General features: G+C 45.7%; 1 protein-coding gene across 3 annotated transcripts; it reads left to right on the top strand.

The window, feature by feature from the left end:
* The first annotated feature begins 121,325 nt into the window (after positions 1-121,325).
* Positions 121,326-264,465, top strand: MICAL3 (microtubule associated monooxygenase, calponin and LIM domain containing 3). 3 transcript variants are annotated; one of them, XM_056847688.1, is made up of 41 exons: positions 121,326-121,688; positions 125,694-125,901; positions 128,106-128,222; positions 128,512-128,613; positions 130,433-130,588; positions 131,567-131,667; positions 132,710-132,967; positions 135,184-135,299; positions 136,511-136,637; positions 137,506-137,599; positions 138,430-138,577; positions 138,796-138,992; positions 140,719-140,831; positions 145,372-145,434; positions 145,834-146,007; positions 149,082-149,174; positions 154,166-154,264; positions 157,008-157,064; positions 159,222-159,335; positions 160,515-160,622; positions 166,042-166,149; positions 166,895-167,081; positions 168,207-168,295; positions 169,607-169,694; positions 193,613-193,808; positions 197,990-198,240; positions 201,983-202,072; positions 204,708-204,845; positions 209,814-209,876; positions 213,192-213,284; positions 217,537-217,659; positions 219,745-219,836; positions 222,407-224,273; positions 228,616-228,710; positions 233,707-233,757; positions 237,435-237,542; positions 237,935-238,028; positions 257,763-257,828; positions 261,329-261,428; positions 262,917-262,990; positions 264,248-264,465. In XM_056847688.1, the coding sequence occupies exons 1-41, from the start codon at positions 121,425-121,427 to the stop codon at positions 264,430-264,432; spliced, it is 6,867 nt and encodes a 2,288-aa protein (XP_056703666.1). In that variant the 5' UTR covers positions 121,326-121,424; the 3' UTR covers positions 264,433-264,465. The 3 variants fall into 3 exon arrangements, with proteins under 3 accessions (XP_056703666.1, XP_056703667.1, XP_056703665.1); XM_056847689.1 differs by lacking the exons at positions 149,082-149,174; positions 159,222-159,335; positions 193,613-193,808; ... (14 more) ...; positions 262,917-262,990; positions 264,248-264,465 and having other exon boundaries at positions 169,607-169,992; XM_056847687.1 differs by lacking the exons at positions 149,082-149,174; positions 154,166-154,264; positions 157,008-157,064; ... (18 more) ...; positions 262,917-262,990; positions 264,248-264,465 and having other exon boundaries at positions 169,607-169,992.
* Positions 264,466-288,358: the final 23,893 nt, after the last annotated feature.

Here is a 288,358-nt window from a genome sequence, read left to right as displayed (position 1 = left end):
CACCTACCTCACAAGGTATCTGTTGTGGGGAGGGGAAGGGAAGGTTATTGTAAGCCACTTTGAGACTCCTTAACGGTAGAAAATTGGGGTACAAAAAACCATCTTCTTCAAAGCACGAGGGGGCCATGGCTTAGTGGTAGAGCATCTGCTTGACAAGCAGAAACCCCCAAGCTCAATCCCTGGCATCTCCAGTTTAAAGGATGAGGCAGAAGGCGAAAGACCAGAGACCCTAGAGAGCCGCTACCAGTCTGAGTAGACAGTACTGACCCTGATGGGCCATTGGTCTGATTCAGTATGAGGCAGCGTCGTATATGTTCAGAGTTGGTCTGCTGTGTGTTCACCGAGAGCTCCAGGTATACTTCTGCAGCTGCCAGGTGTGAAATGGCTGCCTGCCTGAAACATGGTGCTTTAGTGTTCATCTGCATGAGCTTTACAGACAAGGTGCATCCATCCTTGGCTCAGAGACTGAACTTTTAGACATTCCAGGGAGGGAGCTGAACTCTGAAGGAAGGCAGCACAGGCAGCTCAGGATAAAAACAACCCCTAGAGCAGGGGCGGGGGAACCTTTTTTTCTGCCAAGGGCCATTTGGATGTTTATAACATCATTCACAGGCCGTACAAAATTATCAACTTAAAAATTAGCTGACCAAGCTCCAAGCAGGCAGCAGCCCCAGAGCACAGGCAAGCAGGCAGGCATCCAACCGGTGGCACACTCGCCCACCTGGTGGCACAGGATGGTCTGTTGCACTAGCCGGGCGTAGCCGTCCAGCCCCACGCTGGAGTTGCTCCTGCTCTGCATAGCCGGGGCTGGATTCTACAGCCGGCTCCTGCTACCTCCGCCTGCAGAGATTAAATGAGGATGCACTGGCTAAGAACTCCCCCCCCCCCCCATGCATTCTGGCCCTGCCTCTTTTAACCCCTCCATTGTCATCACTTCCGCCCCCAGCCCTCTTGTAGTACAGAGGAAATATGTTTCTCCACGTCCCGGGTGGGAAAGGGTTAACACAGTTTCTTGGGCAGTCCTATCAGCTCCATAGCTAACGACTCTTCTGCAAGGGGGGGGCAGTTCCTTTTCTCAGCAAAACAAACTCACATCCGCCTTGAATAGAGGCTATTCCTGTCCGCTGGAGGGGGCGGATCACCAGTCTTAGATCCTTCCGAGCTGGAGATCTGCCAGGACCCACGAAGGGCCAGACCAAATGATTTCGCGGGCCTTAAACGGCTCCCAGGCCTGACGTTCCCCACCCCTGCCCTAGAGGCAAGGAATAGGGACCATGGTTTACTGGGGACTGTCACCAATAGACAAGGAGAGCTGAAACTTACAAAACTGCTGGGGATCAGTATCTTTAGGTTCCTTTTTTGTTTGTTGTCTTTAGGATGTGAAGTAAGACAGGAGAGGGCAGGTCCTATTGTTCGCTGTTTGCACAGCACATTGCGTGTTGTAGTGCTTGATTCCTAACAAACAAAAATAATGTCATTCACATGGATTGTGATTATTAAAACTGAGCAATCTTGCCTTGTGTTTGCCAATGCTTATGGTCACATGGTGTTTTGGTCACACACTCCTATGCATGCTTATGTGGGAATAAGTCCTACATAACTCAGTTGTATTTACTTCTGAGTAGACCTGCTCAGGCTCGCTCCCTCCGTTTATCAGGGCAGCCCCAATTTTGGGGTAGGTGCTCCTGAGGAATCACTAAATGGGAGATTTTTCCTGTCAAATGTTGTCAGTGTACATTCATGAGTCTCTAGAAGTAAAACTTCTGCATGGAGGAGACCGGTTTCTTCTTTTATGAATAGCCATATAAATGCATGCACACAATTTTTAAAAAATCAGTATAAATATGAATGAGAGGGAGGCAGTGTGGTATAGCCTAATCTCGTCAGATCTCGGAAGCTAAGCAGGGCTGGTACTTGGAAGGGAGGACCTCTAAGAAAGACTCTGCAAAGGAAGGCACTGGCAAACCACCTCTGCTTCTCACTTACCTTGAAAGCCCCTTCCTGGGGTCACCATAAGTAGGCTGCCACTTGACAGCACTTTACACACACATAAATATGAACGCAAGAGAGAAAAAATTCAAAAGCTTTTTGCATTTACAGAGGGCTTACATGGACAAAAACACTAGACATTTAATAGAATCTCAACAGAATCTATCAATTTGAAGTTACCATTTTTAAAAAGTTGAATCTATTCTAACGCACCCTTCTTGATCATAATCAAAGGATTATAAAAACTCCAATATGTCATAAACGAAGACACACAATTCTTTTAAAAGGTGAAAATGCCGAATGTGATTCAGTTTCTCAAAGCAATAGATAGATAATCTTCGTCAGACCAATTCCCATCCCCCATCCCCAGTTCTAAGAAACTGAGGTTTCTAGAATTTACAATAGTGCCAAATTGGCCTTTTGGTCTGCCTTCCAGGAAAATAACTTTAAAGCAAGCCCGGCACAAGCTGATAGTGACACAGTGTCCATTTTCCTGGATGACACGGGAACAAAGAGTCAAGTGTTCTGCCCGTCTGCTGCTTTTTTCTCCTCCGAGTGGGTGATAGGTCTCTCCCTCCCTCAGCTGAGATGGCCCTGCAATAAGAGCAAGGGGCACTTTCGAGGCAGCTCCCCCCCCTCCCGCCCCCCCCCCCAAGCAGCTCCTTCCTCCCCCCACGAGGTCTGCTGGGGATGGAGGATCCTGGCAGCTGGATCTACAGCAGGCCCTGGTCTTTTGTTCCAGGGCATTTCCCTGTTGGCACAGTTCGGGGGCTCTCTGTGTTGAGTGCTCCAACAATCACATGATGAAATGTTTGTACAGCTAGCTGTATGATGCCAGAGACACACAGGGCAGAGAGGCCTTGTCTCTTATTGTTTTACTGCTCCCAATCAGCCTGAACCAGAAGCGGAGTTTGCCGGCAAGTTGCCGCTCAGTACAATTCCAAGAATCTCCGGCACCCTGTTTACTGTGCCCTTGCCCCGCTTACCTGGCATACTGCCTCACATCTTGATATTGTTATGGCCAAGCTAGTTCCGGGGGGTGGAGGGAGTGAGGAGACACCGTCTGCTCCTTGCAGGGGAGGGGCCGTGGCTCAGTGGCAGAGCATCTGCTCGGCATGCAGAAAGTCCCAGGTTCAATCCCCGGCATCTCCAGTTTAAAGGGGCCAGGCAAGTAGGTGATGTGAAAGACCCCTGCCGGAGACCCTGGAGAGCTGCTACCGGTCTGAGGAGACAATACTGACTTTGATGGACCAAGGGTCCGATTCAGTATAAGGCAGCTTCATGTGCTCATGTGTTCAATATCAGGGAAATAAATAAATAAAAATTAAGCTCTAGTGTGTGAGCAGGCCTCAATAGCAGAGCAGGTCAACAAAGCATCAGATCAGGCTAAATGCTGGACACAAACTGGTGGCTTAGGGGAAGAGCATCTGCTTGGCATGCGGAAGGTCCCAGGCTCAATCCCCGGCATCTCCAGTTAAAGGGACTAGGCATGTAGGTGATGCGAAAGACCTCTGCCTGAGACCCTGGGGTGCCACTGCTGGTCTGAGCAGACAATACTGACTTTGATGGACCAAGGGTTTGATTCAGTATAAGGCAGCTTCATGTGTAGCCCTCCTAAGACATCATAGGTAGGAGCCAGAAGCAAAAAAATTAAGTTGCCCCATTCAGGGATCCCTGCTTTTCTAGCCTGTGGCTGAAGAGGCAAAAATGCATATGTCTCTAGAGCAGTGCACATTCTCTGCAACTGGCCTGGCAAATGCCACTGGCAATTGCCCATTATTCTGCGGTCACAGCCTTGCGCTTAGAAAATTGGACTGATGAGGCAGCTGATGAAAATGCTCCTGCCATTAGACGCTGTCACCATTATGCCTTCCTTCATGAGTGATGGAGCAGATGAGGCCTCCTGATCTCATTAACCACCTCCCCATGTTCATCAGGCCCAGCACAGAGCAGCAGCTGCCAAGCAGAACGCCCAGAGAGCTCTGCAGGCAGACTGAAGCCCAAAGTGCAAACCACCTGCTGAAGAACTGGACGCATTTCTGACAATCAAGAGTCATTTCTTGGAACCACGGCACACCAACAACCCCTGCTTTTGCCACTGAGTTTATGCTTCACTGGAAGACACACAGAATGGCTCTATCATATGCGCTTAGATGATTAAAACACAGCTTTTTCTATGTGGGACATTTCCCTTCGTAAAAAAAAAACAACTCTCCTGAACATTTCTGTTTTGCAGACTCTGCAGAATGACAGAAGTTATTAAACGGATTGTCCAGCGCTTGGTGTCCCTATAGACGGAACTATTTAAATATTTTTTTAAGCATTATTGTTTGTTAATGGGAATGGATAAAGCTACTGTTAAAGGCATAGGAGCTGGGCTTAAAGATGACAAATCGTAACATCGCAGAACAATGATCATCACTGGCCTGGCCTGCTCATGTGCTTGTAACAGCAGCCTGATGCTAAGAAATTAGCAGAAGAACCCTTTCACAGAATGGAGGCAACCTAGGGTTGCCAACCTTCACATGGTGGCTGGAGAGCTCCCGCTATTACAACTTATCTCCAGGCGACAGAGGTCAGTTCCCCCGGAGAAAATGGCTGTTTTGGCAACTGGACTCTATGGCGTTGAAGTCCCTCCCCTCTCCAAACCCCGCCCTCCTCAGGCTCCATCCCCCAGATTTCCAGGTATTTCCCAACCCGAAGCTGGCACCCTATAGCACCCATGTCTGTACATCAAGCCATTGTTAGAGGCACAACTACAAGCAGCCATTAAACAGTTGGCGATACCAGCCCGTTCCCAGCTCAACTTCTTCATTCCCAAACACCAGCATAAGCAAGAAAGTTTTTCATGTATTTTGCACAGGGTTACTATCTGGTTTGGAGGAAAACGTCCTATGGACATGGGCCACTTAAGCTTTTCAGGACATGGAGATCAATGAACAGCTGCCTATTTCCATACATTAAGCCCTCTGTTAAAGGGATGGGGCATTTTTTCTCCAGTCCTATTAGCAACCCTAAATCCTGTGCATGTTACCTACAATTCCATGGCGGACAGGTCAGTTGGTGGCTGTTACCTGTGATGGCTACATGGGGTTTACTCATGAGCAAGTGCACATATAATTGCAGTGTGACAGGTTGGTACAATGTATGTTTACTGAGAAGTGAGTCTTAGCTGAGCTCAAGGGTTTATTCCCAACTATGCTCATTGGATTTCTGCCTTATGCTTTTTCATGAGTTAAAGGTTTGTCTTCCTGCTTTGAGGAGCATCTCTCCCCCCTCCCTGGGACTATTCAGATTTTCAGTTCTCAGATGCCTGCAATATTCTCACAAAGGAAATGTTAATCTAGTCAAGGCTTTTTATAGCATACAAAAGGGGAATCACAGGGGATATTCTAGAGCCGTTAAAATCAAACAAATAGAATTTTTAAAGAAAGTCATTTTCTACAATGGGATTAACAAAAAAAAATCCGTGGTGATTGAAAAATCTCCATTGGCCTCCCCAGAAGGCTCAGAACCTAATTTCTTCGCTACCTTTGCCTCTACGTTACTCTACCTCGGGGGACCACATCTTGGTTGCTATAACAACCGTGAGCTGGTCTGCTGCATCATCACGCCACATCCACAAGGCCCTGATGAAATGATAGGAGAAGCACCGGCAGCAGGAGATGCGCATATGAAATACCCTTTCTTGCTTCCACCTTGGTTTTCAAGCATCCTCTGCATCTCCCAGTCTGGGAGAGGGAAGAAAATGGGACCAGAGGGGAAACCGGTGCAGGGAAGGAACCTGAGAACAAAGGCGGATGATGAGGCAATGGTTTTGGAGCTTGGCCACGGCAATTAAAATTGGGAGCGCTGGGCTTCTCGGGCGAAGATTTTAGCCCATGAGAAACGGGGGGGAATTAATCACTGTTCTGTGAGTATCGGTCCTTGTCCATGTGTGTATGTGTGTGTGCTGCAACTGGAACAGGTTTCATTGTCTTGTTCTTAACTGAAGGTTAGGTAGAAGGTAAAGGTAGTCCCCTGTGCAAGCAATGGGTTAGGAGGGGGGGATTAATTTGTTAGTTTTCTCTGTAAATACGTTGCATTTGCAAAGGTGGGCTGGGGTATATCAGTGTGGTAAGCTAAGAAAAGCCAGCGGGGTCTGCTCTGGAGAATTGTTTGAGAATCCTCATCGAAACTGTTTATTTGTACATCGAACACTATCTTTGTCCAGAGTGATTCACAGAGTTTCTTAAACAAATTAGACACGGGATTATTCCAAGGAAAGCCTGCAAGGACGTCCACCAGAACACTGATATATATATCGATATCGATATACAGATATGCATGCACACATACATTTATATATTGCCATTACTGTAAATGGAGGTTTACATAGTAATTTAAGTAAAAAGACAGGCCTTGAACCCGAGATTTTCACAGTCTACATTTCAACAATGAAGGGGGTGAAAGGGATGGGGACAAATGCATAAGGACCACAGGATAAGATTATTCACAACTGCATTTGTTTTTGTTTATTTCACTTTCCTTGCATTGTTCTCCGCTTTTTTATCCTCACAACAACCCTGTGAAGTTGGTTAGGCTGAGTGTGTGTGACTTGCCAAGGGTCACCCAACCAGCTTCCATGGCAGAGTGAAGCTTCGAACCTAGGCCTCCCAGATCCTAGATGAACACTCTAACCACTACCTCACAGTACACTACTACTCTAACTACCACATGGAGAAGACTGAGTACCTGGAATCTTCACCCTTGAGAGCCAGTGTGGTGTAGTGGTTAATAGCAGTGGTTTGGAGCGGTGGACTAAGATCTGGAGAACCAGGTTTGATTCCCCCCTCCTCCACATGAGCGGTGGGGGCTAATTTGGTGAACTGGATTTGTTTCCCCACTCCTACATACAAAGCCAGCTGGATGACCTTGGACAAGTTACAGCTCTGTTAGAGCTCTCTCAGCCCCACCTACCTCAAAGGGTGTCTGTTGTGGGGAGGGGAAGGTGATTATAAGCCAGTTTGAGTCTCCCATAAGTGGAAGAGAAAGTTGGCATATAAAAACCAACTCTTCTTCTTCCTAGCCAAAGATCTGCATGAAAGGAGAGTCTATCAAGCAGGTTTACCCCTACCTCCCTTGTATAGTGCTCTGGGTGGCATAATTGTTTCTGCCTTCCCCCATTTTATCTTCACAACAACCCTGTGAGGTAGCTCAGGCTGTGAGACTATGACTAGCCCAAGGCGATCCTCATGGCAGGGTGAAGATTTGAACCTGGGCCTCCCAGATCCTAGACCGACACTCTAACCACCATACCACTGTGGCTGTCCTTGTACTCAGCTGTAGGAACCAAACACTAATGGTAGGATTTGTGCTGCCTTACCAAAATTCACTCTTGTGCAGCAAACCTACGGCTGACGTCTGCTTACAACAACCAAGGTGCCAACCTTCTCAGCAAGCGTGCCACAAAGTGCAAAGTATGAGTGGTAGTGTTAAGGTTGCCAGTTCAGGGTTGGAAAATACCTGGAGATTTTGGGGGAGAAGCCTGAGGAGGGCAGGATTTGGAGAGGAGAAGGACTTCAATGACACAGAGTCCAATTGCCAAAGTGGCCATTTCCTCCAGGTGAACTTATCTCTTATCGACTAGAGTTCAGTCGTAATAGCAGGAGATTTCCAGCCACCACCTGGAGGTTGGCAACCCTAGGTTGCGTTGATCTAATATATGCTATAATATATACCAGCCCTTTCTGCTTTGCTGCGGTTTGGTCTATGAAGAAAGACTGCCTACAGGAGTGCAGCTAGAGTTATCAACCTGCCGGTGGGGCCTGGAGTTCTCCCAAAATTAGAACTGATTGCTAGTCATAAGGTTACCAACTCTGGCTCGGAAATCCCTGGGCATTTGGGGATGGTAATGGAAACAACTACTCCTCCCAGACCTAGAAGAATGGAAAGATAAACTAATAGAATACGCCATCATGCCCAAAATGACCAACATGATACATGCAAGCAATGATATGACTTACAAGCAGTTTTATGAGAAATTGAAACTATTCTATAAATATGTAGAGGCTCAAGGTTAAAGAAAACAAAACAAAAAATTAGATATTAATTAATGGTAATGAAATTTTAACTTTAGTTTTAGATAATTACTTTGTTTGTTGATACACTAAATATTTGATAGACACAAAGGGTGACTATCTCTTAAGTATATTATATATACAATTGGCCCGAATATTTTTTCCTTCATTATATAACCGGGCGATTATCCGATTGTAAAACGTTGTTGAAAAGCAAGGTAATGTAGCCTGTTCGATTTGCTTTCGAATTTTCAATTGTATGTTGGATACCATTTATTCTTTCCCCTTTCCATCTTTTCCCTTTTGTATCCCTTTTATTATCAGATAAACAAAAAAAAAATTACAAACGAAATTTGGGGATGGTGCCGGGGAGGTGGAGTTTGAGGAAGGGAAGGAGCTCAATGGAGATGTGATACCGTCGACCCCACCCTCCAAAGCTGCCATTTTCTCCAGAGAGAACTGATCTCTCTCTTCTGGAGACCAGTTGTAATTTTGGCAGAACTCCAGGCCCCACCTGGTAAATATCCAGGGATTTTCTGAGCCAGAGTTGAAAAGGGATGAGACAGGGATATCTGAAAGGAAATTCAGTTACAGGAACTCTAGACTTCATTTCTGGATCAGTGCTATGAGGCTCACTGTGTGACCTTGGGCCAGCCACTCACTCTGAGCCAAACCTACCTCACAAAGTTGTTGTAAAGAAAATGATGGGGAGGAGGAGGAGGAAGAGGACTAGGCACACCACTTAGGGTTGCCAACCTCCAGGTGAGGCCCAGAGAGCTCCTGGAATTAGAACTGGTCTCTAGATGACAGGGATCAGTTCCCCTAGAGAAAATGACTGCTTTGGAGGGTAGCATTATATGGCAGTATACCTCATTGAGGTCCCTCCCCAGGCTCCACTCCAAAATCTCCAAGAGTTTCTCAACCTGCAGCTGGTAACCCTAGCACCACTCTGTAGGGTTGCCAACCCCCAGGTACTAGCTGGAGATCTCCTGCTATTACAACTGATCTCCAGCTGATAGAGATCAGCTCCCCTGGAGAAAATGGCCACTTTGGCCATTGGACTCTATGGCATTGAAGTCCCTCCCCAAACCCTACCCTCCTCAGGCTCCGCCCCAAAAACCTCCCACCTGTGGCGAAGAGGGACCTGGCAACCCTACCACACTGAGATCCTTCGAAGGAAGGGTGGAATTAAAATGTAATAAATAAATCTATAGGGGTGCATGTTCTGTGGTGTTGTGATGTAAAAGATACCTATAATATTCGGTGGATTCTGATGCCTCAATTGACTTGGCCTTTCGCTTAAAGTCCCCACTTATTTGGCCTGCTTGGAAAAGTTAAAACAAAATTATTTCTCTTTTCTTTTATGAACTTGTTAAAAATTCCATACTCGAACAACAGCCCTGGAGGCCGGGGAGCACCTGAAGCGGTCATCCGGTGAAGACCACGAAGCGGTGGTTTTGCTCTGCAGCCGACAGGGCGTTCAGCTCAAATAAGAGAGAGGTTTTCAGGCTGTGGGTGTACTGAAATGGTCTGAGGCCAGAGCAGCCTTTGGAATAGAGCGAAGTTCAGATCATTGCGGAAGAGACGGGTCAGCGGCTGGGACAAAAGGGAGATGTGTGCGCACAGCTCCTGTCAATGCTAATGAGAGTCACGGGATGAAATTCCCCAAGCGCTGAGGACCAAAGCCGCCCCCTCAATGTGCAAGCAGCATAAAGACGTGTCTGTGTGAGTTTTGGCATGGGACGCTGGCATAGTGTGGAAGAATAATAGACATCAGAAATGAACATGAAATTATTTGTTCACCCTGCCCATCCCCACAGAAACCAGGGCAGAATTACTTCTCTTCTGGCATGTTTTGCCCACTCAGCATTTCAGCAACCGTACACACACACCCTGTTCTTTTGGAGTTTACTGTACAGTTCCTGGCTTTGGAGTCTCTTTTTTAAGCTAGCAATCTAGTCCTTCCCTACTGTCTCCAGGTGTGTTTATCTTAATTTAAGAAAATAAGAAAAGTCCTGCTGGATCCCACCAGTGGTCCGACTAGTCCAGCATCCTGTTTGGCGCAGAGGCCTTCTCCTGATTCTGCTTGTATGTCCCATCCTGTTGATTGTAGTAACTCACTCTGTGTAATCCGCCTTGAGTCCCTGTGAGAAAGGCGGACTATTAAGAAAGTAAAAAAACAAACAAATAGCGCCGGTGGTCAGAGGTTTACTGCCTCTGAATATGGAGGCTCCCTTTAATCACTATGGCTAGTAGCCAGTAATAGTCCTCTACACCATATAGCTGTCTAATTCCTTTGAGTTAGGGTTGACAACTGGCCTGGAGAAAAAAGTGCTGACCCTTTAATAAAAGCTTAATGGGATGTTATTTACTACCATGCCATGGAAATGTTTCAGCTGCCCATTTCTACGCATTAGGCCTCTATTAAAGGGACAGGACATTTTTCTCCAGGTGAGTTGGCAACCCTACCTGTGAGGAAGATTAAACTTAGCTAGGGTCACTGTGAACCAGAGACCCTCTAGTCAAAATCTGGAATACACAGGTTTGGCCTAGGATCCCAGTTAGGGTTTCCCAACAACCTGGAGAGAAAAAAATGCCCTGCCTCTTTAATAGAGGCATAATGTGTAGAAATAATAACGTGTACTGGGGAGATCACAACCCAGAATCCCTACCTTTCTCTATAAGCAGCTAAAAGCAATGAATGTATACACAGCTACTGGGATGCCTTTCTGTTTCTCCTTTCCCAATCCTCCTTCCCTTCCTTCTATCTTTTTTGGCAGCAAGAACCATGGAGGTTTCATTTGGGACCCCAGGGGCGGGATATGGGGAATGGGGGAGGGATATGGCACAGGGTACAGTAGCTGCATCCCTGCCCGTTTCTTTTGGGATGAGTTGTGATCTGGGGGTGTCTTTTCCCATAGGAAATCCCCACCCTGAGCTTCGAAATCTATCCATAAGATCTTGCAAAGGGTGCCATCATTTATGCATGTACCTTTTATGAGTCCCAATCTGCAGCTTCTAGAGCACTTTTTATGTTATAACTGTATTTTTCTACATTATGTAAACTGTTTATTTGATTCTATCTCAGAAGAAGAAGGGTGTCTACAGAACTAGGGTTACCAACTCTGAGTTGGATAATTCTTGGAGATTTGTGGGTGCCGCTTGGGGAAGGGAGGGACCTCAGTGGGCTACAATGCCACAAAGTCCACCCTCCAAAGCAGCTATTTTCTCCAGGGGAAGTGATCCCAGTTGTCTGGAGATCAGCTGTAATTTGGAGAGATCACCAGGCCTCACCTAGAGGCTGGCAACACTACCCAACGATAAAATGAGAGCTGCTGCCAATGTGGACCAATTAAAAAGTCAAAGAAAGTAGCCTCCTCCTCACCCTTAGGAAGTTTGAATATATCACTACTGGGGACTAAAGTTGCAGAGTTTGCTCTTATTTATCTGTCTTCTTTTTAAGTTTATTTCGAATCCCTCCCTCCTCCCAGCTAGAATTGCCAGCTCCGGTTGGGAAATACCTGGAGATTTTGGGGGGTGGCGCCTGAGGAGAGTGGGGTTTGGGAAGGGGAAAGACTTCAATGCCCTAGAGTCCACCTTCCAAAGTGACCATTTTCTCCAGGGGAACTGATCTCTGTTACCTGGAGATCAGTTGTAATAGTGGGAGATCTCCAGCCACCACCTGGAGGCTGGCAACCCTACCTCCAACACATAGGTAATCTTTCTAAAAAGAAAACAATATTTTGAAGAAGGGCATATTTAAAAATTGTGATGGTAGGGTCTTCTGACAGCTTTTCCCATCCAGAAGAATTTGTTTTTGAAGTGCATTTTGTTCTTCAATTTAAAAGATAAACAGTGTTACTTCCAAAATACCAGCTGGTATTTCATTCTGTGATTATTGCTAGTCGGGCTTATTCAGTGTGAAAGATGTTTCGGAACGGTATTGTGCAGCATAGCAGCCTTTGTCCTTGAGAAAGGTGCTGCGTCTTTAACAGCTGCGTGATATGTAGAGAGCTATTCCATGGGAGCAGCTTTTCCAATCCGTGCTAAGAAAACTGGGATCTGTTGCCTACAAGCAAACAGAAGCGAGGCAGGATCCTCGAGAGATAATTCATTGGTGATATTTTGCAAAATATTGGGTGGCATGTATTTTTGTATACTGTGAGCTTCTTAGGTGCCAGAAGAATATCGGTGGATACGTTCTTACCCCTGTACTGTTGGCTTCAAATGAGAATAATTTGAACTAGTTAGACCTCGGAATAAAGGTTGGTTTTCCAATCCTCTGGAAAGTGCTGTGCTAATCTGGAAAGGCAGTTTGCTCACGTGTTGTGCGAGTTTTGTCTGTATATCTTCTGTCCCCTGGGCTTTGCCTTGAGTTCCTTTAACTTGGAAGGTGTATCTAGGTCAGAGGTTCTAGCTCCCTCTACCTTGAACTAAATATTTTGCTGCAGCAGTTAAATGGATGGCAAGCGGGAGAGAGGTGGTGTTGGGCTGTGACCATAGAACTTCTTTCTAGTTTGCTTCTTAAGCAGTGCAAAAAATAAAAACCACACACACTCATAGGGGAGGCTGCAGGTGAAAGAAAAGGCGCGTCTTTAGAATTGACAACAGGAGCCAGGGTAGTGTAGTAGTTAAAAATGGTGGTTTGGAGCGGTGGTTGGTAGCGGTGGACCCTGATCTGGAGAACTGGGTTTGATTCCCCACTCCTCCACATGAGGTGTGGGCCTCTCCTCCATTTTATCCCATGAGGTAGGCTGAAAGAGAATAACTGGCTGAGCAGTAATTCGTAGTTGCGAAGGGATTTGTCCTTGTTTGATACTATCTGCTCCACCACACGGGCCCTACATGCTCATGATCCATTCTGAGCATAAGTGATTATACGATCACATTTTGTTTTAGTTCAGCCCTTGTAAGCAGTAACCTGATTTCTTTTTTATTGTTCTGTTTTCTCTGCTGTTCTGATTCAGCACAGACTCCAAATAGTTCAGGCCCTATTCTGATTAGGGAGAGGAGAAAAAATAAACAGCATAGGATTAGTTCGACTCTCGGCTTTGAATTCATCACTGCCTATAGGGCAAACTATGTATTATTCATTTGAGCTCTTTAGCTTGTTTCCCATGCATTAGTTTGTTCCTATCCTTATGTGCAGCTTTGTATGTTTTCTCTGGTGGAGACATCGTGCTTCTCGGGCATGACTCATCTAATGCCGTATTTTGATTGCTTGCAAGTGATTCTCTTGAGCTCTTTCAAAATAAGCAACAGTTATGCGTATTTCCAGACTTATCAAAAAGGCAAATGCGTCTATCAGCCAGTCAAATTAGAAATAATCTTTCCTGGTTGGAACACACAAAGGGTACTATGTTATAGGAGATCAACAATAGCTGGACTGAATAAATAGACATAAGCCAAAAAAACAGCAAGAGAGAGGGAGAGAGAGAATGTCTTGTATAGAACTTTCACAGTCATATCAAGGGTCTTTCTCTCTCCATTATGGTAGATTTTGGCTGCACTCATAATGGTGCTTTCCTGGGAGTAAGTTCCATAGAATAACATGGAACTTACATCTGAGTAGACCTGACTAGGGTTGATCCTTTTGAGAATGATATGTTTTAGTGCAGTGTTTCCCAGCCTGTGAGTCAGGATCCAAAAGTGGGTTGCGAAAGCCTATGAAAAGTGGATCGCGAGCTTATGTGGTTTTATTGATTTCTGCATGTTGTGTGTTTTTTAAAGAGGGATATCAAATTAAATAAATCTGGACTTGTGGCTGGGAGCTAGTGGTTTAGTGCATGAGAGCCAATGTGGTGTCGTGGTTAAGAGTAGTGGACTTTAGTCTGGAGAACCAGGTTTGATTCCCCACTCCTCCACATAAAGCCAGCTGGGTGACCTTGGGCTAGGTGTGGGGAGAGGAAGGGAAGGAGATTGTAAGCTGGTTTGATTTTCCTTAAAAGGTAGAGAAAAATGGCATATAAAAACCAACTCTTCATCTTCTTGATGGGAGGTTGCATTGTGTGAAAGAGAAGGTGCTTCTAGTAATGGGCAAAAGTTTACCTATACTCTGTTGAAAACTGGTACAGAACTTAGCTTGCTGGTGTTTAAATGTCTCCAAAAACTGAAAATGCAGAGCAAGTTTAAACAAAACAACTGGAATATTGGAATAATTCTTACATTTCAGAAAACATTGGCAAATGGGATAATGTTGTTCTAAGGGTAGAATTTTAGGATTCTTTAGGAGCAGGTACGAGATTGTACAGAAGCAAAAGTAAATAAAAGCCAACTCTGTCCATATATTAGAAGTTTCATAGAGCTCACAAGTTTAATTCAACATTGGGTTGCTGCTTAACCTTAATCTGCTTCCATGTAAGGTATTAGTCCTTAAACTATGGGACACAGAAGGGTCACCATGCTCTCAGGATGATTTGCAAGGTCAGGAGGAGGAACAGGCTCAGTGGTAGAGCCTCTGCTTGGCATGCAGAAGATCCCAGGTTCATTCCCTGGCATCTCCAGTTAAAGGGACTAGGCAGGAGATGATGCGAAAGATCCCTGCCTGAGTCTCTGGAGATCTGCTGCCGGTCTGAGTAGACAACACTGACTTTTATGGACCAAAGGTCTGATTCAGTATAAGACAGCTTCATGTGTTCAGTATGGTAGGCTGAGAAGGGAGGGTTATTGATAAATCTGGGTTTACCTCTCAATATTGTATGAACTGAATGGGCCAGGCTAACTCAATCCCATCAGATATTGGGTTGGTCGTGGTTAGTACTTGGATGGGAGAACACCAAGGAAGTCCAGGGTTGCTACACAGAGGTAGGCAATGGAACACAACTCCTAAATGTTTCTTGCCTTGAAAACCCTATGGGGTTGCCATAAATCGACTGCAACTTGATGGCATTTTATACACACATCCATACGCTGTATGAAAGGCCCATGAAATACAGCCTGTTGCTCCATAATGTTGTATATTTATAAAAACTAAACATGAAAAATAACCTTATTCAGTGTTAACTGTATTTTACATTAGGAGGGGGGAGCAAAATATTGTAGAGTTAGTTTACAAGCGGGCTCTGAATGTTCTGCAAGTTTAGAAGTCGGCCCTACTTCAAAGAGTTTGAGGTTCACTGACCTAGGGTAATCTGATACAATGGAGGACAAGACTCTACAGCCTCAATAGCGATTTAGCAGAAGTAAATGTCAGCAGGTGTGCCTTTTCTCCACCCCCAAAGTACTGAGCCATGCCAAGCTGCATCTGCTGGAAATTATACGGCAGAGGAAGTATTAAAGGAACAGTAGCTTCCTTATCCTTTATCCTCTCCAATGTGGGGCGATGGAGGTTAGTGCTGGACTAAAATCTGGGAGACACGGGCTCAAATCCCCACTCTGCCATGAGGCTTTCTGGGTGATCCTGGGCTAGTCTCACTTGCAGCCTAACTAGGGTTGCCAACCTCCAGGTGGTGGCTGGAGATCTCCTGCTATTCCAACTGATCTCCAGCCGACAGAGATCGGTTCCCCTGGAGAAAATGGCTGCTTTGGCCATTGGACTCTATGGCATTAAAGTCCCTCCCCTCCCCAATCCCCGCCCCTCCTCAGGCTCCGCCCCAAAAATCTCTGGCCGGTGGCGAAGAGGGACCTGGCAACCCTCCCCCCTTCCCAAAGTTTCCTGACACCACTTTCACATTGTGTGAAAAGGTGGAGGATCTTTTCTAAAGGGAATCTAGTTTCCAACACCTCTGTCTTGAAACACCCTGTTTTAATCCTGGGGCTTTTATCCTGATGGAGGTGACATCTCTGCCCAAAAAAACCTCTCGCTGGTGGCAAAAAGAGACTTGGCAACTCTAAGCCTAACCTACTTTACAAGGCTGCTCTGAGCGTAAAAATCCAGAGAACGATGTATGCCCGAGCTCCTTGAAGAATGGGCAGCTTAAAAAAACTGTACTAAATAAATATTATATCTGGTAGCTGTCCTTTGCATCAGAACTGTCCTCTTTTTTCTTTTCTTTTTTCTTTCTTTTTAGTACCTGGAAAAGTCAATGAGACCAGTGGGATTTTCTTAATGTAATCTGTCCTATGCATCCTACAATTTAATAATTCAGAAACTTCCTGTTATTGAACGTGAGTTTGCGTGGGATGAGTCACTGTAGCAAATTTATCAGAGAAAGCTATTTTAAAGCTTTGCATGCTTATAAAAAGGTGCAATTGCCAGCCGATTGTAGCAGTCGTACTACAAAGAAGTAAAAAAAAAAAAAAAAAGGCTTAATTTGCCCCCAAAATTACCTATCATTTTCAAATCTAAAGGTAAAAGATAAAGGTCCCCTGTGCAAGCACCGGGTCATTCCTGACCCATGGGGTGACATCACATCCCGACATTTTCTAGGCAGACTTTGTTTATGGGGTGGCTTGCCAGTGCCTTCCCCAGTCATCTTCCCTTTACCCCCAGCAAGCTGGGTACTCCTTTTACCAACCCCGGAAGGATGGAAGGCTGAGTCAACCTTGAGTCGGCTACCTGAAACTGACTTCCGTCGGGATCAAACTCAGGTCGTGAGCAGAGCTTGGACTGCAGTACTGCAGCTTACCACTCTGCGCCACGGGGCTCTTTTCAAATCTGTGTGTGTGTTAAGTGCCGTCAAGTCGCTTCCGACTCATAGCGATCCTATGAATGAAAGTCCTCCAAAATGTCCTATCTTTGACAGCCCTGCTCAGATCCTGCAAATTGAAGGCCGTGGCTTCCTTTATTGAGTCAATCAATCTCTTGTTGGGTCTTCCTCTTTTCCTGCTGCCCTCAACTTTTCCTAGCATGACTGTCTTTTCCAGTGACTAATCCAGAAGACGGTCTTTGATGGTGTCTGGGGTGTGAGCGTGCATCAATGTTCCTAGCACTGGTCAGGAAAAGTAATTCAGATGAGCATTAAAATCAGACTGCTTTCTAGATACAGACTTTGCTGGTATACAGTACACACATACACCCCCAAAAATCCCACGTCGTTTCAAATATTGTGTAAAAAGTACATGCATTATATGATGCAGAAGAGATTCATAGCAATCAGTGAAAACAATCTATTTCCACAAAGCCTGGTATCTTTATTACCTTTATTATTACCCTGGTACCTTTATTAACGAGGGTTCCCCCCCACCACATGAACTTCTCAGAATATCTTTCTGCTACAACTCCGCAAAGCTCATGTTTTTACTCTCGGGTGCCATTAATTTGTCATTCCCAACACATAACATTTGAAGAGTGCTTAAGTGGTTGGAGCAGGGTTGCCAACCTCCAGGCACTAGCTGGAGATCTCCTGCTATTACAACTGATCTCCAGCCGATAGAGATCAGTTCCCCTGGAGAAAATCTCCGCTTTGGCAATTGGGCTTTGTGGCATTGAAGTCCCTTCCCTACCCAAACCCCACCCTCCTCAGGCCTCACCCCCAAAAACCTCCCGCTGGTGGCGAAGCGGGACCTGGCAACCCTAGGTTGGAGTGTTGGACAAGGATTGCCGAACCCCAGTTTCAGATCCCTGTTTTGCCAGTGTAGCTCACTGGGTAATGCTGGAACAACTGTGTACGCATGTGTTCTCCTCCCTGAGCCTGCAGCACAACGAGGTTGCCAGCATCCAGGTGGGGCCTGGAGATCTCCTGGAGTAATAACTAGTCTCCAGATTACAGAGATCCCTTCCCCTGGAGAAAATGGCTGCTTTGGAGGGTGGATTCTATGGCATTTTGCTCCACCCTTCCCAGCCTTCATCCTCAAATCACCAGGAATTTCCCAACCTGGAGTTGGCAACCCTAGGGAGAGCTATATATTCTGTGTTCCTTAGACCAACGGTGGGATAAAAATGTGTTAGAGAATGCTTCCTTGGTATTCTCATGTATTGAATTGTTCTGCAAAGTTGCACTGATGGTTTTTAATATTGTACATAGTCTTTGGTGCAGATAGGTGACCACTGAATAAACCTTGCAAGATACGGACTCTGTGTAAACTAGATTGTACAGTGTGAGCCAGTTTGGTGGGCCTCCAATGTGAGGTATGCATCCTGTTTGCACACGAGAGCCACGGTGGTGTAGTGGTTAAGAGCAGTGGAGAACCGGGTTCGATTCCCCACTCCTCCACATGAGCGGCAGATCTAGTGAACCAGCTGGTTCCCCACTCCTCCACAGGAAGCCAGCTGGGTGACCTTGGGCTAGTCACAGTTCTTTCAGAACTCTCAGCCCAGGCGGAGGCAGCCAATGGCAAACCACCTCTGTATGACTCTTGCCTTGAAAACCCCACGGGGTCGCTGTAAGTTGTCTGGGACTTGATGGCACTTTACACACACGCACATCCTGTTTGTAACCACTTGGTAAGCACCAATAAATAAAAAGGACTTGCCTGTCAGACTGATATCCAGGAAAGGCGATGAGATTGTAGTGGGAGAAAATAGGTTGAGAATCAGCAATTAACATAGGAGATAACAACTCTAGAAAGCCCTGTTTTACATTGTTGGTCAACAAAACAGTGGGATTTCGAAAGAAGTGGAAATTTTACTACCATTATGTAATTGAATAATATAACATGCTTTAATAGCCTTTAAAAATAATAGTTACTATTGTTAAGCAGTACTTTTAAAACGTGCTACTGAATAAGTTACGTCAGTCAGCATGTATGAAATAACATGATTTCTCTTCTTACTTTAGCCAAGCAGAATAGACAAAATTGATTTAAAGGTATATATTATTTGCTACATATCGGCTACATATTGAAAGAAATACTAAAGCATACTTTGTTTGCGCTATATATTATCAATTATGCATTGAAATCACTTATTATATAAGACAGTAGTATAATAGTCGTGAAAGGTAGGAGCAAAAAGAATAGGGGGTCAATGTGAAGGAATAGGGGGTTTCCTGTGAAGGAGTCTTTTTTTATATAATTATAAATGATAATTCAGAGTAAGATAGAAGGCATAAAAAGATACTGATTCACCCAGAGAAATGTAGATGGCAGATTGTGAATGTGTTGTTGTGCGTTTAGTGTGAAGTGTAGAGTGCATTGTAGTGTCTATTTATTGTTATGTATTATGTGTTGGATGTTTTTTGTGTTGGCTTGAAAATAAAAATTTACTGCTTAAAAAAACAATTAAACGGTGGGAAATAGAAACAAGCCTAGAACTATAGTGTTTGTTCTTAATATGCCCCTCTGTGCACTCCTACAAGGCCCAAGGTACAGAGGTGCTTTAGAGGGGAGGGGCTGTGGCTCAATGGTAGAGCATCTGCTTGGCATGCAGAACATCCCAGGTTCAATCCCCGGCATCTCCAATTAAAGGGACTAGGCAAGTAGGTGATGTGAAAGACCCCTGCCTGAGACCCTGGAGAGCCGCTGCTGGTCTGAGTAGACAGTACTGACTTCGATGGTCCAAGGGTCTGATTCAGTATAAGGCAGCTTAATGTGTTCATGTGTGAGCAAGGACTCAAAGAACCGTTTCTGCATACGGGCACACACACCAAGAGAGACAGCATGGTGTAGTGGTTAAGAGCGGTGGACTCCGATGAACCGGGTTGGTTTCCCCACTCCTCCACACGAAGCCTGCAGGGCGGCCTTGGGCTAGTCACAGCTCTCTTTGAACTCTCTCAGCCTCACCTACCTCACAGGGTGTCCACTGTGGGGAGAGGAAGGGAAGGAGATTGTAAGCCGCTTTGATTCTCCTTAAAAAAAAGGTAGAGAAAGTTGGCATATAAAAACCAACTCTTCTTCTTCTTCTTCCTAGCACCTTCAAGCCTACTCTTTGTCAGAATCGCTGCTTCCTCAGGAGGAACGATCTACACAGATGATAGCATCGACCTTCCTTATCAATCTTCCCCCTCCCAAAGGTACCCTTGGCGTTTACATTTTAATGTCAAAAGAGGAAACTTGAATGTGAAGTTTTTAGTTGGATGAAGGGGAGACTTTATTCTGAATAAACTTTCTGCTCTCTTAAGAGATGCGGCTTGCCCACTGTTATCAGAGGTGCCGCAGACTGTTTACATAGTACTTTGGCTGCTTCTCATTAGCTTGACTGTTCTTTTGGTCAAAGCGATGCAGAATTTGATATCAGTAGTGTACTTGGGATCTCAGAAATGGAAGTTTTTACTAACTTATTATTTTAACAGAGGTTAGGCGTTTGCATTACAGAATTCCTAGGGGGCTGCCCCAGCAAATGTGAACTTAAAAGATGTCCCTGTGGATGGGGCCCTGGCTTCAAAAGAAAGTTGTGTACAGTAGATGAAAAATATTCACCATCAAAGGATCCCTGTAACTGCTGATACAACGATGCATTATTCCAGATGTTTATAATTTGACAGTGTTAAGTCCGCGTGGGGAGGACACACGAGGTCGAGACGGAGTTCCAACAACAACGCTTTATTGTAGTACAGAACAGAGCATACAGTGGAAATGGCCCCGCTTATATGCTACACTGGCCGCCCGCGGACACTCCCCCCTAATCCGTGGTAGGGAGTAACAACCCCGGGGTACCAATGGCGCATGTCGGCTTAGGACCAATGGTGCTTGCCGGCAGGGGGCCAATCGAGTGTGCAGGGTTTAGGATCCTTCGTCCAAGACTCAAGCTTCTCCGTTCCCCTGCCTGTCTGCCAACTATGTACATACACAACACTCCTCCCCCCTAAGTCTTGACATTCAGGAGAACACATAGTCCTTAAGGTGGCTGGGTCGCAATCTAGCGCGCTGGGAGTGGCGAGGTGCAGGAACAGGGGTTTCTGACTGCTCGACGGCTGCGGGGCTGCCCTGTTGCTCGGGGGCAGGGAGGTCATCCTCCACTCCGTCTCCGGACGGCATGGCCTCGTTCAGCGGTATCAGCCAGTCGGGTGCTGTGGACTCCAGTGCTTCTGTGAGCGCAGGGTCTGCGGTGCCGGTTTCTGAAGCAGGTTCCGGGACTGCGGCGTGGTCGGGCAAGTCAGCTGGGCAGCGGGGCAGCTGGTCGATGTGTTGCTGCAGGACTTGCCTGTCTGGCATGGTGACCCGGTAGGAGAGCGGTCCGGTTGCTTCCTGGACCATGGCTGGGATCCAGGCTGGGCCCGTGCCGTAGTTCCTGGCGTAGACCGGGTCTTCTTGCTCTACTGTCCTCAGAACTGCGGGGCTGAGTCGACAGGGCTTCTTCGACGTGAAGTCAGGGTGTAGGCGGTCGAGAAGTATTTTCGGCCGGCGACCCATCAGGAGTTCCGCGGGGCTTCGGCCCGTCGCGGAGTGGGGGGTGATGTGCTGGTTTAGCAAGAAGTTGGCTAGCTGCACATCTCAGTCCCCGTGAATGACGCAACGCGCCCTTTGTTGTGCGGACCATGAGCCGTTGGTGGAGGGGTGGAAGGGTGCCGAAGTTACATGGCGGATCAGGTTCCTCACCATGAATTCCTGGAACTCGGCGGATGTGAACTGCGCCCCGCTGTCGGAGACGATGGTGTCCGGCAGGCCGTGGGTGGCGAAGAGCCAGCGCAGCTCCCGGATGATGGTCCGCGAGGTCAGGGATGTCACGGCTACGACTTCCAGCCATTTTGAGTAAGCGTCCACAACGACCAGGAAAGTCTTGCCTTGGAATGGTCCTGCAAAATCGATGTGTAGATGGGACCAGGCACAGTGTCCCTCCCCTGTTTGTATCTCTTCTGAACTTGGCTGTTATCTTCCTAGTTCTATGTATCTCTTGATGCCTGCTGTTGACTGTAGACAGACACCCAGCTGATCCCTGCACTGGCTGTATTGTTGAGCTTGGCAGCTATTGTGTGATTAACAGTGTTAGTTTGGGGAGCATAGCTTGATGAGAGAGACGTTGTGGTGCTCACAGGAAGTTGGATAGTGTTCTGTGCTGTCTTTACTAGAATATCAGTCTGGCTGGTTGCATGTAGAAAAACATAAATGCCATCTCAGTATATGTTATTCACTAATCCTTCCCTTCAGATGGATTCTGGACAAGTAACCAAGTTAGTGTAGCAGCTCATGCCACCCAACCAGGTGTGTAGTACACCCTCTGACATATTCCAGATGAAAATAGGGATGCGCTTTTACCTTCTTTTATACCAGGAATCCCTGCCTGATTCCCTCCCCCACTAGCTGAACTCTCTGTTTTGTCTGTTTCCTCTGCAATAGCCTAGCCACCATTGATTTAAAAGCCAAGAGTGGGTCTGATGAAGTAGGGTTGCCAACCTCCAGGTAGTAGCTGGAGATCTCCTGCTATTACAACTGATCTCCAGCTGATCGAGATCAGTTCGCCTGGACAAAATGGCCACTTTGGCAAATGGACTCTTTGGCATTGAAGTCCCTCCCCTCCCCAAACCCCGCCCTCCTCAGGCTCTGGCCCCAAAACCTCCCACCGGTTGCAAAGAGGGACCAGGCACCCCTATGATGAAGGTATAGGGGGTGACAAACTGGGTGAAAGGTATCTGGTTTTGTACAAGGGGAGGGGAGAGAGATTAAAAAAACCCACACTTGACTTCAGTTTAATTATACTTGGAGGGAGGAGGCTGCCCTGCCTTTCTTAACAATGCATTGTGTGGTTATCTGTGGACACTGTGGCCATTTATGCTTGGTAATTAGCAGCGCATTCCAGGCTGTAGTGCCCCGCATATTTTTTCAAGCTGAACTGCCATTCAGGAAGTGACTGCGAAGCCGGGGCATACCTGCTTTGCATTTCTTAAGAGCCCCTTTAAGGCAGCCTTTTGTGATTGCTCCACCCCTGCCTTGAAGAATCCCCTCAAGGAAGCATGCAAAATCACAGCTTTGCATTAGCTATGCAGAGCAGTTGTTAATGGAAGGAACAAAGGTCGCATTTTAAAAAAAGAGCTTTGAGCGAGCATCAAAATTGACCCTGCATAAATGGCCTGATAGAAAATGGTGAAGCAAATCACTCGGTGAAACCCAGCCTGCCCGGCAGTCTTCAAAGACCCTGGCTGAACTGTGAGGGTGGCTGGATTTTGTTGTTCATTTTCAGGCTGCAAATGCCAGAGTTCTTTATTCCCCCCAGTGGGAATTGCTGTGGTCTTTATTAACATTTTATACTGTTGACTGTTAGGCAGAGGAGAGGAGAAGGAGGAACCCGTTCCCTTGCTGTATAGTTTTATGTTGCCCATATGCCTCAAATGGTAAAGATAATGCGTGCATCGACTCCTGAAAGCATTATTAATTTTTTATCTGGTCTTATGCCTGCATGTGGTCTCTCTCTCTCTCTCTCTCATCCGCTAGTGCCCTTCTTCGAAACAATCTGGCGTTTCACAGCAGGGGGCCAGAACTTGAAGGCTAACCCCCATAATCCTGGGATTAATTACACAATTATGCAGCAATCTGGTCACGAGCGATTAAAAGTGGAGCAGGAGGAGTTAAGCTAATTTAAGGCTGCTTGGCGACACAATGGAAGAACTGGGCCCTGAGCTGCAATTGCATTTAAGATGGCCTGGGAACGGCCCTTGGGTGGGATTGCTTTGTAAGGAGCAGACTAGCTCGCCATGTCCGTCCAGAGCATATCTGTGTTACTGCAGTGGCCAAAGGCGCCGAGAAATACCCAATGTTGGTATCGAAAGACTTTACTGCACCCACTGCAACAGGTTTCTTTGCACAAATGTTGCAGCATGAGCACGCTTGTGGCATGTGGCTGTTCTCCAGTGGGGTGTCTGGCACATTTCTAGGCTTGCCAACCTCCAGGTGGGGCCTGGCGATCTCCTGCAATTTACAGCTGACCTCCAGACAGCGGGAGGTCAGTTCTCCTGGAGAAAACGGCCGCTCTGGAGGGTGGAGTCCATGGCATTATTCCCTGCTAAGGTCCCTCCCCAAGTACCACCCTCCCAGGCTCCATCCCCAATCTCCAGAAATGTCCCAATCTGGAATTGGCAACCCTAACTGTGGTAAAGTCAGAAGAAGTGTCTGACTGTCTATCTAATGCGGGGTAATGTGTATTGTAAACACTTTAATTGATATACTGAAGTGGGGCTTTTTGCAAGGGACCCCAGGAACTGTAGTTTGGTGGAGGAAAGGTGTCCTGCCCTTTTATTCACCCCCCCCCCGTCAAGTCACAGCTGATTTATGGTGACCCCAGTAGGGGTTTCAAGGCAAGAGAAGCTCAGAGGTGGTTAGCTATCGCCTGCCTCGGCATCACAACGCTGGTATTCCTTGTAGGTCTCCCATCCAAATACTTTCCAGGGTCGATTCTGCTGAGCTTCTGAGATCTGATGAGATCCGGCTAGCCTGGGCATCTTACCTGTAACGCCACAGAATTGCCAGGGTCCCTTGGATGAAGCAGACAAGGTTAAACCCTGTTTGTGTGTTCGGCTGCAGCCCCATGGGAACAAGCAGCTGGGCGTCCCAATAATAACCTGTCGTTGCAATCCTATGTCCAGTAACCAAGGAGTAAAGCCATTGAAGTCAGAGGCTTACTCCCAAGAAAGTATGGATAGGATCCATCTGTACGAAGAATTGCTCTGAGTATCTTTTGTGTGTGTGTGTAGTTGCAATTATTGTGCTCAGGGGTGTTGCCAAGTTTTGTAGAACAGTATTTAATTGTTGGAAATCTAAATGAAAATGGAAAGTTGTTGATGGGATTGATTGTTTACATTTATATTGACTAGCTTTTAACCATTTTAAAGAGAAGCGGTATTTTTGTATAGCGTTTTAACCAAAGTGTATTTTTTTTTTAATACTGCTGGATGGGTAAGGCGACATAACTGCAAAAAAAAAATTGTTTGGTCTAAGGACCATAATAAACATGCGGAGTACTCGGGGCGCATCTTGAAAAATAACCCTCCAGTTTCTAACTTTGTTTTGTGAAGAAATATCCTTTTTTTTTTTTGTTGTTAAGACATATCCTTTTAATAAACTCTACTCAGTGGGGAGGCGCCATAAAACCGATCTCCCCCACTTGGGACCCAGTGGCAGCTAAGCCGGCGCTCTCTTCTAGGCGCCTGTTGTTTCCCTTCGGCTTATTTGGGCGGCCCTGCCTTCATATGGCCGCTCCCGGCGGGCTGGAGGTCAAGGTCGCCCTCCCTTCCCATGCAACCGGCGGCGACGCTTGCAGGGCGTGCAGCGGCCGCTCGCCGGCTCCCTCTCCCGCTCGCCCCCGGGACTCCTGAGCCGTGACTCGCCGCCCCTTTAAGACCGCCGCGCCAGGGCCCCGCCGCAGTCCTTTGAGCCGCCCCTGGCGCGCCTCCCATTGGCCGCCCGGGTTCGCATCCCTCCGCCCCGCCACCAATCGCCGCCTCCGCTTTTTGTAATCATAATTCGGGACGTACCACCGCTCCTTCCGAGAAGGGGGGTTGGGACGGGAGGGAGCCGCGCTTGGCGCGCTGCACGCCGTTGGCTCATTCCCCGCTCCCTGAACGCTCCGAGCCGGGCGGAGGAGGGGTGCGTATCTCTTTAAGCAGGCTCCGGCTCCCTCCCTCGTGTCCAGCCGCGCTCCCCGCTCTCCCGGCGGGGCTGCCGCTGCTGCATCCTCCGCCTTGCACCGGCGCGCCGCGATGCGGAGCTTGCAACGCCGAGGACCTTGAGCAAAGCGAAGCAGCCCTTGCAAAGCGCCCGCCCAGCCCGTCTCCTGCGGGACGGAGCGCCGGAGTCATGAGCAAGTAGGCGAAGCTGCAGTGCGCCACTTTGGGGGGCCGGGGGTGGGGTGGGGTGGGGGAGGAGAGCGTGGCCAGCGCTGGGCACGGGGAGGCGGGGATTGGGAGCTCCCGCTGGGCCGGGGAGGGTGATCTCCGCGGGAGAAACCGGGAAAGGCTCTCGTGTTGTCCTCAAGCGGGGGCGAAAAGAGATTGGGAGGGTTTAGTGTGTGTGTGTGTGTGTTTTTTTAAATGCATTTTCTCCTCCTCGGAAAAATGAATGCATTAATTAATGAATGCAATTTTTTCCCTCCTAGTTTAGTGTTTTGTTTTAATGCATTTTTTCCCTCCTCGGAAAAATGAATGCATTAATTAATGAATGCAATTTTTCCCCTCCTAGTTTAGTGTTTTGTTTTAATGCATTTTTTCCTCCTCGGAAAAATGAATGCATTAATTAATGCATTTCCCCCTCCTAGTTTAGTGTTTTGTTTTAATGCATTTTTCCCTCCTCGGAAAAAATGAATGCATTAATTAATTAATGCAATTTTCCCCTCCTAGTTCAGTGTTTTGTTTTAATGCATTTTTCCCCTCCTCGGAAAAATGAATGCATTAATTAATTAATGCATTTTTCCCTCCTAGGAGAAAAATGCAGTAAAAAAAAACAAAACACACCGCACACGCAAAACCCTCCGAAATCTGCTTTTCCCTCCTAGGAGTAAGAAATCTCCTTGTCTTTCCTTACCCGACCCTAGCAGGCGCAGCGCCCTCCGCGGGTAACGCGCGGAACAGCGCGCCTGTCCCAGCGGGTCGTGTTGTGTGCGTTGAGGTGGTGCAAACGTCCGACCCGGTCCCCGGGCGCCGTCTGCTCCACTAGAGCTGCTTTTGCGTTTCGGATTAATTCCTCCGGGGTGCAAAAACAGCACGCGCGCCGCCCTGCGGAGTTCCTTATCCCTATCGTTGCTAGACGTGGATTAGAACCCACCCCCTCTCCCGTTCCATCTTTAAAAGCGCATATTGTAGGGAAAAGGGCGGGAGGAAGTCCAGCTTTTTAAATAGTCGTGTTTCTGAATATGGCCGGGGTAATTGCGGCTGTTAGCGCACTTGTATTCCCAGCGATGCATTAAGAGTTTGCAAATGTTATAAAAGATACTGGTCGCACTTTCTATGTTATTCCCACCGATGTATTAAGAGTTTGCAAACGTTATAAAAAATACTGTTCGCACTTTGGCCCCTTTAGCTGTGAAGACGTCTTCCAACCGTGGTATCCAAAAACCCTTTTAAAGCGGTGTTTTTTAGAACGTTTTCAAACTCTTAATACATCGCTGGGAATACAAAGTGCGGTAACCCCCTGACTGTTTTGGAGTAACTAATCCGCATTATGTGATCCTTCCCCCCCCCCCCCGTCCCCAGTATGCGGGTATGTCTGGTGAACTGGATTTGTTTCCCCACTCCTCCACATGAAGCCAGCTGGGTGACCCTGAGCTAGTCTCACTCTCTCAGTCCCACCTACCTCACAAGGTGTCTGTTGTGGGGAAGGGAAGGTGATTGTAAGCCGGTTTGAGTCTCCCTTAAGTGGAAGAGAAAGTCAGCATATAAAAACCAACTCTTCTTCTCCTCCTTCTCTAGTTTTTATTCCTGGGTAGCGGTGGCAGAATCATAGCCCTGGCACTGTGTTAGGCAGCGTCCCGAGTCTGAGGATTTTGTGGGATAAATGAGAATGCAGAGGTGTTCTGCCTTTTGTGGCTCTCTGCCTTGCAGATGACATTTGCTGCTTCCCCCCTTCCCATACACTGGCATACAGCCCCCCCTGCACCCCACCCAAGGTCGTTGATATGCGTTTAGTTAGGCACGGCTTAATTTTCAAAAAAAGCAGGCCCGGACTTGCCAGGATGAGGCACTTCTATGGAAGCCCATAGAACTATATGGGCCCATAGCCCATATTCATGGCTGCTGGTAAAAATGGATACTAGTCATGCTGCATACCTATTCTCGGAGCATGCCTATTATATTAGGTGCTGTGGAACATGGGTAGGATGGTGCTGCTGCAGTCGTCTTGTTTGTGGGCTTCCTAGAGGCACCTGGTTGGCCACTGTGAACAGACTGCTGGACTTGATGGACGTTGGTCTGATCCAGCAGGGCCTTTCTTATGTTCTTAAGCCCTGTGTGTGTGTGTGGAGTTTGGGGTTAAGAAAGGCACTCCATGCTCACAAACAGTTTCATCTCAGGTACTGCAACGTGTCTCAGAGATGAGCCATAGGGTAGAGCGCAGCAGGTCCCTGGGCAAAGCGCCCTCGTGGAACAGAGCCCCAGAATAAACTGTGGGATGTAATAATTGTTGGTCCGGTAGAGCGGAGACTGGCTCCTTAAGGGTGGTGAAGAGCAGATTGTGGTCTGCAGAAACTCTGTCCAAGGGTGCTCTTTGCATCTCTGTCAGGTTTGTACAAGAAGAGGAGTGGATTAGGTCCTGTTGTTACAGAAGAAGAGCTGGATCAGCAACCAGATCCAGAGTTCCCCTTATCAGAGCAACCGTGCGGTGTCCTTGGGCCTGTGCAAACATCCTTGAAGCCCTGTGGGATATAGAATCCTTTGAGGGTGTTTTATGGGCCAGGGCAAAGTGACCAGCAGAGAAGTGCTCACAGTTAACGGGAGCAGTGGAGAGAATATAACTTCAGTTGAAACAAAAGATCTCTGTGAACCTTGTCCTGGCAACAGAGTTAGGTCTGAAAACGTAAGGAAGTGTATTTTGGAATGGAAAGAAAAGCAGAGGGCAGCTGGCTTGTAATTTCCAACCAATTGTTGCGAGGGCCTTTTATTTGAGCAGCTGGTCGCTTATGGGGTGGTTCCTTTTTAAGCCACACTGAGGATTTGGACGCCGTGACGTTTTTGGAACTGTTGGACTGTAAAGCTTATCCAAATCCTGCCTCGTGCTGGACACAATTCTGTATTTCCTCCTGTCTAGAGTTTTGGATTGATTGTGTGGCGTTCTGCTGTTTGTCGTAGACAACCCTTGTGCAACACAGAATTTTGGTAGGGTTGACACGTGTGTGCATGATAGAAACCTCTTTTTGCCATGCATGCATCTAACAAACATCTTTTCATCCTGCACAGAAGGTGATGCAGCAACCAGTGATTGTTTTGTATTTTTTCACTGAGCCGTATGTGATGAGTATATATTGCCCCCAGGAGGTAGGAAGTGTTTGGCAATGCCCTTTTTATGGGAAGCAGTGTAGAAACACTTGCTTTGGCATCCAGGGTGCCAAACACTGACTTGAACCCTGCAGTGTGCCAAAGGGGATTTCAAGCATAGTCTTGTTTGAGAGTTGTTCAGGGGAATTGCAGTCAAAATTCTCCTTGGGAGGGTTTTTCCCCCTCCCTCCCTTCCCAAAAGTTGGGACTTGGAGATCACCACCACATGGGGGTTTCAAGTGAGTGTATTTTGGCTCTTACTGTGGGACTGGACTATAATATGGCTGCATGGGAACACTAAATCCGGCCATCTTTGGAAAATGGCTTGTACACAAATAATGCTTCAGTTATGTGTGATCCTGGATGTGGGGTTGGTTGGTTTTTGCCATCTTCTGGGTGTGGAGTAGGGGTCACTGTGTGTGTGTGTGGAGGTAGTTGTGAATTTCCTGCATTGTGCAGGGGGTTGGACTAGATGACCCTGGTGGTCCCTCCCAACTCTATGATTCTCTGTGTGCAGAAAGGCATCTGTGCAAAGATCATGTATGGCTAGGTCTACCACATGCTTATGCTCTCAAACTCTGAAAATAGTTTCCTGTTCTGTTTTTATCCTGGCCTCCCTTCCAAGGGAATGTACACTGTTTTCCTCGCCTCCTTTTTATCTTAATGACAACCCTGTGAGGGAGGTTAAGCTGAGAGAGTGTGGCTGGCCCAAGGCCATCCAGTGATCTTCCATGGCAAAGGGAGGATTTGAACCTAGTCTCCCAGATCCTTGTCCCAAGACCCTAACCACTAGACCACGCTGGCTGTCGTGGGTAGCTTTCTGTCTGAAGGGCTAGGGAAGCTTTTGGAAGGGAGGTCCATGCACGTTGCCCTGAGCAACTTGGAGGAAGGTTGTGATAAAAAGGCGATGGGTGTCCGGAAGTGTGTTCTGTTCTGGACAGGAAGGAAGGAGTTATCTACTCTATGATGAGGGAAAAGCATCTTGGGAAAAGGATCTTCTCCCTTCAGCGAGAAGATGAAGAACATTGGCTAGCTAAAGTTTGTGCACCCCTTCAGAGCAATAGTGTTCCTTCCTCTGTCCATTCCAGTTTTTGAATAGTGTGACCAGGTAGGGTTGGATCCCACCAACTTTTCATGCAATCTCACTGAATTCCCCCCTTTACCGCTGCCCCCTTCCCACATGACCTTTGTCATTGGAGGTCCCATGATACCCCTTTTGGTGGTCAAAGGGGGGTCTCCTCCTCTCTTATTCACCAGTGGAAAAGCTGGTTGGATCCAGTCCCAAAAGCGTAGCAGGAGCAAAGCTAATTCTTGCCTCTCTAAATGCCAGGTGTTGTGGTTCTGCTTCCTAGTGAGTCTAAAACAAATGTGTGACATGAGATTCATCAGTCTGTTCTTGTGAACGAAGGACTCAGCTGTACTTTCCGTGATCCTTTGCAGGACGGCAACATTCCTGATGCCATGGGGGCAAGGTTATGTCTATCTTTTCTTTGTTGTATTTTTATCCTGCCCTTCTGCCAAGGAGCTCATGGTGCCTTAGGTATTTCTCCTTTCCATTTTACCCATGCAACAGCCCTGTGAGGTAGGTTAGGTGGAGAGAAAGTGAGTTGGCCAAGATCATCCCAGTGTGCTTTGTTGTTGAGTTGGGCCTTGATTTTGGATCTGCCTGATCTTAGTGTGGCATCTAGTCACTACACTGGTCCTATGAAGGGTATACATCTGTGTAGAAAGCCTTTGGTGCGTTGATGCTTTTAACTTTGCTGGTGTGTCTAGCATTGAGTAGCAGCTTGGACTGAGCTCTCCTTACAATTTGCTGGTTTATTCTCCCCATGATTTGTCTTGCTGCTTTGCTGTGGTGCAGAGAAACGACTAAGGAGTAGGGCTGTGCCCCCCCCATTGGTAAATTCCAGGTTTATTGGAGCTCTTAAAAAATTCCCACGTATTCTCTGATGTTAATACGGACACTATAGACTATAGTGTCTGTATTAATATCAGAGAATATGTGGGAACTTTTTAGGAGCTCTGGGGGGCATTTTTAGAGTTCATGCCAACCAAGGCAACCACCCCCTGGTTCTGATCTGGGCTGGGGAGCACGCTGCAGGCTCACCCCTCCCCTCGATCTGGGCTGGCAAGGCATGACCCGGCTCGACCAAGTGACATTTATGTCATATCTGGCCTTCATAACAAATGAGTTCGACATCCCTGGCCTAGGGTATTGTTAGTGGAGGAGAGGGAATTATTTCCCTGCCCTGTACCCATGAGGATGTTGGTTTTTGGTTGTGCTCTTAGCCCGAAACATGCAAATAGGCATTTGCATTATGGTAAGTGAACTCCCCTCTGTGTGTATGGAAAGTGCTGTCAAGTTGCATCTGACTTACGGTGACCCTGTAGAGTTTTCAAGGCAAGAGACATTCAGAGGTGGGTTGCCATTGGCTGCGTCTGCATAGCAACCCTGGACTTCCTTGGTGGCCTCCCATCTAAGTACTAACCAGGGCTGACCCTTCTTAGCTTCCGAGATCTGACGAGATCAGGCTAGCCTGAGTTATTCTGGTCAGGAGTTCCCCCTTATCTACTAGGAAAATCCATGTTCTCTTGGTTTCCCTTCCTGGCATTCTCTGTATCTCAACACGCAGATAACCAATACACTTTATTATAATGGTTGTACAGTGTACCAAGCAGGCTTTAACAGTGGGTACCCAGTAAGAAGGAAATCGTCGGGCATCAGACTGGAGGGCGAAGATGCCTTCACTGTAGACATCCAGTTTTGCGTAGACATGCACACGGCTAGAGTTTCAAGTACATTGATTTTTCTTAGTCTCTTCCCTTGGAATTTTTAAACCGAGCAGCTCTTGGTTCTTAAGGTGTTCGGCCAAGGCGTTATAACCATGAACTTGTGCACAAGTGTTTCAGCATAGCTCATGGACATGCAGCTTTACTATGCCGCCTCTCCACCACTGCGGCGTTTCTCATTCTGTTGGAGGAAGGGTGCAACAGTTAGCTTATTCAGTTAATTGGTGGTGCATTACCACGAACAACAAGCAACTCTCTTAATGCTCTTTGCAGTTTCTCTGCCTTGAAGGGTCACACTCTTTGGGTCAGACTCACGCAATCTTCCCAGGGGACTACTTATTGATAAAATATATACTAAAGCGTTGTAGGGCTTGGGTGGTTATTGCAAATCAATGTGAAATTCCTTCTGGGTTTCTGCGGCTGTCCTCTGTGGCCACATTATGTTTACCTTGGTCTTCCATCCCCTCCCAGACTTTATCCTCTGGCCTTTTTCTCATTTTTCCTACCTGTTCCTGGAATTTTATAAGCTATTAATGTCTTTTTTCTTGTGATCTCTCATCTAAGCCTGACTTTTGTGATCCTAGGCTAATGCTGCTTCTCGGGTCCTAGATCGACATTAGCAAGAATTTTCTAACAGAGCGGTTCCTCAGTGGAAGAGGCTTCCTCAGGAGGTGGTCAGCTCTCCTTCCCTGGAGGTTTTTAAGAAGAGGTTTAGAGGGCCATCTGTCAGCAATGTTGATTCTATGACCTTACGCAGATGATGAGAGGGAGGGCATCTTAGCCATCTTCTGGGCATGGAGTAGGGGTGACTGGGGGTGGGGGAGGTAGTTTGGAATTTCCTGCATTGTGCAGGGGTTTGGACTAGATGACCCTGGTGGTCCCTTCCAACTCTATGATTCTTCGCACCGCTTGCTCTACCCTTCTCTACCATCTGAAGCACCACAGCCAGTAGCAGTCGAAGATCCTTTTTTGGCCTTCCCCACCTTTCTGTGACGTTGGGATGACTCAGGCATGGCTTCAGGGCTACAAATCCTTTTCTGCGTTAAAACGTGGCCGTTTGTGACAACCATCGTGTTTATATCTCTTGAGAATCGTTGTGGTTTTCTACCCACCCTTTTTTTTCTTACAGGCATGATGAAAGTTGTTGAAATCTTAGAGCCCCGTGGTGGCGGATGGTGATTACAATTGCTCGTTGGCAAAAAGCCACTGACATTTCTAACATGAGGATGTTTCATTTTAGGGTTGAGAAATGTGTATGGTGTGTCTAACCACCATCTAGAGAGAAATTGATGAACAAACCCTGAGAGTATTAAGGCTACTTTTAGAAAGGCAAATGAGAAACTGTACTGACAAAGGCTTATGGCTCATCGCCACCACTCATGGTAATGAATTTCAGGAAGATTTCATAGGAAGCTTTCATATAAAGAGCCAGGCTATGTGTCAGCCTCACTTTTTGAGCATCAAGAGACTTCCAAGTAGTGGACCTGGGAGAGCCAGCGTGTGTCTCTTGTGTGTGTGTGTGTGTAAAGTGCCGTCAAGTCGCAGCCGACTTCTGGCGACCCCTTATGGGGTTTTCATGGCAAGAGACGAACAGAGGTGGTTTGCCAGTGCCTTCCTCTGTATAGCAACCCTGGACTTCCTTGGTGGTCTCCCATCCAAATACTAACCAGGGCCGACCCTGCTTAGCTTCTGAGATCTGACGAGATCAGGCTAGCCTGGACCATCCAGGTCAGGGCGTGTGTCCCTTACCCCACTCTTTGTTTAGAGACCGGGCTGGGTCTAGTAGAACTAGGGCCTGGCGACTTATTTTTAAGTTCTGGTTGAGGCTTCATTTCAGAACCACCCCTTTGAGTTTGATGTGGCATATGCTATCGGATCACTTTGTTTCACCCTGGAGCAAGAATATCAGTGAGCAAATCAAATCCATAGGGGTATCTTTCAAGGCGCTACTTCCCCTAAATGAGGCACGAGCCTTTAGAACTCTAGAACTAAGGATTACTGATAATTGAAAAACAAACACTCCTTGCTAGAGCTACTAATTCTTGCTCACCCTTAGCTCTTGCTATCTATCCGGCCCCGGGCTCGCTACCCAGCTACTTTTGCATTCTGACCTCCCCTTTCTTGAGACGTCTCTTTATTCAAGCTCGTCTAAATTTTCTCCCCACGGCCTGGACCACGGGCAGGTATGCCAGAGTCCCTTATGAGAAAAGGCTGTGTTCTTGTGCCTCTGGGCCGGCTGAAACCGTGGCCCGTGTACTACTACATTGCAAGCATGGCTCACTTTTACGGGAACAGGTCATCGAACCCCTACTGACAGATTGCCCTGGTGGCACTGATAAGAAGCTAGTTCGATTTCTTTTAATTAATATTTATCCCCAGGTTACTGCAGGGGTAGCTAGCTTCCTGTGATTTATATTAAAGTTTTAACTTTTAATGTTGTAAGGAAGATCATCAAAAGTTTATAAATCTCCTTTTAACCTCATTATGTACTTTTTAAAATGCCAAATAAAGTTGTGATTTGATTTGAGAGCCAGCATGGTGTAGTGGTTAAGAGCAGTGGACTCTAATCTGGAGAACCGGGTTTGATTCCCCACTCGTACACCTGAGGCCAGCTGGGTAACCTTGGGCTAGTCACAGCTCTCTTAGAGCTCTCTCAGCCCCACCTACCTCAAGGGTATCTGTTGTGGGGAGGGGAAGGGAAGGTGATTGTAAGCTGGTTTGAGTCTCCCTTAAGTGGTAGAGAAAGTCGGCTTATAAAAACCAACTCTCCTCCTCCTTCCTTCTGCCTGCAAAGCATATACTTGAATACCAAGCCATAGCTCTCCCCTGAATCTTATATCTGCTTCCAAATGAAACCCAGAATTGAAATGGGAGACATCTGGAGGATCAGCCTGTGTTGGCTTGTTTGGTTAACTTTAAACATTAAACTTAGCTTGATGATTGTTTTGTTTTGCCTCTTCACCTCTTGCCACAACGCTGTTAAAGTTCTGAACAGTGGATACAAGTCCCTATCGAATGCTTCCATTAGATTTCAAAATGTAATGTCCGCTGTTGCAATATGGCTGGCCTTGTAAAATTGAGACACTGGTGTTCAGAGGTTAAACTTGGAGCATGATAGGAGCTGGCAGAGTCTTCTTAAAGCAGTCAAAAATCAACTGTGGAAATACAGGAGTTCCTTTGAATCCGCCTAAGTTGAAAGAGGATCCTTTGTAGTTTATTGGAATTTAAATGTACTGGCCTTAATGTGTACAGATTCAGGCCCTGTGATTATATTTCTGTTCTTGGTTCTAACAATACCCAGGCGTGGAAAACAAATTACTGTAAGATCTTCGACTAGAAGTCCCTTACTTAAAAATACTCGGGGGTCAAACATACTCTCACCCACCCTTGTCTTGCTTGGGCCTTTTCCTTCCCATATTCTGAAGGCTTCAGCTCTTAAAAACAATTGCTCCAGAAGAACATTAACAAGATTACACAAGACTGTTGCTTTTCAGCATGTTCAAACTATTTTTTTGAGGAGTATGCAGCCTAGAAGGATGAATTTGAATATTTTTTCTGTTCAAACGGCACAGTACTCATTCTTATGTGTGCTATTGATGGATACCATTGCAGAGAACGTGCGGATTAGAATCCATGGCTTAAACAAGTTAGTAGGATTGCTTCTACGGCTCCTAAATACAGAAATTTGGTCTTCATAAGGCAGGGGTCCCCAACGTGGTGCCTGTGGGCACTGTAGCACCAGCTGACATCTTTTCTGGCTCCTGCCAAGTGCTTTTAGGAACTGGGTGGGGCCAGGTAAGGCTTTTGCCCTGCAAAGTTTCTGGATGACTTTTGGAAATGTGATTGGCTGTGCAGATTTTTTAAAAAGTTGCTTTGGCAGCAGCTTGCCACCACAGCAGAAGGATCTGCACTGTGTTATTGAAAAGCTGTGGCAGTAATTAACCACACCTAAAAAAGGATATTACAGAGCTTGAGAAGGTGCAGAAAAGAGCAACCAAAACGATTAGGGGACTAGAGCAACTGTCCTATGGGGAGCAGTTAAGACGCTTAGGGCTGATTAGCTTGGAAAGAAGACGGCTAAGGGGAGAAATGGTAGAGGTCTATAAAATTATGCATGGTTTGGAGAGAGTGGACAGGGAGAAGTTTTTCTCCCTCTCCCATAATACTAGAACGCGGGGTCATCTGCTGAAGCTGGAGGGTGAGAGATTCAAAACAGATAAAAGGAAGTATTTTTTCACACAACGCATAGTTAAATTGTGGAACTCCCTGCCCCAGGATGTGCTGATGGCTGCCAACTTGGAAAGCTTTAAGAGAGGAGTGGACATATTCATGGAGGAGAGGGGTATTCATGGTTATTAGTAAAATGGATACTAGTCATGCTTAGGGCTGTCGATTCGGTTCGTCCCGAACCGAAAAACAGCTGAATTTCCCCTGATTCGGCGGTTTTTAGTTCGGATGGAACCTAACTCAAAAAAGGCGGGAAAACGGAGAGCCGAATTCAGCTAATTCGGGGTGTTCGGCGAATAAATTTGGCAAATTCGGGGTTCGGCGCAGCAGCATAACTGTCAGTAAGCAGCATTCTCCTGCAGCCAATCAGTGGCCAAGCTGGGTCTTCTTCTGGCCAATCAGTTTGAGCAATTGAGTGCATGAGCCCAGCTGCTGCGCGGCCTGGGAAAAGAAAGAGAGAGTATCTGTTTGTGTGTGAGAGAGAAATCCCCATGGGGGGGTGCTTGTGCACATTCGCTCCTTTCCATGGCTGCAGGGGGTGCATTTTTTGGGGTAGAGACCCCAAACTTTCAGCGGAGCTTCAAAGGACCCTTCTTGCAAGACCCCCCAAGTTTTGTAAACATTGGGTCAGGGGGTCCCGAGATATGGGGTCCCCCTTTTCCCTATTGGGATGAATGGGATCAGCCAATCCTGTATGCATTTCGAGAGTGGCAAATCCAAGGCAAACCTCCCGTGCTTAAATGGAATCGTATTGGATTATCCAGTCCTCCCAGTCCCTCCGGATGGAACAGAAGACATCCACAGTAAGACCCCTTTTGGGGCTTTAATCTATAATTTTTCTCCTGTGTGTGTGTGTGTATGGGGGAAGCAGAGTCTGTGTGTGTATGGGGAGCAGTTTCTGTGGGTGGGGGGGAAGCCAAAGGGGGCTTTCGCCCGTTCTGTCTGGGGTGTGTGTGCCCCCTCGAGTCTCTCTCCCCCTGGTTTGAGGGGGGCTTCAGTTGTGTGTCCTCAGGTTTTCCCTCGTTCATAAGATCGGTTAGGTCTATTTTGATGCTTGCTCAAAAATTGTTTTCAAATTGTGACTTAAAGAATGCATTTGCCTGGTCCCTAGTCCGATGAAAAAGTGGAAATTCCACCTCCTTCTGCTCCTGATGCTTAGCTAGCATGCCTCTGTCCCTTTCCATGGTTTGCAAACTACCAGGCGTCAGGTGTTGCTTTGCATGGTTTGCAAACTTCTTCTGTCCCTTTCCATGGTTTGCAAACTCCCAGGCGTCAGGTGTTGCTTTGCATGGTTGCAAACGTGATGGTTTGCATGGTTGTGTTGCTTTTCATGGTTTGCAAACTTCTTCGCACCTGCCCCGCCCTTGCTCCCCACAGCTCAGCTGTTTGTCGGGGCTGGGAGCTTTGAGTGGGCGGCAAGCTCTGCTAATTGCAAATGCACATTAAGGAGGGGGGACCCCTTTCGGGGCCCATATCTCAGCCCCCGCTGATCCAATCTTTATAAAACTTGGGGGTTGTTGCAAGAAGGGTCCTTTGAAGCTACGCTGGAAGTTTGGGACCTCTACCCCCAAAAATGCCCCCCCCCCGAGCCACAGAAAGGTGCGGTTGTGCTTTTAATGGCTTTATTCGGCCGAATTTGTCCCCGAACTCCGGACCTCATACCGAATTGCACGGACCCGAAGTGGGGGAGTTCGGACTTCGGCATTTCCCGAATAAAAACGGGCCGAATTTTTCCGAATCCGAATTTTACCAAAAAAAAAATTTCAACAGCCCTAGTCATTCTGCATACCTATTCTCTCTAGTATCAGAGGAGCATGCCTATTATATTAGGAGCTGTGGAGCACAGGCAGGATAAATGCTGCTGCAGTTGTCTTGTTTGTGGGCTTCCTAGAGGCCCCTGGTTGGCCACTGTGTGAACAGATTGCTGGACTTGATGGGCCTCGGTCTGATCCAGCAGGGTCTTTCTTATATTTTTATGTGGCTGGCTCCACCTCCTGCAGTGGCCATTTTGTGGCAGCCACTTTGTTGTTGCTCCTACCATGTAGGGTCAGAATTCAAAATGTGCAAAAAGGTTGGGGACTCGCGTCATAAGAAGTCAATTTGCCCTCTTTATGGGAATGTGGGGACCTCCACGTTCAGAGGCAGTAAGCCTCTGAATACCAGTGCCAGGAGGCAGCATCAAGGGAAGGCCTCATGCTCTGTGCCCGGCCCTCCAGAGTGGCTGACTGGCCACTCTGTGTGACGTGATGCTGGACTACATGGACCACTGGTCTGATCCAGCAGGGCTCTTCTTTTAATTGGGTGAACCTGTAGCACGGGTGTGCATTTTCCTGACCGTCAGATCTGCCCCTGCATAGAGCTTGTGTTAAATTAAGAGGCAGACCGTGAGGGCTTCATCTAAGGGTATGAAGGGAGAGAGCGAGCAGACCGTAGTGCATACTGGAGGTGTCTCTGAGTTCGAAGAGATCGGAGCTGGTGTGGTATAATGGCTAGGAGTAATTTCCTGGTTCCATGTCTCTCTGCAGTTACTAGGTGGTCTTGGGGAAGCTGCAGTTTCCGCCCCACCCTTCCATGTGCTATATGTGGTGCTGAGCCTGCCTTTGTAAGTAGTTGTCATGAGGATGTAAAAGCTAATTTATGTAAAGTGCTTTGAAAACTTGCAATAAAAGCTGACTGGTGGCATCAGGCCACACAGAATGTTGGGTTTGTCTTCAGTTTTGCTTGTAAATTACACATTTGCTGCTCTGCCTTAAAGCAGGGTGCTGTAAACAGAGGGGATGTAAACCTTGCTGCAATGCAATGAATTCAGGAGAAGCAGTGGCTCCCAATTACCTGGAGCCGGGGTTTGCAGGGCCGCGCCGAGAGACGGAGGCCTGGCTGATTTCGGCCCGGCTGTGGGGGTGGGTGAGAGAGTTGGGACGGGGCCGCCAGCAGTGCACCTTTCCGCTCCCGACACCTGCGACGGCAGCTGTTCTGCAGGCCAGCCCGCGGGCAGCTGGCTCTGCTCCTCTCTCCTGCGGGGTGAGGGGGGAAATGGCGGAGGCCTGTTGCATGGCCGGCCCACGGGCGTTGATTCTGCCCACCCTTGTTTGAATGGGCCAATTAGGGCCTGGGCTCCCTCATCCTTCCCTGCTGGCTGTAGACAGACCTGAGGTTTTCACTTAGGTCCGCCGGCCGGGTATTTATTGCCAGCCTCACTCCCGGCTCAGCCAGTCCTCTGCTGGGGTGGAGCCGGACATCGGGATCCCCTGATCGGCCTGGGCCCGCAATTCTGTCTCTTGATCATGTCACTTTCTTGCATTGTACCTGATGCTCCTGTCTGGAAATCTTTTTTTCTTCCCCCCCCCCCCCCCCAGTCACTTGCGTGTGCCTTGTTAGTTCCTGGGAGTGGAAGCTGTGTTTTGTACATAGCTGGCGGAAAACCTGCCTACTGCAGCGCCCCGTTCTTTTGCCTGGTGTTGCATTGCTTGGTATGAGGAAGCAAAGCTGCTTGTTGGTGCCAAGCAGAGCTTTGCTCTGTGGGTGCCCTGAACATCTGTACAATTTTAAAGCTTTTTTTTTTAAAGGGGGGGGAATGTTCTTTTTTGGCTGACTCTTGCAATTTAAAAACAGGTAGTGCCCCGGGCTGTGGTGTGGCAGTCAGAGATGGGCCCTGCTGGAGAGGAGACACAACAAACCTTCAATTAAGTTTGGGTTGGTCCTTCTTGACCTTGTGGGCTTTTGAGAGCTCTCAAAATGCTAGAGGGATAGCAGTGCTAGGCTGTAGGGGGGGGAAAATGGGAGTCTTGTGGTCTCTGAAATACAAAAATAAAATATTGAGAGCCAGCGTGGTGTAGTGGTTTAGAGAGAATCACCTATGGAAATGCATCTGAGTTGAGGACATAACACTGGCTTGCTGGCATCGTTGAACCCTTGGTATTCTGGAAGGGAAGCAAAGATGGAAGCCATCCCATGGCTACATTGTCAGAGAGTATTTTGATTAACTATTGGTTGCTCATTTTCCACTGTGTGGTTTCCATTTTTGCTTCTTCACAGCATACTGAGGGTGCAATCTAATAACCAGCTATAGCCATGGATGGCTTCCATTTTTTGCTTCTCCTTCCTGACATACCAAGGGCTCAACTTGATACCAGCTAGTCACTGAAGTCAGCAAAGCAGGCTACATAGGATGCTGACAAAGAGGCCTTAAGATCATGCTCTAAAGTTCTTTTTCTCCCTCCCTCCTTCATTTTTTTTTTGAGCTTTCAGCCTGTTCGGAAGCTTGTTCACTGTGGTGTCCATTGGTTGCTCTTACTAAAAGGTACGAGGCGGCATTTGTTTTTGGCTTTTATAGAATTTTATAGAATTTTTATAGAATGTTTTTGGCTTTTATAGAATTCGAGTGGCTAATAAGGTGGTTTCTCTACAGAGGAGAGAACGTGGGGTGCTCTGTCCAAGTCCAAGTTCATCGGTGGCCGCTTGCAGTTTTTGGACAGCTACAGTTTGTGTCTTCTATAAAGTTTGTATCTCTGGTACCTGGCATTAATTTTTATGGTACACGCGGCCCGGCCCGACGAAGTGACATTTATGTCATATCCGGCCCTCGTAATAAATGAGTTTGACGCTCCTGGGCTAGACAATCTGAAAGGGAACTGTTTGTGAGAACGAGAAAGCACTTCGCTCATGACTCTAAGTGGGCTCTCATTCTTGCGTAGAACTGGTGTACCCAGTCCTCTTAATCCACACAACGGTTGATCTCCGACTCGCCATAAATGCAAGTGGGCAGCCCGTTGAAATGGGAATGGGTGGATTTCGGCATTCAAATAGAACAGAATGTGGTTTGCTTTTTCAGTAAGTGTTTCTTGAGCTTCTGGTTTTGTGCTAAAAACTCAGGAAGCTTCCTCAATAGCATAGACTGTTCGTGCCTCGTAGAGCAGGTTGTGCATGTTCTACAGTTGCAGAAGAGAATTCAGCATCCTATGAACTTGTTATTTTTTTTAATAGACTTCCAGCTCGTTTCAAAGGTAGAACACAGACAGTTCTAGATGATATCTCTGACATGAGTCAGTACCCAGGAGGTCACAGTATATTTTCCCCAGCCCTGTCTAGGACCCTGCTTTGACCTTGCTTAGCATAATGATTAATCTAATACAGAATAAGCGTTTTGATCGGCCCCTGGGAAACATCAGTGTGAATGAGCAGCAAGATCGCTTTCTGCCTCTGAATAAATGTATTTTCCCCCTTTCCAGAGGGAGATGGTACCAGCAGGCTTTCTAATTGAATTCACTAGTGCATTTCCTGAAGTGGGTTTAACCTGGATTATTATTAGCTAGTCTCTCTCCCCCGCATACCTTTATGACAGTAGACACTTGCTGTCTGCTTTGAAATGCTGTTAGCTTTGCTGTTATCTGCATGGACGGTGTCATTTGTGGGCTTTGTTTTGGGTGGGAGGACTGTTCTGGCGACACCTGTCATCTCATGGATGACGTTCAGCCTAGAAAAAGTGCGTGACTTTGTGTGTGTGTGAGTGTGTGTGAACTGTGCATTGGTTCATCGTAGGGAACCCCCAGGAGAAAATTGAGTCCTAGTTATGCCTTGCGGGGTGTGTGGGTAGGAAGGCAGAGCTGCCTTCCTAAAAGGCTTTGTGACTTGGGCTGTGTCAGCTGTGTATGCAGTTCCAGCCATTACAGCGGCAGTCTTTGTTCACTTATTTTTGGCTGCTGAGTTACGTTGCCCACACATTTTTCAATTTGTGATGGATATTTATAGAGGAAGTAAACGGTAACATGGTGTGAATTGCTGAACTACGAGCAGTTGGGGCTGGAGGGGGCTTGGTAACAGAAATAGGAGGCTGGTAGCACCTCAGAAAGGGTGAGCTTGAACCCCCCCCCTTTTCTCTTAATCCTGAAAGGGACATTTATTTATTTATGCCCTTCCTTTCTCCCCAATGGGGACCCAAGGCGACTTACGTCATTCCCTTCTCCTCCATTTTATCCTCACAACAACCCTGCGTGGTAGGTTAGGCCAAGAGAGTGTGACTGGCCCAAGGTCACCCAGCAAGCTTCCACGGCACGAGTGGGGATTCGAACCCAGGTCTCCCAGATACATGTCTGACACTCTTAACCAGTGCACCACACTGGATATGTGCAAGAAGAGTTAGCAATGCATTTCTCTGGAAGAGGGGGAGGCTTTAACTCCTCTTGCCTCCCTTTTGCGGGGTGGGGGTGGGCCACAGGGAGATGCAGATTTTCTGCTGAATCTGAGCCAGTGTACAAATGACTTTCACCCTTCTGATAAATGTAGACTGTCTCCATTGCACTCTTCAGTATCTGGGTCTGGGAAGGTAGGGAGTTGAATTTCTATACTTTAAAAGCTTTGCAGTTCTGCTGTCCAGATAAACTATGCACATTTCTTTGTGTGTGTATCCCAACTGCAAAATCAGGGTTTTTTAAATCATTTTGTGGGGAAGTCTTGGAATAATGTGAGCATTGATAAAAGCTTGCTTTTTTAGGACCAGGTAGAAGTTGGGGGTTATAGAGGGTGTTAAGGGCAGGTATGTAGAATTACAATCTTATTAACTACTGGAGGCTTAATGCAAATTTGTCCTGATTTATACATCTGATTAATGCTTTGATATGTTGCAAACTTTTCTCTGCCACTGGACCCTGAGGACTGGAAACTTGAGTAGTTTTTGAAGTCGAAGCTGGTATTTCCACAGCAGAATGGGATTTTGATGGGGAGGGAAGCAGTGAAACAGGGTGAGCAAGTTGTGTCAAGTGATTTTAATTTGAAAAGAAAAAAATGCCCAAAGCAACCATCTGTAAAACGTGTTTTCTGGAAGATTGAATCTTAGCTGTTGGAAATGCGTTTGTAATTGTGACTTAATTGCACTTAATTTCCAATTGAAGTAAATTAGAACATGCTGACTTGCACCTCGATGGTTCCCAATTTTTTTTCTGCTGAATTGTGTAGGTGGTATAAGCTGCTAATCATGTTGAACCACTACTTTGGTATATGTCGAGACTTCAGGTGTACTGTAAATGCCGGCTAGCTAAGTATAGTTTTGTGGCAAGCTAATTCAGTGTATTGCCGTATCGGTGCTTGAAAAAGCCCATTAAAGGTAAAGGTAGTCCCCTGTGCAATCACCGGGTCATTACTGACCCATGTGGTGACATCACATCCCAATGTTTACTAGGCAGACTAGGTTTATGGGGTGGTTTGCCATTGCCTTCCCCAGTCCTCTGCACTTTACCCCCAGCAAGCTGGGTACTCATTTAACCGACCTTGGAAGGATGGAAGGTTGAGTCAACACATTACTAGTACACAATTTGAATGGGTTATCAGTGTCTAGTCCAGGGGTGTCAAACTCATTTGTTATGAGGGCCAGAAATGACATAAATGTCACTTGGCCGGGCCATTCCTCGCCAGCCCAGATCAGGACTGGAGGGGGTGGCTGCCTCAGCTAGCTCGCAGGACAAGAGCTCCCAAGGGGCCGGATCTGGCCCATGGTCCTTATATTTGACACCCTTGGTGTAGACACTATCAGTGAATAATCTGTTTTACGTAGTACTTTTTTTTTTTTTTTTTTGCATGCTGGCACTTGTGTCCTTTGATTTCTTTTTGCCTATTTTAGCCATTAGAGCAGATAGCGATTTGTTTGCACCTTGGTGAGGGATTAGAGATAACATCTTGTTTATAATAGATGTGGGTGGAGCATGCATGGGTTCATCCATGTGCCGCCAGGAAATCAGTTAATTTTGCTGATTTTCATGTCTTGAGGCAAACTCGTTCTGTTGCGGCAGTGTTGGGAAGAGGTGGAGACAAAGGAACTCCTAACTCATTCTGATGAACACACATTCGAAACCCTTTGGGGGTGAAGGGGAGCTGTTTAGGGGATTTTTGGAAGAGGGAAAGGGTTAAGCATCTCCCCCACTGCTTTTCAGCTCCTCGCTGCCCCCACCTGTTCTTAAAGGGTTTTTGGGCTATTATTGCCGAGCCAGCGTGGTGTAGTGGTTGAGAGGGGTGGTCTCTAATCTGGAGAAGCCTGCTGGGTGACCTTGGGCTAGTCACAGTTCTCTCCAAACTCTCTCAGCCCCACCTACCTCACAAGGTGTTTGTTGTGGGGAGAGGAAGGGAAGGAGATAGTAAGCTGGTTTGATTCTTCCTTAAAAGGTAGAGAAAGTCAGCATATAAAAACCAACTTCTTCTTTTGAGGGACACACAGTTTATGCCATGGAGAGACCTGTTTTGACCTGCCTGCTATTTCCCTTTGTGCAAAATTTGACCCTGAACACGCATGCCCTATATATGATTTCTGCATGATGGATTGTCTGGATCATGCTTACCAATAAGATGCACACTAGATAGCCAGGATAGTTTCTCATATATACTTTGGTGGCTAAAGAATTTAAAAAACCCAGGTTTGTTGCTCTGTGATATGTGGAAGTGGCCTTAAATGTTTTCTTCCATGAAAGACAACAACCAGCACTGCACCAATTTAAAGCGGGGATAAAACCCAGTATCTTCCATTAGATCTTTGGTACAGGATTCCCATTTAGCCTCCCTTGATTTACCTTGCTGTTGGTTTCTCTTGCACTTTTCCATTAATGATGCAGGAGCCCGTGGTTTTTATCTGCTCACTTCACCCGCCTAGTACATCCAGAAGGCTCTCTTGATCACTCTGAGCAGTGCAGAATTCCCTTTGTGCGGTGATGGGACTGGCTTTATAGTATGCCTGTGTGTTAGTAGGAAGATGTAACTGTTACCTGGTTACAGAGCATGATGAGTTATTCAACATACCGTCTAGGGCTAGGGTAATATTGCTTTTGCTCTTATGCTGGGGATGAGAATTTATCTGTGTTGTGTAATGTTTGCAGATTTATATTATCGCAATGTGAATACTTGAGAAGCATGCAGTGATTCTGCAACTGCAGGTGAGCATACGCAAAGCAATACTCGAGCAGACGACGCAGAGGAGAAAAATAACACCACAGTGTCCATATAAGAAACATTTTCTTATGGTTTACAAAGTGACGGAAGTTGAGAATACTTTGCAGATCCTGGAAATATTGTACGCATTATATCTTAATACTCTCGAGAAGATATTACCAGAGGACTTTGTCTCGTGTTTCAATGGCGTTCTGGTATTCTCCACTTTGATTACTGGCTTCTTCAGGCTCGAATACATGGAGCCAATAAAAACAAGGTGCAATCCAGTTTTAGATAGGACAGTTTAAATTTTTAAGATAGATCACGATGGGTGTCAGTCTGTCTGTAGCAGTAGAAAAGAGCAAGAGTCCAGTAGCACCTTCAGCTGTATCTGAAGAAGTGAGCTGTGACTCACGAAAGCTCGTACCCTGCCAGAAATTTTGTTAGTCTTTAAGGTGCTACTGGACTCTTACACCTAATTAATAATAGAAAAGAGCATTAATGATGAAAATTAATTAGGAAATTACCTAAGCAGAGTTGTGTCTGCTGAAGTCAGTAGGATTAGAAGGGTGTAACTCTGCTTAGGATTGTATTGCTGAGGCTCTCAGGTTCGCGTGCTCCTTGTTTCTGGTGACTAAGCCCTTAAAAATATTATTTAAGATCTCCTAAATTGGTGGTTGGGAGGATAAAACGGAAGGGAGGTGAACTCTGTAGGCCCCCGTTGGGGGAAAATATGGGCTATAAGTGAAGTAATACATTTATATATGGTTTCTTTTTTAAGTATGAAGTCACATTTTACCGACTTCACACTGATTGTGGCAAGCTTTCAGAAGAGTTTTGCTGAAAAGCAAACGGAAATCCAGCCAGTCCACCGTAACATCGCCGGTATCCTCATCCTGACAAAAATGGTACTCCAGTGCGCTGCCCACATGTCTTTTATTGAGAGAGGGTGATTCTGCGCTGAATATACGCAAGCACAGGACAATGTGAAATATATGCATTATCGAGTGATACTTAAGGGAGTCCTAGAACAGGAGAGAGGCTACAAAAACCGTAAGTCTTTAGGCACAGTGGTGGGGGGTGGGGGGAGGCAAAAGCTTGGAGTTTTGTGACCCTGGCTGAATTTTATTTTGGAGGTGATAAAATTGGCCATGTCTTACCGGTTAGTGCTGCAGTTGCGTTTTCCATTCTGGATACAGCATGTCCTTAAGGGCTACCTTAAGGAGCCAGTGTGGTGTAGTGCAGTGGTCCCCAAAGTGGGCAGTACCACCCCCTGGGGGGCAGTGGGATTACCTAGGGGGGCACTAAGAGGCAAGAGGGCAGCATGGAGGCACTAGAGGTGGGCCCCTTCAACTGTGGTGTTCACTAATTTACAATACATCAAGCTATGCTGGCAAATTTGGTGGAAACTATCAGCATTTTCCCCAGACTTTGAAGAGCTGGTACCACTATTCCAAGTTCATCAGTTTTGTTGAATAAATTTCAACTAAAAAGTTTTAATTTGATTTTGAATGGATGTGCAATTAATAGTTACTGTTTTGAAATTTTATTGTTATTATCTTCTTTAGTGAGTCATGCAGACCCCTATTTTGAATAATGCTTTTTATAGGATGGGGGGCGCTGGGGTTGAGTTTGTGGAACCAAAGGGGGGGGTGGCCTGAAAAGTTTGGGAACCACTGGTGTAGTGGTTAGGAGCAGTGAACTCTAATCTGTTGAAATGGTTTGGTTTCCCCACTCCTGCACACGAAGCCAGCTGGGTGACCCTGGGCTAGTCACAGTTCTCTGAACTCTCTCAGCCTCACCTACCTCACAAGGTGTCTGTTGTGGGGAGGAGAAAAAAAGGCGATTATAAGCCAGTTTGATTCTCCTTAAAAGATAAAGTCAGCATACTCCTTCTTCTTCTTCTCATAACTTAATAAACGTACTCTTCTTCTTCTTCTTATAACTTAATAAAAAAAACGTACAACACACCTGAATGCAACGCATGCTTGTTTGCAAATGTGTTTGCAGTGTTTGTGTGTGCGTGTGGATTGGCTGTGGCTTCCTGGGGAATCTAGATCCTCTGTTTGCCTCTGTGTGATGTGTGAAATGGGTTTAAATGGCAAGCTCTGTGCAGTCTTGTGAGACTGACTCTCTTTGCATCTTATGGTTGCATTAGTTTTTGAAAGTGTGTTGGCAAGGTAATTGTGTGGTCCCCCCCATGAAATAAAGGTGGATTTCTAAGTATCTTAAGCAGTGGCCAGGTGGAGTGAAACAAGCCAAGCCTTTTCATTTTGCAGGCTTGTTTTCCTGGAGCTGCCGCTTTTCTGCAGCTTGCCTGCCTACTTCATCTGGCTTTTAAATGAGTTTTCCATTGTTTGCACACACACACAAAAAACGCTCCTAGAAACAAGGAGACAGAATTCCTCTTTCTTGCATGGCCGTGTTGTTCACAAACCGACCGTCTTTCAGTCATACCCTCTCCAGGACCAGTGCACTTCTGGGGAGAGTGTGGTCATATATGGGTCTGTGGTTAGTATCAGCCTGTTACAGATCCTTATATAACAAGTGTCACCAGAGGCCGGCACTGATTTCCCCCCTCCCTCAAGATCTTTCTTTTTAAAAAATGTGCTCCAATTATGAAATAGCCTGTTTGAAAATAAGCCTCTTTTACTCAGTTTTTCTTAAATAGATGCTTTAACTCTGGGTTTTTCTAAGTAGCATTACCTTTTATGCCAATAAAGGTATTGATTGATTGAAGTAGCATTACCCATCTCTATTTTTCATTTTCTCTCTGGTTTCTGGATGTGTGTGAACTGCCGGTGTCAAAGCTGCTGTTAAGAATTCTATGCTGTGTTAGCGCTACAGAATTATTAATAATGTTGACCATTTACCACTTGGCTGTTGCAGGGCCCTCTGCAAACCTCTCCTGCGTTTTCATAAGAGCCCTCTCAGGTGACCTTTTGTTTCCGTTTTGGGTACTTGAGAGAGTGGCTTATCCAAGGCCACCCACTGAGTTAATCACCAGGTTGGGATTTGAACCCAAGCCCAATCCTCCATCCAGTGGACATCACTGGCTAGATTTATACCAGGCACATTAGCGTGAGCTAATTTTGAATAATATGAGATTAGTCATGGCCATCTGTGCGGAAGTGGTTGCGAGTATTTGCCCAGTATACACTCTGTGGTTTGCTCATTTGTATACTCTGCCAAGAACACCAAATTCTGCAACCATTTCTCACTGTATTGTGCATTTTAAAATACCGCTAGGAAAGTAAAATATCTAGACAAAATATGGGTTGTGCGTAATCTTACTGTTAAATTTAGGAGAGGCCTGCCTCCTTGTGATCAATTCTTCTATTTCACAATAATATTTAATAAAAATAGTCAACATTTCATAGAATCATAGAGTTGGACCACCAGGGTCATCTAGTGCAACCCCCTGCACAAGGCAGGAAATTCACAACTACCTCCCTCACACACCCCCAGTGACCCCCTAGTGCATTAGAGTGTTCAGAACACTCAACTGGTAATCCTTATAGCAGCCTGTAAAGGTAGATCCCTACTATATCCCGGTTGCAAGTGAGGGGCTGATTCTCTGATGATAACGATTTATCTGAGTCTACCTAGTGAATTGTAGCAAGGCTTGAGTTTGGGGAGGACCTGATCCCTATCTCAATATTTTGGTTTGCATGGTGTATCTGCTTAGAATGGCTGAAACTTCAGCAAAGCAACTTACACGAATCATAGAGTTGGAAGGGGCCATACAGGCCATCTAGTCCACCCCCCTGCTTAATGCAAGATGAGCCTAGAGCAGGGGTGGGGAACCTTTTTCCTGCCAAGGGCCATTTGCACATTTATAACATCATTCGGGGGCCATACCAGGTGTAGATCTCCCAGTGGGGGGGGGAGAGGCTAGGGTTGCCAGGTCTCCAGCCACCACCTGGAGGTTGGCAACCCCAGGGCAGGCCACGTAGAGAAGGCCTGGAGGGTGCCTCCGCTCCCCCAGTCCTCCCCCCCTCCCAAGGCGGGAGGGCCGCCAGCAGTGGGCCCAAGCAAACGAGGCACCTGGGGGGCACAGCCCACGTTCGAGGGAGGAAGGAAAACAGAAAAAGAGGAAAAGGGAGAGAGGGAGAAATAAATGGAGAGAGGGGGAGAAAGAAAAGGACGGAGGGAGACAGACAAAGAAGGAGACAGAAAGAGAGGGAGAGAGAAAAGCCTTCCCCCCCACCCTCACACCCACTGGCCCCATGCAACCTGACCCCAGGCTCCATGCCCTCCCCGCCCCAGAGTGCACAAAAGGCCCCCTGAAGCCCGATCGGCTCCTGCGCGCATGCTGTGCTGCCAGGAGCCGCGGGCCTCTTCCCCCCTCCCTCTTGCTTCTCAACAGCCGACAGGCAGCGAGAGGGGCTCACAGTGTGCCCCGGCGTTCCTGCACGCTGTGGCTATAGGGGGCATCCTTGGGGGAAGCATCCCTCCCCCTCCTCTCGCCAACCAACAGCAGTCAGTCGGCGAGAGGAGGCCCAAAGGGCGCCGCAGCGCCCCTGCAAGCCTTGGCCCCAGGAACACCCTCAGGGAGGGCTGCCCTGCACCACGCCTCTGCAGCAGGGCCCCGGAGCTCCTGAGGGCCACAAAAAATGTCCTCGGGGGCCGCATACGGCCCCCGGGCCTGAGGTTCCCCATCCCTGGCCTAGAGCATCCCTGCCAAGTGCTTAAAGATCAGCATAGAGCATCCCTGACAGCTGTTGCTTAAAGCTCACCACTTCGCTAGGTAGCTAATTCCACTGTTGAACAGCTCTTACTGTAAAAACTTTCCCCCCTAATATCCAGCCCCGTTACCTTTCCGCCTGCAATTTAAACCCATTATTGCGGGTCCTGTCCTCTGCTGCCAACAGGAACAGCTCCCTGCCCTCCTCTAAGTGACAGCCCTTCAAATACTTAACAAGTGCAATCATGGAGGTGGTGGGCTCTCCTTCCCTGGAGGTTTTTAAGAACAGGTTAGGTGGCCATCTGTCAGCAATGCTGATTCTATGGCCTTAGGCAGTTCATGAGAGGGAGGGCATCTTGGCCCTCTTCTGGGCATGGAGTAGGGGTCACTGGGGGTGTGGAGGGGGGAGGTAGTTGTGAATTTCCTGCATTGTGCAGGGGGTTGGACTAGATGACCCTGGTGGTCCCTTCGAATTCTATGATTCTATGTCCCCCTTCAGCCTCCTCATCTCCAGACTAAACATTCCCAATTTCCTCAGCAACTTACACAGGGCTTGGTCTCCAGGCTCTTCAATTTTCAAGTTACATTCTCTTTCTGGTTGTTCTGTGGGCATTGGGAGGTTGCTATCAATCTAGAAGCTAGTATTTAAAAGTAAGAGGGGTGTGTGGATTTAGCACAAAAAGAAGCAGCACAGATCTTGGGATTCAAGTTCCAGTCTAGCCAGGAGCTCTTGATGGCCTGGTATAACTTGCCCTCTGTCAACCTTGGTTTCCCATATGTAAAAAGGGACCAGTAATGACCTGCCCCATAGAGATTTTGTGGAGAAGGTGCTAGCTGGTTAATAAATAACAGTGTTTTATTTACATGTACTCTAGGGGCTCTTGCTGCTTATACTGTGGTGTCAATGTCGATCGCAACAAAAAATGGTTGAAAGGTAGCTCTGTGTTTTAAATGCCCAAAACGTTTGAAAGGTCACTGCTTTAAATGCCAGCTCCAGTATGACATGTCCGATTAGTCTTAAAAGTTGTTCATTGCCTTCCCAAAGAATGAATGTTAAACATTTAGGCATTTAAATGACGACCAGCAGCTGGATTCTGTTAGGGACTGCAGGGAGGGCGATTGGCTTCTAAAAATGAATGTTTAAACATGTTCTTTTCCCCCTCAATTTTTAGTCAATAATTAGTGGTGACATTCTATATAAAGAACGGAAGTGAAGCTGAAAGCCTGCCATCTTACATTTGTAAAGAGGACTCGCCAGTATGCCTTTGCTGTTTTTTTTATATTGGAATTCTGCCGTTTACACAGTTTATGCAAAATAAATATGTACACAATAGCTTATTCTTGAATAACCTATTGTACTGGTGCAAAAGGGCCTGAAGCCCTGGCTCCTGGCCACTGGAAATTGTACCTGGTCTCCCAGTTACCCGTTCTGAAATTTCACTTTCAAGTTTATCTTCAGCACCCTGAGGGCTAGAAGCTTGGAAATTCCTGGGCAAATTTTAATCTTGTTGTGTTGCAAGTTAAAGGCAAAGTGTGTGAATTTTATTAACTAAAGCTGAAATAGCACTCTTGGCAGGGTTTAGCATTTTGGGAATTGAGTTTCCATTTTACTGACTAAGGCAGTTTCCTCGTATTTATGTGTACAAAAGTAGGCGTGTGGGCTGAGCAAAATTTCTTGAGTTTGGGGTAGGCTTTCAACATCTTGTGGGTTCCCCACCCCCCATCTACCTTAGTAAAGATATGAAAACATTGAAAGCTTCTATAATCTCTATATAATGAAAGCTACAAAAATTGTTCTTGGTATAGAATTGAAATTTGATTTAATGATCTCAGAAGCTAAGCAGGGTTGGCCCTGGCTAGTCTTTGGATGGGAGACTTCCAAGGAATACCAGGGTCATGGCGCAGAGGTAGGCAATGGGTAGCCACCTCTGAACCGCTCTTGTCTTGAAAACCCTACATGGTCTCTGTAAGTCAGTTGTAACTTGATGGCAAAATTAAACACCAAAAATCCCCCAAATTGTTCTTGGTATAGACTTGAAATTTGCTTTAATGAACAATATAATAGTGCCAGGTACCTCTTTCATGGTGTGGCTTGAAGTTCATGTCATAAAGTGGCTTTGCTGAAACTGATCACATCTCTCTTGGTCTGGTCAGTATCTAGATGGGAGACTTCCTGAGAGTCAGGTGTAAGCGACCTTGAGTTCAGTGATGGAGAAAAGGTGGGATACAAATTCAAGAAGTAAATAAGCAATCTTTTTCTAAAGATGCGATGCTCTCTATTGGGTTACGTTTTTAGCTGTGTAAATCGGTCACCCCTTTCCATCCCAGACACTTTTGGGTATAAACTTCACATCTCCTCCTTTCCCCTCAACCCTTCTCTGGCGTGATTATGTCAATACCCACTATATTATCAATGCATGCTACTGTTCTCCTCTGAGGCTCGGGCATCTTGTAGCTGTGGGTTATTGTCCACGCCCCATCTGGAGAGGCAGGACTAAAATGATTTCCTGCTGCCCCCTACAGGGACACTAACCCTCTGTTCCTCAGTCTTTTGTCCTGCCTAGTGGAGAGAGCAGTGATCTTCACAGCTCTGGGATTAGGCTTAGGTTTTAGAGGTTTTTAGTGTGTTTTTTCCCTCAATCCTTTCCTCTATCTCTTCCATTTACCTCCCCACCCTACCCTACCTACCCGGTGTCTTTTTCCCGACCTTCCTGGTGTCGTCCTCAGTCTGGTGTCGGGAAGAAGAGGGGGGGGGAGAAAATGGCGGACGCCATTTTGAATAGAGAAGACGATCTTCTCTCGGAGAAAGATTACTCTCTGGGGCTGGTCCAATTCGCCCCTGGCAACAGCGCGCAGTCTAAGGACGGCGGGAGCGGACCCGCGCTGGCAACAGAGGAGAGCGGAGAGCTGCTGGAGACCCGGGAAGTCACCACACAGCCCAGAAATAAAAAGGCGCGAAAAACAGCCCCGACCCTTGCCGGCCTTAAACGCAGGAGACGCGGCAACGGGAAGTTTTCCGGCGCAGCGAGAGCCAGCGGGAAGGACCCGACTGCCTACTCGCGGAATCAGCCCTCCTCAGCAGCGACCTCGCCCGCGATTCTGGATCCCGTGGCAATGCAAGGTCTCCTGTCGGGAGGTGGTAACGTACCCCCCCCCCCCCCCGTGCGGAACAAGCAGAAAGGCAGCCTGCAGTACCTCTTCCCGCCTTTTCCTTAGGGCCTATAGGGGGCCACTTTATGCCTATGCAGCAGGCATCTGCCCATCAACCATTTTTTAATCCCTTTCCCACCTCAGAGGCGGCAACAGGGAGATTTCTAACCGCAGATCAGGCCAACGACATGGTTAATATAGCATTACAAAGGCAGTGGCAAGCCTTTCAGGCTTTTCAAATGCGCCTGCCCCAGTTTTCTGGCGGGGTTTCAGGATCCCCTTCCACTGCAGCTTCCCATTCCCGTTCTGTGGGGGAGGAGGGCAGTACATCTACCTCGGGGGGGACATCCAGAGGAGAGACATCCGCTTTATGGCCCACTAAAGCCGCCAGAAAGTCACAGTCACAGCAGATTTCTCAATCTGGCTCTGACTCCCCTAGCCATCAGGATATTCCTTCCTCTGACCAGGAGTCAGCAGGAGAAGAACGTGAGGAAGGGGAGTTCGACTCCGAGGACGAGACCCCTCGCCCTGATGACCAACAACCCAGGCTGTTCTCGGGGGAGGACTTCCAAGGGTTACTGGCAAAGGCTATGATTGCCCTGGATCTTAATGAGGAACAACAGTCCTCAGAGGAACCCAAGTCTAAATTCAAAGAGGGAGTAAAGGAGTGCTTTCCCAGAAGGAGAACTCAGTCCAATCTGGTTCCTTTCCCAGAGTTTTTCATTAGGGCCCTTACAGATGAGTGGGATAACCCCTCATCCAACAAGCAGGTTCCGGCCTACGTCAAAAAACACTATAGCCTGGCTCCCCATGCCATGCAGATGTTAAAAGTTCATGTAGTAGATGCTCCCGTGGCTGACCTTCAGACCCCTGGGTTGATCCCTGAGGATGGGGTAGGTTCCATCCGTGACCAGTTGGACAGGAAGACTGACCAGCTAGCAAGGAAGGCTCACGAGGCTTCGGCCCTAGCCATCCAGGCTAGCGCCACTACCTCCATTTTTGCGAGGGCTTCTTATTTGTGGGTCAAAAAGCTCCTACAACTGGTTCCAGCCGAGAACCGTAGGGTAGTCGGAGGCCTGGAAAGAGTGCTTAGAGCCATTACTCTCATGGCAGATGCATCCCTGGACACAATGTCTTTTACGGCCAGGGCCATGGCTTCCACCACGTCTATTAGAAGGGCTCTATGGCTCAGGGCTTGGCCGGCCGATTTCAGATCCAAAACCATCCTCATGTCATACCCCATCAAAGGGGGACGACTTTTCGGGGGAAAAATGGATGGGATTTTGATTGAAACTAGGGATAAGAAGCACGTGCTCCCAAGACAACTTCGGAAGGAGAATAGATCCTCTTCCTACCCGTCCTTTCGTTCTTCCAAGGTTCCTCCCAGATACCGGGCAGATTATAGAAAGGGCTCCTGGAACCAGAACAGCTCCTGGAATCAGAGCAGGTCCTTTCGGAAAGGGGGGAAGTTCCAGAGACAAGGCCACACTAGGTCTGACAAAGGGGACAAGTTTCCCAAAAACAACAATTCACAATGACGCCTCACTACTGGGAGTGGGGGGGAGACTTCAGGCTTTCAGTCACATTTGGGCCAAATCCAAACCGGATTCATGGGTATCCCAGATAATTTCTCAGGGATATCTCCTGGAGTTTTCTTCCCTGCCTCGGGATCGTTTCCTTTCTTCCCCTTTTCCTCTAAAGAAAGAAAAGAGGGCCAGAACCGCCAGAGCAATTCACCATCTGTTGCTCATAGGAGCCGTGGAGAAGGTCCCCAACCCGGAGAAAAGGATGGGGGTCTACTCCATATTCTTCACGGTTCCGAAGAAAAATGGGGACTAGAGGGCTATCCTCAATTTAAAATACGTGAACAGAAAGATGAGGCGCAAACGTTTCCGGATGGAAACCTTAAAATCCATCATAGAGTCCCTCCAGCCTCAAACCTTTATGACAGCGGTGGATTTGAAGGAGGCCTACCTCCATGTCCTCATTCACCCAGCCCACAGAAGGTTCCTTCGCTTCACCCACGACAAGGATCATTATCAGTTCAGGGCACTCCCCTTTGGGTTAGCCTCTGCCCCCCGGGTATTCACGAAAACCCTGGTGACTGTTATGGCTACCCTCAGACAGGAGTCTATCCAGGTACATCCGTACCTGGACAACATCCTGATCTGTGCACAATCCAGGGAGCAATCCCGGGTTCATACCATCAGAGTGGTTCAGATCCTTCAAGACCACGGGTATTTAGTGAACTTCGAGAAAAGTTCCCTCAACCCCTCACAATCTCTGGTCCACCTGGGAGTCCGTATAGACTCTCGGAAAAACACTGTATCCCTGTCAAGAGAGAGAGTGGAAAAGATTGTCAGTCGGGCTTCCTTGGCCGTCCGCTCCAAATCAGCCAGGTTAATGTCCCTAGCGAAGCTTTTAGGGCACATGATTTCATGCATATCAGTGGTACCCTGGGCCAGGTTCCACTCCAGACAATTACAGTGGCATCTCCGTCCATATCAAGGGGACATTGGGATGAAGCGGGACAGATTAATTCCCTTACCAGTCAGGGTCCGCAACAGCTTGCGTTGGTGGGCGTCCAGAGAGAATCTAACCAAGCCCACACAGTACCTACACGAGGATCCTCTTCAACTGTTTACGGACGCCAGTTTGGAGGGGTGGGGAGCCACCCTCAACGGGAAAATTGCCCAGGGTCGATGGTCCGCTCAGGAGTCGACCCAACACATCAATGTACTAGAGTTACGAGCTGTGAGACTGGCTCTTCTATCCTTCTCAGCGGACATTTGCAATCATCACGTCCTGGTCAGGACGGACAATACTACTACCAAGGCCCACCTGAACAAACAGGGGGGCACAAGGTCAACGACGTTGCATCAGGAAGCAGTCAGACTGTTCCAGTGGGCCCAGTTCAAGCTCCTATCAATCCGGGCAGAACACATAAAGGGCACCCTCAACGTGGAAGCCGATTGGTTAAGCAGGCAACAAGTAAACGAAGGAGAGTGGTCCTTAGACCAGGACTCCTTTCGTCTCATCACTCAAAGATTTGGTCTTCCAGAGGTAGATTTGTTCGCCTCGTCAGACAATTCCAAACTTCCAAGATTCTACTCGAGATACTTCCACCCAGACGCAGAGAGAATCGACGCTCTTCTCAATCCTTGGCCAAAGACTCTTCTGTACGCCTTCCCACCTCTGCCAATCATTCCGAAGGTCCTTCGCAAGATTCAGACGGAAAAAGCCAACGTACTTCTCGTGGCACCGTTTTGGCCTCGCCGTCCGTGGTTTGTCACTCTGCGAAAACTGGCAGTTCAAGATCCATGGAGAATTCCAATGCAGTGGGGAGCTCTACGCCAGGGGCCTTTAATCCATCCAGACCCCCACTGGTTCTGTTTGACCGTCTGGCACTTGAAAGGATGAACCTTCTCAATCTGGGTTACTCTACAGAGGTCGTGAACACCATACTTGAAGCACGCAGACCTGCGACCCGGCGCATATATTCCGCATCATGGAAGGCGTTTGTCAGATGGGCACGTAGAAGAAAATTCGACCCTCTTCAACCAGGAATTAACAGCATCTTGGGGTTCTTACAGGAGGGAGTGAGATTAAACCTGGCAGTGTCTACTCTACGCAGACAGGTTGCAGCCATAGCTACAGTTATACCCATGGTGGATGGAGTTTCGTTATCCAAACATCGGCATATTGTCTCTTTTCTAAAGGGAGTATCCCAGACTCGACCTCCTACGATTCACCGGTTCCCTACCTGGAACCTTAACATCGTTCTCAAGGCTCTAACGAAGGAACCCTTCGAACCTCTTCGGACAGTTCCTCTAAGGTTCCTGAGGATGAAAGTTCTATTCCTTGTGGCCATCACGTCGGCTTGACGAGTGTCGGAACTACGAGCCCTATCCATTCGTCAGGGACTATGCATTTTTCATAGGGATAAGGTGGTATTGAGACCAGACCCTACCTTCATCCCTAAGGTTAACTCTCCTTTTCATCGCGGTCAGGACATTTCTTTACCATCGTTCTGTCCAAAACCATCTTGTCCAAAGGAACGATCTTGGCATTCTCTCGACCTGCGTAGAGCCTTGCGCATCTTCATTGACAGAACAGCAGAACTGAGAAAGACGGACTACTTGTTTATTAACATCTCCAATCCTAACAGGGGTCTCAGAATGTCCGCGGCATCCATTAGTTATGCCTTAAAGTCCACAATAGCGGAGGCATATAAAGCTGCGGGTGCTCCTCTTCCACAGGGAATTACGGCTCATTCGCTTCGCAGCGCCTCTACAACGGCGGCGTTTGACAGACAGTCTCCTGTTGACGAAATTTGCCGTGCAGCTACGTGGTCAAACGTGTCTACGTTTGTCAAGCATTACAAGATCAACACATGGTCATCTGCACAAGCGGCCTTCGGCCGCAGGGTTTTACAGCATGTCGTGGAGGAGTATGCGTGACCCACCCTGATGGGAGCTCTTATAGATCCCACAGCTACAAGATGCCCGAGCCTCAGAGGAGAACGGAGCCTTGACTACTTACCGTGAGGGCTCCTTCTCTTCTGAGGCGGAGGGCATCTTGCCCACCCGGGCGATAAGTCAAAACGACGTGCTTTCAACCATGCCTTCAGAAGACAGTCAGTTCAGACCTCTCCGGTCACAAGTCCTGTCTATTTTTCATGTTATAGGAATGTTCCTTCCTGTTTTTCTGGTTAAGGTTACGTTTTTGTTCTGTTATACCTTGTTTGTTCCTGTCTAGAGCTAGGCAAGCCTGTGACTGAGGAACAGAGGGTTAGTGTCCCTGTAGGGGGCAGCAGGAAATCATTTTAGTCCTGCCTCTCCAGATGGGGCGTGGACAATAACCCACAGCTACAAGATGCCCTCCGCCTCAGAAGAGAAGGAGCCCTCACGGTAAGTAGTCAAGGCTCCGTTTTCAGACTAGTGATGGGGAAAAATCAGAGGGGGGAAATGCACTCGGCCTCTAGGATTTTTCTTAAAGTTTTTCCATTGGAAATATTGGGCAACTTTCAAGAGTACTGGAAAAAACCCTTATGAAATGAGTGAAATGTTCTAAGAAATGTTGGGGTGCAACAATTTGTAGGTCTCTGTCCCTTTAGTATTGGGTATATTTGTAATTTTGCTTGTAAAAAACTAAGGCATTTATACTTCTAAATTCCATAATTAACATAATTAACCAATTAACATAATGCATATGCTAACTAAGAAATACATGATGATGAAGAAGAAGAGTTGGTTTTTATATGCCGATTTTCTGTACCTTTTAAGGAGAATTAAACCAGCTTACAATCTCCTTCCCTTCCTCTTCCCACAACAGACACCTTGTGAGGTAGGTGAGGCTGAGAGAGCTCTGAGGGAACTGTGACTAGCCCAAGGCCACCCAGCTGGCTTCATGTAGGAGTGGGGAAACCAACCTGGTTCACCAGACTAGAGTCCACCGCTCGCATGGAGGAGTGGGGAATTAAACCAGGTTCTCCAGACTAGAGTCTGCCGCTCATGTGGAAGAATGGGGAATCAAAACAGGTTCTCCACGCTGATGCATTTATGATGTTAATGCAGAAGCATAATGTTGTGTTTAATAGGAGGGTAAGTATTGCACATAATTCACTTTCTGGCCTCTACCCCCACCCCACCCCCATGGCGTGGAAATTTCTAGACCTTTTACAGCTCTGATTCTAGGATAGCTTCTGCTTTCTTGAAGCATGCAGCCAAATGCATAGCTTGTTCTGTATTAAACATCCGTCTGAGAAAGTGCAACTTGAGTCACACTGTAATCCAAGACTAACACGGCTACCATGTCTACGAGAGAAGGATGCATCCCTCCTGCACCATGAGGCCATCAGCCCCAGCTGCTAGCATTTAGTGAAGAATCTGTTGAGCGTTCAATCAGACAAATGTTGGAAACCGGAGAACGGGTTCATATGAACTACCTTGGAACACTTCACATACTTAATCTCCAGGATTAACAAACGCTCACAGATGAGGATCGAGGCAGACTGTATGGATGTGTTTGTCTTCAATTTGTGTGTTCCTTGGTGCTCATGCAAAAAAAATAATAATAAAAAAATTGCCTCTGCCAGAATGTACATCTTCTCCCCCAATCTATAAATCTATTTTCATATTCAGAGCCAGCTGTAAATAATCTCCTAGAGCACTTGTGATGGTCATAAAGAAATGAATGGTACAAGATTGGAGTGCACATAAACATGTAGATTTGCAGAAAAATAATTTTCACTTCAAATCAGATAAGCTCAGCAAGGTGGGAGGGGACTGAAATAAACACAAGTGGCAGCTTTTGAAACCTCTCGGTGTTGATGGGAGAACTGTAGTTTGAGTATACTAAAATGAGACATAAATCATTGGCTCATCTGCTGAAGTGTTATGGAATGTTTATGAACATTCCATCTGTTCAGAAGTTTAAAGGGGAAAAATTTGTCAGCAACGTGGGCCTCAAGAAAAAGGTCAAGTACTGGTCTGTATGAGAAAGTGAATGATGCATGTGTGAGTAATGAGGATATGCTCATTGTGTGTGTTTGGGGTCAGCTGAGGAGGGCAAGAGTGAAGGGTAATGGGCATAAAAGGTATGGCATGCAATAGACACACCTGCAAGTTTCCATTTGCTATTCTCTTAACTACTTGCTTCCCTTAAGGTAGTAGCTCCCAGCTCCATGACTAATCAAATGAATCATGCTTCCATGTGAGATTGACGTTTCCCTTTTCTGGATTACACAACCGGGGTTATTTGGGTCCCTTTCTATGTTCTAAGGCCACACATCTGCATTGGATGTTGACGGCAAGAACTGTGCCAATTTCTGGTGTGCACATAAGCTGTGCTGCTGACATGAATGCAGACCTACAATTGGTGACTGCCGCAGCATATTTGAATACACGCAGATGTGCAAACATTTGACTGTCAGGAAAGGGACAAAGTTCCTTTCTCCCAGCTGCAGTCCAGCTTGCCATATGGATATTCCTCTTCTCTCTGACTCCAGTCACTTGGTAGAACAAATGTGGGTTATTGTTGTAGATATTAAGAAAAGGCAAAATTGTGGGGTTGGGAAAGCAAGCCTTTGCTATGCGTAGCACCTTAAAGATTAACAAAATATAGGGGATTAAGAAGAGGAAGAAGAGTTGGTTTTTATATGCCGACTTTCTCTACCACTTAAGGGAGAATCAAACTGGCTTACAATCAGCTTCCTTTCACCTCCGCACAACATATACCCTGTGAGGTAGGTGGGGCTGAGTGACTAGCCCAAGGTCACCCAGCAGGCTTCATGGCCTCTTGTGTTTTATTTATTTTTGCTTTTACTTTTATTTATTATTATGCTGAGATGCTGCACCCGTAGGCCATCAAATCCCAGGCTATGGATCTGTGTTTGACCCCAGCTCCCTTCTGAACCCAGAACCTTGGTACATAAAAGCCGTGCTGGATCAGACCAAGGCCCATCAAGTCCAGCAGTCTGTTCACACAGTGGTCAACTGGTTGCCTCTAGGAAGCCCCCAAACAAGACAGCATTGTCCTGCCTGTGTTCCACAGCACCTAATATAATAGGCATGCTCCTCTGATCCTGGAGAGAATAGGTATGCATCATGACTAGCATCCATTTTGACTAGTAGCCATGGATAGCCCTCTCCTCCATGAACATGTCCACTCCCCTCTTAAAGCCTTCCAAGGTAGCCGCCATCACCACATTCTGGGGCAGGGAGTTCCCCAATTTAACTATGCTGCTTGTACTTTGCTGCTTTCCAGCACTTGGACTTGAACCTAAAGGTGATTAAAATCTGGACTTCCCTAAGTCAGCCTGTGGAACAGTTCTTGAATGGACTTCTGTGTGTGTGTATGTGAGGAAAAGCTGGGTCCTTATGTCCCTTCTCAGGACTATAAGGTAAACAAATACTGTTGTGTATTTTTTTATGTTTCTGCTTTGTGGGGGTCAGAAACGTGTGTGCGTCCATGTCCAGCAAACCTACAGTTCTCCTTTTCTCACCAAGAGCTGGCTTTTGCCCCTTTTTTTTCCTGGGTGTATTCTGTTGTTGAGTTGTAGGATGAGGGTGACACTGAAAGAGAGATGGGGCTTACTGATCAGCACAGCACGCTTGTGCCTGTGCAGAGGTCAGTGGCTTTGTGGGTTGTGTACTGCTATTGTGCGTGTCAGGACAGAGAGAAGTTGTTGGTTGCGAGAGATTGGGCCTGGCTTAAGGGAGCCGAACAGCCTGTTGTGCGTCGATAGCCCTAGCGAGAGCCGTCTCGTGCTGTGACTTTCCGCCCTTGGTTGGGGAGTGGGGACTGGTTTGCAGTAGACAATGTCGTTGATACGAGAAGATGATCGCGTTCTGCCTCCGGCCACAAAGCCGAAGAACCGCCATGTAGAAAAATACTGGGCCGGGCTGCCCAATCCGCTTCTGGAAGGGTCCCCCTCCCCGGCCCGGCCCGTGTTCTGGCTATTCTGAAGCTGTTTTTATAACCACTCACCAGTCCGCCTTGTTCTCGCTCGCTCTTTATGGGAAGCAAATTGAAGCACACAGATCCTGCAGGCATCCAGAACATAAACAAGACTTTTCCAAAGAGCCCTTTCATTTGTGTGCTAAGTTTAACCTTAAAGCTAGCCAATCCAGTCATATCTGGGATGCCAAAAGAGCCCTAGCAGATCTGCTGGTGGCAAAGTCTTTTCAGAAGTTCCACAACGCCCAACCACACTTTGAACTGCTGGCCTCTGGTATCTGAAGGCAACACCACTGTCTATGCCTCGCTCATCGTCTGAGTAAACAAAGGCAAGTTGAAGGCTTGCCACAAGTTGCCCAGTAGTTGTTGTCTGGGTGAGGCTTAGGTCGTTTAGGCATGGGTACTTTCACTCACGTTTGCCCCCGGTCTGTCTCGGTTGTTCCTTGGAGTTATGCATGAGTGTGCCATCCATTAGAGACCACCTCGCTGCCAGCCCTCACAAATCCCGAGACTTGCCATTCTTTTATTAACCATCTCCCCTGAGCTCAGCTCAGGTGAAAACCCAATGCATAAGGCAAAGTGCAGGACACAAAAGCTTGGGGGGGTGACGTTTCTCTCACAGACAGCACTACAGCCACTTGCAAAGCAGCATGTCAAGGGGCGGGCATTAAAATGCTTTCTGCTTCACCAGAGGTCTTTCTGAGCAGTAAAAAGGATTTTAGAAACGAGGCCTGATTCCCCCCTCCCCCAATTCCTTTTAGAGAGCTCTGTTTTTTAAAATGCTTTTTTATGCGGCACTTGGGTTTGTGGGGACTTTTCTCTCATGGTAAGCACTACAGCCAGTTACAAAGCAGCATTTCAAGGGGTGGGGACTCAAATGCTTCTTGATTTTTGCTTGGAGACTGCAGGTCCATAGATTTCCAACAGGAAAGTGTGGGTCCAGCGAGCAACACACCTCAGGTAAAACTCCCATGCATAAATGACCTTAGACATTTGGTTGCCCTGCATAGGTGTGGAAGAGCCGTAGAAAGGTAGCAGCCGAGAAGCAAATGACATATGGCTCTCGGGAGTGAAACATGAGAGGCCGTGTTCTTTCTGCAACTGGTATGTATTCAAAGCAGAAACATGAGTCCTGTACTTTACCAAAAAAACCCAAACCTAATCTCCCTAAGACCTTCATTAAACAGTCTTGTTCTTAGTTGCTAATGGAGTCTGTGGCTACGATCCTCTCTTAGGTACCTTGCTTTTAATATAGAACAGAGCCAGGAAAACGTGATGGGTTTTCTAAGGAAATGTGAATAGCCAGTATTTGGAGGTTTAAGCATTAAACTCTGTTATGGGGGTGTGTGTCTTTTGCAGGTGTGTATGGCTATTTAAGGAGAAGTTATGGGTACACCCCAAACCCATGTGTTCGAGACCTCAGGGCAAGCACACCGAGGGACTGTTGGTGGTCCCAATGAAATGAGCCTGAGTGTAGAATAAGTGCTCATAACAAAATGCTCTTAAGAACATAAGAAAGGCCCTGCTGGATCAGACCAAGGCCCATCAAGTCCAGCAGTCTGTTCACACAGTGGCCAACCAGGGGCCTTTAGGAAGCCGCTAACAAGATGAGTGCAGCAGCACCATCCTACCTGTGTTCCATCGCACCCAAAATAATAGGCATGCTCCTCTGATACTAGAGAGAATAGGTATGCAGCACGACTAGTATCCATTCTAACTAACAGCCATGAATACCCCTTAAAACATATAGCCTTCTTGCAGTTGTAATCTGGAGTATATTTTAAAGCAGGCTTTTAGGCCTTGCTGAGAAATCCTGCAGCTGTTGAAATCTTGTCCCGTGTTACCAAAGTTCGAAATGGATCCTGTGGTCTTTTGATTGGACTTGGGTGTCTTTTTATGTGCGTGTGTTAAGTGCCGCCCAGTCGCTTCCGATTCATGGCGACCCTATGAATGAAAGTCCTCCAAAATGTCCTATCTTTGACAGCCTTGCTCAGATCTTGCAAATTGAGGGCTGTGGCTTCCTTTATTGAGTCAGTCCATCTCTTGTTGGGTCTCCCTCTTTTCCTGCTGCCCTCAACTTTCCCTAGCATGACTGTCTTTTCCAGTGACTCTTGTCTTCTGATAATGTGACCAAAATATGATAGCCTTAGTTTGGTCACTTTAGCTTCTAGGGTCAGTTCAGGCTTGATTTGATCTAGAACCCACTGATTTGTTTTTTTGGCAGTCCACGGTATCCGTAACACTCTCCTCCAACACCACATTTCAAAGGAGTCTATTTTCTTCCTATCAGCTTTCTTCATTGTCCAGCTTTCCCATTCATACATAGCAATAGGGAATACGATGGCATGAATTAACTTAATCTTGGTTGCCAGTGACACATCCTTACACTTCAGAATCTTTTCTAGCTCCTTCATGGCTGCCCTTCCCCGTCTCAGGGGGTTACCGCACTTTGTATTCCCAGCGATGTATTAAGAGTTTGAAAATCTTGTAAAAAGCATCACTTTAAAAGGGTTTTTGGATACCACGGCTTATAAATGGTTGGAAGATGTCTTTGCAGCTAAAGGGGCCAAACAAAGTGCGAACAGTATTTTTTATAACATTTTCAAACTCTTAATACATCGCTGGGAATACATAAAAAGTGCGAACAGTATTTTTTATAACATTTTCAAACTCTTAATACATCGGTGGGAATACAAGTGCAGTAACCCCCCTTTTAAAGCAATGTTTTTTATAACATTTTCAAACTCTTAATACATCGCTGGGAATACAAAGTGTGGTAACCCCTAGATCTCCTTCTGATTTCCTGGCTGCAGTCTCCCTTTTGGTTGATGATGGAGCCAAGGAATAGAAAGTCTTTAGTGTAGGGAAAAAGAGATGGGGGGGGGGGTCACCCAGCAAAGGCGTAGGAAACCAAAGAGGGTGGGAAACATTTCCCTTACCCTCCCCTCCCTCCAGCATTATGATTCTAGGTCACCCACTGAAATTGATTGGCAGCAGACTCGAGGCAGGCAGACAAAAGAAAGTCCATCTTCACACAGTGCGTAATTAACTTACAGAATTTGCTGCGCTAAGGATGCAGGGATGGCCGCTGGCTTAGATGGCTTTGTAAAGGGATTAGACAGATTGCTTGGAGGATGGGCCTATCCTCGGTTATTAGCCACGATAACTATAGAGTACTATTATGTTCAGAGGCATTTGGGTTCTGAATTCTGGGTACCGGTGGCAAACCAGAGGGCTGTGTGCATTCCGGCCCTGCTTTGTGGGCTTCCTGCAAGCATCTGCCTGGCCTCTGTCGGAAACAGGATACTGGATCAGACAGTCTGATCCGGCAGGGCTGTTCGCGGTTGCTTAGAGTTCATGTAATGTTAATAATGGTCCGTTAGTATATAAATCCCATATCTTACAGGCTTTTTGCTTCCTTATTTCTTTCTGTCATCCAGTTTTAAACATGCATGCAAACATCCTTTTCCCCTTCAGTCTTTTGTGTGTGTTGTGTGTGTTAAGTTCCGTCCAGTCGGTTCCGACTCATGGCGACCCTATGAATCAAAGTTCTCCAAAATGTCCTATCTTTGACAGCCTTGCGCAGATCTTGCAAATTGAGGGCTGTGGCTTCCTTTATTGAGTCAATCCGTCTCTTGTTGGATCTTCCTCTTTTCCTGCTGCCCTCAACTTTTCCTATCATAATTGTCTTCTCCAGTGACTCTTGTCTTTTAACCCCTTGCAATAGTCTGTTCTTGATTAAGATGCCTTTTCCCCGCTTATGTATGATACCTCTAAATAACATAACAAATTCCCTACCCCAAGAAGTCGGAACAGTTCAAGGAAGCTCAAGCTAGATAAACTACCTGTTTGCCTGGTATTCATACTAGAATGTGTGGCATAAGATTGCTTCCTTGTGCTTATTTTCACAAGGTCTAAGAAATGCAATCAAATCATCGAAGCTATATAATAGAAATGTATTATCCAGATCTACACGCATCTGCGTTCCTGGTTTTAATCAGATTTTACACTTTGAAGATGAAAATCTTGCCCTCCTGCTAATTCTAAGAAGGCTTTGCTACTTGTTTTTAACGTTACTGGCAGAAACGGCCATAAACATTTTCAGAGTGAGTGTTTGTGTGTGTCCTCCCAAGATATGGAGAACAAGCTGACTGTAAAATTAACCAAATGAAGAACAATCTCTTCTCTCTTCCTCGTTCCTCAACAGCCTTGATGAGGGCTTAAATATTCCCCAAGATTCCAGGAATGTTGAGATCAAAGGGGAGGGGGGAGGGGGAGAAATCAGCTTCCTGGAGCCCCTGAGAGTTTATAGAATCCTAGAGGGGGAAATTGCTCCCTTTCCCCACAAATCCTGAAGGGCCCCTAGCTTGCATGGTTTATTTTTTAACCTTCTCTCTTTTTTTTGTTTGTTCAAACCACTTTGCTGCAATGTGGAAAGGCACCCTTCTTCCTTTTCCCCCTTAACTCTCCCTGCAGGAAACCACCCGAGCATTCTGTTCTTGGGTTACTGATCTGTGCCAGTGCCTTTAAACTATGTGACACCAGCAGGAAGTAAGAACATAAGAAAGGCCCTGCTGGATCAGACCAAGGCCCATCAAGTCCAGCAGTCGGCTCACACAGTGGCCAACCAGGTGCCTCTAGGAAGCCCAAAAACAAGACAGTGGCAGCAGCAACATCCTGCCTGTGTTTCACAGCCCCTAATAAATTCGGTATGCTCCTCTGATCCTGGAGTAAGTAGGTCGAAGGGCCCTGCGGGTCTAGACTGGGCAGGTTTGGGAACACTGGATCGGTATTTCCAAACTTTGCAGCTGAAGGGGTTTGGGGGAAGTGTTCTGAGAGCTCACAGCCAAACAAACCCATTAAAAACAATAGCCCAGAGCTGCTTTGTTTACCAGGTGCTGGAGCTTTTAAACGATTTTCAGTGTAATTACGCGTAACAAAATATTGTAAGAATTGGATGACATTTAAATGCTTTCAGGGCTCAGTCCAAAGTGTATAATCCAGCCTCTCCCCTGTGTCTGGCTCATTCATATGTGTGGTTTTAGCAAGAGAAGCCTTGCGCAGAAGGAATAGCTTAATTTAGTGCACTGGCCTTGGAGAAAGGTGGTCCATTTAAAGAGAGAACTTCTGCTAAAGCATTGCGTGCATTTGACTTCATATTCAGCAATGATAGTAATATTATAACTAATATGATAAATATTCAGCAATGATATTAATATTATAACAAGCATAATTCAATAACGAGATCAAGCAACAATATTTTCCTTGGAAAAGATTCCTGTGGAAATGCAGTGATTGCAAACTCAGCCCACGCAAGTGTAGTTTAACTGTACCTCATAGAATCATAGAATTATAAAGTTGGAAGGGACCACCAGGGTCATCTAGTCCAACCCCCTGCACAATGCAGGACATTCACAACTACCTCCCCCCCCCACACCCCCAGTGACTAGAAGATGGCCAAGATGCCTTCCATTTCATCATCTGCCTAAGGTCACAGAATCAGCATTGCTGACAGATGGCCATCTAACCTCTTCTTAAACACCTCCAGGGAAGGAGAGCTTACCCCCTCCCGAGGAAGCCTGTTCTACTGAGGAACCGCTCTGTTAGAAAATTCTTCCTAATGTCAAGACGGAAACTCTTTTGATTTAATTTCAACCCGTTGGTTCTGGTCTGACCTCCTGGGGCAACAGAAAACAACTTGGCACCATCCTCAATATGACCGCCTTTCAAGTACTTGAAGATGGCTATCATATTCCCCTCTCAGTCTTCTCCTCTTCAGGCTAAACATACCCAGCTCCTTCAACCTTTCCTCATAGGACTTGGTTCTCCAGACCCCTCAGCATCTTTGTTGCCCTCCTCTGGACACGTTCCAGCTTGTCTACATCTTTCTTAAATTGTGGTGCCCAAAACTGAACACAGTACTCTAGTTGAGGTCTAACCAGAGCGGAGTAAAGCAATACCATCACTTCGCGTGATCTGGACACTATACTTCTGTTGATGCAACCCAAGACCGCATTTGCCTTTTTAGCTACTGCATCACACTGCTGACTCATGTTCAGCGTTTGGTCTACTAAGACCCCAAGATCCTTTTCACATGCACTACTGCTCAGACAAGTCTCCCCCATACCTCCTTTATGATTGTGGCTTCAATCCTAAGGTGCCATTCTGTTCCATTGCTTAGGTCATCCAGTGTTTCTCCTGTCTTCAGAAGCTATCTGGGACAGACCCTTGTCGGTGGCAGCCCCATAAGTAAAGTATTCCTTTCACAGCAAGGCCAGCCTGCTACTGCCCCTTTTCGCGTCTTAGAGATCAGTTAAGACAGTTTTGTTTAGGTAGTTTTTGGTCCATCTTGAAGTTACTGACTTATGAAGCACTGCTGAGCTGAGTTCTTGCTTTATAATACGTCTGGCTTTCTTGGCTTCACCAATTTATGGCCTTGTTTTAGTTATTCACTTGGCTGGCTTTAAACGTTTCATTGACTTGGCACGTGTTACGCTTAATTTGATTTTAATTGATTTTTTAAAATCATTACACGCTGCTTTGAGAGTGCCCTGGCCAAAAAGCAGATCTGAAATATTTAAAATAAATAAATCCAAGTATAATTCAGCCTTTGGGTTTAGTTTGGTATATAGGCAAGCTCAACTTAAGCGTGTGTCTCTGTGTTAAGTGCCTTCAAGTCGTTTCCGACTCATGGCGACCCTATGAATCAGTGTCCTCCAAAATGTCCTATCCTTAACAGCCTTGTTCAGAGCTTGCAAACTGAGGGCCGTGGCTTCCTTTATAGAACCAATCCATCTCTTGTTGGGCCTTCCTCTTTTCCTGCTGCCTTCAACTATTCCTAGCATGATTCAACTTAAGTAAGACAACAAAAATCCAAGTATAATTCAGTCTTTTGGTTTAGTTTGGTACATAGGCAGCTTCATCTTAAGGAAGAAAAAAAATCAAACACTAAACCAACTCTGACTTCCCTTTCTGATTTGAGTGCTAATCCCATCAGCTGGGATATTCTGCTTTTGTGCATTTGCTTGAAGAAGAAACCGCTCTTAACTAGGTGAACAGAGTAAACAAAAGTTCATGGTGTCTTAATCATTGGTCGCAGCTTTGCATCTTTCCAGCCGCCGCTGCCGCCGCCCTCTGGGTTTATGTTGCTTGAAGGACGCTCTTGGTCAGAACGTGGTTATCTAGAGATTGCTGATGCTAGAAAAAGAGAAACGGGCATGGCACACGCCCAAAACATCTGCTACTTTGCATCTCACTGCCTTTTATTGTGTGTGTGTTGGGCAGGCGCCATGTTTGGAGGCGGCACAAAGCTAGCCTCTGTCTCTGGAAGATAACTTCAGAGCTGGGTATGTTTTTTGTTTTGTTTTGAAGAGCGTTCGGCTTTTATCGCTGGCCGCTGCCAACCTGGTGAGGCTGCTCCTTGTGGAGCTGGTAAAGAACACGAAGTGCTCATTCTTTGCAACAGGAACGCGTTGCTGCCTGACTCGCACCGACGGCTTTGTAGAGAGGCTGGCTTGTCTTCGCGGGCAACCTGTTGTCACGTTGCAAGGCGTCTTCCATCATGGGGTGCAGTGGGGCATCCTTAGGGCTGCCAGCTCCAGGTTGGGAAATACATGGAGATTTTTGGGGCGGAGCCTGAGGAGGGCGGGGTGGGACTTCAGTGCCATAGAGGCCAATTGCCGAAGCGGCCATTTTCTCCAGGTGAACTGATCTCTACCAACTGGAGATCAGTTGTAATAGCAGGAGATCTCCAGCTAGTACCTGGAGGTTGGCAACCCTAGGCACCCTTGTTCCTGAACACTCAACCATTTCTCAGAGTAGTTATTCAAGTCGGTCCAAACGCAAGTGAACTTTTGTCGTTGATGGTTGTTTTTGAGGAACTTCCCCCCCTCCTAGGGTTGCCAACCTCTAGGTAGTAGCTGGAGATCTCCTGCTATTACAGCTGATCTCCAGCCAATAGAGATCTTTTCACTTGGAGAAAATGGCCGCTTTGGCTATTGGACTCTATGGCATTGAAGTCCCTCCCCTCTCTAAACCCCGCCGTCCTCAGGCTCCGCCCCAAAAACTTCCTACTGGTGGCGAAGTGGGATCTGGCAACCCTACCCCCTCCCCAAAGTTCCCTGACACCAGTTTCACACTGTGTGTAAAGGTGGAGGATCTTTTCTAAAGGGAGTCTAGTTCCTTCCCAACACCTCTGTCTCAAAACACCCTGTTTCGATCCTGGGGCTTTTATCCTGATGGAGGTGAATCAGGGTGTTAATTCGTTCAGGGTCCCGCTCAAGGGCAGCAGGCCTTCCATCTAGCCTCAGGTGGCAGAGGCACTTGAAGCAGGGCCTCCAAAGATGACTGGAGTGGTCAGGTAGGCTCATATGGGGCAGGTAGTCTTTTTTGGCTCCTTCCCTATATCGAAATGGTATGTTTTTAAAAAATTCTGGGTATCCCTCCCAGAGCTGGGTTGAGAAGTTATAACTCTCCATTAATTTGAATTTGACCCAATCACTCTTCTCAGCTTTCAGTAGCTTAGAGTTCTTTAAGTTGACTATCCCAGGTCACTTTGGAATGCAAAAACTTTATATATTCAGTTGCTACATAAATGAGACACATCTCCGTTGTCACAACATTAGCAATGTGCCTTCTGGATCATGTTTGCCGTAAAAGCCTTGAGACCTTTTAACTTCTCACTCATCTTCCCCCCCCCCCTTTCCGTTCCAATTTAATTACAGGTTTTATTGGTTTGTTAGGGGGCTGTGCGTATGTGACATTGAAATCCGAAATCCAGACCTCAAAGTTGATTCGCATCTGGAGACCGTTACGGGAAAAAGTGGGATAAAAATGTCACGAATCAATAAAAACCAGTCTGCAAACTCAATAAATAGAGTAAAAGCTCACAGATTTGTGCATGCTGTGTAACTCCCCCCCCCCCAATAGCCATAGGCAACTAGGCCAGCAAATCTCTTAACAGTGAACCTTGGGAAATAAGTAGGAGTCAAGTAGCACCTTAAAGACTAACAAAATTTCTGGCGGGGGTGAGCTTTTGTGAGCTGTGGCTCATGAAAGCTCATCCCCTGCCAGAAATTTTGTTAGTCTTTAAGGTGCTACTGGACTCCTACTCTTTTCTACTGCTAGTGACAGACTAACACGGCTACCCATCGTGATCTATCTCCATGGGAAATAAGTGGAATAAATAAATGAATTGTCTTGTGAAAATCGCAAGCACCCTTCGGTTGTTGCTATGTTTCTGCATGTCTCTTCGATCTGGCCTTGCTTCCTTCTATCAACAGACGTATTAGTCCTCCACCATCTTCAGTTTTCCCAGAAATTGCGCTTATATTTTCAAGTGTCTTCAATCACAGGAGCTAGAGACTTGAAAGGGAGGAAGGGACACATGAACACATGAAGTTGCCTTCTACTGAGTCAGACCCTTGGTCCATCGAAGTCAGTATTGTCTACTCTGACTTGCAACAGCTCTCCAGGGTCTCAAGTAGAGGTCTTTCACATCACCTCCTTGCCTAGTCCCTTTAACTGGAGATGTCAGGGATTGAACCTGGGACCTTCTACTCACCAAGCAGATGCTGTGCCACTGAGCCATGGTAAAAGTGTAAGTAAATGTAAGATTCAATCCCCCTGGGAAAAACCTGTCCCCATGTCCCTGTATGTGTCTCTGTTTAGGGTGTGTATCTTGACCTGAAGGAAGCAAGTCCAGAACAGTGACTCATGCAGAGAGCTGGTAGGAAGCTTTATCTGAGAGTTAGTATTTACTGTTCCTCTGTATTGGACTTGAATGCCTCATCATTACCTGATGCAAAGGTTGGGCTGACTGTTCCCTACGGAGGCTAATTGCAAGAAAGTCTGGCCAAAGTCCTAACAATTGTAGTAGCTAGAAAAGAAGGATGTAAACAAGCTGGAACAAGTCCAGAGGAGGGCAACAAAAATGGAGAGGGGTCTGGAGACCATCCTATGAGGAAAGGTTGAAGGAGCTGGGTATATTTAGCCTGAAGAGGAGAAGACTGAGAGGTGATATGATAACCATCTTCAAGTACTTGAAGGACTGTCATATAGAGGATGGTACCAAGTTGTTTTCTGTTGCCCCAGAAGGTCGGACCAGAACCAACGGGTTTAAATTAAATCAAAAGAGTCTGTCTAGACATTAGGAAGGAATTTCTAACAGTCAGAGCGGTTCCTCAGTAGAACAGGCTTCCTCGGGAGGTGGTAAGCTCTCTTTCCCTGGAGGTTTTTAAGTAGAGGCTAGATGGCCACCTGTCAGCAATGCTGATTCTGTGACCTTAGGCAGATCATGAGAGCGAGGGCGTCTCGGCCATCTTCTGGGCATGGAGTGGGGGGGAGGTAGTTGTGAATTCCCTTCATTGTGCAGGGGGTTGGACTAGATGACCCTGGTGGTCCCTTCCAACTCTATGAATCCATGATTCTATGAAACTCTCCTCTGTGCTAGAAAATTAAAAATGAGATTTCCAGGATGCTGGCTTATGTTACAAAATTCCATAATTGCCTGTTAGTAATTTGTGGCACATTGCCAGCTTGACTGGGAGTGGAGGAGGAGAAAACCATTCTCTTCCATTTCCCCATCCCTGCTTTCTGCTAAGCATCCTTTGAATTACCGATGAATAATGCTAGGTTTTTTTGTAACTATGCTTGTTCCCAAAACCAGTGGTGATGTGGTTCATGAAAATGGTGGTTTTCTAAAGGCTCCTTCTTGGAGTCTCCTGTCCCTGGCTCAAATTAGTAACAGAGCAGACGCTAAATAAATGTGGAACGAGGACAACAGCATCCAGCTGTTCATACAATGAAGTGTTCTCCTCTGGCCATCTTTGCAACAAGTTCATTAGTTGATAAAAAAAGAAAATTACAGATGAGCCACTAACTTTCCTTCCAGACCTATGTGTCATAAAGAACAATTACCGGTACCTCATTTCTGATAGCTACAGTAAGTCCCATGTAACCTGTTGTAAACAAGTTATGTGTAATTATTGTGTGATATTTGTATTAGTTATGCTTCTGTTTGTTGTTTAATTTCAAGGTTACAGTCTGAAGAAGGATATCGAAATGGGATACTGGCCGGCAGACCGGTCACTGTTGTGGTTTCTATGTTATATTACCAACACTTTTGTTTTTGCTTTGGCTCATACTGTTGTGGTTCCGTGTTATATTATCAACACTTCTGCTTTTTGCGTTTTGCCCATTATTTGTATACTGTAATACATGTTTTGCAATTCATTTGAACCTTTGTTGTTACTACTATTTTGAAATTTTTTAGAATAGCCACAAGTTATCAGAGAAACGCCTTGTAACTGCTGGTAATTTCAGTTTGCAAGATCTGAGCAAGGCTGTCAAACATAGGACATTTTGGAGGACACTGATTCATAGGGTTGCCATGAGTCGGAAGCGACTTGACGGCACTTAATACACAACTGCTGGTGCTTTGCACATCTTTTTCTGTCTGTAGATCTTTATGGTAACATAAAACAATTGCAAAGGTAAATTTTTAAACGGATTCTCATGATTAGTTTTCTTTCCATCTGCGCTCTTAATTGTCCTTCCTACCAGAGAGGGTGGGGAGTTAGGAGCCCCCCCCCTCTGCAGCCGCCCTGTCTGTTCATCTCTGTCTGTGGCATTTCCTCTCTCCTGTCTGTGGGACCGGTATCCTGTAAATTGCTGCCAATATGCTTGACAATCACATCCTCTTCCCTGAGTAAGGAGACAAAGGGGCAGCTTTCCAGTGAAGGGAAGCGGTCATAGAGAAGTGGGGTGCTTGGAAAGGAATCTGATGGAGATGAAGCCATTGGTCAAGGGTACCTTTTGTTGATAACGTGCAATTGCTATACTACTGTTCATTCTCCCCCCCAGAGCCAGTGTGGTGTAGTGGTTAAGAGTGGTGGTTTGGAGGGATGGACTCTGATCTGGAGAACCGGGTTTGATTCCCCACTCTTCCACATGAGCAGCAGAGGCTAATCTGGTGAACTGGATTTGTTTCCCCACTCCTGCACACGAAGCCAGCTGGGTGACCTTGGGCTTGTCACAGGTCTCTTAGAGCTCTCTCAGCCTCACCTACCTCACAGGGTGTCTTTTGTGGGGAGGGGAAGAGAAGGTGATTGTAAGCCAGTTTGAGTCTCCCTTAAGTGGTAGAGAAAGTCGGCATATAAAAACCAACTCTTCTTCTTCTAGATCACCACAATTGTTTTGGAAATATGCTCCTAAAGTTCAGCAGTCTTGCCAATAAGGTCATTTATGCATGGGAGTTTTACCTGAGGTTCGTTGCTTGCTGGACCCACACTTTTCTTTTGGGAGTCTGTGCATCAGCAGTATCCAAGCTCAAATCAAGTCCCTGCCCCTTTAAATGCTGCTTTGTACTTGGCTGGAAGCTTAGCCGGCTCAAGGTTGACTCAGCCTTCCATCCTTCCAAGGTTGGTAAAATGAGTACCCAGCTTTCTGGGGGTAAAGGGAAGATGACTGGGGAAGGCACTGGCAAACCACCCCGTAAACAAAGTCTGCTTAGAAAATGTCGGGATGTGACATCACTCCATGGGTCAAGAATGACCCGGTGCTTGCACAGGGGACTTTTACCTTTAGGAGCTCCGTGGTGCAGAGTGTTAAGCTGCAGTGCTGCAGTCAAAAGCTCTGCTCACAACCTGAATTCGATCCCGACTGAAGTCGGTTTCAGGTAGCCGGCTCAAGGTTGACTCAGCCTTCCATCCTTCTGAGGTCGGTGAAATGAGTACCCAGCTTGCTGGGGGTAAAGGGGAGATGACTGGGGAAGGCACTGGCAAACCACCCCGTAAACAAAGTCTGCCTTGGAAACGTTGGGATGTGCGTCACCCCATGGGTCAGGAATAACCCGGTGCTTGCACAAGGAAACCCTTTACCTTTACCTGTTAGAAGCTTATAGGGGTGGGCCCAGGCTGATTTGTGTAATGGTGCGTTGATGTCTTTAATACATTATTTTTATGTAGGATTTTACCCTGCCCTGGTCGTGACAGTATTGGGAGAAAAGTGGGGTATATAAATACCCTAAATAAATGAACATAATGCTATAGAGAGGCAGGATATAAATGTTTTAACAGCTCAGCCATTGGCTCTGAGAGTCCATCTAGACTAGTGCATTGGTTTCATGTCTCCTCATCCTTATGCAGCAAAGAGAACCGTCAGCCTTTTTGGTAGGACCAGCCCTTCCTGTCTGAGGAAGCATCTTGATAGGGGTTATCCTGTCAGTGGGTGGCTACGAAAGCGGTGTACATTTGCAGTACTGCAACTGGTAACGGCATGCTAAGTTTTGTATTTTTTATTTTCATGTTTGTCACTTTTGTTTATTTTGTCACGTTTTCTGTATTTTTCATGTCAGTAGGTACACATGATGGCAGATCCAGGTTGGGGAGGGGATGTGGCTCAGTGGTGGAGCATCTGCTTGGCATGCAGAAGGTCCCAGGTTCAATCCCCGGCATCTCCAGTTAAAGGGACTAGGCAAGTAGGTGATGTGGAAGACTTCTTCCTGAGTCCCTGGAGAGCCACTGCCGGTCTGAGTAGACAATACGGACTTTGATGGGCCAAGGATCTGATTCAGTATAAGGCAGCTTCATGTGTTCATGTGCTGTATTTTCTCAGATCTGTTACAGTATGCACGTGGGTTGCGGTCCTCAAGTTTGTACTCTGCATCTCCAACGTTGCAGCCCTTGGTGTGCACATGGCTGTATATAAATGCTTCTAGTAACAGTATTTCACTGCAGCTCTAGATTGTCCTACTATCCGCATGGATATTTAAATCTCAGATTCTTGGCTTCTGCCACATCCTGTAGCAATGTGATCCATTGTCTACTTGCTTGCAGGGTGAGAGAGGTATTTCCTTTCTATCAGTTTTAGAGCCTCCATATGCAGAGCATACAACTTTCAAAAGTTTGGGATGAGTTGGTGAGGCTGTTAATTTATTTTTTTCATTTTAAAAACTTGTTATGCCACCTTTTCACCCACTTTTGGACCCCCAGGGTAGTAAACAATCAAACAAGCTTTTAAAATACAAAGTATAAAAACAATTAAAATTAAACAGACCACACACATAATTAAAGCACACGCTGAGATAAAACATTACGCTGCCTTTGCTAGTATTGCCTTTGCCTTTATTTATTATGTGGCCTTTGCATAGATGGAACAGATAACATGTTTTTGATTGGCGATACATGAAGCATCAAAGATAAAATCTGAGTGTTGCCTTCTTATTTCCAAAGTATTTTCATAGTGAGAGAGCCTGATTATTCTGATCTTGCCTTTTCCTTGGGACAAGGGGTCAGTGTGGTGTAGTAATTCAGAGTGGCAGACTCTGATCTGATGAAGGGGGTTTGATTCCCCACTCCTACATATGAAGCCAGCTGGGTGACCTTGGGCTAGTCACAGTTCTTTCTGAACTCTCTCAGCCTCACCTACCTCACAAGGTGTCTGTTGTGGGGAGGGGAAGGAGATTGTAATCCAGTTTGTAAGCCACTTTCTCCTTAAAAGGCAGAGAAAGTCGGCATATAAAAACCAACTCTTCTTCCTCCTCCACATCAAGCCAGCTGGGTGACCTTGGGCCAGTCACAGTTCACTCCGAACTCTCTCAGTCCCTCCTACCTCACAAGGTGTCTGTTGTGGGGAGGGGAAGAGAAGGTAAATGTAAGCTGCTTTGAGACTTCTTAAAGGTAGAGAAAAGTGGGGCATAAAACCAACTCCTCTTCTTCTAATATTTTGTTCTGGTCAAGTAGTATGGTGTGTGTGTGTGTGTTAAATGCCATCAAGTCACTTCTAACTCATGGTGACCCTATGAATCAAGGTCCTCCAAAACATCCTATCTTTTAACAGCCTTCCTCAGGTCTTGCAAATTGAGGGCTGTGCCTTCCTTTATAGAGTCAATCCTTCTCTTGTTGGGTCTTCCTCTTTTCCTGCTGTCTTCAACTTTTCCTAGCATGATTGTCTTTTCCAGTGGCACTTGTCTTCTCATAATGTGACCAAAGCGTGATAGCCTCAGTTTAGTCATTTTAGTCAGTTCAGGCTTGATTTGATCTATGACCCACTGATTTGTCTTTTTGGCAGTCCACGGTATCCGTAACACTCTCCTCCAACACCACATTTCAAAGGAATCTACTTTCTTCCTGTCAGCTTTCTTCATTGTCCAAGTAGTATGGTAAGCCTGGTTAGACCTCAACTAGAGTACTGTGTTCAGTTTTGGGCACCACAATTTAAAAAAGATGTAGACAAGCTGGAACATGTCCAGAGAAGGGAAACAAAGATGCTGAGGGGTCTGGAGAACCAAGTCCTATGAGGAATGGTTGAAGGAGCTGGGTATGTTTAGCGTGAAGAGGAGAAGACTGAGGGGATATGATAACCATCTTCAAGTACTTGAAAGGCGGTCATATTGAGGGTGGTGCCGAGTTGTTTTCTGTTGCCCAAGAAGGTCGGACCAAAACCAACGGGTTTAAATTAAATCAAAAGATTTTCCGTCTAGACATTAGGAAGAATTTTCTAACAGTTAGAGCGGTTCTTCAGTGGAACAGGCTTCCTCAGGAGGTGGTAAGCTCTCCTTCCCTGGAGGTTTTTAAGCAGAGGTTAGATGGCCATCTGTCAGCAATTCTGATTCTGTGACCTTAGGCAGATGATGAGAGGGAGGGCATCTTGGCCATCTTCTGGTCACTAGATGTGTGGGGGTGGGAAGGTAGTTGTGAATTTCCTAGATGACCCTAATGTTCCCTTCGAACTCTATGATTCTATGATATACATACCAAGCCTGCTTCAGCTGCATTACCGGTACCTGCTGAAACAGTACTGCAGGCTAGGAACATAATGTGCTAACCAAGTGCTAACTTCAACAGTGACTCAGCGGTGTATTAAGAATGATTGTCTAGTTGCAGATAATTAGCATGAACATGCCTTCTGCTGCTGGGAGGTGTGGTTTTAGACAAAACAAAACCTCTGCTTATAAGCGCCCTGTGAGGTAGGGTAGGGTACAAGAGACAGTAACTGCGTCAAGGCCACACAGTGAGATTCATGGATAAACAGGAACCTCCAATTTGGGTTTCGCCTATCCCAAGCCAACACCTTCACCATTACATCACCTTGTCAGAGCTCGGGGGAATGTTCTTACTTTGGGGAATAGTCTTAATGATGAGACAAATTCTAGACTGCTCCCCCTCCCTAATTTTATGCCCATGGGACTCTTGACCACTTACACTTTAGCCAATAGTTACCTGGGAATCCAGATTGAAAAACAGTACACATTCCAATTGATGATTTGGTTATAGCTGACCATGCACCTATCCTCCATATTCTCTGGTGCTCAGTCGCACCACTTGTTGATCTATTGAAGACTGTAGTTGGTGCCCTAAGAGCTTGCAATCAGTTGTGTGTCTTCTGTGACAATTAACCACACTCATGCCAAATAAATTTATTTCATTTATACCCCAGTGTGGTGTAGTGGTTAAGAGTGGTGGTTTGAAGCGGTGGATTCTAATTTGGAGACCGGGGTTTGACTCCCCACTCCTCCACATGAGCAGCGGACACTAATCTGGTGAAATAATCTAGTGAACCAGGTTGGTTTCCCCACTCCTACGCACGAAGGCTGCTGGGTGACCTTGGGCTAGTCACAGCTCTCTTAAAGCTCTCAGCTCCAATTACTTCACGGGGTGTCTGTTGTGGCGAGGGGAAGGGAAGGTGATTGTAATCCAGTTTGATTCTTCCTTAAGTGGTAGAGAAAAGTCGGCATATAAAAACCTACTCTCCTCCTCCTCCAATAGGGACCCAAAGTGGCTTACATAATTCTCTCCTACCTGTGAGGTAGGTTGGGCTGAGGGTATGTGACTGGCCCATGGTCACCCAGCAAGCTTCCATGGCAGACTGGGAACCCGGGTCTCCCAAATTCTAGTCCGGTTCTTCTAACTACTACACTCCACTGGTTGATACCAGATGCAGATAGGAAAAGACCTGGCTGAAAAACGTACTCTTGGCTTCGGATTGTTAAATGTCTGTCTTCCTGCACTGTAGAAAAAACAAACAAAATATTTCCACCTGGCTTTAGTTGTATCGTAGCTCAGAAAAAAAATGGAATGTGATGAAAAGAGAGATCAGGATTTGGCAGGTCCTTTTTGTACTGAAAATGTCACCATTTCAATGTCCAACTTCCCAAGCTGCCAGAGTGAGTAATGCAAAAATAAGATGGGTGGATTTTAACATAAACATCTGGCCCTGGGAGTAGCTTGGGATTGGTACTCAAAGCAATTAAAGATAATGCAGCCTGGAAGGAAAGTGCAAAGTTTCCCCCGGAGAGTGCATTTTGTGGCTATTATTCAGCCCTGCTTAAGTAAGCATTGTCAAATTACCCTGATGCAGTTGTTGTATCATGTTTTGCCTAAAATGGCTGAGGTTAGGCTTAAAAAAGAATCTGCCCTGAAAGAGGAGAGTGTTGGTATTGGTAGCCCTCATTAATAGAAATGTAAAATTTGTGGTCATTTTGAAACCTGTGGCAAAAAAAGAAAGAAATATATCCAGATACCCTCAACTTATTTTACTGCTTAAAGAAAATAAATGCACCATTTATAAGTTAGCATATAAAATTCTATTGGGAGGATACTCATGGAATTTAGAAGTAAAAATACTTTAGTTTTCTACAAGCAACGTTGTAAATATAGTACCCAATGCTACAAAAAGAGATAACTGCAAACTGTCTCCTTCGCTACTGTAACGTATGTGTCTTAGCTAGTGCCATCTGAGAGGTAGGAAAGAATAAAAGTTGAAAATAGGAAATGGTAACGAAAACATGTATTAAATGTTTTTTTGTTTATTCTTTTGGTGCTTCCCTCATATTTCCAGTTTTTCTGTTGGGAAAGGTCCTGGTGGAACCCCCCACCCCCCAGTCTCTGGCCCTTAAAGCCCTAAACCTTTAACTTTTTCCTTTAAAGTAGACATTTCATTCTGTTAAGGAGCCACAAGATGTCTGTTCTTTATTACTCCTGAATTTTACGTAATGTCACACCCTGAGCTACTTGCATTCGGTGCCCTTTTGAACTTGCTGTTTACAACATTTTTTTTGTCTATAAACCTGCTGAGGATCCACATTGTGCATCTTATGATACTGGCTCTAGTCCATAAAAACCTCATGGTGGAATAAAAATGGTTAAGTCTTTGAGGGCAGTGCAAGACTTCTGTCTGTTGCAGTAAAAACAGATGTCATGCTCCAGAGGGAGCAGCCTCCATCTCTTGAAGTTAATCTGGAGCAGTAACTTCCAGACTGTGGGCTGGTGTTCACTAGTGCACCGGAAGAGCAGTGCTGAGAGCAGTGCTGAGTAAAATAATTAACTAAAAAGTTAAAGCTTCCGAGGAGTTCAAACGCTTCCCTTCAAAGGAGGTTGCCTGCTGTTTCTCTGCGTGCTTGATGCTCCAGCCATGTTGATGCTTTCAAGCCTTCTCTGTTGGGAGTGGGTAATTCTGCCATGTCCGCGAGTTGGATGTGATTAGGTCATTGTGGGAGTCACTGTTCTGGATCTGCCTCCTCTGAGGGCAAACATGGTATTACCTCCAGCACACTTAATCAGTTTTGTCCTGTCAGCTGCTTTGCCTTGGCTAGTCAATTTCACATTGAGTCCGTCAACTTATTGGTGTAGTGTTTGGAGTGTTGTACTAAAACTGGAGAGTCCCAGGTTTGGAGCATTGGAGTCTGATCTGGAGAACCGGGTTTGATTCCCCACTCCTCCACATGAGCAGCGGGGGCTAATCTGGTGAACTGGATTGGTTTCCCCCCTCCTACACACGAAGCCAGCTGGGTGACCTTAGGCAAGTCATTCTCTCTCAGCCCCACCTACCTCACTAGGTGTCTGTTGTGGCGAAGGGAAGGTGATTGTAAGCCGGTTTGATTCTCCCTTAAGTGGCAGAGAAAGTTGGCATATAAAAACCAACTCCCCTTCTTCTCCTCCTTCTCCTCCTCCTTCTTCTCGTCTTCCTCCTCCTCCTCCTTCTCCTCCTCCTCGCTCTGCCAATGAAGCTCAGTGAGGGACCTTGTGTCTGCCTCACCTCATAGGGTTGTTTTAGGATGTGCATGAGGAGTAAATTCATGCCATTGTATTCCCTATTACTATGTATGGGTGTGAAAGCTGGACAATGAAGAAAGCTGACAGGAAGAAAGTAGATTCCTTTGAAATGTGGTGTTGGAGGAGAGTGTTACGGATAACCGTGGACTGCCCAAAAAACAAATCAGTGGGTTATAGATCAAGTCAAGCCTGAACTGACCCTAAAAGCTAAAATGACTAAACTGAGGCTATCTTATTTTGGTCACATTATGAGAAGGCAAGAGTCACTAGAGAAGATGGTCATACTAGGAAAAGTTGAGGTTAGCAGGAAAAGAGGAAGACTCAACAAGAGGTGGATTGACTCAATAAAGGAAGCCACAGCCCTCAATTCACAAGATCTGCGCAAGGCTGTCAAAGATAGGACATTTTGGAGGGCTTTGATTCATAGGGTCGCCATGAGTTCGGAAGCGACTTGTCGACACTTAACACCACACACACAGAGGAGGGAAAAGCAATTCATACCACACTGCTCTCTGGAGGAAGGGTGGGATCCAATATGATAGATAACAATAGTTGATGTCAGATCTCTGAGGTGAATATGCTTTTCTAAATAACTATTTGGTGACTTTCAGTCTTGGCACATTTGGAAGATTCCTTTTATGCTTCTGTCACATTCCTGTGTGGAAATTGAAGAAGAGACGTGTGTGTGTGTGAGAGAGTTACTGCGAAGAGACTTTATAAGGGTTTTATAGAACAGTTGCTGAGGGAGATCTAGATTGAAACATATCTGGCATTTTAAAGAAGTTCAAGTTCGGGAATGTATTCGCGACAAGCTGATTTATTATACTGGACAGATTTAGAACTGGGAGATTGTGTGATGGATATGACAACCACACTCTGTTGGTTTCAGGGCATTGTGAGTAATGCATAGTAATTGTCTCTGCTGTAATAAGAGTGTCTTTCTCTTCTGTTTACATCTTGTAGTCTCTCTAGCCGAGTCCTGAGAGAGAAGGAAAAAATGTCCTAGATGAAAATCTGGTTGGCAGCTTTCTACAAGTGTGTTTATGTGAAGCAGATTTCATGCTTGTTAGTCTGGATGATGCTAATAAAAAGCCCGTGATCTAGAGAGTTGCACAGCTAGCTCTTTTGTGTGGGTTCTGACAGAAGACCTCAATGCCTCTTCACCCACTGCCGTTGGGCCGAGGGAGTTTTAAAAGTAGTTTGCGCAGTGTGTGGAGATGCTGTGCTTCTTGTGCCCAGATGAAAGGGCTCCATAGAGCATGTACACTGCTGTGGCCTGAGTTGCCAACCTCTAGGCGGTGGCTGGAGATCTCCCGCTTTTGCAACTGATCTCCAGGTGACAGAGATCAGTTCACCTGGAGAAAATGGCCGCTTTGGAAGGTGGACTCTATGGCGTTATACCCTCCTCCCCAAACCCCGCCCTCCTCAGGCTCCACCCGCAAAATCTCCAGGTATTTCCCAACTCAGAGCTGGCAACTCTAGTCCTAGCTGATACCAACCTTGTGCTCTTGCCACAAATGCCGTGCTTCCTTGTTGTATAAGCAACATTGGTCTGGGAGGGCAATCCCTTTGTGCCATAGAATCATAGAGTTGGAAGGGTCATCTAGTCCAAACCCCTGCACAATGCAGGAAATTCACAACTGCCTCCCCCACACACCCCCAGTGACCCCTACTCCATGCCCAGAAGATGGCCACGATGCCCTCTCTCTCATGATCTGCCTAAGGTAATAGAATCAGCATTGCTGACAGATGGCCATCTAACCTTTAAAACCTCCAGGGAAGGAGAGCTTACCACCTCCTGAGGAAGCCTGTTCGACTGCGGAATCTCTCTGACTGTTAGAAAAATCTTCCTAGTGTCTAGACAGAAACTTTTTTGATTTAATTTCAACCCGTTGGTTCTGGGGCAACAAAAAACAACTTGGCACCCTCCTCTATATGACAGCCCTTCAAGTACTTGAACTTGGTTATCATATCACCTCTCAGTCTTCTCCTCTTCAGGCTAAACATACCCAGCTTCTTCACCCTTTCCTCATAGGACTTGGTCTCCAGAGCCCACTTAGATACTAGCCAGCCTTCCAGTCTCGTCTCTCTCCTTTCCTACTTCCTTCCTTGTATATTACGACAATAGTCTGTCTGAATATTTTGTTTGGGCGAATGGCTGAAGGGAAATTAGCCAAGCACACAAAATGGGACCAGTGATTAGGCTGCACAGTCCACAAAATCCAGTATTTTTCTTCCATGACCATTCTAGGGAGGATTTATTGCCATCTTAGAACTCAGCCCTCCATGGATCAGGATAGTTATCTCATCCCATGTCACTTGTACCCACTCTAGGATAGCGCAAAGCACCCACAAGTGTCTGGCCCATGAATCTGATGTTCACCTCATGACTGTATTCAGTAGTACCAAGAATCTCTGATCCAGATGTGTCCCTGGATTTAAAAAAGAGAGGTAAAAGTAGTCCCCTGTGTAAGCACCGGGTCATTACTGACCCATGGGGTGACGTCACTTCATGAAGTTGACTAGGCAGACTTTGTTTACAGGGTGGTTAGCCTTTGCCTTCCCCAGTCTTCTACACTTTACCTCCAAGCAAGTTGGGTACTCATTTTACCAACTTTGGAAGGCCGAGTCAACCTTAATCCGGCTACCTAAAACCAACTTCCGTCGGGATTGAACTCAGGTAGTGAGCAGAGCTTTTGACTGCAGTACTGCAGCTTACCACTCTGCCTCACGGGACCCACCATTCATTTCTTTCTCTCTCATCAACAGGAATCTCAGGACGATGACAGAAATTGATTGTTTGCTTGCTTATTTTAGCATATTGATTACATTTTAGACTGAGATGGGAGGGGGGAAATGAATTCCACAGTGAAAACTTGGAAGTGTGCCAGTCTACTTCTTTTGTTCTCCCAAAATTTGCTACTCAGCTGCTCTGCAGAAAGCAAATGAGTGTCATGCTTGTTCTTGAAGGGGACCTTTCATCAGATCAGTCAACGACAAGCCAAAAGGGCTATTAAGAGTGCTTTTAAAAAATAGCATGATTAATTTTGCTACTGAGGCCTCTTTCTTCCCTTTCCCCACTCAGGTACACATACCAGAGTACATTGCATACCATAGAGTACAGGTGCTAGCATCGTACAGAACTGGTATGGAGGCACTGGTTTTTCCTGCTGAAAATAGTAATTCCAGTATAGGAAAATGACTTAATATGCTAATTACAATGCAACAGAAGTGCACAAATCAGACATCAACAAATAAAACCATTGATTGGCTTAAACAGAGAATATTTCTGTACAGGAAAATATTAGTATGCAAATATACCCGGGAGATTGGGTCAAGACAAACTTCGACACCCCCCCCCCAAAAAAAAAACCCTACTCGTTCCTCTTTGTGGACAATTTCAGTATCCTATTAAGATTCTCCCTCTTGGGAATATTCTGGCAAATCATTCACACAGTTAGAAGTGCAGTGCATGGGGGACAGAGTCACAGTCCTGCTGGCAAGACAGGAGAATAAAGATCAGATAAGGATGTACTAGTTGCACAAGAAGTTGATACTGAAACCAATTAGATTCAGGTTTGGTTGTAAACACACACACACACACACACACACACCAGTTCTTCAGGGAAAATCAGAAGAAATATTATGTATTTACAGTATTTCTATTCTTTTACAGGCGTCTTTTGTCTTAAGTAGAGTAAATGCTCCAAACAAGAAATACTGGTAGAAATGTGCATGCACAAATACAACTGAAGAAAAAGGGGAACAAAGAAACTCAACCTAAAAGTCAGGGGAAACTAAAGGGGTTGAGGTAAACACTATCTAATATAACAACCAATAAATCTATTTTTATTATATATTGTGTGCAATTGTATTTAAAAACACAGGGCCCAAAATACAGGCTTCCTAAAATAATTTATTGGATGTTGCATTAGATAGTGTTTAGCTCAACCCCTTTGGTTTCCCATGCGCAGATACAGCCTAGAGCAGGGGTCTCCAACCTTTTTGAGCCAGCAGGCCCATTTGGAATTCTGACATGGCATTGGGGGGGGGGGGGCGCAGCAACAAAAAGGGACCAGGCAAGTAGGTGATGTGAAAGACCCCTGCCTGCGACCCTGGAGAGCTGCTGCTGGTCTGAGTAGACAATACTGACTTTGATGGACCAAGGGGCTGATTCAGTATAAGGCAGCTTCGTGTGTTCAAGAGTAGGTGCATTTAGAAAGGCAACTAAAGAGCATGTGTTGAGAGGCCAAGATTCCCACCGGATTGAGATTTCTCCCCAGACCAGTAACAAGTTCTACTGACTGAGGCCCATGGGTTTATTGAGATCAGCACTGTCTACTTGGACTGGTAGTTGCTGTCCAGGGCCCCTGGCGGAGGTCTTTCACAGCAGCTACTACCTGATCCTTTCCACTTGAGACGGTGGGGATTGAGTCTGGGGCATCCTGTGTGGAGATGAGATACTCTGCCGCCGAGCCTCTGCTCACCCTGATTAAAGATGGACATCGTGTGCAGGGTGTGAGAGCTGACTGCAACAGCATGGTTCTGAAAGCAAAAAAAAAAAAAAAACTGCTTTTCTTTTCCCCATAGCCAATATTTTCAAAATACGATTTGGCCGCCAGGAATAGTTAATTGCCAAGACAGAGGCTCTGAGGTCTCTGCTGCTTTGGCTACTGTGCTTATAGGCTTGGCCAGAAAGGCTGACCTTGTGCCAGTGAGCAAAAGCATGGAGGATGAGGGGGTGCCATTCTTTCTCCTGTCCCCATTCCTGCCCTATTGTCTGGGATTCATTGAAGCGTAATATTAAACTAGATTGCATTGGTTTAACACAGTGTTTGTTAACAGTACTTGTTCTGTAAATATCTTTGTTGGGCTGCCTCTTCCCCACTCTTTGCTCCCCTCTCTTCCTGCATGTGTCATGAACTTAGAATGAATGGAGCCGCCTTTACTAAGTCTGTCGTTCTGTGGAATGAATTTTAATGATTTCTTGAGTATTGAGCATTTATGGTGGAAGCCATGGAAATAGATTGAGATGAGAACTAGCATCTGATACCTGGCATCTTTATCCCTTGTTTAAATTGAACAAAGCTCCTTCCAACTACCTTAAGGAGCTAGTAGAACTTTACAATGGACCGGTTACAAATGTTTGCCTCAGAAGAAGAGTTGATTTTTATAGGCCGACTTTCTCTCTCACTTAAGGAAGAATCAAACTGGCTTACAATCACCTTCCCTTCCCCTCCCCACAACAGACACCCTGTGATGTAGGTGGGGCTGAGAGAGTGTGACTAGCCCAAGGTCACCCAGCTGGCTTCGTGTGTAGGAGTGAGGGAACCAACCCAGTCCACCAGATTAGCCTCCGCCGCTCATGTGGAGGAGGGGGAAATCAAACCCGGTTCTCCAGATCAGAGTCCACTGATCCAAACCACCGCTCTTAACCACCACACCATGCTGGCTCTCCTTCAAGTCATTCAAGGTAGATATGGTAGTATTCCATATGGTCAACGGTTTTGCCTCTGCTCTGCTGATCAGATTAGAAGACTTGCCACGTGTTCTTTTTCATTGTGCCCGGTCCATCACGATATGACCTAGATTGACCCAGTGCATACCACAGGTACTGGTTTCAGAAGAAGCGCGAGTAAGATTCTTGTTGGCGGATGTAAGTTCTTCTATCGCATAAAGAGTGGCCTCTTTTTGCATCATAGAATTTAAACTAAGGAAAAGGTTTTTAATAGGTCTGAAATAGCTAAATTATTGCTTGACATGGTACACAATATGCTGGTAAATGATTTTAATGGGGGGGTGTCCCCTGTTTTATTCGATGTGTAGCAGTAGATGTTATTGTGATTTGGGGATCAATATATGCTGTGGATTTGATTTTTAGGGTGTAGTTGGATTGTTAAGGTCTGTGACCACAGTATGAATAAATTGATACCGACACTGATGCCTGGCATCTTTTAACTCTTGCATGTTTTTGGACTGATGAGCACGAGAGAGCTGCTTTTCTGGCACCAGCATGCTCCAGCCCAACCAAGAGGCATTTATGTCATATCTGGCCCTTGTAACAAATGAGTAAGATACCCCTGATCTAGATTCTTCCTGGCAGGTGGACAAATGGTTATTGGCTGTTCTGCCAATTTGTCTTCATAAGCAGCCAACCATCTCCTCTGTCTCCTCTGTGCTGACAGATTGTCTTGTTTCCTGTGTTGTGTATTGCCCCTTGAGTCTCCCTGAGAAAGGCTGGCTATAAATGAAGTATATCCAGTGTCTGAAGCATAATGTCTGAAGCAGCCAGTGTGGTGTAGTGGTTAAGAGCAGTGGTTTAGAGCGGTGGACTCTGATCTGGAGAACCGGGTTTGATTCCCCACTCCTCCACATGAGTGGCGGAGGCTAATCTCATGAACTGGATTTGTTTCCCCACTCCTCCACATGAAGCCAGCTGGGTGACTTTGGGCTAGTCACACACTCTCGGCCCCACCTACCTCACGGGGTGTCTGCTGTGGGGAAGGGAAGGTGATTGTAAGTTGATTTGATTGTCCCTTAAGTGGCAGAGAAAGTCGGCGTATAAAAACCAACTCCTCTTCTTCTAATATCCCATACTAGCCCCCTTTCATCAGAGTTTGGAAGCTACACAGGGTCGGCCGCAGCTAGTCCTTGGATGGGAGACCACCAAGGAAGACTGGGGTTGCTGCATGGAGGAAGTGAATGGTAAACCACCTCTGCTCATCTCTTGCCTTGGACACACCATGGTCCTGGGGTCTCCATGAGCCTTTTGCTACTTGATAGCATGCAGTTCCCTGACCTGGATGGCCCAGGCTAGCGTGATCTCGTCAGATCTCAGAAGTTAAGCAGGGTCAGCCCTGGTTAGTATTTGGATGGGAGACCACCAACGAATACCGGGGTTGCTGTGCAGAGGAAGGCACTGGCAAACCACCTCTGTTAGTCTCTTGCCATGAAAACCCCCAAAAGGGGTCGCCATAAGTCAGCTGCGACTTGAAGGCACTTTACACACACACACACACACACACACACAGCATGCAATTGTTGTTAACAATATCTGGACTGAGCCAGTGACTGCAGCCTGTTAATCTATTGTGTGTGTGTGTGCGTGCGCGCCTAATAGCAGTAGTATGAAGAATTCTCCAGTGCTTGAACTCATGAAGCTGCCTTATACTGAATCAGACCCTTGGTCCATTAGAGTCAGCATTGTCTACTCAGACCAGCAGCGGCTCTCCAGGGTCTCAGGCAGGGGTCTTTCACATCACCTACTTGCCTAGTCCCTTGAACTGGAGATGCCGGGGATTGAACCTGGGACCTTCTGCATGCCAAGCAGATGCTATACCACTGAGCCACGGCCCCTCCCCTTCAGAGCTTCATTCAGAGTTGCATTCTGTTGTTTTACCACCTCGTTGTCTGCAAAAATCTCCTTTTCTGATAATTGTGTGCAGCACAGAAAAGGGGGTGATGGGGATCGGCAAACCATGTATGGAGGAGGAAGTGGAAGAGCGAAAGGCACCTGGATGGTTTTATGTTTTGGAGAGTGGAATGCTTTGCTGTAAGAAATCGCAGGCGTCGCAGTGGCTGGGTCCTTGGCTGCTGTTAGCCCGCCTGGGCAGTGTTTCGTCCTTTGCTTTCCAGCAAACGTACAATCACCAGGCTATCTTTAGGCGACCTGTGGCTTAACTTCACCCCCATGGAGACACAGCGCACTGCAGATGGTTTGAGTTTTCCTATGCGAGACAGTCTTGCGAGTTCGCATCGTGCCTCCTCTTTCCCCTCTGTGGCCAGATTTTTCTTTCAAGCATTGTTCAGCTGACTTCCTCTGCCTTAACTTCCTTCTGAGTGGATAGATCAGATGGATGCTGGGCATTTCTTCCCTTGGCGAACTTTCCTTCCTTTGCCACATCACATCCCTCCTTTTAAGCTTCTGTATGGTTTTTGGATGTCGTCATAATATGTTGTAGGAAAGTGCAGTTCAAGCATCTGCCCTCCTTATACTGAAAGATCACTGCAGCCAGAATAGGACCATGAATTGGAAATGATGAAGGCCCTAATATAGAAGAATGAAAAAACCAATTGGCAGAATACGCTGTGATGGCGAAACAAAATTAGTAAATAAAAAGACTCAGAGAAGAATTTTAAACTGGAGGAAGGGTATGAGCTTTCTTTAAGGCACTACTAGACTCTTGCTCTTTTCTATTGGTAGTGACACACTAACACGGCTACCCATTGCGATTTAAATTGGAGGCTTTATTATGCATATGTGAAAACTGTATAAGTCACAAGGAGTTGAATATGATTAATATCAAAATTTACTGCTTAATGCATTCTTGTTTAGTTCAATAGAGATGGAGAAATAGAGAATAAATGTATTAGTGGTCGAGCATCTGCTTGGCATGCAGAAGGTCCCAGGTTCAATCCCTGGCATCTCCAGTTAAAGGGACCCGGCAAGTAGGTGATGTGAAAGACCTCAGCCTGAGACCCTGGAGAGCCGCTGCCGGTCTGAGTGGAAAATACTGACTTTGATGGACCAGGGGTCTGATTCAGTAGAAGGCAGCTTCATGTGTTCATGTGTGTTGTCACCCTGTGTGTGTGTGTATATACACTTTTTAATGATAGATAGCTAGATTCTTTTTAATTCTTCTAAATAATTGAACAGTAGATATAATATTTATGAAGCACTATTTTAACACCCTGGACAGTGAAGAAAGCTGAGAGGAAGAAAATATTCATTTGAAATGTGGTGTTAGAGGAGAGTGTTACAGATTCCGTGGACTGCCAAAAAAACAAATCAGTGGGTTCTAGATCAAATCAAGCCTGAACTGACCCTAGAAGCTAAAATGACTAAACTGCGGCTATCGTATTTTGGTCACGTCATGAGACAAGAGTCACTGGAAAAGACAGTCATGCTAGGATAAGTTGAGGGCAGCAGGAAAAGAAGACCACCCAACAAGAGATGGATTGACTCAATAAAGGAAGCCACAGCCTTCAATTTGCAAGATCTGAGCAAGGCTGTCAAAGATAGGACATTTGGAGGACTTTTATTCATAGGGTCGCCCTGAGTCGGAAGTGACTTGACGGCACTTAACACACACACACACATATTTTAACACCCTATTCCCCCCCATGTTTACCCCTTTATTCCTTTGAAAATAATAACAATTAATTGGAAAAAAATCCGGTCCCTCTCTCTAGATTTTTTTTTACTTTGCTCTTTCAGCCTTTGTTATGATTTTTAGCTAAAGCAGTCCCCCTGTTGTCTTTTTTTTTAAACAAAATTTTTATTATTTTTCCAATATTATTAATCACAGGGTTTAACAAAGATATAAACAGTAAGAAGCAATAACAGATAGGTAGCTTTGTTAAAAATATATATATATTTTGATAAAAACTTGTAGCCTCTGAATTAATGCAAATCAATTCTGTGCTTCCATTGTTTGATGTTTTTGATCGCCATAGAAACACTCGCAGGCCGTTCGCAACTGAAGCGTGGGGCTTGTGCACGGCCTGGGTTTTGAACACCCATTTCCTGTGAGCGGCAAACTGGGCAGTTGGGTAGGTGGGGCAGCAAAACAGGGCTGCTCGCAGGCAGCATAGTGGCTTCTGCATCCTTGAGTGCAGAACGAATGGCTCTGAAGAAACAAGGAAACCAAGAGAAAGACTCCCGTCTCCCCAAATGCCTTGGTGAAGGCTGAGCGTGTTCTAGAAGACAAGGAAGGCTGAGAGCAGTTAAGAAGAAGAAGAGTTGGTTTTTATATGCCAGCTTTCTCCACCACTTAAGGGAGACTCAAACCGGCTTACAATCGCCTTCCCTCCCCCTCCCCACAACAGACACCCCGTGAGGTAGGTGGGGCTGAGAGAGTGTGACTGGCCCAAGGTCACCCAGCTGGCTTCATGTGTAGGAGCGGGGAAACCAACCCAGTTCACCAGATTAGCCTCCGCCGCTCATGTGGAGGAGTGGGGAATCAAACCCGGCTCTCCAGATCAATATCCAGCTCTCCAAACCACTGCTCTTAACCACTATGCCACACTGGCATTTTTAAAAGGAAAATTGGATGAAGAGGAAACAGCTTCTGCATTATATCACTTAAGTTTGGGAATTGACAGCAGGAACTGCAGGACCTGCTCACTTAGCTCTGAATCACAGCGGTCCAGGCAACTGTGCGAGACAGCTTAGCGGAGCATCGAATCCTGGAGCTCAGCAGGGAATTCCGGTTGCTTACGGCATCACCCCCCTCCCACTTTCCTGCAGCCCCTCTCAACTTGTATAGTTTAAAAGCTGGAGGCCTGCCAGTGCAGTCTGACTTTTCGGCTTCCTCCTGAAGCTGTGCAGACGATCAGTGTCACTAAAACTGCTTGCAAGTGTATATAATTAGGGTGTGCGCACATCTGCGTTTATATGAAATATGTAGGGAGTCGTCAGGCTTGGTTCTTGTTCGGTGTGACAAAATCATCAAATCATAGAGTTGGAAGGGACCACCAGGGCCATCAAGTCCAACCCCCTGCACAATGCAGGAAATTCACAACAATCTCCCCCCCCCCACACCCCTAGTGACCAGAAGATGGCCAAGATTCCCTCCCTCTCATCATCTGCCTAAGGTCACAGAATCAGCATTGCTGACAGATGGCCATCTAACCTCTTCTTAAAAACCCCCAGGGAAGAAGAGCTTACCACCTCCCGAGGAAGCCTGTTCCACTGAGGAACCGCTCTAACTGTTAGAAAATTCTTCCTAATGTCTAGACGGAAACTCTTTTATTTCAACCCGTTGGTTCTGGTCCGACCTTCTTGAGCAACAAAAATCAAGAGACTGCCACTTACTGCAGTACATTCACAGTATGTAGCCCCTCTCTTCCAGCACACCTGCCCTTGCGCTGGTAGCAGTAGCTGCCCTTAACATTTATATAGGGTTTTTTGGAATGCTGGGGTAGGGTTTTGGCTCAGTGGTAGAGCATCTGCTTGGCATGCAGAAGGTCCCAGGTTCAATCCCCGGCATCTCCAGTTAAAGGGACCAGGCAGTAGGTGATGGAACGTGTCCAGAGGAGGGCAACAAAGATGGTGAGGGGTCTGGAGACCAAGTCCCACGAGGAAAGGTTGAAGGAGCTGGGTATGTTTAGCCTGAAGAGGAGAAGACTGAGAGGGGATATGATAACCATCTTCGAGTACTTGGAGGGCTGTCATATAGAGGATGGTGCTGAGTTGCTTTCTGTTGCTCCAGAAGGTCGGACCAGAATCAACGGCTTGAAATTAAACCGAAAGAGTTTTCATCTAGACATTAGGAAGAATTTTCTAACAGAGCGGTTCCTCAGTGGAACAGGCTTCCTCGGGAGGTGGTGAGCTCTCCTTCCCTGGAGGTTTTTAAGCAGAGGCTAGGTGGCCATCTGTCAGCAATGCGGATTCTATGACCTTAGGCAGCTCATGAGAGGGAGGGCATCTTGGCCATCTTCTGGGCATGGAGTAGGGGGTCACTGGGGGTGTGTGGGGGAGGTAGTTTGGAATTTCCTGCTTTGTGCAGGGGGTTGGTCTAGATGGCCCTGGTGGTCCCTTCCAAATTTTTGATTCTGTGATGTGAAAGACCTCTGCCTGAGACCCTGGAGAGCCACTGCCAGTCTGAGTAGACAATCCTGACTTTGATAGTCCAAGGGTCTGATTCAGTATAAGGCAGCTTCATGTGTGCCCTTAACATTGATACAGGGGTTTTAGAAAGCTCATTGTTTCAGTATTCCTTAAATACAGGACCCTGTAGGAATAGGTGAGTCTTATCCTAATGTTTCAGGGCGGTGGGGGGCCCTGAGAGATTTGCAGCTTCAACAGGGTTTGAACTGTGAACTTCGTGTTTGCAGCTCTGTCGGTCTCTTGGCTGCCCTTCTGCATTAGTGCACCCAAAGAGATTTCAGGTACGCTAATGCAGAATAGCCAAACTTAAAATTGCAGAACAAGAATCTTGGGGGGGGGGGGCAATTTTGCATGTTACTGTAAAGACAAAGATTTAAAAGCATGAGTGATTCACTTGCGAAGCTGTGTATTAAAATGCCTGAGTTGTCCTTGAGACTGTGTCTGAAAATATAGTGCAAGCTGTCATTCAAAGATGTATTCATCTGTAAGATGAATGGTATTGAATTATAGACCCTGGGGGAAAGAACACAATGTATTTAATATCGTAAGGTTCGAATCCTGTGAGCGCTATGATTTTAAACGTGTTTAGAATTGGAAAGATTTGTATCTTAGCCAAAAGTCTAGAGCTGTTAACCCGAAAGTCTTGTTGAGAGTTCAGTTTTGAAATATAAACATGTATCACAGTTTTTGCATTTGTTTCTCTGTGTGTTTGTGTTTGTATGTTTGATATAATTGTTTTAAGTATTTTGTATGTATTTATCTTTATTTCAACCCAGTTTTGATTGTTCGCTGCCTTGAGGGGACCCTAAGTTGGGTGGAAAGGCAGCATACAAAGGTTTTAAATAAGTAAAAGTTTCCGTTCCGTTTTATCGAAGGATGTATGGGATCTGGCATATGTATTGGTTTGTACAATATATTCTGTTCTGGAGTGTAGCTGAGGACTTGAGGCTTCTGCACATATTACCATTTTATGAGTTCATAAAGAAAATTTACGCACATTAAAGTAGCTCTAGAATGGAGGCAGTTGTGCCACGATTCTGCAATTAGATGTTAACTGTTGATACACATTATTTCTAAAACTTACACTGTACCCACCTAACTGGTCTTCTGGCATCCTACAGTCAATTAAAATGCAACTTTGAATTTTCAATTGCATACATCAATAAAGTGCTACAATAGCCATCAAGGGTGAGGGAGGTGGGAAGTGGTGGAGCATCTGCTTGGCGTGCAGAAGGTCCCAGGTTCAATCCCTGGCATCTCCAGTTAAAAGGGACCAGGCAAGTAGGTGATGCAAAAGACCTCAGCCTGAGACCCTGGAGAGCTGCTGCCGGTCTGAGTAGACAATACTGAATTTGATGGACCAAGGGTCTGATTCAGTAGAAGGCAGCTTCATGTGTTCAAGCACTGGAGAATTCTCCATACTACCACTATTATATCAGATCTCATGCCAGAAGCCCACTTTCATGCGTCTCCCAGCTCAGCAAAAGCTTTCCTAAATAGGAACATCTCGGGCCTTTTCCTGAAGGCCCAGGCTTTATTCTCTCTCTCTCTCTCTGTCAGACTCAGGGGTTTGTCCTTAGCATCCCTCAAGCAAAACTCATTCAGGCAAAGGCTCAGAAGCAGTTTAGACTTTATTAGGAGCAAAATTAGGCAAAGTAAGAAGCTGTCTGCCTTCTGGGCATACAAGGCTACTAATGAGGAATCAAGGCAAGGATACATGGTTAAAATGCATAGCAGACTTCAAAGACGGACAGGCAAAAGGCAAACAGGCAAATACAATCCATGATAAGCTTTCTCAGGGTAGGAAGACTTACAGCTGTGGTAGATGTGGTAAACAGGATACCATACTGGGCATAGTACGCACAATACAGTTACTGTACAAAGGCATGAGAACCAGGAGCACGTGACCAGGGCCCTGACACCGAGCCAAACTCTGACACACACACACACACACACACACAAACACACACACACACACACACACCTTCTTCTGCTTTTCTCCTTAATCCTAGGGCAAGGGGTTCCAAAAAGAGCACCACAACACATAGAGCCCAGGCCCTCTATACAGTAGCTACACACTGAATTTCTTGTGTGAGGCCTTCTGATGCAGAGCCTCTTCTAAAGATGGGCAAGGGATGCAGCGTGGGAGGAAACAACCCCTCCAGAAGCAGTAGCGCCCAGGATGCGCAACTTTCCTTTTGGGATCTGGTTAGGGGTTGTCAAGATCTCCTGGAATTACAGCTGATCTCCTGACTACAGAGATCGGTTCCCCTGAGAAAATGGCTGCTTTGGAGGGTGGACTTTGTGACATTATACCCTGCTCTCCCCGGACTCAACCCCCAAAATCTCCAGGAATTTCCTAACCCGGAGTTGGCATCCCTACTGGGTTTCAGTGGCTAAACATGGCTCTGTTGATGTCCACACGGAGACATTCCAGGCAAAGTACATTAGGAAGAATTTTCTAACAGTTAGAGTGGTTCCTGAGTAGAACAGGCTTCCTCGGGAGGTGGTGAGCTCCCCTTCCCTGGAGGTTTTTAAGCAGAGGCTAGATGGCCATCTGTCAGCAATGCTGATTCTATGACCTTAGATGATGAGAGGGTATCTTGGCCATCTTCTGGACATGGACAAGGGGTCACTGGGTGTGTGTGGGAGAGGTAGTTGTGAATTTCCTGCATTGTGCAGGGGGTTGGACTAGATGACCCTGGTGGTCTCTTCCAACTCTGTGATTCTATGAATATGCAGCCAAAGCAGACTTTCAACAGCTGTTTCAATAGCTGAGCCGACCCCTCCCCTTTTCCATGCCATCACAGTCCGTGGTGAGGCAGCCCTTTTGCAATAAAAACTACGTGGTCCAAAATCTGGCATCTGTATACGTAGAAGAGTTCAGTCTGTTCAATTCCTTAAAGCTGTCTCTCCCCCCACCCCCCGCTGCCCACTGTTCAGATAAACGCTTTAGGAGGCCAAACTGGAAAATGGCAGGACCCTTGTCAGAATAAGCCAGCGCATCAGACCTCTTGCCTCTTTTTTTGTTTGCGATGACCAGTGAGTGTCAGAAGCAACTTCTCGGTACTTCTATATTTATCTTGGATAGGAAGGGGTGGAACTTGGGGGCAAATTCTTGGCAGAGGACAAGGCCCCTGCCTTCCCCTCCCCAGTTGCAGTTTGCTTGCTGCCTTCTCCTCTCTGTGGAAGCCGTGACGTCGCTGACGCTCTAATCGGCCCTCCTTGGCCGTGGTCCAAGGGTCAGTCAGGAGACAAGCTGCGCATCGTCTGCCAGGCTTCTCTGGCTACCTTTTAGGGATAAGATTGGTAGCTTTGCCTCTTCTGGGCAGGGAGCTGTTCCCGTTGGTAGCAGAGGACAGGGCTCGCAAGGATGGGTTTAAACTGAGGGCAGAAAGGTACCTGCTGGATATTAGGAGAAACATTTTTACCGTAAGAGTTGTTTGACAGTGGAATCACCTACCTAGGGAGGTGGCGAGCTCCCCCTCACTGGCAGTCTTTAAGCAGAGGCTGGACAAACACTTGCCAGGGATGATGTAGGCTGATCATTCATTGAGCAGGGATTTGGACTAGATGGCCTGTAAGACCCCTTCCAACTCTGATTCTATGAGCTTAGCCAGGGATGTTCCTAACTCATCTAAGCTCAATTTGCCAGAGTTTAAAGTGCTCCCACCCCACTCAATATGAGGATATTACAGTGTCTATATGGTCAGTCGTTGGCCGCCCTGCCTGAGAACAATTTAGGATATTCTTGGATTAATCTTTGTAATGCAATTCAGCTCATGCTTGAAGAAGAGGAGGAGTTGGTTTTTATATGCCGACTTTCTATACCACTTAAGGGAGACTCAAACCGGCTTACAATCACCTTCCCTTCCCCTTCCTCTCCCCACAACAGACACCCTGTGAGGTAGGCCCAAGGTCACCCAGCTGGCTTCATGTGGAGGAGTGGGGAAACAAATCCAGTTTACCAGGTTATCCTCCGCCACTCATGTGGAGGAGTGGGGAATCAAACCTGGTTCTCCATATCAGAGTCCATTGCTCCAAACCAACCATGCTGGATCGTAAATGACTTTCGAGTGGCTTTATGAATGATGTTAGATACCTTGTAGGAATCCTGGGGGGAAAGGGCACTTGTTGTGAAATACTATTGAGGTAACGATGGAGGCTCTGGAGGGCCCCAAAAGCGGTGAGAGAAATTATTCCAGCTAAAACGTAATTTTGACTGAGTGACAGAAACAGACCTCATGCTCTGTGGAAGAGAGGAGTGTTCCTGAGATCTAATTAAGGAGGGCCATGCTGTGCAAACCTTTAAGCAGGCGGTAAAGTTCTTGGATCCCTGACCTGGATAGCCCCAGGCTGGCCTCGTCTCGTCAGATCTCAGAAGCTAAGCAGGGTCTGCCCTGGTTAGTGTTTGGATGGGTGGCATTCAAGGAATACCAGGGTCGTGACACAGAGGCAGGCAATGGCAAACCACCTTCGAATGTCTCTTGCAGGGTGGTGTTGTGGTTAAGAGCAGTGGACTCTAATCCGGAGAACTGGGTTCTGTTGTGGGGAGTAGACCTGAGACCCTGGAGAGCTGTTGCCAGTCAGAGTAGACAATACTGACCTTGGTTTAATTCAGTATAAGACAGCTTCTTACGATCTCCATAAGCCAGTATAAGTTGGAGGGGGCCATGGCTTAGTGGTAGAGCATCTGCTTGGCATGTAGAAGTTCCCAGGTTCTGAGTAGACTTAGGGGCTTAACGCACGGCCAATTTGTCTCGCTTTTGTGCCTTAATAGTAGCGAATCTCCGTGGTCCACACGCACGACCGTCCAAGGGCTGCGCATTGGACCCACCTTAGTCGCGAATTAAGGCAAAAAAACCCGGGTTAATCAATCCCTGTTTTCTAGCGATCTTTTCAGTGCTAAACCGCTACTTTTTTTTTTATTCCGCTACATTACCGGAACGCCGACGTGCATGTAATTACTCGGCTAGCTCGCTACTAATGCCCCTTACCGGTCTCCTCCGTCCCGCCCCCTTCCCTGCGCGAGCAAGTGCCGCTTCCCGTCCCCCGTCCCGCCCCCTTTCCTGTGTGAGCAATTGCTGCTTCCGGTCTCCTGTCCCGCCTTTTTTTAATTGACAGGTTGAGACGATGGTATACCGGAACGCTGGTGTTCCAAGAAAAAAAAAAACGGGGAGAATCGCCCTTTGATTGGATAACTCCTCAGCCAATCCTTGGGCGATGTCACTCCCCTGCTATCCCGCATTGTGAACTATCCCACATTATATGGTTGGTTCAAACGCACGGGGAGCCTCCAGCAGCTACTTGTTTCAGACTTAATGTGGGATAGGCTGGCGTCATGCGTTTGATTATCCAGACTTAAATATTGTGGGATTAAATATTGTGGGATTATTGTGAGATAACAGAGGAGCGAACCAGGAACATTCTGCCCATGCGTTAATGCCCAATACTGACTTGGATGGACCAAGGGTCTGATTCAGTAGAAGGCAGCTTCATGTGTTAATGTGTCTCAGTTCTCAGAATAGAAGTTGGTGGGAGAAGGAACAAGGTGGAGTTAACAGGGCCCGGGCCCAAGATTCCTGCTTCAGTTGAAGCCCTGCCCAGGTCTGCTTTGGAATATTCCATTTTATTTTACAGCACCTGGCAAGTGGGGCAGTCTTGGGCTTTCTCTTTTTAGTAAACTCTTAAATAACTTGCTCGTAACTTACCCAGTGTACTATGCATAGGCCTGATAGGTAAGTTCTCCTTCCCTGGAGGTTTTTAAGAAGAGGTTAGATGGCCATCTGTCAGCAATGCTGATTCTGTGACCTTAGGCAGATGATAAGAGGGAGGGCATCTTGGCCATCTTCTGGTCACTAGGGGTGTGTGTGGGGGAAGTAGTTGTGAATTTCCTGCATTGTGCAGGGGGTTGGACTTGATGGCCCTTGTGGTCCCTTCCAACTCTATGATTCTATGATGGTGGTGGAAACTTCCATCAAGTTGCAGCCGACTTATGGCAATGCTGGAAACACTTGGCCATGCGGATACTCCTTATCACATAGAGAGTTCCCAGCTGCTGCCATTATGCATACTTGGTAGTGATTTTGATCCTGTCATACAGTCCATTACATTGTTCAAGTTATTCTCATGATTCCCATTATATGTCTTAGGTCTTGGCAACGTTAAAAAAAATGAGGCATTAGTTCAGATCTACCCAGTTGGATAGTTATTGTAAAATGGCGACCATGTTGTTGGTGAAGCTGGTTTATGGGTCCTTTAACTTCTTGGAGCCTATGGCAAAGTGCATGCTCTCTGAGCGCATGATGTTGTTTAGCCATCTTTTATTTTTCTTGGTGCAAAGAGAACTACTCTTTAACAGATGTTCTGTTTCTAAGTGTTCCAGTTAATACTGCCTACAGTGTAATGTTCCTTGAGGATTTCAAATCAGCCTTTGGCGTCAGATATGCAGCTTAATACTACTTAAATCTTCCTGAACAGACAACTGAAATCTACTCCCCCCCCCCAAGCTGGGTACAGTTGATCTTTAAGCATTTTTAGAACTGTGCATGCAATCCAGAAAAGAACCGGCCATCCCTGCCTTCTCTACCTCCCTCTTAATTTTTCTTCTAGAAGCTGCAAGTTTAGGGAACAGGTATATATTTTCTGAAGGGGAAATTCCACTGGAGGTTGTGTGCCAGTTTTCCAAACATTTCTTGGCCTTTATCCATAATTCCAAACCCCCCCCCCCAACTGTTTTTCATACTAAGCAGTTTGGTGGGGTGGGATTGTAGGGGAATCCTACAACCTTGTAAGAAGGTTGAGTGAATGACTGGTTAGCCCCTTTGAATCTTGCCCGTTACCCTTTGAAATGTAAATACTTTTTTGCCCTTTATTTGTCTTATGAGACTTAAAACACTGAAGATGTTGCATCTTTAAGGGCCAAATGGTAGGGTATAAAGTAATCGTTCTCCATTCCGAAACTTCAATATTTTGCTATTTTGTTTTAAAGCCCACCTTATTATAGAGATTCTGCATTGAGAAGAGGTATCATTCATCCTCACAAAAAGCCTGAAAGAAGACAGTGTGTGTGTGTGTTAAGTTCCATCAAGTCGCTTCCGACTCATGGTGACCCTATGAATGAAAGTCCTCCAAAATGTCCTATCTTTGACAGCCTTGCTCAGATCTTGCAAATTGAAGGCTGTGGCTTCCTTTATTGAGTCCGTCCATCTCTTGTTGGGTCTTCCTCTTTTCCTGCTGCCCTCCACTTTTCCTAGCATGACTGTCTTTTCCAGTGACTCTTGTCATCTCATGACGTGACCAAAATACGACAGCCTCAGTTTAGTCATTTTAGCTTCTAGGTCAGTTCAGGCTTGATTTTATCTATAACCCACTGATTTGTTTTTTTGGCAGTCCACGCAATTCGTAACACTCTCCTCCAACACCACATTTCAAAGGAATCTATTTTCTTCCTATCAGCTTTCTTCACTGTCCAGCTTTCACACCCATACATAGAAATAGGGAATACGATGGCATGAATTAATCTAGTCTTGGTGGCCAGTGACACATCCTTACACTTCAAAATCTTTTCTAGCTCCTTCATGGCTGCCCTTCCCAGTCTCAATTTCCTTCTGATTTCTTGGCTGCAGTCTCCCTTTTGGTTGATGGTGGAGCCAAGGCATAGAAAGTCTTGAACAATTTCAATTTCCTCATTGTCAACTTTAAAGTTGTGTAATTCTCCTGTAGTCGTTACTTTTGTTTTCTTGATGTTCAACTGTAGTCCTGCTTTGGCACTTTCTCTTTTAACTTTCAGCAGTAGTCGTTTCAAATCTTCACTATTTTCTGCCAATAATGTAGTGTCATCAGCATATCTCAAATTATTAATGTTCCTCCCTCCAATTTTCCCTCCACCTTCATCTAAATCTAATCCAGCTTTCCTAATTATATGTTCTGCATATAGATTGAAGAGATAGGGAGATAAAATACATCCTTGTCTGACACCTTTGCCAATTGGAAACCATTCCGTTACTCCATATTCTGTTTTAACTGTGGCCTCTTGTCCAGAGTACAGGTTGCGCATTAAAACGATCAGATATAGTGGCACACCCATTTCCTTTAAAACCAGCCATAGCTTTTCATGATCCACACAGTCAAAATCTTTGCTGTAATCTATGAAACACAACTGATTTTCTTCTGAAATTCTCTCGTATGCTCCAGTAACCAGCGTATATTTGCAATATGATCTCTAGTGCCTCTTCCTTTTCTGAAACCAGCTTGAACATCAGGCTTTTCTCGTTCCATATATGGTAACAGCCTTTGCTGTAAGATTTTGAGCATCTCTTTACTTGCATGAGAAATTAATGCTGTGATCCGATAGTTGCTGCAATCTTTGATGTCTCCTTTCTTGGGAATTGGAATGTAAATGGATCGTTTCCAGTCTGTGGGCCATTGTTTTGTTTTCTATATCTGTTGATAAACTTATATTGAAGTTTGGAGATTAAGTAGTGATAAATAAAAGTCCCTGATCCATAAGCCATGTACATACAGAGAGGAAAGATCTGCAGTCATAGAATCATAGAGTTGGAAGGGACCACTAGGGTCATGTAGTCCAACCCCCTGCACAATGCAGGAAATTCACAACTACCTCCTCCTTCACATCCCCAGTGACCCCTACTCCATGCCCAGAAGATGGCCAAGATGCCCTCCCTCTCATGATCTGCCTGTCCCACAGTTTTTTTTCTTTTCTATAGACAACATTACAATAACTTGGATTAAATTGGTGCCTATAAGCATCTTCCTGCCAGTGGGGGTTATTTTCAGCAGCACTGGCTGCTCAGTGGGTGAGCACCAGAGATAGGGCCTTCTTGGTGGCAACACCTTTGTGCTTTGGAACTCCTTCCCCGTAAAGACTCATTGGGTGCCAAAAGCTTTCTAGATCACCCGCAGTAGATTTTAGCTAATCTGTCTTGTTAGTATGTTTAGACTGAGGTTTTAGAGGCACGTTTAATACTACTTGTAGATTGTTTAAGAACATAGCCTGTATAATCTTACAAGTTTTAGCACTCTACTTTGGAAGTTATGTTGGTTTACTGTGTTGTTCTATTGTTTAAATTGCATGTCGCCACAAATTTAGTTTTATAGTGAGGCGGGAGATGATATTGTAAATAATTATTTTTAGGCCCAGTGTGGAAGGTATTCGGAGGCTGGCTGAGCTACTTCAATAGCCTAACATTGTTGTGGGTGGTTGAGGCACATGAAACTTGATCTGATCACCTGTCCCCACTTGCCTTTGGGATCCGTTTTTACTTACGTAGCCTGTTTTTGTGGGACGTGATAGGTTTTTAATGGCAAGATCTGTTCACTATCCCAGGAAACAAGTACAATAAATTAGTAAGTATTCTAGTTCTGTTGTACGGGGAGGAGGAAAAGATGGAGGAGGGGGGGCCGTTCACAGCTGATTCAAACCAATTTTGATCCCATCAGCCAAATGTTCCCTAGTTTCTACCACCCAAACAACTCTGTTCAAATCCAGGATTTCCTGAAAAGACCCCGTGCCCTGGCTAAGGAGGACCCTACTGAGATGGAGGGGTGGGGGCTAGGAAGGCAAGCCTTAAATAGCCCAGCGCTGTCAGTTCCAGTTGGTAGCAGCTGGCCAAGGTCTCGGGCAGAGGTCTTTTGCCATCCCTTCCGCGTGAGGTTCTTGAGGAGCTGCAGAGGATTGAATCGGGGTCTTCTGCATGCAAAGGGTTTGCTTTACCAGTGAATTTCAGCAGGGTTGTTTGTGCAGTGGGTGGCACCTGCTGTGACCCTCTCCCAATCCAGGATGGACCTCTAGCTTGCGAAGACAAAGAAAGGGGGGGGGGGAAACCTCTGACATTGTGGGCCCACCGTCTTAGCGGCACTGATTTCGTTCTGCAGGCACGCTCGGCTGTAGCTTCAAGAAGAAAAATGATTGATGGTGTCCTGATTAAAATTTTACATTAGCTTTTACCGGTGCCTCTTTTCCCGCTGTGTTCCCAGGAGATGTAGAATGCGAATGCATTTTCAATGCGTGGGTTGCTTCCTTGTGACTTTCTGCAGTGTTGGTCGCTGTAAACTTCATGGCAAGCAATTTTATGACTAGCAGATGCATGTGCTGTATATCCACAGATGCTTAGGTAGGCGGCTCATTTGCAGGAATGATTTTTTTTAAAAGTAATACGAACTGGCCTTTTAGACGTTTCCATCGTAGGCACAAAGGATCAAACCACGGTTGAGTCAAATGGAGGACGCCGATTAGACAACAGGATAATTCCTTGAAAAGAAATTGCAGCTCGAGCAAATGAAATGGATACATCGTCTTCTTAAAACAAAATTTTAATTTTAAACCTATTTAATTTTAAGCCTGCAAATGTACAGCCTGAAGGATGCCCTCTGTGCCTTCTCTGTTCACTTGGCTTGTTGGCTAAATGGGACAGATATCCTTCTGTGGCATCGAGCGCTTCTGTCGGAGCGATACCCGGGTGCTGGACTTGGCTTACCTCTGATGTAATAGCACCATTTTAGGGCGTGTTTGACTTCCCAATATCTAATCCAAATGAGTCAAGGCCGACCTTCAGATTTTCCTGTTTGCACTAACTATACCAAAACATAGTGGTGTGGCTTGCTGCCAGTTCAGACTGGTGTTCCTGATTGGGGTTACCGAGCTCTGGCCATTTTGAGAAGCATGCTAGCGGCACATGTTCTCCACGTAAAGCAGTTTTGCCTTCCGAGGAGCAGCTAAAGTCCAGAAAATTTCACTAAGAAGGAAGAGGTCTCTTTGTTCTAGACCCTCCCTTCTATCCGATGCAAGGTGTTTTGAGAAGTTTTTACCTTATGTCGGTTTACGGGTAAAGACCCATGAGTACTTTTGGCACCGTGCGGTTGCTGAAGCAAATCCAACTTAAATTTGACATGTATTTTCCTAGAAGGAGTATTCTCTGCATCAGAGCGGGGTCTGATTATTTGGCTTTCAAATAATGTTTGCAGTTCCTAGTCCGCATGCTTACAAAGATGTGCAAGCAGTATAAAAGGGAAGGGTAGGGATTATTTATGTTCCATTCCTTTTATCTTTGCGTAAGGTTTTCCAGTCCTTCATACCCATGGCTGCCTCGATTGAGAACAAGGACTGTGGTGTGTGCAACTGAGATGACTGAATAAAATGAATTTTTTCAGGTAACACCAGAAATACCCCTAGTTGAGAGCCAGCATGGTATAGTGGTTGAGTGCGGTGGACTGTAATCTGGTGAACCGGGTTTGTTCCCCACATGAAGCCAGCTGGGTAACCTTGGGCCAGTCACAGTTCTCTCAGCCTCACCTATCTTACAAGGTGTCTGTTGTGGGGAGGGGAAGGGCAGGCGATTGTAAGCTGCTTTGAGACTCCTTAAAGGTAGAGAAAAGAAGAAGAGTTGGTTTTTATATGCTGACTTTCTCTACCTCTTAAGGGAGACTCATACCGGCTTAGAATCACTTTCCCTTCCCCTCCCCCACAACAGACACCCTGTGAGGTAGGTGGGGCTGAGAGAACTGTAACTGGCCCAAGGTCGCCCAGCTGGCTTCATGTGAAGGAGTGGGGAAACAAATCCAGTTCACCAGATTAGCGTCCGCCGCTCACTTGGAGGAGTGGGGAATCAAACCCGGTTGTCCAGATCAGACTCCCTCGCTCCAAACCACCGCTCTTAACCACACTGGGGTAAGAAAAAAGAAAGATGGTTGTATATTTTTAGGGAATGTGAATCTTGCAGGGCCGTTTGGAGCTCCTTTAAGGAATGCGTCCCTGCTCCCGAAATCACAGGGAGGACAAGGCTTGTGTAGTCATCTGGGAACGGAACTGGACAGGAAACTGGGACCAGTTTTGAAAAGCAGAACTGCATCTTTCTGTTGCTCCTAGGAAAAAGATGTTGCTTCACTGACTCCTAAGCATCGCTTGGGGCCATGTGAACCAAAGCCTTTTCTTATGTTCTTATTCTTATGTTCTTATTTTCTTCACGCAACGCATAGTTAAATTGTGGAACTCCCTGCCCCAGGATGTGGTGACGGCTGCCAACTTGGAAGGCTTGAAGAGGGGAGTGGACATGTTCATGGAGGAGAAGGGTATTCATGGCTACTAGTAAAAATGGATACTAGTCAGGATGCATACCTAGTCTCTCCAGGATCAGAGGAGCATGCCTATTATATTAGGTGTGGTGGAACACAGGCAGGATAAATGCTGCTGCAGTTCTCTCGTTTGGGGGCTTCCTAGAGGCAACCGGTTGGCCACTGTGTGAACAGACTGCTGGACTTGGTCTGATCCAGCAGGGCTTTTCTTATGTTCTTATGTTCACAGCTGCCTCAGGGCGGCACAGTTCGAGCAGGCGACTGCTGGTGCCTCTGGAAGTGATGGTTGACGCGTCCCTTGGGAAAGCTGCATGGTTTCGGGGGCAGGAGAGCAAACTGCAGCTTCCACCTCCTTTCTGACAGAACCTGACTTGCACTTTCTGAACTCCAGGCATTTCTGAACCGCGGCATCCTCTTTGGCGTCTCGGCCATGCCTCTTGTCTGGAGGCGAATCCTCTGCCCCCCCTTGCGGCAAACTCGTTCCAACATCGAGTGGGAGTCAGGTGTCCAAGCTGAGAGGGGAACGTGCTGCCCACTTGCTATTTTTAAACGCCGCAACAGTGTGTACGAGCACTGTTAAGTTGGAAGGTGGAAATTCTCCCTCGGAGGCAAAAAACGTGGGTCCCAATCAGCTGTTGGCACTGCAGAATCCAGGTCACTGCTCCTCCAGGGAGCCTGCGTGAGGGAGAGACCTTTTGCATAGCAAACTAGAAGCTGCTTTGCCTTCCCCCTCAAGAGCTTCATAGCAAAGCAATTGTTTTGCGTGTTAAACAGCCTTTAATAATCTTCCTGAATAGTGTGGCAAGGGAGGGGGGCGGTGTTGGTGCAGCATTCCTCTAATAGGAACAAAGCTGTCTTTTGAAGCTTTTGGGTTCTCTCGTTAATAAGGAGATCTGGTAAGGCGTGGTCATCTTGGGTATGAAGCTTCTGATGGGGGTTGTGTGGGAAGACTCGATAATCTTTTTGTAATGACTGCACTGGATCTTCTGCCTGTACATTGTGTGCTAAACATGCTGCATAATAGGTTTTGGGGAATGTCCAACATTGGAATAGATTGAACTACCAGAATACAGTTTGATGTGGGCGGGTTTAGGGATTTAAATTTGGAACAAAATAATGCTTTAAAGAGCGTAGAAACTGAACCCGGGGGGGGGGGATCCCAACTGGTCCCAGTACACATAATCAGGATGACAAAACAGCAAGCTATATACCAGCATTACATATTCTGATTCATATAACTGATTTAGGATCATAGAATCGTTGAATCATAGTGTTGGAAGGGACCACCAGGGTCATCTAGTCCAACCCCCTGAATAATGCAGGAAATTCACAAGTACCTCCCCCCCACACCCCCAGTGACCCCCACTCCACAGCCAGAAGATGGCCAAGATGCCCTCCCTCTCATGATCTGCCTAAGGTCATAGAATCAGCATTGCTGACAGATGGCCATCTAGCCTCTGCTTAAAAACCTCCAGGGAAGGAGAACTTACCACCTCCTGAGGAAGCCTGTTCCAGTCAAGCGGATTTGTGAACCGGGAAACAGGTAGTAATAGTTGCTTTGATCAACACTGAAGTGTGAGCGTGTATTGTAAGTGCAACAGGAGAGCCACGTTTTGGCAGGAATGACCTGTGGAACTTGTTTTCCAGAGGTCCTGTCTCCATCACAAATTATTAAGGTAGCCATTTTCCCCCTTGCAGTATGGGGCTACTTGTGACCATGACGACATGGTTGCTGTAAAGGCTACGTGAACCTGTCCAAAAAGGGCTGTGAACACCCTAAAAACTGGTGTGCAAGTTATGTTCAGTGACTGTGGCTTACCTCCTGACATTATAGAGTTCTTAAGTGCTTGATGACGCAGGATCCGGGCCTGAAGCATGCGACAGATGAGATGCGCAAAGATGCCTCTTGATTCCTGTGAATAGGTCCACAGCTGGCCAATCCAAAATGTGCCAGAAGCCGCTTGATTGTTTTCTGGTTGCACACTTCCGTAGATGCTGCGGTTCATGTTTTGTGCACTCAACAACTTGCTAGTTTTTGTGTGCGCTGCTGCCCTCTCTTGGATGAAATTAGGATATTATGCGTGGTCTTGCTGTGCTGACCTGGAAAATTAATAAAGGTTCGGGGAGGGGGGGGGATGATGCATTATGGAGGAAGAAATAAATGGATACTGGAATAACTTTCCATAGAATCATAGAGTTGGAAGGGGCCATACAGGCCATCTAGTCTAACCTCCTGCTCAATGCAGGATCAGCCTAGAGCATTCCTGACAAGTGCTTGTCCAGCCTCTGCTTAAAGACTGCCAGTGAGGGGGAGCTCACCACCTCCCTAGGAAGCCGATTCCGTTGTCGAACAACTCTTTCTGTACAATTTCCCCACCCCTAATATCCAGCCGGTCCTTTTCCGCCCACGGTTTAAATAGAATTGCAAAGGCTGCCATGTTATGTAGAATGATGTCAGAATAGGCAGAATAGTCCAAAATGGTACATATGAAGATATGAAGCTGCCTTCTACTGAATCAGACCCTCAGTCCATCAAAGTCAAATCTCGTCTATTCAGACCGGCAGGGGCTCTCCAGGGTCTCAGGCAGCGGCCTTTCACATCACCTACTTGCCTAGTCCCTTTAACTGGAGATGTTGGGGATTGAAACTGGGAGCTTCTTCCTGCCAAGCTGATGCTCTACCACTGAGCCACGGCCCCTCCCAGAAAGAATATTCCCAGTTGGTAGGGCACTGGCAAAACATTGAGCAAGATAGACAGATGCTTTTTCCTTCCTTTTCCTCCCTAGTAGCCTTATTCGTTTGTAGCTTGGCTATTGTGATACTGTCTTTAAAAGATAACAGTAGTGCATTTTTTCCTTACAGTGAGTGGTAAGCTGTATGATGCCATTTTCATGAACAACGTCTCAAGCATGACTTCAGAAAGTTGGTTATGTCAGAATGGAGAACAATCGCAGTCAGTGGACACATTGCAGAGGGTCCCAGGCCCGCCTCCTGGCATCTCCATCTAAAGGGTCTCGGAGAACGGTTTTCAGGAAAACCTTTTGTGCCTTGAAGAGCTGCTGTTAGTTGGGGAACAAGACGGACCCATGGTCTTGACTTGGCATAAGGAAGCTTAATATGTTCATTTTCTATGTTGCCCATCCAAGACGAATCCCAAGTCCATCTGATTAAAGTGCGGGGGAGGCAGAGCTGCATGAATGGACGCCTGCCTCTTTGGGGGTCAGGTGCCCTGTAAGCCTGATTATTATTATTATTTTGCCGTCTAGTCACAGCTGACTTCCTCTGCCCCCATGGGGATTTCAAGGCAATAGACTAACAGAGGTGGTTTGCCATGGCCTGCCTCTGTGTAGCAACCCTGGACTTCCTTGGTGGTCTCCCATCCAAGTACAAACCAGGGCCGATCCTTCTTAGCTTCTGAGGTCTGATGAGATTGGGCTAGCCTGGGCTATCCAGGTCAGGGTAAACCTGAAATGTGGCCTGTGATTTCTGCAACTGCCGTTGACCTGGCATGCTTTAGGCCCGCAAAATCACGTTGCTTGAAACGTAGTCTTGTAAATAGCCACTTGTCTAGACGCCTAGTGGTGGAAAATGCCGTCAAGTTTGTAGCTGACTTAAGGTGACTCTGTAAGGTTTTTAAGGCAAGAGAAGTGGTCTGCCATTGTCTGCCTGTGCATAGCAACCCTGGACTTCCTCAGTGGTCTCCCATCCAGATACTAACCAGGCCGACCCTGCTTAGCTTCTGTGATCTGACAAGACAGAAAGCCTGATCAGTCTAGTAGTAGAAAAGAACAAGAGTTCAGTAGCATACTTAAGAACATAAGAAAGGCCATGCTGGATCAGACCAAGGTCCATCAAGTCCAGCAGTCTGTTCACACAGGTGCCCCTAGGAAGCCCACAAATAAGACGACTGCAGCAGCATTGTCCTGCCTGTGTTCCACAGCACCTAATCTAATAGGCATGCTCCTCTGATCCCGGAGAGAATAGGTATGCATCATGACTAGTATGCACTAGTCAAAACACTAACAAAATTTTTGGTAGGGTGTGTGCTTTCTTGAGTCACAGCTCACTTCTTCAGATACCTGGGCTATCAGTCTAGATGTGTAGTAAGTAAGGATTTAAACCCCCAGGACAAAAACAGAATCTTTATAAAACCTGGTTTATTTAAGGTTGCAGGTATGAGTGCATAGGCTAGTGTAAATCGTTAAAGCCTTATTTTGTAAGGCTTTTATGCATTCTCTTTTCAAGGATGCAGCCAAGGATGAATAAGAAGTAGAGCCGTTTTACCCTCCAGGATGATGGTTTCGTCTGGATGGTTTAAGCAACAGACACATGACTGTGATTACATCTATTGCTACCCCACCCTTTACTGAAAACACTGTGGAAAAGCATGCATAAAAGTTCAAAATACCTGAGCCAGAACACCTGAACGCAGCACCTATCGTGTTGAGACCGCTCCCTTGGTGATCCAGGTAAAGATGACCTCAGCCTAGTCTGGACCACATCATAATCTGCTGTTAGCGATCTCTACTCAGTGGGGGGGAGGGTGTGCCAGGTCGATGTGGTGGTGCTGGAGGAACGAAAAGGCTAGGACGTACTTAAACAATACCTGCTGCTTCTCTACCATTTCCTAGGCTAGGGCTAAAGTTTTTTTAAAAATCTTTTATGATGGACCTGGGAATTATGCTATCCTGCCTGCCACGTGGCCGTGTTCTTGCCCATCTCAAGATTGCACTGTAACAAAAGCTTCTCAAGCTCTGTGCTGTAGCCCTCTCAAGGAGAATTTAGTGTTGCCTCTCTGGGAAATACTGTGGTTCAGGGATAGAAGCATGCTTTGCACACAGAAGGTCCCAGCCATGTTCATTGGCATTTCCAGGTAAAGATGTTTGGGTAGCAACTGCTGGGAAAGAGTTTAGGGGAGGGCCTGTGGCTCAGCGGTAGAGCCTCTTCTTGGCATGCAGAAGGGCCCAGGTTCAATCCCCGGCATCTCCAGTTAAAGGGACTAGGCAAGTAGGTGATGGGAAGGACCTCTGCCTGAGACCCTTGAGAGCCGGTGCTGCTCTGAGTAGACAATACTGACTTTGATGGACCAAGGGGCTGATTCAGTAGAAGGCAGCTTCATGTGTTCCCTGCCTGAGATCCTGAAGAGCCTCTGCTAGGGAAGAGCAGAAAGTACTAAGCTAGATGGGCCAATAGCCTGAATCAATCTATGGTGGTGTCATGCATTTGGTTCTTTCTCTGTGTGTTGTATAGATTTCCCCAGCTGTTCCTTTATGCTGGGAAGCTGCAAATTACCTACAGACACACCCTGGTAAGGTGGTAATAAACTGCTCCCGTGTAGCTACCTTGTCCTCTTGCGACTCTGGTAGATTTTTTTCCTTCCATTTCTCCTCTAGTGAAAGGCATGTGTTTCTTCACGTAGCAGTGTGGCGAATGCATCCATGGAATCTGGTTTGCCAGATGGTGACAAGATTCTGGTTCTCTCTGAGGGTAGTGCCCTCTGTCCATGGTGTACCAGTTCAGGGTGCTGGTCAGGCTCACCTAACTGCATGTTCCTCTTCACAAAATAATTCCCTGCACACAGAAAGCTAGCATGTCATGAAAAGTCTAGTGTAGAATCCTTTTGCCTGACATACTAATTTGCTGTGTGGAGGGCTTTAAAAAAAATATGGAATTTTCAGTCACATGAGCATTGGGCTCATGTTTGCTTGTTTTACAGGGACAGCATATAGCTATCCAGCTGATATCCTTAGCTTAGAATCATATAGTTCTTTACAATCTTCAGAGCATTGCACACTGGTTTGTCTCGGCATTCCTCACAACAACCCTGTAAGGTAGGCCATTCTTATCAGGCCCATGTTGCGGAGGATTGGGCTGAAAGATGGTGGTGTTTCCTAAGCCACCTAATGTCACTGCAGAGATGCGATTTAAACTGGGATTTCTAGATTGCAACTCAGTCTTTTAGCCACTCCTCTGTTGGAGGTGGGACACCTGGATTTTAAACCCAAGTTGAAGCATTACGCTTGATACATACAGACGCATGCTGGCCTTTCTGCATTTATTTTTGGTCGTCTAGTTGATTCCCATGTGTTCTTATAAGGCAAAGTCCAGTGGAGAGAGATGTCCTAACCCTCGGGCAGCTTTTTCCATTCTTTTTTGGATGCATCAGTGTGCTCTTTGTGCACGCTGCGGTTATGAGTCAGTGACTCGCTCAAGCTGGCTGAAGCGAGCCCTCGAGCACAAAACGCACAGCCGGGCTGGCGAAGTTCACCTGTTCTCCTTTGCTGTATCGAACTAAAGGGAAACCTGATCCGTGGCCCCAGCGTTTGATGCACCTCCAATTTAAATGGAAAGAGGGAAGGCCGGCTGGCCCGGCATTGTCAACCGGTCCTTCACTGGGATTGTTCATTAAAGGACCTTCCTGGATTTTTGCCATCTAGGATCTTAGGAAAGCTGCGAAGTGTAGTATATCGGGTGTCGCTGAAGAGGTAATGAGAGTTGCAGGGGATCGAGGGAACCCTCAAGAATTCGTTTGAGGAAGCACATGGTTTATTTCAAGGGTGCTGGCTGAATGGTGAACGATGTTAACGTGCAGGATCTTGGGATGAAAGCACATTAACCTTCTCTTGTGGGACACTGGTTCCTCTTGTCCTGTTCCCCAATGCCCTGCTGAAAGTGTGAGGGGAGATCCCTCTAAGAAATTACAGAACCATAGGGAATATGTACAGCCAACTGCGTGGTAATTTATGGAACTCGTCACAGGATGCAGAGACGACCACTGGTTTACATGAGAAGCCCTGTTGTTCATCACTGATGCTTGGGACCACTGTGTTGCCAGTTTGCATTCTGCACATGCTCAGAGGGCTTTCTTACTTTCTTATCTCCCAGGCCCTAGGTCTAGGCTCCAGGTTCAGGAGAGACTCTGGGTCTTTGCCGTGATGAGCCTTGGATTAAGTTAAGCCCGAATACTTACCCTGACAAAAGACGCAGGCCGCCAGAGAATATCTCGGTTGCCAGCCGGCATTTTCAGGGTGTGGACTGGAGGCTTGTGTGAGGGAAGGCGAACTGACTGGAGAAGTTGGAGGAGGATGTTTGGTGCAGTTTGTCTACCCACGAGGGATTTAGGGCTGTGTCAACGTCAGGGAAAGCCACACCCGGATTACGCTGTGATCGCACCTACAAGAAATGGTGGTGGCTTGTTCATCACTTCACTCATTGCAATCCAAGATGACTGCAGCTTTCCCTGCTTTGTTAGTTAAGAGCGAAGGGAAATAAACATGTAAAACACACTGATAATGAGTCAAAACAAAGGTCTGTATGCTTTTTTAAAATACAAACACCAGCTTTTAAAGAATAAAACATTTCCAAACAGACTGTCCTACAGGTGCACCTTGGCACCCACCCGAGAGGATGGAAACTCAACACCCATGCACAACAAGGCCCTAATCCTCTGTGAGTCTCCCCGCAGAGTGTTTCCAAAAATCAGCCCTGTATATGTGGAGAAAACCTTTATGCTCAGAGGCACACTTTCATCTCATTCAGAGTCGTGTTCAGCGCGCATAACTGCAGTTTAAAAAACAACAGTGTGTCCATTTTAATGCTCTGCTAATTGTGGATGGTATGAAATAATATACTTAGTATTTATAATTCTGAAAACTACCTGGAGAGGTGTAGTCAAACTTAGCCGGACTTTTCTCGGGTCGCCTTGAGGACTTGCCCGGTACAAGTGGATGTTTAACTGGAAATCTTAGATGGGGAGGGTTCCTACTAGTGCGGCACCACTGGATTAAAAAGATGCTATGCTATATATACTCAAAAGAAATTAATTGCGTGGGATTCTGAGCTGCAGGGGATTTCATGGGGTGGATGGCTTTTGCCTTGCTTTGGAGTGAGAAGACGGTGGCCTCTGTTTTATCCCCGCCAGCTTGCTGGGAAAATTCAGATGGTTTTCTGCCACTTTCGCCTAGAATAGACATTGTCCAGTGGGCTGTCAAGGCCTATGCTTCGACCCAATTGCCTTTTAAGCAGTATTTTGTTGTGATGAATCAAGGACGGAACACTTGGCGGGTGTCCTCAACCAGTCTCCTCTCCTGCATTTTGTCCTCACACCAACCCTTTCATGTAGGTTGGGCTGAGTGTGTGTGACAGGCCAGTTCACTCAGAGAGCCTCTGTGGCAGAGCGGGGTTTTGAACCTGGGTATCTCAGTTCCCAAAAAGAGCCCTGTGGCGCAGAGTGGTAAGCTGCAGTACTGCAGTCCAAGCTCTGCTCACGACCTGAGTTCGATCCCAATGGAAGTCGGTTTCAGGTAGCCGGCTCAAGGTTGACTCAGACTCCCATCCTTCCGAGGTCGGTGAAATGAGTACCCAGCTTGCTGTGGGTAAAGGGAAGATGACTGGGGAAGGCACTGGCAAACCACCCCGCAAAGTCTGCCTAGTAAACGTTTGGATATGACATCACCCCATGGGTCAGGAATGATCCAGTGCTTGCACAGGGGACCTTTACCTTTACCTTTATCTCAGTTCCGAATCTGAAACACTAACCACTACACCATATAGGCTTTAGTGGGGTGGTGGCTGTTGAGTTGTCGCAAGCAGCTTAGCCTGGGTAAGTCATGCTAGTCACATGGTAGCAACTCGCCTGATGGTTGTTGGCAAACCTAGTCCCAATAAGTTCTTCCTCAAAGCCTAAAACAGCACTGGAAAAAATCCTGCCCTCTCTCCCCTGCATATGTAATAATGCCAGTTTCCAAATATGTGATTGCTGCATTCACCACTTACGTTTTTAGGGGGTACAAACAAATATGGAACGTACGTCTGAAAGCCTAAAGTGTGCATTTAAGTTTTCGAGTCAGGGCTGGAAGATACAAGCGATCTGTAATTTAGTGGGAATGAGAGCCAGCGTGGCGTAGTGATTAAGAGTGGCAGACTCTGATCTGGAGAACCAAGTTCGATTCCCCACTCCTCCACGTGAGCTGCGGACGCTAATCTGGGGAACTGGATTTGTTTCCCCCGTTCCTACACATGAAGCCAGCTGGGTGACCCTGGGCTAGTCACAGCTCTCTTAGAGCTCTCTCAGCCCCACCTACCTCACAGGGTATCTGTTGTGGGGAGGGGAAGGGAAGGTGATTGAAAGCTGGTTTGATTCTCCCTTAAGTGGTAGAGAAAGTCTGCATATAAACACCAACTCCTGCGCTTCCTCCTTCTGCAATTGCTGCAAAAAACCACCGTCTTGTAGGGGCTTTCTGCATCTCTCCCCTTCTCTTGCCTCGTCATGTTATTTTTCTTGGTGGTTTCTGTTGGTCTGTGCAGGAGGGAGAGTTCCTTAGCAGTACAGGCAAGACGTGAGTCAACATGTGTTTGTCAGTGTTGTGCAAAGTGACACAAGCCCTTTTCCTTGTCTACATCTGCACAGGCTGTGTTCCCCCCCTCCCCTTTTCCTCTTCTCTCCCCCCTCTGCGCTCTCCCCCCCAACACAGTGCCTTAGCCAAGGAATGTTTAGAAGTTCTGAGTCAGCATCGGCTGCCTTGAGACAAAAACATACAAGATCCTGCCGACTCGCAGAAAATCACAGGCATGCATACCGATACCTTGGAAACCTGGCAGGCATATCTGGCTTCCTTTGTAGTCCCCCGTGATCACTGGCTTGCCGCCCCCAGGTTTCCAGGGCTTTTACAGGACAAGCAATTCCTGGCAGGAATGGGAAGAGGAGGAGGTAGATGGAAATCACCGAAGCTGCTTACAGAAGGAAGCTTTGACTATTCGGTATATTGCTAACCCCCTCCTCCTCCTCAGGAAGGGTGTGTGGATATAATCCTTACTCATCTGTTTACATACACCTAGTCTGCTCCCTTCTGTTGTGAAGCAATGCAAGACAGATGGAGAGCCTGCGGAAAAGCTCACGTCGTACCTGGGGAAGGCTGGAATAGGGCGGCACTGATGACCCGAGACAGCTTTTTGGGGTGTTCCTGCTTTAAACTCACCCCAGCGTTCCACCAAACCCCGCTCGGTTGTCTGACAAAATAGGAAAACGAGGCAGAGGCGTTGGCAAGCTATGTTTAACTTCGGCTCTGCTCTGTTGGCACTGGCTCCCGCAGAGTGTTCTTTGATTTATGCTCCCTGTTGCTATAAAAAGCATTTTGTCAGCAACGGGGGCGCACAAATGTAATCTGATGCGCTGAAGAGATTTGGGGAGCCGGCAGAACCACTGAGAAGATGCGAGACTTGGGCGCTCTTTATTTTGGAATGATTTATCCAGAAGGACTACCGACCCCCTGGTTCTGCACTTCGAAAAAATAGTAATGTTGACTTTAATGCTTGCACGGGGTAATGGAACAAGTGAGAAAATCGCCTCTGCCGGTTTTGTAAAAAAAAGGTGGTTAATGTTGCTAGTGGATACTAATTTTTATTCTTGGGGTGGTAGTTATTATGCACGTTGACATTCTATGGAATAACATCAAAAAGAGGTCCTTGCGCAGAGGCATGGTTGAGACTCAGATCTGCAGCTAATTGTATAAATATTTGAGGAGAAATTATGCTTTCTGAAATATTCCAAGTGATTCTCGGGATGAAGTTGGCGAGGTGAGATTACATAGGACTAGGAAAGGTCAAGGAAGGCCCAAGGGATGTGGGCAAACATGTTTGCTTTGCAGTTCACAAGCATTCCCTGTTGTGCATAACTCACCTGTGCAGTGCCTTGAGCTTTGGAAGTACTGAGGGAAAAGGTGACTCTTGCAAGGTAGGGCTTAAGGAGCTTTTTTGACAAAAGCTGCAGCGTGGCAATCTCACAATATATATAAAAGGGGAGGGGCTGTGGCTCAGTTTGTAGAGTATCTACCTGGCATGCAGAAGGTCCCAGGTTCAATTCCCAGCATCTCCAGTTAAAGGGACTAGGCAAGTAGGTGATGTGAAAGACCTCTGCCTGAGACCCTGGAGAGCCACTGCTGGTCTGAGTAGACAATACTGATTTTGATGGACAAAGGGTCTGATTCAGTATAAAGCAGCTTCATGTGTGTTCATGCCCCGAGCACCGTAAAGCCGATGTGTCATACCATGAGGTAGAAGATGCTCTGCGAGGGTGCCCCGTTTTCTGTGATTCAGCAGTGTGACTGTGGCCAGTTTGCAGTGTTTGCAGCCCATCGGATGAATAGAGCTGTGTTGCTTAGTGTGTGCGTGCCTCTTGGTTTCTTGAGGACTAGCACCCGTTGTAACCCCAAATAGGGGTATGCTGCAACAAACAAAAATGACCCAGTAGTTTTGAAAGGCCCTTTGATTGAGAAAGCCCAATCAATATAGTCTGAGCTACTACAAAATGGAGAGATGATCACATTTCTAAAAGAGGTCCTAAGAAGGCAAAAAAAAACCCCGACCACATTGTGTTTTCCTTCAACCGTGGTGTATCTAAGGATTGCCCGCAAAGCAGGATGTGAAAGTATTATTTAAATGTTACAGCTGGTTAAAGAAGCTTCTTGCTTCTTTGTTTATAAGGTGGAGATATGGTTTTTGATGGAGTCTCCTTATAGATACCCTCTGAGATGGCAGGGCATTGCTTGGCAAGAACGTTTGGCATCTTGAACCAGGGCTAGGCAGCAAACCATGGTTAGCACTGTCCCTGGGTTAAGCATTATACCTTCGCCAGTCATGGGGAATGGAGCCATATTGACTCAGTCAAAGATGGCACTGCAGTTCACAATGAATGTAAAAGCCATTCACAGAAACAGCAATATGTGATCTCACTTCCTAGCCCTTAACTTCCATAGTTTGGTATTAAAGAATGGTGAGGCTTGTTAATACATTTTAATCTGTGGACTGATTGTGTAGGTACTCTGATATTGTCAGTTGCCTTGGGGTGTGCAGGACCTCTTCTGGGTTTGTGGAGCTGGTGTTTGTGATGCCTCAGAGAAAAAGAAGGAGAAACTTCTGATAGGAGCCAGAGGAAAAAAATGTGCAAAGCACCAGAGGTTACAAGGCGTTTATCTAATCACTTGTAGCTACTCCAAGTTTTACAAAATAGTAGTAACAACAAAGGTTCAACTAAATTACAAAACATGTATTACAGTATACAAATAATGAGCAAACGCAAAAGGCAAAAGTGTTGATAATGTAACATAGAACGACAACAGTGACAGGTTTGCCTGCTGGGGTCCCGTTTCGATATCCTTCTTCAGACTGTAAATGTAGCTATCATCAGAATTGAAGTGATTATTCTTTATGACACATAAGTCATATGAGACCGTGAAGCCATAAATTCAATTAACGCGTGCAGCGTGGACGGCTAAGGGGCTCTACATGGGTGGTGTTTAGGTTGCCAGCAGTTTTCTGGGATGACAGTGATGCACTTTGGAGCATTACAGAAATTGCAATAACTAAGGGGGAGGCAGTGGTTCACACTAGCAGGATTTTTCATGTGCGTCCGCCTGGCTGCCCCCTGGCAGTGCCCCTCTTCCCCAGAGAGTCGGGATTGCATGGTGAATGCTACCATGTGAAAAATGCCGGAAGGGTCAACGACCGTAAGCCCCTAGCATTCTGCCTGCCCGGTGCCTGAAACTCTGAATAACAACTGCTGTGTAGTGTTAAGGAACGCACTGCAAGCAAAACACTAGAGAGCATGGACATACTGGGATGGCGAAAAGCATAAACTGTGAAAGCTCTCCTTGGCTTTACTCCCTGCCAGGAACAGGAAAAATAAGTGAACAAGAATCTGAAGAAGTTGGATCTGAGTTCAGGCCATCCCTTCGTTCCAGTAAAAATGAATGGAAAGAAAGAAAAAGACATTGGTTAACAGGGACTGTGGGATTTTTTTTTTTTAAATAGCTCCTGATAGAAGTTTGTGTTCTCTCTGCCCTCTGTCCCTTTTGCTTAGCATGTGGTGCTCTCATCCTTCAGAAGACATGAGGATCTTTGTTTACAGTAGCGAAGACAGTATCTGCTCATGGACCGATGTGGGATGCTGATGGCAAGAGCCGATAGGAGATACTGGCTCCATTTATGGTGTCGTAAGGGTAACGGTTCAGCATCTAGCCTGCGTTCTCCTATGTATGTACCAAAAAGCTGTTAAGTCCAAATCTGCAGACTTTAGACAAGTTCCCGGAATTTGCAGTTGAGGCAGTATTGAGGCGTACTCATGGCAGCTCCTCTTGATAAGATTATAAATTTGGGACCCTATTTAATTCCAATGTTTGCCTCACATGTTTTAACTGCTCTTCATAGGTTAAAAGCATAGGCTGGGATTGCTGTTCTCCTGAATCTTCAACCAGCACAGAAATGCCTCCTGAATGGGTGCTGGGAGAGCCAGCTTGGTGCAGTGGTTAAGAGCGGTGGTTTGGAGGGGTGGACTCTTATCTGGAGAACCGGGTTTGATTCCCCACTCCTCCACATGAGTGGCGGACACTAATCTAGTGAACTGGGTTTGTTTCCCAGTTTACAGAGAGCTGTGGACTTTTAGTGTCAGTTGTATTGGCTGAATGAATTACTAGAAAACCTAGTAAAAACTGCACCTTTGTGTGGGGCTAAAGATTTATATAGCTGTTCTGTAACTGGTTATGGTTATATGGATGATTCCTGCATTTGTGTTACTGCACCCTTTCTGTCAGCCTTGATTTCTTTCTTTGGCTCTACTCCCCCCGCCCCTATCTATACAAAAGTGTCTTGGCTCTTTATTGGGGAATGTTAGGTAAACGTTGGGGGTTAACGCACTTTGTATTCCCAGCGATGTATTAAGAGTTTGAAAACGTTGTAAAAAACATTGCTTTAAAAGGGTTTTCGGATAACTTGGCTTATAAATGGTTGGAAGATGTCTTCACAGCTAAAGGGGCCAAACAAAGTGCGAACAGTATTTTTTATAACGTTTTCAAACTCTTAATACATCGTTGGGAATACATAGAAAGTGCGAACAGTATTTTTTTATAACATTTTCAGACTCTTAATACATTGCTGGGAATACAAGTGTGGTAACCCCCACTGTCTGTTCATAGCATTCTTTATTCTTGCAGTTCTGCACGGGAGTAGTTTAGATTCTGCTCCAAGAACAGCTGGATTCTGTAATATGGGCACATTTTGCAAATCAGAAATGTTTGAATACTGCTTGCTAAATGTTTGCTGCTCCTCTCAATGAGAAGGGACAACTTGTTCCACGTGGCATTAAATTTTCCCTCCTAACTCCTGAGAATTCTTCTTACTGTCTCTGGTTTTGAAGGCTGACACTCACTTTCATTTTTACGTACTAGCAGCCATGAGGGCTAGGAATTCAGATTTTTTTTTCTTTCAAAAAGGGGGGCAAGCTGGGTAAACACGCAGACAGTGAAGCAACATTTTTTGGCTCAAATAATGCTGCAATCGACTTCTGTAAATCACACCTTCCATAAATCACCCCACTGAGAGCAGCTCCCTTGTGGCCAGAATGGCTGGGTCGTTGCAGATTAGCTTTGACATCCTTTCTTTAACTTCCCTATCAACAGCTCTGTTTGCATGCTTTTGTACTTCTCCAGGTGTTGCATGAGAACCAGTACCATTATATTAGTAGCATGCCAGCTTTCAACCTAGTTGGTATTGGCAGGAGCCAAACCTGAGCAGTGCTGCATTCCTGAGATATAACGCTGCCAGCTTCGTATTACAATTGTAAAGGTTTCTCTCTCTTGCTCTCTCAAAAAAGCTTCTAGTTCCTACAGAAAGCTAAAGGGCTTTTGAGATGGCATGTTTACCTGATCAGGTAAAGGCCGTGTGATGCATTATAAATTAAAAGCATCTTACCTGTTTGGAAATAACTTTGAGAATCGAAATTGAACATATGTTCCAACAAAGCTGCTAAAGAAACGATTCCTTTGGTTAGCCTGTCAGGAGAGTGGTGTGGGGCTTTGTAGGGGAGGGGCACAATGTGTGGGAAAGGACCAGTTCTTTTAATGGCATCATTGAATAACAATATTATTCTAATGATTATTAGTTGGAATCTTATTTCTAAGTGATCTTTGGGCGGAAGAGAACCATGGGGGCCACAGCTAACCCTGTGGATTCAATGCTTCCATTAACGGCCCTCACAGGTTCACTTCCCTTAATCTTGTGTTCAAGCTTGTTCATGGGGATTATGAACTCTTAACAAGGATGGAGGTCTGAACTCATGAGTTTCTGCTCCTCATTTTGCAGTGTTTGTGCCCGGATCTTTACTTCACCTCCCTTTTTGAAGTACATTTCCTTACAAGCCATGGTAATACTACTTAATCTGTGTTCAAAGCACTTCCCATAGATTAATTACCTTGTTATCCATACAGCATCCTATCAGACTGGCCTGTAACATTATCTCTGTATTGCTAGTTTGGGTGGGTGAGTGCTGAAGCTGAGAGAAAGTGGCTTGCCTTTCACCATTTAGTAAGTTTGTGACAGAGGTGAGATTTGAACTGTAGGCCAACCATGGCTCATTCTCACATCCACCATACATTATACCAACCACTCCAATAATGGATTCTGATTTTATCGGCTGTTCATTGTAAGTTCTGTAACAATTATTATTTCAACCCATTGTTCCATCAAATGTGAGTCTCTTTGTATCAGAAATGTAATAGGAAAGACATTTATTTAGTGAAGTGTTTTTATCCTGCCTTTCTGGCTATACCTAGCAGCTCAAAGCAGCTTACAATGCAACAAAAGTATTGGGGGAAAACATCTAAAGCATGGGTGTCGAACTCAATTGTTACGAGGGCCGGATAGGACATTAATGTCATTTGGTTGGGCTGGGCCATTCCTCACTAGCCCAGATTGAGGGGTGGGGTGGGGGGCTGCCTTGGCTGGCTCCCAGGCTGGATAAGAGCTCTCAAGGGGCCGGATCTGGCCCTTGGGCCTTACGTTTGACACCCCTGATCTAAAGACAAGACATCAGTTTCACATAGTGAATAATTCGGGAAGAAGGAACCTTCGTTTTCTTCCAACAGCATAGCGATCTACAGCTGAATGTCCTTCAAGGGCCATCAACAAGATGGTCTTATACTGTCTGTGAAAGATGGCTGCGCTAGAGGGCTCTCTTTCTGGCATGCCGGTTCTGAAGAGTCTCGGAGCATACCTCAGTGGTGCACAAGTTCATAATGGGGAATGCAGTTCCTCAAGTTGGCAGATCCTGGGCTGCGTAGGCTTTAAAGGTCTGGACCAGCACCTTGATCGGGGTGGGTGGGAATCAGTAACCAGATGGGACTGGTATTCTCATTATATATATGTTGAGGAAGAACAAGTTTTTAAACTTGTGCTCAAACAATGTTTTCTTTTATTGCTCCAGTTCTGTTGCTTGAAAAAATAAATCCACCTCAACTCCCTACCCATATTGAAACCGGTAGTGAATTAGCCAATAGGCAGCAATAAAGATTAAGCAATACAAAGGAGGCGGTAGGAGAGTTCATCGAATACAAAACAAAACAAGAAACAGTGCCAAGAATCCAACCAAACGCCCGGGTATGGGGGAGAGGAATTTTCTCCTGGCACCTAAAACTTGGAAAGACTTGGTAACAACCACACTGAAGAGAGCAGAGAGTTCCCTAGCTCAGGGGTCGGCAAACTCAATAGTCAAAAGAGCCAAATATCAACAGTACAACGATTGAGATTTCTTTTGAGAGCCAAATTTCTTAAACTTAAACTATATAGGTAGGTACACTGTTTATTAACTTAATAAACTTTAATTAAAGTTTTAAGTCTTAATTAAACTATAGGTACACAATAAAACTTGATAGCATACTTAATAGTGATCTTATTTATTGATAAAAATTAAATTGTAAGTCCCTGCCATTTCCCCCTCCCCGTCCGGAGTCCTCGTCTGGAGGCCTGGTCTACCGCCATAAAAGCCTATTGGTAGACCTGGCCTCCGGCTGAGTCCCATTGGGAGGCCAGGTCTACCCATTGGCTTTCTTGGCAGTAGACCTGGCCTCCGGAGGCCCATAGAAGGCAATTGGTAGACCTGGCCTCTGAAGGGGGACTTTTTCCCCTCCTCAGAGTCCAGGTCTACCACCAAGAAAGCCAGTGGGTAGACATGGCCTCTGAGGAGGGAAAAAAGTAAGTAAGGTATCCATAAAATTAAATCATGACAATGACTGACAAACACTGTACATTTTCCCCATCTGCATTCTCAAAACTCTGCAGGGGGGCTTATTGTTGAGTTGTGCATCTGAGTGGCAAATCCAAGGCAAAACCTCCATAAATGGCCAGTAACCCCCCATGCAGAGTTTTGAGAATCTGGATGGGGAAAATGTGCATGAATCAAACATGGCCAGTTCTGCTGGGGGTCCCCACTGGAGAGAAAGGGTGGTATGAATGAAGTTGATTAATGCAAGAGTATCATTGTCTACTACACTCTTCTTCCTTCATTCTGTTCTCATTCTGTTTTCACTTATTTTAAAATATTTTCATCTCTCTTTCTCAGCTTTTGCTTCCAGGGTGGCTTCTGGGTTTGTTTGGGTTAGGAAGTTCTGCTTTTTCTTGGGCGCAAAATTGTGACATCAAGCGCAGTGCATACCCAGCCCCTGTTTTTACAGCGCTCCATCCTACCAGTGACAAGTGCTCATGGATTGATGATCTCCCTTCTCTCTGCTTTTCTAGGTTATTATTGCACGTGGACTAAAAGAAGCAATTGTTGATGAGCAACGTAGCAGCCAAGAAGGCAGGTGGGTTGGAAGGGGTACGGCTGCCAGCAAACCGAGGAGGGCTGGTGGCTGAGCTGGAACTATGGAGGAGAGGAGCAACGAGAAGGTGAACCAGGCCCATGTCCTCTTTGACCGCTTTGTCCAGGCCACGACCTGCAAAGGGACTCTGAAAGCCTTCCAGGAGCTCTGCGACTACCTGGAGCTGAAGCCCAAGGACTATCGTACTTTCTACCACAAGCTCAAGTCCAAGCTTAATTACTGGAAAGCCAAAGCCCTTTGGGCCAAGTTGGATAAGAGGGGCTGCCATAAAGACTTCAAGAAAGGGAAAGCATGCGCCAACACGAAGGTGAGCAATTGACAGAAACTTCTTGCAGCGTAGCATCTCCCATGTTGATTGCAGTTATGTACAGATGCCCCGTAGCCTCCAGTCGAAATTTACTGTGTGGCTCTTAATGGTCTCTGCTGAAATAAGGTGAGCAGTAATAACAGTTGGGCAATAACTGTTTTGCACTAGATTAGAGTACAAAATCACCTTAGAGACCAACAAGAATTTTGGGAATTTGGGGGATTTTTTGCAACTGACACTGATACTGTGCTTTTAACTGGAACTGCCTATTCGGTTGAGCGGAATTTCTCATAATCCAATCTTTAAAGGGTGGGGGGGCTGCTAATTGGCTCCCCCAGTCTGTTTTTTTCTTCTGAGTCCCTAGCTGAAATCAAACAACTGCTCAAATAATAAGGTGGAAATGTGCACTTCGATTAAGCGTCTATTAAGATGTTATGGCGTTACATAGCTTGGGAACGAAGTGCTGGTTCATGCATATCTTCATAACTCAGTTGCATAGTCAAGTGATGATTTGCAGGTTCATGGGAATGGGCCATCACAGGAATTCCACCTCATCACATGACAGCTCCTATGCAATGCTTTTCTTTGAAGACCGACCATGGGTACTTTCACGTTTGCCCTCGGTCTGTCTCGGTTGTTCCTTGGAGTTGTGCATGAGTTTTCCGTCCATTAGAGATTACCTCGCTGCCAGCCCTCACAAATCCCGGTACTTCTCGTTCCTCTGTTAACCGAATTCTTCCCTCTCCCCTGAGCTCAGCTGGGTGAAATCCCTGTGCATAAGGCAAAGCGTGGGACATTCAAGCTTGGTTTCTCTCATAGCCATTTGTTGTTGTTGTTTTTCTTAAAATGCTTTTTTATGCAGCAATAGGGGTTTGGGGGGAATTTTCTCTCACAGTAAGCTCTACAAAGTAAGCCAGTTACAAAGCAGCATTTAAAGGGGCGGGGACTTGATTTGAGCTCAGAGACTGCTGGTGCATACACTCCCAACAGGAAAGTGTGGGTCCAGCGAGCAACGAACCTCAGGTAAAACTCCCATGCAAAAACGACCCATGTGTTTTGCTGAGTAATCTAATATGGAATAATCAAGTGATAAGATTAAGTGATGGGCCAGAAGGTGTGAATCAGCCCTAAGAGATTGTTTGGGGTTTTTGGTGGTTTACCCACCTAGTGTTTCTTGTGTTATTTATGCGAATGTGTTGGGGCTTAAAAAAAACTCACTGCTTTGATCCCGAGTATTTAGTTGAAATCCTTTTGGCTTTCACATTCTGCTCTTTAGATGTTTCTGCTGGGTTGGAGGTTTTTGCGACCGCCCCCGGCTGACTACTGAACATATTCAGTTGTACAGCCAGTTTTCCTGTGAATAATAGATGCAGATTTAAATCCAGCTCAACCGTGGGCTCAAAGGTAGCCTTAGGAAAGGACACACTTTCCCCCCACATTCCTGCCTCTGAGAATGGGAAGGACGAAGCTCCCATCTTATTAGAGTTTTGTGAAAGTGGGAGGTTAAGCAGCTGGCACACAAAGCTGGCTATTAATATAAAGCAGTAATGTGCTTCTCTCACATAGAATCATAGAGTGGGAAGGGACTACCAGGGTCATCTAATCCAACCCCCTGCACAATGCAGGAAATTCCCCCACACCCCCAGTGACCCATACTTCATGCCCAGAAGATGGCCAAGATGCCCTCCCTCTCATGATCTGCCTAAGGTCATAGAATCAGCATTGCTGACAGATGGCCAGCTAGCCTCTTCTTAAAAACCTCCAGGGGAGGAGAGCTCACCACCTCCTGAGGAAACCCGTTCCACTGAGGAATCGCTCTAACCGTTAGACAATTCTTCCTAATGTCTAGATGAAAACTCTTTCGGATTAATTTCAACCCGTTGGTTCTGGTCCTACATTCTGGGGCAACAGAAAACAACTCGGCACCATCCTCTATATGACATCCCTTCAAGTTATCATATCCCTTGAAATAAAAAACTTAAAAAAGTTATCATATCCCCTCTCAGTTGTCCCCTCTTCAGGCTAAACATACCCAGCTCCTTCAACCTTTCAGTACTTGTATCTGTAGAAACTATTTTAGCCTTACCCCATTTGGGAATTTTCCAAATACACTGCAGACAGGGTTGCAACTTTGGCATGGGAAATTCCTAAAGGTTCCTAAAGGTTAGGGGCAGTGCCTGAAGAGGGTTGAGTTTGGGCAGGGGAAGGAGCTCAGTGGGGCGATGTGATCCCATAGAGTCCGCCTTCCAAAGCTGCCATTTCCTCTAGGGGAGCTAATCGCTGTTGTCTGGACTCCAGGTTCCACCTGGAGGTTGGTAACCCTAACTGCATGTCCGCTATTCCTTCTGTCTTCCCTCTGGCAGTATCATGTGCTGACTTCATGTCAACAGTGCAATATTTGTGCAGAAGAGAAGATGGCATATAATTTTCCAGAAAAGAACAATTTTCTGATTTCAGTTTGGCATCATGGCAACATATTAATAGGTTTTGACAGGATGTTTTTAAAAAATTGTGCTATAGTAGTTAAGCTGCGCTCTGACCTTAGCGAGGCACTTCTAAAATAGAAGTAGGAAATGGCACTGTCAATTTGAATTACTATATTTTAAACTCCAAAGTAGCCTTTTTAAAAAACATTGCAGGCCGTCTTGATCTAAAAGGTTCCACTTTAGTCAGCAAGTCATCTAACTATTGGCAGTTTGTTTGTTTTTTAAGTGAAAATGTATTCCCAACAATTCACAACTCGGAGGACGCTTTCTCCGCATGCCCTGGGCCTGTTATCTTCCTTCCTACCTGGATTCCCTGGTTAGTCCAAAGTTATGTAGAATATGCATTCAAGATTTAATTGCCCTTTTTCAGTTTTTTTGCTGGGCCGTATGCAAAGGATCCCTTTTTCAGACTGGCTATGTCCCTGTCCTCTTCAGTCAGTGGACTCCTTGGTACATATCCTTTTGCACTGTCCTTACATTTACCAACTTAAGCTAAAATGGATTATACCATGTTTTAACAAATGGTCCATGTTGTCTCGAGCAACTTTAGAGCAAAAGGTGCAGTTCCTCTTAGAGGACTCTGAACCTCAGTGTACTTACTTTGTTGCTTGTTTTATGGAGGCTGCAGAGAAGAGTCGAGGGGGGTGTTTTTAGAGATGAGTCTTATTTAAGTTTTATTGTTCAAGACCTCATCTAATTGTTCAAGACATTGGTCTAAGAAGAGGGAAACAAAGAAAGAAAGAAGCATTTTGCAATACTCCATGATGTAGTGAAGCTGAGGACAACCGCAGCTTTATCTTGAGAGAGGCTTGATGTCTCAAAAGATTAAATACAGCTCACGGTGTGCTTTGCAAAGGCCAGCTCTTGTTAACATACTTCTTCTCTTGACACTGTGTTCATCTCTCTTCTCTCTTGGCAGTTTGGTAGTTTGTTGATCTCACTCCCTGGGCCTTTGACTCAAAATAGTCAACTGGATCGAGAATTTGAAGTGTGCCTGAAAATGACTAGATATGAAACTATGGTGTTATTTTTGCAACCCAAACCCTAGAAATCCCACCTCAGTTGCACAGATAACCTTAACTGCCTTTTTTAACATCCTCGTATCTTCTGCGTGGCGTAGTGGTTAAGAGTGGTGGTTTGGAGTGGTGGACTCTTATCTGGAGAACCGGGTTTGATTCCCCCTCTCCTCCACATTAGAGGTGGATGCTAATCTGGTGAACTGGATTTGTTTCCCCACTCCTTCACACAAAGTCAGCTGGGCTAGTCACACTCTCTCAACCCACCTACCTCCTAGGGTGTCTGTTTTCGGAAGAGGAAGGGAAGGTGATTGTAAGCCAGTTTGATTCTCCCTTAAGTGGCAGAGAAAGTCAGCATATTAAAAACCAACTCTGCTGCTGCTGCTGCTGTGTTACAAGGAATACTGGGAGGCAGATGAACTAGGATGTATGTTTGTTTCCCTTGAACTTTGGGTTTTAAAAACAAATCCCCTGATTTACCAACATTGCTGCTTCTCTTGCAGTGTCTCATCATTGGGGCTGGACCCTGCGGCCTTCGATCAGCCATTGACCTGTCCTTTCTAGGAGCAAAGGTGGTGGTGATAGAGAAGCGCGATGCCTTCTCCCGCAACAATGTTCTGCACCTGTGGCCATTCACGATACATGACTTGCGGGGCCTCGGCGCCAAAAAGTTCTATGGCAAATTCTGTGCCGGAGCCATCGACCATATCAGTAAGTGGCGCTGGCTTTTGCTGTTCACAGGAGACTTCCTGGTAGGGGAGGAAAAGGAGGGGAGATGTTTGACGATGGGTTAATTTTGGCACGGTAAACTGGTGGTGGTGAAAAGCACCGTCAAGTCACAACTGACTTATGGTGAAGGGTTTTCAAGGCAAGAGATGCTCAGAGGTGATTTGCCGTTGCCTGCCTCAGCTTGGTAACCTTGGACTTCCTTGGTGGTCTCCCAGCCAAGTACATACTAGGGCCAACCCTTATTAGCTTCCAAGATCTGAGGAGATTGGGATAGCCTGGGCCATCCAGAACACCCTTGTTCCAAAGTACAAAACATTTGGCAATTTGCTGACCTGGGTTTGGAGGAAGGAAAAAAACAAACAAAGACCAAAGCAAGGACCGTATCTTCAGAATAGTTCCTGATTCTGAAAAAAACCCTCAGATATTTCCCCAAAATAGGATCCTACCTTTGTTTCCCAAGATTTTTTAAACCATGAAAATACATTCTAGTTCCTTGTTAAATAATCATCCATTTGCCAGTACTCTTGTATTAATTCCTAACTATGAGAAATAAACTAGGGAAAAATACTCCAAAATTTATCCAGTATGAAATCGGTCCCGGCTTCATAGCCAGTGTTACTGTTGGGCTCTTGCATATCCTGCCCACGTTTCTAGTTAGGAGGCCTCATCCAATTTTTGCTTAGTCCTGCAAAACGGTTTCCAAGAACTTCCAATAAAATGAAGGCAGGGAAGAAACGGTCATTTGCGGAAAGGGGTGGCAGCTTCCTTTAGGAGGTAGCCGATTGATGCCAACGTGTGTAAAAGCCTCATTTGCAGTATGATATTCCTACCGTATACACAGAGCAGCAAAAGCAAGTGAAACATGGTTTGCAAGATGAAGCTTCCTCCTTTTGCAAGTGAAGTGAGCAGCACATGATATACCCCTCAGAGAGCATTACGGCCTGTTGGAACGAATCTTCTGGTGATCCCTGGCCCTGAAACGATCTGTCTGTCCTCAACCAGCCAGGTGGAGCTCTCTGTCCAAAGAGACCCGGGCCCTGTGGGATTTAGCTAAATTGCGCCGGGCCTGTAAGACGGGGATGTTCCGCCAGGCTTGTGGTTGAGGGCAGCAACGCTGTGACATCTAGAGCCTGGCTATTCCTCCCTTTCTTTCTGCTCCATTTTAACCCTCTTTCCAGCCCTTTTTTCCTGTGTGTGTTTTCCTACCCCTATGTCTACTCGTCTCCATCCCCTCCACTGTCCCCCCACAGGCTGAGTGATATCATTAAAGGCACAAAGGCAGAGTTGCCTTCTATAATATCCTCCCTAGGGTAGAGTAGTTTGGGTGCCATCTGTAGGGGATCTGTTAATTAGTATGGTTATATTCTTTTTAGATGGTTTTAACTGTACTATACTATGTATTTTGATATTGTTAGCCACCCTAGTTCACCGGGGGAGGGCAGGGTATACGTAATTTTATCATTATCATTATCATTCCTTTTTGTGGTTTTGTGAAAATCTGGCTTACTCCTTGTTGTGTTACCCAGCGTTAGGTGTGTGAGGTGAATTCTCAGTCAGCAGGGTCTTTATCCACAGAGAAAGGAAAGAAGAAATTATGTCTGCAATTAGTTAAAAGGCCTTGTTTGTGCCATTTCTTCACAAAACCTAAACGTGTGCTGGCGGTCATTCATAAGAGCAGTAACTACCAATAACATCGACCCCTTAATTCTGTTAAGCAGTTTAATGCCCATAAAGACTTAGAAAATTGTCAGACATGTTGAGCCCCTAGCTAAAACAACGAAGCCTTTTTCTGAACATCTGTATACTTTTTGGATTTTTATTAGACACAAAACAAGCCTCTTAGTCTACTGTTCAGTTTTTCCCCCTTGCCTCTCTCTTTGAGTGTAAAAGGGGGGGGGGAATCACATCGACTTGGGTGAGGATTCACTTCATGCATTTGACGAAGGGGGCTTGAGGCCATGAAAGCTAATGCTGCAATAAATGTCTTTGACTATAAATTTCCAAAAGACTCCCTCTGGTTTTTGCTGCAACAGACAAATGCATCCACTCGGCTGGCTTTCAGAAGGCCTTTCCGAGGGCTGAGGGTCATGCTTCCAGTGGCACGTTCCAAACACTCGCTGCTCATCCAGTAGCCATAGCACGAAGGACTGACCTCTTGTAATTGTCTTTGCCTTCTGCCTGTGCAGGTATTCGTCAGCTCCAGCTGATACTCTTGAAGGTCTCCTTGATCCTGGGGGTCGAGATACATGTCAATGTAGAGTTCCAGGGTCTTGTCTACCCTCCGGAGGACCAGGAGAACGAGAGTAAGTAGAGTTGGGACCGACAGCGACTTGGAGAGGGCTGAAGGGTTGTGTTGCTGTGGAGCTGATAGCTAAGGGACAGTTTGTATGCAACTGCCACGGTGTGGGTGCTGCTTCCACAGGGCTGCTACTTTGCGCTGCTCTGATAACGGAGACTGCACAGGGGGAGCTGGTGGAGTAGTTCCTTCCCACATAAGCGTTTCTAGGGTCCTTGCATTGTTACCCGAATCTCTTGAATGTCTGTGCGATGATTTTGGGGAGGATGTCCGAATAATACAGAATTCGTCCACAGGGATAGGGTGGCGTGCGCAAGTCCACCCGAAAACGCACCCGGTCTCTGAATACGAGTTCGATGTGATCATCGGAGGGGACGGACGGCGGAACACTTTGGAAGGTAATGGCTTCTGGTGTCAGCTTGCAGCCTTGAGCCGGCTCCTCTAGCCTCCGTTCATCTTTGTAGCCTACTTTCTGTCTGTCTTGCACGTTCTCCAGGGATGCCCTTAATAAAATAATCCTGCCAAATGCAGCGATGGTAGTTCAGTGGCAGAGCGTCTGGCTTGCGTGCAGAGGTCCCAGGCTCAGTCCCTGGCACTTCCCATTAAAAGCATCTCATGCAGCCGTGCCCGGAAAGGCATTTCTCCACTAGAGGCCTTGGGGAGCTGTTGCCAGTCAAGGTAAGCATCACAGAGCGAGATGGAGGAAGGGGCTCATTCAGTATAAGGGAGCTTCCTGTGCTCGTATTTGCTTTGTTGCTAGGCTTGGCTCATTTAGATTTATCCTTGTAGTTCTGTCCTAGCAGTCAAAGGTGAGCAGCATGCTTTGAAATTCTCATCTAAATTATGCTCACAATAATCCTAGGCTAGGCCAGAGTTCAATCCCAACGGAAGCTGGTTTCAGGTAGCCAGCTCAAGGTTGACTCAGCCTTTCATCCGAGGTTGATAAAATGAGTATCCAGCTTGCTGGGGGTAAAGTGTAGATGGCTGGGGAAGGCAATGGCAAACCACTCCATAAACGTAGTCTGCCTAGTAAACAACGGGATGTGACGTCACCCCTTGGGTCAGGAATGACCTGGTGCTTGCACAGGAGATCTTTACCTTTAGGCAAGAGAGAGAGCTGGCCCTAATTGCTGTTCCCAGTAACTTGCCCAAGGCCATCTACCGAGGCTCGCTTTACATGCTATGCATTTTACTACAAGGAGAAAGTATCTGCATTGTAATCTTTAAGAACGACACAAGGGACTTTCTGCCACGTGTACGCAAATCAGGCAGCTGATAGCCAAATGCCACACATGTAGATTTAATCATATGAAAGGAGACAATGGTACTTTCGTAGGTAGACTGATGAGCTGCTAAATAGGCTGTTCTCTTATAAACACTCAGCACACAATTCTTTAATGTATACATTACCACTGCCATCTCCGCTATAGTTTTGCCCCAACAGTTTACCTTATAATGGGGAGAGGCTGTATGTTGCTCCCATCCAGTAGCTAAGGAGGAATTTAGTACATGTCTAAAATCCAGGGGAGGAGGAACACACGAACACAAGAAGCTGCCTTCTACTGAATCAGACCCTTGGTCCATCAAAGTCAGTATTGTCTACTCTGACCGGCAGCAGCTCTCCAGGGTCTCAGGCTGAGGTCTTTCCCATCACCTACTTGCCTAGTCCCTTTAACTGGAGATGCCGGGGATTGAACCTGGGCCATTCTGCATGCCAAGCAGACTCTCCACCACTGAGATGCTGCTTATCATGTTGGGCACCCTTGCCCACTGCTGTAAGTTGCCACTTGGTATTTTTATCTGGCGTTGCCTGCAGTTTAGTGGAAATGTGCCCCAGGTAGCAACTTTGAGGACTGCGTCGCTCATAACAGATTAAGCAGCTTACCCAAAACATGCCCTGCAATACGAGAAGTCAACAATGTGTGTTTATTTCTCAGCACATGTGTTGAAATGTGTGCCTGCCTCTCTCTCGGGTATATCGGGGTATGTGCTGAGTCTGTGTTAGGTGAAGCAACCCTCCTCTCTGTAGCGGAGTTTCCTGGCGCTGGCCAAGTTGCTTCCACTGCTCCGCACTGGCCCTACTGCCTTTAATATACTCAAGGAATCTCAACCGTGTTTGAGTCCCTCGCATGTACTCAGCGAGCCCTTTTCGTTGTCAGAGGGAGCAACTGACCCAGAGGTCTGCTTTTTGTCGTCCCTTCCTTATACAACGTGCAGGCTTCCGGCGAAAAGAATTCCGAGGCAAGCTGGCAATCGCCATCACAGCCAACTTCATCAACCGCAATACCACCGCGGAAGCCAAAGTTGAAGAGATCAGCGGCGTGGCCTTCATATTCAACCAGAAGTTCTTCCAGGATCTACGAGAAGCTACAGGTGTGTGAAAGCACTCACGGATGGACGTCTGGCCAGTTGGCCCGCATCTTTAATCTCTCCCCAGCTTTTGTGATTTCATTTGTTTGCTGTATTGATTCCCTTTGCAAGTGCACGTAAAAGTATGGCTCCCACTGTTGTTTGTACTCCAGTAAGAGAGTTCTCAGCCCACACAGCCTGCTGGGACGTTGTGGTTAGCAACTGAGCAGCCCCTTGAAAGTTATGGTGCCTGCTTGGGTTCTAGCCTGTTGATAGGATATCTTATATGAGGGGTTATTGGGCCAGCATGTCGCCCTCCCAGTGACCCCTGCTGCTGCTTAGGGTAAATGCCTGCCATATTTTCTGGTTCTGCACTGGTTTGTTTCTCAGTTGTGCATGTAGATAAAATGACAAACCAATCCTGAGCACGTTTCCTTGGAGCTGAGTTCCATTTTCCCCTTAACATGTACTTGCTGTCTCTCCCTGTTGCCATAACATGGGTGGTGCACTTGCTATCCTGTTGAATTCTTCTTTTTTTATGACTTCACACAAGCCTGATCCTTGTTGAGGAGAAAGTGATCGCCTATCTCCCAGTAGGGCCAGAGTTCACTCAGTGAACGCCCTTAGGATGTAAATGCCAGTCTAATTGTCCAATAAAAGGCCATAACCTCCTTACCTTGGCCTTTCCTCGAGTTCATTTTCCTGTGGTTCTATGTGGTTTCAGAACTCTTTTTTGCCGCTGTTATAACAAAAGTGTAAAGGGTGGGAAGTACTCTCTGAATAACCATGACTTTGCAATCTAAATGTTGAGTTCTCTTTACGACCAGGTGAACTCAGTTGTTGAAGCTTCTCTCGCTATGTCTGATGGGACAACATTGTAGAGCTCATTTCACTGCCAGGTGTTCTTGTGTTGTATATTTACTAGGCCACTGCTTGACTCTCTCTCTCTCTCTCTCTCTCTCTCTCTCTCTCTCTCCCCATTCTCTTTTGCTTTCATCGCAGGCATTGATCTGGAGAATATTGTCTATTACAAAGATGACACCCACTATTTTGTCATGACTGCCAAAAAGCAGAGCCTGCTGGATAAAGGAGTAATACTGCATGTGAGTGTGTTTGTCGTTTTAAGTCTTTGTGAAACCTTTATGTCTCGACGGATGAGAGTCTGACTTTGGCCTGGCTAGTCAATTTATTAAATTTGTATCCTTGCTTTTCTTCCGTGGAACTCAAGGTAGCATAGAGCGAGTTCCCATGCAAGCACCGAGCAGGCCCAGATCGGCTTTTATTGATTTCATTCGCCTTCTCGTATGCTGTGTTTTGGTCTGAAAAGGCCCCTAAGGCAGCTAACAATTTAGAACCCAGCGTTACAATGATAAAAATCCAGCGCTGAGCAGTGCATAAAATAAGCACAGCACAGACAGAAGATGCCATCCCTTCAATCAATATCGCTCAAAGGCGTTCTGGAATACAGTTGTTTTCAACTTGCTCCAGAAGATCTCTTGAGATGGCAGTTTCGTTCTCTCCTGAGACAGGGAATCCCAGATTTGGCAGCAGCAGTTGGGGGGACAATCTTTCCTGTGGGTCCCGGCCAACAACCTCACTTCAGCGAAGATCAGTTCCCACAGGATGGGTTTGCAGGTCCTTTGGACCTAAGCCTTTTAGGACCTTCAAAATTGAAGTCCTCAGCAAGGCAGCTTCATCAGTTGCCTTTGGTCCATGCTCTGGGACCCTGCCCTATTTTTTTTTAAAGGTTGGGGTTTGTGATGGCTCTCATCCTCTACCCCATCAGCTAATCCTGGGATCCAGCCCCAAAGATTTTCACAATGAAAATGAGCTGGGGACTTTTTTAAAGAAAAGAATGCTTGGAATTCAGAGAACCTGATACGCAGATTGCTGTACCATTATGACGGCATTCAATTGCTAATTTTAGAAAAAATGCAAAAGTCCCAGTGGCATAGGGTGGGGGGCATTGTTGGGGGTCTTGGGCAGGAAAATTGCAAGGAAACTGCCACGTGGAAGCCCTGTTCCCACTGCACTGGTGGCCACAGCAGCACTGGGGAAGCCACACAAGCCTCATCCTGTGTGGAGAACCCCTAGGAGGTTTGAGATCATCCCTCTGGATCCTGATCCTCCTCCTTTGTGTGGCAGGATTATGCAGACACAGAGCTTTTGCTCTCTCGAGAGAATGTGGACCAGGAGGCTTTGCTCAACTATGCCAGGGAAGCAGCCGATTTCTCAACCAATCAGCAACTGCCGTCGCTGGACTTTGCCATCAACCACTACGGACAGCCTGACGTGGCCATGTTTGACTTCACGTGCATGTATGCCTCGGAGAACGCAGCCATGGTTCGAGAAGTGAACAATCACCAGCTACTTGTGGCGTTGGTTGGGGACAGTCTACTAGAGGTTTGTGTGTGTGTGTTTTTTATTAATGGATTATGCAGCCAGCTTGGTGTAGTGGCTAAGAGCAGGGGTTTGGAGTGGTGAACTGATTTGGAGAACCGGATTTGATTCCCCACTCCTCCACATGAGCGGCGGACGCTCATCTGGTGAACTGGATTTGTTTCCCCATTCCTACAGATGAAGCCAGCTGAGTGACCTTGGGCTAGTCACAGCTCTCTCAGCCCAACCTATCTCACAGGGTGTCTGTTGTGGGGAGGGGAAGGGAAAGTGATGCAAGCCAGTTTGATCCTTCCCTAAGTGGTAGAGAAAGTTGGCATATAAAAAACAACTCTTCTTCCTCTTCCTCGTCTCCACTGTTTATTCTTCACCTCTGTTTATTGACTCCATGTTTGGCTGAGTTCCTTTCCTGTCGTGAGATCTCAAGGAGCATCAGCGTTTGAATTTATCTAACATTGTTAAGATTCAAGGCCCGTCATAGAATGACAAGGCCAGGCCCCTGTCCCAAGGGGGTTTGCAGTCTGGTCTTTGACACCCTCCATGTTCGTCGAAAGGCTCACTATAGAATTGGAGCAGATAAAGGAGAATCTGGAAAGAAAATAAAAGAACCGGGGAAAACAGAATTTTAAAAGAATTTATTTTCAGAGCGGGGGCGGGAAATCTGCCTACTGAGAGTAATTCATTCTTCTGAACTCGGGAAGAGGGCTGTAGGAAAAGGCAGCTCCCAAATGAATGGGCATTGGGCTAAAAATTGGCGTCTTTGCCTGCGTCACCTTTAGTCGGTCACTTGTGACGCTGTTGGTCAGGGAGCGTTCATCTGACCTGAACTGGCAGCGGGCGTTGAGATGGTGCCTCACTGTCTAGCTGACTTTAATTCCTCTTTTCCCAGCTCTTTTTCCACTCCGTTGGTGAAACAGTTTAAAAGGCTTGAGTAAAAAAAAAAAAAATTAAGTATTTAACTTCCATTATGTTTTATAAACAGGCAGCCATCACTGTTGATTCAAGGCATTACTAAATGCATTAGTATCTGACACACCCGGCTGCTGGTCCGAAGTGTTTTCCGGGTCTTGTTGTGCTCTCATGAGTTGCATCTGACCTTCTGCCACATGGGCACTACAAATTCAGGCAGCTATCTTGATGACCCGGAAGCACTACAGTTTCTGCACTTCCTCCCGTTCCATGGAGCTTCATCTCAGGGAAAGATGAATGCTTTTGTATATCTTCCATTACCTGTCGCTCCCTCCTTTTTTCCATTTGCTCCCCATTGCTGTAAAAAGACAAGGGCTCAGAGGAGCCTGTAGTTGTGTAGCTGTGATGGACAGATAACTGCTGTTGCGTTACACTAGTCTGGGAACCTTGACTGACAGGGTTCAAATGGAATTCAACTGTTAACCTGAGGGAGTGGCAGTTGAGAGAGGCAGTTGGGAGTGGCAGTTAGAGGTTGGCAGCTAGAGTGGAAGAAGGAGAGTATTGTAGGACCGAGGAAGTTCCTGAGATAGGGAAGGACTACCAGTTTCACTTCCCTGAGGGAAATAGCTCCAAGGAAAAGGGAGTGGTTCCTAACGAGTGTTAAAGAAGGAAAACTGGAACGTATATGTTCCTGCCTCCACAGCCTTTAGAAATTTTGTGTCAAATAAGCTTATGCCTGTTTCTCTGAGTGACAGTTACAACAGTTTCAAACACCTGTTGATAGTTTGTCAAAAGTAGCTGTTTTGTTCTATCTATTGTACATAGTTGGACGGAGTCTCCATCATTCCTGTTGCCTTTTCACCTGCCAAGTTTAAACCTGAAACCTCCCTGACAATCTGACTTGACCATTTCCCCATAAGAGAAAAATGGATGTTTATGTGTTGAGAATTCGTATCAGCCTCTTGTGTGCCATCTTCAGACGTACACTGACAAAGCATTTTTTCAGTTCATCAGCTTCCTAAGCTGAGTCAGAATACATCTTTATATGTTTTATACATCTGAGGGGTTTGGGGAACTGTCATAACAGCAAACAACAATTAGCAGCCTGTAACTGTGTATCTTATTTTTGGAAGCTAGCCCTGGGCTTAAGGGAATGCTGAAACCTCTAAGAGGTGCTTCTTTCATACTCCCAGAAAGAGGCTAGCTCCTCAAGCAATCTTGCAAATATGTTTCCTCCGAAGGCTTTTTCACCTCTTTTCTTTTCCCCACTTCCCACCCTCACACCAAATCCTTCCCTTTTTGCTTATTTGCAGCCATTCTGGCCAATGGGAACTGGGATAGCCAGGGGCTTTCTTGCCGCCATGGACTCTGCCTGGATGGTACGAAGCTGGTCTTTGGGAACGAGTCCTTTGGAGGTCCTTGCAGAAAGGTAAAGAGACGTGTGAGCTCCTTGGAGGGGAAGGGCCTTGCACAAAAAAAAAATGGGTTGATGTTTGTCCAGCAATGTGCAGAAAGGCTGTTGTAACCCTTTTAGTGGCGCACAAACTTCCACATGGGGAATAAAAATTAAGCAGTGGAAGGCTTAATCGGCCGCAGATAGTGAAAAAAGGAGGTGCAGCCTGGTCAAACTCTTCTTGCTGTTTTAATTACCTGCAAAATGAGCAGTTCTGAACAATCTTAAATGTTTTTTGATCCAAATTGAAATGATAACGAACTGCTTGCCTCTGTGTGCCGCACTTCATCCTTTCTCCCATTGCTCCGTGGCATTACTGATTTACGGCTCAGAGATTGCTCCTGCGTGTATAACTGTGTGACAGAGTGGAGTATGTTAGAAACACTCTCTTCTGATTGTGCGCCTGCTGGAAGTGTCTTCACCAAGTTATTTTTAGGGGCTAACCTTTTATGCTGGTGTTTGGTGCAACAAAGCTTAGGTTGGATCCTATGACGCTGTTCCTCTAAGCCAGGAGTGTCAAACATACTGCCTGCAGGAGGGATCCAGCCCCTTGAGAGCTCTTATCTGGGCTGGCAAGGCATTGCCCAGCCCGGCCAAGTGACATTTATGCCATATCCTTGTAACAAATGAATTTGACACCCCTGCTCTAAGCCTCCCTTCAAGGGAGAAAGACTTGTTCTAGTGGAGAGTGAATCTTTGTGATGGAGAAATGTCTGATTTTCTTGAAGGAATCTTTTCTCTGTTGGAGGAAAACTTGGCAGAAGGAATCCGTAGGATCCAGCCGTCTTTCTGTTTGTGGTTTATTGAATGGACAACTTAAGTTTCATTACGAGCAAGCTGGTCCAGGAGGGAATGCTTGAAACCTAAATGTAATCTGCTGAACTGCAAAGTGCTTTGCATTATCTGTGTGAGAGAAAAGGCATAGCTAATTTTGGGGGGACTGGTAAAACACAAGGTGTTCTGCTTTTAATTGTACACGTGTCCTTGAGCAGTTGACGGTCTTGCCAAGCATCCAATAAAAATTATAACCGGTAACGATGCAGACATTTATGCTTTTCACAGGACTGGGCAATATGAGTTTGAACCAAGTTGGCTGTTGCGAGATGTACTGACTGTGTAGTTCTTCTAATGGGCTTTGCCCTGCATCGCTGAAACTAGCATTGTGAAACTAGCATCTTTTTTCCTAGAGAGAGCATCTATAGGTTGCTGCCTCAAACCACCCCTGAGAATGTGAGCAAAAACTTCAGCCAGTACAGCATTGATCCTGTAACCAGATACCCAAACATCAATGTCAACTTCCTGCGGCCAAACCAGGTGATTGCTTTTGATTCTGGGCTCTCCTGTGGCCCTTAATGCAGCGTGAACCCTGTGCTGCCTTCATGCGGGAGCCTTTGAAGTATCGTAGGGCGCTTTCACACATACCGAATAATGCACTTTCAACCCACTTTCAATGCACTTCACAGCTGGATTTTACTGTATGAAATGGCAAAATCCGCTTGCAGACAACAGTTAAAGTGCATTGAAAGTGGATTGAAAGTGCATTATTTAATATGCATGAAAGTGCCCTTAAATCTTTAGTTTCCTGTTCACTGCATGTTAGATATGGGCTGGGAGGGATTGCTGGGACGGCAGAGAAGGCCTTGGCTTTGAGTGGATGGAAGGGCATGTGGGAATCAGGGGGAGTAGGTGCGGAGCTCCGTCTGGAAGGGGAAATGTCTGTACACGTATGAACTTTGTTTAGTCCATTTTTGAAAAGGGCAGAGACAAAGCTGGTGAACCAAATGAGCAGAGTTATTTGGGAAGTGCATGAGATCAAATAGGGAAGGCTGAAAGTGGAGATGGAATGCATTCGGAGGACTTGCGTATGAAGAGGGCTTGCTGAGATCTTAAATCCGTAAGTGGTCTTGTGCTGAGTAGATTGAGATAGAGCAGCAAAATACCTGTGATATGTCACATGAATTTCCCTCCCACCTTGTACCAGGTTGTTACAACTTTGCACTCTGCAGATTCTGGGCATATCATTTTAAAACATCCTTTAAGATAGCAGTGTTTGCGATGTGCAGTATAAAGACATTCTTGTTCCAGTTTGATCATGCCATGTTGGAATAAATCCCCTTCCTTTTCTGCACGCTTTTTCTGAAGCTCAACGAAATGTGTGTAACCTTCTTTGAACTCCACACAGGTGCGTCATTTGTATGATACCGGAGACTTGAAAGACATTCACCTGGAAATAGAGAATTTGGTGAACTCCAGAACACCAAAGCTGTCACGGAATGGTAGGCCTCAGCTTAGTCTCATTTGTTTATCTGACTTATCTCCCTACCCTTCCTCTTCCTAGTTCTTAGAGTAGAATGTATACAGGCTGGTGTTAAGGGTGCTCTCAAATGGTTCATTAACTTTTCAAGAACATCAACTGAGTATTTTCTTAAAGGCTGTTTAGAGGCTCAAACTTCACCATTGGAATTTTTTAATGAACCCTTTTTGCTTTGTCAGTTCTGTAAACATTGCCTGCATTTTCAGCTTTTGAAGTGCACACACACACACACAGAAAACCTCAAGTCAGTTTTTTTTAACTATTTCTGGCCATTCATACAGGTTTGGAGGTACAGTCTTGGGTTGACTGTGCTGCATTTTGTTAAAAACAAGAAAACAGTTTTTTTTAATGAGGAAGTGAGGGGTTTTTTTGTACTAGATGACAGAACATTAGAATAACCAAGGATCAGTTCAGCCCTAACAGATAGCGATGGTTGGTTTGTGAAATCAGGATTTGGCTTGCAAAGGAACACTGAAATCCTGTTTTGCTTGACAAATGCTGCTTCCATTGACTTTACTCTGCCCAGACATCTTGCTTGCCAGGAAGTACACGAGGGCAGTGCCATGCAAGAATTTGAGACTAAACCAGGATGTCTGTGTTCGTAAGCCATGTAAAACTGCAGTTAATGGTAGCTGTTGCTAATACTCCAACTTCAGATCATGATTAGATGATCAGACTAACCATAATTAGCTTCATTGTACCATAGATTAGCATTATGTCTGAACTAAGTGAGATAGTTCTGTGCTTAGCTCAACAGAAGACATCCAACCTACCTTGATAAATTTGTTTCAGAGTCGGTAGCTCGCTCTAGCAAACTGCTGGGCTGGTGTCAGAGGCAGACGGATGGCTATTCCGGTGTCAATGTGACGGATCTTACAATGTCTTGGAAGAGTGGCCTAGCATTATGTGCCATTATCCATCGATACCGCCCCGACCTCATGTAAGTAACTGAACTTAAAGCAGGAGAACAGATTCAATTTTTATGTGAGATTGTCCAGATGATCTAGGAAGGATGTTTGACGACCCTCTTGTGGTGGAGGGTAAAGTGAAGCTTGTGATTATCCTGAGGACTCATGGTTGGAAAGAGCTACTGGTGACGTTTGAGAACACAAACTCTCCCTGTAGTTTGAGCATGACAACATCTTCTCTACTTCGCAGAGATTTTGATTCTCTGGATGAACACAACGTGGAGAAGAATAACCAGCTGGCATTTGACATTGCCGAGAAGGAGTTTGGAATCTCTCCCATCATGACCGGTAAAGAGATGGCATCGGTTGGTGATCCAGACAAGTTGTCCATGGTCATGTATCTCACCCAGTTCTACGAGATGTTCAAGGACTCCCTCCCTTCCAATGGTAAGAAGCCTTGGGCCTGTTTGCTAGGAAGTGCAAGGCATTTCAATGATTAGCAAGCTGTTTCTTTCCTCGAATGCTTCACACACTGAAGCTTTTATCAGGGCCTGTCTTCAGGGGAGGGGCTGTGGCTCAGCGAAGAGCCTCTGCTTGGCATGCAGAAGGTCCCAGGTTCAATCACTGGCTTCTCTAGTTCAAAGGACCAGGCAGTAGGTAATGTGAAAGACCTCTGCCTGTGATCCTGGAGAGCCGTTGCCAGTAGACAATACTGACCTTGATGGAATGTTCTGATTCAGAATCAGACTTTATTTGTAGTCATAGACCATCAAATACTCCCCCAAAATTTGTAATTAAATATATACATGAATAGTTATGAACTGGTAGTACAAAAGATAAAGATGTAGTGGAGATTAAAAACTGAAATAAAGGGATAAAATCCTCCAAAGTATACATAAAATAGTAGAGATTCTAATTATAGATTGAGTATTCCAGAGCCTTAATTGCATTTTGTCTTATTTTAGTTGCCAGCCAGGCAAATCTAGCCATACTAACGGATAAATTTGGTATTGTGTCTGACAAAAGGAGCTCAAAATGATGTTTTCTGAGAGGTCTGGAACAATCCACTAACAAGGGAATCAGAGGGCCTGATCGTATACAGTATGGTCATACAACGTGCACTCAGATAGGACGTGTTCACTGGTTTCTAATGTGTCCTGATTGCATAAACATTTTCGTGCATCCATTGTCCTTTTATTATAAATCCCTTCGAGAAACTTAGAGAGAAGAGCATTATATCGAAGGAGCATAAAAGCCCTGTGATATTCATAATTTGTAACATCTGACAAATAAGGCATAGTGATGTTCCTAATAAGCAGGTCCTGATTCAGTATAAGGCAGCTTCATGTTTGTGTGTGTGACTTGCCATGATTTTAGCCCTCTTACTAAATCACTGGCAACCAAGATCAAGTTAATTCATGCCATCATATTCTCTATTAGTATGTATGGGTGTGAAAGCTGGACAATGAAGAAAGCTGTTAAGAAGAAAGTAGATTCCTTTGAAATGTGGTGTTGGAGGGAGAGTGTTATGGATACCATGGGCTGCCAAAAAAACAAATCAGTGGGTCATAGATCAAATCAAGCCTGAACTGACCCTAGAAGCTAAAATGACTAAACTGAGGCTATCATACTTTGGTCACATTGTGCGAAGACAAGAGTCACTGGAAAAGACAGTCATGCTAGGAAAAGTTGAAGGCAGCAAGAAAAGAGAAAGACCCAACGTGAGATGGATTGACTCTATAAAGGAAGCCACGGCCCACAATTTGCAAGACCTCAGCAAGACTCTTAAAGATAGTTCAGTGTGTTGATAGCATTGCCCGAAGCTTGCTGTGAAAGCTCAATCCATTCTGCACTGAGTCAGTGGATGGCATCTAGTCATTAAAAGCAAGCGCTGGTGACTTTGTTCATTGAGTATTCCCAATTCTTCTTCTTACCTGCCAGACACCATCCGTTTTCTTGGTATAGAAGGGATGGCCCCAAATGGCCTGGTGGATCTAAAATAGAGTCAAAATTATATTTCTGCAACATTAATTAAATGGGGTGTGTGGCTTTGAAACATTTGGTGTGTATAATTGAAGTGTTGAAATAAAAGGAAAGGAGGCTTTGTTTTGCTATGTCGAGTGCAGATGTTTAGCTGCTTCCCCGCTGATAACGTTTACTTTTTTGTTCCCAGACAATCTGGAACTGAATGCTGAAGAAAAAGCAGCGTTAATTGCTAGCACCAAATCTCCTATCTCCTTCTTCAGCAAACTGGGTCAGAGCATCTCCCGGAAGCGGATGCCAAAGGTAGTTGCAGCTCCTTTCACGCAGCAGACGCTGGAAAAGGGTGTTCTGGGCCTCAGTCCAGTGAGGGGAGATGACCATGTGAAAATGTGGCGGGCCTCTCCTTCTGGGCTTGGAAATGCCACACATAAAAATATAGTAGTTACTCTTTGATTAAAAATGTGGCTACTGACACACCTGTTCAGCCATTGGTATTCTCCCTACTCTTCCTGATTCCCTTTTTAATTTTGTTTACTTCAGTTATAATTTGCTTTTGTCATTAAGACTCATGGATGACAGAATTGGGAAACAATGCAAAAGAGACTAGTATAATATATGCACCTAACAGTGCAGCAAAACTGCATTACAAAATTAAATAACAGTGGGACTTCCGGTGGTGCTGCTGGGGAGAGCACTCCATTTCCCCAGGCTGTCCTGGGAGAAATCCAAGTTTGCGTTATTTCTGGGGTACATAGATACCCCAATCCGACCCTTGCAAGTGGGTTGGAAAGCAGGAATTCCCTGCAGCCCGCAAACGCGGTTTGACCTCCTAGGTACTCTGAGGGGGCTTTTTAAGCCCCTCGGAGTCCTGGACGCCGGTCCTGCGAGGGCACTAGGGAAGGACATCGCCAAAACGCAACTTAGGCATCAAGCTCTACCCTCCACCACCTTAATACCAACATAAGGACTACATAAAGAAAAGAACCTCACCTCTTGACACCCAAGTGAGTACAAAAGAACTCTTCGTCTACTTACTGGAAACTTGAACAGACGGGGGGCTGATAAGAATATTTCTGGGACCCCCATTCCTCCTTAATCTGAACTGAAAAAGTTTGATCTGAGTTAGCCATCGGGATTAGCGACAGGAGCCTTATCAATCCGATCAGCCTAAATCATAATAAAGAGTCGGAAGGATACCTTTTGATTGACAAGAACTATCACCAATGGGTCCAAGGGAAGGGGAGGGTGATTTTTCTTCCTGATTTTCCGGCGAAGAATATCCTGCCACGTTTGCAGTAAGGGAGCGCCTGGAACGGAAGACCCTCTATAACAACCTATCTATCATCGGAACTAAAATAACAGGAAGTAGTTGTAGGACCGATTACACGTCGCACTCGAGTTACTTGGAAATCATTCCTGAAGGAACGACCATCGAGAAGAGGCGGTAGAAGGTCCACAGCACTAGCAACTTCCTGTATACTTCCTGATCAGCCCGACCTAGAGCGACCGAAAAAACTCACTGGTATTTCAAAACTTTAAAACGCAATTCTAGAGCCAATTTCGACTCTTTTCAACCCGAAAAAATTATAAGGCTGATGTTTGAATTACTATCTTTTAATTAGAACTTTAAAGGCCCTGTCTGTGGACATGTATTTTACCAGCTTCTTTTGGCTTAATACATAGCCCTGCTCCTATGAAATCAAAGGGAATTTTACAGAATTCAAACATGGAAAAAAAAATACAGGACATGCTTGCTAAACATTCTGAGGCGACAATTAAACAATTAAAACAGATTTCAACACAGATGGCTCAATTGATTTCAATGATGACGACTCTTGACCAATCATCACAGGTAGGCAATCAGAAGTTGGATCTGGTTATAGAAGATATAAAAGTCTTGAAAATTCAAACGATGACCACAAATACAGACATACAAGCAATGGACTCTTCTGCCCAAAAAGTCATGGAAGAATACAAGGATACAAAGAAGAAGACAGATGTTCAAGAAAGCAACCAGCCGGCGATAAAGAGATCAGACATACAAGAAATAGACTTTTCATTTAAAAAAGTCATGGAACGACGTGTGGATATAAGGAAGAAGAGAGCAGGTCAAGGAATACAGATTGAAGCCACGATGGAGATGAAGCCCAGAAAGAGTTATTTTTGGATACGTATCCTGTCTGAGGAAATGAGAGAGAACAAAGAAATCCTGTTCCCATACCTGACTGGTCTATTTCAGTTACAGAAGGAAGTATTAGACCATGGTTAAAGGATTGATTTAAACATGATTGCTGGATCCAAAGGCTTTGATAGTGTGGACGGGTGGCATGGCTATTAATTATGTAGTGGAATTAAGATTAAGATATCATTTTGGGAATAAAGGGCTAGAAATTCTTGAGAAAAAAGACTGGATTGTTAAAATGTTTGAAGTGGCAGAAATGGCAAAACTCATAGCTATTCTAAATGAAGAAAATGACGTTCGGTTTCTGGGGGAATGGGAGGCGTGGATGCATTATTGTGAATATGAGTTAAAATAGGGAAGAATGGAAGAATATTTTCTAATCTGATCCAGAGGATTATTTTTGGTTTTTTTTTATAATGAATAAGCATAATTATATTTACTAACAGATTATGGTTTTTTTATATACAGGATATTGATAGTTTATTAAGATTAGATTAACTACGACGAGATGAACTTTTTATTAAGAGGAAGATAGAGGTGAAGGGGAAGTCAAAATTTTTCATTTCTTTTTTTTTCTTTTTTTTCTTTATTATATGTTATGGAACTATAACAACTTTAGGTTAGAATTGAAATTTTATATTGTCATAGATGTTGTTTAATGCAATGGAAAATTTTTAGTATAAAATCCAATAAAATCTATATATAAAAAAAAAATTAAATAACAGTGAAAATAAAAATAGTATAATGCATCCAGTAAACAGTGCAGTTAAAAACTATTTCCCCCCACAAAGCATTCAAACTATAACCTCTATTTCCTTTATAAAAATTTCCTCCTGAACAATTCCATTTTATACATTCTGCCGAATGACAATAGTGTGGGGAGCCCTTCCTGACCTTATCAGGTAGCTTCCTTCCTGTGGAAGCCACAACCCAAAGCACTTGGGGATGGGCAGCTGATCTGACCCCTTTGCAGGATGGCACATTCAGAAGGCTCTGCTCTGATGCACAGAGTGTCCCTTTAAAAGAAACGACAACCCCAAGCTGGTCTTGGACCTGCAGGTTGTCGTTTCTTGGACTTTGCAGGCCCTGCGTTTTGCATGACCCCGTGTTCTAGTATTATGAGAGAGGGCTTTTCTTCCTCTCTCATAATACTAGAACACGGGGTCATCTGCTGAAGCTGGAGATTCAAAACAGGAAGTATTTCTTCACACAACGCTTAGTTAAATTGTGGAACTCCCTGCCCCAGGATGTGGTGATGGCTGCCAACTTGGAAGGCTTTAAGAGGGGGGTGGACATGTTCCTGGAGGAGAGGGGTATTCATGGCTACAAGTAAAAATAGATACTAGTCATGATGCATACCTATTCTCTCCAGGATCCGATGAGCATGCCTATTATATTAGATGCTGTGGAACACAGGCAGGACAATGCTGCTGCAGTTGTCTCGTTTTTGGGCTTCCTAGAGGCACCTGGTTGGCCACTGTGTGAACAGACTGCTGGACTTGATGGACCTTGGTCTGACCCAGCATGGGCTTCCTTACATTCTTATGTTCTGCGGAGCTCTTTAAGATCTCGCAGGACCCTGGTCTCGTTGGAAAGAGAAGTTTGTCTGTTGGAAATGGGAAGGCTATTTTTGTGGACTGAGGCAATGGTAGGGTGTAATCAAAATATTGCTGGTTGCTTTTGATTTTTAAAAATCAAAATACAACCCTCAATAAAACAGTTGATAGGCCAGTTGAAACTGTATGCTGCGTCCCAATTCTGTGTTGAAAGGGATGCATCCAGCTATGAAAGGAAGATTGAAGATGTCATTTGAGTGGGGGGAGTGGTCTCGATTTGAGCTTCTTTCCCTTTCCAAACCAGTGATGGGCGCTGCCAAGTTTAACAAATCAGCATAAGAGACGAATAAACATATTTTAAGTAACCAGTTACAAAACTGATTAAAGCAATAAAAAGGAATAACATATGATTAAAGCAAGAAAAAGGAATAACATATGAATGTGGTCTCCCTGCCTGCCAATTAACAAAATCCGAATGGTCATATTCTGCTCTAGGTTTAGATAAATTTCAGGGGGAATGCTGTCCCCAGTTGCTGTGCCTACATTGAGATTAGCCGTTGTCACTGAATGCATATTGCATGGGTAGTGAGATGAAATGAAAGCGCTTGGGGGTGCTAGGGCACAGGAAACTTCGGGATTCCCCAAACTGGAAGATGTTGAGAAGGAAAGGTCAGGGTGGAGCCTTATTAATTTTTTGTCAAAGTGCAAATAAGATTTACAGGATGCCCTTTGGGCTGAGAGACTTTGCAAGTCTTGTTAAGTGGAAGAGTAGGCTATGGAGCCTGGTTGCAACCAACTGAGAATATGGTGCAGGATGGCCAATATCAGGGGTGTCAAACATACGGCCCACGGGCCGAATCTGGCCCCTTCAGACCTCTTATCCAGCCCGCGAGCCAGCCAAGGCAGCCACTCTCCCTATAGTCCCGATCTGGGCTGGCAAGGCATAGCCCAATGACATTTATGTCATATCCCACACTTGTAACAAATGAGTTCGACACCCCTGGGCTAGATGCAGCCGCTGTACCAAATATCTGCTAAGAAACTGCCTGACTTTGGGCTGAGAAATTGACACTCAATTCCCCCCTCCCACCTTTTCTTTGCTTAGGATAAAAAGGAGAAAGATCTGGATGGTTCAGGAAAGAGGAGGAAAACAAGCCAGTCAGAAGAGGTACGTATTTCAGTTCCCTTGTGTCTGTCTCTTCCTGTAGCAGTACAGTCTCAAACGAATTTTGTATTCATGGGAAGAAGAAAAAGAGGTGTTTTTTATACCCCACTTTTCTCTACCTTTAAGGAGTCTCAAAGAGGCTTACGATAACCTTCCCTTCTCTCCCCACAACAGAAAATAGGGGTTATAGATCAGAAAGGTAGATTTGGGTACCCAACTGTATCAGTACTTAATTATTCATTCAGTTTTTGTGTATATAGGAAAATGAGCATTGTTAGGAAGAGAAACTGGCAAGAAAGGAGGTTTGCTTTGAAATTCATGTCCAGTCAGAGCTCTATGGAGAGACTTTGGAGAAGACCCATAAAAGATTCCATTAATGGACAGCTTATACTGATTTGACAGGAGGACAGCTCCCGAAGCTACAGAGAAGAGAGGCCTACCCTGGTGAGCGCCCTGACGGAGAGAAAAATTGATGCCGCTATTGGAAACCAGAATAAAGTGAAGTCCATGGCAACGCAGCTGCTGGCCAAATTTGAGGAGAATGCACCTGTGCAGTCTACAGGCATCCGGAGACAGGTAAGGGGGCTCTTTGCAAGTCGGGGGCCTTCTTGGACCTCCCCTTGTGGCTTAGCCGGCAGGAGTCTGTCTGCACAGTAGGGGTGACCTGAAGGCCTTTTCATTTTGTTGAGAAAAGTAAAGGTGGTGTACAGTAAAAGCTTAGTTCTCGAGTACTTGTGGGGAATGGGGGGTTGCCAAATGATTAGATGTGCCAGTTAACAAAGTTTTTACCAAGTGGACCGCAGTGTCGACTGAGCAGCAACCATGCCCAGGAACTAGCTGAGACCTGGAGCCCTCTTCACTGCTGGCCTCTTGGCATTGCCGGTCTCTCAGTGTCACCCTGCCCTGGTCACTCATGTGTCTCACTCATGGCGGTTAAGGGGAGACATGGTAGAGGTCTATAAAATTATGCATGGTATGGAGAGAGTGGACAGGGAGAAGCTTTTCTCCTTCATAATACTAGAACACAGGGTCATCTGCTGAAGCTGGAGGGTGAGAGATTCAAAACAGGTAAAAGGAAGTATTTCTTCACACAACACTTAGTTAAATTGTGGAACTCCTTGCCCCAGGATGTGGTGATGGCTGCCAACTTGGAAGGCTTTAAGAGGGGAGTGGACATGTTCATGGAGGAGAGGGCTATTCATGGCTACTAGTAAAGATGGATACTAGTCATGATGCATACCTGTTCTCTCCAGGACCAGAGGAGCATGCCTGTTATATTAGGTGCTGTGGAACACAGGAAGGATGCTGCTGCTACAGTCGTCTTGTTTGTGGGCTTCCTGGAGGCACCTGGTTGGCCACTGTGTGAACAGACTGCTGGATTTGATGGACCTTGGTCTGATCCAGCATGGCCTTTCCTATGTTCTTATGCCTATTGCTGCCCCAGCTTGGGGGCATTGAGAAGACAGCAGTACCACGTGGGTGGTGCATGAGTGGACTTGGGCAGGGTTCTGGGCAATGCTAGTTAACCGAGTTGCTTGGATAACCAGGTGCTGGTTAACATAGCTTTTACTGTACTTCAGTTCCCAAATTAAACACACACACACATATGCCTATCATAGAGTAAGCTTCTGACTTGAGATTAAAAGGAAAATTCCTTCCTCTGGCACTTTTTTCAGTGCTTGCGGACTTCTCACCAAAGGTCAGTACCAAAAATACAGAAAGCATTTTTTGCATGCTGTTCTTTTCTATGCCCAAGGCTTAGAAATTGTGCTTCAGTGCTGGGAAGGTCCTATTGGGGTCCCAGTTCGTGCAAACCCCTGCTTTGTAACACTGGCAGCATCCCTTATCCCCTCCATAATACCATGTTTGTGTTACATCCTGGGAGTTGTACCTACGTGATTTGTGTGTTTCCTTCAAGCGAGTCATCTGTAAAACCCACCCTTGGTGTCCTGACATGTGTTGAACATCTGGGGAAGACTTCCCCCCATCATATGCCTGGTGAAAGCGTTCCGTGCATAAGCAGCTCTTCTGCTTGGGGAAGCCGGTCGTGGCCGCCGGAGCATTCCTCTCATTAACCAAGCATACTGTGAAATTTAACAGGCTTAAGCATGGCAGAAGTGATCTATTTTGGGTCATTATTGTGCAGAATCCATTTTATAAGAAGAAAGGCAGAGTTGTGAATGATACTATGATGGGAATGCCTTCAGGGCAAGGAGTGTTCACACTAAAAACAAATTCATGTGGGTCAAACAAGGAAACCACTTCTTTTTTTCCAAGTGAATGCACAAACTCTAAACAGGCCAGGAAGGGAAACTGTCCTGTGACCACTCAAAGCTGTCTTAATACAAAGTCTTCTGTTAACTGTCAGTAGTCCTTCAGGACCACAGGAAGAGAAAGGTCTTTTTTGAACACTTACTAATGAAGAAAATTCATTAGTCCCTGAAAATTTCAGGGATTGAACCTATTGGACCTTCTACATGCAATGCATGTGCTCTACCATTGAGCCCCTCCCTTTTCCCTGTCCTGCTTCATAATCCAACAGACTTTGAGCATTAAAACAAGACATGGCCAAGAAGCTACCAAAGACAATTTTCTTAGCACAAGCACCCGCTCTTTATCCTCTCGGAGTCCATCTCTGGAGTTTCAGAAGAAAGGATGCAAAGATCTCCGAAGCTTAGCAATAGAGAGAGTCCTTCCTGAAGCCAACATTCTGTGCTAAGATGCAAAAGGTAGTTGTTGTAGTTGAAAGCTCTTCCTAATTTGAACTTCGATCGATTGTCATAAATAACCAATCTAGACAACGAGAGCTCTCCATTTGTCTGTCTTTATTACAGACTGCAAGCCATAAAGAAGCAGAAAAAAACATTGATCTATTGTCATAACCAGTCTAGACAACGAGAGCTGTCTATTAGTCCATCTTTATTACAGACCAAACGCCACAAAGCAGTAGAAAAAGCAATGTTAATTAATTACCTAAAATTATATCTGTAGATATCATTCAACCTAGTACCCCAGACAATTTTAAAGAGTTAGAGGTTATCAGAGTAAATGACATACGAGACATTATCTCAGCCCATATTTTCATAGCAGAGGACAGAAACTTAGCTACTTGTATAGTGATTCTTTGGGCAGCCCCAGCCAATAAAATGTTAAGAGTCTTCTGCACAGAAAGCAGTTTTTTATCATCCGAAATGGGTTCCAGTAAATCCAGGCATGTTTGAATATAAAATGTGCAATGACATAATAAATAAACCAGCGATTCAATCAAATTATCAGAGCCAGGACAAAGTCTGCGATTAGCTGGAATAGTTTTGAATCTTCCTGTTATCAATGCAGATGGTAGCACATTAAATCTAGCCAGCATAAAAACATAGTGAAACAATGAGAGCCGTGCGGAGAGGGCTGTTCAGGTTTCCATATTTCCCACCTTACTTGTCTCCCTTTTCATACAACTTTATATTTTATTTGCCAGCAAATTTTTCCTTACTCCATCTTTTTCTCTCTCTCTCCTGAATGTCTGTCTGCTGTTCCCTCTGTCCAACACGTTCCCCTTTCCCTTGTGGCTTCTTCTGTGAGTTTCGTTTTTACCTTTGATGTAAATGCCCACTGTGGCCTCCATCCTGCCATCCCCCATGACCTGCATGCCACAGTGTGCCCAGCCTTATCAAGACCGTGCTGTCAGCCAGCCAGCCTATCGCCAGAGAGAGCAGGGCCGCCTGGCTCCTCTGCCCCAATGGAAACAGGTAAAACCACGTTGAATGAATGACTGTGACACTCGTTCTCATCTAAGCTATCACCCCATTGGCTGCTGCTTTTCCCATTCCAAGCCACCTCCAGTACTTTTGGCAGGACAGGCAGATTTCTGAGATGAAGACCTGAATGTGTTTAGATGAAGACCCAAATGTGTTTCACTGAGTAAACGTAACTTGCATCAAAGAGCTGGAACTAGCGTCTTTTACGGCTTCCTCCCCTACTCTCCCACTTCTGACAGTCATTGAATATTAGAGCATAAATTTGTGATTTCAAGTGCACTCGTATTCATATTACCTGTTCCGATAACAGAATCACTCTTAGGAATGATTCCCATGAAAACCAATGTCCACTGTGTTATACGTAGGAAAGCAGAAAGTAATTCTTAACAATGAGTATGGTTTCAGCGGGTTGCCATGTTGGTTTGCAGTTAAAGAGCTAGATTTAAGTCCCGTAGCACCTTAGAGACCATAGCATAGTCCCGTAGCACCTTAGAGAAAACTTATTCTGGGGCGAACGTTTTTGAGAGTCAAAGCCCCCTTATCAATGAGTATGTGATCCAAACTTGGATTTTTGTGTGTGCAGGACTGAGAAAGCGGTTAGTGTGTCAACTCACAGGAGAGATCCTAAGACTGAAAAATATAACGTTGGACTAGCCTCCTTCTGGCCATTAACAATATTTCCCTGAAACATAATAGAGCTCTTAGATCACGTTTTGTGCATTAGTTCAGAGGAAATGGGGATTGCCAGACCGCTCATACTGAATACATCGAGGTCACTGAATTATAGCAGTGATTTACATTACAACATAGGTAGCAACATTTGAAATCTGTTCACTGTGTGCTTGATGCTGAAGCAGATTTTTCTTGTTCTCCCAGTAGATTTTGATCTTTTCCTCAGCTGTACTGGAGGAGTGTTGTTTTTGCCAATATATCAGCTTTCCCGTTGGGAAAGATTTGAGGTCGGCGGCTGCTGTGTATCAAAAAAACTTTCTGCCATCTGCTTTTTAGCACCTCTGAGACTGTGTGTATTTACAAAGCAGCCTTGAAACTTGAGAGAACCACATCCCCCACAGTAAAAGATTTAAGCTCTTTTCCTCCTTGTATAAAAGAACAAACATTTTGAAAGGCATCTTTGATGCAGGTAAAAAACAGTGAGATTGATTAACTGGAGGAGACAATTTAGAAACCAGAATTTATCCCCCCCCCCCCCCCGGGATCTGGCTTGTGATTGCCACACTGTTTTAAACATATTGGGAATATAGATTCTTTATAATCATATGAAGGTAACATTAATTCAAGCTGCCAACACGCAGCATCTGGTAAACTCAACACCTAAGTTCACGTTGATTATGATTGTCTTTGGCTTACCTTTAAGATAGCTGTGTGAGAGCCAGTGTGGTGTAGTGGTTAAGAGCGGTGGTTTGGAGCGGTGGAGTCTGATCTGGAGAACCAGGTTTGATTCCCCACTCCTCCACATGAGCGGTGGAGGCTAATCTGGTGAACTGGATTTGTTTCGCCACTCCTACACACGAAGCCAGCTGGGTGACCTTGGGCGAGTCACTCTCTCTCAGCCCCACCTACTTCACAGGGTGTCTGTTGTGGGGAGGGGAAGGGAAGGTGATTGTAAGCCGGTTTGAGTCTCCCTTAAATGGTAGAGAAAGTCGGCATATAAAAACCAACTCTTCTTCTTCTTGGTCTGTGGTAGAAGAGCAACATTTGAGTCCAACAGGAGGCGTAACTCTGCGCCTTCAAAAAGGCAGGCCTAGCCCCGTGGAACTCTTTGGGGAATTTCAGGGGGCTCCTTTCGAAATTGTATTTTCGGCTTGCTGCACCCAGCAGCAAGTTGCTCAGGAGGCGGCATGGCTGTGCCATTCCCAGCTGTGGCGGAACTACCCCCCTTTCAGGATTGCGCGGTTAGTTGTATCACTTAAATGCTTATAGCATCCTGTGGCAGTGAGGAATTAGGATTAGAAGATGTGTCTGTCACAGCATGCACCCCCCATGTGTTATCTCCCATGCCAGGTTACTGTAAAAAAGGAAAGGAAATGGGGAGGAGGAGGAGATTATAGCTTTTCCAGATCAAACCTGTGATAGCTTCCTTTTAGGGATATGAATAGGCTGATCTCCTCTTTCTGTTCCTCTTCCCCCCACCCTTTACTGCTCTCAGCAGCAGGGCAACGAGCGTGCTGAGCCCATTGTGGGGAGAGGCAGGCATCCTCCTTTCAGTTTACTAACTAGTGGTTTTTTCTGCATACCTACAATGTCATCAGGTATGGGCGGGGGGAAGCCCTGCCTTGTCTGTGGGTGGCCCAACTTCACTAGCTACTGATAGGCAGTCAACCATCAAGTTCACTTTTAGAAGCAATTGCTCCTGCCTCTGAAAAACAGCACTCTAAAAGTGAGATGGCCGCAGGGAAAAAAAGAAAGAATATTATCTATTTTAAGATCAATTAATGATAGTGACCTTTGCCTTCCTAATACTGAAGAGAATTAGATTTTCTGTCATGTTTCATGGCTTTCCTTCTGGCTGCACATGGGAATAACTATGTATGGGCAGTAATGTTTATGTTCCTTGTCTTCATTACATTCGATAAGGAACTTTTTTTTTCCTAGTCAGTCTTGTTAGGACCTTGTTACTCCACAGAAATTCATATTCTTGTTTGTTTTGCTTTTGAAGATCAAGTTGTATTGGCCACGCAACACGTATTTAGGGTTGTATTGGCTAGGCCTGTTCTAAGCAGTTCTGGGCATGTCAGATAAGCTTCTAGTATTAAAACATATTGATTCCCACCACTTCCATAGGCCTTGGATTGTTGGGTTGTGGGGTCAGCTTCCTACCTATCACGTAGCGAATGAATGTGTCTTCCGTGTAGCTCTAGTGAACTTCATCTCTCTAACTCATTCTCCATTTGCATACTTACAGTGCTTGAGTGTGTCTGATGCGCCAGGTGTGTCCTTGTTAAACTGGACTTTGCATGTTCGAAGGCTGAGGGGTGGGGAGGTCAAGATGGATTCTGCAGATGCATTTACCTCTGAGGTGCGTTGACCTGGACTTGATTTTGGAAGGGGGAAATACACGTCCAACATGAAACTGTCTTTCTTGATGCTGGTAATACCAACCAACCTCTTTTCGTGTTGAGGTGGGCCTTCAAGTGAGTAAGGAGCGGCCCGGACCATCTTGGCTTCATCCTGTGCAACCTCCCTTTGGTTTTAAACCCATTGATGTGTATGCTCTTCACTGCCTGTTTGTGCACACTCAGAATGCAACCTGCTGGAGGATGAAAAACGTCCTTTAATGTGCATAGGCCATGGATTCTACCAGCCCTAGAGAGGCATCTTCTTTACCGGCTGAGAAAGCTATGGACGGTCACTCCATATAGTTTGTGTTTTTTTAACCTTGTTTTAAGCCAAGGTGCTCAAGGTTACATCTTCAGTAAGGTTAATTTTATATATGTGTGTGTACTTCAGTAAGGTTAATTTTATATATGTGTGTGTAAAGTGCCTTCAAGTCGCAGCCGACCTTTGGCAACCCCTTTTTGGGGTTTTCATGGCAAGAGACTAACAGAGGTGGTTTGCCAGTGCCTTCCTCTGCACAGCAACCCTGGTATTCCTTGGTGGTCTCCCATCCACATACTAACCAGGGCTGACCCTGCTTAGCTTCTGAGATCTGACGAGATCAGGCTAGCCTGGGCCAACCAGGTCAGGGCAATTTTATATATAGACAGACAGAAAAGACAAAAAAAAGGAAATGTTAATGGAGGATAGGGCTATCCATGGCTACTAGTCAAAATGAATACTAGTCATGATGCATGCCTATTATCTCCAGTGTCTGAGGAGCATGCCCATTATATTAAGTGCTGTGGAGGACAGGCGGGATGCTGCTGCAGTCATCTTTTTTGAGGGCTTCGTAGAGGCACCTGATTGGCCACTGTGTGAACAGACTACTGGACTTGATGGGTCTTGGTCTGATCCAGCATGACGTTTCTTATGTTCTTATGAAATGGAAGCCATGTCCAAGATGATGGAAAGATACATCTGATGGAAAGATACAAACTGAAGAACATTTACTGCAGCTTGGTCTGACAGAATTGAATATAACACACACGATCTCTCTCTCTCTCTCATTTCATAATAATGTATAATGTTCAGAACCTAGTATTTGGCAGATAAAAAATGAATCATTAGCACCTTCTGGCATATATTCTAGTTGATCTTAGTTTATTTCTGTAAACTAAGATATTTCTGTAGATGAACTGAGCTAATTGCACAAGAGTCTTTTTAAAGATCACACACAATGGCATTTAGCAGTTTTGTTCTGCTGAGAGTTGGTGTATTTGAGGTTTCATAATTACAGGGCTCGATATATTTAAACCTCGTTTACCCATATCTCCAGATTATCCAAATCTCACTGTTCTGTCTCCCATGTTAAGGTGACCCTAGAAGTCTTGCTTATCCCAAATGAGAATTATCCAAAGACCGGTCACTGGAACCATTGGAACAAATCGAATTGTATGCACGGCACTTAAGTTAACAGCCATGCAGGGATGTTCACTGCTGCTGTTTCCCGCTTGAGGAAACATTGAGTATGCTGATCTGCAGCATTGTCTGTTTATGCTTGCCCTCTAAGAAGAAAAAGTAAGGTAATCGTCCTCCAAGATGATGCATTCCTGGGGCCATGTTCACAGAAATTGCAGGAAAAGTGGTAAAAATCCAGATGGTCGACGGAAAACGTTGCCTGCACAGATGCCAGTTTTCTGTTGGGGAAGAAGGCTTGTCGAGAATGTTTGTCCCTGATAGTTCCCTGTGTGCAGTGGAGGTGTGTTCCGTGTTTATGACCCCCTGGCCAGCAATACGGCCCAGGAATGGTTTTAACTAATTCATTGGATGTTGGTAAGCTATAGCTTGTGGCCTTGGCAATGACTATGTTTCTTTTCCTGCGCGGTCATTATTCTCTTCCCCCCCCCTCCTGTTTTCAAACAAAGATGAGGAGAAAGGAGCGTTCTCGGACCTGCCCCAAAAAAGTGATCATGCTCTCTTCTTCCTCCACTTGCACTTCCTCTCCATCGTACCCCAGTCAGCAGGTGATTTCTTTCTGCATGCTCTGTCCTTCTCCCTTTTCTTCATCCTGCTTCCACTGAACACACCTTCTCCTTGTATTCAGTTTTAAGAGAGGGAACTCAACAGAACATTCAACAGACCTTCAAAGCCAGGGATGCAGATATTAAAAAAAAAAAATCACCCTCCCCTTAAACCTTTTGCCTGCCCCCCTTTAATTTTGCTCTGTATGTTTTTTTACACCAGAAAAAAAAATCTGAAGTCTGAATAATGCTACTGTTGGTATAGCTCTGTAATCATTCACTTAAAATATTAGCGGCGATAACAGGAGGGCATTTCTGGACTGCAAAGAGAGCTTTTCTGTTTGTAGTTTAGGCCTGTGGCATGTTGCTTGATGCTTTATTTAATTATAATCTGGCTGACATTTTTGGTTTTTAGTGGGGACCCAAAAGCTCATAGGATTTTTCTCTTGCGCCATTTTACTCACAAGAATCACTCGTTTTACTCACAAGAATCACACAAGCCCTGCTAGATGGTCAATCTGTGATAACCCCTGACACAAGTACAATATTCAGCTTCCTTGTTCGGAAAAGCAACTTCTTGGGTTAGTAATGAAGTTACCCACCCACAGTCTCTTGATAGAAGCTTTGTTGTGACAGTGCAAGAGAGAGGAAATTACTTCACTGCACTGATCTCTTAATGCTACAGAGGCAAACTGAACATTATCTAAATTACTTCTCGACAGTCATAATGGAAGAAGTAGTAGTAGCCCCCCAAGGTAGCTATGAATGGCCCTGCTGTGGCATTGTGGGCATTCATATTTGTATTCTTCCAACACATTAAAACACTCTAGGTTTTTTTCTTTTGCTAAATGTACACTGGCTTTATCCCCAGTTTCCTTCCTCTAGAAATAGTCTATTGGTTGCTCTCTAGATGTGGACTCTTGGAGATGGCAGAGGAAAGTGGGCAGAGCAGATTTGATGTCCTTGGATCCTTCTGTTAGTTAAGGAGAGACTCCCTTTCATGTCTGGGAACTTGGCCCCCTTGATGCAGCTTCTTCCCTTGTGTGATAGTAGGAGGCCATGATGTTCCTTGTTTACCTGAGTGATGGGAGTTCTAAAATACAATGGCTGACAGCCTGAAAGGAGTTCCAGATTCTCCCGAGTCTAGCCTTCCACCATTTTGTTTTTCTCCAGTCTGCTGTACTACTTCTGCTAACACTGATTCTCTCTAATTGGCATGGTGCCCCTCTAGAAAGCGTAAATCCAGCAGCATTGCCTTCCTTGGGAAAGTTGGGAAGCCCACATCTTGTCTGACCCTTTTGATGTCCATAAAACATTCATTTTACTAGTTTATTGTTGAGGAAATGTGTCTCTTCAACTAAGACCATCCTAGTTACAAGAAGATAACCTAAACATTCGGACGCTGGATTACAGCCCCTTTGTACATTTGGATATTTTTGTTAGCAAGGCAGAAGTAGATATTCATCTCACTGGTGGAAAACTTGCGAGGATCACAAACTTCTGTTCAGTCTGCAGAGGAGTTAACTTCCAGATGGGATGCTGTCAGGCTAATAAGCTACATCTTAAAACATGTTTTAATTCACAGTATATTGATTAGTTAAGCCCAAATTGAAGTAATGTATCGTTCTGACATTAACAGCAAACAATATTATAACAGTGGAATTCTCATTATAGTAACTCATGATTATTAGCCTCTTTTCTTTAAGCGCAAAGGTTATTGTGTTGTAGGAAACTACATTTCATCAAGACCTTATCTGTATGAGCATGCAGGACAACCCAAGATGCATCCAGGGGTCTCTTTTTTCTTAGAATAATCCGCATTAAAGTCATATAGTATTACTGTTTTAAGACACGGACAGCCCATTCCTAAAGGAGGGAGCAGTTATGTAGCGTCCGGGCGTGGTGCAGCCACACTGTCACTCCCAGCCACCACTCCCGGCCGACAAAAATTAAACATTTTTAAAACGTCAAAAGGAAAAATGCCCCCATTGAAAAGAGCGAGGCTATGCTACCAAAATGCTACCTCAAGGAGGCGTTCCCGGTGCAAAAGGGATTAGGAAGCTGGCCAATGTCATCTCCACCCTTGGAACTCCCCAGGAACACTTCCCCACACTGGCATGGGCTCCCACTTTTGGGATTTTGCTGAGTCCCATGCAGCGCTGTGGCTTACCGGTGCTGGCGTTAATGCCCTGTGTGCCAGCATAAGTGCCCCTTATCCCAGGATAAGTGGGCACTTACATTGGCACGGGGTCATGGCGGCTCCTAAGCCAATTAGCCCCCTTCCCTTCAGGATTGCAGCCTTAGTCCTTATCAGGAGCCTTATCTCCCCTTCTCAAATTATGGGGTATCCAGTTCATGGAGTTGGTATTTCTTGTGCCTACTCCTGCCATTTTCAAATGAAGATTTTTTCCCCCAAGACACACTTTAAATGCACAAATTTTCATTTCTCTTGTGGCCTTTCCCTTCTTCTTGCTCCTCTTCTTTCCCACTCTGGAAATGTACTATTCTGTCACCGTTCACTAATACGATTCACATACAGCGTGTTTATATTTAACCCCTCTGTATTGGAGTGGCACTGATACATTCTGCACTCGATCCACATGACTTTTGCCAGCCTTCAAAGCCTATCTGGGACAATGGTTTCAGTGTTTTCTCTGATTAGGAGACTTCTGATTTAACTGTGCTGTGACTTTATGTATGGGAGGCTTGTTTTTTTTTTTCTTCCAAGTAATTATTTTGCCTACAGACAAAAAGGGAACCTCATGCCGATCCAGCTGGAGAACGGAGTCCTAGTCAGGAACGGGTAAAATAGCATGAGCAGAAAGAGCATGAGTAGGGAGCATCTTGGGACAATGTTATGGGGGAGGAGGGATATTTGTGTGCTAGTACTAACACTCCAGAGTTGCTGAAGTTTCTGAACACGGTAATGTTTTGTGTGTGTGGCATTCTTGGAAGCGTACCTGCTTTGATAAGCGATTGCCCGCTCTCAGTACTACGCCATGTGTGTACGTTTACAGTCTTGCACATCTCTCTGTGAATTTTCTTTTTGACTGGAGATATTGTGCTGGAGAAGAAGGACGTTAGCCTCTCTTGGGAGGGGTCATCTGTTGCTCAGTTTTGCTGTTGCTTTTCTTCCATGGCATTTCAGGCTCCCCTCACTTTGTTCACCAGCTTAGCATTGCATCTGGTCTTTTAAGACAACCAGGTTTAAAAGCGTGAATGGGGTGAGAAGTGAGGAAGGCAACTCCGTGGGGTTTTTGCCCCCCGCCCACCACTTATACTGCTGGTGCCCTGTGGCTCTTCTGATCAGCCTCACTCAGCAGAGGGATGCGGCAGGCAGCCTTTCCCAGCTGTCCCAGGATGGGGTTACATCTCTCATCAGCTAGACCCTGGCTTTAGAGTTGTGGAAGTACAATACCTGTTGTTTTTACTGTTCCAATAGGGTTGCAGAACCCTAAGCATGTACAATCATAGGGTTTGGAGGGGCCATACAGGCCATCTAGTCCAACCCCCTGCTTAATGCAGGATCAGCCTGGAGCATCCCTGACTAGTGTTTGTCCAGCCGCTGCTTGAAGACTGCCAGAGAGGCGGAACTCACCACCTCCCTAGGTAGTCGATTCCACTGTTGAACAACTCTTACTGTAAAAAAGTTTTTCCTAATATCCAGCCGGTAACTTTCCACCCACAATTCAAATCCATTATTGCAAGTCCTATCCTCTGCTGCCAACAGGTACAGCTTCCTGCCCTCCTCCAAGTGACAGCCTTTCAAATACTTAAAGAGAGCAATCATGCCCCTCCTCAATATCGCTTCTTCTCCAGACTGAACATTCCCAACTCCCTCAGATGTTTGAAAATCTGTCCCTTTGAAATCAGGGAGGCCTTCTTGTAGAGCGGTGATCTGCTGCTGTGTGCACTTAAGGAGCCAAACTTACACCTACATGCTGAGCGAGAGATCAACAAAGAGCCAGTTCAAGAAAACTCATCTGCACAACTGAAACTGTACAAAACAGGGTTGCACTTACCTGTCACTGTTCATCGAGTGGTCTCCTGTGCAGGCACGCATTGGGGCTGTGTGTGTGCAGGCCAGCCACGGGAAAGGTTTCCAGAGTTTCTAGCTGACTGAGAGCGCCCCTCCTCCCTTTGGTGCTTTTCCGCCAAAACCCTTAAATGACCAGGAGGAAGGGGCACCACTCCCTCCCTGCTGGAGCCCCCGAGAAACTAAGGTTCCAGAGAGTTGGCAGGAGGGAGAGATTTGTGCTTGCGCAGAAGGCCACTCAATGAGCCACAGTTACAGAAGAAGAAGAAGAGTTGGTTTTTATATGCCAACTTTCTCCACCAATTAAGGGAGGCTCAAACCAACTTACAATCACCTGCTCCTCAGACACCCTGTGAGCCAGAGAGAGTGGGCCAGAGAGGGTGTGACTAGCCCAAAGTCACCCAGCTGGCTTCATGTGTAGCAGCGGGAAAACAAATCCAGTTCACCAGATTAGTGTCCGCCGCTCATGTGGAGGAGTGAGGGAATCAAGCCCGGTTCTCCAGATCAGAATCCACTGCTCCAAACCACCGCTCTTAACCACTATACCACGCTGGCAAGTGCAACTCTGTTTTCATCATCATGTCTTTAAGCTTTTGCTTGGATGCCTTATTCATAGACCTCCCTACCCTTCCAGCAGAGAATCCCTCTGTTGTTGGGGGTTTGAAGCTGCCAGTGGCAGAATTCCAACATTCCCCTTAGTTTGGGATTATGTGTGAACCCGCAGCTGGCAAGTGGGGAGTCAGCCTTATCCAGACGAGTGTTCAACTTTCTCTTCCTCTGCCCTTTGATATGTAGATATTGGAATTCTGTATGGTCGATCTCGCCTTGGCTTCGCTTCTCTTCTCAGAGCAATGTGCTTACCTATGAATGCTTGTTTTCCTCCCAGTTCCCTCTTGCTCACTTTCCTCATTCGTTATTCCGCAGGGGTCTCACCGGTTCTTTTCAGACGACTGCGTGCCAGCGCGCACGCTTACCATTGAGCAGCGGGCGAGCCAACTGGCTGCCCTCCTGGAGCAAAGGCCAACGACCGGGCATCAGGTGACTTGCCTCCCTGTCCACTGGTGCTTTGTGTCTGCTTGCTGCCCTGGTGGAATGGGAAACAGATGGTTGTTTAGACCATGATGTGGTTGGCATCAGATGCAGTGTGTAATGGCTGCCTACTACACTGTCACATTAATACCTTCAAGTGCTCTAAGAAAAAAAAATGTTATTTCACTTTGCTTGTTACTAACACATTTATTGTTGGCCGAATCAATACTTTGCCTTTTCTCAAGTTGGGTGTCCATTCGAGTACTACTATAAGTAGAGTATCTTGGATAGAATAGAGGCTACTAACACTGAAATGCTTTTGATCAAGAGGAGTGTTTCTTTGTTGGTGGAGAAAGATAAAATCTACAAAGTGCATCTAACCAGAGAGCAAATGAGCGCACCTAGTCACAGAAGAACAGCATCTGCGATATGTAACTGGTTTCCTGACATCAGTGATCTATAAAACTGGCTTGTTTAAATAGTATCCTCAAGCAATCCATAACAGTAGGTCAATCTAAACCAGCAAATTGGCTTGTAATACTTAAAAAAGAAAAGAAAGAAAAAATGTGTGCTGCTTTATCAATCTAGCTTTCCGATGCCTGTAATTCCATCATGTAGCTTCAAGTGAGGAGCAAAACACTTTTTCAGTTCCCACTTAGCGATCATACAATAGTTCATCTTACTGCTAAATTCTGTTATTTGGGGGAGGGTGACGACTTGCATTCTGCTCTGCGAGAGCAAGTCTTTTGCTGCATGGTACTTTTAGGACATTATTTCTTCCTTCTGATTTAGGAATGCCTGTGTTGCTTCTCAACCAGGACATTTTCCCCCCTTATTCCTTCCAAAAGATATCCTCATCCATTCTTTCTAAACTTTCTGTACAATTTCTCATATCTGTTCAGAGTATGTCTCCAAGTGGTATAGTTTCACAAACCTCGGAGCTTTATAAATCTTCCCTTCTTGATAAATGCCCTTATATCTAAAACCTGGGAGATCGGGGATAGGAAACTGTCTAGATGAAATTAGTGGATTCGATGTGACTCCATTCCTCCTGACGGTGCTGGCGAGTTCAGCATAAACAAAGCAGGTGTTCCTGTGATGAAAGAGAAGCCTGCCTCTTTTTTTCCTCCTCCAAGGCATCTGAAATCGCCATATTCCTCTTACAACTTTCTCAACTTTATTTTGTAGCCAGAGACCGAGCGATCTCGTCGATCTGTTGGCGAACAGTGGGAGCTCTCCCTTAGCCTCCGTTCTTCCAGCCGCCCGGCTTCTCCCTCATCAGACTCCTTCAGACAGGTAGCATGGTGTGGGGCTTGAAGCTGCACTCGGCTGCCCACTTTGGCCTACTCCATCTTCTGCCACCTGGGAATGTGTCACAGGATAAAAGTTAGGCTCTGGTCTTCGGATCATTGATGTAGCTATAGCTGCTCCTGGCCTATGCTCCAGCAAACGGAAACACTTAGGCTGCCTTTGTCTCCTGGCCATTTCAAGCCTTATAAGGTTTAGAATAAGAGGATCAGAGGAACATGCCTATTATATTAGGTGCTGTGGAACACAGGCAGGATGCCGCTGCAGTCTTGTTTGGGGGCTTCCTAGAAGCACCTGGTTGGCCACTGTGTGAACAGACTTCTGGACTTGACGGGCCTTGGTCTGATCCAGTATGGCTTTTCTTATGTTCTTAAGTATACCCACAACTGAGGCCTTTATCTGGCACCCAAAATTAGATTTTTCCATCTCCAGATCAGTAATATAATGCCTTGTAATTCATTTGCTCGGTTCAGACATCATGGGCCCAATTTGCAAAAGCATGGTTTGGTGATCAGGAATGCCCTGTGGGCTTGTGGGCTCTTTCCTCGTTGAGCTCTCACACTCCTTCCCTTCCCCTTACTTTTGTTCTTAGCAATTATGCTGATTGCTTTGGCATTTCAACTGGGGTTACTATAATGACTGCTAACTTGACGAATTTGCCTTCATGCTAAAGAGTGTTTGAATGCTAGCTAGGCTTAGTGGTAACTGTGCTGACTATGCTGTTGAGTTGTCATGGTAAACATAGTTATTGCTAAGCAATAAAGAGAGGAAGGATTCACACAGACAAGGGGAGCAAGAGGAGCGCATGAGCCTGTGAGGTCAGTTCCCAGTTGCTAAACACTGGTGCTGCTGAAGTGGGTCACCGCCTCCAACAACCATGACTGGCTGCCAAGAGGTTCATCAGTGAGGCTTCTTAATTGCCATCATTGGGAATCAGTCTGTTGGTACCTCCCGTCAGCTCTTCCCATCACTGAATTCAGGGTGGTTGCAGAGTAGTCTATACAGGGTGCAAATGCTTGTTTGCTGCTTCACTTTGAGAATGTGATTCAAGCCACCCTATTGCTTTGTGTGTTTTATACTAAAATAAGAATAGTTGCATCTGTGTTTCTGAGCAGTTTGGTGAATGGCAAAATGTCTGTAATTTCAGCCCGAGCTGTTGGAAGTCCTTCATTTATGGTGTTACTTGAATTTTCAAGAGAAACACAGAACATATGTATCTTCTGTGGAACCAACTGCAGGCTTTAAAAAATCAAGGTTTTGAACTATGCGATCTTTTATCCGGCACTGATCTTCTGTGGAAAATAAAATACAAAATCAGGTTGTGCCCAGAGAGAGAAACTTGATTTTTCATTCCCTCTAAGGTGTCCATAAGGCCATCATACTATTGAGACTAGAGCAACTTTTGGGTTGGAATACTTTGTCAACTGGGGGGCAAGGGAGTTCCCCATTTTCCTGTACTGACTCTGCCTTTTGAGCAGGAAGCAGAATTTAGGTGAGCTGTCTTCAGCAGGATTTTAAACTCTTCTTTTTATTTTACTTCTAGTGTATTTGCTCATTCTATTAGTGAGGGGTTGGGTTTGAGACACATAAAAAAGAGATGAGAGATGACACTTTTAACCTTCTCTTAGCAACAATTGCAGGATTAACCAACCAACTAGTCTCTACCTGAGGGTTGCACTGTTTAAAACTATTGGTTGGTCCGCTAAAAATCATGTAATTTGCCACATTTCTAGTTTTGCACACCCAATTTGACATTTTACAATGCTTTTCTATGAAGGAGGTGGGGCGACCCCTTAGAAGTCCCATAACATTGGACCCCCTGTCCCAAACTTTACTAAACTTTGGGGTTTATGCAAGGGGAGTTCCTTGCAGCTGCCCTGACAATTTGGTAACTCTACCTCAAAAAATGCCCCCCCCCCCGAGCTCTTTGAAATAAATTCCCATAGAGAAAAGCCTTTGGAAAGCCGAATATCTATTCTTCCTTTTCAGTTATCAGCCATCCAGCTTAGGCTTGATTCTCTGCTTTAGTGTTTGGCCCAAAATAAACCTGAATAAAGGCGAAATGCCCTTTTCCATGCAAATACATCCTTATTTAGATGTTGTAATGGAGCATTATATAGTTCAGTGAAAGTACATGCCTTGCATGTAGAAGGCACCTTATGAAGGTGAGTTAGCGAAGTAGATCAGTGGTTTGACTCTTATTAAAGCACCTCCTGGTGTTCTACATTGAAAATAATGACTTGAAGAAGAAGAGTTGGTTTTTATATGCTGACTTTCTCTGCTACTTAAGGGAGAATCAAACCGGCTTACAATCACCTTCCCTTCCCCTCCCCACAACAGACACCTTGTGAGGTAGGTGAGGCTGAGAGAGCTCTCAGAGAGCTGTGACTAGCCCAAGGTCTCCCAGCTGGCTTTAGATGTAGGAGTGGGGAATCAAACACAGTTCTCCCGATTAGAGTCCACCACTCCAAACTACTGCTCTTAACCACTACACCACGCTGGCTCTGATGAGCTGAACTGCCTGGATTGACCAGCAGAAAAAAGTCCTAAAAAAGAGGTCATATACATGAGAGGAATTTGACACGGGAGTGAAGGGCATGAAGGAAAATGCAGCAGTGGTTTCAGAATGTGCTGGCACTGATAACTCTAAACATTCAAGATTTACAGTATAACGCTGTCCAGACTGAACCAGGAGGTCAACCATAGAATGACTGCATCTTTATAGCACTTGTCATCCAAGCCTCAAAAAGAGGTGAAGAAATCTGTCCAAGTTATTAAAATTTCTAAAAAGGTACTAAAGCACACCACAAATTCTCAAGTCCCTGACTGACTCAAGTAGTTGACGAATGTCAATGTAATGTGCATCAGTCATGCCCACTAAAACTCCCTCTGGAACAAATATTTGTTCATCTAGTTATGAAAAGGCAGCAAGGACAATATCTGATTCTGGCGGGCAGAGTTTGCATAGAAAGCCCTCCTTCTAACAGATGCCAATCTTGTCTCCGAAGAAGATGATACCTGAATTCAGGGCCTATCCTGCTATTCTCACACTGTAGGGAAGTCCGCATAGGAGTAGACACACTTTGATGTGCTATAAACCAAGAATGTTTAAAGCTTTTCAATTGGGCCCAGAAATGTACTGGCAAACCATGGGAGATGTAGTTGAATAGTTCATTGTGAATGCGTTTTGGCTGAACTCCTCAGTTGTACAAATATATCTACTCTTTCCGCAGTTAACAGATGTTGTGCATTTCCCGTTATCTCATTTACTGTCTGAAGAATTCTGTTGAATTTACAGGGCTTCGAGTTGCAGAGTCTCAGTCCTTACGCACTTCCCTTGAAATTATGGGTTTAAAGCTCTTCCTGCCTTTCTCTTGCAAATTAAAGAACTTGACAAAATAATTAAAGAGCAGCACAAATTATGGCAAAGTTATTATAAACTGGCTAGGTCAAGTCGAACTGAATTTGCAGAGCACACTGCTAAAAGAACCAATAATGGTTTCTTTAAACTATGAGCAATAATGGTTTCTTTAAACAATTGAAAAGTTGGGCAGGGAGGTGATTGGATGGTTAGATGGCAGGGAGGAAAAGGGTTTCTGAGGAAGGAGAGCGAGACTATTGAGAAACGAAATGGTTTCTTCGCATTGGTCTTTACCGCAGAAGTTGGAAAAAATGGCCAGGCTTATGCCACATGTTTTGGTGGAGGGCGTAATCGCATCCAACATCTCTCCCAAGTAAACTGATGAAAAGCAGTGTTAGAATTGTTATACATATAGAGCAGCAACCCTTGCTAAGGAAGAATAAGCATCAGAAACAGACTGGGCTGTTGAAATGGCTCTGGGGCAAGCCAAGCTTGAGACAGACTGGTGAAAGAGAGGGATATCAATGGCTTAGTCATGATGACAAAAACCTCCGAATACAGTTGTGTGGAGTGTGGGGAGGGGGGCAACAGTAGAGGACTGATACCCTTGTCCTGCTGGTGAGCTTTCCAGAAGGACCACCTATCCAGAAGGTCATGTACCAAATCCTGAATTAACCTTAAAACTAAAATCCAACCAGTTATTATCAGCAGTAATGGTAAAATCCAGCCAATAAAACTCCAGTGTGTGAGTGTGTGTGTGGGGGGGGGGGACACAACAACAATGATGGGGATTTCTCCTAAGCTTGCTGATTTTTTTAATGTCTTAGCCTAGGAATGGAAGAATTTCAGGGACTGTCCCAGGTGAAGGGAGAGGGCAAAGGTGTTCCACAGCTGGGCTGTTATTACGGAGAAGGCCCTATCTTTCATCTCCACCCACCTTACCTCTGAAGGTGGGGGTACATGAATGATGAGTGCGAAGATGAGTGCCCCGACTGTAGATGTATATGGGAAGATGCTGGCCAAGGTGGTTCTTTGGTCTGATCTAGCAGAGCAGCAGCTAGTGATTCGTTCCCACCCCTTTTGGGCCTCTGGTAGTTAGAAGCCGAGTACGAAGGCCTGTTGGTCTTGTACTGGGGTTCTTCTGTACAAAGGAGATTCACTTATGACCACATGCATTGCGGAAAGGTTCTTCAGCCCACTTTGGGGGTTCCGTTTTCTTCCCTGTTCCCCACACTTTGGAGAGGGGAGGACGCTGGCTGAATGGGGGCATGCATAATTGGTAGCTGGACCAGTACTGTACTTAATGTGTAGTTAGTTACCTTTTTGTGTTGTGTTTGAGTAGCACTTAAGGCAGAGAACTTGGTAGTGTTTTTATCGCCCTCTAAGGAATGATCATTTTGTTCTTCAGCGTGGATATGAACATGGGCCAATTTAGAACAAATTAAATGCCTCTTTCCTACCTATCTGTACTGTTTCTTCCAAGGCATCCTCAGTCTCTCCAGACTGTAGAATTACTGCAGAGGGACTCCAGTGTTTCTGATATCCAAGCAAATTGGTATCTCTCTAAAACAATGTGTGTGTTCAAATGTCTCCACGCTCCTGTAACTTATTAGTGTGAGGAAGCTGGCAGCTCCGGAGCCAAATCTGGCCCTCTGAGAGGTCCTTAGCATCTTCTCAGTTGTCGATCTAGAAAACTGGGTTGAAGGAGGCAGTTCTGAGAAACGGTGCACTTTGACCTTTCGCCTCCCACTTCCCAAAGTGGTTCTCTGACCCCTCCCCAAATAGTTTATCAGGATCTCAGTGTGGTTGATGGCAAACTGTTTTAGTTAACGTTGACGTGTGATACTGCCACGCCGTTGATTGCTGACATCACTTGTTTTGCCGTTACCACCAATGCTTGCATCGTCCACGGTCTTGGCATGGTTTGAGTCTGCACCTTTTAGCCATTTTTCTTTCCTAGTTTTCATTATGTATTTAAATTGTTTCTCTCTTCCCTCATTTTTCCTGTGTTCCTTCTCCACCCGCCCCATTACTTTCATCCGGTAGAAGTACATAAAGATGTACACAGGCGGCGTGAGCTCATTGGCTGAGCAGATAGCCAATCAGCTTCAAAGAAAAGACCAGCCTAAAACCCTTCTAGGCAAGAAGGAACTGGTAAGAGAATAATGTACAGGAGGTGGTGCGTGTTTGTGATTAGAAATTAGATGGCTCTCCCCTAGGTCTTCTGTACTATGGAGTCTGTAGTTTTTTGCTTGGTGCTTTGTTAACGGTAGCTTGAAAATGAGTTTTTCCTTGCCTGTAACTCTGTCTAAAAGTAATTCTGAAAGTGTCTTGATTTGTAAAGCTGCCAATGAATAGGAGATATAAGATTGGGGAGGGGGCTCTTCCCTGCTCAGCGTGAGGTGGTTATTCAGGGCCTATCGTCAATGATGGTTTTATATCCTGGACCTGGGAAGAGGGCTACTATTATTCCTTTTGTGTAATCCTTTTTGTGATTCTTTAGTGAGCAAAGTTGCTTTATAGTTCTTACCCCATCCAACAGTTCTATGAGGTAAGTTGTCATTCCCATTTTACAGATATGGGAGAGGGGGTTATGAGGGCTGAAAGAGAACAACATATAATTTGCACCAGTCTACCATGTGCTCTCAGGCTCCTTATTTTCATTTGGGCAAAAGCTACAGTTTCTGGAGTGATCTTCCTGGCTGACCTTTTTCTCCCCATATCGGAGCCTTTGTGAACTATCCATAGGTGCATGTTTGGCACACATGCTTCAGACTGGAGCATCATCAGTGCCCTCTGCAGGTTTCAGAATTATCCTGACGTAAACAGGTGATGCTGCCGTGGCAGTGAAAATGCGCTCATGACTCTCTAAGGTCTTTCCTTCTCCCTCCTGCTGTAGGGATCATTAAAGAAAGAATTCCCCCCCAACGTGGGAGGCAGCGACGTCTGCTACTTCTGCCACAAGCGCGTCTATGTGATGGAAAGGCTGAGCGCCGAAGGCAAGTTCTTCCACCGCAGCTGCTTCAAGTGTGAATACTGCGCCACCACCCTACGTCTGTCATCGTACGCCTATGACCTGGTGGACGGTAAGCGAAAGTGACGTTTTGCCTTACAGGGACTGCAAACACCTTCGACCTTTGCCTTGGAGGTAAACTGCTTAGGGCCAAACTAGAGGAGACGACATCCTTGAGGCTGCCGCAGGGACACTGCCACCATTGTAAGGTGATTTAAAAAGAGCCGCAAGGGCCTGATTCTGACTGGGCCTACATCGCAGTGGACTGAGGACTCTTGTTCCCCATCCCTCTGAGTGCTGAAATGGCCAGTCCCCCCCTCCCCAGTCTGTTTCAATACTTGAAAAGGCGTAAGAGGGGGAAGACAAAAGCATTGCACTGCCTTGCAGCATTTTTAAGTCACCTTAAAATGGCAACAGAGTCACCATGAGGGAACTGGGACGCCGTCACATCTAGTTTGGCCCTTAGATGCCCATAGAGCCTTAAGTACAGTCAGAATTTGATCATTTCCTCTATTTCAAGTACAAGTTTTTTGTGGGGTTCAACTAGAATTAATCCTGTCTTCTCCGTGCAGCGGGTATGAGAGTCCCGAGAGTGGGATGCCATTACACATCCCTTTGCATCTTCATACTTGATTACTGTAATACGTTGTCATGAAGTTGCCCTTGAAGATTGTTTAAAAGTTTCAATGGATCTTGTTGCACCAAATCCCCGGTTTCATCAGTTTCATCGGCTGCTTGCTGCCATGCGGTGTGGATAATCAGGGTAACCTCTGAGAGATTTATAACTAGGTATCACCTGGGCTTGGCCATTGTACACTGGCAGGCAGTGGTCTGTTTAAGAGTTAACACTCAGCCTTTCTCTCCCTGCATTCATTCTTGCTTTTTCCACCAGCGCTTCTGCCAGATTTTCATGTGATACAGTCTTTGTTCCTTACACAGTGCTGCTTTGTTAGTGTGCGATACCACGCAAGTTTCCCGGGGCTGCTCTGATAGCTGATTGGCTGTTGGTTAAATAACTGTCAGGCACCCTATGGAAGATGCATTATTTTCCAGGAGGAGAGGAATACACTTAAGTTAAACCTTTTCAAAGTGCCATATTGGATGTGATAGAGAAAGCACAGGCTGCAAAGCATCTGCGGCATCTCATAGTGTAACTCCGATTTTTCACTGTCGCTCTTCCTCTTTGTTCTCGTTGTAGGGAAATTCTACTGCAAGCCCCACTACTGTTACAGACTTTCAGGTTATGCACAGAGGAAGAGACCTGCAGTGGGTCCTCTGTCAGGAAAGGTAAGTTGCTGCTTATGTTTCACCTGGTAAGGTTACTGTAATGCCTTACCTTGGTTGATGGGTTGTCCTGGGGTGGGTTGTAGTGCAAATGATGGAAAATTTCCCTGAATCACATAGATCTTGGGCTCTCCTTTGGAGGTTTTTCAGCAGAGGCTAGATGGCCATCGTCAGCAATGCTGATTCTGTGGTCTTAAGACAGAACATGAGAGGGAGGGCAGGAAGGATTGTGTCAGCGTTCCAACCCGGATGGCCCTTTCTCACTCTGAGACGGAGGGAATCTTGGAGACAGATGGGTGATTCCTTTCCGGTGCTAAAGTAGGCCGGAACTGATTAATTTTCCCACTGGGTGTGTGTGGGCGGGGGGGGGGGGGCAGGTAATTATGAATTTCCTGTATTGTGCAGGGGGTTGGACTAGATGACCCTGGTGGTCCATTCCAACTCTATGATACTATGTTCTTGACTGACTCATTAGCTACAGGTATTTGAATCCAGTGCATGATGGGAAATTGTACTTAGGCTATGTGGAGGTCAGCTTAGAGGGAACACAAAATATTTTCTGCCTCTTCCTCTGCTCTCACACATGGCTTCTCTTTCAATTTCCTTTAAATGATAATAATAAATTACCATAATGTCCAAATCAGAAAGCTCTAGCTAGTGCTTTCACTCCAAACTGGAACCGGAACCATAGTCCCTATTACAGCAGGCCCATTCTCCATCTGGCCTTCTCTGGATAAATCCTTACACATGCGCCATCAAGTTGCAGCTGACTTATGGCGACCCCAGCAAAGGGCAGAGGTGGTTTGCCCTTGCCTTCCTCTGCAGAGCTTTCCTTGTGGGCCTCCCACCCCAATACCGATCCCACTTAGCTTCTGAGATCTTATGAGATGAGGCCATACCATGCCACCTTCCCTTCTGCTAGAAATATGTAACTAGATAATGATATCATGAAAATGGGTATTGAGATTGAGAATCCTCCTGACACTCTGGGGCAACATGCAGCTGCATTATACTGAACCCCAGACCATTGGTCCTTTAAGGTCACTGTTGTCTACTCAGACTGGCAGCGGCTCTCCAGGGCCTCAGGTCTTTCACATCAGCTATTGCCTGGTCCTTTTAACTGGAGATACCAAGGATTGAACCTGGGACCTTCTGCATGCAAAGCAGAGGCTGTTCCACTGAGCCACAGCCTCTCCTTTGGATATGTTAGGAAAATTGTCTTTCCTTGATTTATATATATACACACACACACTCATTTACTTCAAGAACTTTTAAAATTGCATGGTTTATCACCTGTGTTTTTCCCCCCTCCAGGAAAACAAAGGGACTCAGCAGGACACCATGGCGGCTGATGGTGCAGGGCGTGCAAACTCCATCTCAGCATCATCAGAGAGGACCCCAGGTAGCTCTGCTTCCTTGTTTGGCAGGGTGGTGCAGTACTCTCTCCACCTCTTTGACAAAGTCAGGGTGGCGAGCCAACTCCTTCAAGGCACGACTTCCTCACTTGGGCACCTGGTAGCCCAAAACCCTTTGGACTCCTTTTTCATGTGCCAGTTGATGGCTTTTGGGGTCCCCTTTCTCTATGTCCAGTCCGAGGTTCTCGTGCAGATATTGGGGGAATTTATATCGGCATTAGGATATTGACAAAGCGGCGACGATATTGTTAATACTCTGTAACGTGTGGGTGCTTTGTGTGTGTGTGGGTGAAAAAAATGTATATCGCCCGCGCTGTAGTTTTAGGGGTGCAGCCCCTATAAATTGTTTTGATGTGGGTGGTGTTTTAACCCGGGCATCCAGGATAATTTTGTGTTAGGTCCAAATAATTTAAAATATCTGTAAAGTCGACATTGTTGAGTTTTAAAGAATCCATTACTTGTATTTCTGTGTTTGTCTGAATACTACATTCTCTGGTTCTTATTAACTCAATACCTGAATAGCAAAACATCAACATCTTATTGGCAACTGTGGTGCTGTCAATTCTTTGGGGTCTTTCATAGCTAAGGGGATCCATAGCCTTTAACGCTGAGGTATCTTGGTGTTGGCAAGTTGTGGTAACCTTTCAGCTAAAATTCTTGCTTTTTCTGTCATCCATTTTGGGAACAGGCACTTTAGCATCAAGCTGCATAGTGTTGAGGGCATTCTCTTTAAACGTGATTCTTCTTTTGTATGGGAGCTGGGTCGACAAACTCTTGTTTGTCCCAGCTTTTCCTTGAACCTGAAACTGAGTGGAACTTGATAGAAGGTGGTTCTAGTTCTGGAATATTCTGAGCCACATTCATTTAGACTTAAGTCCTGCGTTTGGATTCGTAAAAGATTATCAACCCTTCGAAATGTTGTGAGAAGTTATAACTGAAGAATTTTTAGAGAGAAGGTTTTTCTCCCCCAGTTTCTCTTTAACTGATCTCACACAGGGCTGTCGAACAGTTCCTGCGTTCGTGTGGACAGTGCCTTCCACTTGCAAAATGGAGATTTAAGAGAGATCTCATTCTGAGAAAAGTTTTCTACAGAGCAAGACTTTCTAGCATGGAAGCACGGCCTTTTATGGGATAGGAGGCCTTCAGCCACCCGAGTAAAGGAGTTTATCATGCAGCAATAGAAGCTGATGCGCTCTGACAGCATGGCCGCCCTTATCTAGCTTATTAGTTGCTATCAGTTGCTGTAATTGGAGGCGCCGTGTCATTTGGCTCTACCTTGAATCACTTCACTAGAGGTGGAACAGGCTCAGTCAAAAATGGTCGCTTAGTGGATGACTCTAAAAGAACAGGCTACAGAAGACTGGTTGGGCTGAGCCCCTCCAGCTCTGATGTTATGAGTCCACAGAGGTTACGAGTGTGAGGATTAGCCAACATGCGGCGCATTCTGTTTATATAGCAAAGTTAGCCTCTGGTGTGGTATTTTTCAGTTCATCGTTACTGCTTTACCGTGTTAACTACAGGGTAGTGTGGCCTTACTAGTGTTAAAACTAGAACCTGGCCTGTAATTCCCTGTAAGCCATCTCTATTTTCTATTCCTGTTCCTTGCTGGTCAAGGCAGGAAATAGACACACACACCCCATTTTAGGGCTCTTTGCTAAGTACAGGGATAACTTGAATGTACAAAAGACACTAGTGAGTAAAAAGGGTGTGGGAAATTTGCAATATGCACTGAGGAGACTGCTGGATATATCTTTATATATTTATAATTCTAGGCTAAGACTCAAATATACCTTTTGCTCATGTGTGTGTGTGTATTTTACCAGTACTTTTGTGTGTTCCTGTGTTCATATAGATGACTATTGTAGTTTGCTACAAAGTAAATTATAGCAGTAATTCAGTACTGAATTAATCCTGCCCTTTGTAATATAGAAACTTCAAAAGATGATAAAGCCAGGGCTGGGGGGAAATTTCAAGTAACTAGGAACTAAGCCTCAGGGCAGCTGAGCGTGTGTGGTTTGTTTGTTTTTTAAAGCATTTGGTTCTGTTCAGAGTTGAGAAGGTGTTTAAATTGCTGATTTCCAGTTTAAAGTGTTGAGGGTCCCAAGCAGTCAGGAAGCTGGGGTCTTTCTAGCCGCGTTTAAATAACCTCAAACTAAGTTCAGCCTTGCAAAGGATTTTAATTCTCCTCGCAAACTCTGAATTACCCTTTGTGTCAGAAGTAAGATTCTGTAAACTGCTTACGTGGAAGATACTGACCTTCATGCAAGAGGCTGGCCATTTCATACGTGTGCCAGAACGAAGGTTTCCATAGAAATGCAGTTGGATGGTATCTGGGGGGAGCATAGAAATGCAGCCTGGGTGTAAATAGAAAACCCCACCTTCCCACTATGTTCACAGTCAGCTGCCTGTTCCAAGCTCAGTGCTCATGGAACGGGTAAACGCATGTCAGTGGGATACTTCTTACTCCCTTTGCATGATTCAGGCGAATTTTCAGCTTGTATTTTCCTGGTTACCGGGGATTTTTACGTTGCCCGCCTTCCCTGCTTGCTAGCCATCTTGCAGAGCAGTGGAGAAACCTCTTGTATATACAACACTGCATATTCACAGACCAGGGCACAATAAGCACTTTTTTGTGAGATCGTAGTTACTAGCCCGATTGGCATGTGCACCTGAATAGGTGTTCAGTGAGATTTGCTTTGTGATAGACTACGTAGCTGTAGGGACAATTGGAGCTTTGCTCAGTGTTTATGCATGGGGGGGGGGGGGAAATAGGCCATTCTTTCTCGGGAAGGCCTTGTCTAGTTTCCAAGGGAAGAGTGTGTGTATGCGTGTGTGGCACATAAGGGTGGATTGTACATTGCTGCTATCCAGACGAACCTTTGGCACACAGTCTGTAAAAGGTGCCTCCCTTTCCAGCTGGTGTCAGGTTGACAACATGCGCAGCCTGCTTTCCCTTGCTGAAATTGGGCATGCTTGTGGCAGACTCTGTATTAAGCCTTTCCCTGTACTATCTTCTGGGGATTTTGTGTCAAGCGCTTTCTCTGTTTGCCTGTGCCACAATGCTGCTGCTATTGTTGCCAATAAAAAGGGCAAGGCGGGAGAGATCCTTTTAGCTTTCAAGGATTGTATTCTGTAATGGTTGTTCATTCTTGTATTTTTGAAATGTTATATTGTGTGTGTGTATGTTTTTAATACATGTTTTGAAAACTCAAGTACTGTTCTTTCTGCTTTTTGTTCTAAATGTCTGTTCTGTAAAATATATATTTTGAATGTCCTTCCATAGTTCTAGTGGGCTTGGAACAGTCTCTTTCTATTTTGCCCTTATATAAAGAGGTTTTGGCTTCACTAACAGCATTTACTGAAATTATTAGGTACCTAGACGCCCCTGAAATCGGGTGTCTAGAAACTGTGTGTGTACCTGATAACTAGAAAAATAATGTGAATTGTAAATCTCTTCCTCAGAGATGAGAAAATATATCCTAAATGTTAAGCTCAAAATATATCCTAAATGTTAAGCTATTTCCACAATCTCTAGATAGCTGAAATTTGGCCCCAAACCTTCTTGATGAAACTTTGTAAGGCATGAATATGGGAAATTTTTATATGTAACAGTCACAAAGTTAACCTCATAGCACTCTAGCACAGAGTTCACAAAATCACAGTTAGGATGATCAGCGAATTTCATTTGATTATCGTATAAGAGGAGCGAAACGGTTAATTTGTCAGTTCTGTACTCTTCGATAGTCTCTGTTTTTTTTACATTAAAAACAGAATCAAGAAAATAAAGCTGTATAATAATACAGCACTTAAAGATAAATGTGTATTCTTTAAAAAATGATACGAATTATTTGGATACTTTTAGCAAACTTGATGGAATTCCTGTAAACATATTAGGGAGTGTCAGGAGGAACAGAAGTAGCCTTAGGACGGAGGAGGGAGTAGTTAGAATGCGTGGATGGGTCTCCACAATAAAGCGCACAGGGCACATGTGTAATTTCCACATTGGATGACCCCTATAGTATTGGAGCAGTATAGCTGCAAAACACTTTGTATAGTTAGTGAAACAGGTTTGTATAAAAGAATACGGGAAATAAAAATAAGGGCAGGTGCAAAACAGGTAAAAATATTTTATTTATTACTCAAAAATAAAAATGCCCTACGCTTTTCGCCCAAGGGGCTTCTTCAGGGGAATCTGTAATTATTGCAGTAGCCCTTATGAGCACAAATTCTGTATGTATGGCTAAAGAATTTATGCTCATAAGGACTACTGCAATAACTACCGATTCCCCTGAAGAAGCCCCTTGGGTGAAACGCGTAGGGAATTTTTATTCTGAGTAATAAAAAATCGTTTTTCCTATTTTGCACCATTGGCCTTGGCCTTATTTTTCCCTTTAATTTTTTTATTTTTTGTGTGTAAAAGAATACAACGTGGATTTCTTGGACATCTTCTATACAAGAAAACAAACCCAAGCAGCATACCTTCTGTAAAGTCCACACTTTTTATTCCACACTACATAAGCCGTGCTCTCAAACGATCTCAGCAGGCTGTGATCTGAGTATAAAGGGTTTGGTGTTTTGGTTTCATTTTATTTTTTGGTAGTATTTATTTATTTATTTATTTATTTATTTACAGCTTGTGCCAGAACAATTTGGTAGTATAATTTGTATGTAGAGGTATGTTGTCAAACCTGAGTATAGCTCTGCCAACTAAAATGTTCCAAACCTGGGTTTTGATTACATAGTTTAGTTCCTTTTATTAGTTTAGCTATATCACTTAAATCAGTGACAGAAGAACTGTCCCCCAATCACAACTTCCCACCCGCCAAAGTTACTAAGGTTTGCGCACGCAAGAACTTGAAGCATCGGGGGAAACGAGCCTATCGTCCCGACGCGTTGACGATCCCACGCAAGCGCGCGAAAATGATGAGGGAGGTGGAGGGAACCAAGCAACATCACGGTTACGTGGTGCTTCCTCCACGCCCCCTTCTTTGTGCGCTATTGCATTGGAGGTGCGCTCTGAAAGCAAACTTTTCAGAGGCGTTAGAATGAGCAGAAGTGCAGGGGGGAAATAGAAAATCGCATCCAGCAGGATCGCTTTTAAGGTGTTTTCCGTACATTTCCCAGCCTGGGTGCGATAAGCCTCTTGGTTTGAAAAACCCTGTGGGGGCATCGTAAGTCAGCTGTGACTTGACAGCACTGCCCACCTCCACATAGACTTAATTTTATGGCATAATCAAGGCAACTCTTGATAAGTCTAACTCTGTTTTGAAACATAATTAAACATCTACTGCTGCAACTGTGATACAGTTGTGAATTAGTCGTCAAGTATTTCCGTCCTTTGCCAAACGATCTTGGGAAGAGCTACAGTTCACCCAAAAACTGGTGCTGTGAATTCCGAATAGACCAGAATGAAACAAGAGTCGCTCTTACTAAGGTTTTAAGGGGGGGGGAGGAAACCCTTGACATGGGGTAGAAGATTAGTACTCCAGAATTTATGTCTGATTACAGACGGAGTGAAACCCAACCAGGACTGCAACCTCAGAGAAATTTAGGATACTTTCATATGATAACATGTAGAATTTCCAAATGCATCTGATTGACGGTGGCATGCCATAAGGATGATTGTGTTGTGTGATCCGCACACATAGGACAGCAGCTGGTGATAGCATAAAAATCCTCTCCGTGTGATACAGCCATTCTGTGTGGTGTGACACTTTCCAATACATTACACCCCATGTGTGAAATGCCACTGCACAGATACGTTTCTTAGCAGTCTGTGTGTGACCGCTGTAATGCCCACAACCTCCTTTACGGTAAAAGGTGAAGACCCTTTATATCTGAAAGGTTGGAAAGGATGTGTGTGAATGAGGAAGACTGATTTAAGACTATGGGGCTTAACGCACGGCCAATTTGTCTCGCTTTTGTGCCTTAATAGTAGCGAATCTCCATGGTCCACACGCACGACCGTCCAAGGGCTGCGCATCGGACCCACCTTATTCGCGAATTAAGGCCAAAAAACCCGGGTTAATCAATCCCTGGTTTATAGCGATCTTTTCGGTTCTAATCCGCTACTTTTTTTTAATTCCGCTACATTACCGGAACGCCGACGTGCGTGTAATTACTCGGCTAGCTCGCTACTAATGCCCCTTACCGGTCTCCTCCCTCCCGCCCCCTTCCCTGCGCGAGCAATTGCCGCTTCCCGTCCCCCGTCCCGCCCCCTTTCCTGTGCGAGCAATTGCTGCTTCCGGTCTCCCGTCCCGCCTTTTTTTAATTGACAGGTTGAGACGATGGTATACCGGAACGCTGGCGTTCAAAGAAAAAAAAGGGGGGGAGAATCGCCCTTTGATTGGATAACTCCTCAGCCAATCCTTGGGCGATGTCACTCCCCTGCTATCCCGCATTGCGAACTATCCCACATTATATGGTTGGTTCAAACGCACGGGGAGCCTCCAGCAGCTACTTGTTTCAGACTTAATGTGGGATAGGCTGGCGTCATGCGTTTGATTATCCAGACTTAAATATTGTGGGATTAAAATATTGTGGGATAACAGAGGAGCGAACCAGGAACATTCTGCCCATGCGTTAATGCCCAAAGTCTGTATTTTAAGGTTCCAAAGTGGAATTTTAAAATACAAACAAATTTTGTGTGGCATAAGCTGTTGTCGGTTGGGGTCTACTTCATCAGATTCATGAATGTATCCTTAGTTAGCAGATACGTGAGATAAGCACAGTGACCATTCATAGAAGCAGTAAGAGGAGACAACAATCTTTCTAAGCTAACTTAAGGCCTGTGATGTGCAAGAAACCCATTATCATGACTGAGCTGTGATTAGATAATGTCAAGCATTCTGATAAATTCTAAATCCAGCAATTTCATGCGGATGTCTCCCTTGAAACATCTTTATTTGGATCATGGTGATTTGGGGCTCAGCCACAACCTTCTTTAAGTTTTGCCAACAACGGTCACAGGTTATTGTCGAAGGCTTTCACGGTCAGAGTTAATTGGTTCTTGTAGGTTATCCGGGCTGTGTAACCGTGGTCTTGGAATTTTCTTTCCTGACGTTTCGCCAGCAACTGTGGCAGGCCACAGATGCCTGCCACAGTTGCTGGCGAAACGTCAGGAAAGAAAATTCCAAGACCACGGTTACACAGCCCGGATAACCTACAAGAACCAACGGTCACAGGTGTTACTTGCATTTTGTTACTTTTTGACACCATTGTTTACAACTTTTTTCGCTCTGTGCTCTTGGATGTATATCTGCCTGCTAATGGCACAACGCGTGCACCTGACGAAGTGAGACATAGTCTGTGTTAAGTTTATGACACAAATACATCTTTAGTCTTTAAGGTTCCCTGAGAAGCCTTGTTGTGTTTGTTGTAACAAACTAATACAACTAACCCTTCGGAATTTAAGACTGTATCCCTCTGTGAAACATGAGGGGCAATCCTATGCAAGTTATTACCTGGGAGTAAGCACTATTAAACGTAGAGGGGCTTCCTTCTGAGTAGACTTGTATGGGATAGTCTTCCGGAGTTTAGTTTGGAAGAAGTCATGAGAGACTGTTCCTAGACCATCATTTCCCCTTTCTTCAGTGTTCTTACCAGGTTTTTATGGTGGGATTGATGTGGGGGCTGGGGGGGAGTGTACAAAGGTAGAAAGAGTCAGGCTATGGTGTCTGACATTCTCAAGGGAATGTAGCGGGTCTAGTAGAGAAAATGCAGTTATCTGCCTCTCTGCAGTGTCAAAAATACTTGAAATTGCTGTTTGCATTTCTCTGCTTCAAAGGGAACTCAGCCAATGTTGTTTAGAACCCACCATGAAATCTTTTTGGGAGAACTGTAACTCCTTTCTCTGACCCTTTTCTATCTTTGCAAACCTTATAGACTTGTCCTACCAAATGATAGTGATTTGTTTTTATTATTTGTATGTACCTGCGTTTCCTGAAGGATGATGCAAGTTACTCTGGGCATTTTCCGAAATTGTATGCAGTGTTACTTGTGCAGGCCAGTGAAAATACCTTAAACCTTTAAGAGGTTGTCTTTTTTTTATCTCTCCTCCCAACGATTAACTTATATCTGCTGCTTTGAAATGCAATGTTTAAGAAAGGAACCCCCCCACCTCAGGGAGGATTGGGAAATGTGTTCAGAAAAGCTGCGCATCTCCGACTTGATATCTTTTTATTTTGGGGGCTTTTTGATTTTTGCACTTACTGAGGTGGTTGAGCTGTGCGCACACGTGTTTAAATTCTGTAACTCTGGAACTCTTACTTGCTGTGAAAGCAATACTTTTTTGTGCAATGTTACCTCTCACGTTTAAAAGGGAATAAATTCCAAACAATCATTAGGTTTCTGAGTTTTTCTTTTCTGTTCCCTTGTTTATCTCTGTTGGTTTGAGCCTGCGAGGGCGGGAAGCGGAGGGGGCTGGATACTGCCAGGAGACAGATTCTACAGCTGACCCATTAGGTTGAAATTAAGTGTTGGGAAAAAGTAGTTTAACATTTGGCAGGACACCCCTTGGCTTGAGAAAAATTCACTGCTTGCATTTCCAGTTCTGCACAAAGCTCCAAAGCAATAGGAAGCCTTTAAACAGTACTGCCTGTGGGTTCTTGGTAAAGGAAACATGGAAACAAGAGGCTATTTTCAAATCAATGTATGCAGTTCAGTCTTGGTCCTGTCCTCTTTGGCTGCATATGTCCCATGTCCCAGTATCATGTCCTAAAGTCCCTTATCTGTCCATTCCCTTGCAGCGTGCCTAGGGTTGCCAACCTCCAGGCCCTAGCTGGAGATCTCCTGCTATTACAACTGATCTCTAGCCAATAGAGATCAGTTCACCTGGAGAAAATGGCCGCTTTGGCAATTGGACTCTATGGCAATGAAGTCCCTCCCCAAACCCCGCCCTCCTCAGGCTCTGCCCCAAAAACTTCCTGCCGGTGGCGAAGAGGGACCAGGCAACCCTAAGCATGTCTCTTCTCCTGTCTCTAGACTGGGACCCCAATTGAAAGTTGTTTCCCCAGACCATTACCTCTCGCTTACTCTGTGCTGTCAGAATGTTTGTGAATATTCCATTATATCACAGCTAAAAGTGGTAACAAAACTAGAGTTCTAGCTTATCTGTTTGTTATATATCAGGAGTCCCCAACCTTTTTGAGCTGGTAGGCACCACTACACAGTGTGGTGGGCGCAATCACACAGTGACCTTCAGTCACGCAGTAAAGATCCTTGTGCTGTGGTGGCAGGTGCCACCAAAACAAAGTTTAAAAAAACCCGCACAGCCAATCAAATCTCCAAAGGGCAAAAGCCCCACTTGGCCCCACCCATTTTCTAAAAACACTTGAAGGGCACCAGAAAAGTTGTTGGTGGGTTCCCAAACTACTGGGCATGTAGTGGGGGTCACTGGGGGTGTGGGGGGGAGGTAGTTATGAATTTCCTGCATTATGCAGGGGGTTGGACTAGATGACCCTGGTTATCCCTTCCAACTCTTTGATTCTATGAAGAGAGCAGGACCTTCCATGTATAAGATGACCCCAATTTTTTTCTATGTATTTTTAGAAAAATAGATCGTCTTATACACGGAAAAATACAGTAGATTTAATTGCACTCAAGCATGGCAAACAGGCTACACCTAGTTGGAATGGCTTGAATTCACTAGGTGCAGTGAACAGCTTCAGCCCCCACCTCAGTGATATCCCTGAGTGCACCTTTACTATTTTCCCATAGCAGTGATTGGCAAAACCACACTTTGTGTGGGACATGGTTGTGGGTGAGGGTCAAGCTCCTCCCCCTTCCCCGCCATTTTGCAGCCTGGCTCTTTGCTAACAAGATTCCCCAACAAAGACACAGCAGACAAATTCGTACTGCATCTTCCACAAGTCCAATTTTCTCAAAGTGGTGATTCCCCGTAGCCAGGCTGCAACGCGTTTTGGCAGTGGTCTGCATTGGAAGTCGCTGCTCTGTAAATATTTGTAGATTTGAGAGAAGTTCACACCCTTTGAATGTGAGTCTACCTTGCAGGAATTCAAAAGCAATACATGAAGCAGGAAAGCTTTTTGGTTTTTGTGGAGAGCGACTGCAATAAAAGGTACTTGAGAGGCAAGCTAGTGCTGAACTCCCAAGAGACTTTGGGTCTGAGAGGGATTTACTGTCATGGAGCCCTGAGGCTTACAATGAGAAAGCGAAATAGTTTGCACATGAGGAATGGCGACAGTTAAATAAATAGCCCTGTTGTGCCAAATGCAATAAAAGCCAGAAATAAAACCAAGAAACCTTCTATCTGATCTTATTGCTCTCTTGTTGAAGATGAGCGTGGCATGTAAATGCTCTCAGAACAGTCACCAGGGTTTTGACTGATGATTCTTTTGTTCAGAGACTTGGTGCTGCAATGGAAATGCAATGGTTGAGGGCCAGCTGCAGCTGAAAATCTGTGTTAAGCCGGTGCTAGGTGTCAGAAGCATCATTATAATAGAACTGTGTGCATTGCGGTGTAGCTGTTAAGAGTGCCAGACTAGGGAGATCCCTTCTTCCCTTCTGGTTAAGAGCGGGGGTTTGGAGCAGTGGACTCTAACCTGGAGAACCCGGTTTGATTCCCTACTCCTCCACATGAGCGGTGGACGCTAATCTGGTGAACCTGGTTGGTTTCTCCTCTCCTACACACGAAGCCAGCTGGGTGACCTTGGGCTAGTCTCACTCTCTCAGCCTCACCTACCTCACAGGATGTCTGTTGTGGGGAGGGGAAGGGAAGGAGATTGTAAGCCGTCTTGATTCTTCCTTAAATGGCAGAGAAAGTCGGCATATATAAACCAACTCTTCTTCTTCCTCATGAAGCTCGCTGGGTGATCTTGGGCCAGCCCCCAGCTCTATGCCTAACCTCGCCAGAGGGTTGTTGTGAGGATAAAATGGAAGACAAGTATGTATGCCGCCCGGAGCTCCTTGGAGGAGGGGACAAGATTAAAAATGGAAGCTATTTCTCCGCAACTCATACTAAAATTGGGATTTAGCTGCTCTGGATCCCAAAGCCACTGTGTCTGGAACAGTCAACAAGAACAACAATTGGTTTTTCTACACCACTTTTTTCTACCTTTTAGGAGTCTCAAAGTGGCTTACAATTGCCTTCCCTTCCTCTCCCCACAACAGGCACCTTGTGAGGTAGGTGGGGCTGAGAGAGTTCGGAGAGAGTTGTGACTGGCCCAAGGTCACCCAGCGGGCTTCATGTGTAGGAGTGGGGAAACCAACCCAGTTTACAAGATTAGAGTCCATCTATAGGATCTTCCTTCATCCTGTACAATGAACCTTGTGCAGGACAGGCTATAGGCATGGGGGAACAGGATGAAGTAGAAGGGGGGATTCCAAATCACCATGACAATGTGGATTTCTGAACCCCTGAAGCTGGTGCCTAGAATTAAGTTTCTCAGCTCCTAGCTGGACTGGCTCCTAAAAATCCGAATCATCACTTTAGATTGCCTTTTTGTACTTAAGTTTTATATCCTCTTCCTCATGCTCAACATCTAGACTCAAATACATTCTGAAACATCAAAATTAAATAGTTAATAAGTAAAGAGGAACTACACCTGTGCACACGTGCGCATGCACACACCAACAAAAATCCAAGACACTGACAAATAAGTAAGTAAATAAATATTTTTATTTGTAGATAGCCAAAGGCCTTTACAAGGTATATTAGACTATAAAACAAGAATATTATACAATAAAGATAAAATGCTAACTGCTCTAAGCCTGGCCTTAGCCGGGATAGAGAGTGGCATACAAGCTGAAAGAATAAATGAATGAATGAATGAATGTGACATTGGCCTCTAAATTTCAACGTGAAACTTTATGGAATGTATTTTTCCAAAGTAGAATTAGAGGCAGCATTCTAGCTTGGAACAGGGATGGTTGAATTTTTATTCTTCCATGAAACTCTTTTGCATGCATGACAATTCTTCCCCAGCTGCCAAACCATCACAGCCCCATCAGAGTTGTCTATTTGCTGCTCCACCTCTCAGGCTGGTGGAGGGAGGGTGTGGGGCCAGGGAACTCTCCCAAGTGTCTCGCCAACTGTACAGCCAGGCTGGAATGCTGCCACACGTCTGCCAGGGCTCAAGAACCTATTTTTGTGCCCTCGGCGCAAATTCATGCTTAGTACCCCGCTGTACACAATCAGCTCGTTGCATGGGGAAGCTGTTCAGACATGTAATCCATATCTGCACAATCCAGAAAACGATGTACCATGAACACACACGAAGCTGCCTTATACTGAATCAGACCCTTAGTCCATCAAAATCAGTATTGTCTACTCTGACCGGCAGGGGCTCTCCAGGGTCTCAGGCAGAGGTCTTTCACATAACCTACCTGCCTAGTCCCTTTAACTGGAGATGCTGAGGATTGAACCTGGGACCTTCTGCATGCCAAGCAGATGCTCCACCACTGAGCCACGGCCCCTCCCCAAAAGACCATTGTCTGTTCAGACTGGCAGAGGTCATTCACATCACCTATGTGCCTAGTCCCTTTAACTAGAGATGCCGGAAATTGAACCTGGGACCTTCTGCATGCCAAGCAGATGCTCTGCCACTGAGCCACAACCCCTCTGCTCTCATCGTTGTGACTACATAAAGCCTGCTGTTGCCTTTTAGATTTTCATCTAATCCTCTAATACATGGGCACTACATCTAAAAGCATTTATTTACTACATATTTTTCTCACTCAGGACTTTAAAGTGCTAGTGTAGCTGAACGAGAGTCTGAACCTGGGTTTCAACACATACAACAAAAGCACCATATCTCTGTGTGGGGTAGAACAACTGTCTTCATCATTTCTGGTCTTAAACCCCACACCTTTAAATTCAACCGACAGTGTGGGACCTTAAATATTTTACTGTTTATATCTTACTTATGTGAATGTTTCAACCCATTTTTCTCCCCAGGCGGGGACCCAAAGCCGCATACACCATTATTCTCTCTCCTCTTCTTTTTATCCTTGCAACAACCCTGCGAAGTAGATTAAGCTGAGAGATAGTGACTGGCCCAAGGTCATAGAATCATAGAGTTGGAAGGGACCACCAGGGTCATCTAGTCCAACCCCCTGCACCATGCAGAAAATTCAAAACTACCTTCTCCCCACACCCCCAGTGACCCCTACTCCATGCCCAGAAGACGCCCAAGATACCCTCCCTCTCATCATCTGCTTAAGGTCATAGAATCAGCATTGCTGACAGACGGCCATCTAACCTCTTCTTAAAAACCTCCAGGGAAGAAGCACCACCTCCCGAGGAAGCCTGTTCCACTGAGGAACCGCTCTAACTGTTAGAAAATTCTTCCTAATGTCTAGACAGAAACTCTTTTGATTTAATTTCTACCCGTTGGTCACTCAGTGAGCTTCCATGCCAGAGCGGGGATTCAGACTTGGGTCTCCCATATCCTAGTCCATCATTCTTATCTACTACACCATACTAGCTCTAATACCTATAGTCCCCTCCCCTTTTCCCACCACCAAAAGAAAATGGTGGGCCAATTTTTGACAGTTTAGTGATCATATAAACCAAGGGTGGCCAACTTTTATATTCATAATGCCCGCTGTTCTCCAGACACTGGTCTGTGGATTAGTAGACATAGTGGTATATTATACATGAGGTAGGATTGCTGGCCTCCAGGTGGGGCCCAGAGATGTCTTTGAATTTCAGTTGATCTTCAGACTATGGAGATCAGTTCCCCTGGAGAAAACGGCTGCTTTGGAGGGTGGACTCTATGGCCTTATATCCCACTTAGGTCCCTCTCCCCTTCAGGCTCTGACCCCAGATCTCCAGGAATTTCTCTACCCAGAGTTGGCAACCCTGTCCCATGAGTCTTTTTCAGATGTTCTGAGCGAGGAGGAATCGGACCATGGCAGCAAGGCCTGTCCCAATATACATGAAGTCATTAGATTGTACCTTGCACGTGTGCAGAGGTCTGTCTTTGTGCAGATGGGAGCCATAAAAAGGCAGGGTTCTCAATCACAGAGGGGGAGCCGCTCAGGCATACATGCTTATGAACATAGACTCTGTGCATAAAGTCCAGTAAATGCTCTGGATGAATGAAGGTAGGGATGGAGCTTGCCATTTACAATCCTGCTGTCTGCCCTCCACACTACATTTGCTGACCTTCAGGTGGGGCCTGGTGGCCTCCTGGAATTACAACAGATCTCCAGGCTACAGAGATCAATTCCCCTGGAGACCATGGTTGCTTGGGAGGGTGGACTCTATGGCATTATACCCCACTGAAGTCCCTCCTTTCCCTAAACCCTGCCCTCCCCAGGCTCTACCCCAAGTCTCCAGTAATATCCCAACCCAGAAATGGCAAACCTACTACTTACACATTCATTTTCCCCTTGTGAATGTCTGTTATGTCTCATCTTAGTCCTTTCCGAATTACTCTGTGACTTCCCATTTCTGTGTACCCTCACTTAACATTCCTTCATGTAATCCCTCATCACTTTTCCCCTTAGTAGGGCTTTGATTCATTTCTCATATCACAAGGTGGTAAAACTGAACTTTCAGATAAAGCTTTGTTTTTTGTGAAATTCAAGAACGTCTTCTACATTCCTGCTCACCATATACAGTGGAGTTGTGCTAATGGACATTTCACTCGGCTGCTCAAAAGTACAAGGTGTTCTTGACTTCCTTTCAGCTTTTAAAATATTTGCCCTAATTATTCTCGTTAGCTAATGGGATTGGAAGCTTCCATAACACTTCTGATGTAAATACAGCTGGGCGATGGTTTCGTTTGGCAGTTTCCCAGAGCTGTGGAGTTAAATTTGACACCGGTTGAAACCAATGATCTGGCTGGAATGGTGTAGAGATGGTTGAGAACATGTTACTGCTTTATATGGACTTAAATTGTTGGTCAGTATCATCTATTCTGACTGGCACATGTTCTTCAGAGTCTTTGAGTAGAGTTCTTCCCAGCCCTGCTATCTGAGATAGAGCCTGGGACTTGGTTTATGCAAGACAAGTACCTTACAGCTGAGCTACGGCCCCTCCTGGCTTGGCTACAGTTTTATTTTTTCAGTGTTGACATAAATAGCTCCACAACTGGCAAGGCGATTTGCCCTTTCTGCCTTGAACTCGTAGGAATGCTGCTAAGTCTCTTTTCCCCTTGTGTTACTTGGCTCATCATGGTAGGAAGCTGACAAATGCATAAGCCCCTTATGGAGATGGGTTTTGAGAGGCAGGAGAAGTCGATCTCTTTAACTTGTGATTACAGCCAATCACGGGGTAAAAGTATATTTAAGGCAGCTGAAGTTCTCCACCCACCCTGCCAGAACTTTCTCATACACTTCCATTAATTCTGTTTTGAACTGTTAGCAAAATAGCTGTTGAGCCCAAAATTGGATATCCTGAACATCTTAGCTTTCACATTAAACAAAGCAAGGTAGACTTAAAAATGAGTGGTGACTCAGAAGAGTGTATGGCGAAGAATTTATAGTGATATTGGAGGGTGGGGCTTTAGCACTTCTTGTAGCACAAATTCTGCAAAAGGAACCAGCGTATGCAAATACAATGTGCATGACTGCACAGGTCACAGAATTCCCAGCTGGCTTTTTTTGGGATTTTTTTGGTTAAGATTTTTTGGGGCAAGCACGCTGAGCTCTGCAGTTAGAAAAAGCCCTAGCTAGCTCTCCCCTCCCAAAACAAAATCTGTGCAAGATCTGTTCTCCTGTGTCTCATCTTGCTGCTTTATGGCTGGTATTATAACAACCCTTGGGGTGGGGGTGTTACAAGAACAGTTAGCATTTTCATTTAGGGGCTAGTTTCTTGGAGGATTAGCTTTGCTGATCCATACGCTTGTGCGATGGACAGCTAACTGCAGATGCCCTGTACCAGTCTGAGAACCCTGACTGTCAGGTGGTTAAAAAAATAATTCTACTGTCGACCTGTGGGAGTGGCAGTTAGAGGTTGACAGATAGAGCAGAAGAAGGAGAGTAGTGTAGAATCGAGGAAGATCCTGAGATAGGGAAGTGAAACTGGTAGTCCTTCCCTGAGGGAAACAGTTCCAAGGAAAAGGGGGTGATCCCTGTCAAGTGTTAAAGAATGAAAACTGGGACCTGTGTGTATGTTCCTGCCTCCACAAACTTTAGAAATGTTGTACTGAATAAGCTTATGCCTTTTTCTCTAAGGAGTGACAGCCAAGTAATCCCTCTCAACAGTTATAAACACTTGTCTGTAGAACAAAACAACTGCATTTTTGTGACAAAGTATCTATTGTGTATAGTTTTATGAAGTTTCCCTCATTTCTGTTGCCTTTTCACCTGCCAAGTTTAAACCTGAAACCTCCCTGACAGTCTGACTTGACCATTTCCCCATAAGAGAAAAGTAGAACAGTTTATGTGTTGAGAATTCATATCAGCCTCTCATGTGCCATATTCAGACATATACCAATGAAGGGTTTTTCAGTTCCTCAGCTGGGTCAGAATACATCTATATACCTTTCCTAAGTCTGGGGGTGGGGGTGGGGAGACCATTATATTTTGTCTATATTGCTTTCACTTGGGGTATTCTTCTATTACAGCATGCCAGATCCTCAAAATCCACACATTAGTTTATCAGCTGTGAACCATTAACTCTTCGGTTCCATATCTCTCCTCTGAACACACGGAGCTGCCTTCTACTGAATCAGACCCTTGGTCCATCAAAGTCAGTATTGTCTACTCAGACTGGCAGAGGCTCTCCAGGGTCTCAGGCAGAGAAAGGTCTTTCACACCACCTACTTGCCTAGTCCTTTTAACTGGAGATGCTGGGGATTGAACCTGGGACCTTCTGCATGCCAAGCAGATGCTCTACCACCGAGCCACAGCCCCTCTGCCTTGAGTAGTCCACTATTTTCTGAGCCTCTGACTTGCTCCGCTATCTACAGTATAGGAGTAAGTAGCACTGGTGTAATCTACAGGACTGCTGTATGGATTGCAGAGATGATAGCCGAGGTTACACAAACGGGCTCACTAAGTCTGCTAACCCGGTGACCTTCTACTGCAGATCGGCATGACTACCTACCTGTAACTACTTCCAAAATAACTGGGTTGTGCTACATAGGCTGCTGTCCTGGACACCAACGGAGAACACCCTTGGATTGACAGAACAAAGTTGCACATTTCTTGACACCTTGGTCTTCAAAACCACAGAGGACTATATAAATGCCTATTAATACCATGCGGAGTTTCAGCCAGCGCAGGTTCACATACCTTGCTGCCAGCTAACCCACCCCACAGAGACAATTTCACAGGAGACTGCCATCCAGACATGGATGCCTGACTTGTTCTGTGAAGCTTGTAATGGAGTCGGACAGCTGACTTTGAAGAGGGGAGGGGTGTCAATCAAAGAGTCACCCGGGTATCTTCAAATAACAAACAAATCACAGAAAAGGAGATTATTTTTGAAATATCACACGCAAGGAAAAGAGTCCAAAAGCGTGACAAATGCAGGGTTGTAATCTCTGCCCCAACATTCCTTTTACCAGCACTTTGAAGTACTGAAATAAGTTCTTTTTAAAAAACAACAACAACAACAACTCTCCCCAAGCTGGTCAGCTTTCATGTGACAGCTAAGCAGTCTGTCCACTTAGGGGGAAACAGCTTGGTTTTTTTGGGTAATCTGTGTACTGCTTCCAGTCCAAGTGTTTCCAAAATTCAGAACTGTTGAGTCAAGTACTAGAACACTTTCCTATTTAAGGATGTTTACTTCTTACAACTAGATTTTTCGATCACCCCATTTAGCCTTTTCCTCTGTAAAGGAATTGCTGAGGCAGGATGCTAGAAGTCTTGAAGCATGTGGAATTCTGGTGTGGCACTTAAATGTTTGGCTTTTATAATAAGAACTGAAACGAACTTATAAGTCCCTCCGAGGACAGATAGCGAAGTTACAACCGCAGATACTTTCCCCATATACTTTTCTCAGCTCTCGGCAGTCTTTTGTGTATGCCCTCGCAACAGTCCTTTAAGGAGATCTCTGTTGTACCCATTTTACAGTTGGGGGGACCTGAAGCTAAGAGGGAGCCATAAAAGTGAGTCTCTTGTACTCGTGGGTCTTCGTATGTAGGTAATATGGAATTTAAGCATGTAAGATGACCTTATACTGAACTTAGACCACTGAGTCTATCTTGCCTGGTTGTTGTTCTCATTGGCAGCAGTTCTCCCAAATCTTGAGCAGGGGTCTTTTCCCTCCCCGGCCCCTTTTCCTGAGCATTTTTTTAAAATTTAACGGTTATTATTGTTTGTTAATATATATTATGTAACACTATCAAACCACCTTTCCCTTCCATAAGCCTACCATCTCCCATGTCTCTGAACAGAGCAGAGGGGGAATAAGAAAAAAAATGAATGAAAGAATTCTGTGATGGATCTCCTCCTCCACTATATGGTTGGAACTGGGGCTCCCAAATTTATAATCCATTATATATCAATCTGTCATTAAATTTCGATACTCCCTCTTTGAGCCATCAACAGCTCCTGACAAGTTTCAGTTGTTAATCTCAGATATCTCTGTGTCCACCTGGACTAGCAGGTTAGACAAAAGACTAGTAGGTTATTCCAATAGAGCGACTGAAAGCTGCAAGGACTATTACTCAGAAAGCAAGCTGTAAACAATTACAAAATAAGATCTTAAATGAGGATTGGTCCTTAGTGTTTAAGGACGCAAATCGTAAATGTTCACCTCACTTCTTCCAGGTACCCTTCAAAAGAACTTTCTCCTTGCCAGACTATTCCCGCTGGTTAGAAATTAATAAATTCTGATGAGCTTTCTTATTGGCAAATGTAGTACCTAGACTCAGCCGAGACTCAAGGGCAATACAATAAAATTACTGCAGAAGAACAAAAATGCCCATTTTGTCCGGATCAAATAGACTCCCTACCCCACATTGTTTTAGCATGTCCACAAAATAATATTGCACGAAATAAATATATCACTCCCTGGATAAAACAGCTAAAGATACTTTCTGAGAAGCGGACACTGCATTATCTGCTGTCAAATAGATGGGTCAATTGCGTAGAGATGTGGCAGCTTTTCTCTTTATAGTGTCAAGGAAAACTTAAATTTCATTTCCCCTTTTTAAAGTGTGAAGTGGTTGATGGATAGCCAGTGGCTGTTAAATCTAGGGAAAGAAAGAAAAACAGAAACAAAACCAAAAGACGGAGAAAAGAAGAGGTGAACCTTATCCAAACAGTTTTATATCAGGTTTTATAGTGCTTTAAAAATTCACTCCTCATCCTGAGACTATCTTATGTTTTTCAGCCGCAGGTGGTTTTTGGAATATCTGCATGAATTCTAAAATAAATGTTATTCTGAACCCTGGATAATCTTCCGTAAACGTCTGTGACAGTACTGGACATTAACTTAATAATTTCCAGCATCATTAACTTAATAATTTCCAGCAATGAAAAGAAATACTCCAATAAACACATTCTGCTAACATACTATTGTGAGGATAAAACGGAGGAGAGGAGAATGCTGTAAGCCAGAGGTTCCCAAACTGTGCTCCGTGGAGCACTTGGTGCTCCGCAAAACATCTCCTAGTGCTCCATGAAGAGATTGGAAAGAAAAATACTACTGTCATTCGGTTTAGTATATTGGTGCTAGGTGAAAATTGCCTTTATTTCCTTTATTCCATTTTTTATGCTTGTGGACCAACTAGTCATAAGCAAAACAAATTCAGTACATTCCATAATACATAAATAACCATAATACAAAAATATAATATCTAAACGCTAGGTGAAAATTAGTGCTCCATGACTAATTTCTCTCCTGAAAAGTGCTCCATGACTCAAAAAGTTTGGGAACCTCTGATGTAAGCCACTGTGGGTCCCCATTAGGGTTGCCAGGTCCCTCTTTGCCACCGGCGGAGGTTTTTGGGGCGGAGCCTGAGGAGGGCGGGGTTTGGGGAGAGACGTCAGTGCCATAGAGTCTAATTGCCGAAGCAACCATTTTCTCCAGGTGAACTGATCTCCGTCGGCTGGAGATCAGTTGTAATAGCAGGAGATCTCCAGCTAGTACCTGGAGGTTGGCAGCCCTAGTCCCCATTGGGAGAAAGGTGGGGATATAAATTAAGAAAATAAAGAAATAAACTCTGCTAACCTGCTGCCTTGATGTGTGCTTGAAAAAAAAGGATTAAATTGCAATTGGATTGTTGCTGTTATGCTCTAACAAAATTGCTTCTTAATCATGCCTCGCACCTACGGGGGCCTTCCTGGTGGTTATAACGGAGATATGAGTATTTTATTGTTAGAAACACACAATAAGCAAGAACAATAAGCCAGAACAATAAGGAAAACTAAGAGGGGCCTGTTAAAACCTGGATGCTGCTAGGAATTTGAACTCTGTTACACTGAAGTCTGATTGTTGTTTTTTAAGAAGTAGGTAAATCCCTAGGAAAGGGAGGGTCTTGCTGTTCTGTATCCTTTCGTTGGGCCTTCAATTAACCAAAGTTCATTTTGCATTTGCTGCCAGCCCGGGACAGAGACCGTCTTTCCAGGCCCTGTTCCCTGGTGCTCATGTGTGCAGAGCTGCGGATTGTTTCATAGATGATAACATCAGCTATTGGCTGGGTCAGCCATCCCATTATTTTTTAGATTTCATGCTCTAATTCAGTTCCTCGGGGCAACGTAAAAAAAAAAAAAAGCAGACATGTGTTATCGATACAAAGAAACCAAAACAAGGCGAAAATGACCTGAAATAATGAAACCAGTACTCAGTAATCGAAAATTTTGTAAAAACACCAGTTTTCTCCTTATCATTGGCGATTAAATGAAAAATGGAAACAAACAAAAGCTGTACTTTTGGGGGATGTAACAAGGTTCTTGCTCTAGGGGCATCCAGGGGAAGGGGATCAAATAATCTGAGAATTTGAACTTGTATCCAGAAATTTTATGGGGCATAAATGGGGCATGAGTGTATACTGCCTGCATCTTGAGAGGGGTGGGAATCTTATGTGTTTTTCTGTGATAGATGGCTGCCCGGAGCCCAATCTTGACCGGGAAAGGGCAAATTAGAAATCAAAATAATGGTTCTAGATCAGCTGAATTGCTGAAGCACCAGATAACTCCAATTTGGTAGAAACTAGCCAAGATGTCCTGATCCAAATTAACTTTGATATATAAAATGTATGCTCAATAATAATAATGATGATGATGATAATGATAATGATAATAGTGCAGAGCCAGTGCATTGTAGAAGTTCCAGAGTTGCCAGCTCTGGGTTGGGACATTCCTGAAGATTTGAGTGTGGAGTCTGGGGAAGGTGGGGTTTGCAGAGGAACCTCAGAAAGTTTGTATGTGTATGTTCTGCCAAGTCTCAGCTGACTTATGGCAGCCTCGTAGGGTTTTCAAGGAAACTGACGTTCAGAGGAGTTCTGCCATTGGGCTGAGAGAGTTCTGAGAGAACTGTGACTGGCCCAAGGTCACCCGTCAGGCTTCATGTGGAGGAGAGGGGAATGGAACCCAAATCTCCAGATTAGAGTCCGCCACTCTTACCTACCACACCACATTGGTACAGTGGCGTAGAGTCCACCCTCCAAAGCAGCCATTTTTCTCCTGGGGAGCTGATCTCTGCAGTCTGCAGGTCAGTTGAAATTCTGGGAGATCTCCAGGCCCCACCAGGAGACTGGCAACCCTAGGGAAGACCCAGGTCCAAACCTGTGCTTGCCATGAGCCTCACTGGGTTGACCTTCAGCTACTTCTCAGGGTTGTCATGGATAGAATAAGGGCAGGGAGAATGCTGTAAGCCTGCCCCTAACTATGTCGTCTGCACATTGGTAGCAACGCAGCCCAAATCTCCAGATGTTCTCTCCCAGCAGCTTTACATAGGTGTTGAAAAGCAAAAGCACACTGGAATAAGCTTGTGTTGTCCAATTTTCTAAAGTATGTAGCACACTTAAATTACATCAGCAGTTAAATTATATCAGCAGGTGAAGCAAAAAATAAGGTGGGGGTGGTGATTTGATTCGATTCAGAATCTCTGCCCCTTCTACAAAATGTGGCCTTCAGTCTGTCTTGCAGAATCCATTAAAAACAACAACAATTAAAAATGAGACAAAATCTATGACAAATAGATTACCAGTTAAAAGCCGTGTAAATAAAACAATATTAGTTAAACTGAGCTAAACACACACACAGCCCGAGCTGTAACTTTTGTTAACCAAAAGAGCAATTTCAACCATTCCCAAATTAACAACAACAAAAAATCAGCTGCCAAAAGCTTGGGATATGCCTGGCACCTGAGAGATAGCCAAGATGGAGCCAGGCAAAGGCATCGAGGGAAGGAGTTCTACAGTTGGGGTGTAGTCACGGAAAGGACTTTATCTTTAATAAGACCCAGCATGGTGTAGTGTTTAAGAGTGGTGGACGTTAATCTGGAGAACCAGGTTGGATTCCCCACTCCTTCACATGAGCGGTGGACTCTAATCTGGTGAATTGTGTTGGTTTCCCCACTCCTACACATGAAGCCAGCTGGGTGACCTTGGGCTAGTTACAGCTCTCTTGGAGCTCTCTCAGCCCCACCTTCCTCACAGAGTGCCTGTTGTGGGGAGAGGAAGGGAAGGAGATTGTAAGCTGGTTTGATTCCCACTAAAAGGTAGAGAAAATCGGCATACCAAAACCAACTCTTCTTCTTCTAACCTACTTCCCAAACTTCCAAAGGCAGGGCACTTGGACCAAAGCCCGTGTTGAAGAACTCAGCTGATAGTGAGGTTCATGTCAGAGAAAGTGGTCCTTCAGGTAACCTGGTGCCAGATGTTTTAGGCAGGATCCTGATGTGATACAGTGAACTACCTTACTTTATTTACATTGCAGGTAGGGAATAGCATTTTTAATGCTTTTCCATATAGAAAAATGCTCCCAGCAAGTAGAAAACTGGCATAGCAAGGAGAAAGGTCCTCACCTGCTGGGAAAGTTTTTTATTTGAGGGGAGCATTTTATCGACAGGAACTGTGATCCCCTCCGGGTAGCAGTGTAGTCAATGCTGCATGAACACATGAAGTTGCCTCCTACTGAATTGGACCAACGATTCAGTATTGTCTACTCAGACTGGCTGCAGCTTTCCCTGGTTTTAGGCAGATGTCTTTCATATTACCTACTGTGTGTGCCATCAAGTTGCTTCCGACCTATGGTGACCCTATGAATTAATGATCTCCAAAGCATCCTATCATTAACAGCCTTCTCAGGTCTTGCAAACTGAGGGCCTTGGCTTTCTCGATTGGGTCAATCCATCTCATGTTGGCTTGTCCTCTTTTCCTTCTGCCTTCAACTTTTCCTAACATTATTGTCTTTTCCAGGGGCTCTTGTCTTCTCAAGATATAACCCAAGTACAATAGCCTCAGTTTAGTAATTTAAGCTTCTAGGAAGAGTTCTGGCTTGATTTGATCTAGTACCCACTTATTTGTCTTTGTGGGGGTCCATGGTATCCTTAGAACTCTCCTCCAACAGCACACCGACCTACTACCAGATCCTTTTACCTGGAGATGCCATGGATTTAACCTGCAACCTTCTGCATTCCAAGCAGATACTGTGCCGCTGAGCCACGGCCCCTTCTACCATCTTGGGACTTGATCACCTTGTCGTGCTGCGTGTGTCCATCCTGGACTGTGCTTCTTCAGCTGCTTTTGATGTGAATCTCAGGGAGGCACTTTTAAACAATATGTGTTTGAAGATCTCTTCAATAAATTAATTACAGCTTCGAATTTGCTTTCCAAACCCTGCTCTTATTAGCAGCTTCACATGGTCAGCATACAGTTACTTGTGCTCTGTCTGAGTAAAGGAATCACATTTGATGCCATGCTTGGAAATGAGTCTGAAGTGCTGATATGTTACTCCAGCTTCAGCATTTTCTTGCAGATTTCCCCATTGGAGCCACACTTGTAAACTCCCCTCTCCTTTGTTAATTCTCTTTTTTCAGCTCCCAATGTTAACGGCCTAGAGGAACCCAGTCTCGCCAAACGGGTGCGTGGCACGCCGGAGCGGATTGAACTGGAGAATTATCGGCTGTCCGTCCAGCGGGAAGAGGAGCTAGAAGAGGTTCCTGAGGAGACTCTGGCAGAGCACAATCTCAGCAGCGTGCTAGACAAAGGAACGGAAGAGGATTTACCCAGCAGGTTACTTTACTTTGTTTACTTGAATTGGTGTCGTTGCGCTCCTGTGTTCCCTACAGCCGAGTAGACGCTAAATCTGTACAAAAGAAAACTAAAAATTCTAACTTTCACAATGTCTGTTATCGTGGCAAAGCGGGACCCTTTGTGGCCTTTCATGCAAAGCCATATAAAGGAAAGAAATATGATTGAAGCCACACAGTGGGAAGAAATAGGATCGTTCCATTCTCTCCCACCACCGCACAGGGTATCCACTGCATGCTGGTCTTTCCCCCAGCCATTAATTTATCCAGACAAAAGTAAAGGGGTGTGTTCGAACTCATGGGGAAGACCTAAATCTGCTCCCTGGTCTTGGTGGTGTCTGTGCCAGAAAACAGACTTTCCTCTTGATGCCTATTTAAGCTGTAGGAGTCATTGAGAGGTGAACCTTTCACTGTTTGCATTGTCCCTGGTTCAGTATTCGGCATTCAACCACTCTTGGGATAGAGAAAGCGGCTGACGTCATGAATTGGCCGATATAAAGCACTTGGTGTAAAGTTTTCAGAAATTGACATTTGCTCTGTGTTTGTGTGTTAAGTGCCGTCAAGTTGCTTCCGACTCATGGCGACCCTGTGAATCAACGTCCTCCAAAATGTCCTATTTTTGACAGCCTTGCTCAGGTCTTGCAAATTGAGGGCTGTGGCTTCCTTTATTGAGTCAATCCATCTCTTGTTAGGTCTTCCTCTTTTCCTGCTGCCCTCAACTTTTCCTAGCATGACTGTCTTCTCTAGTGACTCTTGCCTTCTCATAATGTGACCAAAATACGAAAACCTCCGTTTAGTCATTTTAGCTTCTAGGGTCAGTTCAGGTTTGATTTGATCTGTAACATTTGCTACATCAAACTTTAGGACTCTTAATAAGGTTCAAACTGTGCATTGAGGAGAATCCCATGATTCTTTCCTCTTTTTTAAAGTTAAATAAACCTCTAAGCAAACTATGTCAGAGAGGGGGGGACAGCACATACACACACACACAGAGGCTGAATTAGGGTTGCCAGTCCCAGGTGGTGGCTGGAGATCACCTAGAATTACAGCTGGTCTCCAGGTTACAGAGATCGGTTCCCCTGGAGAAAATGGCTGTTTTGTAGGGTGGACTCGATGGCATTATACCCAACTGAGGAACCTCCCCTCCCCAAACTCTGCCCTCTCCAGGCGCCACCCCCCAAAATTTCCAGGAATTTCCCATCCCAGAGCTGGCAATCCTGGCTGATAACCATTTCTCCAAGTCCTTTCTCAGCCCAAAATCGCCCTCCTCAAACAGTTTCTTCACCCAAAGGATACAAGGAAATTCAGGAAGCCTAAAGTTGCATTCTTTTAGAAGCCAGGCAAAGATGCATTTAATTTCTCAAGCCTTTTAAAACCTCCCCCTGCAACTGAAATTTTAGCTGTTCCATTCTTACTGATTTCAGACTATTTGAAAGGCTCTACAAGGTGCTGGTTATTTTGCTGGTGCTGCTATTTTCTGGTACTGTTTCATGTTGTCACAGTTACTTTATTGTTTTATATTGTAACTGATAGATATCTGTTTAGATACCAATGTAAAAATATATATCGTTCCTTTTTCTTCAGTTTCAGCATGATATCGTTCAAGGCCGAACTGGCTCACATGAGCAGTACCATTAAAGTAGAGTAAATTTTATATTGTAATTGGGGATGTAAAATTGAATCTGCTTCCCCTCCGCCAACTTTTTCTAATGCTTCACTTCTCTCATTGTAAGCTGCTTCAAAAATGTTTATGTGGAGATGCAGGATGTCAATGCTTCAAATAAATATAAGTGAATATCCCACTCCTAAATGAAAATGCAGGTTGGAGGGGACATGATTAGCAGGTGGAAAAGTGCTAAGAGTGGCAGGCAGAAGTTTAAATACAGCAACTTCTCCCCTTGCATCTCTTCCTCAGACTCAGCTGCTTAAGGTTGTGTTGTGTAGTGGTTAAAGTGCCAGACCAGGATCTAGGAGACCCAGGTTCGAATCCCTGTTCTGCCATAGAAGCTTGCTGGGTGATGCCAGGCCAATCTCACACTCTCTCAGCCTGACCTACCTTACAGGGTGGTTGTCGTGAGGGTAAAATGGTGGAGGGAAGAACATCATTATAAAGCAGGATATAAATAGTTAAATAAGTTTTTTAAAAAGGTTAGAAACAAAACACAGAAGATCTACTTGTAGAACTCCGTTTAACATGGAGCATGAGCTAGAGTTTTGTACTTTGACATGGGGGGGTTTCAAACGGCGTGCTCAGGATGCTATTTTTAAAAGAAGTAAACACAAAACTGTTTTTTCTTCCAACAAAGCAAAAGCCAGCATTCCTCTTTTTGAGGGTTAGCTATCTGTCAAGCAATGTTCTAAAATAAAAAGCAGACTTTGAATAAGTCTTTAATACAAATGTTTTGAAAAACGCATTCTTCGAAGTTGAGGAAATCGCAATTATCTTTCCCTTGTCTAGATAAAATTCCCCCGTGGATGGCGCGTTTGTGAAGTTTGCTCATAATTTCACTTAACGGTCTTGTAAAAAAAAAAAAGTTACGAAAAAGCTGTTCCCAAATTTTTTGTGAAGATAGATGGCTCGCAGTTACTTTGGCAATGAGACGATAACCCAACAAATATACTTACTTAAAACACAAGTTCATGCTGGGCGACCGATCAAGCAAAGACAACAGGCAAAATCTAATGAGAATTTGTGGTGCCGCCGGTCTCCTTAAAAATCTTTGTTACTTTTAAAAAAGGTCATTTAGGATTGCAATGGTATCTGGCAGATTTTCTCAGTAAATCCAGAAAACCAAAAAAGGTAAAGGTCCCCTGTGCAAGCACTGGGTCATTCCTCACCCATGGGGTGACGTCACATCCCAACATTTACTAGGCAGACTTTGTTTACGGGGTAGTTTGGCAGTGCCTTCCCCAGTCATCTTCCCTTTACCCCCAGCAAGCTGGGTACTCATTTTACTGACCTCGGAAGGATAGAAGGCTGAGTCAACCTTGAGCCGGCTACCTGAAACCACCTTCCGTCCGGATTGAACTCAGGTCGTGAGCAGAGCTTGGACTGCAGTACTGCAGCAGTACCACTCTGTGCCACGGGGCTCTAATCCAGAGGAACAAGGGGACTCCAAAATACAAGCTAACCTCCAGGGTGGAGAAGCATGCTATCTTTATCAGAAGTCCCCGAGCTTTTTGAGCTTGCGGGCATTTTTGGAATTCCAACACAGGGTGGTGGGCATAACCACAATATGGCTGCGGCAGGAAGCATAGCACCATACAACACAGAGGAAGCCTAAGTGCCCGGGAGAAGAGGGGTAATTTAAAAAATACACTGGAAAGAGAATTAAAAACAAACCCTGTGGTGACAGCTGCCACTGAAACTACGTTTTTTTAAACCTGCCCAGCCAATTGGCTCTCCAGTGGCCAGTCAGAAGCCCTGCTGAGCAAGTGCCCCACATGGCTCCGCCCACTTTCTAAAAACACTTGACGGGTGCCCGGAAAGTTGCTGGTGGGCCTTAGAGGATCATTCGTGGAAATAGTGAACGTATGATGGGTCCATGAGGGTTGAGTTTATACCCCATCCTGTTGAGGAGCACAAGATTCAGTTTATTGAAAACCTTTCATTGCCCTACCATTTGACTCAGCAAAGTTTGGCGCCGTCTGCCAACTGAAGTTGCTCCTCTGCTGAAAGAACACATGAAGCACCCTAATACTGAATCAGTCCCTTGGTCCAGCAAAGTCAGTATCGTCTACTCTGACCGACAGTGGCTCTCCAGGGTGTCAGGTAGAGGTCTTTCACGTTGCCTACCTGCCTAGTCCCTTTAACTGGAGATGCTGGGGATTGAAACTGGGGCCTTCTGCATGCCAAGCAGATGCTCTATCACTGAGCCACAGCCCCTCCCCACTTAAGATCCACTTAAGTTGGAGGAAGGGCTGAACAGATAAGATACAGGCCCATGGTTTTGCAAGGATCCAAGAACTTTTAGGGTATGGCACACATCATTGTTTTATAATAATGCCGATTTTTGTATAAGTGCACACTGTCTTTTTATTACATTATTGGACCTTATATAACAAGGTGGTCTTTTTTCTTTGAACAGATGTCCAGTGCCTTCATCTGGCAAACCAGTCCTTTTGAGAGGAATCATCTGTTCCTTTGTCTGTTTCTTGGTGCAGTAGCTCAGAATCTGAGATGGAGGAAGAAGAAGAGGACGAGGAGGAGGATAGGCCACAACAACCCTCCTCTGACCTGGGCGGCGTGCCATGGAAAGAGGCAGTGCGGATACACGCCATGCTGAAGGGGAAGAGCGAAGAGGATCTGGAGGCTCAGAAAAACCATGATGTGGAGGAGGAAGAGGAGGAGGAGGAAGAAGGAGAGGAGGAAGAAGGAGAGGAGGAGGAGGAAGAGGACGAAGTCTCTAGCGAAGGTTAGTAGATTTTCTTTTTCCTCTGAAGGTTGATCTGTGCAGACTGGTGTGTAGATTGAGCGCGAATTTCAGTGCAGAATCCGTGGTGTTCTCTCTCTCTCTCTCTCTCTGTCTCTCTCTCTCTCTGTCTCTCTCTGTCTCTGTCTCTGTCTCTGTCTCTCTCTCTCTCTCTCTCTCTCTCTCTCTCTCTCTCTCTCTCTCTCTCTCTCTCTCTCTGTGTGTGTGTGTGTGTGTGTGTGTGTGTGTGTGTGTGTGTGTGTGTGTGTGTGTGTAAACCCTTGAGGTTGAGCCTGAAGGAGAACTCTGTATATGGATTGTTGGGAGGTCCAAAGACATTGTTTTAGAAGAAGCAGTTGGCCATTTCCTGAGACTGTATTTTGTCTAACCTGTCTTTTACTCTCTTGCTGGCTGTCGTGTGTAACACAGTGCTCTGCTTTTACAAAAAAACATATGGGAATTCACACTTAAGACAAACTTGTGGTTTTCAGAGCCGGGCCTGAGATGCAGGGAAATCTGGGAGCTGGCTGCTGGGGAGAGCCAGTGGGATTCATTGCTATATAAGGCCAGATTTAAGCAGATTTTTGTGGAAGATCGATTCAAAGTCTGAAGAAGAGGAGTTGGTTTTTACGTGCTGACTTTCTCTACTACTTAAGGAACAATCAGACCGGCTTACAATCCCCTTCCTCTCCCCACAACAGACACCCTGTGACGTAGGTGGGGCTGAGAGAGCTCTAAGAGAGCTGTGACTAGCCCAAGGTCACCCAGCTGGCTTTATTTATAGGAGTGGGGAAACCAACCTGGTTCACTATCTTAGTGCCCAGTGCTCATGTGGAGGAGTGGGGAATCAAACCCCGTTCTCTAGATTAGACTCCACTGCTCCAAACCACCGCTCTTAACCACTACACCATGCTGGCTGAAAAAGGTAGTTGAGCAATAAGATGAAGGAAACTTTAGAACCAAGGCTTGAAAAGAGGGACTGTGGCTCAGTGGTAGAGGGGCTGGGGTAGAGTGGTAGAGGGACTCAGTGGTAGATGGACTGGGGAAGAACTGTGGCTCAGTGGTACAGCATCTGCTTGGCATGCAGAAGGTCCCAGGTTCAATCCCCGGCATCTCCAGTTAAAGGGACTAGGCAAGTAGGTGATGTGAAAGATGTCTACCTGAGACCCTGGAGAGCCGCTGCCAGTCTGAGTAGACAACACTGACTTTGATGGACAAAGGGTCTGATTCAGTATAAAGCAGCTTCATGTGTGTTCAAGATGTCAAACCGCTTCTCACAGACCAAATCCTGGCATGCTGCTTGTAGCTTTTGGAACCTCCGGGATTGACCTGGCCTGGGAAGGTTTAGAGTTCCCAGCCAATTACAGCTCTGGGCTGAGTACCAATCAGGTATTGCAGCAGCAGAAAGAAAGCTGCCCAACCCCTTTGCCTCCACAAGCCAAGTTCTAAGAGAGCCAGCGTGGTGTAGTGGTTAAGAGCGGTGGTTTGGAGTGGTGGAGTCTGATCTGGAGAACCGGGTTTGATTCCCCACTCCTACACATGTGCGGTGGAGGCTAATTTGGTGAACTGGATTTGTTTCCCCACTCCTCCACACAAAGCCAGCTGGGTGACCTTGGGCTAGTCACATTCTCTCAGCCCCACCCACCTCACAGCGTGTCTGTTGTGGGAAGGGGAAGGTGATTGTAAGCCGGTTTGCTTCTCCCTTAAGTGGTAGAGAAAGTCGACATATAAAAACCAACTCCTTCTTCAACTCTTTCTTCTTCTTCTAGTATCACAGCAATCGGTTCCTCAATCTCAGATCGCCGTTTTCTTCCTGAGCTCCTCACAGCTGCTTCGGGTGTGGCTTTAATTGCGGTGGCATTAACAATATAGACACATGTCTGAACTGGAGGTTACTACCTAGGGCAGTTTGGCAACCCTCCGTGAGTCACACAAATGTTACGGGGGGAGAGAGGTGCGTGCTGCCAGCCAGGGGGGGACAGTGCAGCCTGAAAATGCCTAAAGGGACATCAGTTGCAAGATGGAACAGGCAAGGAGCTTTCCTAACGAAAGATACATTTCAATTATTTACGAGTTTAGGAACCACAGATCGGCAAAACGTTCAGCTTTGAGGCTTTTGCACGGCATTCGTATTCCTTTTCCTGGAGCAATTATTTGTGTGGGGAAGGAGTGACCCAGTGCACGCTTCCCCGCCGTGCCATTTTCTTAATTGCACTTGGCAACTGCACCAAATTTTATTCAGGTATCTTCGGGGCGTGTCTTCTCCAAACAAAGCCGTTCCGCTTTCAAAACGGGCCTCGGTCGCCAGCGATTTCCATTCTCTTTTGGAAGATCTGCTCGGTGCCTTTTCAGTAAAGCCGGTGAGCAGTTAGCCAGTGGTGATCAAGAGCTTTAGTGAGATGGGCCCTGGATTAGCGGAAGCTATTATTATCGTGCTGCCTGAAAAGAGAAGGGACTTGCTGTTGAGCTGCCTAAAATTTCTCTACATGGATATTGTCAAACTGCCACTTGAAGATAATCCGGGGGCTTTTGTTTAGGGTAGATTTACAGACCTGAAGTTCCCAGAATGCCTCTTTCATGTGCATGGAAGAGGAAAACTTAGCTCACGAAGGTTTTTGGCTCTGAAGGCCTCTCCACCCATGACAGATTTCCTACGTAATTGCTTCTTGGTAAGGAAATCACTTGTACCCAGGCTCTCTTTGAGGCCCCTAACAATAATAACAAGAAATGATGACACGTGAAAACCAAATAAGGTATCCAAAAAAGAGTGAGATGTGAACAGGATTTTTTTAAAACCCTCCCTTTGGTCTTCTATGCATGGCTGTTTCCCTCACCGTCACCCCTCCAACAACTTGGGGTCTTTGTGTTAATTATGCATGCCGTTTCCGACCATCAGAGGTCACCTCGCTCTCCCCCTGTGTTTCCCCACGTTTTGCCTGCATTTTCAAATTCGAGATAAAACAGGTCTCTAAAAACGCAGGCAAAATGCAGTGAAACACGGGGAGAGTGAGGCGACATCTGACGGTCAGAAATGGCATGCATAATCAACACAAAGACCCGTAGTCAGAGGGGTGACGGCAAGTGGAACAGCCATGCATAAAAGACCTTTGAGTTTGGGGCCTTCCTGCCCCCCAATTGATCCTGCTTGTACCATATATATTGTGTGTATGTACGTGCTCGCACACCATGACACAGGCAGTGCGCACATGTGTTTGTCATACAGTGAGAATCCCCACTTGACAGTGGATTCTTGCGATGCGTACACACGGCACAGTAGGGGAGGTGTGGTCACCACAGGGATGCATGTACAGTATATGCAGTTTCCTAAATGAAGGTGAAAAGACAGTCATGCTAGGAAAAGACAGTCATGCTAGGAAAAGTTGAGGGCCGCAGGAAAAGAGGAAGTCCCAACAAGAGATGGATTGGCTCTATAAAAGAAGCCACAGCCCTCAGTTTGCAAGATCTGAGCAAGGCTGTCAAAGATAGGACGTTTTGGAGGACTTTGATTCATAGGGTCGCCATAAGTTGGAAGCGACTTGACGGGTCTTAACCCGCACAAATGAAGGTGAAATCCATCTTAACAGATTTACGACGGATGAAGCAGAGGCCCTGAGCCATTTTGGTCCCCCTCCCCCTCCCCACCATCTCTGTGTCCTTTCTGATTTTCTGTCCTTTCTTTCTCTTCATTTGGTTCTCGTTTTCTGTATCAATGCTATTTGTCGGTGTGCGACTCCCCCTGCTGTAGAGGGAGACTATTACCCTTGGCACAGTGAGCTCCAGCAAGGCCTCTGGCTTGAACGTCTCTCAAACGAAGAGGACACGGGTACATTTAAAGGTACCCCTGCACCGCCGCCACCTCCCCCCCCCCGAGGAGTTTGGGGAGGGGGAGCCTCATTTGACAAAGAGCAGGTCTCGCGTGAGCCAGTGTGTGTTGCATTGATCAGGAAGCTCCTTTTTTCCCTTTTTTTTTTTGCTGCTGCTGCTGACTCCCAGATCGGGAGCAGACGGCACCTATGTAAATTTTACCAGTGAAAATCCCCGCTGTTTGGTTTTCTGCATCGAAAAGCAAACAGTTCGGCTGCGTTTGGACGAAAAGCTTGGTGTGAGCACCTGCTTCCCCTGTATTAAATTCCAGCTGTGGTCAAAAGGATTGTTGCCGCTGCCATGTTTCTGTTCTCGGCTGGGTGCGCTTGTGTGGGGAGAAAGGCTGCAAGCTGGCTTAAGCACTGATGAACCGTGAGGTGTTTGCTGTTAGACTTGTGCAGCAAGCCTGTTGTGTGTGGTGTGCTCCCCCGCCCCCCCATACCATTTCCCTTTCAAGGATTTCTGCACCTAGCAAGAAATCACACATCGTCTCCCCCCTCCCTCATTTTATTATCATGCCAGAAATTGTGAGTTAATAACATATTCACTTGTGTAGAAGAAGAAGAAGAGTTGGTTTTTATATGCCAACTTTCTCTACCGCTTAAGGAAGAAACAAACTGGTTCACAATCACCTTCCTTTCCCCTCCCCACAACAGACACCCTGTGAGGTAGGTGGGGCTGAGAGAGCTCTCTAACAGAGCTGTGACTAGCCCAAGGTCACCCAGCTGGCCTCATGTGTAGGAGTGGGGAAACCAACCTGGTTCACCAGGTTAGCCTCCACCGCTCATGTGGAGGAGTGGAGAATCAAACCCGGTTCTCCAGATCCGAGTCCACTGCTCCAAGCCACTGCTCCAAGCCACTATACCATGCTGGCTCTATGTGTAAGACATAGTCAAAAGATTAAGCAGATGACGAGAGGGAGGGCATCTTGGCCATCTTCTGGGCATGGAGTAGGGGTCACCGGGGGTGTGGCGGGGAGGTAGTTGTGAATTTCCTGCATTGTGCAGGGGGTTGGACTAGATGACCCTGGTGGTCCCTCCCACCTTACCCTGTCTTTGGCACCCTGCTTTTTGATATATTCTGCGGAGATATATTCTGCGGAAATATATTCCCATTTGTCCCTTTGGCAGAATGAGCATTATTCTGAAACGAGGGGTTATTTTTTGATGCTTTATATTCAATCGCAATAATTATTACATAAATGGAGAGCAGAATGCCACACCAATGACGGTATTGAATGGCTTTCTGTCAACAAGGCCAGTTGGCTGTCCTCAGTTCATTTTGTTCTAAAGCTTACACGGTAGGCACCTCCACTCAGGTTGCCTTGTTATTGGCCGGGTGAAACTTGGGCATGGGCATTCTTCCAAAAGAAGGAAGTCCCAATTCCTGACGATCAGGCGAGGCCTGCTCTATGGGGAGTCTTGCTGTGTTTCTATGCGTTTCCCTTCCACTCTATCCTTGCTGGTTGAAAACTCACCTTTCTAACTTCAAAGGCTGTCTGTACTGGTGTGAACACTAACTCTGCTTAACCCCAGGACTAGCATCAAGGGCATTCGGCAGCATGAGGTCCTGTACCTTGACCAGGGAGCCAGGTTTTTATCACTCACTCCTAAATCCATGGTTTCCTTCAGCAGTTCCATTTTGCATCATCATGTGTGTTGACTTAACCTTCATACTAACCAGAAAGGGAGAAGAACAATTGATTTACTTTTCCCCACGCCCACCTTAATTGGTTTCTTTTCTCCCTTTCAGAGGTATTTTCTTCTCTGATAGTAGTTCCTGAGACTAAATTGCTGGATGATGCTAAAGACCACCAGGAAGAAAAGGAGCGCTTCTGACCTTGCATTTGACATTTGAGCAGGATGCAACAAACAATTGTTAGGAGCATTTGTGGGCAATGCACACAAGTTGATACAAGTTGTTGCAAGTACAAGGCAAGGTCTGTCCAAAGAAAAGCATCTTAACCAGGCTTAACTTCGGCAGATTTGACGGCACTTATCACACACACACACACACACAACTTTGGCAGGGTTGCACCCATAACATACAGAAATGTACAAGTATGCTGCAGAAATTATGGCATACTAACTGGGCCTACGTTTTTGCTGTTGCTGTTTGAAAACGGCCATGTTTAAAAGAAGGAGAAGTCGCTTTTGTGGTGGCCGAGGTGTGTTTTTCCTGTGTCGCATTAGTATTCGTAAAAGGATGCTAGCAGGTACAGGTTGTCGTTTACCTTCATGGGGATCTGCTGTTCCTTGCAGAAGTTCCATCTGGTGCACAGGGATACTTAACAGGAGAACTTAAGCCACAGTCTTTGTGAGCATCTTGGAAGCATTTTGGCATGGAGTAGATCTGGAACCTGGGATCCCCTGAGCAAAAGAAAGCGAATGTGGGAGAAAACCTATGCATGAATGGTGCTGAACTTTATCTGTCTTCTTCTCTCCAGTTTACCTCAGCGAGTAACTTCCGTTCTTTTCTTCCCTCCCTTTTCCTGCATTCCATTCCTCTGGTGTGTGCTCCTTTTCTTCTTCCTTCTCTCCCATCCTCCCCCATTCTCCTTTGCCACTCCATCAACATAATCCCCCATTGGCCCTTTTGTCTGATAGCTGGAAACCTGAGGCTGCAACAGATAGTAAATCCAGTCGATCCCCTGGAGATCTTGGCAGATGTGCACTGGACACACATCCGTCAGAAAGAGGAGGAGGAAAAACTGGGCCCTACTTCTAAGTCCTCCACCTCCAGAGGTAAACCTGTCCCCACCGTGTGTTGACTCCCTTACATCACGAGGGCATTTGTTCTCTGTCAGTTGAAGCTCCAGGAAGGCCAAATCTCCTTCCCTTGTAAGAGTGGGTGTTGCTTTTTAATGGTTTTTTGGTTTCCAGGTTCTGTCAGGCCTGCAGAAGAGGATTTTCCTGGCTTGTTTTTCTGGTTCCATTTGCATTTTTGATGCCCTCCTGCCTGTGGGAAAGCAACCGCTATGGTTTCTCATAAGCTGCTGCTACTAGAACAGAACGAGAGCTCGAAAGGTTGGGCTTGAGTGAACCCTTGGCCTGGTACTGCTTTTACATGAAAGGGATGGTAGTTAGCTTAGGGAAGGGATTGTAGTTAGTTTAGGAAAGGGATTGTAGTTAGGAAAGGGGTTGTAGTTAGTTTAGGAAAGGGATTGTAGTTAGTTTAGGAAAGGGATTGTAGTTAGGAAAGGGATTGTAGTTAGTTTAGGAAAGGGATTGTAGTTCACTTAGGAAAGGGATTGTAGTTAGTTTAGGAAAGGGATTGTAGTTAGCTTAGGAAAGGGATTGTAGTTAGGAAAGGGGTTGTAATTCGTTTAGGAAAGGGGTTGTAGTTAGTTTAGGAAAGGGATTGTAGTTAGCTTAGGAAAGGGATTGTAGTTAGGAAAGGGATTGTAGTTAGTTTAGGAAAGGGATTGTAGTTCACTTAGGAAAGGGATTGTAGTTAGTTTAGGAAAGGGATTGTAGTTAGCTTAGGAAAGGGGTTGTAGTTAGTTTAGGAAAGGATTGTAGTTAGTTTAGGAAAGGGATTGTAGTTGGCTTTTTAAAGAAATAATCACTTGATGGTCCAGGTTCTGGTGCTGTGTGGATCCCAAGTGGGTCTAAAAAATTGGTCTAGAAGCAACTAGTTCCTCTTTACTGAATAAGCACAGCCTTTCATAGGGGTGGGCCACAACCCAGTGGTAGAGCACATTCCATGCATGCAGGAAGTCCCAGTTTCAGTCCATAGCTTTTCTTCATTGTGATTAGAGTTATCAGGGTTTCGAAGGGGACCCTGACAGCTGCTGCCCCTTGGAATAAGAGGATACTGGGATTAATGAAGCGAGTGATCTTACCAAGGAGTATAAAGAAGCTTCCTTATGTGCTTATACATTAATCTTAACTCAGCTCGGCAGCTTTTGGCACTGTCCTTTGCATCAGGTAGAACACCGTCACACATACTGTAGGAAGGGAGGAGATTTAAGAAGTAACGAACTAGACCGGGAACAGCCAGCTGTGAACTGCAACATGGATTTGTCCAGCCTTCACAACCTGTTATTATATGTCTGCGCTCTGTTCTAGCAGGAATTGCCTTCTGCCATCTTCATCAGCAGAAGATCGGTCTTGGCTCTGAGTGTAAAGGGAAAGGACTGTGGAAGAGGGGACACTTCCAGCCTCCTCTTCCTTCCCTGTACTCTGTATCCAGCAATGATGTCAGAGCTGGGAATGATCCAGCCCCTCAGAAGGTTGGTTAAATCCTGTCATTGCAGGATTAGGAAGATGGCTGTTCTGGAAAAGTCTAACTTTTGGTTTAAAGGTCGATGAGGAGGCCACAAGGCTGGGGTGGGGGTGTCTAATGTGAAATGGGTTTTTCTTACAACAGTTCTGAAATCTTCTTCCTTGAAGATTATTTTATTTCCCCTTAAAAAATCTAGAAAAGAGCCTGTAGGGCAGGGGTTTCCAACTCAATTGTTACGAGGGCTGGATATGATATAAATGCAACTTGGTTGGGCCGGGCCATGCCTTGTCAACCCAGATTGAGAGTGTGGGGGAGAGGTGGCTGCTTCAGATGGCTCACGAGCCGGATAAGAGCTTTCAAGGGGCCGGATCCAGCTCACAGGCCTTATGTTTGACACCCCTGCTGTAGGGTATTCTTACAGCCTGGAGCTGTGAGCAGGGCATATTGCTAGTCTCCATGATTCATACCATACCTGCTCTGGGATTTGAGGCCTCCTCAGGTGGGACACCCATCATCCTGGAGTGGTTTTGGAACAACAGCAAACCAACTTCCTGAAAATTCTGACTGCATGGGATGGTGAGAAATTAGAGGCCCAGGATCACAATCCAGGTATACATTTGTATTCAGAAGGTCAGATGTAATGGAAGATGGACCTTGCCAGCAGCATCCATAAACAAGGTGCTGGGTGCTCCAGGAATTCTTCTAGCCTCCTTAGCCTGGAAGAAAAATTATGTATTTATTTAAAACATTTATTGGTCCCCTTTCTTCTTTACGGAGCTCGAGGCAGCTTGCAACATGGATAAAGCACATCAAAATACATCAAAAACATAAAAACCAGCATTTAAAAATTAAAGTGAAGTATGCAGACTTGCAAATTCTCCTGCCTCGCATCTGATCTTGTTGCAGAGTGAGAGTGTTGGGGCCCATTGCTGGTGTTGGGGCCCCATCAAGGGTCCACCCTCACCATCCTCTGGAGCTGATGCTGGTTATGCCAGTTGCAGATTAATAATTCTAAGGAATCTTCTAGAAAGTTATTTCTCTGTATAATAAATATGGTGGTGTTACACTTACGTTGCAGGCGATCCCAGAACTTTTACTCTCGGTAACGCTTCAGGTGGAGGGAGATACCACTTTCCTGGTATCCTAACAGCAATTTATGGTTGTGGTGAGAGGGCAATTTCTCCTGTCCTCCCAAACAGAAGATCTTCAGTACCTTTTGGGTCCAGGCAGCCGTTAGTCTTCTCCTCATTATCTACACTGCCTTCTCTTCCTTAATTAACTTGTACAGTTGCACACTCTCTGCTTCTGTTCTAGATTTGATAACTTATTCATTTTAAACATTAGAGTAAGGCTTGTGATGGTTGGTGTAAGAGAGGATACCTGTTCGCTCCATGACTCTACGCTTCCGGACGTCAGGAAATGCTATTTCAGAATACCGCCTTCTCTCCGAGCAACGCTATCCTACCTCTGCCTGCATAATTATCCCTCCCCCCACCCCCGGGTCGATTATTTCTCCAGAATCTCATGAAGAGACTGTTTGTCTCTGGCCATGCCCTTTCACTCTCAGGCTGTCTCTTCCCCAAGTGCATGCCCCTGCCTTCTCAACATCTATTTCAAGAGTCTCTTTCCCTGGTGAGCCTCTTGAAGACAAGGAAACAGCAAGCTTGAGCCTCCCGCAATGTGAGCATGTTTAGTTGCTCCAAAGTTGCTTTCCAAAGCTAAGAAGGCCGTGCCTTGCCTCAAGCATCAGAAGATTTTGTTTCTCGAAAAGAGGTATCCTGGAACCCAGAGCTCCCCCTTCCCTGCCCAGCAGATTTCAAGAGTTGGGCCTACAGGATTAGATGTTCGTTTTAAGTTTTGCCTCTCACATGAGCGTAGCTTTCTTGTTTGTGTGTCTTTCTGGTTTTCTGCATCCTCTGTTCATGTTTTGTTTCATTTTATTTATTTATTTATTTCAAATTTGTAACCCGCCCTCCCCAGCAAGCCCAACAGGAGAGACGAGGGGAGGGTAAAAACTTTACTGAGTCAAGGTAAACTACACATTAGCTTAGATCAGACTCATTCAGCATTGCCAGTGGTGGGAAAAACCTGTGGATTAGTGAAGGGTGGAACTGATGGGTAAGAAGGAGTAGGAAATAGCGGCATAGAGGATACAGGGTTTTGTTTATTTATTTACTATTTAAATTTCTAGCCTGCCCTCCCCGGCCAAGGCCAGGCTCAGGGCAGGTAACAACAATAAAAGCATATGTCATACATATATGTCATGTGTTTGTGTATTATATATATATATATAATATTTAAAATGATAAAAATATGCAATCTTGTAAATTATTAAAACCACAGATGGCTCACAATTCGTATAGCACCTGCTGTGTCATAACGGGCAGGCAGACAAATACACTAAATTATTTTTAAAAACGGGGGGAAGTAGGGAGGCCAGCACTGAGAACACCTGCGATTGCCCTCAGTTATAGGCCTGGTGGAAAAGCTCCATCTTACAGGCCCTGCGGAACTCTGCGGGACCTGATGCTACTAGGTAGAGCATTCCACCAGGCTGGAGCCAGGGCCAAAAAAGCCCTGGCCCTTGTTGAGAACAGCCGCATGCTCCTGGGGCGGGGACGACCAACAAGTTAATATCAGTTAAACGCAGCGTTCTTCAGGGGGTGTACCAGGAGAGGCGGTCCCGAAGATACGAGGGCCCCAGACCGCGTAAGGCTTTAAAGGTCAAAACCAGCACCTTAAACCTGATCCGATACTCCAGCTGGAGCCAGTGCAGCTGTCAGAGCACTGGCTGAATATGTTCACGGAGCGAGGTCCCCGGAAGGAGCCTCGCCGACGTGTTCCGGAGGCTTCGGATCAGTCTCAAGGGCAGCCCTGTGTAGGCGCAAGGAAGACGAATCTGCAGCGCAGGAGGTTGCCAGGAGAGGCATGGAGCTGAACAGCCTGTGCTGCAAGGGAAGAGGAGTCTTGGGGCCGGCGTGGCATCTCGCGTCTGGGTGCAGAATAGATGAAGGGGAATAAGGGAGCCAGCCAGTTGGAATTGCTTAAAGGGAGAGTAGCACAGTAGTGACAGAGGCAATGGATTCGTTTAGCAGAGTGAAGAGAGGAAAAGGCAAAAGAGGTTTGCATCGTGGGAGCACGGACAAAGGTTTACCAGCTAATCGCAGGTGGGTCATAAAGGTAGCCAGCAGCAGCAGTTATTTGGTTGCAAACGTTCACTCTTCCTTTCTGTCTTCCTCTCCCCGTCTTTTTGGGAACCTCTCATGTCTGGTCTTCCCCCTGGCCGTTCCCTTTGTTTCTTTTTGGGGTTCCTCTCATGTCTAGTCAGTTACAATGTCTGGTTTTCCCTTTGTCTGTTTACTTTGTTTCTCCTCTCTTTTACCACATTGCGTGTTTCCCTCCATGACGTTTCTGTTTCAAAATATTTATTTGCGTGCTCTGAAATTTATCATCCTTTTTATTTTATTTTATTTATTTTAATTCAGCATCCGACCTACCCTCCGTACGCCACGAGGCAGTGCAGGCGTGGCTGGAAACAGTCCCAGGAGGTAGTTTTGGTGACGTTCCGCTTTTACAGCTCACAAGTAACCCCTGCCCGCCACTGCTGGCGCTACCACCTTGTCTGCGTTTTAGCGTCCCGACTGCTGGCCCCCTTTTAACAACCAAACTGTGCCTTTTGTCGCTACTGCATGCTTGGGGGGGGGGGGTTAGGAAGGGAAGGTAACGGGCTGCATGTCTCACTGAGACGGTCCATTCTTGCATGAATTGGATTTCCATCTTAACCAGGCCTAAAGGATAAGGATGTCCCATAAACAATGAGGGGAATGTAGATGTCTAAGAGCAGAACGCAGGTGTTACATTTCTGACTTAGGCAATCAGGACCTGTTTATTTATTTGAATTTATAGCCCGCCTTCATTCCCAGCCAGGCTGGGTTCAGGGTGGGTAACAACATTTAAAACAATATAAAACCATAAGAAGAACAGGAGTTGGTTTTTATATGCTGACTTTCTCTACCACTTAAGGAAGAATCAAACTGGCTTACAAATCATCTTCCCTTCCCCACAACAGACACCCTGTGAGGTAGGTGGGGCTGAGAGAGTGTGACTAGCCCAAGGTCACCCAGCTGGCTTCATGTGGAGGAGTGGGGAATCAAACCCAGTTCTCCAGATTAGAGTCCACCGCTCCAAACCACTGCTCTTAACCAGTACACGACGTTGGCTCTCTAGTAGCCCTCTTCTCCATCAGCATGTCCACTCCTTTCTTAAAGCCTTGTTGGCAGCCCTCACCACATCCTGGGGCAGGGAGTCCTGGGTCTTAAGAAATCAGCATTACAAACGGCCATGCCCCTGTCTCTGACCAAGTGAGTTATCTGTTGACATCAAAACCAACAGGAAAAGTACCATGTAAGTGTGCATCCCACCCAAGTCTTCTGTGGGTTTGATGTTCATGACAGGGAATTGCGCTGTCTAAGCTACATCCCATAACCTGTCACTGCTTAGTACTCTGCTTCACATGCAAAAACCTCATGCCCTTTATTGAAAGAGCAACGAACTTTCCCACTGTCGGTCTGGACAAAAGCCTCATGCCACTTTGGTCTCGGGCCCGTCCGTCCTCCCTCCCTGTAGCCAAGTTTAATATTAAAGTCTTCTGTTCGTGAATTTGTGCCATGGTCCCTATTCATCACAGGCACTAATTTCTGGGCTAATTTCTTTCGTTAACTTCACAGTCCAGAAAGCTGGCCACTGCGCACTTCCGTCACAGGGTCCCCTTGCTCTTTTTTCCCCTCGCTCTGCATTAAATTTGTGGGGATCTTACGTATGCGTGGCTGCCTTCGTGCCCATTTGAGGAGGAATTAAACAAAAGAGAAGACATCCTGCCGCTGACGCTGGGAAGAAAATTCTCAAAAGGCAGGGAAAGGCAAAGCTAAGATGCACCAAGAGTTTTGGTATTGGGAGGCGTCCTCGAATCAGAAGCACACTCCAGGCGGAAGTGTTTAAAGGGAATACAAAGCGACCTGAAGCATATTGCTGTCCTAAAGTCTGAGAGGGATTAAACTCGTCTCCTGCCTTTGGCAAGCCATCCCCTAAATAGACAGAGGGACAATTCCTTTTAAAGGAATATGCCATGGAAAAATGCATGGCTGGTAACTTGCGAGCCACATTGAAAATGTACTTCGCTCTCCGATCTTATTGGTTAACTGAGCCCCGCCAGCCGGGGCCTTACAAGAAATCCTCCCCTTTATTTATTCTAGAGCAAGAGCCCTTGCCCTTGCAAGAGCCCTTGCCAGCTGTGAAGGGAATTTAGTTTGCTCGGTAGAACGGCGTGGGCACTTGGCATTGAGCTACGGTTGAGTTTTGCATGAATTGTAGTTTAGTGCCTTTCTAAACCTTATTGCTTCTGGCAGCTGAGCTTTTGGGATGGCCGCCTCTCGCCGCCTCCCATTGTGGCTGCTGACGTAACAGGACAAAATGTTGAAACCCCTCTGGCTTCTGGTCCTAGTCGTGCCTAGCTCACAAGTTTCTGTGCAGCAGCTTTTGTCCCTCGCACTTCATCTTTAACTGCATAACGTGTGTAAATGCATACTTGTACAATAAGTGTGAATGGGTGCAGAGGTATTTTTGTTCTCTTCCCCCCCCCCCACCACCACCCTGAATATATGTTTGTACCAATGTGTCACTAAGCTGTACCTCTGGTAAACCCGTCCCTGAATTTGACCTTTTCAGTACGTTTACAGGGTATTTGCTGGGAAACTGCCTAGCAGGCAAAAGCGGAATTTCCCTGCATTAGAGGGCCTTTCAAAATATTCCTTTGCCTAGCATTTTGGTGCCCATTTCTTTACCTCAAATGCTACCGATTTACTCCTGTTTAATACTTATATGCTTATTTTGGATAGCCGCTGGGACCAGGCCAGGCCTGGATGCCATTGGCCAGAGGAATCTGCCTTTTGAATGACAAAGCTGTTCTACGGGACTAAGCGGATTCAATAGAACTTATTTTTATTTATTAAAGTATTTATACCCAGCCTTTCTTCTTGGCTCGAGGTGGCAAAGACGACTGATGTTGTAACAGATTTTTAATATGATGTTGAAGGCAACAAAACACTGGCGAGCCTTTTAAAAGAGCCCCGCTTCATATACCAAAATAAATAAATAAATGTTTTTTGCTCATTTGAATTGAAATCTGAGAGTGTTTTCTGGCATCTAAATTGTCAGTTCGACTGGCTCTTTGTAGATTGTACCGCTTATTTGTTTAGTGCATTTTAATCTCGCCCTTTCCCCAAGGAGCTTGGGTGGCATACGTGGTCCCCTCCCCCCCTTCATTTTATCCTTGCAACAACCCTGTATGGGTTGTTTGGGCTGAGAGAGAATGATTGGCCCAAGTCCACCCAGCAAGTGTCATGGCCAGCAGGGATTCGAACCTGGGTTTCCCCGGTCCTGCTCCCGCTGCATCACTGAGTGAAGGATTTTTTGTGGGGAGGGGGTCGCACATACGGGCACAGAACACTACCATGCTACGGACCTAGCATTCCCCCGGGCACGTTCAGCTTGCTAGATGCAGATATCGTTTTTATACGGAGGAAGCATTCAAACAATACCAGCTTTCCCTCCAGTCTAAAGCGGTACAGTCCAGCAATGACCAGGTGACTTTGCTGTTTCTGTGACCTGGCTGAAAGAAAGAAAGAAAGAAAGAAAGAAAGAAAGAAAGAAAGAAAGAAAGAAAGAAAGAAAGAAAGAAAGAAAGAAAGAAAGAAAGAAAGAAAGAAAGAACTACCCACTAGATTAGTTTTGTCTGAGAGTTTGAATTATCTGTTCTCTCTGCGCATTACCTTTATTTTAAAACCTGTACATCAAATCTGTTCCAGCCCTGTGTGAAGAGAACGAATATGAGGATGAAGCGGGCACCGAGCCTGCCGAAGCCATCGAGGATGGGGACACGGGGGCAGAGCTGGACGATGGTACGGAACTGCGGGTTCCCTGGTTGGGCGGGGGGGGGGAAGCAGTCTAACTCTGTTGCAGCCAAATCAGTGTCCTCTGTCTGTCTTTTATCTCACCCTTTCTCCAATGAGCTCAGGGCAGCACACATAATTTTTCCCTCGTCCGTTTTATCCTCATAATCTACCTGTGAGGTAGATTAAGCTAGGAGAGTTGGTTTTGATATGCCGGCTTTCTCTACCATTTAAGGAAGAATCAAACCGGCTTAGCATCCCCTTCCTCTGCCCACAACAGACACCTTGTGAGGTCAGTGGGGCTAGGAGAGTTCAGAGAGAACTGTGACTGGCCCAAGGTCACCCAGCAGGCTTTGTGGGGAGGAGTGGGGAAACCAACCCAGTTCTCCAGATCAGAGCCTGCCGCTCATGTGGAGGAGTGGGGAATCAAACCCGGTTCTCCAGAGTAGAGTCCGCTGCTCCTAACCGCTACACCACGCTGGCTAAGAGAGAAACTGGCCTGAGATGAACCAGTGAGCTTCACAGCTGCATGGGAGCTGAACTGGTTCTCCCAGCTCCTAGTCCAATATTCTGAGCACTGTACTGTGCCCAATCTGCTGCAAAGGTGTATTTGTGTGTGTGTGTGTGTTTGTGCAAGGGCAAGCAAGCCCAAACAACAGAGCTTAATGTATCTCGCTCTTTTAGCCAAGGAGAATTAGGGAGGGGAAATACCACCGTTGATTATTAATAGAGTTGGTCCTTGATTTGAATGAATGGTTGTTCCGAAACAAAAATTATGAAGGTGCTATAGAGATGGGCGCAGAATCTGTTATGTTTTTGTTGTTGTTCTTTGACGTTGGCTCAAAGTTAGCCATGCACTTTGTAACCGGTCAGAGTGTTTGCTTAAAAACCAGAGGGCATCACATAAATTGCTGTAGGCCCAGCAGTACAAAGACATGCCAGAACCGAGTAATCCATGCTAGACAAAAGCAGCAGCAGAGGGACTGTATTTGGATTAAACTAGAATTTGAGGTGTGCTCCAGAGAAATATTTGTCTGGCAGGGGTTAAAGGTAAAGGTAGTCCCCTGTGCAAGCACCGGGTCATTCCTGACCCATGGGGTGACGTCACATCCCGACGTTTCCTAGGCAGACTATTTTTTTTTATGGGGTGGTTTGCCAGTGCCTTCCCCAGTCATCTTCCCTTTACCCCCAGCAAGCTGGGTACTCATTTTACCGACCTTGGAAGGATGGAAGGCTGAGTTAACCTTGAGCCGGCTACCTGAAACCAACTTCCATCGGGATTGAACTCAGGTGGTGAGCAGAGCTTCTGACTGCAGTACTGCAACTTACCACTGCGCCACAGGGCTCCTGTCTGGCAGGGAGCAGCCGTTTATTTGAACAATTTTATGTCAAAATATTGTCGAAGGCTTTCACGGTCAGAGTTCATTGGTTCTTGTAGGTTATCCGGGCTGTGTAACCGTGGTCTTGGAATTTTCTTTCCTGACGTTTCGCCAGCAACTGTGGCAGGCATCTTCAGAGTAGTAACACTGAAGGACAGTGTCTCTCAGTGTCAAGGGTGTAGAAAGAGTAATATATAGTCAGAAAGGGGTTGGGTTTGAGCTGAGTATTGTCCTGCAAAAGTATTGTCCTGTAAGTATCAAGATAATGAGAGACAGCAAGAATTCTACGAAAAGCAAAGCCCCCTGCTAGCAATATAACACGCAAGGAGAGAAACGCCATCAAGACCCTCAATGCAGATCCAGAAATCATTATTCTACCAGCTGACAAAGGCAATGCCACAGTGATCATGAAAACAGAAGAATACAAAAAGAAGATTGAGGAACTTCTGGACCCTGCCACATACAAAAAACTAAAACGAGATCCAACTTGCAAAATTACCAGGAAAACTAGCATTCTGATCAAGAATTCCACTCTTCATCCCGACACACACAGAAAACTATGCAAGACTGAAGCACAACCACCACGATTATATGGACTACCTAAAATTCATAAGGATTCCGTTCCACTCCGACCCATCGTGAGTGCCATTGGTTCCCCAACATATGAATTAGCTAAATATTTGACCACCCTCCTACAGGACCACATTGGAAAAACCACTTCTTACATCAAAGATTCAACTCACTTCATCAACAAAATCAGTCCGTTAAGACTCAATCCAAAGGATATATTAATCAGTTTTGATGTTGTATCCCTCTTTACCAAGGTTCCAGTTAAAGACACAATCTCATTGATTAACCAGATTTTTCCAGAAGATATAACAGCCTTATTTCACCATTGTTTGACAACAAGTTATTTCCTATGGGATCAAGAATTTTATGAACAGATTGATGGAGTAGCTATGGGAAGTCCACCCAGTCCAGTAATAGCAAACTTTTACATGGAATATTTTGAAAAGACAGCATTAGAATCAGCACCTTACAAACCTACAGTCTGGTTCAGGTTCGTAGATGATACATTTACCATTTGGAGCCATGGTGAAGAAAAATTAATGGACTTTCTAAATCATCTTAATAATATCCATCCAAACATTCAGTTTACCATGGAAAAGGAAATTGAGGGTAAACTCCCATTTCTTGATACTCTTGTCATCCGTAAATCAAACCTTCAGTTAGGTCACAAGGTCTACCGGAAACCAACTCACACAGATCGCTACTTACACAAAAACTCCAACCACCACCCCCGACAGAAAAGAGGAATAATCAAAACATTAATGGACCGTGCAAGACGGATCTGTGAACCACAGTTTCTCAAGGAAGAAACTAACCATCTAAATCACGCACTGCTAGCAAACGGCTACTCCAAGAATGAAATCAGAAGGGCCATTGAACCAAACAAAAATCAGAAAACTCAAGAAAAACAGTCTCCCATAGGAAAGGTATTCTTGCCATTTATTAAAGGAGTCACTGATAGGATGGAGAAACTTTTGAAAAAACATAACCTACAAACAGTGTTTAAACCCACCAAGAAAATACAACAAATGCTACGATCAGCAAAAGACAAAAGAGACCCCCTCACCTCTGCAGGAGTATATCGTATACCTTGCAGCTGTGGAGAAGTTTACATCGGGACCACAAAACGCAGCATACAAACAAGGATAAAAGAACATGAAAGATACTGCAGACTTGGCCAACCTGAGAAATCAGCAGTGGCTGAACATGGACTGACACAAACAGGACACAGGGTCTTATTCCAAGACACTGAAAGACTGGACAGTTCTACCAACTATTTTGTCAGATTGCACAGAGAAGCCATTGAAATTCACAAACATCAGCACAACTTTAACAGAAAAGAGGAGAGTTTAAGAATGAATAAGGCTTGGCTTCCTGCCCTGAAAAACCTCCAGACAAAGACAACATTCAACAATAGCCATACAGATTAGTTTTGGATTACACACATTAACAGATCACTTCAGGATACAATGGTTCCATATTAACATACCATATCCTCATTAGCACATTATCTTGATACTTACAGGACAATACTTTTGCAGGACAATACTCAGCTCAAACCCAACCCCTTTCTGACTATATATTACTCTTTCTACACCCTTGACACTGAGAGACACTGTCCTTCAGTGTTACTACTCTGAAGATGCCTGCCACAGTTGCTGGCGAAACGTCAGGAAAGAAAATTCCAAGACCACGGTTACACAGCCCGGATAACCTACAAGAACCAATTTTATGTCAAATTAATAGGTTTCCAAAGCAAACAAAAGAGTTCCTGTAAGTAATGTTTTTAACAATATAACCGTGTAAAAGATACATCTCATCAGCATCCCTCTTGTTGGAGTAGCGACTATTATTACTAATTTCCCCCCCAAAAAACTCTCCCTGTGAGAGCCTTTTATCTACTATTTTCCCCTGCAAAAGATACAAAAATGTTGATTACCTGGAAACTTTTATAATGTTTTTCCCTCTAATGCCAACGTCGTGGCCTGAAACTAGAGACTGGGGGGCGAGGAAATTCAGACTAGAGAGCATAAATCGTAACTGCTAAAGTACCTTGTCTTGAGAGCACTATAAGTTCCTGGTTACCGAATAGTGTAAAGGGGGGGTGCTTCAAAGATGGATTGGAACGTGGCAGGCCCAGTTTCATCCACTTGGTGAGTTTGGTCTGGCATCAGATCTGATTGCCACTTTCTTTACACACCTCTCTTTGGGTCGGCAAGGTGAAATGTTAGCAGGATGTCCCTACAGGCTTGCACCTGAACGCCGTTCTTTCTTTCCTTCCTTCCTTCATTGCACAAATCGCTGGGAATTAGATGACATCCCATCGGATGCAGAAGCAGAGTGCCGTCTGCATCATGGAGAGACGGAAGAACTGGAGCTGAAAGTTTCCGACATTGTGGAGGCCAAAGCCACCGACCCTTGCATTGCAACGGAAGGTAAGGAAATACGCGTGGTTCAGCAGTGGCATCGGCTGCCTGGGGAGGTGGTGAGCTCCCCCCTCACTGGCAGTCTTCAACTGGACAAATGCTTCTCAGGGATGTTTTAGTGGAGGGTTGGACTAGATGGCCTATGTGGCGCCTTCCAGCTCTACGATTCTATGAAAATATCGCCATCATGGCCAGTCTTGATCAATACAGCTCTTCTCACAGAAGGTTGGAGGCCTGCTGTTGCACACGAACACATGAAGCTGCCTTATACTGAATCGAACCCTTGGTCCATCAAAGTCCATATTGTCTACTCAGACCAGCAGCTGCTCTCCAGGTTCTCAGGCAGAGGTCTTTCACATCACCCACTTGCCCAGTCCCTTTAACTGGAGATGCCGGGGACTGAACCTGGGACCTTCTGCATGCCAAGCAGATGCTCTACCACTGAGCCATGGACCCTCCCCAAACAGTCCCAAACAGTTTTGATCAGTCTGTACTTTTAGACTCCTCTTAATTTGCAACAAACACCAGTGCCCTGTCACCAATACTTGTCGGAGTAAAATTCATAGCCCAGTTTGCTTCTGGGGAAGACTATGCTATGGAGGGGTGCACATGGGAAAAGCCATGTCAGGTTGTGGATTGGGCGAGATCTGCCCAAACGTACAATGCTCAGTGCTCCCTTAGGATTTCAGCATCTTTACTTCCAGATTTGCCAACAGCCACAAACGAGAAAGAACTGAAACACCGCTGGAGTTTCTCCTCCTTTGGTTAGTGCAATCTGAATGGCAGTTAACCTTGCTTGGATAGTAGGGTTTTGTAGGGGGGTGCCAGCTGCAGTTGTGTTCACGGTTTGGGAATCTTCAGTGTCTGTAATCCCTGTATGGCAACTCTTTTCTCCGGCCCTTTGCCTTTGCTTCTGTTTTGGGAGGACGCCGTAGATTGTAGCAGCCGTGGCTTGGCAACCCTTGTTGTGTGGAGGGGGTGACTCCCGCTGCAGCTTCTTGCTGAAGTCTTCCCTGCTTGCTGAGGAGACACAGGTGGAGGGGAGAAAAGCCCCCAGAGAGCTGCCGTAAAGGAGGTGGGAAATGGGGTGCAGTTGCCTCCTCCTGTTCTGGTGGAGGTTCTGCTGGTGGAAGAAGGGCTGTCACTTAGAGGAGGGCAGGGAGCTGTTCCTGTTGACAGCAGAGGATAGGACTCGCAATAATGGGTTTAAATTGAAGGCAGATATTAGGGAAAATTTTTTTACAGTAAGAGTTGTTCGGTAGTGGAATCAGCTACCTAGGGAGGTGGTGAGCTCCCCCTCACTGGCAGTCTTTAAGCAGAGGCTGGACAAACACTTGTCAGGGATGCTCTAGGCTGATCCTGCATTGTGCAGGGGGTTAGACTATCATAGAATCGTAGAGTATCATAGAATCATAGAGTTGGCCCCTTCCAACTCTATGATTCTATGATACTAAGAACGTAGATGGATGCTTTCACCTGAATTCCCTTCCTCACTATGTCCCATGGCTTGCTCTCTCTCTCTCTTTCTCTTTCTCTCTCATGGTACAGCTCCTAGCCAATAGGCTGTGAGCTAACCACACTGAACTGCTAAGCAGATATTTTAATTCTGCTTTTAATTATTTTATTTTATATAATTTATTTGGTTGTATACATGCTCTTTAGATTCTCCTCAGGTTTCTTAAATTCAAACAGACCCACAATAAATGTCACTACCGGAACTGTGATAGCTGGATCACAACCACCCAGCAAAAATGATAGCTTATTAGCTACATTCATGTTTGTATCAGAAATTAACAAATTAATCAGCTGTGTTCTTAATTGCTTGTATCGTCTACACTAAAATGAGACATGCTCCACAGTTTCAATAGAACCGGTCCCACATCCACAAAGATTATCAGAGTAGGGCTTTTTAGAATAGCGCATGGCTTTTTATCAGTGGCGGTGCCGGCAGGGCCTTTTTGTGGTCTCAGAGAGGTGCTACAGGCAGGGAAGGTTTGTGTCTATGAATGTCTTGTGCTCTCAGTTTGTTGATCCAAGCGTATGTGTTTCAGATGGCTTTAAAGGTGGTAATGGCCTTGTTATGTTCTCCTTCAGATCCTTGCAAGCCTTGCCTCCCGGTCCCGTCACCCTGCGAAAAGGCTGTTACGCTTTCTCCAGTTCTTAACCACGAGGAAGAACCAAAAGAGGCAAGATCTGTTTTTTTTTCTTTATAGAAAATAATACGTGTGGTGCACAGCTAGTCGAAGAAGAAGAAGAAGAGTTGGTTGTTCTATGCCGACTTTCTCTATCACTTAAGGAAGAATCAAACCGGTTTACAATCTCCTTCCCTTCCCCTCCCCACACCAGACACCTTGTGAGGTAGGTGGGGCTGAGAGATCTCTAAGAGAGCTGTGACTAGCCCAAGGTCACCCAGCTGGCTTCATGTGGAGGGGTGGAGAAACAAATCCAGTTGAGTCACTCATTCCTTTATGATACATCATCTTTCTATAATGCTGGATTTTGGGATCTTTCTTAGGATGAATCATCTTTCTATTTCTTGATCATTACCACAAAAGTGTCTGGCCTGGACTAGTTTGAGTGCTCGTATTATATTGCAGCTGTAACAATTGTTATGGAAAACTGGCTGCCTGGTGAATTCAGCAGCAGCCAAGGAAGAATCCCTACTGGAGGTAGAAAGCTGCCTGTTGTAATTTCTTTCCTGCTTGATGCTTGGTGGGATGTTCCGTGGACATGGTCGGCCGCTCGTCGATTTCAACAGGATTTAACGCTCCCTCAGAGAGATCTCTGGGGCAGCTCAATTTCACGGTCACTCTCCCTAGCATCACTTGCATTACTTGCCAGTTTCATATCAGATTGATGATTACAGTATCCCTTTCCCTGTGTGAGGGACGTCATATCAATAAGAATTTTAGCCTGTAGTATATAATAATCCAAATAAAGTCAAGTTATAAACTCTCCTGATTGGCAGTTTAGGTCAAATCAAAACCAAGGCTAAAATTCAAGTGTGTATTTGTGGGTTCTCCCTTCCCCCAATTTACAAATCAATTAAACATGTATGTGTGTCAAGTGCCGTCAAGTCACAGCCAACTTATGGCAACCCCTTTTTTGGGATTTTCATGGCAAGAGACTAACAGAGGTGGTTTGCCAGTGCCTTCCTCTGCACAGCAACCCTGGTATTCCTTGGTGGTCTCCCATCCAAATACTAACCAGGGCCAACCCTGCTTAGCTTCTGAGATCTGACGAGATCAGGCTAGCCTGGGCCATCCAGGTCAGGGCAAAACATGTATGCCCCCCCCCCCACAATTCTTAGGGATAATCACCTGATTACAATTTTGAGATTACCGTTCTTGCCTAATATTGTGTTGACATCTGCATCCATTCATGGTTTTGAATTTTATGTAACAATGAATCTTTAGAAATGGAAATTTTTCCAGTGACGTTTTCTTTTCACTGAATTTTTTTCTGTGGAAGTTTTTCCACCTAACATCTTTATACATGAGGCTGTTATATAGAACTGGTGAGGTCTGGGAGTAAAACTGCAAGGTCAGTGTGCTAGCCTAGCATCTTAAAAACCAGTGTAGGAACATGTCGTATCAGGACTAACCCCAAGTGGATCATGAGAGACTGAAAAAGGCCATCTGGAATTGTCCTTTTTTGTTTCTGAAGTTAAATTATCCATACAGCTTGCACAAAAGTACTTTATGTACTTAAGTTATTTCTATACTGTCTCTCAGCTATAGGCATACTCATGAGTACTCATCACCTCTAATGCCTTGTTAATGTGGTTTGAGGTTTACATTCTTCCTCATTTCTGGACTTCGATATACGGAGAGTAGGTGTGGTATCCTCTGGAACAGTGGATTTCAAAAGTGTTCCAGGGAACCTTGGAAACTAATCAAGGGTGGAGTATATCAAGCGAAGATTTCTAATGGGCAGCTCTAGCTTCCTGAAATCAATCAGTCGATCCCTTTGTTATTCCAGACTTCTTCCAAAAGTTCAGGGCAGTATGAGAGCCGGCGTAGTATAGTGATTAAGAGCGGTGGTTTGGAGCAGTGGACTCTGATCTGGAGAACCGGGTTTGATTCCCCACTCCTCCACATGAGCAGCGGACGCTAATGTGGTGAACTGGGCTGGTTTCCCCCACTCCTACACATGAAGCCAGCTGGGTGACCTTGGGCCAGTCACAGCTCTCTTAGAGCTCTCTCATCCACGCCTACCTCACAGGGTGTCTGTTGTGGGGAGGGGAAGGGAAAGGCGATTGTAAGCCGGTTTGATTCTTCCTTAAGTGGCAGAGAAAGTCAGCATATGAAAACCAACTCCTCTTCTTCTTCTATACATGATTCTCCCTTTCATTTTATCATCAAAACAACCCTATGAGATTGACTAGAGTGTGTGCTACTGGCCCAAGGTCATGTAGCAAGCTTTATGGCTGAGTGGGTACATGACCCAAAATCTTCCCTGTCCTGGTCCAACACTCTTTAAGTACTGCACCAACACTGAAGGACGTTTACTCTGCCATTTGTAACACTCTCACTTCAAAACAGGGCAATTCTGAGGCCAGTGGCTCAGGAGAATTGAGGGTGCAACCTAAAACATCCCCCAGAATCCTCCGTAATGTGCTGGGGTTCTGTGGCAGACATGGAGGAGTTGTTCCGTGGGGGAGCCTGTGGCGAGGGCCCCTTGATCATTCAAAGTCTTAAAGCTGTAGAACCTCCTGCTGTGTTCCGCGGGTGATATTCTGTGTTTGTTTCTGTAGGACTCACTGGAACCTCTCGCAACAACGCCCTGCAAAGTGAGGACTCCAGAAGCTCGTTTTTTCCCCGATCCATTCCTCCCTGATCCATTCCCCTCAGAAGAGAAGACACGAGATGACATCCTCGATAATCAAAAAGTCAAAAGCCCAATGGCACCTCTATCTCCAATACGGTCCCAGCCAGTTGCACTTCCTGAGGCCGTCACGCCAACATCACCTGTGAAATCACAACAAGCATCTCCCACATTCCCTACGCCTCCGTCTGCTACCCCCCTGCCTATATGTTCACAGCCTTTACCCTCTACTGAAGCCTCCATTCCATCTCCAGGAGAGCCACCGGTGTGTTTTCAGCCAGTCCCAGCCTTAACCTCTACTCCTTTGGCCAAACTCGCCCTAAAAAGTCAAGATAGTGAGATGGAAAAATTGGGAAGCCCTACCTCAGCCGAAGAAGCCTTGAAACGTAATAACCTTGTGGAGGAGTTTTGGATGAAGAGTGCTGAAATCCGGAGGAGTCTGGGTCTCACCCCTGTAAACAGAGGCAGGGGAGCAGAGCCGAACTTTACCATCTCACCCCTTGCGTCTAGTCCCCTCAAATCATATCCTCCTGATGGTGTTCCAGAAGATAAGGGAATCCATCTTGTGAAACCACAGCCAGCCCCAAGAAAGCCAGTCACGCCCAAGTTGGATGAACAGTTTTCGCTGCTGACACCAAAGTCCCCGTCAGAGAGAGAGCTGAAAAATTCAAGTGACGTCAAGAGAGACCTGTCCAGCAGTTCTGGACTTGGTCTTCAGGGCAGCTCGTCCAACATGAGAACATTCGCCAGCCAGAGTTTCAACACTTCTGATTCCACCATGCTCACTCCTCCATCCAGCCCCCCGCCTCCTCCACCTCAAAACGAAGAACCAGCCACTCTGCGAAGAAAGAGGCATCAGGCGATTTGGCAGAATGAAGCAGAATCTAAGCCGGCTTCCGTGCTAACGCCTCTTCCTCCACCAGCAAGTGAACAGACCCGTCCTGCCAAGGAGCCACCCCAGCCTTCTCGAGAGGAGGTGCGGAAGTCATTTGTGGAGAGCGTGGATGAAATACCGTTTGCCGACGACGTCGAGGACACTTTCGATGAGAGGACCGAAGATACAAGCCTCCATGAAAAGTACTACACTCCCCCTACCAGCCGGTCAAGGCCAGAGAAACCTCTTCACCTACATTTGGTTAAAGAGAATGGCGGGCCGCCGTCGATAGAAGGAGGAAGCCAGCAGAAGAGAGGCCTGCCCCATGTCTCCATGGAAGCTAAGGAAATAGCTGAGGAAAGAATGAGAGCTAGAGAGAAATCTGTGAAGAGCCAAGCTCTGCGCGACGCCATGGCTAAGCAGCTATGCAAGATGAAAGATCTGGAGATGGCCAAGGCTGCTGGTGCAGCCAAATTGCACAAAGCATCGACTGCGCCCTCCAAGACCAAAGAGCTGTTCTTCGAGTCCCCAAGACTTGCGAAACTGGGCGAAGGTCCCACACTGAAGCACAAAGCCAGCAGTGAAAAGTTGTTCTCGCCCTTTTCGGATATCAGCGGACGTGATGCATCAGTCACTTCCTCGGAAGGTTCCGGAGGGAAGAGTAAGAAAAGGACTTCTCTCTTCTCGCCTCGCAAGAACAAGAAGGAGAAGAAGTCCAAGAACGGCAGCAGGCTCTCTGACAAATCCAGCAGCGTGGCTGAAGAAGCCACCAAGCCCAAATCACTGTGGAAATCTGTATTCTCTGGTTATAAGAAAGACAAGAAGAAAAAGGCAGATGACAAGTCTTGCCCAAGCACACCTTCCAGTGGGGCCACAGTGGATTCTGGGAAACATAAGGCGTCTCCTGTGATTAGAGTGGCAGGTAGGGTACCTCTTCTGCATTCTGTAGGAAATCTGCTGCATCTGGGGAGTTCTCTAGGTTTCTACAATACATAGCATGTGTGCAAGTATTAGGAGATGCCCCTTTGTTCCCTAACAAGAGGTCTGATGGTACCTAGCAGTAACCCTCAGTTTAGCCTCATGTGGCTCTCCAAAAGCAGGTTCCAAGTGCTACTGGTCTCTCACTTCACATGAATACATGATGCTGCCTTATACTGAATCAGACCATTGGTGCATCAAGGCCTCTTATTTCTCATGAATACATAGACGCAATTCTGCGGAAGTCGGCTAATTGAAAGTTCCCACCTCTAAAGTGTATGGGAATTTTTTGCGAAGCTCCTGTGGGGGGATTTTTTGGGGTAAAGGTCCCAAATTTTCAAGGTAGCTTTAGGGACTCTCCTTGCACGAACTCCAAAGTTTGGTGAAGATTGGATCAGGGGTTCCGGTGTGATGGGCTCTGGAGAGGTTGCCCCTCTCTCCTCCATAGACAAGCATTAGCCGATTAGCAAACAGAGAATTCCTTGCCTTCCAATGCTTCTGTATGGAGGCATGAGGGGATGACCTCTTCCAGACCCAATAACTTAGGACCCCCAACCCAATCTTCACCAAACTTGGGGGTTCTTGCAAGGAGAGTCCCTGCAAGCTACCCTGCAAGTTTGGGGGCTCTACCTCAAAAAATGCCCCCCAGGGCTGAATTTTTTTCTGGAAACCCGAAAATAAACCAAATTCTTGCATTTACCAGTATTGGAATTCAGCTTTTTTCGGTTTTCCCGAAAAAAATCGGGCCCAATAAACCTGAATTTTACCGATTTATTTTTGCATACCCCTAATTACCATCCTTCAGTCAAACGGGAGAAAGGCAGAATCTGCTGAGGGTGATCTTTTCTTCCTCCTTGTTGTGGGCAGTTGATGAGAGAAGTCGAAAAGGAAGCTAGGAAAGAGGTGCCTAAAGAGAGAAACCCAAAATAAGGCAGACGAAAAAGAATAATTTATAGTGCCACAGAAGTGTCACTAGAGTGAAAGGTAAAGGTAGTCCCCTGTGCGAACACCGGGTCATTATTGACTCATGGGGTGACATCACATCACAACGTTCACTAGGCAGACTATGTTTATGGGGTGGTTTGCCAGTGCCTTCCCCAGTCATCTTCCCTTTACCCCCAGCCAGCTGGGTACTCATTTTACTGACCTTGGAAGGATGGAAGGCTGAGTCAACCTTGAGCCGGCTACTGAATCCACCTTCCGTCGGGATCGAACGCAGATCGTGAACAGAGCTTTGACAGCAGTACTTCAGCTTACCACTCTGCACCACGGGGCTCGTAATAATTTTGATCTCATAATAATGTTGTAACCAGCCCAAACCCTATGAGAAGTGATGTATACAAACTAGTATTTTCTGCACGTGCTTGCAAGAGCTTTTAAAATCTGGTTTAAGTTACCTGGTTTAAGTTTCTAAAAATAACCAAAAATAGAAATAGATATTTGGGGTACTAGGCAGCTTCCTTGATTCCTGAGGGGGAGGCAATAACAGTATGAAAAGCAGCCCTCTCTTCCAAAGCATTATGCACGTGTGGAATGAGCATAGCTACCCAGCGACAATCACTGTTCCTAGCTAATCAGGGGTAGCTTTTTCTTACTGCCAAAAATGGTCTACAATAGTCCTCATGTATGACCCTGTTTTATGGGACATATCCCTGGGTATTGACTTTCTCTTCCAAAGTTGACAGTTTTCCCACCATGCTTAGCCCTGAGAGAAGATTTTTGGAGGCAGCAATCAAAGACGTGAGCCGTGACTCATCTTCACACACACACACCCCAACTCTGAGTCAAGCAAACCCTCCCAGAGGAGAACTATACGCTGTCTCTCCCATATAGTCAGCTTTGTGTCAGATATGACAGGCTGGGAATCAGTGGAATTGGTTCCCATGGCCGACTCTACTCCTTCGACACATGTGCTTTCAATTTGTTCAACGGGCTGATATCGCGACGATCTTGTGCTGTTGTTTTTCAACTGGTTATTGAACTGGATATGAGAGCTTTTAAAATAGCAGTTAGACGATTGCAGAAAAATAATTTAAAAAGTGGGGTGGCTGGGAGAGAGCTCCTGTCTAAAGTAAAAATAATGTTGGTTCCTGTGGACATTCAGCAAAGTGGTGGCCAGTTTCTGATACATCTATACCGCACAATAGTTTTGTTCTTGTTGGAGACTCGCCTTCCAAATCCTTTGCATAATCCTTTGCATTATGAAGGAGGGAGAGATATGCAGGTGGGTCTTACCTGCACTGTCTCTCTCTCTCTTTTTTTTTTTTTAATTAACGGGGGGGAAAGTACAAAGACAATCTACAGTATATACATACTCATACATAGAACCATACATACAGTATATCAAACCTTCTAAGAAGTGCCATACGTTAACTACTTTCTATAACAGATGTGTGTTAAGTGCCGTCAAGTCGCTTCCGACTCATGGCAACCCCATAAATGAAAGTCCTCTAACCCACTGATTTGTTTTTTTTGGCAGTCTATGGTATCCATAACACTCTCCTCCAACACCACATTTCAAAGGAATCTATAACAGCTAGGTTATTAAAATATCCAAATTGGAAGACCCTATTACCTTATATACTCGGGTATAAGCCGACCCGAGTATAAGCCGACCCCCCAAATTTGAGGCCAGAAAAGGGAATTTCTTATTGACCCGCGTATAAGCCGAGGGTCAATAAGAAATTCCCTTTACCGGCAATGCTGCGCTCTAAAATGCCGGCTGCCATTTTAGAGCGCAGAGCCCCTGCCCCAGGTCGCCCTCCCGCCGCCTCCCAGGCCCTCCCGCCCCACCCCACCCCACCCCCAGTGCCATCCAAGGGGGGGAGGGGGAAGAGCCCCTGAACCCCCTACTTACCGGGAGACGCGGCGAATCGGCGGCGTGGCCTTCCTGGGCCGGCAGGAGGCCTTTCCAGGCCCCTGCCGGCTGGAGGAAGGCGCTTGGGCGCGTGGGTGGCGGCGGCGCAGCCGGCAGGGGCCTCCTGCCGGCCCAGGAAGGTCCCTGCCGGCAGAAGAAAGGCGCCCGGGCGGCAGCAGAGCGGCCAGCAGGGACCTTCTGCCGGCCCAGGAAGGACCCTGCCGGCAGGAGAAAGGCGCCCGAGCACCTGGGCGGCGGCAGAGCGGCCAGCAGGGACCTTCTGCCGGCCCAGGAAGGACCCTGCCGGCAGGAGAAAGGCGCCCGAGCGCCTGGGCGGCGGCGGAGCGGCCAGCAGGGACCTCCTGCCGGCCCCTCCAGGCCCCTGCCGGCAGGAGAAAGACTCCCGGGCGAGGCAGCGATGGCAGCGGTAAGTTCCTCCCTCCTCCCTCCCTCCTCCCCCCTCCCCTCTCCTACCGTATTGACCCGTGTATAAGCCGAGTTCGGCTTTTTTAGCCCTTTTTTTGGGCTGAAAAACTCGGCTTATACACGAGTATATACGGTATGAAAAACTCAGGTATCCCTTAGTTGAAATATTGTATACTACCTAATGGTTTTTAAAACTATTCCTCCTTATTTTGGTCCTCCTTAACATCTACAATTTTCTTTAGGTGACCAACTATTGCTCTAAACTATGTGTTTAACATGACTTACATGCCTAATCTTATATTTGTACTATATAACCATTTGACATAAACATAAAGCTAATCAAATTGTGCGTTACTGGTTCCTGCTTCCAATAAAATCCAGTAAATTCTACACTCTATTGTTCTTAGCTATTCTATTGATGATTATTACTTATTTAGTCTAGTTATTCTGATACAAAGTAAGAAAATTACAGTTGTGCATAATCGTAATAGAGATTCCATTTCTTCTGTAGTTTCCCAACAGGTCTTTTGTTCAACAAGTGGGTCAGTAGAAAATATTTTTTAAAAGACAAGTGTGCTCTTTGCCTGTTTTTCCCCTCTTTCAGTGCTCACTAACATCCTGGGGAAGGGGCCAGTTTCACTGGGGGCTGAGTTTAACGCCGCAGGCTTGATCTCATTGGGGGTCCTCATGGCTTCAATTTTATCTTTAAAAAAAAAACACCATGGAGATCTGATCTTCCAATATCACATCTGTTTCGGCACTTCCAAATTGAAAGAAGTTGTTCTTCCCGTCCCTAGAAAGACTTGGCTGAAAAGCAAAATGTTGACCAGTTCTCAGGACACTTCTCTGGTAGGAAAGGGCACTGTGCTCCGGTTGCCGTTCGAGCAGAGGGCGGCATGGTACCATTCCAGACAAGACAATGGCCACGACTAGATTGTCTAACTACACAGCAGTGCCTCTTCTCCGGCTTTGCCACCTGATTCGCGTCTCCTTATCTTAACAGATTTGCAGCTGCGTCGGCACTTAAGCTTCTCAGAAGATTCTGACCTCTCCAACGATGACGTCTTGGAACGCTCTTCACAGAAATCCAGGCGAGAGGTAAGGTTTAAACCGGGTGTGGAAATGTGCTCCTTCAAAGCCAGGAAGGGTCCCCAAATCGTAGTCGATAAGGATGTGGCTAATTTTGACGTTTTGTGACCGGTTTGGTTTCTGTGTTAGCGGGCTGAAAAAATAACACCTGGAGGTCAGCGCAAAAGGTCAGCTCCTGCTGAGATGGGATCTCTTGCTGCCACAGCGCATAAAAGCATGCTGTGCTGTTGTTTGTTAGACGGACAGCAGCCCAGATTGACAGGTCGTCGGGTGGAATATTAGACTGGATAGATGAGTGCTCCAATTCTGCCCAAGCCTGCGAACTCTCTGGATGGCTTTAAGCGAATGGCAATCTCCAGGGATGCCCTTTTTGGATTGGGGAGATTGTTTGTATATGTTGTATATGTTGTGGTGTAATGATTATAAGCGGCTTTGAGCTATTTTACTGAAAAGCACAGTAAAATGTTGGAAATAACTCTTCAGCAATGTTTATGGTTGGATCGATCCAAGATTAACTTTTCCATATCTGCGCCTGCATGCACACACTTTTTAATTGCTTCATGACGATGGCCAATGAGTGGGTGAAAACCAGTGTGCTGGTCAGAAATGTGTAGGTGCTTTTTAAAGAACCGTCCTGTGGGGTCTGAAACCCGGACACCCTTTTAAAAATGGTGCCCATCCCTGAGCTTCGGTGATTCAGCAGCCTACTTCACAACATTGAGGAGATTGAGAGGAATTGTTTGACTAGGTTGGTACTTGCACACAGCTTATATGGGAGACATATACCGCCCAGCATAAAAACTTAAAACAATCTTACCTATTTTACAACGTTGAGGAGATTGTGAGGAATGCTGTCCGTTGCAGGCTGACCACTTGGAATGTAAGTTGGGAGGGCTTCCTTGCGAGTAGATCCCTTGCATATCAAGTGGCTCTTCCTGCCTAGCTGATCTACTTATGAGTACAGACTCAACCCAGCCACTTCCCATAGGCATTTCAGAACCAGTGAATTGAAATATTTTTGATGAGGGGAACGATCCAACAAAAGAACGTGAGTGTGTCTCACGCTCACCCTCTGAGTTTCTGTTTCTGGTTTGCACTTCTGCAGGTGCCTCATTGCACTCTTTTGTGTTGTTGTTTTTAACACTGACTCTTTCCCCACTTCTTGCACTCCGGCCTTCAGGTTGTTCATGGCAGATACCGTGTTGCATCTGCGATGCAAAGGCAGGAGGAGGTACTTGGGGGGACGCTGGGAAAGGTGTCCTGGGAAGGGCCGGTAGTGAGGAGACGATGGGTTCTCGATAAGTCATGCTACCCCAGTCTTGGTTGCGTTGCTGCGCTCTGAGTCTTGGAGCTGCCCTAAATGTTCACATAGCACAAACCACGTCACCCAAGTTTAGGAAGACCAGCTCTGTAAACTGTGTGGTGAAAGGGCAGGTTAGTTTCATCCAGCACAGCGAAGACTTGGCCGTTTTCACCTCGGGTGATTTGCCCCAAGTTCAGAGCTGCTAGGAAATGGATTCCCCCCTACCCTGCGGTCGCACGGAATCGTGGTGCTTTCTTGTACATCCAGGGTTTTTCTTGAATTTCCTGTGATCTTTCCCAAAGCTGCTTTGCTGTGATATTTTGGGAAGGATCGCAGGCAAGCCTACTGGCTGGCTGTCCTGTGGGCGGGAAAGTCCAGATCTTCTCAATCCAACCCACACAGCAGCCATTTCCCCTGCCCCAGTCCCCCACGGCAGTCATCCTTCCGCCAGCATGCCGCCGGGGGGTGTGTGTTTCTTTTTAATCAGTAGTTGGCATATTCCTATAATGATACATCGGTAAGTCAATTACTGGTTTAAAATACTTCAGAAAATTCCATTCCTCTCCTCATCGTGAGGGGGGTGGCCACCAAGGGAACCGACGCAGGGAAAGCTGCCATCTGGGTAGCCCATTTGCTGCCCCGTTGCGTTGGCATCAGCAGGAGCACCGGGGCTTCCATAGGGAAGCTTTGCCATGTGGAAAAGGCCTTAATAATAAAGGTGCCATTGGTATTACTATGCACTGAAAGTGTGGAAGTATTCTGTCTCAGGATGCTAACATCAGGCTGGGAAATTCCTAGAGATTTGGAGGTAGAACCTGGGGAGGGGAGAGACCTCAGTGGGTTTAAATTATGGGTGGAAAGGTACCGGCTGGATATTAGGAACAAGTTTTTTACAGTAAGAGTTGTTCGACAGTGGAATCAGCTACCTAGGGAGGCGGCGAGCTCCCCCTCACCAGCAGTCTTTAAGTGGAGGCTGGTCAAACACTTGTCAGGGATGCTCTAGGCTGATCCTGCATTAAGCAGGGGGTTGGACTAGGTGGCCTCTATGGCCCCTTCCAACTCCATGATTCTATGTCATAGAGTTTGCTTTCCAAAGCAGCCATTTTCCTTTCCCCCTTAGAAGCTCCTTGATCCATTGATCTTGAGCAGCATATATCTAATGTTTGAGGGATATAAGGACTGAAACAAATCTTGCCACTGACAATGTACCTTGGGATCCCTGCCACTTAGTAAAAAAGGCATTATGTCAGACCCAAGCAGCCATTTTCAGCGGTGAAACTGATTTCTTCTTCTGGCCCCACCTCGAGGTTGGCATCCCTAATTCTGTCCACATGCCCCTCCTGTCTTCCCTCAGTATATTACAGGAGCTAAATTCAGGGGTGTCGAACTCAATTGTTACGAGGGCCAGATATGACACGAATGTCCCTTGGTCAGGCCGTGCCATGCTTTGCCAGCCCAGATCGAGAGTGGGGCGTGGTTGCCTCGGCTGGCTTGCAGGCCAGAGAAGAGCTTCCAAGGGGCCGCAGCCAGCCCACAGGCCTTAAGTTTGACACCCCTGGCTAAACTAATCCAGACCAGTCGTTCTTGACACTGAACCAGGGGCAGTCTAACTCACAGCCAAGGGATCGAGACATACAGGATTGTATTGGTGGTGATTGTAAACACTAGCGGGGGAGAAAGCAGAGGGGGTGGCAGGGTGGCAGTGGGCAGTCATACGGCCCTCTCTCCTAATTTCTCAACCCGCAGTTAAAAGAGCCTCGGTCTGATACTTCCACACTGCTCCAGGTGTCCGCACTGGCAGGTCGTGGGAACAGAAACAGCAGGGTGGCTCGGTGGTCTAATTTTGTAGCCAATCTTGAGTCAGAGAGCGGGATCCCGGGCATATTTCCAAGTTTTATTTTCTTCCCTCTGCCACGTGACTATCTTGAACCCATCAGACCCTGCGTTGGAGCTGCTAGTTGCGACACCCTTAACCTTCTTGCCCCCCTTAACGCGACTTAAAGGAATGGATGTGATTAGCTCATTAGTTGTGTCTGACTCACTGTGCTAGAAGCTGCTTCTAAATAAATGCTTGTGAAATCCCGTGTGGGTTTGTGGTGCTCCTGGGATCGCTTGGCAGTAGCGGCAGTGACACCCGTTTTGAGATGCTGATTAGCAAACTCCTCAAAAGTCATGTTTCCTTCCGTGTTGACTTGCCGAAAATGAGATTCTGCATAACTGCCTTGTTTCCTGTTTATGGTTATTGTTTTGCTTTCAAACAAAGTGAATGTATACCGCAAAATGAGTGAGGGGCGCGCACTGTGGCCCTGGGCTGTGTGCGTGCTTTGTGATTCCGTAAGCCAGGCCAGACATTTGCAAAACTTAGTGTCGGGCATCAAATTCAACGTACCGAAAGTCACCTTTTTGTTCAAGTCCAGTTTGCAGCCGTTAGGATTTCACAGGCGGTCAGCGCAAAACAGGCTGTCCCAGGGCAAGGAGCAGGGCTTCAGGGCTAGGAAGCAAATGCAAGGATAGATTTCCACATACGTTTTTATCAGGACAAGAAACCTTTCTACAATTAGAGGCGCCAATGTAGTTTTAGGATTGGTTTTAGACTTTTAGGGCTATTTTAAATGCTGTTTTAAAAGGTTTTATCGATTAAATGGGTTTTATTCCCCTGTAAGCTGCTCTGAGCCAGGTCTCGGCCGGGGAGAGCGGGGTATTAAATTGAAACAATAAAAAATAATAAATAAATACATTAGCGTTGGCCATTTTTAGGTTTTTAAAAACACAAATCAAAAGCATAGTATGGAGGAAGGTGGACCTCCTCTTGAAGTGTCTCCCAGCTTACTTGGGAGTAAGTCAATGTTCAGGGCTGATGTCGCCTTTCAACTCTTTGCTCAAATCAAAATATGGCCCCCAAATAGCGGCCTAGGTCAAATTAGTCTAGTGTTGTCCTGCACGATTTGTGTGATTTCCCCATGCTGAACCAGTCTCATCACCCATGTGGCTTTTTTTGTAGTCCCTAATAGAGAGTTTGGCTTAATGCCTAGAGTTTGGCTTAATGGGTTCAAGTTGCGCAGGACTGATCCAGTCTTGTATTGTAGATTGGTGTAGTGTGGTGTAGTGGTTGAGTGGTGATTTGGAGCGGTGGACTCTGATCTGGAGAACCGGGTTTGATTCCCCACTCCTCCACATGAGCAGTAGAGTCTAATCTAGTGAGCTGGATTTGTTTCCCCACCCCTGCACACGAAGCCACCTGGGTGACCTTGGGCTAGTCACAGCTCTCTCAGCCCCACCTACCTCACAGGTGTCTGTTGTGGGGAAGAGAAGAGAAGGTGATTGTAAGCCGGTTTGAGTCTCCCTTAAGTGATAGAGAAAGTTGGCATATAAAAACCAACTCTTCTTCTTGCCAGATCTCAGAATAAGCCCAGCCAAAGTCTCCCCAAATAGGGAGACTTTCACCAAATGGAAATTGCCATGTGGAATCTCATGGAAACCAGCATCCTTATTTTAGCAATCAGGTTCCATTATGCGCTTTCAAACTCAGCAGGATTCATCCCCTAGATAGTTTCATGTTGCATTTCAAGCAGCCTTTGTGTTATTACTGTGCATTTTGTGTTTCAATGTTTAACTGATTTTGCTCCATTTTATGTGTGTTGTGTCTTTTTTTTTCTGCCTTTGCTATTCCTCCCCCTTCCTCCTCCCCTTCCCCTTTTAAAGTTGATTTACGTACCACACGCCTTGGCATTCAAGAGGTCATACGCGTCAAAGGTAGTGTCTCCATTCTCATTGATGGGCCATGGTTGCATGCATTCCCATTATTAACCTTGCCAAAACCATAGTCTGCTTCCCCGTCTCCCTGCCTTCACGTGTACTAACAGCCCCTGACTGTGCATGTATGAAAAAGTTAACAGATACAGACCGCCGAGCTTCAGCAGGGAAACAACCGAATCCCAAATTTTCCTGTCAGCTTGAAATGCATGCAATATTTGCATCAGGGATCCAGCAAGCAGCTGATCTTCAGAACCACGTGGGGTTGCTTCCCCCACCCCCCACCCCCCGCAGTTTGCTCGATGGAACAGGTGTTCGCGTTGCACTCTTCTCATGCTGATGTCTTGGTGTGAGACGACTGGTCTAAACATGCCTTGACCATTGCTGTCTCTTGATAGGTAACAGCAGTCCACTGTAAGCAGATGTGTGTAGTTAAAAAAAAACAACAGTAAGGATAAGAGCGTTTGCATGTAACACCTCTGCTCACTTTTGCAGATCTCCAAAACACTTGATTGATTCTGAGATCTTGAGAAAGCCCAAATAGTAATCCAAACGTGTCTTGGAAGCCGGTGTTCATTTAAATAAGGCATTATTGTTCTTGGAGAGTGATGAAGGGCTTTAACATGATGAATGCTCAGAACCCCCAGGAAGCAGTTCCCCAAGATTCTTTGGGGGGAACCAAGCTAGTTACACTGGTATAAAAATCTCTGCCTGCAGAAATCCACTCCACCCCTCTGATCGCAGTGTGGCTTCTTGTATTAGAATCATAGAGTTGGAAGGGACCACCAGGGTCATCTAGTCCAACCCCCTGCACAATGCAGGAAATTTGCAACTACCTCCCCGCCCCCACACCCCCAGTGATCTCCTACTCCATGCCCAGAAGATGCCCCCCCCCCAAAAAAAAACCTCCAGGATCCCTGGCCACACTGGCCTGGAAGAAAAAATCTTCCTGGCTGCTTTATATGTGGAGGTCTGCACTTCCATTGAATGTGTGTAATTTGTAGTGTTAAAATGGTCTTCGAAATATGTTTTTGGCCTAGAATGTACCTCTGGAAGGCCCTCCATGTTTCCAGTTTCAGAGGTACATATTTACTAGGCTCAAACGGATAATTGGATGAGTGCTCTCACGTTTCAAAACATGAAATTCCTGCACTGGCTTGCTCATAGGATGAATTCACATATGAAACTGCCTTGTGCTGAATCAGGACCCCGTGGTCCATCACAGCCAGTATTGTCTGTTCGGACTGGCAACAGCTCTCTAGGATCTCAGTGATGTGTCACATCACTTACTGCCTGAGCCTTTTAACTGGAGATGTGAGGGATTGAACCTGGGACCTTCTGCATGCCAAGCAGAGGCTCTTCCATTGAGCCACAGCCCCTCCCTATATTTTCGCATTACAGTGAAAGTTATTATCCCATTACAAAACGTTTGCCTTCATAGAGGAGTTTGGGACCTTCACACATTAAACTGTAACATTGGAACCAGTCCATTGGTCACCGGTTTTGACAAGTCTTGAGAAGGGAAGAACAAGAGAGGCAGTTCACTCATTTGCCTTTCTGATAGCTATTACGTTTCCTTTATGTGTTTTTCTGCCAAATGCCGGTGTTAATATATCAGTTCCACTGATATAGCAAGAATAATTTAAAAGAAACATTCTCAGTGAAACACTGAAATGGTTTCTAATGGGGGGGGGGCAGCTTATGTCACTAGTTACCCTGGTGGTAACTATAATGGCATTCTCTCTCCTTCCTCCCTTTTTCACAATTCAGCTCCACTGATCTAACTTAATTGCCTTCTGCAGTGGCATGAAGGCAATCTCATTGTTGGAGGGTGCTTATAAATAATATTCCATGCATATATCAGTGAGACATCTGCTCTCCATGTCATGTTCTTTATAGATATATCAGAAAACACAAAACACACGTGTCTATTTTCAGCATAGACAAGTGAATTCCTAATCTCCAAAAAAGGATCTCTGTGATTCATACATCTTATCTTGTAACTAGCTGTGTGCATCTTTTATTCGGACCAGATGTCTTCAGAGTCACACGCTGCTCCAGTATCTTTAGAGTTGCAATATGGGCTGCAGCTCCTGATGGTCAGTTCACATTGCAAAAGTGTAGCCGAGCTGCAATAATCAACACGCTGAATTACATGCAGAACGAATTCATTTAATACAGACTTATAGGTGACAGTCACCTATAAGTCTATATTAAATGAATTTGTTCTGCATGTAATTCAATATGTTGAATATATTGTAAACAATAGTTGTCTACGTTGCTGTTTTCCCCCCACCCCCATTTTGCTTACTTCCTGACCATCACATCTTTTCTTTGTTTTGCGAGCTACCATAATCAGCAGGCCCATTTGATGCATCCACACCTGGGTTAGACCACTTAGCCAGTGTGGTATAGTGGTTAAGAGTGGTGGAGTCTGATCTGGAGAACCGGGCTTGATTCCCCACTCCTCCACATGAGCAGCGGATGCTAATCTGGTGAACTGGATTTGTTTCCCCACTCCTACACACGAAGCCTGCTGGGTGACCTTGGGCTAGTCACACTCTCTCAGCCTCACCTGCCTCACAGGGTGTCTATTGTTGGGAGGGGAAGGTGATTGTAAGCCAGTTTTATTCTTCCTGAAGTGGTAGAGAAAGTCAGCATATAAAAACCATCTCTTCTTCTTCAGATTGCTGTTTAGAGAACTGCATGTATGTTTGTTCCCCTAAGTAAGATGTTCCCTGAAATGTTAGCGTGTCGGGCAAAAGAGTTCTAGGCTCGCCATTTCCCTGCTATTCTAGTTTGATGGGCTGTGAACTGATTTTTTCCCCTTCATATGGAGGATCATTCAAATATTGACCCCCTCCATTTGTACCTCGAAGTGAGAGCCCAGGCAGTCAGAATGAGTCTTTGCTGATCATGTGTTTCAGTTCCCAGTTTTGTTTCACACACAGGCTCAGCGGATCCGTGCACAGGTTAGCACATGATTAAATGGCTTGTATGCAAATGTTCAAGCTTATACATACTGGCAGTGCAATCAAACCAGAACTTCACTATGCGCTGCTCTTTGCACCAATTTACTTGGCCAGCTTCTCAACATACTTTGGTCATGCGGATGAGTCCCAGGTGTGCGTTGACATATCACCAAGGATAAACCAACACCAGGGATTGTGTTTTTAATAAGTTAAAGAAATCAGCACATCTTCTATATTTGGGGCAAGCTGAGAAAGGCGTTGAAGCTGCCTTACACTGAATCAGATCCTTGGTCCATCGAAGTCAGTACTATCTACTCAGACCGGTAGCAGCTCTCCAGGGTCTCAGTCAGGAGTCTTTCACATCACCTACTTCCCTAGTCCCTTTAATTGGAGAAGCCGGGGATTGAACCTGAGACCTTCTGCATGCCAAGCAGATGCTCTACCACTGAGCCACAGCCAATCCCCAAATTGATGAGAAGATGCAGTCATAGCCCGAAGCACGATATAAAAACCACTTGCTTTGCCCCACCAGTTCACGCCTCTGCCTTTGTGTCTCAGTTTCCCACAAGGTCTAGTTTCTGCAGGGTTAGCACATGTACGGATGGGCAGCTTGCCTGGGAAACCTGGCAAGTAGCGCAGCATTTAGGAAACCAAGATCGTATAATGGTGTGACGTGCTGAAATAGACTTCTTTCTGTTGCCACAGAAGGCTTACACGGAGGACGAGCTCAATGCCAAACTGACCAGGCGAGTGCAGAAAGCTGCTCGCCGCCAAGCCAAGCAGGAGGAGCTGAAGAGATTGCACCGGGCTCAGGTATTGCCATAAATTTTCTTCTATTCTTCCCAGGAAATATCTTCTGCAGTGTACAGTGGAGGAGCTTGTCATATTCCTGTCTAGGTTGAGCTGGCTGTATAGACCTGTGCTGTGTTTTGGTCCTGATGTTTCAGCTGTTTTTTTTAAATTAATTAAATATTTATTTGATGCAATAAAAAGATATACATAATAAAAAGAATATACATAATAGGTACAAGGCCACTTTGTCTACCTGAACCATAAAAACCCTGTGAATGAAGAACTTTTGTTCTTCATTCCAAGGAGTTTTCAAGCCAAGGAGTGCAGGAGTTTTCTTTAAATTAGCATCCCACCAGTTGGACATCTGTAGGGAATGGGAACCTATGCTCATATCTGTGCCTCTGCTTCCACAGATTATCCAACGGCAGCTGGAGCAGGTAGAAGAGAAACAGAGGCAGCTGGAAGAGAGGGGAGTTGCTGTGGAGAAGGCCCTTAGGGGAGAAGCAGGTACCTTCCAACATTTTGTGGTTTTTTTGCTTATTATATTTTGTTACAAAAGTTGTGTGTTATCTATAAACCAAGCCCCACCTGAGCCGCAGGGTTTTTAAAAAACTTGATCAGTGTGTTCATTAAAATTCACTATTCCCTTTATCGTACCTTGGGCCCCTCTTGCCAATGAAAACGTTTTGCAGCAAGTTTCTCCCAGCGCATATTCATTTGCTCTGCGAGTATCTCTCGTTGCTTCAGCTTCAGAGCAAGGTTTTGCCTGGTTATTAGTTGCACCTTTGCTACAAGTTGTAGCGCAGCTTACAACTTACCTGAAGCTGTTGATATTTGTTTAGATAGTAAAACTCACAGAGACACACATGCACACAAACCTGCTTTTACAAGGAAGCTCGAGGGGAGTGTGTGAAATTGATGCGCTGTGTGGTTTTATTCATTGTGCTGTGAATCGACATTAAGCACCCTCACAAGGGACCATCACAGAACTGCCCCAGCAGGTACCATGTGGTCTCCGCGCGGTCCTCCATAGCCACAGTCCTCACCAAGATATGCAGAGCGGAAATTTGCAACAACGTGTGAATAGATTTTCATCATCTCCTACCACGAGCTGTGTATCCTGGACGGCTGGATTTAATCCATGATGTTTGGAATGAATGTAGAGGAAGAGGATTCCTGAGGCATTAGACGTTCCATCAGGTGCAGGGCTGCTGCTGAAATTAAATGGCATTCCTGTGCCTGGTTCCCCTCCCCTTTTACTGTAACCCCTGATGAAGTTTGCCATGGGAATGGATGTCATCACACTTGCTTCCCCGCCTTTTTTCCATTCTGGTAGCCGTCAGTGGTGGGGGAAATTCACAGCATGATGGCATCACATCCGCACTGAGTTTTGTCAAACAAGAACTAGACTCGGGGATGCACTTTTTCAGCTGCAGTCCCATGTCTGCCACAACATCTAATTTTGCTCTAATCCACATGGGAGAGAACGTACTTAAATAATGTTTTCCTAATGACGTTCCTAAAAGCCTCTCCTTCCTTCGGGGGCTAGTAAAGGCACACACAGGGTCTGACTGTCTTGAGGTCCTTGGTATATTTTGATCCACGTAAGGGTACAGTGAAAGTTAATTCAGCTTCTAGTATCCAGAAGAAGCTATAGGGATCCCCCCCCCATATGAACAGCCTTTAAGTTGGGAAGCATAATGTGACAAAAGTAGCTTCCCCTATATGGCTTAGAATAACTTTTTTGTTTGTTTTATTCGATATCTGGTGTGACACGTTGGACTTTCCTGTGGGGATTGGATAGGATTGTCAGTAGCCAGTCAATATTTTCTCATTGCTACTGCAGGATCAGTGCATTAAGAACAAATAATATTATATAAACAATACACTTAAAGTTACAGTGTATCCAGTTCCTTTCCATTTATTTCATACCTTGTCCCGAAGTCTCCTGGCAGGTAACAGCCCGTCTCAGGACACATTTAGCAATGTCAGAATCAGTACTGAGTGAATTGAATGCAAACCCCTTTCTTATCATGGGCTACCAAACGCCACCCCAGTGACACCATTTTAAAATGCAGCAAGGGCTCAATCCTGATCAGCCCCACAGCACAGCAGGCTGACGCCCTCTTGTTCCCCACCCCACGCACCTTATCAAGTGCTGAAATGGATGCCCATAACATCCCACAGCTGTTTCAGCTCTAGAAAAGATGTGGGGGGGGGGATCAGAGCACCGCACTGCGAGCCTGATGATTCAAAATGGCAGCATTTAAAATGCTTTGTGGCATTAAGTGACTTTTAAATGGCAGTAGCATCTTTGGGGTAGCCACAGGAAATACCATCACCTCTGCTTTGGCCCTTAGAGAAGGCTTTACTGTCTATGGAAAGATGTTCAGGCTTTGATGACTTGCATTGAGTAGAAGCTGCGTAAATATGGAGCAGCCAAGAGTAGAGTGTGTGCTAGCCAAAGAAAGTAATCTCAGCTGAACTTGAAAGCTCCTGTGATGGGGGGGAACTGTGTGGATCTTGATCCATTTGAAGTTTAGAGCTCACAACCAACACCATCTGGTTTAATGTGTATGTGCGTCTGGTGACCCATCCTTGTTGGGGTGCTAAGCCCAACCTATGTAAAACCTAAGAATCTGAGTCTATTGCAAATGCAAGAATCCACAACAACCCATGAACCTAACACAAACCCACTCCAACAAAGAGGGAACTTTTTAAAAACAACAAGAACACTTGAAACTGACAGACTCTTAACCTAAGGCAGCCCGGAAAGCGAATACCAAGCCCCGGGAGACACAGAAACATGGGGGAGGGAGGGGGGAGAAAACAGTCCTGGGATATATTCCCAGTTAATCATTAATATCCCTGGGATTTTGGGGAACCTGTTTTTTGGTATCCTGAAAATCCTGGGTATATTTGAGAGACCCAAATATATCTGATATATTTTCGGACCAGAGATATCCGAAAGCACACCCCTAATCCTTGTCAAGAGCTTGCCCCTTTTCAATGGAAACCCCACTGAAGCTAAACACAGGTGTTAATGTTTTCCAGGCAGTGGGCATAGGCTCTGATTGAAGTGGTTTGGGGAGCATTCCAGAGTAATTCTCACTCGATGAAAGAAAATCAGCTTTCTTGGAAGGGAAAGAGAGTCCAGTTGACTGTGTGGCTGCTAAATCACAAGTGTCCCGTGATGTCACCGGAGCCAGTTAACAAATACCCTGCCCTAATTCCCAGAATACACTTGCAACGGAATTAAAGGGATTTTAAAAAACTTTTTTAGCACGGTGAAGCGCGAGTGAAGATGCGTATCAGCACATGTGTGGGTCTTTAAAATAACAATAATACAAGGCTACCTGCTCTCATGCACAGCTGCCCACGGCCATTTAAGCAGCATTTCCTTGTTGTTGTTGTTGTTTATAAATGATGCCTAAGAGTTCATTCTCCTTCTCTAGAACAAAAGCAAATGTCTTCTAAAACGTCCATTAAAAAAAAAGAAGCAAGCAAAGCTCCCAGTCTTCTTTCTTAACTCTCTCTGGAGAGATAGGGAGATACAGAGAAGCTCTTCTCTATCCTGAAAGGGGAAGAGGGGAGCATCTCTCTGGAAAAGTTTCATCTGTCAGTTGTTCTGTGGTAGTGGGGACTAAATAGATCAGGAACGGTTGTCAACTCTGCATCCGTCCATGGATGAATCCTTCTCAGACTTGCCAGCCAATTAATACTTAATCAACATTTGAGCTTTTACCTGCTTATTTTCCTGGTTCTCCCTGCCTCCTCACTCCCCCCAGCTTCATAAGAACATAAGAAAGGCCCTGCTGGATCAGACCAAGGTCCATCAAGTCCAGCAGTCTGTTCACACAGTGGCCAACCAGGTGCCTCCAGGAAGCCCACAAACAAGACCACGGCAGCAGCACCATCCTGCCTGTGTTCCACAGCACCCAATATAATAGGCACGCTCCTCTGATACTAGAGAGAATAAGTATGCAGCATGACCAGTATCCATTCTAACTAATAGCCATGAATTGCTATTATTTTTTGCCTGGCCAGACCCCATGGCCCTCGGAGACCCCTTCCTGTTTGTTGCGGGGGCCGCACGGCCGTCTGCTCACAGAGGGGCTCCTGGCTGCCAACTTTGCGAAGGCAAACCCCTCCCCGCCACCCCCCCCATGCCTCCGGAAGGCTCCTTGGGGCGCCACCCTCCTCTGGCCCGCGCGCCACCCACAGGCCACAGCTCTGGGCTCCTTGTCACTGATACCACCTGAAGAGCTTAACATATATGTGGGGGCTCCTACCTCAGTGGTAGCATGTTGGCAAGCCCAAGGTAATTAGGGATGCCTACAGATAACTTGTGTGTTGTGGTGGAAAAGACCAGGGGGTGGGGGGAGAGACTAAACTTGGAGTTTTCTTCAAGGACCTTGATGTCAGTCCTGCTTGTGAGTATTGGAATTGTCTTTGAAGTCAAGGCTGAGAACTCCTACACATTTGGCACTACTGAGGAAATCTCAGGTTTCAGGATCCCAGTGGGAAATTATCTAGGCTTAGGATAGAAACTTATTCCCTCTGCAAGATGGAATCCCAGACCTTCATATGCTTTTTTTTTGGCCATACTCTTAGTATTGGTAGTAATTTTTTAATGTCTTTTACTCATTCATTCATACCATTTATGTCGTACCCTTCTACAAAAAGTGCTGTGAATGTCTTATGATAAAATATAAACAATGAATGTCTTTCAAAATAGAATTAATAATACGTTAAATTTAGCCAAAACAAAACAAAAACAACCCTGCAACCCCACGGAAGACTTAAAACTGCGGCAATAATAATATTTTATTAAGAAATAATATTATATTAAGAAACCCAGCAGCACTGGTTAAACCGCAATAACCTGAGATAAAACAATTCACTTTTGGTGGGGAAGGGTTTCTCCCTAGTCTTGTATGACCTCCAGTTAATGCACTTGCTTCCCGCAGTAGCTCCAGTATCAGTCAGTCAAACAACAGTTACTCAAAGCGCCTTAACAGCTAACAGTGGTCTAGATCCTACCAGTCCACTCTGCAAAGATTAAAGCCTTCCTCTTGCGGAAGAGCCACTTAATATGGCGGAAGGCTCCTTAGGCAGAAGGAAGGCTTCAAACTTCACCGCACCGAGTGGTAGGATGCAGAAGAAGAAGAGTTGCTTTTTATATGCCGACTTTCTCTACCCTTAATGAAGACTCAAACTGGCTTACAATCACCTTACCTTCCCCACAACAGACACCCTGTGAGGTAGGTGGAGCTGAAAGAGCTCAAAGAGAGCTGTGACTAGCCCAAGGTCACCCAGCTGGCTTCATGTGTAGGAGTGGGGAAACCAACCCGGTTCACCAGATTTGCGTCCGCCGCTCAGGTGGAGGAGTGGGGAATCAAACCCGGTTCTCCAGATCAGAGTCCATCCCTCCAAACCACCACTCTTAACCACTACACCATGCTGGCTCTCCATGCAGACCAACTTATGTAGATAAAATGAGAACAATGGAGTAAAGGAACCACCCATCCATTACCACGCTTTTCCCCAAACTGACCTTTCTTCAGTTACTGACAGCCGGTTCCTTATGCATTCATGTGACTCGGAAGCTAAGGTCATCTCATCAAAGACCATTTTCTGCATCTGTATTGCGTTGCAGTTTCAGATGCTCTGTAACTCGGGGCCGAGACACGTGACTCTCCTACCTCGTATAGTTGCGGCGAAGTAAACATTGTGTGCACATCTCGTGGTGTACGCACAGTGTACATGCATTTCCCCTACAATGTAGTATTGCATACTTATAGGAAACATTTTTGTGTGCGAAACACAGTTGTGCGCTACAACTTTTTCGGGCTTGTTTTGTGGTAAGTAATTGTACTATAGACAATTGGGAAGGAAATCTGTCCAGAAATGGTTTAGGACATTTTGGAACCTAAGGCAGAGAATCTGTGGCACCGTGGTGGTGAAAAACTTGGTGGTAGAAAATGCCATCAAGTCGCAGCCGATTGATGGAGACCCCATTGAGTTTTCAAGGCAAGAGATGAGCACAGGTGGTTTGGCATTGCCTGTCTCTGCATGGCAACCCTGGACTTCCTTTGTGGTCTGCCCTCTAAGAACTAACCAGGACCAACCCTGCTTGGCTTCCGAGATCTGTTGAGATCTTACTGGCCTGGACCATCCAGGTCAGAGTGGTAAAAACCTTACCCATAAACTAAATAATGGATAATTTATTTCCCTGCAAGGGTACTTTAGAAGTCTCCTGGCTGCATTGCAGTTCCTCACTTTGCCTAATAGTAGGTCCATTTCTGCCTCTGTCCCCAAGTGGAAGTTTATGGCATCGAACCAATTTCTCATCTATTTTTACTTTCAAGAAAATGAAAAGTCAATTTTCTGGGACCAGTCTTAGTGCCTCCAAGGTACTGATGCCAAAAATCGTATCAATTGACAATTTCCCTTCATTCAGTTTTTTTTATGGCCCAAAGGGAGTGCGCGCTATAAAGCTAGAATGGCTTTGAATAGAACCATGCTGGAAGTCCTTTTGTGAAATCCCTTTGTGGCCCACAGTCCAGAGGACCTGGGTCTTCAGTATATATTTTTCTCCCATCTCAAGCTTAGGGAGTGAACCTAAAGCTTTATGCAAGCTCTCCATGGGTTTTCTTTTTCATACATCGATACCGGGTTAATAAGGTTCTTCCTAACATAGTAGACTAACATCCATGTATGTTCAGTGCCTAAAAGGACCAGGGCACAGTTGCCATGTACATTCATATATTCAAGGTGTCGCCTTCTTATTGGAGGTATTTTCTCTTGTGTCCAAATAGAAACTCTTTTCAGAACTCTTCTTAGACTTCAGGAATATGAAGACGCACAATGCCTGGGAGTCAGGGGAACAATTGCATGGTCGAAAGGATTTCCACCTGCATAGTGTGATTATCTTGCTTACCCCACAGGACATTTGGGGCTGCAGTGGGAGGGGAGAAGCAAGAAGGTCATACTCCATGGACAGAAATCCTTCTGTCCATGAAAATGTTCCATTGGATCCAAGCCAATATGTCCTTAATATCCCTTAGTTCTGAGGCTCAAACCTGCCCGTATTGGACCTCTGGTACTCTGTGCCCCTGTCGTTCTTGTCATTCAGAGGTTTCCTCCCCTCTATTTTGTTTTCTCGACAGACACCAACTGCTCATGCGTCCAGCACACATTTGCTAATTCTGCTTGAGCATCCACAGCAGGCTGATCTTGTAACCTTATCTGCTAAAGAAAAATTATCCTGGGGAATGTGTGTCGGCGAAAGGTGCCGTAGAATTGCTACGGGCTGAGCTTTTCTTAGGACAGTTGTAGGAATCAAGCATCTTGATTCCAGTTACCCTGTTCATGCATTTTGTCCCCAGAACACAAATAATGGCAAAGGGTTAAGGTTGCAGATAACTGAAGCCGCTCGTATTTTTCTGGCTGCCTAATCTGGGCAGATTCCGCAACTGAAGCTTGGTGGAGGAACCCGTTCCTTGAGAAGATTGAAAAGAGAATCCCTCCTTTGCTGAATTTCCTTTCTGCTGGAGAGTATTCGTGGACCCTCCCCTGATGCCCCCCCCCCAAGAAACATGGCAGCACGACATACCGGTCAAAACTGACCTAGCTGAAGAATCCTTGTATGAAACCCAGCCTGCTCCTCTTCTCTGTCTGGAAGTTCATGCCTGCCTGTCTTGCCTGCCTATTTACCAGGAACTGTTATTCTGTCTCCCTGTCTTTACAGCGTATATATGTATGCATATATATTGATTACAAAGTCGCATGATTTCTTGTTGTTTCTGTCATTCTCTCTCTCTCTTCCCTTCCCCGTCTGCCTCTCTTATGTATGCCATTTCTCTTATTGACTGCTTTGGAGTTCTGGGCAGGGAGCGGGGAGGGCTAAGTACGGTGGGGTACTTGATCCAATAACTCTCTCTCTTCACCGATTCCTTGTTATAGACTATTGGGGAGAGTCTTATTACAGTGACCTCATCGACTTGCATCTGGGTGGTATGTATGGCAGAACCTCTTTGCTGGCACTAACCCTGCTGACACCCTCTTCCCACCCCACCCCCTCTTCCTCCACCACCTTCTCCCCATCCCTGGCTCACAAGCAATGAGATGAAACCAGTCTTGCACCTAATTAATCGACTGGGGCACAATCCCTTTTCCAGCTCAGAGGAAAAGACCGCATTACTGTCCAAGAGTTAAATCACGACGGGGATCCATGTTAGTCTGTCACTAGTAGTAGAAAAGAGTAGGAGTCCAGTAGCACCTTAAAGACTAACACAATTTCTGGCAGGGTATGAGCTTTCGTGAGTCATAGCTCGCTGCTTCAGCTCACTTCTCTTATCTGAAGAAGTGAGCTGTGGCTCACAAAAGCTCATATCCTGCCAGAAATTTTGTTAGTCTTTAAGGTACTACTGGACTCCTACTCTTTTCTATCCAAGAGCTGTAATAGGTTTCAGATCTCCCCGTTGCAGCAAAAAATGGGTTTTGACAAGGCTAACTGGGGGCCTGGTCTCAAGTGTCCCGTAGCAAATTCTGGGCGTACTGTTGGGGTTTCTGCTCTTTTCAGAATTCAGATTCTGCTTGCCCCTGGACAAACCATTTGTGAACTTCAGGAGAAAGGCAGAAGCTGTTCTGTCCTGAGTCACCTCCTCTTCCCTCTCCTAGTAACATAGAGAAATACAAAACTGCATGCTGTGGTTTCCTCGTGTTGAAAATTTCCCATCCTTTCCACACAGCGGGCATCAAAGTGGAAGGTGGGGCGATGGCATCACATCCTGTGTTTTTAATATTTGTAATGCAACTCTGTTGTTGTTTTTTTACAGCGGCTTTATCTGTGTAAGCAGCTTCAGGTGGGGTCTTTGGCCCAGAGGCAGGAAGATAGGAAATGTTGAAAAAATTGATTGGTGGGCGTTACAGAGGAGAGAGGAGGAAGAGATGCAGGGTGGTCACCTTTGGTGGCTGCACATCAGCTGGACCCCAAAGTTGCAGCCTCATGATGTTGGAGCAACAAACACGGGGCTTCTCCAGCATGCACAATGCAGGCTCTTACAGTTGCCCAAAGGAGCTCTTTTGTTTTCAAAGGTTATTATTTAGCACCTAAATCTTCTCCCATAACAGCTGTGCTTTTGTTTTAGGTTTTGCTACTCAGAGAGACCCAGTTCTTTCATAGTTACAGAGGTCAAACGTTATGGGACAAATAAAAACGAGTACAGGTTGAGTATCCCTTATCCGCACTGCTTGGAACCAGAAGTGGTCCGTGTTTCGGATCTTTCCGTGTTTTGGAATATTTGCATGTACATAATGAGATATCTTGGGGATGGGAACCAAGCTTAACCACAAAAAACTTCATTTATGGTTTACGTACCCTTTGTTCACACAGCCTGAATGTAATTTTAAACAATATTTTAAATAATTTTGTGTACATTGAACCATCAGAAAGCACACTGGCGTGCTGCTGAGGGCCTGTGAATAATGCCTGCATGCCAGCTCAAAAAGTCTGGTTTTCGGGTCAGTCCAAATATCAGATGTCCGGATAAGGGATATTCAGCCTGTATCTAGTATTATCCAGTGGAAAAGGACAGGCTAGTCCAGTGGCTCCCCAAAATTAATCCTCCTTTTTATTCCTTCTAGCAATCCAATATGGCAATGGTGTGAGAAACAAGTCTCCTGAAGTTGTGTTTATACCCCACTGGAACAAAAGCCCTTCGCTCAGTCTTTGGCTTGCTGCATTGTTGGAAGGGACTCCGGCAGGGTTGGTTGGCATCAGGGATGTCGAACCTCTTGCCCTCCCTCTCCAAACGACCATTTGTTCATCCCTTTGTCTGCAGAGGATCTCTGTGGGGTGTGCAAAGACCCCAGCGATGGCGGACTGCAGCTCTTTCAGGTTGCTCGTCTTATCGGGGCTCACAGGAGTGCGATCCGAGAACCACCACTCTGTTTCTGCTCTCCCCTGCCCCGTTCGATTGTGTGTCTTCAGATGTTAGCAATTTCTTCCTTTATTCTTTCCTCCCTCTCTAAGCCATTTAAAGTGGCCATGAAACCTGTTGTGTCATAGTTCGTAAGAACAATAGGTATCCCGTTCCCCCCCACCCCACCCCCGGAAAATGCAGTAAGTTTCTTTTTATACAGAATGTGCTACCTGTTATCTTAGGGTTTGTCCAGACCATCATGTTGAATCTGCAGTACCAAATTTCGGTTTCAGTGCTGCAGACCCTGCAGTAGTGGTTGAACTAGAGGAGAAGAAATCTAATGAGTTTCAGGGGCACTGTCATTTCTGAACAGCGGGAAGGTTTGTACGAGGTCTTCAGCAGTATTAGCTGACTGTGTTTTGTCTGCTGCTTGCTGAGAAGCTCACCGTCTATTGGGGTAGTTTCTGTGCAGATTTTTACATGGTGGCGAAGTCTTATGAATGAGCCAACAACGAAAGGGGGGGGGCTCAAAAGGTGCTAAAACCCTTATTTAAATAGAGCCTTCCACAAAGTTTAACCAGCAGTATCAAATCTCAGGTTGGGTGCTACAGGTCCTGCCGCAGATACTGAATCAGGAGAGAAGGAATCTATGTTTTCTACAACAGTGCCCAGTGCATTGTGGGCATAGTATAACTCTTCATCACAGATGCTGATCATTTCTCCTGCTTCCGCTAGGGTTTTTAGTACTGTCTGAGATTCATTTTCCTCCGTGGGCTTTGAAATTGGTGCTGTCTTCCTTTATTCTTAGGAAGCACCCCACCAATGTAGTAAGATTACTACTTAACCCAGGCCAATTCAACTGTGGCTGACCAGGCATATATTATGGGCTATTCAAGAAAAAATAGTAGCCACGCCACACCAACACTGCAGTCAAAACCCAAAATACAAAAGCATGTGGCAAAGGGACAATACTCATGGATTTAATTATGTACCAACATTGTAACTACCTATATATACTGACTGAAATGCATCCAAAGTAACAATACACAATAATTCTACTGGCGTATAATCAAGAGTCCTTATACAATCCGTGAGCTTGTTCTTCCATATGTTGTGGATATCTCTTCAATTATATCATCTTCATCAGAACTTCACATCAATCTATAATCAAATACAAAACCTCATATAGCGATGCATCTAATAATCATAAAAGTTAACATACAATATCAGTCTTCATACTAACCTTATTTGTCCAAAATGATACATAATCTGACAAACTCCTCATTCCATTTGCACTGTTACCCACTCTCGGAGTCATTAGGTTCTGATGAAGATTTTTACGAAACGGTATCAGGAACCGGCAACCCGTCTAGTACTGAAGAGATTATTTATAGCTATTTTTCTACCGATACCGAAGAGGTAATTTATAAATTTATTTATTAACTGATCTACTGGAGTTGCATCGTTGAAGAGATAGCCACAACATATGGAAGAACAAGCTCAAGGATTGTATAAGGACTCTTGATTATATGCCAGTAGAATTATTGTGTACTTTGGGTGTATTTCAATCAGTATATAGGTAGTTACAATGTTGGTACCTAATTAAATCTATGAGTATGGTCCCTTAGCCACATATATTATGGGCTGCCAGGTTCTTGATGACCCCCACTGCATGTGCACACCGTGTTTGCAGTCCTAGGCAGACAAATGAAACAAGGGATTAAGTGGTACAGGCCAGATCTATCACATTTTAAACAACAGACGTTTCTCTGGTACAATATGTGGTGGCCTTTGCTCCCAGCCTGTGGTGAGAGTGTGGGTTTGTCTTCCCAAATCAGCTCAGAGAGGGCTTTTCATTAAGGGTTATGAACTAGAGCCGAGTCACTTCTGAAGAGATCATGCACGCTACCCTTTCAAAGCCCACAAGGGAAACCACTGATTGGATGTCTCTAGTTGACACAATTGCCCGTGCTGTGCCATCTCCTTAGAGCTGCCTGTTGATTTGCCAAAGAAGGAGCAGCTTATGTTGCTCCAGTCGGGCGGGAGTCGCTGCAGCATTGATATTTTCTAGGCAGATCCTAAGGGTGTTGTCCATGCTACAATTCTTTTGCATGCCGCTGCTCACCCTCCCAAAGGTAGGGTGACCACAGTGTGGCTTTCTCCCACGGGGTCCAGAGCTTCTCATGTTACCCCAGTGGTGCTGCAAAGTGCAGTTCTGCAATGACTCTGCTAGTCAGATCTTGGAAGTTAAGCAGGGTTGGCTCCAGTTAGTATTTGTATAGGAGGCCACCAAGGAAGTTGCTACACAGAGGCAGGCAAAAGCAAAACCACCTCTGTTCGTCTCTTGCCTTGAAAACCCTCCAGGGCCTCCATAAGTTGGCTGTGGCTTGAGATGCTCTTTCCACCGCCAGAAAACTCGAATTGTTTCTCCTTGGCAAACAGGAGCTTCTGTTTCCTTTGAGTAAAGAAGTTTGATGGGCTTCCACAAGTAAAGCTATCTGGAAGCTGCTGTTTCTGGAAGATGCTAAGAAGAGAGGCCTAGCATGGGGAGAAGGTCTCTTCAGCAGACTTAGGCATGTTGAGGTCACTGCCTCTGTTCTTGTTTAGGTATGGGGAAAGATAGGGACCCCAAGAGGCTTCCTCTTTGACCCCAAGCAAAGCCCCAATTCTCAAGCAGCTCCTCTTTGTTGCCCTACCAAACTGTTCGTATTCAGGGTGAGCAGGGTCAAAGGGCAGTTTCAGAGGGTAGCTGTGTCGGTCTGCAGAATTATAAAATCGTAGAGTTGGAAGGGACCACCAGGGTCATCTAGTTCAACCCCCAGCACAATGCCGGAAATTCACAACTACCTTCCCCCGCCACATCCCCAGTAACCCCCACTCCATGCCCAGAAGATGGCCAAGAAGCCCTCCCTCTCATGATCTGCCTAAGTTCGCAAAATCAGCTCTGTTGACAGATGGCCATCCAGCATCTCCCTAAAAACCTCCAGGGAAGGAGCACTTAGCGCCTCCCGAGGAAGCCTGTTCCACTGAGGAACCGCTCTCACTGTTAGAAAGTTATTCCTGATGTCTAGACGGAAACTCTTTTGATTTAATTTCAACCCGTTGGTTCTGGTCCGACCTTCTGGGGCAACAAAAACAACTCCGCACCATCCTGTATATGTGTGAGTCTTCTCGCTGTCCAGGCAATTATTGAATAACCAGAAGCACTCAGTAGTTGATCAGCAACAACCAGTGGTTTATTGTAACTCCATGGAACATTCAGAAAATCTCATAGTCCTGGTACAAGCGCTAAAACTCTAACAACATATTCATTCTCACAACCTCAAGTTATAGACGGCACAGGGCTCCCCTCCCACTCATTTCCCACCAGGCTGCAGGTGGTTTCACTCTTCCAGAGGCCTCCGTTGCTATCTGCGCCTCTCAAGGTCGGTCCCTTTCTGCAGCGCTGTGGGAAATGCAAGAAACCTCCTCCACGCGCACACACACACTGACAAACTCCCCAACTCCCGCCCGGGAGCCAGACTAAAAACTACGCGAAACAACATCTTGATCAGGTTATCAAAACAAACAAATCCATACAAACATTATGGCAGGTATTGGCGTTAACCAACCTGATGATATGACAGACCTTCTAGACTGAGACATCCCATCTCAGTCTTCTCCTCTTCAGGGTGAGAAGGGACAAAGGGCAGTTTATGAGGGCAGCCGTGTCGATAGGGTTGCCAACCCTCCTGCTATTACAACTGATCTCCAGCCGACCCTCCCACCGACCCTCCAGCCAACCCTCCTGCTATTACAACTGATCTCCAGCTGACCTTCCTGCCAACCCTCCTGCTATTACAACTGGAGAAAACGGCCACTTTGGCAATTGGACTCTATGGCATTGAAGTCCCTCCCCAAACCCTGCCCTCTTCAGGCTCCGCCCCAGAAATCTCCCGCCGGTGGCAAAGAGGAACCTGGCAACCCTACGTGTTGGTCTGCAAAAGAACAGCTAGATTCGAGTCCAGTAGCACCTTGGAGACCCAAGCAGGTTTTCAGGGTATGAGCTTTCGAGTCAAAGCTCCCTTCGTCAGACACGAGTAGGATCGGAGACCTTAGTCGCTTTATCCCAGTCTGAAGGTGGGAGGGGGTTTGTGAAGAGCAGGGCTCTTGTTATTTTTTAAAATATATTTTTGCGGGCACAGCGTGGGGCTCGAAAGCCACGTGTACCGAAATATCAGTTTCTGCACAGCTGTTCAAAGTGGAGGGGGGGGGGACTCAGACCTCTTTTCGCACCTAAGCCAAGGAAAAGAAAACGGGGTGGGGGGTGCTGCTACCAGAGGGACCTGCCTCGGGGCATCGGGTTGTTTCCCAGGGGCTCCCTCGTAGTGCTTTCCCCGGGTGCGTCTTTAGGGGGCGCTGCATGCATAAAGGAGCTGTAAAAGGGTGAGTGCTGAGCTCAACTTAACACCCTGTTCTGCTCCCTGGCTGATGTCCTCTCTCTCTCCCCCACCTTTCCCCTCCTTCTCTTCCTAATGCCCCCTTGAAGGCAACAGACCTGTCAATCTTCCTAACGGTGGCTTTGGGGGGCAGGAGACCTCAGGGTCATTTAAAGGGACACTGTCATTTTGTTCACGTAACCTCACCTCTGTCGTAAAGAACTTTCTTAAACTAAACCTCACACAAACAAACAAAAAATCCTCTAATTTGCTTTTTCATGATTGATGTTGCTTTGCACTTTGCATTTTACTGTTTGGATAAATGTTCACAGTGCAGGTGGCTTTTTCTTTCTTGCCTGGTCTCTTCCCCCTTCCCCCCCCCAAATCCCCACAAACTTTGGTGCATAAGTGAATTGGCACGTTATTTTGTAGCTTAATTTAAAGCTCCAGCCCCTAATAGAGTCAATTCTATTCCGTTTGGAATTCTGGAAAATATTTTTAAAAGCGTCGTTCGCTGCCTCCTGCAACATCAATAAATGAAATATCCGGCAGTATCCCTTTAAATAAAGCTCAGTGTTGTGTGCTGAAAAGAAAATCTGTGGCTTTGTAGTTCTAGTTTTTTTTTTTGTCCTCCTTTGTGACTGACGTTCATGCAATGTTTCCTGTGGGGCTGCCAGAGTGCTTGAGAGGTTGGTGGGAGCTGTGAACCCGGCAAGTCCCCGGTTCAAGTCCCACTTCTGCCATTAATTCACCGGGTGGTCTTAAGTTGGCCATAATTTCTCAGCCTCAGTTGTAATATGGAGACAATAATTATGGAACTACCTTATAGGTTGGTAAAAGGACTGGAAAACGTGCGTGCGATTCCTTCCAAAAGCAAGGAAGGAACGTTCTCTTGTGAATTTAGCTGTTCAGTCCCAGTTCAGATGAAACCGCACAAGTCCTGCTAAGGTGCAGTGAAACAGAAGGAAACAACCATGAGTTTCCTATCCCCAGCACATGAGCAGCTAGATGCAGTTACCATAATTCAATGGGATTGATTCCACTCACACACCTCCCTGCAGAAATGTCCAGAGTTCTTGGGGGAGAGCACAGCATTTTCCTGCAAGACATAGATATGCGTGAATTAACATGTGGTCAGCATGGAGTTCTGACCGAGCTTGATGAACTATTGGGAGGGAGAGGAAATGATGTTCAACTTGCTTTTGACATTTCCTCTTCCCCCACCACAACCTCTGACAGTGAGCACACAGTGGAATTTGCGATGGATTTGCTCAATTTGCACCTCAGCACCCAAATTCTTTGGAAAGCAACATTTCCCATGATCGCATTCAAGATTAGGGGTTCCAGGTTCCAGACCTTTAAGTGATATGCCTTTTGGATGTGTTCGTAGCTTGCAGCTTCAAATTAATTTCCAGTTGTAATATATACTGGAGAAAATTTATTCTGTAGCCAGGATCACTTCAGAGGTTGTGTAAGTATGGCCAGAATTGTGATTGTATGCGCTAGCTACCCAGGTTAGAGTGTCGGACTGGGATCTGGGAGATGCTGGTTCGAATCCCTATTCTGCCATGGAAGCTTGCTGGGTGGCCTTGAACCGGTTGGCCGGACTCAGCAGAAGAGGACAATGATGTAAGCCACTTGGGTGCCCACTGCGGAGAAAGGGTACAAACCGAGTAAATAAATGAACCAGCAGTACCCAAGGTTCAAGGCAAGGCTGATGTTATGTGCAGGGGGTCTGAAATGGTTGGAAGAAAACGTGGTGGTCATCCAGGGAAGTAGAAGCCAGTGTAATAAAGCTTTTGAGAATGAGAGAAAAGTGGAAGAAAAGTTGGTTTTTATATGCCAACTTTCTCTACCATTTAAGGAAGAATCAAACCGGCTTTCAATCACCTTCCCTTCCCCACAACAGACACCCTGTGAGGTAGGTGGGGAGGGGCTGTGGCTCAGTGGTAGAACATCTGCTTGGCACTCAGAAGGTCCCAGGTTCAATCCCCAGCATCTCCAGTTAAAGCACTGGTTCCCAACCAGGGGTCCGTGGACCCCCAGGGGTCCGCGAGAACTAAATTAAGGTCCGCGAAACAAAGTTATAAACCCATAATAAATTAATATTTTCAATTAAAAGTTCTCTATTATAAAAATATATATTCAAATGTTATTCTAAGTTTAATATTTAACTAACAGTTATGATTAAAGTTTATTTTCAAATTCTCAGAATTTTTATTTTGATCCTTGGGGTCCCTGCACCGAACAAAAAAGTCCTAGTGGTCCCTGGTCAAAAAAAGGTTGGGAACCACTGAGTTAAAGGGACTAGACAAGTAGGTGATGTGAAAGACCTCTGCTTGAGACCCTGGAGAGCCGCTGCCGGTCAGAGTAGACAATACTGACTTTGATGGCCCAAGGGTCCGATTCAATATAAGGCAGTTTCATACGTTCATATGAGCTCTAAGAGAGCTGTGACTGGCCGAACGTCACCCAGCTGGCTTCATGTGTAGGAGTAGGGAAACAAATCCAGTAGGGAAACAAATCCAGTGTCTGCCGCTCTTGTGGAGGAGTGGGGAATCAAACCCGGTTCTCCAGATCAGAGTCCACCACTCCAAACCACCACTCTTAACCACTACATCACACTAGTAATTTAGTTGTAAGGAACAAAGAGGAATTTGAGACAGGTTCCTAAAGCAGGGGGGTCTGTTCATAAAAGAGGTGTCTGGTCTAAAGAGCAAGAGGGGAACTAAAGCTCAAAGGGTATATAGTAGTGGCTTGTTGGAATCGCCTGACACAACGGTTCCTTGCTGCAGAGATATTGTACCCGAGAAGAACGTTGGATAGTTCTCTGCTTTGGCTGTGGTGCTGGTTGTGCGGAGTGTGCGGATTGCATGGATTTTGTTCTTGCCTTTGGATTTTGCGTGGACCAATGTGGCTGTGCAACTTTTTAAAGGTGGATGATAGCCACTGTATGAGTCGTGACGCATTTCAGTGCAAGTCTTGAGTGTTCCTGTGAGGTTATTGTGCATGTTGATTTTCACCCATGATAATGGTATATCTCATTTAGAAAGTGATTGCGGATGGCCAGCAAAAAAAGGAGGGGGGTTCTTCCCTGTTACATGTTGTAGCGTATGCAAGACTTAACTTCACGAAACCACATGAGATTAGAATCACTTGATAGATGTGCAATAAATGTATTAGTATTCATTTGTTTTAAAGCTAATTTACTGCTATAATAATCAAACGGAAGTCATAACTGTTACTCCATGAAGGGAAAACGGTACTGGAATGTTCTCTTTTGGCCCCACAAGTAGGCGGCACTCTTTTCTTTTAGCCCATTTGGACTGTTTTTCCCTTAAGACTGGTACTCTGGCTCTACCCACATCATGCTAATCAGTCTATGATAAGTGGTAATTTACTACTTGGGTAAAAGTGGATGCTTCGTTGATTTACCACTAACTTCTTTGAAACATGAAGCGTTCTTCTAACGCAGGGGTCGGGAACCTTTTTTCCGCCAAGGGCCATTTGGATATTTATAACATCATTCGCGGGCCATACAAAATTATCAACTGACATATACATACATATATAAATAGTATATATTTGAAATAATCTTTAATATTGGAAATTTGGGGGGAGAGGAAAGCTTACCTGATCAGTTATTTTTATGGCGAATGGGGGATTTATTAATATGAGCTGTGCTAGGTGATCAAATTTGAAACCATTGCCCTGATGAAAATGTGTCTTCTTGCGGATGAATTTGTGGGGGTGGGGGTGAAGAGAATAGTTTCGTGAGTGTAATGAGGCATGTGGAACAATGGAAAGAAGATATATCTGTTGAATTTCTTCCTGTCACAGAATTTCTGGCCTCCGAGCTGGTGCCAGGAACAAAGTTAACACGTACGTTTTTGACAGGCTTTGGTCTGAGGCAGAGCTTAGTTGCCGGCTGCACTTTTAGAAATACAGAACTGTGTTTGTAGCGAGACAGTCGTGTGGCTAGTTTGCCACAACGCACAGTGCTGACACTTTTTTTGCAGGCGACTCGCACTCGAGCCTCTTGAAAGCACAGAGTAGCTTTCACAGGGATTGCAGATAGGCCAAGCTTATGTGGGGAATGAGAGGGCGATGGTACGGAGCAATGAGAGGGCATCTCCCTGGGGCAGCCTGTATACAAACTGGCTGCCATTTGCACAATCGTGGCTCCTCAGAGAAGCGCAACTTTACACGTGGCCTGTTCAGAACTTGCGTCCTCCATTTTTAACCCTTCCGATCCCAGTATAAGTGTTTCTTCCTGTCTGAAAGATTCCTGTGGCTCATTCACACTATTGGTGAGTCAGTGTGCCCTTCTCTTCAACTTTGGTCTGTCCTGTGTGCTCTGCTCTAGTTCTGTGATGGTCCCTTCTGAAAGCCCTTCCTTCCCCACAGCTTTATAGGTCTCCATACCAAGAACTGTGACTCCCTCTCTCTATATGTGCATGTAGCCCAAAAATTTTTTGAGTGGGTTATGGATATCCCTTATCTCAAGAGCTGCTGCTCCTCCTCCTTACACACTAACAGTGTCTCTTCACCACTACTACCAACAGACTTCCTAATCAATACACCCAAAGGTCTTTGTGGATTCTTCACGTCTTTACTAACTGGCAGTCAATCTCAACCTGTGTGCCCAGGCATACCGGTGTGCTAGGCGAGAACCATCAGAGAAGTAAAGGTTCCTGCAAGACCCAAGTATCCATCTACAGAGGCGGCTGCCCACCGTTTCTCTGAATGAGTCCATTCTCTCACCTCGCCACCTTCAAGTCAGGGGGAATATGCTGAACGGTGACTCATACAGACATGTAGGGGGAAAAAGGAATGCTTCCAGTTTTAATTTAGAGATTAAAGATTAGAATTTTGGAAAAGGCTATTTCTAGCTATTATTGGGCACCCAGCCCAAAATTCTTGAGGGGAAAATTGATTGTGCATGTTACTGAACATGTTGCAGAACTTTCTGCCAGACTGAGCCATTAGCAGTGCCTAAAATATAAAACTTGATGTGATAAAATACTAATTGGAGCCATTGCTTAGATGTGAAGCTTGCTTGGTCTTCACACGCAGTTAAAAAACGGGGGGAGGGAACTTTAAGGCCATTATAGACTACTGTATGGTCTACAACTTTTATCACTCAGTCTTATTTGGTGATAATGGAAGATGGGAAGTTTTTAGTGTGTAAGTCCAGTCAGGAATGCTAATTGGCCAACACTTTCTTTACACATCTGTTGGTGTGCATCACTGTTTAAACACCATCTCAAACACGTGATTTGCAACAAGATATTTTCTTCAGAAAACACTGAACAGTCAGGTCCTTCTGTTTAACCCCAAGGTACCTTGTTTTCTAAATATGCTATGTTTCCAACTGTCAACTGGTTTCCTTCGGTGCTGTTACAAGAAAACATGTTGAATGTGCCGATTTTGAAGAACCCGGCTAATTGAAAGAAGTCCTTTCTAAACCTGTTGGATGTCCTGGTTCCTTAAAAGTTCACCCTCCTCTCGCTGCTTTGATCTCTTGCCTACGAATGGCATTTGGGGAAAAACTCTACAGCCTCAAGGAATGTCCCATCTGGGCCATTTTTCTCATCCGAGTAATTTTTGTGGCCCACACAGTTTCCCTTTCCCCAGCGCTGCTCTTCTCCATTATTTGTGTTGACAAGGAACGTTCCATCTGTAGACCGTTCCCCCTGTTTCTGCTTCTCCATTTTCTTGTATTTTTTTTCTTTTCTACTTTCTTCTTGTTGTTTCCTTTCTTTCTCACTCTTGTGCTTTTTTGTCCTTTTGCTTGTCTGTTTATTTTCACCCTGTTTCTCCTCTCTTCCTCTCCACTTCCAACTTCCTCTCCCCCTTCCCTTCTTCCTCTCCCATCTTTGGTCCTATTGAAGTTGAGCCCAATGCCGGGACACCACGCCGTAGACCTCTCTCCTTCTGCCCTTGCTGTGCCCACGAAGGTAACGTAACATCTTGCATACCCTCCATCCCCTTTCAAAACCACAGCTGGATTGGCGTAGAGACACTAGTCAGCTAGTGACGGGATCAAGTGGGTTCACCACCAGATTTTCCTTTTCTTTCCTTCGATCTCAATGAAATCCTCTGTAACAATCTCGTTATGAAGTGTGCCTGGCAATATCTTAAAGGTACAGTATCCCTTTCTTAGCTGTACTTTGTGGGGGCAAGAATAGCTCCCCCGAATCATTGTGGGGGGGCATTTATCTGCATTGGTTGTGGTGGCAACAGTGTCATCCCATAAAAGCTCCTGTTTGGCGTGTTGGTTTTCCCCAAAGGGATCACTGGAGAAGGCGTGAAGCTTCCTCCTTAAACAAAATATACCGTACTTACGTATTAAGGGAATACTGCATCTTTTTTTGCAATGACTGGTTTGCTCAACTTCCCTCACCTATGAAATGCCAACCTTCTGACCTATCATAGTCCTGATTGGTCTGCTGAGGAACTTAAAAAAAAATTCTCAAGTGGACCCAATTTTCTATGTAAAGTTTCTGTTTCCAAGGCATGGGGGAAAGGGATGGAATGTGATTACAGTGCGTAACATCTGCTAACCACTGTATCTGCTTTCCATGATGCACCTTCTTCAGTTACTTCATCCTTCCTCCCCATCCTTACCATCTCCCTCCGCTCATTGGCTGACACACTAAACAAATGTTTCCATAGGTCAGTAGTAACATGTATTTTGGCTCCTTTGTCCAGAAGATTCCCCCTCCCAATAGACTTACAATGGAAAGGGTGGGGAGACTTGCCTGTGCTTTTCATGGCTCCACCATAACCGGGCGTTTGCATGGATTAGCGTCCTTTCTCTATCCACCCTGGCTCTGAGGGCACATTGTGCAGAGATGCTCAGAAAGGCATGATTGGGACTGGGTAATGGCGGGGTATAGCATCTACACCCAAGAGTTTATAATGGGTTAGGTTGAGGTTTTGCGCTTATATCCAGTTCTCTTGGATCAGTTGCTGTCTTAGTGCTTCACAGTAAGAAAAGAAGAAGATGAGTTTGCCCTCCATGTTATGTTCCCTGGGAGTAGAGGTTGGATGAGAGGTCTGAGATAGCAATCTTCCAGAGCAGGGAACTTCCAAGGACCAGCATGTGCTCCTGAAAGCCGTCCAATGTCTAGAGGAGTATTTTTGCTGCACAAATTGGCCTCCTTCCCCCACACACAATCACAAACGGTCTGGCTCCATAATAATGTCATTATTATCTTACAAAATGGGCTCCATAGTAATGGTAAAAAAAGGTAAAGGTCCCTGTGCAAGCACTGGGTCATTCCCAACCCATGGGGTGGTGTCACATCCCGATGTTTTCTAGGCAGACTTTGTTCACGGGGTGGTTTGCCAGTGCCTTCCCCAGTCATCTTCCCTTTACCCCCAGCAAGCTGGGTACTCATTTTGCCGACCTCGGCAAGATGGAAGGCTGAGTCAGCCTTGAGCCGGCTACCTGAAACCGACTTCCGTCAGGATTGAACTCAGGTCATGAGCAGAGCTTGGACTGCAGTACTGCAGCTTACCACTCTGCGCCATGGGTCTCCTATCCATAGTAATGAGCACCTGCTTTTTAGGCAAGGCAGAGAACAGCATATGAAATCTTTCCCCAAAAGGTGTCATAACAATATCATCTTTTTTTTTCCATACAAATTAAACTATGGGCGAATACTTGGCTGCACTTGGATTAAAATTTGGTATAGCAACCAGCTGCCAGATGAAGTGCTTTGAGGGTCACATCTGGCTTCCAGGTCACCACTTTGCCATTCCTTTTAGAGTCTCCCCTTCAGGCTTCCTTGTGCCCAACAAGCAGAGTCTACATTTCGGAAAACCCAAAGAAGCTTTTGATATAGATGTTATGCTCTTTACCCATCACTAGGCGGACATTTTGTATTATGGGTTTTGCCTTCCTCTTAGAATACATTTGTGCAATAGTTTTATAAAAGAGCCAGCTGGTAATCAGTGAAATGTAGGGATTACTTCCCAGTGATGGACAGCAGTATAGCAGTTGTGGTATGGTATACTAGTGTCTTGAACTTTCTCCAAGCACCTTAGCTAAAAGAGATTATAACAGTCATGTCGGTACAGGGCACCTTGAAAGATCTTTCTAAAATAGTTGATCCTCGGGACATCAGGAAATCCTGTGGTAGATAAGCGTGCCTTGGTGATCAGGAGCATATGAACAGGACTTCACTTGCATACGTGCTGATTTTCAGGATCTAGGCCCAAAAGTGATGTCTGGAGAGCACTGTCATAGTATTTTAATGGATACGGGTTATGTGTGATTGTAGCATTCTTAGTTTTACTGAGCCTGAAAACCTTCACAAATGACCATGCTGTGTTGGCTTAACCATTGGGTCTTCCGGTTTATTCTGGAAGACCCTTGGGTTAAGTGTGGGCTGGTACCTCTCGGTGCTTTGCATTGTCATTGAGGTTTTGTGCTAATTGCTATTGTTTTTCCCCCTTAATTGGATTCCAATGACTGTAGATGGTGACTATTTTAATTTGTTAGCCGCCTTTCTGACCTGTGAAGATCAAAAGGTGATTAATAAGTATTCTAAATATGTTTTTGATATTAATGAAGAGCAGATTTGGATTTGAAGGAAGTATTGGATGAATTTCTTGACAAGCTGCTGCTCTTTCTCTTTTCAAATATTTACATGTATGGATTTTTGTGTGTGTTATAGGTTAGAAAGTAATCTGGAAATAGCGCTATGCAGAATCTGTCTTTGTGTGGTTTGGAGACTTGTTTAAAAGAGTGAAAGGCACCTAGGGAAACGTGTTGAGGCAGATTCACCTGGTGCGAGGATTAAAAACCAAGAGGAAGGGAAAGTATTGGGGTTAGAGGCCAGCCTTCAGGAAATAAGATGACTTAACAAGGGAGGGGTGCAGCACGCAGGGCTAAATGTCATTGTAAAGATGGCCAGAGTCAATCCTGAAGCAGTCTAGTAAGGAGCTGCTGGGGCTAAGATGGAAACTGGGAGATGAGTACATGGGGAGGGATCAGATTGTGTTATGGCGTCCACATAGCATCCAATCAGCACGTTGCCAAATGATGTGTGGGAACACATCCAGCTCGCAATAACATCTCTGTGTTAGGCTCCAATCCAGGGCTTTACTGAAATGCCTGTATACATGCAAAAGGAAAGGGATGATAAATTAAGGGTGCCGAGCAGAAAAGCATAACTCTGGCTACTTGTTTTGTGGTGAGGCACAGTGGGGGAAAATGGATTCGGGGCTCGTGGATCCAGAAGAGGCTTTTACGACAGGAGGCGGTGACTCTCCTTCCTGTGTGCTGTAGGCAAACTTAACGCAGATCTGACGAGAGTGCTCTGGCAGCATCTTGCTCGGCTTTCTTTGCACATTTTGCCCTGCCGTGTTTGTTCCTGCCTACCTGGGGGGGCTCATGGAGACGGCGAGGAATCTTCCCAAAAGCTGACCCACATTATTCTCTTGGCAGGCATGGGGAAGAAGGACGACCCCAAGCTGATGCAGGAATGGTTCAAGCTGGTGCAGGAGAAGAATGCTCTGGTGCGCTACGAGTCAGAGCTGATGATATTGTGAGTGAGCAGGGGAACTTTCTTCACGTGGGCCACATAGAGCGGGAAAGATGAGGCAGCTGCCTATGGGCAGGCAGACACGTAGAGCCGGTCTCCATCACCAGTTAGGCTAGCCATCTCCAACACAGCATCTGCCAAGGTGTTTCTTGGAACCCACTTACTTTAGGAGCCATTTCCCTTAGCAGCCACTTCCTCTGTTCTCAATATTCCAAAAGCGCCCTCAAGCTCAACGTGGTTAGGAGTCTCCGACTCAGCCTATACAAATGAACAATATTGATGTAGGGATGAATGTGCTTCAATGGTTAATGTGATGGACTGGGGCAGGTTCTACTGTGCCACAAAGCTTGCTGGATTTTCTTGGGCCAGCTGCAAATTCTCAACCTAACCTACCTACCAGGGTGGTTAGGAGAGTAAAATGGGAACCACAAATGCTGCTTGAATATCCTTAGAGGACGTGCCTGGTCAGACACGAGGTTAATGGGGTAGAACACTTAGGTTTCTGTGTTAACGAATAAGACATAAGAAGGACCCTGCTAGATCAGACCAGTGGGTGCCATCCAGTCATGCATCCTGTTTCCCATAGTGGCCAGTCAGATGCCCCTTGAAGGCCAACTGGCACAGCACAGAAGCCAGAGTGTCCTCCCGTTGTTATCCCCCCCCCCCAGCAATTGATATTCAGGATATACTGCCTCTGAACATGGAAGTTCCATTTAGCCATCAGGACAAATGGAATTTACCTAATCCCTTTTCAAAGCCATCAGCCCAACTCTGTGTTCTAGAATTCCACCTGTTCTGTGTTGTATGAAGGAAGTCTGTCTTTGTGTCTGTCCTGATTCTACTGCCCATTGTTTTCACTGGGTATCCTCAGATGTTTTAGTCTCATAAAGAAGCCTATTCATAGAATCATAGAGTTGGAGGAGACCACCAGGGTCATCTAGTCCAATCCCCTGCACAATGAAGGAAATTCACAACTACCTCCCCCCCACACCCCAGTGACCCCTACTCCTTGCCCAGAAGATGGCCAAGATGCCCTCCCTCTCATGAACGGCCTAAGGTCATAGAATCAGCATTGCTGACAGATGGCCATCTAACCTATGCTTAAAAACCTCCAGGGAAGGAGAGCTTACCATCTCCCGAGGAAGCCTGTTCCACTGAGGAACCGCTCTAACTGTTAGAAAATTCTTCCTAATGTCTAGACAGAAACTCTTTTGATTTAATTTCAACCCGTTGGTTCTGGTCTGACCTTCTGGGCAACAGAAAACAACTCGGCACCATCCTCTCTATGACAGCCCTTTAAGTACTTGAAGATGGTTATCATATCACCTCTCAGGTTGAAGAATGGTTCTGTTGTCCGAACTGAGGGGTTATGCCAAGGACGTTTGAACATTCAGGTTCCTGTGCACATTCAGACTTTTGGTCAGTAAATTTAGACACCTGCCTAAATCACCCATGACTAGAAGCGTGCATCTTCTCTGTGTCTCCTTACAGCGCTCGCGAATTGGAGCTGGAGGACAGGCAAAGCCGGCTACAGCAAGAGCTCCGGGAGAGGATGGCGGTGGAGGGTAAGACCATGGATCTTGGTTCACAGTTTGGGCTCGAAGGATTTTACTCTTTCCAGTGGCATGCCCATCTCTGACAAATCAGGGGAAACAACAAGCAGTGCTACAGGACACTGTTCATGTGGCGTGCCACAGCACCATTCGTGGCTCCCCAACAATGGAAGTCATTATCAGATCCACCTCATGGCGGGTGTAATCACAAATGTTTATGAATATATTTTTAAAAATCAGAAAGCTCTGTTCATTCAAACTACAACCTGTCTCGGTGGCCTAGTTCTCACAAAGAACAGGTGAGGTAGGAAAGCTGTACCTGGACTGTGATTTCTGACCGCAAGGATATTTTCCTGATTGAACGCTCCTCCCTTTAAAAAGAAAAAAAAACCCGCATGTGGAAAGCTAGTACACCACTGAGAAGAGTTAGCCTAGCATTCTCTTGACATTCTAGTTTTCTTAGTGTAAGAACTTTTTGTGTGTATATGGGATCATTCCATCAACTATGCTCTGCACTGGAGAACCAGTGTGGTGTAGCGGTTTAAGGCTGCTGGAGCAGGATCTGGGAGACCCAGGTTCAAATCCCACGGAAGCTTGCTGGGTGACCATGGGCCAGTCACGCTTTCTCAGCCTAACCCACCTCACAGGGTTGTTGTGAGGATAAAATAGAGGAGAACAATATAAGCCACTTTGGCTCCCCATTGAGGAGACAGACAAGGTACAAATGAATAAAATAAATAAAAGTGGTACAGTCCACGCACAGACTTGCCGCCTCCCTCACCTAGAAGCTCAGCCTTCACACTCTTTAATTTCTCTGTGAGAGGGGGGGGATCATATGACCCAGAATTCATTGGGTCTTGTATAAGCAAAAAAAACAAAAAAAAAAACTTTTTAAAGTTGCAATTTCTTAAACTTTTTCCATTCGCGACCCCTTTTCACCTGGGAAATTTTTACATGACCCAGGTATATAAGTATATAAAATAGCTATACAAATCAAACATTTACTGATAATAAATCATAAAGAAATTTATTTTCAAACAATTCTTTGGTATACATATAATTTTACCATTTACTGTTGCCAAATGTTTCGCGACCCCCGCATTCAGTTACACGACCCATATGGGGTCGCGACCCACAGTTTAAGAAGCTTTGCCCTGTAGAAGAACAAGAGGGCGCCCCTGCGTTTAGTAGTAAGTCTCAGCACGTCCGATGCATCCCATGCTAAACCTTCAAATACCTCTTGACTCCCCCCCTCCTCTTTCTCTCTAGATCACCTCAAGACGGAGGAAGAGCTGTCCGAGGAGAAGAGGATCCTGAACGAAATGCTCGAAGTGGTGGAGCAGAGGGACTCCCTGGTGGCCCTCCTGGAGGAGCAGAGGCTCCGGGAGAGAGAGGAGGACAAGGACCTGGAGGCCGTCATGCTGTCCAAGGGGTTCAACTTGAACTGGTCTTGAGCTCGTGCCATTGCCCGCTGCTGATTGGTGATGTCCTGTTGGCGTCCGCCAAGTTGGCTGGAGCTGCCCTGATGGTGGATACATCTTGGCGTGGAAACCTCGCGGGCAGGGAGGTTCTTTCAGCACCCGAGTGCTTGAGCCAGAAGCTCCCCCCCTCCCCCAGAAAGGGGCTGCTTCTAAAGGTGCCGAGTCCAGTGTGGAGTCTGCAAATCGAAGCCGAAGAGTAGGCGCCAGAGGTTGCGTGCCTTCCTCGCTGACCTGTGCAAGAGGTCGTTGGGGGTGTGTTATTTCGTTTGTTCCTTTTACGTTCTTTGAGAAACTGCTTACAAAGCTCATTGGAAGGAGACTGAAAACATTTTGTGGTGGTTTTTTTTGTTTTTTTTAACAAACAAGCCTGATCCAGGCGGACCGCAGCTTCTCCCTTTTCATGTTTTGCCTCACTGGTTGTGTCCTTAGTTTCTCTCTCTCTTTTTTCCCCCAATACAGAGGAGAGAAATGGCTTCTCTCTTCTGGACGGACTGACAACATCCTGCAGCAGCTCCTAGGACAGCCGAGCCCTGGAGTTACCAGAGTTACACCAATCCCAGAGCGAGGACTGCGCAGCTGTGAAGATTCTCCCCACCAAAGAAGCTTGAAGCTGCCATCCATTTGCATGGGCACGGAAGGACCCCAGTGACAAAGAGCACTGGGATCTTGGGGAGGCTGGTTTTAGCTTGAGGCACACACGCTCGAGCCCTTTTATGGTTTCTACAAAAAGTCACAGGCCCCGGCAGACTCGGTCTCTTCCCTGCGGCTACCCGCCAGCACCACAGCCGTCAGAAGGGAATCAAGGGGAAAGACATCCCTTCTCAACCCTGCCACGTTCCGGACAGAAAGCAACTGTGTTCCACTCTATGTTGATAATGCTTAAAAAAAGAAAAGATGATGACAAACTACTATTGGAGTTCTCCGTTGTGAACATTTTGACACTGGAAAGTGCTGATTTATGAAAATGGGTGAATTTTGAAGCGTTCTGAGCAAACTGTTTCAGAGCTTCCTTCTGCTTCTTAACACCCAAGAGCAAACCCTTTAGACTGTTGAGTAGGATGTGTGTTTTTTAATAGGGTTTTGTTTTTGCACATCGGAAATGAAGCGAAAGACCTGCTCCCCCGGGCCCTTTAGTCACTTTAGGTCCCTTTAATGTTCATTAACTTATTTTTTTTAAATACTTGAAAGAAGATTTGTGTTTGTACATTTCTAAGCGAGCGGTGAGCGAGTGATGGGACGTGTGTGTGTGCTGTGCAGCCCCAATCTCTTTTGTTTTGTGTTGTTTTACCTCTCCCTGAGTCTATTTATTAGGGTCCTTCTTAATGATGTTTCTGTTAACGCACGATGTCAGCCATGGAGAGGAAAGGCTTTTAAAGTTCCAGGGTGTCAAATCTGGTGGGGGGGGGGGGTTGGACTGGCCTGTGCAGATGCAGGATTTCCCAAGCAGATCCCTTGATTATTCTCCCGTGCGAGGAGCAGAGATTATCGATGGCAGGTTTCTCGTCCTGCGCTCATTCCCCTTGTTCTGGCTTCCTGAGATGACGGGAAAGCTTATTTCCTTGTTTGAACTACTGCTGTAAGTTTTGCAAGAAAAGCAAACCAATATGGAGGCATGGCCACTCCTTCTCTTCCCTAAGCCACCCCACCCCGCTGTTGATCTAAAGAGCAAACCACGCACAAGCCATCCCGCCCCCGTAGGTCTCTCCCAAGCCGGCCTCTTTTGGGATCAGGAAGGGGAGGCTAGGGGACCTCGCCCAATGCAGTAGCAAACAGAACACAGACTAGAGTCTTTATCTGTCACCAGCTGAAAGGTTCCATAAGCACACAGAGTCCTTTGCCGTATGTTCTTGGATGGTGCCGACCGGCAGCTTCCGAACTCTGTTCTTCATTTTTTTTTTTTAGCTCAACGGGTGCCAATTCAGCACCGCAGTGGGAAAAGTTAAGCCTGCCAACGAATGGTGAATGGCCCCTGCCACTTCAGTCTCAAAAAGCTGGACAAAGGTAGCATGTCTGAGATAATTTAAAAGAAGATTATAATTCTCAGGTGCGGAGCGAGCACAGACTTGGTAACAGCCCTCTCTTCTAACTCGTAATTTTAAAGAAGATTCCCTTCTCTCAAAGTTTTGCTTCCTTTCAGCAGAAGGCAGCACGAGTAGGGGGAGCGATGCTTTGTATTTTTTAAAACTATCTTTTTAATGTCCTGAACGGGTGGTGAAAGACCAGCTAAATATGTTCTCGGCTTTTCTAGTTTCTTTTCAGAATTGTGCTTGAAACTGAAAATTTTGTTTTCAGGAAAGGAAAAACAAAATTGCTCCAAACTCTTGAGAGTTTCTCAACCTGTGTTCTTGGCATTAATATTGTGAATTTAATCCACATGGAAGTAAATTTGTCTGCACAAACTCTTTGCCAAAAGAGAATATACATATAGAGAAAGATTTGTGCAACAGCATAGTTACACAGGCCACCTTAATTTTAATACTGTTAGTGCAGAGGAAGTCTCCAGTATGTGTCTCAGCTGCTTTGGCTTTTCTGTAGACAGTATCGCTCCCTTCAAGTGATGAGCTGCCTATGAAGCGTAACATCTCTTGTCTTTTTAATTGTCACAAAACAAAAGCCCTTCAAGGGTTTGCTAAGTGTTTCCTGACGTCTCTCCTTCCTCCATAAAGACAAGGCCCAGAGTAAAAATTCAACCCCCCTTGGCTGAGGCTGCTCTGCAAACAGGATCTGTGCTTTTTGACCTTTAAGCTAATATCGAAGGCCAATTGAGTGGGGCTGAGAGTGTAAAAGAAATCGTCCAGCTGCAAGAGTTGCATTTAGATGCAGGCATGCAAACACCTGCTTTCAAACCAATCCCCTTATTTTTCAGGATGTTTCCATGGAGTCTGGATGACAAGAGGGTTTGTAGGACCTGGCCTCTTTCAGGTTCAAGATTTCAAATCCCAGCCCAACTCCTCAAAATCTATCCATATTTGTTTTTGTAGCTGATGGATTTTTTTTGGGGGGGAACCGCTCAGATCTCTTTTATTTCATCCTGTTTCCCAGTTGCCAATTCAAATTTAATTTACAAACCGGAGTTTTGAGGGCTAGGTATTATAAACGTGAAGGGCAGAATGAACCATAAAATGCCGATTGACCCGGAGAGTCAGCCTGTATCCTCCAGTAGGATTTTTCTCTCCCCCATCGTATTTAAGACATAACAATAATGCTGTTGATTTAAACTCAACAGTTCAATCCCGCCAATTGCTTCCATGCCTGTGAGGGAGGGACGAGTTTTGCTAGTTCAGCCTTCCTGCAGCTGACCTCCGTCTTCCCCTGCTTGATGTTTCGGGGGGGGGGCGGTCCTCTGTCCCCCAGGAGCAGCGTTTGGGGAGGGGGTGCATTTTAGACTGCAGCGGCAGGGGAGAGGCAACGAAGTCAAACTCTGCTGTTGGAAATCCCTCAGCCAGTGGACATTTTCAGTGGGAGCCCAGCATCAGTGGTGAACGTGGCATCTTTGGTTATCCACAAGCCCCTCCCTTCTAAGAGAAAGGGAATTTCAGACTTTGCGTTACAGTCACCTGGTCTCCTGTGGGGAAAAAGCTCTTCTCCAAAGAAAGGACAAGCTTGGGTTTGGTTTGGTTTGGTTTTAATTGACTTTGGGGAAATTGATCTCTGGAAACGGGCTGCGTCCTGCAAAACTGATTAAAATTCCCTCCCACCCATCATTCCCATTTGGTAATTCATTTCATGAAGAGGAGCAATAAGATATTAAATTAGAAGGCAGTATAAATAATCAGGCTTCCATCCCCATCTTCCCCATACTTTGGTGTGCGACAAGACAACGCCCGTCTCTGCCATGAATCTGGAAGAGCACAGTTGTGACCCTTTAACATAACAGGTCTGTTTCTGCCCCTGCAATTTTAGCTCAAGCCCCATTTAGGGGCTACATCTCCGTGTATCAAATATAGAGACCGGATACTTCTAGCTTGAATGGGGGATTTTATGGCACCGGGAACATGAATCATATTTTCTGTCCCACTGTTTTAACATTTCCTATAATCCTCTGTGGCCGCTGTATTGTTCGGTTTTAAGTTGAGCGTCTGGTCCTCCTTTTAAGACATGGTGCTAATGCAGAAGTAATAAGAAGCACACTTTGTTACTCCCTCTGTGGGTTTTTAATCTTTTAAAAAAAATGCAAACCAGAATGTTTCTCAGCATCCACAGTTATGTCTGCAGTTGCAAGATCTACTAGTGTGAACTTTCGATAGACCAAAAAAAAAAAGTCGTGGCCGCCCCTCCTCCAAATGCGCCCTTCATTTGGGTTTAAGAAAACGAATTTAACCAGAATGTTTACATTGGGACTCGGAGAGGAAAGTGTGTGTGTGTGTGTTTTCCAAACTCATGAGTAAAAAAAAAAATACCTGCTGTGAGTTGGAACTGTTCTTTTTTTCTTTTTGCAATAAAGAATATCATGAAGCAGATGGCTGATAAGAGGTAAGGGAGAATCTCTCCCAGTGCATGACGGGTGTAGAAAACTCCCGAGAACTTCCTGCCTTTCAGGGCACAATTAATGGAATTTCATAAGCAGGGTAGTTGAGCAGATGAGAATGTCACTAAAGCCGCAGGTTGAGGTAATGTCATGTTGTGATGGCATTTCAGTAATTTAATTTTTTATATGTGTGTTGTGTGTATATATATATACATATATATATATATATAGAAATACGTTTGTATGTGATAACCAGTCCCAGTGAAGGGATTTAATGTGGTACTTTCCCGTTGGGACAGGAGGGAACTCTGATATTCAGACTGTTTTATAGTTGGTGTGTGTGCAGTGTAACAGGAAACGATGTTACCGTACTTTTTTTCATGTCTAAAAACCCCAAGCCCGTTTTGCCCCTCCCTACTTGGTTGCATTTCATTCTGTATGTTCTTATGCACACTTGCGTTGATGGTGTTTAAGATTTTAGCACCTCGAGTCGCCAACTAAAAAAAAAAAAAGAATAAAGTCATTAATTTTTTCTTAGGTTGTTGTTGGCTGAAGTTTGATTTGTTTTGTGGTTTGCGGCATGTTGCTACTTCGGGACTCAGAAAAGTGTTGTTTAATTCCTATGAGTCACTACAGAAAAAAACTCTTTAGTATGCACAGAAGCACTGGAACCTCTTCTCCATTTGCTTTTGAAAGCCTTTGCAGTTTGAGAGACGAGGGCTCCTACCTCCATCACTTTGTTTTGATGAGAGTATGTAATATTTTGTTTAACAAAACTTTGTTCTCTGGGTCTGTGTATCAAGCAATGGCCAACTGTGGTGGGCATGTAGTAGGGTTTCTAGGTCCCTCTTCGCCACTGGCGGGAGGTTTTTGGGGCAGAGACTGAGGAGGGTGGGGTTTGGGGAGGGGAGGGACTTCAGTGCCATAGAGTCCAGTTGCCAAAGCAGCCATTTTCTCCAGATGAACTGATCTCTATTGGCGGGAGATCAGTTGTAAGAGCAAGAGATCTCCAGCTAGTACCTGGAGGTTGGCAACCCTAGCATGTAGTCATTTACCAAAGCCAGTTGTACCGTCCTGATATTTTTAAAAACTTTTAATTAAGATTTATTCAACTACCACAACAGCAGACAGAAAAGGAATAAAAACATACTAAGCAAGTACATTGTCATAGGGTTTAAAGGTAAAGGTAATCCCCTGTGGAAGCACTGGGTCATGACTGACCCATGGGGTGACATCACATCACAGTGTTTACTAGGCAGTCTATGTTTACAGGGTGGTTTGCCATTGCCTTCCCCAGTCATCTTCACTTTACCCCCAGCAAGCTGGGTACTCATTTTACCAACCTCGGAAAGATGGAAGGCCGAGTCAACCTTGAGTCGCCTACCTGAAACCGACTTCCGTTGGGATCGAACTCAGGTCGTGAGCAGAGCTTGGACTGCAGTACTGCAGCTTACCCCTCTGCGCCACGGGGCTCTTGTCAAAGTACAATTTGTCATAAAAACAAGAATAACAACATTGAGTTGTCCCAATTTTACTTCTAGCTATTCTGTTGCCAGAAATCTTGGGAAGCAGCGGAGTGATAAAAAAATGTTCCCTATCATACAGTAAGTTAAGTTGTTGTGTAGTGGTTATGAGTGTTGGACTAGGATCTTGGAGTCCCAGGTTCAAGTCCTCACTCTGTCATGGAAGCTTGCTGGGTGACCTTTGGGCCAGCCAATGTCTCTTAACCTAACCTACCTCACAGGGTAGTGGCTGTGAAGATAAAACAGCAGAGGGGAGAATGATGTTGTGAGCCGCTGTGGGTCCCCATTGGGACCCAAATAATAAATAACGGCTAGTTATCAGGTGGGTCAGGGTACTGTAGTAAGTAACCGTTTGGTTAGTACCTTATTGGCTGTATTTACTCTGAGATAGATATGTGGTCAGATTAACATACCACTTGCTCGAGCCACAAACAAGCCTGCTAACCAAGTAAAGTCCAGCATAGCAGCATTAATGGCTCCAGACAATAGAGTACCTCAGGCAAGTGGGACATTTCCAGTGTTTATGAGTGGGGTGCAGTTTGGGTCTGATCACGGTTAGTAAAGTCCCAAGTGTGCATTCCTAGATAATCCGTTTTTCCAAATAAGATTGATTATTTGCTGGGGGGGAAGAGAAATGTCTCCCGTAAAGGGGTAGTGGCCATTCGACCCCAGCAAAGGCCAATAGAATTTGGTACGGCCTTTGAAGACTACACAAGAGGGTCCATAACATGGAGAAGATTTCCTTAGTGTCTGGGGGAAATCATATGGGACATAGGTGGTCCTTGATCCCATTTAGGCCTTGAAAGTAAACACTTTGATTTGGGCCTACCAACTCTGGAAGCCATTGGAGATAGTTAAAATTGTTTCATTATGCATTCAATGGCGCGCACTGTTAGCGCAGCAGCTGCATCCTCAACTACTAGCAGTTTCCGAGCACTCTTCAAAGAGCCCTGTGTCGAGCACCTTACCCGTCCAATCCGGATGTCGCAAGGTATGAGTAACTGTGCATGGTATGAGTAACTTTTATTACAGGCTGAGAGCCCATGTGATTGTGAGTGGATAATTTGTGCGATAAAATGCACCTTCAGCTTTGAGTTCACTGTCCAGATGACAGTTTCCTTAGTATATAAAAGTTGGTCACCGCTGATCTTTACTGTAGTGTTGATTCAGCAGCAGTTGGAGGAATCACCGCCTTTTGCATGCCCCAGGCACCCTCCAGGAAACGATGAGGGCCTAAATGGGAATCACAGTATCATGGGAAAATCCTAAACGTCATCATAAACAGTGAATCGCACTCCCAGTGATGTATAAATGATGTGGCAGAATCAAGTTAAGCTCGGGGTACTAATACACAAGAGAAAATGGTGAAACCCTGTTAATTTTTCTTTGGTTTCAATGACTTGACACTTTCTGCTTTTTCTGCCCAGTTCTCAATGAGTCATATCTAAATGGTGCATTATCTTTGCCCTCAAAATACCATCCAGTAGGTGGCGCCGTAGCGTAAAATTCTGGCCGTTTTGTTTCGGCAATGGATGTGATGTATCCTGAGAATAGTTCGCATTGACTAGGGGAAATGGGTTAGTAATTATTGTTTCATGTGAGCAATAACTTATCCTAATACGTGAGCTAGAACAAGGCAAGGCTGTGCTTTTGTGAGTGTTTGTGAGTGTGTGTGTTCTCCTTTAGACATATGTACCCATAAAATCACACCAACCTGCTTCACCCACTGTATTCTGCTAACCTTGTTGCTAACAACTTGGCAATGTTCACTATTGTGGGCTGTTAGCCGGGATTTTCAGACCCCCTGATGGAGAGCTCTCCCTTGAGCTGCGAGCAGGGAAAGAGGTCACATCCTCCAAATTGAGAGATTTTATGTGGTGTTCTACCTAATCTCACTCCGTCCTTTCAGCCAGCGTGGTTTAGTGGTTAAGAGCGGTGGTTTGGAGTGGTGGATTCTGATCTGGAGAACCGGGTTTGATTCCCTCACTCCTCCACATGAGCAGCGGAGGCTAATCTTGTGAACTGGATTTGTTCCCCCACTCCTACACATGAAGCCAGCTGCGTGATCTTGGGCTAGTCACACTCTTTCAGCCCCACCTACCTCACAGGGTGTCTGTTGTGGGGAGGGGAAGGGAAGGTGATTGTAAGCCGGTTTGGTTCTTTCTTAAGTGGTAGTGAAAGTTGGCATATAAAAACCAACTCTTCTTTTTCTTCTTTCTCTTCCTGTGCTTACCTGGCCCTGGTCCCAAGAATTCCACATAAGGTGTGAGATACATGTGAAGCTGTTGCAAGCTGAGTCAAACCATCAATCCCATCAAGTTCAGTATTGTCTACTCCGACCAACAGAGGCTCTTATTTCTACCTGATAAGGAAACACCACGGATTGAAGCTGGGACCTTCTGTGTACAATGCATATGCTTTGCCACTGAGCCGTAGCTCCTTCCAAAAGAGCTCCATCCATCCCACACAATGCAAAAACGATGGAGGGGTGTGCGTGTTCTCATTTTGTGTTGGGTCCTTAGAAGGCTGAAAGCAGTGTGAGGTTCTCATCTTCCTGGGAAGATGTGAGGTTCTCATCTTCATTCACAAAATATACGTCGCTGTGCAGTCAGCTCGGTGGGCCTGCCACAGTTCCAGATCCAACCAACCAGTTTGATGCTGGAACAGTCTCCTTTGTGAGGTGGTGAATTCGTTAGGGATATTGCAGTTCTTGCGTCGGCAGGGGGTTGGACTAGATGACCCTGCTGGTCCCTTCCAACTCAAAAGACGAAATAAATAAACCTTTAATGCAGGCCACAAAGCTGCCTTAGTGAAATGGTAGCTGCGTGGTTCAGACCAGTTTTCAGAGAATTGTCCCAAAACTGAGCGGTTTGGATTTTTAGTGGTGACCACACTGCTAGGCTAAAACGTGAAGCAGACATTAGAAAAGGGGAGTGGTAAAAGGGCTCTTCCAAGGTTTGAATGGCATTTGGAACTTTTGCTTTGGCCTCTACATGTAGTTTTGTTTTGGGCACCTTGTGTGGACAGGGCCTTTGAGCTTTTTGATGTGCTGCCAGAGGAGATGAAGGGGTGTGTGTCAACATCAAAACCATCTCCTCAGGCTAAAAGGTGAGCCTTTAAGAACTTGTCACAACCATCAGCATATTTTTAGAAGGAAGGAGATGTTATATCTACCTTAGAGGATGTTTCCTTTCCTTTTATTAAATATATAAGGTCACGAAAGGAAGATTTGCCATGAATGTAAACTTGGAATTGCCATGGTAGTATAAATGGAGATTTTCACATCCTATACATTTTGTTACGCATTAGTTGATTGTATGAGCCTACTCCAATGATTTTTGTATACTTTTGGATATGAGATTGTTGTACATGAAATAGGTTCATTTAATTAAAAAATATATTAAATTTTGTTTAAAAAAAAGAATGAATGGATTACATCTAAAGCCTAGCTGTCCCACCATTTTGTAAGATCTTCTGACTTCATTGTTAGAACATAAGGGCATAAGAAAGGCCATGCTGGATCAGACCAAGGCCCATCAAGTCCGGCAGTCTGTTCACACAGTGGCCAACCAGGTGCCTCTGGAAAGCCCACAAACAAGATGACTGCAGCAGCATCCTGCCTGTGCTCCACAGCACATAGGCATGCTCCTCTGATCCTGGAGATCCTGTTTCTTCTTTTCTTCATGTAGTCGCCTGACGGTAATAGCTTGATGGGCCATTCCAACCACAGTCCTCCAAGTGAGGGTGGGAAAAGATAAAAAGAGAGGGCGCTGCTAAACCTTCTGTACCTAGAAGAATCAGTAAGAACTTCCATCCATTGGTCTTGTGACAAAGTTGAATTTAGGGGCTAACATAGGGTAGTGCTTACCTTCATGGTCAGCAAAGTATTGGAGCAACAACTGTCCCTAGATAATGTACCAATGTACAGGCCATTCTAATGCTAAAATTATAGCGCACCATTTCCTGTTGACTTGAAAATAAGTTCCGCTGATTTCAGTTCCCAGGTAGATGTGGTGATGGATGAAAGCAGTAGTTATGAAAATGTAAGATGCAACACATCGGGCTTGTTCCTTCTTCACTCCCACCAGCCAATAAAGGGCAGCAGAGCAAAGGCATAGTGTAAACAGGAACTCAGTAACCGGTCACTGTTGTTTTCAGCAGCAACCACTGTTGTCAAGTCTTTTTTCAGCCTTCATGAGCATGGGAATGCATCCTGGAAGCACATAACAGTGGGCTTAAATGGATATGAAAGTGACAGAATTAATTGCAATTGTTTTTCTTTACGTTGCACCCAGTTCCACAACGTGCAAATTTTGGTAAAATAGGATAAGTAATGCCTGAAAGTGAAAACAGGACAACTTTGCACAGTGCATAATAAACTTATTGAAGTCTCTACCACAAGATGCAGAAATGGCACCTAAATAAGATGAATTTTTTTAATTAGACAAATTCATGACACCCGGTCTATCCATAACTCCTAGCTATGTTAGCTAAATTGATCTTCCGTGAACATTACTAATGAAGAAAATGGGAACCTTAATCACCTTGACGCTCTACTTATGACCTTATTGGAGCATCTGGCTGGCCAGATACATACTGGAAATGGAAAACTGGACTTCAAGAATCCTTACAGCAAGCCAGGTCTGGTATGATTAATAAAGTAGCCCAGCTGTTTATGTGGTAGCAGAGTCCAGATGTGGCATTAGTAGGCCATGGAACAATGCCTGTCTTTATATTATTGTTTCAATGAATGGGTGAATATGGCTTAGAGGTCAGAAGAGTGAGGCTACACAACGGATCCCCTGGTCTACTGTTGCCAGACTGTTTGGAGTTTTTGGTTGATTGTTGTTTGGAAGGCCTTCGGTGTCTTTAACACCAAGAAGAAATGTGTGTGTAACTTTTCCCGGCATGGTATCCCCATGCTACTGTGGCAAATGTGTGTTCCCAAACCCACATTTGCTAACATCATTTCCAGGGAAGAACTGGTGGGCAGAGGAAGAGGGACTCAACCCCCTTCTGTCCTCCCTTGTAGATAAGAAATACTCCTGGCCATTATTTTCAACAATCTGAGGTTACTTGTTGGACCCACCAATGTCAGCCATACTATCTCAGGTTCATATTCCTGCTCATCTTCTAATGTGATTTATGCCATCACATGCCAGCAATGCCATTTCACAATCTACATTGGACAAACAGGTCAGTCTCTTAGACAATGATTAAATGGACATAAGTCTGACATCAGAAACCACAATATTCAAAAACCAGTGGGTGAACATTTCAACCTTCCAGGACATTCTGTTGCAGATTTAAGAGTAGCAGTTCTCTTACAAAGGAATTTTAAAGGGAGATTGGAAAGAAAAACTGCTGAATTACAGTTGATATTCAAACTAAAGTCAATGCATTTACCTGGGCTGAATAAAGACCTTGCATTCATGGCCCATTACCAATGCTGATTTCTCCACACCCATCTCTCCCCTGGACATCACAGACTCTTCTGCATAATACACCTAACCCCATCAAGCCTGCTATTCACATTTACATACTGTTCCTCTACTTAAAGACCGATGGATTCACATTCTAGCTGTATCTGAAGAAGTGAGCTGTGGCTCACGAAAGCTCATACCCTACCGGAAAATATTTTTGTTAGTATTTACGGTGCTACTGGACTCTTGCCCTTTTTGACTATTGCAAACAGACTAACACGGCTACCCACTGTGAATTATCTTGTTGGAATTGTGTTTGATGGAAACAATTAGTTGGGGGGTGCCTTTGTTGGGGGAATAAGTGGGCAGGAGATGGGTCAAGCCCACCCCATCCTTCTGCCAGTGTTGTCCTCCAAGCCCTGCACATTAGCAGTGGGTATAGGGTTGCCAGGTGGGGGCTGGAGATCTCCCAGAATTACAAGTGATCTCCAGGCTATAGAGGTCAGTTCCCCCGGAGAAAATGGCAACTGTGGAGGGTGAACTCTTACATTATACTCCACTGAGGATCCTCTCCTTCCCATACCCCACCCTTCCAAGGCACACATCCCCAGATCGCCAAGAAATTCCCAACCCAGAATTGGCAACCGTAGTGGGAACCATAGATTTGGGAATCCCGTTTCATTCTCTCCAAGATGTAATTCCACCCCGAGATTTCTGCCTTGTCATGCGGCTGTTAAAAGGCACAAAGTACTGCATGGGAAAACGAAGCCGGCCACTCTGACGTGTCTATTGTGACAATGAAGGTAAATTCCTAAATTCTCTTTCTAGGCTAACTCAACACAGCTGCTATTTTCACTTTCAGTTGGCAGGAAAGAGGAAGCCAAGAATGTCATGTTGGGAAATGCTGTATATGTGTAAACATGAGGCATACATCTGTGCCTCATCTCCACCCAAAGCTTTCATTTCACTTCCTGTAAATGCACCCTTTCAGCAGGAAAGCTCTGCTCCCCCCCCCCAACTCTATCACCATCAATAAAATAGCCTTAGATCTTTCTCATGCACAGGCAAACACACATCAGTGTGGTATTTTTGATCAGTATTCTTTACAAAGAAGTAGTATTGCCAGCACTGGGTTGGAAAATTCCTGCAGATTTGAGGACACAGCCTGGGGAGGGCATGGTTTGGGGAGGGGAAGGACCTCAGCAGGATATAAGGCCATAGAGTTCACTCTCCAAAGCAGCCATTTTCTCCAGGGAACTGATCTCTGTAGCTAGGGTTGCCAGGTCCCTCTTCGCCATCGGGAGATTTGGGGCACAAAGCCTGAGGAGGGCAGGGTTTGGAGAGGGGAGGGACTTCAACGCCATAGAGTCCGGCAACAAAGCGGCCCTTTTCTCCAGGGGAACTGATCTCTGTAGGCTGGAGATCAGTTGTAATAGCGGGAGATCTCCAGCTGTTACCTGGAGGTTGGCAACCCGATCTGTAGCCTGGAGATCAGTAGTAATTCCAGCTCTCCAGCCACCACCTGAAGGTTGGCAAACCTAAAAAGAAGGGATTATAGACCAAGGAAAAAATCTTGCTCTTTTTTCTAATAAATCTGCCTGTGGAAATACAGTAAACGCATTTCCTTTGGATGTCAGGCCCAGATTTTTGTACCTCGCCAGTAGAGTGGTCTACAGTCTATCCTTGTAACTTTCTCTGTTGCTACACCACTGTGACAGGGAAATCCTGCTTTGGTGCAACTTGGGGGTGGGGTGGGGGGCTGGCCATTTTGCCTCCCTTTCTCAAAGCCCGTTCCGTTGAATAGACGTTGCAAAGTAGAAATTCTTTGGCAAGGGTTTTTTTTTCCTTTTTATAACCCCTCTCTGTTTTCTCTCTCTCCTTCTTACTGTCAGTCTCATCCCACCTTCCTGCCTTTGTCTTCTGACTTTGCTGGGGCTTCTCCTAAGGGGCCAGGCTCCTGTGGCCTCAGAAATAAAGTAATAATCTCTCATCCACCTCCCTTTACCCCTTCCAGAGGCACAACAGGCCATGTCACCATCTAGAGAATATAACCACAGCAAGCTGAACCACGGCTTTGTGAGTCAGCAAGGAAACCACCTTCCTTTATTTCTCATGGTGTGTTTTTTTTTTATCCTAGTACCAAGATGTAGGCAAGATTTACCTGAGAAATGGGGAAATTCCCACATGTCCATGTATCCTATTTATTTTAGTTCCTGTTCCTTCCCTTACGGAGAATGCCTTGTGGTTCTTCCTTTCTCTTATTTTCTCCTCTGAATTGGTTCCCCACTACTGTAATATTGTTATATGGTTTTAGATCTCCCTTGGAATTATTAAGAAATATTGCGTTTTTTAAATGGTAAATTGTTGGGATTTTAACTGCGTTGAAATTGTTGTAAGCCGCTCTGAGCCTGACTTGAATGTTGGGAAAGGGCAGCATAAAAGTCAAACAAACAAACAAACAAACAAACTCTTTGCCATTAGTTATAGCCTCACCATAAGTAACATTTTTGTCAAGTCATAGCTGACTTAATTTCAACCTTGTAGGGTTTTCAAGGGAAGAGACGTTTAGAGTTGGTTTGTCATTGCCTGCCTCCGCGTCATGACCCTGGTATTCTTTAGCAGTCTCCCATCCAAATACTAGCCAGGGCCAACCCTGTTTAGCTTCTGAGATCTGAAGGGATCAGGCTAGCCTGGAGCTATCCAGGTCAGGAGCATTGCTTTGTAGGAAATCATTTCCCTTGAGTTCTGCATGCAGGTGGAACCAAACTGTCAACACAAAACACAAGGGAGTTGTGAGGAGACCCAAAATGATCTCTCCAACAGGGACCAAAAAAGGGAGTTTATTTTAAAATAAGTCCCCCCACCCCCAGGAATGCACTGTTAGACCGGCAGTGGCTCTCCAAGGTCTCAGGCAGAGGTCTTTCACATCACCTACTGCTTGGTCCTTTCAACTGGAGATGCCAAGGAATGAACCTGGGACCTTATCACGCAACACAGATGCTCTACCACTGAGACACCAATCCTACCAATGAGCCACCCCTCCTCCCCTAGCAATTCAAGGTCACCCTGTGAAACTGATTAGCGGTTTGGTTCAAGACAGAGAAAAGGAAGTAATATTTCACTCAACAAATAGTTGACTCATGGAACATTGCTGTGAGATGAGGATGGCCACTGAATAAGATGGATTGGCCAGGCAGAAGATAGTTCCATCACTGGCTGTTCACCATTAAAGCGGAATCAGGTTCAGAGGTAGATTCTGGAGACCAGTAAGCAGTCAAGGGCTGTTTTCTACAGGCCCTGCTTTTGTGGGCTCTCCTGTGACATCTGACTGGCCACTGTTGGAAACAGGCTGCAGGACTAGATGGACTCACTGTCCAATCTAGCATGGCTACTCTTATGTTCTTATGAGTCCTAGATAGATTCTGTAAGACTTTCATTGTTCCCTCAGCTATTCCCTTTGCAAGGAACTTTTGTAACACAGTGTCTGGCAGACTGAGGGCCAAACTATGCATGATGCTAGAGTAGGGTTGCCAACTCCGGATTTGGAAATTCCTGGAGATTTGGGGGTGCATTAGTCTGATTCTGTGTAAGGGAGCTCAGCAGTGATGTGATGCTATAGAGTCCACTTTCTGAAGCTGCCATTTCCTCCAGGAGGACTAATCTCTCTGTTGTCTGGAGATCAGTTTTAATTCTGGGAGAACTTCGGGCCCCACTGGGAGGTTAGCAATCCTATGTTGGAGCTCTCTGAGGTAGGTAACCTTGATCAAATCTGTAGTGCGGGGGAAGAGATGTTTAACTCTTCCTTCCTCTGCTACCACATAAGAACATAAGAAAGGCTCTGCTGGATCAGACCAAGGCCCATCAAGTCCAGCAGTCTGTTCACACAGTGGCCATCCAGGTGCCTCTAAGAAGCCACAAACAAGACGACTGCAGCAGCACCATCCTGCCTGTGTTCCACCGCACCCAAAATAATAGGCATGCTCCTCTGATACTAGAGAGAATAGGTATGCAGCATGACTAGTATCCATTCTAACTAATAGCCATGAATACCCTTCTCCTCCATGAATATGTCCACTCCCCTCTTAAAGCCCTCCAAGCTGGCAGCCATCACCACATCCTGGGGCAGGGAGTTCCACAATTTAACTATGAGTTGTGTGAAAAAATACTTCCTTTTATCTGTTTTGAATCTCTCGCCCTCCAGCTTTAGCAGATGACCCCGTGTTCTAGTATTATGGGAGAGGGAGAAAAACTTCTCCCTGTCCGCTCTCTCCAAACGATGCATAATGTTATAGACCTCTATTATGTCTCCCCTCAGCTGCCTTCTTTCCAAGCTGAACAGCCCTAAGCGTCTTAACCACTCCCCATAGGACAGTTGCTCTAGTCCCTTAATCATTTTGGTTGCTCTTTTCTGCACCTTCTCAAGCTCTGTAATATCCTTTTTTAAGTGTGGTGACCATAACTGTACACAGTATTCCAAGTGTGGTCTCACCATAGATGTGTACAAGGGCAGTATGATATCAGCAGTTTTATTCTCTATTCCTCGTCTAATTATGGCCAGCATGGAATTTGCCTTTTTTTACAGCAGCCACACACTGGGTTGACATCTTCATTGAGCTATCCACTACCACCCCAAGATCCCTTTCTTGGTCTGTCGCTGCCAGCACAGATCCCATCAGTGTATATGTGAAGTTGGGATTTTTTGTCCCAATATGCATCACCACAAACCATTTCCCTAGGTTGCTTTAAGCCAGGGGAGGTAGGCAGCTACCGCTCCCCCCCCCCAACTACAGCTTAAAGCAGACCAGGAGGGGGTGGTTATTGATCATAGCCACAGCGTAAGAGAGGGGACAATTAAATCCTTGGTGCGCAGATACCAATCCGCACTGGCTGTTCTTTATGGCGAAATTACATGTCAGGAGTTCCAGGCACAAAAATATGTAGTTTGGAGCTGAGCTGTGAAGGAGGAAACCCCCTAGTTCAAAATTTTCCATCTGATGTGAACTTTTAGTTGTTGGGCAGCCCATTCCTGAGGGCTGGTGGTGGCTGGAGGCGGCATGGCGGCACCGCCTCCAAACAAAGATTCACACACACCCCTCCGAAGGCAGAAAGCTGCCCTTACTTTCAAGCCCCATGGAATCGCTCCATAGCATTCCACGGGGCTACGCCACCTAAAAAGGTGGCATAAGTGCAAGTAAGGGCAAAGGGGGTGTTCCCGGCCTGAAAGGGGGTTAGGAAGCCGTCTAAAGGCGGCTCCACCCCAAGAATGCCTCAGGAGCAGCCTGTTGGTGCGCCGTCAGGACACGGTGGGAAGCCGAGCCAGCATCCCAGGGCCATTAGCCTTTTTTAAAAACCCACAATGGTTTTAAGCATAAGGTCAAAAAAGGTACAGAGGGTGAGAGAGGGGTGGAATGGATCATTTCACTGATTTTCAGCATTTGAGGCCTTATGCCCCTATATTACCTGCTACACGACAAAGAATGAAAAGAAAAAGAGAGAGAGAAGAATGCACATTGGAACATCTTTATATGGTACGCGCTTCCCCTAGTGGAAGACCTTAAGAATCCAATGCAACAACAATGTAAAGGATCTATAAAGCTATACTATGGAGCCCAACATAAGATATAAATGCTAGTCTTCATATGCAAACTTTTTATGGGACTCCGCCTTGGGCTCCCTTGGGGCCTCTTTGGGCCCCCTCTGGGCCCAAGGGCCCCGGTGCAATCATGCACCTGCTGGCCGCTTCTCTCATAGGGCTTGGTTTGGGGAAACACTGTAGATTTTGTGTAGGTCTGTCTGTGGGCAGTTGGGGATGTACAGCCTCTGTGCAGCAAGGGACGGGATACTGTTTTGGTTCCTCCTAATTCCTGTGGTTCAGTGGATTAAGCTCACACTTTCATGTTTATCACTGGATGAATATAATATCAAATGCCGGCTTACATGTGTGAAACAGCGCCAATAGATCTGGCACCAGTAACAGGCTTTCATAACACCCGCCTTCCCCTCCAATTTTCAACATTGGCAGTTCAAGCATTCAAGCAGATGTTCACACAGTGTCCAATAATCTGAGGATGGTTCAAATGTGTTTGGCCACCTGCGGGTTCTTACCACTGAAAAACCATCTTCAGTGTTGGTGACCCATACGTAGGGAACAATGGTTGTATTCCTCCCATGTGCTGATCCAGGTATTTGCAGTGAAGGAGTAGGAGTAGGAGTTGGTTTTTATATGCTGACTTTTTCTACCGCTTAAGGAAGTCTCAAACCAGCTTACAATCACCTTCCATTCCCCTCCCCACACAGAGACCCTGTGAGGTAGGTGGGGCTGAGAGAGCTCTAAGAGAGCTGTGACTAGCCCAAGGTCACCCAGCTGGCTTCATGTGGAGGAGCGGGGAATCAAACTCGGTTCTCCAGATTAAAGTCTGCCGCTCATTTGGAGGAGTGGGGAATCAAACCCGGGTCTCCAGATTAAAGTCCACAGCTCCAAATCAATACTCTTAACCACTGAACCATGCTGGTTCTCAGGGAATGTTGTCCTTGAAAGCAAACTCTGCACATACAGTTAGAATGCCAAATGTGGAAAAGTGAGCTAGCTGTGACATACTGGGAGTCACTGGGGGGGGGTGTCACAGTCTCTGACATCTTACAGCACATGATCTATGATATTGAGTTGTACATATGCAGAATTATTCACTATAAAACTAAAACTACACATACAAACAACTTAACTACTATATAACTAAAGGTTTAGTTATTGTTAGGAATAATAAAAAGCCTGGAAATATTAAACCAAAGGCTTATGTTTCTGAAAACTACTGACAAATATAGTAGGGTCAGGGGCTCCTCCACCCTTTTAGTGGAGGAGAGCAGAGCCCTTTTCTTATGTATTTAACTATAGAAGGTCTTCCTACCCTTCCAATTACATCATGAATGGAGATGCTCTCCACCCTCCACACTACAAGGTTATTCAATGCTAACTAATGCAATATAAGCAATGTAATTGTGTTTTTTGATTTAAACATGTAACCATGATACTATTGATTCATAAATGAATGTAATGAATGCGTATTGTGCTGGAGATGAGAATGGTGTTAAAATTGAGTACATAGAGTTATCACAGAGCTCAAAAACTGATTGTTTATAGTTTTGTAAAGTAGACTAAAAGGAAAGGAAGCCCATATCAGGCAATGGAGAGGGACTCCTCAGTCCAATGGAGGAGAACTTCTCAGCCCAACTTTTGCTCTGAATCAGCATTATTGAGAGGTTTGAAACAGTATAAATACAGGCACAGAAAGGCTAGATTTTCAGACCTCATTCAGAGTATTGTCGAAGGCTTTCACGGTCAGAGTTCATTGGTTCTCGTAGGTTATCCGGGCTGTGTAACCGTGGTCTTGGTATTTTCTTTCCTGACGTTTCGCCAGCAGCTGTGGCCGGCATCTTCAGAGGAGTAACACTGAAGGACAGTGTCCGGATAACCTACGAGAACTCATTCAGAGTGTCTCGAAGAAGGTGTTGGTATGTATGGCTTTGAACTATTATTCTAGAATGTGAATTATATACTTTATACTAAATCAGACTTATTTGACTGTTATAATTTGAAGTTGGATTTTAAAACTGAATAGTATGTAAGACTTGCTTGCTTTATTGCATACATTGTAACATACATTGTCACTGCATACATTGTAACTGAATGTAGAAACTTGCATTTACACATATATACACATTTTTAAGGTAAGTACATCAATAAAAAACTTGCTTTTTAAAAGTAGGTAAAGTCGTTGAGTCCTGCTTAGTAGGTGACTGGATGAATAAGATAACATATCGGTTCTTGTAGGTTATCCGGGCTGTGTGACCGTGGTCTTGGTAACCTACAAGAACCAATGAACTCTGACTGTGAAAGCCTTCGACAATAAGATAACATATCACTTCTCAGGAAGTTGTCCATTCTAAGAGCCTATCCCTTTAACAGCATGACCCACTTCATGTGTGTGTGTGTGTGTGGGAGGGAGGTAGTTGTGAATGTCCTGCATTGTGCAGGAAGTTGGACTAGATGACCCTGGTGGTCCCTTCCAACTCTATGATTCTTTGATTCTATGAGAAGTGAGCAGGCAATTCTGCCAGCATGCACAAGACTCCTGCATCTTGGCTTAAGGAGATAACCACTTGTCCTGGCAGGGTGTGCTTGCTAAAATCCAGCCACACGCTACAATTACAGGAGTACCATTGTCCCTCTTTTCTCTGCTTGGTGGAAAGTGCCATCAAGATGCAGCCAGCTCATGGTGACTCCATAGGGTTTTCAAGGCAAGAGAGACCAACAGTGGTGGTTTGCCATTGCTTGCCTCCACATAGTGACCCTGGACATCCTGGGAGGTCCCGCATCCTGGGCCGAGCTTGCTTAGCTTCTAAGATCTGACAAGATCCGGCTAGTCTGGGCTGTCCAGGGTATCTTTGTTTATAAGAAATGATGACTGCAGTCCCTCTGAACTCAGTAGCATATACGTGTACGAGCTGTGTGGGTAAATTGGTCCTAAATGGGAAATTTCATGCCAGTCTCAAAGTCCCCCCACCCCCCGTTTATACCAGTGATTTTTTTCACGTTCTAATTTCAAGAACCACTTTCCCAAAGCCTTGCCTGCCAAAGAACCTGTGAGCATTGCAAAGGGTAAGATTCAGAAGCATGTTTTGGTATGCATGATCACTTTGCACAGAATACCGAGTGGCCAGCTCGGACTCCCAAATTGGGGGCCTAGACTGGGGCAGATAAACCGAATGGGAAATGCAGATCTCTTCCCTCCATGATATCACACTATATATTCATATATATTCATACTATTATATATTAAGGGCTATGCTATATAGGTGCTTGAGTAGGCCAATTTCCCCCCTTCTCTTTTTTGTCTCTCTACTTTTAACTTACTCTGAACTGCACTCAATCCTCCTCAGTTCGTTTTGGGGGTTTTTCTTCTTTTTCCTCCCAGGGAATCCCCCTGAATACGCAGAAAAACCGACCTTATTTGCAGATGGTCTCTTTTCACTGCTTGTATGATACACACTTAACTGTGTGAGTTAAGTGCCATCAAGTTGCTTCCGACCTATGGCAAACAAAACGTCCTATAACAGCCTGGTTCAGGTCTTGCAAACTGCTTGCATACTGAGGGGCCATGGTTTCCTTTATAGAGTCATAACTATTGGAAGGAATGGTAATATCATTGCATTAGCAGAGTACAATCCATCATCCCCTTCCCCCCAGTGGCTGAACATTGAAAGGAGTAGGTGGTCTGCCACAATCAGTTATTTAAAAGATGCCCTGTTTAAGTGTGCAGCAGATTTTCTTCAAAGGGTGTGCTTTTACAAATAATGGCTGCCCATCCTTTATCATACAGGAATACTTCTTTTGAGAGAGTTCTGGCTGTGAAAAAGGCATGCATGCATGCCCCCCCACCCTGCGCAGATCTGCTTTTTATTCATGTGCAGATTTAATCTCTAGTATCAGAGGAGCAGGCCTATTGTACTAGGTGCTGTGAAACACAGGCAGGACAATGCTGCTGCAGTCCTCTTGTTTGGGGGCTTCCTAGAGGCACCTGGTTGGCCACTGTGTAAATGGACTGCTGGACTTGATGGGCCTTGGTCTGATCCAGCATGGCTTTTCTTATGTTCTTATTTGCCTTAATCAACTTGAATTTTTCCTGTTGAGCAATTGGGACACTAGTTCTGGGGGAAACCCTCTTTTCAGAGCAGGCTGGTTTCTGTTATTGATAATCCTTCTGAGAAAACAGGGCTCCCGGATAAGGTTGCCAACCTCCAGGTGGTGGTGGGAAAACCTAAGGAATAAATGACCTATGCTGTAATGAGTATTGTCAATACAAAAAGACAGCACTTATTCATCTATTAATATGCAATGCAATAACAAATCTGCAAAACAAAACCTTATCTCAAGATACATATCATAATACAAGCCTGCAAGAAGTACCAACATATATAGTCAACATATCACTCTTGGAGGAAGAGTTACTTGGACTCTACACAGACATTTCTGGACTTTTGAAGATGGAATTTGGATGGACTTTCATTGGCTGATCACATTGGCTATATATGTTGGTACTTCTTGCAGGCTTGTATTGAAGGCATGAACACATGAGGCTGCCTTACACTGAATCAGACCTCTGGTCCATCAAAATCAGTATTGTCTACTCAGACCGGCAGTGGCTCTCCAGGGTCTCAGGCAGAGGTCTTTCACATCACCTACCTGCCTAGTCCCTTTAAAACTGGAGATGCCGGGGATTGAACCTGGGACCTTCTGCATGCCAAGCAGATGCTCTACCACTGAGCCATGGCCCCTCTCCCATATTATGATATGTATCTTGAGATATGTTTTTGTTTTGTAGATTTAGAAAAGAGCAAGAGTCCAGTAGCACCTTAAAGACTAAGAAAAATATTTTCTGGCAGGGTATGAGCTTTCGTGAGCCACAGCTCACTGTATCTGAAGAAGTGACTGTGGCTCACGAAAGCTCATAACCTGCCAGAAAATATTTTTCTTAGTCTTTAAGGTGCTACTGGACTCTTGCTCTTTTCTACTATACATACCATCATTCACCATGAGCTTTCAAAAATATGTTCTGGCAGGGTATGAGCTTTGGTGAGCCACAGCTCACTTCTTCAGAAGTTCTTTAAGGTGCTCCTGGACTCTTGCTCTTTTCTACTACTGCAGACAGACTAACACGGCTACCCACTGTGAATTATTTTGCAGATTTGTTATTGCATATTAACAGATGAATATATTGAGCCTTCCTCCTGGTGGTTGGAGTCCTCCTGGGTTTACAAGTTTACAACTGATCCCCAGGTGGCAGGGATCAGTTCCCCTGGAGAACATGCAAGATTTGGAAGGTAGACTCTATGGCATTAGATCCCACCCCCAAGCCACATCCGCCGCCCCAAAACCTCCAGGAATTCCCCAACCCTACCGGGACCACTGAGCTTTAGACTCAGAGGGACACCTCATTGGAAACTAGGCGGGGCGTCCCGCACCAGCCCCCTCCCCCGGCGCCTATAATTGCAGGAGGGCGGAGTGGACGGCTAAAGCGGCGAGAAGGAAGTGAAGTCAGGCTGTTGTGTGCACAGCAAGCGGCTGGCGGAAGAGGGATAAAGGGGACCAGGAGGCGTTTTGCTGGGCTTAGCCTCGCGGGTGGGTAAGTATCCCCCTGGAAGCGCCTTTTGGATCCTTTGCAACCGAGGTTTCTATTCTGCCCTGTCTGTCTGCTTGCCTGTCTGATCAGCTTTGCTAGCAGTCGGCGGGCATGCCTGCCCGGGGGCCCCCCAGCAGAGATAATAGTTGTTTTCGTGACTTGGCTCTGCAAACTGTCGTCCCCCCCCCCAAAAAAGGGGGGCGTGCTTTTTTTAAACTCGATCCGTTAATGGTGACGCAGAGCAGCACAGAACTCTGCGGCAAAAAAAGGGGGCGAAAACGCACGGGAGGTTTTGTCTTGGATTTGCCGCTCTCTAGGTGCACATCTCCCCCCCGCCCCATCTGAATTCCCAAAACTGCATGGGGGGTTATTGTTGAGTTTTGAGAATGTTGGCTGGGGGGGGGGGAGTGCATTTGGAGAGCGGCAAACCCAAGGCCAAACCTCCCACGCGTTTTCGCCCTGCAAAAAAATAATACTCCGGTGTCGGATTCCAGCAGGCACAGATCTGTTGCGCTGTAAAAAAAAACAACCAAAACACGTCTTTGGGCACCTGAGCGATTTCTACCCTGCCATACAGGGCAGAAAAGGACAAGAGTCCAGTAGCACCTTAAAGACGAACAAAAATATTTTCTGGTAGGGTATGAGCTTTCGTGAGCCACAGCTCACTTCTTCAGATACATTCTAGCTGTATCTGAAGAAGTGAGCTGTGGCTCACGAAAGCTCATACCCTGCCAGGAAATATTTTTGTTAGTCTTTAAGGTGCTACTGGACTCTGGCCCTTTACTACTGCAGGCAGACTAGCACGGCTGCCCACTGTGAATTATCCAGGGCAGAGTTACTCCACCGCCAGCCCTTGGTTGCCAAGAAAGACACTGCCCCGTTATTGCGGCATAGATGCTCCTGGGTTTAGCCCCGAGCTTAATTGTTGTGTAAACGCCTGCTTTTTGATGCAACCTGGAAAACACAGGAGGGGGCGGGAGTGAGGGTCCCCTCCTCGCGAAAGCCCACACCCCGCCAGAACCGTTGTTAGTCTTTAAGGTGGACTCTTGAAGGCCATCGATGCACGGGGGGGTTTTGCCTTGGATTTACTGCTCTGTCGATGCACGTTTTCCCCCCATCCGAGTTCTCCAAACTCAAAAATAAGCCCCCATGCAGAGTTTTGTTGAGAGCCAGCGTGGTGTAGTGGTTAAGAGCGGTGGTTTGGAGCGGTGGAGTCTGATCTGGTGACCTGGGTTTGTTTCCCCACTCCTCCACTGAAGCCAGCTGGGTGACCTTGGGCTAGTCACACTCTCTCAGCCCCACCTACCT

This window comes from Euleptes europaea, chromosome 3, assembly GCF_029931775.1.
Source record: "Euleptes europaea isolate rEulEur1 chromosome 3, rEulEur1.hap1, whole genome shotgun sequence".
Taxonomy (NCBI): Eukaryota; Metazoa; Chordata; class Lepidosauria; order Squamata; family Sphaerodactylidae; genus Euleptes; species Euleptes europaea.
The sequence above is the reverse complement of the archived record's forward strand: the minus strand, read 5'-3'. Positions and strand labels throughout refer to the sequence as shown.

What these genes read in the sequence shown, in the direction of transcription:
- MICAL3 (XM_056847688.1), top strand. Translation starts at nt 121,425, where the DNA reads ATGGAGGAGAGGAGCAACGAGAAGGTGAACCAGGCCCATGTCCTCTTT. An exon ending in GGCCAACGACCGGGCATCAG is followed by an intron (nt 159,336 to 160,514) that starts GTGACTTGCCTC and finishes TTTATTTTGTAG; the next exon opens with CCAGAGACCGAGCGATCTCG. An exon ending in TAAGTCCTCCACCTCCAGAG is followed by an intron (nt 204,846 to 209,813) that starts GTAAACCTGTCC and finishes ATTTTAATTCAG; the next exon opens with CATCCGACCTACCCTCCGTA.